The sequence below is a fragment of the Pongo pygmaeus genome, chromosome 8 (assembly GCF_028885625.2).
Source record: "Pongo pygmaeus isolate AG05252 chromosome 8, NHGRI_mPonPyg2-v2.0_pri, whole genome shotgun sequence".
Taxonomy (NCBI): Eukaryota; Metazoa; Chordata; class Mammalia; order Primates; family Hominidae; genus Pongo; species Pongo pygmaeus.
Window position 1 is genome coordinate 83,198,829 of NC_072381.2, and position 288,358 is coordinate 83,487,186.

Consider the following 288,358-nt stretch of genomic DNA (forward strand, 5'->3'; position numbering starts at 1 on the left):
TTTTTTTCTTCTCCAAGTCATACAAGATGGATGACGGCTGGGTGTGAAACTTTTCCATCAGTACGCCAGAGTTATGAGCAGTTCCCAGTGGAAGAGCTGCAACAACTCCACCCCTTAATATCCACTGAAGAATGCAGTTAGGAATGCATGTGAGGGAGAGTGATGCTCTTGTAGAGAAAAACATGGATCGCTCTACTTTATTATTTAGATATAGAATTATTCACAAATGCTGATATTTGACAAATGACTTGTAAGTTGTAATACACTTTTGAGGTAATCATGGCATGCCAGGGTACTGAAATAACACTGTTGAATACTGTTGCTTGAATTAGCCAAATTAAGTAGTCAGACTTAAATTCTCGGGGATACCAGAAATTTGCCTGTTTTCTTAATAACTATTTCTTTTATCCACTCATTCATCTGTACATACTTCCATGCATGTACAGTCATGGGCCACATAACGATATTTTGGTCAATGTCAGACCATGTAAATAATGGTGGTTCCATAAGATTATAATGGAGCTGAAAAACTCCTATTGCCTAGTGACAGCATATTGCAACACATTACTCATGTGTTTGTGGTGATGTTGGTGCAAACAAGCCTACTGCGTTGCTAGTCATATAAAAGTGTAGCACATATGGTTATGTACAGTGCATAATACTTGATAATGATAGCAAATAACTATGTTATTGGTTTAGGTATTTACTATACTTTGGATCATTATTTTAGAGCGTACTCCTTCTACTTATTAAAAAAAAGGTAACCATAAAAAAAGCTTCAGGCAGGTCCTTCAGGAGGCTTTCCAGATGAAGAAATTGTTATCATAAGAGATGACAGCTCCATGCATGTTCTTGCACCTGAAAACTTTCCAGTAGGACAAGATGTGGAGGTGGAAGACAGTGATATTGATGATCCAGACACAGCATAGGCCTAGGCTACTGCTTGTGTCTGTGCCTTAGCTTTTAACAAAACTGTTTAAAAACAAAAATCACTAAAATTTTAAATAGAAAAAAGCTTATGGAATAACTATATAAAAAGGAAAATGTGTACAGTTGTATAATATATTTGTGTTTTAAGGTAAGTGCTATTACAATAGAGTCAAAAGGTTAAAAAATTTAAAGTTAAAAAGTTACAGTATGCTAAGGTTAATTTTTTATGAAAGAAAAAAACTATTTTTAATAAATTTAGTGTAGCCTAAGTGTACTGTGTTTAGAAAGTCTACAGTAGTGTACAGAAACGTCCTAGGCATTCACATTCACTCGCCATTCACTCATGACTAACTCAGAAACTTCTACTTCTGCAGGCTCCATTCATGGTTAGTGCCCTATACAAGTATGCCATTTTTAAAAGTCTTTATACTGTATTTTGACTGTATTTTTTCTGTGTTTAGATACACAAACACTCATCACTGTGTTCCAGTTGCTTACAGTGTTTGAAACAGTTTCATGCAGTACAGGTTTGTAGCCTAGGAGAAACAGGTTACATCACATAGCCTAGTATGTCGTAGACTACATCATCTAGGTTTGTATGAAAACCCTCTATGATATTAATTCACACAATGACAAAATTGCCTAACAATGTATTTCTCAGACTATGTCCCCATTCTTAAGCAATGCATGTCGGTATATATAGGTGACCACAATGTATAGATTAATTGTCCATTGAAATGAAAAGTGTAACTATGACTTTGCTATCATGACCCTAAGGATAAAGAAATCAACACTAACAATTCCTAGATGCATCATTGTAGACGTCTGTAGCAGATTAAAAATAGTCACAAATTCTTTGACATTCTTCTCATCAAGAAGTTGGGTCTCTTATCTTGCCATTGAATATGAGCTGACTTTTATCTGCTTTGGCCAGTGGAGTATGGCAGAAGTAATGTTACACCAGTTCTAGGTCAAGCCTTTAAGTAGAATGGCAGCTTCTGCCTTGGTCTCTTGTGCATCAGCTGCTATTTAAAAAGGTAGATTGCCTTAAAATAACTATGCTGTAAGAAGTTCAAGGCACATGGAGAGGCCCTGAAGGATGAGATTCCATGTGGAGGGAGAGGCCAGGGAGCATTGAGTGATTGGCTCTTTGAGTGAAGAAACCCTTTTGGAAGGTGGTCCTCCAGTTCCACCTGTCCCAGATGTCACCACATGGATCAGAGATGAGGTGTCCAGCAGAACTCTCTTGGAATTCCTGACCCTCACAATCATGAACAAAATAAAATGGTTGTTAATGGTAATAAAATGGTAATTAATGACTTAAGGTAATTAATACAATATATAACAGGAATAATGTTCAGAGGTTGAGCATTTTAAAGAGATGTAGATTATCATATTGTAAGCAGACGAAGGCATTTATGTAAGGAGATTACCAGTGAAAACATAGGCACATTTACTTAGGCCAAAACTCAAATAGCATGTGTAAAGAAAGAGGATGCTATCAAGATTTAAAAACAGAGTAATTAAATGCAATCGTGGAATGAGAAAGAAAAATTTAGAAACTTCTCTTTGAAGCCCAGGAGGAATTTGGGGGATAAATAAACCTTTCTCCTTCTTAGATTAGGGAATATTTGGCTGAATGGGGCCCAGACACCTAGGATGTGTCCTGACTTACACCCATGCAGGTGTGAGACTGTCTTTCAACTGCATGACCTGTTAAATTGCTATCTGTGTTAGACTAGAGCTTCAACTATTACCACTTTGCTGGGAGAAAGAGTATGATAAAGAGGATGGAAATGCCACTCCCACCTTGAGCCATTTTGTGCCTTCATGATGTCACATGTAACCCTGAAGCCTCAATTTTACTATCTCTCATCCTAGCAGCACCTCAGATATTGGGTTTAAGCCCCTTTTTCATTGCTTCTTTTCCCACCTACCATCCCTAAGGTAAAATAATTTTAAACTTTCTAAATTTTAATATAGTGAATAATTATGTGATATTTTCTGATTGATATAAGCAAGAAAACATTATGAATTGAATAAAAGTGTATTTATTGGCTGGGCATGGTGGCTCACACCTGTAATCCCAGCACTTTGGTAGGCCGAGGCAGGCAGATCACAAGGTCAGGAGATCGAAACCATCCTGGCTAACACGGTGAAACCCCCGTATCTACTAAAAATACAAAAAATTAGCCAGGAGTAGTGGTGGGCGCCTGTAGTCCCAGCTACTTGGGAGGCTGAGGCAGAAGAATGGGGCGAACCCGGGAGTCAGAGCTTGCAATGAGCCAAGATCTGGCCACTGCACTCCAGCCTGGGTGACAGAGCGAGACTCCATCTAAAAAAAAAAAGTGTATTTATTACATGCCTGAAATTTTTGAAGGACTATTTTCATATAACATTGATTCTATGAAACTGTAAGGGCTAGCCGACATAATTTTGGCTAAAATGTGTATTCTAAAAGATCTGAAAAGTTGTATTTAATAGTATAAAATGTCAGATCAAACAATATAGAATTTCAAAGGAATATATGCAAAGCTGGCACTTAGGCTCAACAAACCAATTGCTTGCCTTCTGGAAGGCACAGGTATGGCTCTGGGGTGTCGGCAGACTATGATAATCTGGGTCTGCCTTATGACGTAACTGCCCAAACCACTCACAATGATCTTGGGGCACATGGAAAAGTGTAATGTTAAGAAGAGGGAGACACAAATTCTGTTTTACTCTTCACTGAACAGACCACAACCTGGAGTAATATGTCCAGTATAGGGCTGCCCTTTAAGAGGACATTATCACACTTTACCCAGTGCTACACAAGATGCTGAAGGTCTTCTAAGTGATGTCATATGAGATTCTACTGAAGGAAGTGGATCTCTTTGGCTGGGATATGAGGGACATTCAAGCCACAGGTGAAAGTAACAAGAGATAGGGGAAGGTTTATGTGGATTTTTTTTTTCCAGATTTGAAGGATCCAATAAAAGAGCTTCCAAAGTGTGAATTTTTGGCCTCTGAGGGTCTCAAGCAGCAGTTGGAGATTGTCCTGAAAGTTTAGGTAATAAAAAAAATAAGTAGGCAGGGCGTGGTGGCTCACGCCTGTAATCCTAGCACTTTGGGAGGCCGAGGCGGGAGGATCACAAGTTCAGGAGATCGAGACCATCCTGGCCAACATGGTGAAACCCCATCTCTACTAAAAATACAAAAGTTAGCTGAGCACAGTGGCATGTGCCTGTAACTCCAGATACTCAGAGGGCTGAGGCAGGAGAATCGCTTGAACCAGGGAGTTGGAGGTTGCAATGAGCCGAGATCTTGCCACTGGACTCCAGCCTGGCGACAGAGCGAGACTCCATCTCAAAAATAAAAATAAAAAATAATAATTAAACTAGATAACTCCCAAGGTGCTAAAGAATCACATCAGTAGCAAGAATGTATTTGATTATCTGAAAATTAATTCAAACCAAGGTGTTGACAACCAACTGTGCTTTTTCCAAGAAAATGTTTTCTTTTAATAGGATGTTGAAGGTTGACAATTCCACCAACATGCCCACATTCTGCTTCCACTGCAAACAACATTGCTGAACAGTCAATCCCAGTACCCTTTCTGGCTGGACTGGGACCACACCTCAGAAACAGACAACATTCTGTGCAGCCAGTATCATCAATCAGGTTGGCACAACAGCAGGAGATCTATTTGTTATCCCTGCAAAGGAAAGGAAGGAACATCTGATATAGGATTGCATTACCTGAAGGTAAAGTGTCTTGGAAAAACCTCACTTAAAATGAGTCCTTTAATCAGGAGCTAACATTTCCTAGATAATAGAAACAAAAAAAGGGGATGAATGAAGTATTATCTTGAAAAAGAAACTAAATATTCACTCATTAATTTTATTCCGCAAATATTTATTGCATAGCTACCTTGGTAGACACTATTGTTGACCATGGGGATATAGTAGTGAATGAGGCCCAAAAGTCTTTTTACTCAAAGAGCTTAACCAGGGGTGTCCAATCTTTTGGCTTCCCTGGGTCACATTGGAAGAATTGTGTTCGGCCACAAATAAAATACACTAACACTAATGATAGCTAATGAGCTAAAAAAAAATCACAAAAAATCTCAATGTTTTAAGAAAGTCTACCAATTTGTGTTGGGCTGCATTCAGAGCAGTCCTGGGCCCCAGGTTGCACAAGCGTGGCTTACATTGTAGTGGAGGGGGGAACGTATACAACAAATAGAGAAATAGCTATTAAATATACGGTAGGGACAGATCCTATGAAGAAGATAAAGCAGAATAGAGTGAGAGGAGAAACTAACTTAGGGAGGGTGGTCAGGGAAGTTTTCCCCAGGGGAGGACGTTTGTGCATATTACAGGTGGTGTTCCCAACAAAGGGAATAGCAGGTGCAAAGGTCCTAGGGCAGGATCAGGTGCACCTGTTATAATAACAGGAGAGAGGCCAGTGTTTTGGAGATAAGTTCAGTTGTCTCCAGGGCCAGAGCACATAGGGCCTGAGAGGCCATGGTAAATGGTAAAGAGATTATAGAACTATTACTATTTTATATTCTGGGTATAATTCAAATAGTGAACCAATTCTTAAAAATTACAGAGGCTAAATTTTACCCATTGGAGGGGTTATACATATTTTTCTCAAAAACATTAATAGCTCAAAGTGATAATCTTCACATCACATTTGATACTCATTACATTATTATAAAAAGGGAAATTACAAAATTAATTAAGGGCTCCATGAATTTTTCCAAGGGCCACTCTTAATCCTTTGATAATTGACTAATTCCCTTTGGAACTGGCATCTCAGCATACTTGTCAATTTTTATTCATTGGTTGTTACTGCCAATACCTCACTTGTCACTGGTTTTGAATGTGATTCAAGCTGTTCTGCAATATCACTTCCACTGGCTTCAAGAAATCCTGACTCTTTTGTAAAAAATTGAAATTTCACTTATCAATCAATTTACATTGCATCTGCATTTTATTGTCAGATAAATCAGAGAGAGATTGCCAAAGATGGACTTGATGTACACTAGCATGAATTGGGGAGGGATGTTTGGATGAAGACCAATATCATAAACAGTCTGTCACTAGTACATGTTTTTGGTATCACAACTGTGCTTCCCTGGGCACCTTTGAATCTTCAGGAGCTCAGTTACTAACCACTCAGATAATGAGGACTCTTGCTATGCTGTCCTCATTGGAGCTGGTGAAGAAATAGATTAGGGGACAGGGATGGGAAGAAGTTTTTTTTTTCCTTATTTGTGGGAAAAAAATTATCTCTTCAGGCAAGAGTCCTCTCTTTCACAAGGAAGCCTGGTCATTCCCAAGGGTACTGACAGGAAGCTACAAGTCACTCTGTCCAGGCCAATAGAGCAGGCCTCTGTTGATTTCCTGGCATTGTAAAGATTCTGGCTTCTTGCCCCAGCATCTTGCAGAAAGTGATTTCTCAGAATTGTCTGTTCCTCCAGGGATGCACAAGTATTTTAAATTGAAGAGTTGTAAACTGAGCACAAAGCCAATCTGGATGAAACCCATTTCATCCGGAGCAGCCCATCCACATTTAGTAAAGTTTTAAATTTTATTGTTCTTAAAAAAAAAAGCTGTGTAAACACTGTACCATCATAGGAAGTAGAAAGAAAACATCATCTGTAAGCCTACTATTCAAGCACAGTGGCATTGTTCATCTTGCCTCAAGCTTTGTTTATATATCCTTATTTATTATAATAATACTAATGAAAATAAGGATAATTAGCAGCATTTATTTACTGTTTTTTAAGTTTGTCAGGCATGTCATTTAATTTAATCTTCAAAAGAACCCATAAAATAGGTCATTATTATCTTTATTTTACAGATGAGAAAATTGAGGCAAAAGAGGTTGTTCATGTTTAAACTATTAGTGAGTGGTGGGTCTTGAGTCTCAGCAAATCTGGAAATTTCTTTCTTGACCTCTACACTGTTGCTTTATATTTTGCATATAGTCAAGTCAATACATTAGAATTAACAATTTTACAATTAAAATAAACTATTGGTATTAGATCTGATATTCAGATATTGGTTTTAAGAGCACTGATAGAAAAATGAGCATTTAAAATTGAGCACTTTTAACATGTAAGTGAATTAACCATATTCAAATCTAGCACCTTCATTTTCCCTTTATTTTACTTATATTGTATAAAATAGAATTGTACATATAATATACATTATGTATTTTACATATATAAATATGCAATATATTTATATTAAAAATGTTATGATGTCAGGGACTGTGTCTGTCTTATTCATAACTATGGGATAGTGATAAGCATGTAGAATCATTTGTTCATTCATTCATTTGTTCAATAAATATACCACTTAATTCCCTTTGCATTTTTTTCCTGATAGGAGTTATTTTCTCAAAATTCCTAGTTATACATGATGCTAATTGATGATATATTTAACAAAAAATTATTTTGGTCTTCAATGAATTTGAGGAACACTGGTTAAAAACAGATGAAAAACTTCTCTTTGCTACCTAATGTGCGTTGTGAGTTTATAATATGCATCTTTTCCAAAGCTTATTTTTGACCATGTAACTTTTAAAACATTTTCCTGGATTTTCTGGAGACTAGAATTTCACTGCCACTTGGGAAATACTGGCCTAGAACTTACTTCTTCATAAACTCAATATTAATTTTTCTGCTCCCCTTTTCAAACCCTCTTAGAATTGCTCTTTAGTAAAGCTGAGGGTCTCCAAAATAATCATATGTTGTATGATATTCATCAGTATTGTCCTATTCCAAGTTGAACAGTACAAAACATCATAAAAGCCAGTTAAAAAGACACTTATAAAGACAATTTCTAAACCTGATTTAAGATGAAAACAAATGTCATAAGAATTAGTTGAGAAGTAAAAATTAAAATGGTTGATTTTGTTATATACTGCCAAATAATTTTTTTCAGGGATGTTTTGGTTTTTATCCATAATCAACTGTATCAACCAGTTGTTTTCATTGTACATGAGTACTGCCTAAAACCTAATTTTGGTCCTTCCTATTCACGAGTTGCTGAGAATTTCTTTTCCTTGGACATTATTGAATACTTGCATTTATTGGGTACATTTGTTATTTCATTTTATTTTCAAAGGGCCCAATTCATTTCATAGAATGAAAAAAAGAACAGTATTTGGCAGTATGTAAGAAAATCAACAATTTAATTAAGGTTGTTCTTAATTAAATGTCCAAGTCCTATTTCAAATTAAAAGCACTGAACATTTCCATTACAAGTGGATCACTGGGAATATTTACAGGAGAAAAGTGTGATCTTTCTCTACACTGGAACACTTGGAATAAGCACCATAGTCAGTGAGTACAAGGGGTTTCTGGAAATTAACAACCATGTTGGAAATTAACAACCATGTAATCTATGAAACCATAAGTCAGTCAGAAGGCTGAATATAGACTTACCTTCATCAGTCTGAATAAACAAAGAACAGATCTCACTTTGAAATAGCTAAATAATGAATACAGTGAAGCAGTGATGTCTCTTACTCCTGAACCTAGCTCAAATGAAATAGTAAGTGGCTTCGGAACATATATGTACTGTATAGTTATACATACAAAGGATTAATATTTCTGAACTTATTTTAGTCCTTAGAATTCAGTCTAAGACCATATTGGGTTTTTATTTAGCTGATTTTAAAAATATTTGGAGAGAGGAAAGCAAAATTGCAAAGAACCTTAATGAAACCTGTTTTTCTTTGAAAACTCAATTTTTATTTTTCAAGGTACAAATTTAAAAAGTTAAAATACAACTCTCATACAAACATAGGCATGCAGCAGAGATCTATTCACTTATTAATGGGGAAAACTGTAAGATGATGAAGCTGTTTCCAAGAGCATTTTGAGGATCTGTGGATTTACAGGTATTTAGAAAGAAAGTTGGGTTAGATGCAAAATGATTATTTGGTTACATGCAAAATTGGTTATCTTCCTATATTGCAATAAAATCATAAACGCTGTGGTTATTTTTTTCTCTGAACAGGCTGAATAAAATGTGCAAGTTACCACAGAACTTCACTGTGGCTGGAATCTAATCAATAGTGAAGAGCAAAGCCAAACACAACTGGAGAATTAACTAGCCCCTGGGTGGACCTATTAACCGATGTCTCAGTTTGACATTGAAAGGTCATGCTCTTCCCCATTATTTCCAAGTTTTGGTAAATTTTTTAATTACCCAATTAGAAAAATTATGAGTTTTTTGTTGTTATGTTAACTCATTAACTTACATAGGTTTGGACTAAAAACCACTATCCCAGCTGCTTCTGGGAGTAGAAAGATTAAAAAGGGGGATGGGAATCTTATTTCAAAATTCAAATAAAATAATTCAAATTCAAATAAGAATCTTTAATAGATGCTACATCCCATATCCAGGTCAACATGGCAGGAGAAATGAACAATACAAAGAGGGCAGGACAAATATCCCCAAGGGAACGAAGCCAGTGGGGGGACCGACAGTCTTTCCCTAACAGGGCTGTCTTTATTCAAAGGGATAGCGTTTGCGGATTCCGTCTCTCCATCCTTTGTAAAGGTGCTAGCTAGGGAGCCGAGCTCAAGCTGGCTGCTCTGAGCATAGCAAGCCCCATCCCTTGCACGGTGTCCTAATCACCAGCTAACCCCTGGAATAAATTCTCCACTCTCCCTGCGTGGGTTCATTCACAGCTCTGTAGTCCGGGGCTGGGCGCTTCCTCTCTGGGACTGAAATAAGAGCGCTCTAGACAGATCAGGTGTGATGCAGCCAGCCCTGCTTCAGAGCCTATTCTTTTTCCTAGGCAACAAAAAACAATACACACACAAAATAAAACACCAAACAGCAGCAATATACCCCTCTCCCTTCTTGTTCTCTCCTGACTTTTTCTGAACGATGGATGAATCTCTGCGAGCCTCCATCCCTGGGGGTGGGGTGGGAGTGTGGGGGGTTGGGGTGAGCTCTGTAAAATTGGTAGGAGACGTGTGGAAGAAAGCAAGTCTGCCGGGTATTTCAGCACTTCGGCAGAAACACTGGGGCATTCTCATTGCCAGCCTCGGGGGGTGGCTGGCACAAAGAGCCCAAGATTAAACGCGGCGCCTGGGCTGGCGAGGTCGGGGTCGTGCGGTAACTCTCCAGGTGCTCCTCGCTGGATCCCGGGGTCCCAGCCCCGCCGCCGCGCCCCGCCCAGCTCTGTCCCCGCAGCCTCGCGGGCTGCCGGGCTTTGTGGTTCGCCCGTGCCGCTGGGCCCCTGCTGGGGGTGTCGTTACGAGCATGTGCAGACAGCAGCCCAAGGTAGAGCGAGCGTGCCGGGCGAGCCCGGAGACTTGCCTTGCAATGCCATGTTTGTGTATGTGCTCTAACTCCCGGAGAGCAATCAGGGAGACGGCTCCCCAGCCAGACTTGGCTGATGTTTTCTTGTTTCTGTTTCAGCCTTCAGGATAATTCCTTCAGCAGCACCACTGTAACAGAGTAAGTGATTCTTACCATTAAAATTAGACTTGCATGCCTTTCTCTGGAAGCAACTATCGTGAAGGTATCCTCCACCGTTCCCAGCCGCTTTTCGTTTTAGATGCATTGTCTCCCGGAATCTGGGGCTGTGAAGACCGTGAGACGTGCTGACTGGTGGGGCCCAGAAATCTTTACAGGTTGAAACCAGCATTTTAGCAGCTGCGGGAGAGAAATTAAAACCAGCTGATTGCTTGCAGGAGCTCAGTGCTCCAAGATATGTGTTCTTGGAGCTCAGATTTTTAAAAATCCATTTGATGTGTTAGGAAGCTTTGTTGTATTTTGCCAACATTGGTGTCAGTTTTCATGGAGTGCACACTATATACATTTACAGCAATAGGAGATAGATGTGAAATGAGCTGAATTCCAGCATGTGGTAAACAGGCTAAACTTATCTTGGCCCTGTCTTGTCTACAGATTTTTAAGGCATATCAGAGTAAACTTTTTGTGCATGCCCTTTGTCATTTTTGTCTTCTGACTACAGAGAGGTGGCTATGGGACGAATGAGTCACCTGGTCCTATGGTTAAAGCTGTTGATTAGGGCAACTAACACCCTTTAAACATGGAATGAAGGAGTGTGAATGAAGGAGCGTGCCAGCAAGCACAGTATTTTTTAAAAGATATTTATATGTTATAGTTTTAATTTTTTGCCATCCCTTCCTTAATATGTTTTCCTAATATTATACTATATTTGTTAAAAATTAACAGGTAGTGTATTTTGCTAATACTGTATGTAATTTATATATACTATATATATATGAATATGTACTTCATCTGGCATTCTTTCTCTAGGCTAATTCATGATGTTTACTTCTGGGACCTTTGTAGAAGCCACTCTAAACAGCTTTTCAGGAAAAAGGCATGTGTAAAGTTGTATCCTCAACTACATTTAAAAACTGTTATGAGTTTGATATAGACGGCCTAACTAACTGGGGAGCTGTTTGCTAAAATTCCCTAAAAAGCAAATAAATGTAGAAATAGGTATCTTTTGGCTTCCAAGTCCTGCCACTATCACAATGACTTGGTGAGGGAGGGGTAAGGTTTACAGTGCTTCCTAGGCCCTCTTGTTTTCCACATTCTTTTGTTTCTCTCTTTCGCTGTGCTGCTCCTTTAGTGTCCAGTTTTGAGCAGACTTTAGTGGAACCACTTCAGAAAAAAAAAACAGGGTTGACTTTAGAAGAAGCAATGTAAAATACTCATTTGGACTCACATTCTGTTTATAAGATTGCTTGGTAACCTGTGCTGCAATGTTGCTTTTCTAAAGGCCTGAGAGAAGGGGAGAGAGGTGTGCCAAAGTGTGCATCTGCAGGCCGAAGATGAGGCCTGGACTTCCTGCTCCAGGTGCACAGGTACTGCTCTCCTCCCTTTGCTGTGCTTGAAGTACTAAGTGCTTTCTGGCCCCGATTCTCAGGAGCCCGGTGTGGCCAAATCCTCAGTCAGCCACAGGCACGGCAGGTTCAAAATGGAGACACTTAGCTCCAGATTTCACATGGACTTTTTTTTTTTTTTTTTTTTTTTTATGTAGAGGTTTTGTGGTTAAATGCTGGGGAGAGCCTGGTGCCTTGTCTTTGGACACTCCCCAAGGAGTTCTGATTGCGTAAGATCATGTTTTTACTTTCAGAGGAGTGACAGTGATTTATTTTAAAAGGCACTGAGAGATAATTGGTATGCCATCTGGCTAATATAAGAATCTAAGGAGCCTATTGAGAACATACCAAAAGCTTCATAGGTATAACACATCATTGACTAGGATTGTTTAAAACTAGTCATTGTCCACAATAATATTTTCCCCTCTCCTCAGTAATATGACCCATATCCCGTGCTTCTCTGGGCATGACCCCATAGCCCTCAGGACCAACTTGCTATATCCTGAGACACAGACATAGCAGGTTCTCAGGAAATGTTTGGGTGTGGTCTTGGCCTACACGGAGGAGGGACTTTTCTCCCCTCTATGCTCTGGCTACAAGAAGAGCTCCTCTGCCTCCTGTCCCCACCCCATTCCTACATCCTTCTACTCACACCCACTTATTTTCTTCGATGCCTGAAATTTCACCTAGAGATGATTTCTTTGGATGAAGGCCTCTGGTAGTGACCCTTATTAAATTGAAAATTAAAAAGTTTGTGCCCTTGGAAAGTGGATTCAAATTGTCATGAATACTTTAATATGAATTATTTTACCTAACCTATATTCTAACCTGTTATGGTTATGGTTATGCTTGGCCAGCTGGGAGTCTTAGAAGAGTCAAGGGGAAAGGGAAATTGGGAGGGACTCAAGGACAGATTTTATTTTCTTCTTGGTTTTTCCCAGGCCTGGCACTATCTATGCAGCTCTGGACAAATTCAATTTCTTTTTCCACCCCAATGTTTTCGTCACAATGGCCTTGGCCTTTTCTTCCCTATCTGTGGCACCTTTTCATCTAATATTTTTCCATGATCAATCGTGACATTGCCCCAGCTAACTTGCTATTTTAAATGAAGCCTGCAATAATTCTGATTAGTTATCATTCAAACCAGTGGTTCTCAAAGCTAACTGATCATCAATATCAACTGGGGAAGAGGACTGGAACTTGTGAAAATTGCAGTCTCCCAGGTTTTATCTCAAAGTGGGAACCCAGAATGGGTGATTGTATTGGTGTCAGGACAGTGCTGGTTTGGGGTTTGGAAACCTTTAGGTCAGTGTTAAATGTTTAGAAACATAGTAGTTCTATAGGTAGGCAGTCTGTTTTAAAAATCCACATTCCTGGACTCTGCCCTCAGAGAGTTGATATAGTGGGGCTGGAGACTTCTGTTTTGACAAGGTACTTCAGGTAGTGCTAATGCAAGTGATTCAGGGGCCACATTTTGAGAAACCCCACAGGAGGCTGTACCTCTGCAACTTTGCCTTCAGGGAACATGGTACTACAGGGCAAGTGTAAATATCTTTATAGCACAACTACATTTTATCTAACAGTCAGTCTGAGGCCTCTCTTCTGTTTTAGGCAGCAAAGAGAACTTCTTGTGGGTACTTCTTTCACCACCATTATTCTAAGAAATGGCATGCCCTGTCTCTTGTGATCCTCTGGCATATAGACTGAAGAGATTATTTGGTTCTTGCTTTTTGGGCTTGATGTGGTGGAGCAGAAACAATCCAGGCTTCACTGATCGAGGCCTTGGAATCTTGACTTACAACTTAGCCCAGGTGCAAAGGTAATTCCTACCTCGGAGCATTCTCAGGCTGAATTGAGATTATATGAAAGAGCAGGTGAGCTGTGAAGTACCACACAACTTTTTCTTGTTTGTGGTTGATTGAGGGAGCAAAAGTTCAAATAGGAAAAAAAGTAGCAACCCTGAGCATTTCACAAAGAAATAAGGGGTTTCAGGGAAAGGACAGAAATGATTTATTAATTGAATAGAAGTTGATGGTCTTTACCAAGGTAAGTGAAAACTCAAATGAACTAAAAGAGGTTGTAAACGTGTGCCATGTAAGCCAGGAGGTAGCTCTATTTCAGTTGCTCTGTCTGTGAGCTTGGAATTGTGTTCTTTGAGTGGCAACTGGAGTTGTTTAGTAGACATGAATATTGGATCAACTAATCAGCTCCAGCTTCATACTTCAGAATCTTCTCCAACTTTGTATGTTTTGGTGCCAAGTTTCCATTTTTAACTGATTGTACTTTGAGGAGAAAGATTAATAAATCAAATGAGGGGGAAAAATAAGTTCTTGCCAAATCCCCAAACAATGGGTATTGTTGAGCTCCAGAATTGAAGCTCCAAACCTCTGCTTAAGCCCTAGATCTTTGAAAGCAACAATTCTAAATTTTTGTTCTTCATTGTTGTTGCTGCTTTGCTGTTGAAAAACATTTTTATCCACATTACAAAGCCCAGGTGATCTATTAGCTGAATGCTGCTAATGAAGGGGAACAAAGCAATACTTGAGGATTTGTTTTCCATGAGATGGAAAGAGTAGACTATTGGTAAGAAAGTAAGGAAGGTTGGTTTATTCTATTAAAAGCAGCATTTTATTTTATTAGAGTCTCACTCTGTTGCCCAGGCTAGAGTACAGTGGTGTGATCCCGGCTCACTACAGCCTCCACCTCCCAAGTTCAAGTGATTCTCGTGCCTCAGCCTCTTGAGTAGCTGAGACTATAGGCATGTGCCACCACACCCAGCTAATTTTTGTATTTTTAGTAGAGATGGGGTTTCACCATGTTGGCCAGGCTGGTCTTGAACTTCCAACTCAGGCCCACCTTGGCCTCCCAGAGTTCTGGGATTACAAATGTGAAACACTGCACCAGGGCAACCAATTTTTTTAATTGCCAGAGGTAACAAAATATTTCAGTAGATAGAAAGGGTTAGAGTCTGTGGGTGGCCTTTGTTTAACTCACTACAAAACTGTAAATTAAAGATTTTAAGGGAAGAGGACTGGATTCATTCTGTGGGTTAATTATACACCATTGCCAGTAAAGAATACTTTAAAATGTTAAATTATTTCATATAGTATAAACAGTATATTATGGTTATATTTATGTATGCAGGCATTTATTTGCTTTATTTTTGTCTACTGATTACATTGTGAATTTCTTAGGGCAGGATTCAGATCTTTTTCAAATTTTGTGTCCTATAGAAGCAATGCTACACAAAATGTAAGTCTCCAAATTGTTTAAAACGTGTCTGAGACAAGAAAAAAAAAACAGAAATAGGGAGTAAGTATCTCATAACTTTAATAGGAATTTGACATTGCTGTGACATTTTTACCAAAGTGTTCGTCCACAGTGGTGTGGAAATAAAAAACAAACTGGTCTGTCCCAAACCCTGAGAGTTTGGGAAGCACAGTTCCAATGTCTAATGCAGTGCCTGGATTCAGTAAATAATAAATGCTGGTTAAATTATTTCAGAGACCAGACCTCTTAGGGAACAAAGTTAATATTTCAATTCAAGTATTTTTGACTGTCTCTGGGGTACTCTGTCACTGTGGCAATATATCTAGGAAAATAAATTATAGTTATTTCTACTCATGGAATTAATAACTAATCAAAAAGATCTCAGTGGTACAAAGTATTACAAAGTGATGTGTGGTGAGATATAGTTGTTTACCAAAACCTCAGAATGAAGAGTAAATGTTTATGAATTAAGGTTAAAGTAGGAACTTGGCACGTGTATTAGTCAGGGTTCTCTAAAGAGACAGAATTAATAGGATATATGTATGTTCGAAGGGGAGTTTAGTAGGAGAGTTGACTCACATGATCACAAGGTGAAGTCCCACAATAGTCCATCTGCAAGCTGAGGATCAAGGAAGCTAGCTTGAGTCCCAAAACCTCAAAAGTAGGGAAGCCAACAGTGCAGCCTTCAGTCTGTGGCCAAAGTCACAAGAGCCCCTGGCAAATCACTGGTGTAAGTCCAAGAGTCCAAAAGCTGAAGAACTTAAAGTCTGATGTTCAAAGGCTGGAAGCATCCAGCACAAGAGGAAGATGAAGGCCAGGTGGCTCAGCAAGTCTGTTCTTTCCAGCTTCTTCTGCCTGCTTTATTCTAGCCGCACTGGCAGCTGATTAGATGGTGCCTACCCAGATTGAGAGTGTGTCTGCCTCTCCCAGTCCACTGACTCAAATGTTAATCTCCTTTGGTAACACCCTCACAGTCACACCCAGGAACAATACTTGGCATCTTTCAATCAAATTAGCACTCAATATTAACCATCATAACACATGACTGAGAACATGGCACATGGGTGACCTTGGCTGGGAAGGTACAGAGCTGGGGAAACCTGACTTGGGCAGTGAAGGACGAGTAGGAGTTGAAGATGGAAAAAGTATTCCAGGCTTGAATGGGGCTGGGTGGGAATGGTTGGGAACAGGAACAAAGGCTTCATCCTATACACTAGAGCAAAACGATGGTCCTACTCCTGGTTCCCCTAGGCAGGATGGAGCACTGGAGATTTTTCAATATGGAAGAACCAAGAATTTTTCATAAGGTTAATCCGGAAGTTTTATGTAAAGGAACCCCTTCCTTTTCACAAGATCAAGAAAATCTGAGACCAATAGAGTAAACTAAATGGAGGCTGGTTTGGTTTGGGACTGCCTGAAGCAGAAAAAATGCAAAGAGGCATGTAGTGGAATCTCTTTTGAGCCAACTACAGGCTACCAGTCTTGGTGTCCAATGTCCCCTCAAGTGCTGTGAACACTTAGGTCCTTGTTAGTTTAGGTGACACAGGACAGTGGAGGCAAAAAGGAGAGTCACCTCTGGCTCTGAGCTTTTAAGCTCACATGATATGACAACATTGGTATCATAAACTGGGAGACATAGGAATCAGAACTTATTTGGGAGAGAATGATGATGAGTGTTTCATCTTTTAGTTTTCCGTGGTAATCTTTAGACAATTCTAGATTATTGCTGCTACTGCTATAGCAGACAGCTGTATCTGATGTAATTTTTCTTCCTGCTCTCCAGGTGTGACGAAGATCCAGTCTCTCTACATGAAGACCAGACTGATTGCTCCAGTCTCAGGTACAAGCCACCATTGCTTGGTTCATATTTGTGAGAGACAGAAACCATCTAGGTCTGGTGGCTTTCCTTTGAATTCTAGTCTCTTCTTTGAATTCCAATTATTTGTTCTCATGTCTCATCTCTTCTACTAGATTTTTACCTCTTGTCAAAATTTTTGTCTTTTCTGCTTTTGGATACCACCCTCTTAGCAATCAGGACAGTACCTTACATATGGGAACACTTGATAAATGCCTATTGAATTGAGTATTGATTAGCCTATCTCAATATTCTCATCACACACCCTAAAGGAAGAGGCTGTAGATTATTCACCAAACATGTTATTTGTTATTGAGTGTCTGTAGTATGGTCATCAAGGGCTTATAGTATCATGGCAAAACCTTCACTGCTAATCATTTCTTCTACATTTACTTTGTTCCAAGCACTTTCATCTACATTTTATTATTTGATCTAAACTAAAAGGAAGTTTATATTTCCCTTCTCATCCTGTAGATGGAGAAACTGACACTTAGGAATGATAGCTCATCCAAGATAACATAGAACTATGAGGCAGAATTTAGACCCAGGTCTCTCTGACTTTAAAGTCCACTTACTGGATAACACATATTTGTTGAAGGCCAATTTTGTGTGCCAGGAGCCAGCCAGTTAAGATTTGGGATGAAGAAAGACAAACCAATGCTGCTCCTAAGAATTCAGTTTGCTAGAGGAGATAGGCTAGAATATAGATGTGGATGCTACAGTGCATTAAGTGCTACTATACTAGAGGTAAATAGTGGATTTACTTAGAAGAATCAGACCACCCAGAGAGCTTTCTTGGATTGATTCCTGAAGAAAATTATACAAGGCATATGAATTTTTATTTATTTTTTAAATTATTATTATTATTATTTTTATTATTTTTGGTGAGGTCCAAGGCTAAGAAAAAGAGGATGCCACCAAGCAGAGGGAGTAGCTCACTGGAAAGCCAATAGAGGGTAGACAGAATTGTTTGAGTTGCAGGAACAGCAAGTGGTTCAGGATGGTAGGAACCCTGGGAACCTGGTGGAGTGAGGAAGTAAGAGGTAAGATATGACGTGAAGCTCTAGAGGTAAACAAAGAACAGATTTCCTAGGATTTGTGTTCCTTGCTAAGGAGTTCAAAATTATCTTGGAGGCATCAGAGAAACCAAAAAGAACTCTCTCTCTCTTTTTTTTTTTCCTTTGCAAATAACCACATGGCTAAGGCCCTGCCTGAGAGTAACAATAGCTTTCATTTATTAGGTTGCAGCCTTGGATCAGCTTTCTATGATAGGCATTTCACAGAGACTCTATTATCTCTGTTAAGCAGATACTACATCTATTTTATGAATGAGGATCATAGAGGTGAAGTGATGTTGCCCAGGCCACACAACTAATAAGTGGGAGGATCTTTCAGACTCTGGCTTTTTTCAGGACACCATGCTTTTTCTCAGTCATGATTTATTCCAATAAGTAGTGGCATAAATTACATAACCTGTGCTTTTCTGTTTTGGAGATCCTGAGGAACCAATAATATGTGAGAAAATATGTTTCTAAATATGACTTTTGTAACCAGGTTTTACATTTGTGTAATGCAAGAAAGATGCTTTTGGCCCCCTCTCCCCTTTCCTGGCTTTCCAAGTCAAGGAAGTAAACAAAATTACATTTCTAAATTTTGGTTGACTTGAAAACATGATATAAAAACAAAGTTCAGGTATTATTTTGGGAATGAGTCTATCAAAAGAGACATTTTAGATTTGAAAAGCTTTTTTTTTTAATTCTTGAGTGTTCTATAATCCTACTCAAATGAGAGCATTTAGGTAACTGTAAAGGCAGTTGTTCTTTCTTTTGTTTCTCATGGAGGATCATGGAGTGGATGGGTTTTTAGTGAGAAAAATGTACCTCAAATGAACTAGTGTAGTTTCCAATTCATGGTTTGATATTAATTTCCAAATCTATGTGTGACTTGGAATTTTTTTAATTGTAAATTATCTCACAGCAAGAATATTGACCAGTGTCATTGGCATTGATTTGTTTTTCAGTTACTAACATTGAATAATTATTTTAATTGTTAGGTTCTCCTTTACCAGGTAGCACTACGTTTGTCCTGGATTCAAGTTTAACTATTTCACGCAGTTTTATTTTTATACCTTGTCCAACTGCACCCTGGTCATGTTCCAGACCACCTATCTTGATATTTGCTTTGCTCTTTTCCCAAAGACTACCTGGAACTCATCCTCCCTGATGCCAGCTCAGTGAATTTAATCTGCCTTTTATTTGTAAAAGGCATCTTGAATGGTGGGCATTCCTTCTTTGCTGGTCTTGCCTCTTGGCTTTAGGTGTCCTTGAGCAGCTAGGAATTGCTTTCCAGGGGACTTTGCAAATGCTGTTTTATGGGTGCTTTTTGTAAGGGAGCATGAGGGAAAAACAACACCTGGAGGAAGCAGCCACTTCTCATGCGTTTCATGTTCTAGTGACAGTGATTGTGGTAGATTAAGGTTAATGATATTGTTTACATAGAGAAGGCCCCTTCTGGTTATGTCTGTGGTGTTTGCTTGATACTTAGCAGTATGAAAAATAAAATGCATCTAGATTTAAGTGGGAAGAATGGCTTCAAATAAGAGTGTTATCATGTCAGTATTTTTGAGAAAATTGAAACTGGAGGCGGGTAGGGATCTTGTACAGAATTTGATTGTTGAACGAAGAACACAAGTGCTATCCCAGCCGTGAATATATGAAGATAACACCGCCCTCTTCCATCTTCTTCAGAACCAGAACCTGGACATTTGGATGTTTGACTTTACATTCAGGGCATTGTTCAGTGGGCCTGGTTGGGTAAAATTTGGCCCATGCCTATCAAAATAGATCCTGTTAAATTTCTAAGTACCTCTGAAAGTTGTGGGGGGATGATTATAAACTGACATTGCCAATGAAGAGGAAGCATGGTGCCTTGAACCAAGAACTCAGGTGTGAGTCTGGAGACCCACATGAGGCCTCTGGGTCTGTGTGGATTAGTCCTTCCATTAGGCATGTGATTTAATCTCTTAGAGTCTTAATCTATAAAGTAGAGATGATGATATCTCACCTGAATATGTCACATTATTGTTGTGAGAGGGAAATATGATATATGTGAAAGTTTCTTAAAGCGAAAATTAAAAAAATAATGATATGTGTATAGTTACAACTACACAAAGTATGTATCCATTAACAAAGATCAGAAGGGAAGGTGAAGTGATATAGAGTGAAATTCACATTTCTTTTAAGTTTTTGTTCATGCAAAATTGTCTAAGTGTAGGCTAAAAATTTTGCGAGGTGTCTATCCTATAAATACAGCAGCAATGAATATCTCCAGCCCTCTTTCCTGCAGCAGTTTATTCATCTTTTTTTTAAGGTACTTTCTAAATTGGGTCTTTCCTGTTTTAGAGATGAAAACAATAAAGAGAACTACCCCGACGCAGGGGCTCTGGTAGAGGAGCACGCGCCGCCCTCTTGGGAGCCGCAGCAGCAGAATGTAGAGGCGACCGTGCTGGTGGACAGTGTATTGCGACCCAGCATGGGCAACTTCAAGTCCAGGAAGCCCAAGTCCATCTTCAAAGCGGAGAACGGGAGGAGCCACGGAGAAAGTCAGGTAGCAGCTCTCTCTCCTCAGGCCTTTGCCAAGACGGGTGATTCTTAGGCTAGTGCACACGGTTCTGGCAGACGATTTGAGCGCACTGTTTTGCGGGAGGGGATTGGCACGACTTGTCATTGCGTGCTCTGCCGGCCTGAGACACGTGGAAGCTCTTGCAGGTTGAAAGTTGGGTGCTCTGAGCCGGCTATAATTTGGTGCCCCTTAAAACATGTTCTTAAATATTGGACTTTGATTTATTTTTTAATTTTCATTTATTTATTTTTATTTTTGGAGACAGAGTTTCGTTCTATCCCCCAGGCTGGAGCACAGTGGCGCCATCTCGGCTCACTGCAACCTCCGCCTCCCGAGTTCAAACGATTCTCCTGCCTTAGCGTCCTGAGTAGCTGGGATTACAGGCGCCTGCCACCATGCCCGACTAATTTTTTTGTATTTTTAGTAGAGACAGGGTTTCGCCATGTTGGCCAGGCTGGTCTCCAACTCCTGACCTCAGGTGATCCACCCGCCTCGGCCTCCCAAAGTGCTGGAAACAGGCGTGAGCCACCACGCCTGGAGATTGGACTTTGATTTAAAGGAGCAGCTGCATTCTTTTGGGGGGAAGATGGAGGAGGATCTCTCTGTTTTCATTCATTCAGGATGTTTTCGTGCCTCAGACGTGGGGATTCTCCTCAGCAAAATCAAAAGTCTCAGTTCCATCCAGAGCTATTCTTTTAGGCTGAAGTTTAGCAGACTGGAATAAACATACTAGTGTGTATGTGTGTGTGGTATCTGGTTTTCTGACGTCAATAAGTATTTAAATGAATAAAGGAAACAGCTTTCCAATACATTTTGATAATAAATTGATATTTTATTAATTAAAAGTTTTTTTGTATGAGAATGTAGCAAAGACTATTAAAAATCCCTCATACATATGATTCATGATGCTTTTTTTTTTAATTTTTTTGAGACAGGGTCTCACTCTGTCAACCAGGCTGGAGTGCAGTGGCACAATCTCAGGTCACTACAACCTCCAACACCAGGTTCAAGCGATCCTCCCACCTCAGCCTCCCCTATTAGCTGGGACTACAGGTGTGAGCCACCATGCCCAGCTAATTTTTGTATTTTCTTTGTAGAGATGGGGTTTCACCATGTTGACCAGGCAAGTGCTGACCTCAAGTGATCCACCTGCCTCAGCCTTCCAAAGTGCTCGGGTTATGAAAGTGAGCCACCACGCCTGGCCTTTCTGATGCTTTTAAAAAAGATTGAATTAATATAATCTACTTTAACTTGTAATTACAAAGTGGTGAATATTTCCATCATTGAAATTTTATGTGTAATGCACCTAACATATTTTTGGGGACATGGAAGTTCCATAAGCGTTAACTTTGCTTTTTTGTTAACATTTAGATGTTAACTTTAAAAATAATGTGGGAGGCTTTAAGTGTAATAGGTTAATTTTGTAATAACTTTTAAGCCCAGTCCTAGTTAGCAAACATGCATCAGGAGATCTTCCTGTTATAACAACTTTGGCTGGGCAGGTTTTTTAACCTTGCAATTTTGTTATTTGCCTTGTGATTTTTATCTTCCTTCTTCCTTGGCATTGCAACCTCTTATTTAGTCAGTTAATTTCGTAGTGAGATAAAAATGCCGTCTGCATTAATGAAGGTGTGTTGTGATGATCTCAAACAGAGTGTAACTCTTGTTGCAGCGAAGTGAGTGTGAAATACCATTTGAGTTATGATAAGCTTGAGATTATTACTAAATGCACTCCAGCACCTAACTAATTAGGAGAGTCATGCTGGGAAGGGCACAGGTTCCCCAAAGTCTGCCCCCAGGTCTGACTGATCCCAGGGATGCACTGACCTTGAATCTCCTACCAGGAGTCATCTATGACATAGTAAGGTTCAGGGTGACCAGCCATCTCTCCTCAGACTGCCCTCTTTCTTTTCATTCTGTAGTCTGGCCTCACAGAAATTACACAGTTGTCACTTGTAATAAGGTGCTAATGGGGCATGTAATTCCCAACCTGTTGCTCATACACAGGTAGATTTCAGGGGAGAAGTGTGCTTGTATAGTCTTTGCTCATAATACAGCATTGGAATCCTGGACTGCAGGTAAAATTCCCACTGGAATTTAAGTGGCCTGTTCTATGTGATACAATGAGCTTCATTCTCAAATGCCTTCCCTTCCAAGCAAGACATTTGTTGAATAATGGAATTTTCCAATTATATCGGGGATAAAAGAAGACAGATTATTATTGAATGCATACAAATTATCCTATTGCCGTAAGAATGTAAGGACACTTGGTATGAGTTTCTGAACTCTGGGGATCAGTGAGACTCGGATACCATTTTTAAATGCTTTATTTCAGTTTATATTAGCAGCATCTACTAAATTGTTGTGAATTACAGATAGTTGAAGTATAGGGAGGACTTCTTATATATTCAAAAATAGAACAATAAAAATAATATACTAAATAAACGACCAAAATAAAATTTTCCTTAGTAGTCCATTCAATCTTATTATTATTTTTATTATTTGAGACAAAATTTCCCTCTGTCACCCAGGCTGGAGTACAGTGGTGTGATCATGGCTCACTGCAACCTCCACTTCCCGGGCTCAAGGGATCCTCCTGCCTCAACCTCCCAAGTAATGGGGACTACAGGCACGTGCCACCATGCCCAGCTAATTTTTTTTTGTATTTTTAGTAGAGATGGGGTTTCACCATGTTGGCCAGGCTGGTCTCAAATGATCTGCCCTCTTCAGCCTCCCAAAGTGCTGGGATTATAGGCATGAGCCACTACACCCAGCGTCAGTCAGTCTTGTGTAATTAATTCTTGTTCCTCTTGATCTTGGGCTAGTGGTATCATGAAGCTGTCTGCTTCTCCATTAAAGTTCTACAAATCCTGACTCAGCCCACTGGTGTCATCAGATGCCTGTATCCAAGAGTCTGTCATTTGAAGTGTCAATTGTTTAAAGTGTCTGGTCCTTTACTATGAGGCTTTTGAGATTTATCTTTGCCAAAGACTCAAACTGTAGCCTAAAGCTGAATAAAACCTCAGGCAACCATTGGAGGAAAACGTAACCATCTATAGATGACAGAGATAGGAATCGCTGTGGTTAGTTTACTACCGATAATTTTAAAATGTGAAAGGTCTCATGAGAGTTTATAATAAGCATAGCACGAAATGTGACATGCAAAAAAAGACAGTAAATCATTCCACCAAAATTAGAATGTCTTGAAGGATAATGAGTAAGCCGATTTTTAAAGAAGTCAAGGAATGTTATTTCTGATTTTATAAAAATGAATGAATACAGTTTTTACAGAGAAAAAAAACCTCAAGATATAACACTCTTAAAAGATTCACCTGGGCATGGTGGCTCACGCCTGTAATCCCAGCACTTTGTAAGACTGAGGCGGGTGGATCACAAGGTCAGGAGTTCAAGACCAGCCTGGCCAACATAGTGAAGCCCCATCTCTATTAAAAATACAAAAATCAGCCAGGCATGGTAGTGCATGCCTGTAGTCCCAGCTACTCGGGAGGCTGAGGCAGGAGAATTGCTTGAACCTGGGAGGCAGAGGTTGCAGTGAACCAAGATCACGTCACTCCAGCCTGGGCAACAGAGCAAGACTCCACCTCAAAGGAAAAAAAAATATTCATGAAGTCTGGAGTAGGTCATTAAACTCAATAGGCAAGTCTCATATGCATCCCTGAGTAAAAACCAGTGGCCTAGATGTAGCTAGATTCAAATGAGAGAAATAACTGTGGATAAGTTGACATTCTAAATAATAACTACAGTTATCACTGATCAGTGTCATTCTCTAATATCAGGCAAAGCTCCATCAGGACTTGGACAAATATGGGAGAATTTGATAGAACTATTTCATAAGAGTTTTGACCGCAGGGTAAATGTCACATTAATTAGGTTTACCATGCAGTATGGTTGAGAGAGTGGTTCTGTTTGTAAAGGTGGATTTATTTGGGGCAACTTGGGCTTATGTTGCAGCTACAAATCTTCCCTGATGCTTGCTGCCATCATCAAAACACTGAGTTCTAATGAGTGTGCTATGGGATCATCATTCCCCAAAATCACTTATAAAGGCCCTATGGGCACAACCTTTATAAATTTAAAGACAACCCTCTTTGAAACTGAAAAGCACCATCATAGATGTTGTGCTACTGCCATATTGGGGTTCTTTTTTTTCACAAAGTTTGGATGTAGGACCTCAGAGTGGCTCTTCAGTCTGATCCTAACCAGGTTAAAAACAAAGGTGTAAATACTCCTACTATAAAGACACATGCACACGTATGTTTATTGCAGCACTATTCACAATAACAAAGACTTGGAACCAACTGAAATGTTCCATCAGTAATAGACTGGATAAAGAAAATGTGGCACATATACACCATGGAATACTATGCAGCCATATAAAAGGATGAGTTCATGTCTTTTGCAGGGACATGGATGAAGCTGGAAACCATCATTCTCAGCAAACTATCACACAACAGAAAACCAAACACCGCATGTTCTCACTCATAAGTGGGAGTTGAACAATAAGAACACATGGACATAGGGAGGGGAACATTACACACTGGGGCCTGTTGCGGGGTAGGGGGCTAGGGGAGGGATAACATTAGGAGAAACACCTAATGTAGGTGACAGGTTGATGGGTGCAGCAAGACACCAAGGCACGTGTATATTTATGTAACAATACTGCACATTCTGCACGTGTACCCCAGAGCTTAAAGTATAATAGTAAAAAATTAAAAAAAAAAAAAAAAACAACAAAGGTGTGGGGCAGATAAAAGGAGCCAGATGGTAACTGTTGAAAGTTTGGCCTAATGCTCCACTTTTCTTACCTTTATTCTGATCACCAAAGTCAGAATCAGAAGTTCTACTTCTGGAGGATCAGATTCAAATTTTAGTTTGAGCAACTTTCCTTTAATGTTGGCAATGACCACTTATATGAGAATGAACCATGGGTGGGATGGAGGAATCTGAGATTTTGTGTGTATTCATGAATGAAAGATTCCAGTTTCGCACCAACTTTGAGTGAAAAAATGAAAAGAGGAGAGATTTAGTTATATTTACTGATATAACAGAAAACCAGGAACTGGAAGGCAATGCAAGAATGCCCTCAAATAAGTTAAGGTATTTAGAAGGAGGAGAATGCTTATTTGAAATGGAATCAGTTTTCCTTTCTGCTTGTTTATCTCTTTCTTCCTCAGACAATAGGCTTTGCAAAAGAATGCCTTAAGTAAGGACCATTTAATGACATGTCTCCTGGAAAGACAGGTTTTAGGGATGCTATTGCCAGAGTTCATTGAGATAATGAATCCTGAAGTTAGGAGATGTTGAGTTGGTTGGTGCTAAGCATGAACTCCTGATCAAAGTGGAATCCAGTGACAGTTTGCCCTTATGTGATATCTAATTAGATAGAAAACACCCTTTCCAAAAAGGAGAACTGATTTAAGGCACAGATTATATGTTGTAATAGTTTGTGAAAAATTAACAATGATCCTGTATTGATCACCATGTAAATTGTAAAATTAATCCCTGACAACCAAATTTGGGGAGGATGAGACTTAACTAATGGAACCAACTTCCTGTAATGGACCTCATAACTGTCCAGAGGGCACTCATTTTTAGCAATGGTAGAGGCAGTCTTGTCATCCCCACTCTGTGCCATCTGGCATCATGCTATGCACTGTCCTGCTGCCCTCCCCTCTGGTGGCTATTTTAGCAGAAGACAAAAAGTAGGAGGCTATATAGAGCTTTTCTGCTGTGAGCTGTACACTGATCATACTGCTAATCCACTTCCTTGGGGAGACCAGCTGTTTGGTCTGGTGTATATCAGCATCAGGTTTCTTCTACTTGGCTCTGTAGATGTGTTAAGAGGTTGAAGAGAAATCTAAGTCTGATTGTGAAATCTTCATTTTTATCTTTCTACAGACACAAAGCTCCCTAGATGCTTTCAGGCAAAATAACCTAACCATAAAGTATTTACTATATTTCTAGTATTGCAGAGCATAGTTCTTATTCATACTGTATTACACTCTGAATTAAAATAAGGACAATAGTTAATTCTGGGCCATTTCTTTTCTACCCTTCCCCACAAAAGAACTAAGATTATGTTTTCAATTATGGACGTACTTTATATGCATTTTTTTCCTGATGCATTACTGATCCAGTGAGCAACTTCAAACAGTAAAAGCAAGAAAACCAGTACAGCTTATTGACTTTGAGAGCACTGGAAAGCTAAAATAAACCTTAAATAGAATTCCACTCGCTTTTCGGTGAGAGGAAGACTTACGTTCTGAATATGCCTTTGAGGGCTTGCTTCTTGCAGTGTGTCTAAAGCATGAATTCACTGAGATCCTAAAAATGGGTCTTAATTAGACAATTGTTTTGACACATTAGTTCGTGTTGTATTATTTCTCATGCATGATTTAGCAGCTCCAGTTTCCATGTTTTACTTCAGTTTTTGATTAGGTGTGGGTTTGCTGGAAGATTTGTTCCTGGCCAGGAAGAAAAGTGGTCCTCTGGGTTTATCTTCCAAGTTCTCCTTCACTCTTCCAAGATAAAATGGTGAAGATTCAGGGGGACAGGGCTCTGAGAAATGCAGGGTCCTTGAAAGTGAGATTAGCTGAGCCAAATGTTTGGGTTTACTGGTTTCTTGTGGTCTATCAGATTCCTATCCTCCTCTTTGAATTAACAAGCCTGTTTTTAAGGCTTAATGATTAAGCTGATGAAAAGTGGTATTTTTAGGAGGGAACCTGGGATGTCTGTAAAATCACTTTATCACTGTTTTTTGGAAATATACAAATATATTCAGCTTAAATACTGACATGAAGGAATCTTAAAATGAAGTGAGGTACTTAGTTTGCCTGGGCAATGCATCTCAGAAATGGAAAATCCTAGTACTCAGACAGAATTTGCATTCAAAACAATGTAATTTATTTGAGACTTTTAAGTTAACCAATGGAGAATTTGATAATTTGGCATTGTAGCACTCAGGGCCACATTACATAACTGATACTCCATCTGTGATAGAAGTAACAGAAGAATCCTCCTTAAAATAATAAACACAAGGGTATCAATGGTGTTGGGTGAGTATAGCAATGGAGGATGGCAAGGACTGATCTCTGCTTACATGCTGCTAGGAATATTAAACAGAGGTGCAGGTGGCTGCCACACAGGATGACTGTTAAAATTGTCCATTTGCCACTTCCTATGCATCTTTTGCATACTTAAATAAATTCTAATTTAAAGAATTTATGGTTTTTCCTATATAGTTCCAAAGAGAGTTTCTAACATTATATAGCCATATAAATTCAGGCCAGTCAAGATCTACCGACACGTAGAGAGAAGAGGAGCGTCCATGGGGCACCTTTGTCCTATTGGTACCTGTTGTGCCTCCATTAGATTCTGAGACCTGCTGCCTCTACTATGGAGAAGTTTCCTTTAATAAACTCCACAGATAAATAGTTGAGTAGCAGTTTAGTGATGTGGTAAAATGCATGGTCTATAGCTGCAGTTGGATATGAGTTCAAATTCCTTCTGCTACTTTCTTTCTGTGTGACTTTAAGCATCACTTACTAGCTCTTTGTGTCATTTTTTTATCTTTAAACTGGAGATGGCAATTGTATCTACCTTAAGAGGTTGTTGAGGATTAAAGTTAAAGTTAATGATATAAACTTAAACATTCAAATTTTAGGGGATTAGAAGTAGTTTACAGGCCAGGCGTGATGGCTCAAGCCTGTAATCTCAGCACTTTGGGAGGCTGAGATGGGCGGATCACAAGGTCAGGAGATCGAGACCATCCTGGCTAACATGGTGAAACCCCGTCTCTACTAAAAATAAAAAAAAAAAAATTGGCCAGGCATGGTGGCGGGCGCCTGTAGTCCCAGCTACTTGGGAGGCCGAGGCAGGAGAATGGCGTGAACCTGGGGGGCGGAGCTTGCAGTGAGCCGAGATCGCGCTGCTGCACTCCAGCCTGGGCGACAGAGCGAGACTCTGTCTCAAAAAAAAAAAAAAAAGAAAAGAAAAAAAGAAGTAGTTTATAGAGGCCGGGCGCGGCGGCTCAAGCCTGTAATCCCAGCACTTTCGGAGGCTGAGGTGGGCGGATCACGAGGTCAGGAAATCGAGACCATCCTGGCTAACACGGTGAAACCCCATCTCTACTAAAAACACAAAAAAATTAGCTGGGCGTAATGGCAGGTGCCTGTAGTCCCAGCTACTCGGAAGCTGAGGCAGGAGAATGGCGGGAACCCGGGAGGCAGAGCTTGCAGTGAGCCGAGATCGCGCCACTGCACTCCAGCCTGGGCAACAGAGCGAGACTCCATCTCAAAAAAAAAGTAGTTTATAGAGTATTTTATCGACTCATTTAGCTGGCAAAAACACGAAAACCTCTTTAATTGCATATTTCATGTGGTGGGCTAGGCTGAACTCCGCTGCAATAACAAATAACCTAAATACTTAGTGATTTAAACCAACAAAAGTGCATTTCTCACACATGGTACATAACCATCATTGGTCACCAGTAGGTGTCTATTCACCTCAGTCAACTAAAGACTCAAGTAAATGAAACAGTTGCAGTCTTGAATATTGCTGGTTTCCAAGTTAGAGAGCAAGATTTTTTGAGGGTCCTGAACCAACTATTACAAGCTCCAGGCCTGAAGTAACACACAGCATTACCATTCTCTACTAATTGTCCAGAGCTGGTCATATGCTTTGCCGTAACCATAACCGCATAACTCAATGGACCAAGAAGTACAATTCTATAGTATGTCCTAAGGGGGAGAATGAAATACTGGACAATAGCACTAATGACTTTACTGGACAATAGCACTAATGACTTCCACATCCTCTACTCAAAATAGCACATAATCCAAAGCAAGATGAAGTTAATTGGTCTTTTTCCTTTCTAGCCCTTCACACTACTGAAGTAGTAATGTTATTAATGTCAAGGACTAAAAGAAGAAAAAGAATATTAATTAGGTTAATTAAGCATCACCAAAGGATATATGTGCTATTATATTATTGTTTCGAACAGGAACTGAAGTTTTGTAGAAGCATCCCTTCAGTGAAACACCTGCTTCATTATGATAGGGAACAAAGAAGTAGGTCTAGCATTGATTTCTTCTTTACTTCCAAATGAAACTTCAAGCTCATTAATTTTGCTATTTTTTTTTATTTAGGAATAATCATGATCTTGCTCTCGCTATAAGATTGGAGTGACTTTGGGTTATGCCAGCTGAACCTGTGGTGCCATGATTTAGAGACATTTTAAAATTTGATTCAAAAATACTTTCTAAAGAAAGGAGATTTAACAATCTGGATATTGTCAGATATGGGAGCTGGGTTTCTGCACACACATACATATGCAAATGCACATCCTCGTGTTCTTTGTGATATTTATCCAAGAGCAGGGTGTTCTTTAGGCAAAGAAAACAGCTTATCAAGGACTTAGCCTGTTTTGGAGCTTAGAAGTAAAGCTGTTTGGAAAGTCTGGATAGCAGAAACAAAATGAACTGACATTTTGGGTAACTAAGAATTGCCCATCTTAACTTTATTAAACATGGTTAAATAACACTCAGGAACTGAGACATAACATATTAACCTCAAGTCTGCAATTTTGGGCCCCATAGTTTTCAAGAAATGTAGTTGCCAGATAAAATATGGGATGCCCAGTTAAATTTGAATTTCAGATAAACAACAAGGAATAGTTTTAGATTAAGTATGTCCCAAATATTGCATGGGATATACTTACGTAAATTACTTACTAAACATAAATTCATTATCTATCTGAAATTCAAATTTAACTGGGCATCCTGTGTTTTTATCTGCTAACTCTGGGTGACCCTATCAAAAATGAATGGCATGAACATTTAATCAAACGCACCTTCTCCTCCCAAGGTAGAAATAACCAATTGTACTCATGTGGTCTGAGAGCTGCCAGGATTTTTTTTTTTTAGTTCAAACTTTAAAGGGTAAAGGGTAAAGTTTGAATGGAAAGGAAGTTAGCAGACCAAGTCTAGGAGGTTTGTTGCACTATTTATTTTATCTTTAGTGTTCAAACAGCACGAAACATCCTGGAAAAAGCTGCTCACTCTCTTGGGATAATAAAGCTTTGAAAATTTGATAGATGTTCTCAAAAAGTTTGAAAATCTGTCCTCAAAGTCTGCACACCACCTTCCCATAGGATACTGCTTGCCATGAGCAGAGGCTGTCATCACGTCAATAGGAAGGCTGACTTTCATGAGCCAGCTTCTGTGTTAAAATGATCAAAAGTGACATTGCTCCTGGCACAAACGGACAGAACAACGGTGCCATGTTTTGAGCATTAATCCTGTTGGAGATAAGCAGTCAGCCAGAACACTGTGGCTTTGAAAACTGCTGCTCTAGACTGAGGCTAGTGTCACAGGTGAGGATAAGTTAACTATTGTAAGCATCATTTTATTATGTAGATACCTCCAGGCACAGGTAACTGATGTGCTTGAATTATGAAGGAACTTTGCCTTCCTACCCAACAAAGCTCATCGTGTTTTGTTATTAATCATTTTTATTTTTGCTGAACCCTCTATACCTCTACTGCTTATCAATTGTGGCCACAATTAGGGGATTTCTTTCTTTCTTTTTTCTTTTTTTCGAGAAGGGGGAGTTTTCTCTTGTTGCCGAGGCTGAAGTACAATGGCATGATCTCAGCTCACCGCAACCTCCACCTCCCGGGTTCAAGCCATTCTCTTGCCTCAGCCTCCCGAGTAGCTGGGATTACAGGCATGCGCCACCACGCCCAGCTAATTTTTTGTATTTTTAGTAGAGACGGGGTTTCTCCGTGTTGGTCAGGCTGGTCTCGAACTCCCGACCTCAGGTGATCCGCCCGCCTCGGCCTCCCAAAGTGCTGGGATTACAGGCGTGAGCCACTGCGCCTGGCCGGGGATTTCTTACAGGAACAAAGATGTTCAGCACTGCCTCTTTTGTTCTTTAACATGCTGAGCTACAATATTATGATTGCTTGGCTTGGTAATGTTGCTGTGTGCCAGGGAAATTTCTAATAGGAAATGTCATTCTGGTGTCAGATTTTTAGGCTTTTCAGCTGTAGCTAACATGAAATAACCAAAGGGAGACCGTGAAGGTTTAAAGGTAAGTCGGTTTGCCAGCGTGGTAGGGGTAGCAACTGGCGTTAGAGTGTTTAAATCCAGGAAACACTGACCTTGCTAAAGGTGCGACCTACCAGATTTAAAAATCACCAGGAGAAAATCAGTGAATGTTGTGCTTGTGGATCCACAGGAGGGCATTACGCCTCCCACCTCTTCCCTCTGTCAGGTTTTTCCTCCCCGTTGCTTACTCTCTTCTCAGCTGTATTGGAACTGACATTTGATTTAGGAACCCAGAGAGCATGGTCCTCTGAAGACCCAGATATTGCTCTCTCTGAAACTCAAAAGGATGAAACAAAAGCCTGAACTAGTTTAACTCTAAATATTAGATTGGTGCAAAAGTAATTGCGGTTTTTGCCATTGAAAAGGAATGGCAAAAACCGCAATTACTTTTGCACCAATCTAATATAAAATGAGCAAATACTAATGGTTTAAGGCTATTTCCCTTTATGTTTTATTTATTTTTTTTCACTGGTTACCTATAAAGACTTTGACAGCTGTGACCTTTTCTACTTGATGTGAAGCAACAAGATGGAAATAGAGAAAAAAAGTACAAAAACCTATTATATATCTCTGAGTACCCTACTCTCACTTCATGCTAAAAAACAGAATAGGAACTCAGCAGTTGGTTCTTGATGTAATGGAGAGTGCGAAGGAACAAGGGTCTGGATGTTAGAGCCATCCTTGGGCCAAGTGCCAGGCAGGAATCTGGTGAGCTACACTCTAGCCCATGCAGCCTTGCTGTCTCCAGGATTTGGGGGTGAGTGAGGAGCCCAGGCAAACAGTCCACCAAGAGGTAATCAACTCTGTGCTGAGATAGGGGTGGGCTCAAGGTAGACATTAGAATGAGGGAGAAGCAGGGAGCTTCTCACTAGAGGAGACAGGATTATAATCTCTGGGCAATGGAGATAATATTCTAACTCAGAAAATAATATAAGTCTTCGCAGACTCTTTTTTAAAAAAGTTTTTTTTAATCAGAAAATTCAGTAACTGCAACAATTCTTGAGCGTTATTTTATTTTCCTATAATTGAAATGTTCATTATTTGGTTAAAATTTCAGAAATGACACACCTAGGGTTTATTACAGTATCTGATTGCAAGGCCATACCAGTGAACACATTTTGTTGTTGACTAAGATACTTTCGAAGTTGGTTTATTTTGGCTTTCACTTACTTACTTGTGAACTAATTGCTAAATATGATTTTTCTCAGAGCCTTTTAGTGTTGTGTCCTTTAGAAGGAAATGTTTCCATTGCAAACAAGACTAAAAAGCCTGTCTTCAACACACACACATAAAATAATCCTCTACCTCCTTATTTTGGAATGGATGATTTTAATCAGTCATCTTTTTTAATGCCATGTTGGGACCTCTGTTATATTTTGAAAACAACCTGCCCTATGCACACTGAGCTGGCCTTTCCTTTCACTTCTCAAACTATCAGTTTCACTAGCAATCCCTTTTGGGGCAAAACTATCAGTCAGTTTTGCTCAATTTGCCAAATTAGGTTTGGTAACGTGGTGTTTCATCAGTGATGCTGGGTTGAGTATGCCTAAGGGAGCCTTTGTTTTCCCTCTTGTAAGTTGAGGGGAGTAAAGACATGAGTGATAGTGGAATTCAAGAGCTGCCACCTAATTTATCATCCCTGTACTATTGGATGTGGAAAGGATGGGATGATGGAAGCTAGACAGGAAATTTGTAGGGGCTGGATTGTAAGGGCCTTGGATTCCATCCTAATGAGTTTTCTTATTCTGATACTTCGCAAACATTTTTCTATTTCTGCTTTCTAACAGCTGAGGAGACTGAACTTTTACCATAAGAGGGAATTTCTTTGAAATCTCCCTATAGGGAATATTTTCCCTCTTGTATGTTGAAGGGAGAAGTAGGTCGAGTAGTGTCCCCCTTCAAATTCATGTCCACTTGGAACCTCAGAATGTGACCTTTAATAGAAATAGGGTCTTTGCAGATATAATTAACATAAGAATTCAGATGAGATCATCTTGAATATTTAGGGTGAGTCCTAAAGCCAATGCCTGGTGTCCTTACAAGAAGAGGAGCAGACACAGAGAGACGTGCCAGGAATAAGGCCATGTAAGGATGGGGACAGAGGCTGGAGTGATGATGCCAGAAGCCAAGGAGTGCCAGGAGTCACCTGGAGCTGGAAAGGCAAGGAAGGATTTTCCCCCAGAGCCTTTGGAGAGAGCATGGCCCTGCTGAAACCTTGATTTTGGACTTTTGGCCTCCACAACTGTGAGAGAATAAAGTTCTGCTGTTTTTAAGCCAACAAATTATGGTAATCTGTCACTGTAACCCTAGGAAACTAATACAAGAAGGGGCTTCCTGAAGTTAGAGTGGGCTGGCTCCTTGCTGCTCCAGGGGAGCTGGCAGGAACTGATGGGACTCTGTTCCAGGAGGATGTGAGGCGCTAAGTAGACTGGCAAGGCAGAGACATATGGGCATAGGGCACTATGACTGGGATCCAGTGGCTACACAATGGTATGGAGTGGGGACTTCTACCTTGGGGAAGCTGAGGCAGGTTGATGACTAGTCATTTAGATTTAGTAGTTGTATCGAAGTTGGAGAATTAGCTACAACATGGCTGGTAACCAGGTAGAACATATGATCTTACGGCCTGAGTTTCTCAAAATCGTAAATGTAGTTGACACTTTGTGCAGGATGTTAGTTTTACTATCAACTTTGGCACAGTTAGATGGCAAGATGCAGAGTTTATTGACCGTCAGTCCAGGTTTTGAACTAATAGAATGATTCCGGACACTCTTTCTTCATTCCTTTAACAACCGACATTGGAGGGTGCCTCTGCTTGAGAGGCCATGGACTTCTGTAGTTGTGGACGCAAAGAGAGATGAGCCCTGGTGTTTTGGCTTGGGACAGGTATGTTATCTGTCCTGGGGAAACAGTGAAAGGAACAGGCAGTGGAGTCCTTAGCATGCACTGGTAAGGGCACTGCCTCTGTTGTCATTCTTTTCATTCCTGAATCCCAGTGAGGCACCTAAGGTTAACAATCTGAAAAATGAGGGATAATATGACCCACCTATAAGGTTGTTTGAAAGATTAAATGAGATAATCCGTTTAAAGTATTTACTGTAATACATAGTACATAGTAAAAGCTCAATAAATGTTAGAATGTTAGCTGTTAGTATGGTTATTGTATCCTAATACATTACGACAACAGTGAGAATGAAAATGAAAAGTTCGGGCTGGGCGTGTTGTCTCACGCCTGTAATCCCAGCACTTTGGGAGGCCGAGGTGGGTGGATTACCTGAGGTCAGAAATTCGAGACCAGTCTGGCCAACATGGTGAAACCCCATCTCCACTAAACATACAAAAATTAGACAGGCATGGTGGCAGGTGCCTGTAATCCCAGCTACTCGGGAGGCCAAGGCAGGAGAATTGCTTGAACCCGGGAGGTGGAGGTTGCAATGAGCGGAGATCATACCATTGCACTCTAGCCTGGGTGACAAGAGTGAAACTCTATCTCAAAAAAAAAAAAAAAAAAAAAAGAAAAAGAAAAAGAAAATGAAAAGTTCCTATCCTGTCTGGAAAAGACTGATTGTTCTGTGGCCACAGTGACCAGTGACCAGTAACCATCAGAATGCGTTTTGTACCTGTTTAACTGGGTCAATAACAACTTGCTTTGGCAATCATTTGTGCTTCTGTAAGCTAGCCAGTAACTTGCTTCTGAAAGCTAGCCAACACCACACACAGTTATAAAGCCAGACAATTGGCAACAGCTGAACTCTAGTGCACATGCCCAGGCAAGTCAGCCAGTCAGCAACATTCTCACTCCAGCTTTACTTCTGCAGCTAAAGGTCAACTAATGCCTAAACATTCCAGCTTCTGGAAGTCTGCCAGTGCCTGCACTCTAAGGGTCTCCAAGCCCTATAGAAGATCAGCTGTCTCTGCTTTGCTCAGAGAGAATGCCTCTGAAAGTACAGCTCTTCCTTGCTTTAGCAAGCAATGAATTCAGTTTTTTGTTCAGATATTGGGTAGAGACCTCTTTCTTCAATGATAGAATTACAAATAAAGTGCTAAAAGATCACAAAAAAGAGGGCTATATGGAAAAGTTCACACAAGAGATGATTTTTCGCTCAAGTTGTAAAATGGGAGTTATTTAAGTAGAGAAAATTCCAGGAGGAGGGAGGTTTTCTAAGCTGAGGGAACACACTGTGAGTGAAGACATGAGTGATAGTGGAACTCAAGAGCTGCCACCTAATTTGTCATCCGTGAACTGTAGGATGTGGAAAGGATGGGGTGATGGAAGCTAGACAGGAAGTTTGTAGAGGCTGGATTGTAAGGGCCTTGGATTCCATCCTAATGAGTTTTCTTATTCTGGTGCTTTGCAAACGTTTTTCTATTTCTAGGTTCTAACAGCTGAGGAGACTGAACTTTTACCATAAGAGGGAGTTTCTTTGAAATCTCCCTATAGAGGATATTTGTCATTCTGTTTTGGCTGCCAAGCATCTGAACTCTGTTCTTGTGCTTGGAGAATTTCCCATTGGAGGGAGAAAAGCAGAATGCTTTATTCACTATAAAAGCTGAAAAGGCCACTATTTGTTTTTCCAGCCTCCCTTTCAGCTAGGACATGGGCACAACTGGGGTGATACCAGTCAGAAGTACACACCCTAATCTTGGCTTGAGATGAGAAGCCAAGAAGTCAGCTCTAGGCGTGGAAGTGAATGCAGCAAGAAATGAGATCTGAGCCGTGAGCGGTGGTCATAGTGGTGGTGCCCATTGTTGAGTGCATGGTGTGAACATTACACACTGCAGAATTGACCTCTTTTCATCCATCCTAGGATTCACATATTTCCAACCCTTTAATATCACTGAAGTCAGGATGCTCCTTATAAACAATGCTGTATAGAAGCTGATAAGCAGCATTATTTTTTTCTTAAAAAATAAAAAAAAAAACCAATGATCTTAGGGTCAGTGTCACTGAAGATTTAGAATGCAGAAGAGTCCATTATTTTTTAGCACAATTTTACTGTACTCTTGGCCTAGTAGTCCCTTGTCTGGTTTTCCAACCATTTAAGTTATTCTGTAAGCTTCCTAATAAATTCATCCTTTGGTTAAGTTACTTAGAGTTTGTTTCTATTGTTTGAAGCTAAGAACCCTGACTGGTATATGCCTGTCATCTTAAGAAGTCTCGAGCATGCTGTAGTTTATTAAAATATCTGCTTTGATTCAAAAAAGCTTTTCTCTCTAAATCACTACTTAAATTTGATGTCCCAGGATACTATGTCATGTTAATGAGTTATGCTAATAATTCATTCAAAAATATTTATTGAGTCTCTGTATGTGAGATTATGGAGAATGAGTCCGATGAGAGAGTGGCCTTCATGGAGCTTTTATTGCATTGTCTATCCGGTGGGCTTACATCCCCCTGCAGAGCATTCCTGCTATTCCTATCCCCTGTGGACCTGACCCCAGGTAAACAAACACAATGCAGGCCATAGAAAGCTGATAGACACTTGAGCTTAGGGAAGTGATGTTACTGCATCTGTTGTTAGGGACTGGTCCTTTCTTCAGTTATTCTCAACATCATCCACCTGGTGAAATTTTGTCTGCCTCCAGGGATTTCCTGTATCTTGAAGCTGTATGGAAATTAGTTTGAGGAGTGGTGCTGGTAGGGGGTGGGGTAACCTTTGGGTTAGAGACATGGGGTATCTATTGGCCAAGCTGCAAATGCCTTTGAGTTCAATGTTCTAGGTATTAAGCTTTTCCTTTATTCCAGATAATTGCTATGTATCAAATTAAAGACTTCCTCAAAGTGAATGGTGCTAAAATTAATATTTGGGTCTCTCATAGGTCCTTAGGCTTTTCCCAAGTCCCCATAAAAACTTGCCATGTGTTACCTTTATGTAGAATATTCAATTCAGTCTGAATATATTGTCTGATCTTATTGCATAGAAGGAAGCATGCTTTCTAAAGGGAGATCACCTCTGGGGGAATATATTCTACTTGTGGCTGAAGAGTCTGATAAAAGACTTAGCAATAAACAGCCCTAATGACTGTTAGTTGGGAAATTAGACATAGAGGCTATTTGAGCAGCCTTTGATAAAATGAAAGTTGGCCACTGTAGAGTTTGTCCTGCTTTATGCTGACATTGTAGCTAGAGACCTTTTAAGAGGAGCTAATATTTTGCACCTTTGTGGAACCTCATTCCCCAAATCTAGCACCTTGGGTATTACTGACGGTATACTGGAGTATTACTGTTTATCTAACATTAAAGTCTTTTTTTATTATTATTATACTTTAAGTTTTAGGGTACATGTGCACAACGTGCAGGTTAGTTACATATATATACATGTGCCATGTTGGTGTGCTGCACCCATTAACTCGTCATTTAACATTAGGTATATCTCCTAATGCTATCCCTCCCCCCACCCCACAACAGGCCCCGGTGTGTGATGTTTCCCTTCCTGTGTCCATGTGTTCTCATTGTTCAATTCCCACCTATGAGTGAGAACATGCAGTGTTTGGTTTTTTTGTCCTTGCGATAGTTTGCTGAGAATGATGGTTTCCAGCTTCATCCATGTCCCTACAAAGGACATGAACTCATCATTTTCTATGGCTGCATGGTGTATATGTGCCACATTTTCTTAATCCAGTCTATCATTGTTGGACATTTGGGTTGGTTCCAAGTCTTTGCTATTGTGAATAGTGCTGCAATAAACATACGTGTGCATGTGTCTTTACAGCAGCATGATTTATAATCCTTTGGGTATATACCCAGTAAATCTTGACATATTTGAATTACCATTAACATGCAAGTGAGTCCTAGGCATCACAAGATATCACTATTTTCAAAATGTCTATTCTCTTTAGATATCTTAGAATAATTTTCTTGTCAGGATTTGCTTTATTATAGTTGTTAATTTGTTTTTAGTTTGAGATAGCACTGTATATAATATTCCATTTCCTCCTTATTTTTATCCCAGTTTTTAAAAGTTCCTTAAATTGGTTTGCATGAAAGTGAAATCCATGTCAGCATTTCTGTTTTCTGATACAATACTATTTTCCTTTCTCATTTCCCCTGCCATCTCTTGTCTCTCTCAAAAGAAAAAAAAAATACAGAACCATGCATTCATTGTAAGATGGGAGAGCTCTGATGCTTCTACAATGTCTTTAAAAGGGGAATGTTGGAATGACATGATTCTCCTTTGTTAACTGTTCCACATTTTGTGAGAACAGTTGGACATGCTCTAAAATCCTCAATGACTGGTTCAGCAGAAGGAAAGGCAGAGACATCCCTTGTTGATACAAGAATATAAGGAGAGCCTAGTGTTGAAAGCTGTGGCGTTAGTGCAGCAGCTTTAGTAGCTGAAGTAATATTTGTGATGGTAAATTTGGATTTTTCTCATGACTGCTTTGGAAATAGAAGAATAATGTGATTCTTGCTAAACTAAATAAAACAAACAAGGGAGCTTGAGAAATGAAACATTGAGGGATATTTGAAAGCAAAGAATAACAGACATACTTTAATAATTTCAGAAAATAACATGGCAGAGATTCCGTATCAACAGGCTGTTTGCCTTCTCAGCCCCCAAAAAAGGAATAAAAGGTGGGCTTTTCCCAGGAAGGTAGTGCTGTCTTTTAAGTAAGAGAGTTTTAAACCTTATTTTTATTTATTTATTTTTTTGAGATGGAGTCTTGCTCTGTCACCCAGGCTGGAGTGCAGTGGAGTGATTTCGGCCCACTGCAACCTCCCTCTCACAGGTTCAAGCGATTCTCCTGCCTCAGCCTCCTGAGTAGCTGGGACTACAGGCATGTGCCACCGTGCCCGGCTAATTTTTTGTATTTTTACTAGAGATGGGGTTTCACCATGTTGGCCAGGCTGGTCTCAAACTCCTGACCTCAGGTGATCTGCATGCCTCAGCCTCTCAAAGTGCAAGTAAGAGGTATTTAAGGGATCTTAAACCTCAGCTCAGAGGGAGATGATTTCAAATATACATATTTTCTTAATTCATATTAAAATCACAGAAATTAAGCCTGGCGTGGTAATGTATGCCTGTAGTCCCGGCTGTTTTGGAGGCTGAAGCAGGAGGATCACTTGAGCCGAGGAGTTGGAGACTCCAGCCTGGGCAACATAGCAAGACCTTGTCTCTTACCAAAAAATAAATAAATAAATAAATAAATAAACAAATAAGAAGTGACAACAATAACAAAAAACTCCCCAGAAATTAGCATTTCCTGTTTTTAAAATCATAGTAACCCTTTGAAGTCAAAATAATTCACTTGCTTCTATACTAGACCTGAGAGGCCACGTGGCTGAGAAGTGAGGACAGACTTGACAAAGGGGCTTTCTTATCATACCTCTGCTCCATGCATAGGAATAAGTTCTAGCAGAAAGGCTTAAGCTTGTGGTGCCATATTCATAGGTGCTGACTCACTGCTCCAGTTGTTCCATTTAACCATGATTTTTGATTGCTTGCTTTTGAAAATTGTATTCCCTTATTAAAGTTTAACACAAGTAGAACATAAGGAACAGAGGCACCTATTTTAAAGAACAAGACAGAAGTCATACTATTGAGTGTACTTTTACTAATATTTAATGTTTCTTTTATTATCTTACCCTGATTTTCCTTATGGAGTTAAAATTCTTTAGCATTTCATTGCATTATGAAACAAGTGGGTCAGGCAATGAGCTTCCTTCTTGAAGATTCCATGACAACCCACTGCATTTTCTTCCTGTTTCTCTTTCTTGGTCTTCTCTGCAGTATCCTTTCCATCTGCCTGTCCCTTAAATGTTTTAAAATGAAATATTCTTATTTTAGATTATAAAAGCAACACATACTCATTAAACAATTCAAGCAATTAAGTAACTTATAAATTAATATATCCCACATAAAAAACCATAACTGCACAGTAATAATACACACACACACACACACACACACACACATATATACAAACATATTGATCTACCCCTCCACCTCTCTCTGTGGGTTCTTACTATATATACATTATTTTGTAACTTGAGTTTTGATTTAACAATATACCATCAGTGCTGTAAATATTGGCATTCCCCAGGGTTTTCTCCCAAGTTTTCTCTTCCCTCTCTGCCTACTCTGAATTTTGTTACCTGACTTGTGGTTTTGGTCACCCTCCTGATCGTTCTCAAATATGTATTGCCAGCCCTAGTCTGTCTCTAAGATTCCAGCTCCTCTATTTATCATTGCCTACTTAGATGCTGCATGGGTCCTTCATACCCAACTCTCCCTGAACACTGTTTCTCTTCCTGTGTCCATCTCATGGAGCAGCAATAGCTTTCACCCCATTTTCCCACTTAGAGATTTGGCATTACCATCTGTCCTTCTTTTTCATTCAACCACATCCTGTCAATCACCAGGTCTATTCTTTCTATCTCTTTAATATCTTTTTAGCTAATTTGTTATTCTCCATACTGCCTACCACCTCTGTCATCCAAGTGACAGTCATCTCTTGCTTGGGATGCTCTAACTTTCTAACTATCCTTCCTTCTTTGATTCCTCCTCTTCACCTTCTAATCCATTTGCCACACAAGCCCAAGATGATTTCTTTCAGTACAAATCTGAACATGCCTTACTTATAATATTCAGTGGCTTGCCATTGCCAATGGAATAAAGCCCAAACTCTTCAAGACTAGTAGGTCTTCATACTTAGAGGTTTTACATGATCTGGCTTCTGCCTGCGCCTCACCTGCCTGGTTGTTCACCATCCCCACCTTTGACTCTCACTCTAAACATAGTCACCCATCCAGAGTTCCTTGAACATTCCATGCTCTCACTTACACATGTTTGCCTTGATACATTCTGCCTCCACCTCATGCTGTTTCCTCCAGTTGATGTTCATTTATCCTTTAGGCCACTTCAGTGATACTTCTCCCAAGAGCTAGGCTTGGTGTCATTCCTATACGTTCTCAAAGCATCTCACACTTTGTCCTTACCCTATTGTAGCATTGATCATACTATACTGCAATTGCCTGTTTATAGTTTGTGTCTTGCCACCTCTTCCATCCCCCACCACCGTTGCCACTGCTAACTTGACTGTGAGCTCCCTGAGGGCAGGAACTAGGAAGAGCACAGAATGTAGCCCCTGATAGGGACCAAATATTTGAATGATGAATGAATGTCGTCAGAAAACCAAGAATCCCATAAAGCTGCAGAGATGACCAGTTTATGAATCCTAGGAGTTACAGTGGTCAAGTCTAGGACATCTCATTAGCTGTGAGGGATCAGGCTGGTTCTAAGGTCAGGGTAGATATATTTCAGGGCTCAGGCATGGTAGTTACAGATACTAGTGCTATGAGGGAGTGAAGCAATGTGATCATAATCAGAAACTGTTTGCCTTTTGCTTTCCTTCATGCTTTTTGCTGTTTGGAGCCTTCTGTAGTCTTAGCAATGTGTTGTAATTGGAGAGTTGGAGACCTGTGCAAGGCCTAACTCCTCAGTGGGGCAGGAGGAGAAATGCAAGGATTCCTAGAGAGGGGTAGCTAGATTTTGGTTAGCTGATTGTCAAAATACTCAAGGCAGCTATCTTATGTCTCACAACTGGTAAATCCTGCCTCCCTGCCTCCAATCTCAAGCTCGTTAGAGAGAAGACTAGGTTTTTATGAATCTCCCTCACTTCAGAGTCCCTGTGTCCTTTAACCCACATGCTAGAGAGGAGAAAAAACGAATACTAATGAAAACTCGCATGCCTCATGACTCTCTTTTTTACTCTTGTGTATACTCCATTGATTTAACACTTGAATACCACCCACCGCAGCTGTTCCATTTTAACTGTGACTGTATTCACATTGACTTGCATGGGATATTTCTCAGTTCTATAGTAAATGTGGGTGGTTAGAATATATAATGGAAAGAACTCTGGATTTGGGTTTAGGAGATTGGAGTTAGGAACTGGGTGCCCTAGCTCAGTCATGTCATCTGGTGTGGTCCTATTTTATACAATTTTTAATTAAGTATTGAATATAAAGTATTAAATCACTTTTAAGGCAAACAACTCGAATTAATGCAATTTCTCCCAAATCGATCAAGAACTGTATATCAAAGCTGTTTGGGCCTATTGAATTATAAGCTGTATTGATTTTATTGAAATATTTCCACATTAGCTGGTGAATGGAAATACTCAATATCCGCTCTCATGAGAATAGTCTTAAAATACACAAATGTCAGTCAGACTCTGCAAGGTCTTCAGAAAGGCACCTCATGTATAAAAGGCAATCTTTCTGGCCTCAGTAAGTCATCTGCCTTTTCTTCACTTCATTTTTCTCACTGGGGAAAACTGGGGGACTAAAACCTACCTCCTAGTAAATGAGAAAATGTACATAGAAGGTGCCTAGTTTAGTACCTGCTACAGAGCAAGCGCTCAGTGAATGTTATTAGATTTGGAAAGTATATATGATATGATAGCATAATTGAATGTCTGTTTTCTACTAGAAAGTCTTACAACAAAGCAGTAAACTGGGTAATATATATTACAGCTTAAAAAAATAGAATCAGTCCAGGCGCAGTTGCTTATGACTGTAATCTCAGGATTTTGGAGGCCGAGGCAGGTGGATCACCTGAGGTCAGGAGTTCGAGACCAGCCTGGCCAACCTGGTGAAAACTCGTCTCTACTAAAAATACAAAAATTAGCTGGGCGTGGTGGCGGCACCTGTAATCCCAGCTATTCGGGAGACTGAGGCAGGAGAATCGCTTGAACCTGGGACACAGAGTTTGCAGTGAATCGAGATCATATCATTGTGCTCCAGCCTGGGTGACAGAGCAAGATTCTGTCTCAAAAAAAAAAAAACAACAAAAAACAGAAAGAAAGAAAGAAAAAAAGAAAAAAAAATAGAATCAGAGGACATCCTACTTCATGGATATATGTGGATTTTGAGCCTATGCCTGCCTTTTTCCATGATTTATTTTATTTCTTTGTTGAAATAATGAGTAAGATGGCCAGAAATGTTTTAAAAATAGATCTGAAGAAACTGTTCTCTTGGTTCCCTATTTCTTAAAGGGCCAGAAAATTTTAAATAATAGACACACATTTTTGAAAGGAAATTTAAATCATCTCGTACAGGACCCTCTTTACCCTAGTTATGACATGAATGTAATAGTGCAATAGTTTCTTTTATCAGGGTATAAACATCTTTAAAATTCCCCAATTATTCAGAAGGACATCAAGTCACTTTCACAGATATGTGAAGGTTAAGAAAAAAGGGACTCTTGGGTGATGTAGGATAGGGTAGAGTTACAACACTTTCTGTTGTTCACCTTAAGAACTGAAAATATAAGATTTTCCAAATTATAGTGCTATCAGATATATTAATCATGTCTTAATTAGAGATTTTGAGAAGTACTTACTCTCATAAATGCAAGGCATTAACAATAGAGTGATTAAGCTACAGAACCATTTAATTTAAAATTTAAAATTTAATCCAGTAGTTGAAGAAAATAAAGTTTTATCAATTTGGGGATCGAGTGGACACAGAGAAAACCTCAAGTATGAGAAGACGAACATTTGATGTTTTGATTGACCACATCCTGGAGGGAAGATTTACAGGATGTGTACATCCTTGAGGCCCAAATGTACATTTCTGACTTTCAGACAGAGAAGATGGGCAAGATCTGGGATTAGAATGGTGGGATTAGAATGGAATATTGTTTTGTTTTGTTTTTTTTCTTGATGGCCATGGATTTGTACAAATAGAGGAACTTGGAAGGGCCTGAAGCAATGGCCATGCCATTTGATCAAAACTAGATGATCTCAAGTGCTACAAGAGTCAGCTGAACTCACTAAAATTGCAATGAGAACAAAATATCATATTTCACCATTCTGGTTTAGGGGCAGCTAATTTTTCCTTAACTAAGTTTGAGTTTTGAGCCTCTTGAGTTTATAGCTTTCCTTTTGTTACCATGCACACTCTCCTAGCCTCTGCACCTGGATGAGATAAATAGCCTAAATTATGTTTGCTTCATGGACAGCTTTCTTATGAACTATCTCAGAACGTAGTCAATTTGATGGTCCCTGCATTTGGCAGCGAACCAACAAATCACCCCACTGAGGTGGACTTGGGACATACTAGGGGTGAGGTGGAGGGTAGATGAAGATGGCTGGGAACAGGAGAAGATGTGGGATGCCTTTTCTTCCAGGTGCCCATCTGGGCTACGCTTGGCCAGGTGGCAGAAAGACCAAGCATGGAGCAGAGGCTTTTGGCTTCTTCCCTCATTCCCCTTGGTCAGTTTGGATCTGACCATTTGACAGACACATTAACACAGAAGTAAAAGTTAGAATCTGCTCTCTCACCCTTCAGTCTGTGTCAAACAGTAGATTTTAAAATTCTTTGGGGGCAAGAATGTCTTATTCACTTCTCTATAACCCTTTCAACTATAAAAATGCTTGGTATATAATAGTGGTTTTTTTAGGTAAAAATATATCTTATTTATTTCAGAATACATACCCTACTTTAATGTTCTAGAATTTTTGAGCTGAATGTTACAGCCGATTCTAAACAGAGTGATGAAGATTAAATGGGCAAAGGTAATGAAATGTGTTATTTATTTCCTTTCTTGATGTTGTCACCTTTTTTTGGGGGGGGGGGATGGGGACAAAAATGTTAACTCTCAATCTTTTACAAATATGTTATTTACTCTAAGGACTTTCTTTGGCAGCCCTAGTTAACCTTCATCAGGTGGTGGAGTCCAATTGAAGCAGAGAAATGGGCTTACCAAGGAAGTAAGCCTTGGCCTCTCATGCATCTGGCTAAATCTCTTATAGAGGCAGATACATTTGATTGAGTACTACTATTCTTGTTTTGTACTCTTTCCTTTATAACTTTATGAATAAATGACAGCTGGCAGCACAAGACCTTTGAAAGCTACTGTTCTATTAATTCAATAAGATGATATCCCCATTTCTTCTGTCTTCTTTCTTTAAGAGAAAACATGAAATTATTTTTTAAAGCTGGTCAACTAAGGCTTGGGTTTTCCTCCCCTATTCCCTGTAAGGTACTTGCGTCGGGACGTCTTGTGTCGTTACATGCCAGGCTGTCCTAGGCATGCTCTGTCATTCCTTAATGCCAATGCACACATCTGTTCAAAATTTCACCTTTCTCATTTTTGAACGTTTCTTAAAATTGATGGATGCATTTAATGTGGCATTATTTTTTTCCTAAAAGACTGTTATGTAATCAAACCAATGATGGTTTATAATTGATGGTATCTTAGAATACAGGAAAGGTAATGTGTTTTAGTTATCTATTGTTGCATAACAAATAACCACAAAACTTAAAATAGCAATAATCACATATTATCTTTCATGGTTTCTGTGGGTCAGGAACTCACCTAGGGCACACTAGGGAGGTCTGTGTCTGCTTCAGGCTGTCTGGGGTATCAGCTAGAAGACTTAAAGCCTAGAAATTAGAAGCATCTGAAGGCTCATTGATTCCCATGTGAGCTTTGCTGGGGCCATTTGCCCACAGGTGGTCATTCCATGAGGAGATAATGGAGTGGAAGGAACTAAACCAGAAATATTTATTCCTTTTCTTATGAGTGAAATATTTTCCAAGATCATAAGGATCTCTGGAAGGAAGAATAAATTCGGTATTTTCTAAGAAAGGCTGTGCTTGGGTTTCTGATCTGAGGGGGGCTTGTAGATCAGAACTTTCATGATCTAACTTTTGGCATAGGGAAGGGCAGCCTGTCATGACAATCACACATACATATCACATCAGAGCCTGTTCCATTCATCAGTATTCAGGATGATTTGTACCAGACTCCTTACTTAGTCTTCCCCAATTCTCCCTACCATCTTGAGGTTTGAAATTCTTGGTGGGGAAAAGAAACATAGGTGACAGTGCCACTCTTTTCCCCATTTAATTCAGGGACTTGATAATCAGCTGTGTCCAAATACTCCTTATCTTTCCATTTTAGAGAAGAGTTCTTCTCTTGCAGTCCTTTGAGATCTCTGATCTAAGCATATTAAGGAGGCACTTTCTCTAACGTTCTTGTTATTCATATCTAAGATACATCCTAGGTCCAAGGGAATCCAACAGTGTTTGGCCTCTCTAACCCTTCTCAACTTTTGAAGATTCAAAGAGTTAGATAAAATACTATTTTCAAAAAAAAAAAAAAATCAAACACTACTCTTTCCTAAAAGGATGAAGTTTTAATAAAATGGGCATTTTTGGTTTAAACCTTTTAGAGTTCAGAGGGGCCATTTCTTAATGCCTACATCTATTGAGGCTTCTGAATATAATGTTTAAAATAATATTGCTATTAGTATAGAAATGTGAAATAAGCATTCCACCACAAAAATAGGTTTTCTTTTGCTGAACTCATTTGGGTTAATTCTGCAAGGATTACCTGAGCACTAGGTTCAGAATATTGAGCTTTAAGAAAATTTTTATAAAAGCAATATTGTTGTCAGTAGTAGTTCATATTTGCTGTGTGCCTCCAATTGGCAGGCACTTGTGGAATTGATGGTATTATCCTCATTTTACAGAAAAGGAAACTGAGCCCAGATAACTTATGTAATTTAGCCAAGCTCATACACTGAGCAAGTAGCAAGCAGAACTCTGTCTCACATGAAAACCATTGTGTGGGAGAATTTGACCAGTATTCTGGTAGCTGTAGAATTTTTCTCAAGCAACTACTAAGTCTAGGGAACTAGTGCATACTAATGGAAATTTTCATGTGGAGTGTCTTCTTATCTGAAGCTGGAGGCTTCAAAGAATTAAAGAGAGGATCTTGATAGGGCTAATTCTTTTTTTCCCACAGCTCTGCCCAGCTGTTCCCATTTTACCCCTTTCATATGAAGACATTCATATGATTTTGTTGTAAAGGCTTGTGATGATGACCTCTTGGCAAAAAGCCTCACCATTTTTTTCTAGTGTGCTGGAAACATGATTTCTAAGACACCTGACACATTGACACTTGTACTGACTTCAACCCACACCCTTAATAGAGGAGCTGGGTCTCTATTGTGACCATAATATATTGCAGCAGAAGACCCAAATTCACTGCATTGCTTGAATAATTTGCCTGTATGATGGTAGCCACTTGGAGCTACTGAATTTCTCACAGATTTTTGTTTTAGTATCTCATTTATTAGGTTAAAGAAGGGCTGTTTTATTATAAAGAAAGTTTTCCAGTTAGAGGTTTGACATGGCTCAAAGATGATAGTAGTGGAACTGTTGGATATATATAAATCTTTCATTTTTGCTATGTATGCATGTCTTTGTATTGAATCCAGATTAGTTTTAGTTTTGATGTGTTTATTCTGTAGAGTGTTTAGCACTCTGGAGTTTTTCTAAGTTAATGACCAATTACATCATGGATAACCCACATTGTGGTTTCTTTAGATGCAATGTAGCCAATAGCAATAGTGTGTGTGTGTGTATGAGGGGGTGGTGGCAGGATGAGGGGAGAGATATCGAGGACTCTTGAGATCTGGAATTCATAGAAATGATTTGTTCTTTAGTTTTCAGATGAACTTAAATTTTTCTCTTATTATAGAAATAATGTTTATTGTAGAAAACTTAGAAAATATATATGGGCTCCCAAAAATAAATAAACGTGACGTCTCAGAGTTAGTCACAGTTAAGATTTTGGTTCAACTTATTCCATTCTCGTGTGTGGCAGGTGTGTGTGTGTGTGTGTGTGTGTGTGTGTGAGTATGTGTGAACATTCATACATATGTTTATTCTTGCATAAATAAGCCTATACTATAAATATTCTTCTATGAATTATCTTTTCAGATGTATCTATTCATTCAGTATTCTTCCATGACATCATTTTTAATGTCTGTAAAATTCTTATTGTATGGCTATACCATATCTTTTGGACAGAAGATTTATTATTATGATTTTTGTCTTTATTCTGTAATCTTGCAGCAACTGACTGATAGAAGCTTTTAAAATTTTGGACCACTGAATTGGCTCCCTTCCCACACTACAATCAGCAGAATGTGTTATGCATTGCTGCTTCCCTGCCCCGAGACCCACTTCCAGCATAATAATGCTATGGAACTGATTGCTGTTGACAGCTCATCTGCTTTTGCTGTTTCTTCTTGCAGGAGACAGAGCATGTGGTATCCAGCCAGTCAGAGTGTCAGGTGAGAGCAGGAACACCAGCTCGTGAGAGTCCACAAAACAATGCCTTCAAGTGCCAAGAAACAGTGCAACTTCAACCAAGGTGGGCCCTTTGTTATCAGAAGCTATTCTGTGCTTGTGGTTCCTTTCTCAGAAATGCCAACTGTGTGCTTGCCACCCCCACACAAGAGGCAAGGCTTTCTGACTTTTGCTGGCATTCCTTATAGTCAGAAAAGCTGCTTAAAGGGGCCTAGAAGAGGAATCGCTGAGTGAGTTTAAGATAAATGTAAATGACCTACTTTCTCTGTCTTCCATTTGAAAATAATCTACCTTAAGGCTCAGGGGGAAGTGGAGACAGGCCCTGCCCTTGGAGAGAAATGCTGATCTCATCTATTCTTATTCTTTATTCTATGCTGGAGGGAATTAGATTTTCCTTTGTGATAGTGATAAATTTGTGATGACCATGTAGGCACCATACCAACTGATTTTTACGTGGTCTCTCATTTAGCGTTCTCTACTTTCTCATAAAGCTGTGTACTCATAGTCTGAAAGATATTAAGGCACTTGCCTGATGTTGCACAAGTGAAAAGGACTGAGCCAGAATTTGAACCCACAAATGTCTGATTGCAGCATAGCAGGTGCAGATTCTGTGCTGACCCAAGTGTCTTCCAGTGACCTTAGCCCTGACATAGCCCCAGGATGGCCTCTCTAGCCTGCTAGACCTGCTGGAGACAGCCCTGGATCCAGGGCAAGGATGTGGGTGGAAAGCAGCCTGCAGAAAGGTTGGCATGACATTCTGATGGGAGCCTGGCATCGCAGCTGTCTATGGAAAGTCTCTTCTGGAAATAAACAGAAGAAAGAATTCAACCGCTAGTTGTGTCAGCTGTCTTTGTAGGATCTTGTGTACAGTGTAATCATAGCCCTCACTCAGTGGAAAGGGAGGGCTGTGCTTCTGAGCCTGACCTTTAGAATTGTTTTTCTAAGGCAGCACAGTCTAAATCAACAACTACAGAGAAGATTGGCTGTGCTATGCAGTTGTACTTTTAAATATCCAATATACTAAATTTAGAATAATAGAACCTCAAAAGGTTGGAGGGGACCTCAAAGGTAAGGTGCTTCCCTATCCAGGCGGATTCATGGGCACCTTTTATAACCCTCTTCACAAGCTGACTTCTTTTATGTGTTTACTCTTACCTGACCTCAGGTAATACCTGTTGGATTCAGCCTTGTAATTTCTCCAGTAATCAGGACATTCTCCCTCCTCTTTGAGGTATTATTGTAAGAAAGCTATTTTTTGGCTACTGGAATCAATTTAGTCAGTGACCCACCAGCCTGATGACTATCTCTCTCAGCAAGAAGAAAGTCAACTATTATTCCCATGCATATTTCAAAATAATATAAAAGCAAAACAAAACAAATAAAAACCAAAAAAAAAAAAGTCATTCATGCTTGTGTATGGAATGTATGGTGGTCCTGTAGGGGTAGATATTTAACAGAGACCAACAGGGGAAAATGGTGTTAGCAATTAACCTTCTCAAAGATGCTTGATGTTCAGTAAACTTAAAACCGTTGTGTATCCCATTTTGTATTTCTCTTCCTCTGCCCCTTAGCAAACCTTCGTAGGATCCTAAATACCTTGTTGTCTTTTTCTCCTCCCCATCTCCCATCTTTCATGTCCCACTTTCACAGAATTGAGCCTTCTGACCTAGCAACATTCCAGACTGTTCTGTGCACTGCTGTCAGCAATCGCAGGATCTGGTGCTAAGTCACATATCAGGAGTGCTGTGAGGGCAGTTATGTCTAGTACTCTTAGTTAAGTAACTTTTAAACTACAATTATTTATCACAACCATGGTGACATCACCAAGGGACATTCTAATGGAACTGTAAAAAAATCCATCTCGAAATATTACAGGGATTGTGAAATTTGATGAACTAGTGAAATGAGATCCGAGGCTAAAAATAACTTTGAATCAGGTAGCTCATATTCCTGATAACCTTCCTCTTCTGTTTTAAGCAGGCATCTGGCCAGGTTTGGACATATCATGCCAAATAGAATCTTGATAGAGACATGATACTGTGATGGGACACTCCAGACCTAGGTCTGATTCAGAGTGAAGGAATAAGCCAGGCTAAGTCTCAGCAGGTGTAAAATGCCACCTTCTTTGGGGCAGTGGGTTGGGGAGAATGCTATTAACATAATGAACACTGTAAGAAAAGGAAGAAAGATCTCTCTGTAGCAACAGGCCACCTTACTCCTTGGGGTCACACATCATTTGGGTGAGACTCGAAGGAGTAGTCAGTCTTCAGAAAATTAATCCATCTTTGTAGAGGTGAGACTTTGGAGCGGATTGAGGTCATGAGGTGGGCATTGATCTTTTCACGAATGCCAAATAGTTTCATACCTACAGCTCTCAGAGTCCTCATGTTGTATATTGGGCTCTTTTGAGCACAAGGATCCTTTATGTATTTATGAGGATGAGACTCAGGAAGGTCTATGAATCTGTTTGCCCAAGTGTCTGTGTATATATACTCTATTATTGCTACTGTAATAACTGACCACAAACTTGTGGCTTTAAACACAAATTTATTATCTCATAGTTCTATAGGATAGAAGTCCTACATATGTCTCCCTGGGCCAAAAAAAAAAAGGTGTTGGCAGGGCTCCATTCATTTGTAGAGGTTCTAGGGAAGAATCTATCCATTTCCATACCTTTTCCAGTTTCCAGAGGCTGCCCACATTCCATGGCTTATGGTCCCTTCCTCTATTTTCAAGCCACTAACATTGCATCTCTCTGATCATTCTTCCGTAGTCACATCTCCCTCTGATCATGGCTGAGAAACACTTTTTGATTTTAAGGATTCATGTGAATAGATTGGGCTCACTCAGATAATTTCCCTATCTTGAGGTCCTTAATTACATCTTCACAGTCCTTTTTGTCACATAAGGTAAGGTGGCAGAGGAGCAACAATGATGAAGACATGGACATCTTTGGGGAGCTATTATTCTGTCCACTACATGTATGTTTATTTTTTTCTAGTGAAAATCTCTAAAACATTTATCAGACTCTCATATGGCACATATAACCCCAGAAAATATTTAGAAACCCTGTCCTAATGTCTTTCTACCTCCAAGTTTGAAAACACATGACTCCAGAGAAGATTCAGAACTGTTAAATCAAGGTTAGCCTAAAGCTGCCTCATTACATATTTTAAGTTCAGCCTAAAGGTTTCTCTGTACATTGTGAACTATAACCTAAATGGAGTTGTATACAGACTGTAGCCTACTCTTGTGCCAATCACCAAGTTGTGGCCAAAGGTGGCCAGCTGTTCAAACCATGTTCAAATAAGGCAAAGGCCGAGCTGTAAAGAATCCGGCTGTTTCTGCACCTCACTTCTATTTTCTGTATGTCACTTTCCTTTTTCTGTCCATAACTCTTCTTCCACCATGTGGCTGCGCTGGAGTCTCTGAGCCTACTCTGGCTGGGAAGGATGCCTGATTCACGAATTGTGCTTTGCTCAATTAAACGCTTTTAAATGTAATTCAGCTAAAGTTTTTCTTTTAACAGAACCCTTGTCCTAATGTCTTTCTACTTCCAAGCTGGCTTGCTCTTCTGATTTCCCTTAACAGAGCCAACCTCAGATACAGTTAAAGCCACTTCCATCTTCTTTCACTGCACCCTTCCTCCCATTTGCCATGCCCCGCCCTTCCCTGTATTATATTCCTTGGCCTTACAGTGCCACACATTAGAGGTCTCAAATTTGGTGTCCTACAGGTGTATCTGGTGTGAAGACATATTTGGCTTGTACAAAGTTAAACTATTTTGAATCAACATTTTAAAATCAAGAGTTTTTACAGATTTTTGGCTTTCTTTGGAAGAGTCTAAAGGAGGGATAACCCAGGGCCTACATTCCTCCAAGGCAACAACTAGCTGGAGCTGAGGAGTAGATTTCAATTTTTTTCACAATTCCTACATAGCTCTCCTCATTTATTTATGCTCTTTGCCGAGCTTCTATAGGCATTTGATTTATAATGCCTGCTTCAATCCTTTTCTTCCTGGCAACTGCTGCTCCTGGGGACTCTGTAGCTCCCTGGAGCTAAGTCCTCCTGGATGAAAATGTCTTATCATATGGTGATGGCTGATATTGTCTTAATGCCATCTTTTCCCCAGATGACATGTTTTCATTTTAATGTGGACTTTCAGTGCATGAGTGGAAGGGGTGGGTTATTATACTACTCTGGCATACTCCTCAGTACCTGGTATTTTCAAAACATGTAAAATTAAAGAACTGCAGTTAGTTAGGGCTGGAAGAAACCTTAGTAATCATTTAATACAACTCTCTTTTTCTTATTTGACACCCAGTGAGGCTGTGATTTGCTCAAGTTCTCTCTTCCCTTGATAATAGAACCAAGATTAGTACCATCAATCTGTATTGAGTTGCCACTTAATGAATATGCATTAGTTTGACTGATTTTTAGAGCTAAATCCAGTGCTAATCCTGTAAACCCTCAGATATGACAAAGGGAAATTTATGAATGTAAGAGAATATTAATGCAGTTGGGGAATTCTTACTAAGCTAAGTAAATTTACTTTTGATAATAACTCACTTATATTTAAAATATTGTATTAAAATTTATGATGGCATTAAACCTTTAATGTTGTTAAAGACCTTGTCTGTATAAACAGGAGCTATTCTATAGCATTGTCTTACTGTTAATTAGGTTGGTGGTTACATTGTAAGTTCCAGTTCATTGGCCTCTTCATCCAGATTCCCATGTTACAGGAGGTTGAAGATCCTTAGCAAGGATAATGGCCTTGGATGGCCTCCACTATTTTTTGACATTCCAGATGAAAGAGAAAGCTGTGGGCTTTGTTGCTTTATAGAAAGAGGAAGTTTTGTTGGCAGCAACTTTTCTATGGGGGATAAATCCTTTCATCTTTTGTTTTTGAGATAGACTGTGTGTGTGTGTGTGTGTGTGTGTGTGTGTGTGTGTTTGAATAGCTAATTGTTTCTTACTTAAATGTTTTTCATAGAAGTAAGCAGAGTCTTAATGAGTTCTGCTAAACAGAGACAGAATGAATAAGAGAATGAGCACTGAGATTTTTAGTATTAATAATACAAAAGACATATCTCCCTTCTTGGACTGTACCTGATCTCTGCATATTTCTAGGATGTTCTTCTCCTTCCTCATTAGGGTGCTCCTAGGGTTTTGTTTTGTTTCTTTTAAAAGGGGAGCAGGGATGAGGTAGAGATAAAAAACAGCTTGCCTTCACAGTGCTTTGAGACTCCCTGGTATACGGCTGGATAATGAGTGGGTATTGACCTAGTTCATGTTGAGTATCCCACATAGAAAGGGAGCTGGAAAGGAGGGCTCTCCTTCACTGCCCACACCCACTGCCTCCCTCCGTGGATGCAGAAACAACCTGGCGGAAGGGAAGAACATTCAAATGAAGAGATCCAGGGTCTTATCTCACATCTATCAGGTGACCATGGTCATTTCACTCAAATTCCTGGGCCCCCTCCTCTAACATAAGGAATTTGGGTCAAATGATTTCTGGAGCTTCTTCTGGCTCTAACATCGAAAATGCTCAACACTCTAGATATTTAAAAGATTAGACATGGGAAGGCTATAGCTTAAGAATACGAGATCCTGAAGATACAGATAAAAATAATTCCCCCTCCCCTGCTGTAGAGCACAAAAATCCCACACCCAGTTCGTAAACTGCTGATTGAAAAAAGAGCTCACGCTTGATTATTTTGGAAATGAAATCCTCCTTTTTTGTTGTTTTTTAAAGGAGGTTACCCTTGGTCATTTGATAAATTGTTAGCACTTTCACTAATAATTTGGCATAACGATAAAAGGGAAACTTAGAGACATTCTCTCATTCAAAATGCTACTACTACCACTACTACTAATAATAAAATAAGTGAAACATTGGAAAATATAGAGAATCCCAAGGATGTAAAAATGACTTGTTATCTTACCTCCCAGATATAACCACTATTACCATTGTAATGCACATTCTTATATTGTTGCTATTGTTTTAATGTTATAAAGAGAAATTGTGTATGAAAGGGGCTTCTGGATGCATTGGGTTTTAAATCTGCTAGAAGCACTATTTACTTCAAGCAAATCCTAGAATAGAAAGCTAGATAAGAATGCATTATGATTATACAATAATCATGTATAGCAGTGTGCTTTTCTACATAAGACCAGTAAGATGAGTAATAAGCAGTAGGTTAATTATCACAAGGTTGATGATTATTCATTTATGGCTAAATTGAACAAATTTAATTTTCCATAACAAATATTCTAACATACAATTTCTATAAGAAACATGTTTTGCAAGCTTTGGTATCATTATAGGCCTCTGTTAGAAATTATATTTCTAGGGGACCAAACAGGAAACTTTGTCCTTAACATCCGAACATCTTGGAAAGTTTCTTGGCTTAACATAAAATAGGTTTAAGAGAAATTTCAATAATGATTATAGGAGACAGAGAATGTATAAATTTAAACCTCATTTAGAACTTTGACCAGCTGGTTAAGTGTTCGGTGTGCCTGAGGCCACTAGAATGGGGCTAATCTTTAACTTACTCTTCATCTTCCCAATGAAGTCATGGCTACTCCCATATTTCTGTTATAGTTATTTGTCAATGAGGTATTCCTTTCCAAGATTTACATTAAATACTACACACACACACACACACACACGTTATGTATAGTGACATACACATACACAGAGAGCTCCTACTCAACCCTCCATATGTATTTTTTCTTATATTATTAATGCTAGATTAAAACATTTTTGGGATTAGATAGATAGATGTATACATACATACACATATATAAATTTGTCTCTAAGAATATATTATACATAATTACATTGCTTTATGTTACATTATATTATACATTGCTGTATATTACATTATGTTATACGTAATTGTATTACATTGCTATGTAACTTGTTTGTCCTGCTTAATATTATATTTTCCATATCATAAAATACACTATAACATACGTAATGGCTGTAAAATACAGTCACGTACCACATAATAACATTTCAGTTAACAATGGACATGTATGATGGTGGTCCTATAAGATTAAAATACCATATTTTTACTGTACCTTTGTATGTTTAGATATGCAAATACCACTGTATTACAGTTGCCTAGAGTATTCAGTACAGTAACATGCTGTAGAGGTTTGCAGCCTAGAAACATTAGACTATACCATATAGCCTAGGTGTGTAGTGGGCTATACCATCTAGGTTTCTGTAAGTACACTCTCTGGTGTTTGCACAACAATGAAATATCCTAAGGATGCATTTCTCAAAATATATCCCCATCACTAAGGGATACATGACTCTATTTCCTTTTATGGATATACTATCATTTATTTTAATGAAATCTAAAGTATTTGATATTGCAGTTACTTATAGGATTTATATTTGTATTTATTGCTGTAGTAAACATCTTAAAAACAATATCTTTATGTGCATCCATTATAGTTTTCTTGGTTTGTGTTTAAAAGTCAAAGTCGTCTAGGCATAGGATTTGGAGTAGCTAACTGAAATGAAACTTAAGATTTAAATTTTTAGCCAGGCACACTGAGATTACAGCTCACACCTGTAATCTCAGCACTTTGGGAGGCTGAGGCAGGCAGATCACTTGAGGCCAGGAGTTTGAGACCAGCCTGGCCAACATGGTGAAACCCCATCTGTACTAAAAATAAAATACAAAAATTAGCTGGGCATGGTGGCACACACCTGTAATCCCAGCTGCTTGGGAGGCTGAGGCATGAGAATCACTTGAACCTGGGAGGCAGAGGTTGCAGTGAGCTGAGATCATGCCACTGCACTCCAGCCTGGATGACAGAGTGAGACCTTGTTTAAAAAAAAAAGGGATATACAATTTTCAGTTGTCCGATCATGGAAGAAGATAGGAATATAATAGACAACTAGTAACTTTGAGAGAACTAGATAAATTCGTGTGGCTAGATTTCTGTATGTGTTGGAATCATAGGATGGTGGCTCTGGGTGGAATGTTGGAGACAATCCAGTTTAATCTCTTCCCCTTCCTTGTGTATTCACTAGATATTTCTGTTTCATCCACTAGCCTTCATGGTGTTCTAGTTCACATTGTGCTAAGGGCAAAGTGCTTCTGGCTCTAACATTCCCAGAGGACATTTGGAAGTCATGTGGGGGATGGAAAAATTCTTTGTTGTGTGGGATGCCTCATTTATGTCAGGGACTCTGACACCTTTGGCTCTAGCCCACAGAATGCCAGTAGACATCTCCAGCTTCTGTAATAATCACAAATAGCCCCCAGATTTTCTACATGGCCCCTAGGGGACATACCATCACCCTGTAAAAACACAAAAACAAAACAAAACAAAAACCCACTAAATTTCATGATAGATACCTTATCTAAAACCATGTTTTATGTGACTATTAACATGGGGACATGATCTATTTATAAGTGGAAAAAAGCAGTTACATAACAGTATCACAAGATGTTCCTATTTTTGCTTAATATGTAATTATTTACAGAAACATATACTAGCAAGACATAAATCCATATTTTAGTGGTGGTAATTTTGGGGGGAGATGAATTACAGGTGATTAAAACATATTTTTTGTGCTTTTACTTTCCAAGTTTCCCTGCTAGCGATCCCCTATTAAGCTTGTAATTGGCAGAAAGTGATAAGTTTATATAATTTGCGAGACAAGTAATAGTACCTACTGTTTCTCTGGCTTTATTTGTTTAGTAACAATTGAATCTTACTTTGGGACAGACATGACTATTAGGAGAATATTAGGAGAGAACAGGTTTATTTTTTATTTTTGTTAACTGGGAAAACTTAAAATGAATTTTCAGTGACACTTGCAGCCTTTGTGGTTTAGGTCACTTGGGATCAGAAACCAAATACTACAGATGATTTTATAGGTTTAAATAATGTTTAAAACCATAATTTGTGTCATAGGTGCCTCTTTTCTTTGCCTCAGTAGAAAGTCTCTTCTTATACTCTTGAGCAGCATGCCAAGCCTCTCAGGGGTCCAGTAGCACAGAATTCTTATCAAGAGCACTCTGATGACCCTGCAGATGCAGGGACTAGGGAAATATCCAGACCCATTTAAGTGGGGGTGGGGTCCAAGGGGAGAAAGATTGAGAAGGGGTAGATGCAGGAATAAGCCAGCTGTCGAAGTCTTCTTAGTGCCTTAAGTTTAGCACAAGAAAACAGTTTTGGCCAAACCCAGCCTATTGAATAAATCTAAAAACACATAATAGAGCCCCTGGAAAGAGCCTAGGAAGTATCCAAGATACTGTAGTGTAAAGAGGAAAGGCCTTCGCAGTATGCAGACCTGGATGCTAGTTGCTAGTTCCAGCTTTGCTGCTTCCTTGGACAGATTCCCTAACCTCTCTGGGCTTTGATTTCTTCAGATGTGTGATGGAAATGATAATATCTACTTCCCAGAGCTACTGCTGCGAGGATTAAATGAACTGCATGTTCAGCTTCATTCAAGGTCTGGCCCACAGCAGGGGCTCAGAAGATTAATGTTGCTATTCCGTAAGAGAGGAGATCCTTCCTCCACGAAGGTTTTTGCTTAGCTCCACAGTACTGATCTATGGCTTGCCAACACATCCATCTTGCTGCTAGTGTTCTCTCTTCTCTCCACCATTTATCTAAATTTTCATCTCATCTCAGAGCCCAGCTCACTCCCAGCTTTTCATGCACCTTCTCTTTTCTCAATAGCCCATGTTGATCTCTGTAGTTAGAACATGTTCAATGTAACTAGACACATGGTACTAGTGTTCAAAGAGTTTGGTTTATCTCTTCAAATAGGATATATGCCTATTTTCTGTAATTCTTTTGACTATGAAGTTTTCAGCACAGTGCTGAACTCATAGGTTCAGTAGTTTAGTAAAGTTTCTGCTTATTGATTCTTAGGTAAGCAATCCCATGGAATTCTGGTTTGCCCTCCATAATCTCACGCCTCTCTTGGCCATATTTCATTATGGTCCTTTATATACCTGGTCCTTTACAAGCTCTAGTTTGCTTTTGTGTACTCTGGCTAAATTCTTGTGCTTTCATATCCATCCTGCACAGAGCCCAGATTACCTTCATAGATCTGTTTTTCTGCACATCTTTAAGCTAGACCTTAGCTTCTCTCTAGTTGAACCAAAAACTATGCATACCTTGGACAAATTGGTTTCCCAACTCAATCTCAACTGAATTGCCAGTTGAGATTCCAGTGATTTGGACTCTCTTGCTCAACTTGGACATGTGATTCAGACAATTTCAGAAAGGTTTTTAAAGGGGTTGTACATGACAAAGTGGTCCTAGTTGGCCATGAATAGTCATGGTTGGAAAAGTGGGGATCAAGAAAGTGGTTGTTTTCAATGTGTAATTACTGCCAACCTTGCTGATCTTGCTCGTGTGCAACAAAGGAGACACAGGCTGTTGCATGACAAGTGGTTGTTTCTTGGTAATGTGGTTGGTATTCTCTGCAAACAATGGAAACTAACTGTGTTTGATTTAGGCAAGGAAAGGAATCTAAATGAAGGCTATTGCTTAGCTTAAAAAATTGAACTAAGGGCAAGTATGTTTTGGGAAGGATAAGAACCAGGCCTGGTCCATGGATTTCTGGAATCACAATGACAGGGACATGTTTCTCTGAGGTGTTATCACTGGATGATCCCATGCTAACACAACAGCTTTTCATTCCCGCTCAAGTTTTGACTTCAGGGAGAAGGAACTAACTGGCCTAGTTCAGGCCACATGTTTACCCTTTCATGTAGAATTGTGGAGAGCTAGTTTCCCAAGGGAAAGGGAGGTTGATGTCAGAAGAAGTGGATTGGAGATGAAAAATGCTGAACAGATGAAATCAGTATAGTGTTGGGTGACTTGGCGTGGGAAGAACCTGGAGCTGATGGAGGAAGAGAACTAAGAACCAATTTTAAGGGTCAGAAAGGCTTGGTGTGGCTTGCCAAACTTAACTGAGTCAAAGGCATGGAGAGACCAGGGCTCCTCCGACTTGCCTCCCTGATCATTAACTCACCCTTGCTCCTCAGACCGACACTGATCCAGGTTCTGTTCATCTTGTGTCAAGTCGCATCAGCAAAGACAAGTAAAGCTGGAGTGTACTGAACTGCAGAGAGAATGTACCAGATGATGTCAGAAAGGTTGGTGGTGGACACGCTGCATGGGGCCTGGTAGCCTGGGTGTTGATCCTTGGATTTTGTCTAAGTCTAGAGGAAAACCACTGGAGGTTATAAACAGGAGTGACAGACTCAGATTGACATAAAAAGATCACTCTGGGTACTGTGTGTTGTACACTATACTGTGTGTTGTACTCAGGGGTACATCTTGGAAGCTAATATATCATCCCTGTGGAAGGTGCTGGTGACAATGAAGATGGAGGGAAGACGACAGGTGAAGGATAGAGACTCGTGACTCTTTCCTTTTGGGAGAGAAAGAAAATCTTGAATAGGGAACAGGCAGCATTTAGGCTTGATTAATATTAATGCCTACTCAAATCCCCTGTGCCTTGAAAAATATTCTTCTGTTCCAAGAGCTAACCTGATTGATACTTTAAAAGTTAAAGTGTTGCAAGTCTGAGTATCAGTTGTAATATCACAGGAGCCAGTGTGATACATAGTTACAAATATTCATCAGCTATTCACCTGTCATTTAAATTCCGCACCCCCACCCCCCGGCTCATCACTTGTGACACTCTGTGCCCTTCACTGCATCTGTCCCTGATCTAAATCTTCATTTATGTGATTAGGTTTTTCTCTTTCCCCCAACTGTAAGCTCCAAAAGACAGAGATTGTGTCTACTTTGTCACCGCTTTCTTACTTGAGGTTCCTCTTGAAGGTGGATTCTGATAGATAGGAGGAGCTGGGTACAGGAAGGTGGTCCCAGGAAGCAGCAACTAGGGAAGGAGGAAGAGCCCACAACAGGTGTGTAACTTGGTAGGTTGCCACTCTGAGCAACTGGGGTCTGTCTGAGGAACTGTGTAGGCAGTATCTCAGACTTATCCCTCTGAAAGTTGAGGAAAGGGCTGCAGCATTTATTCACACACACACACCCCCACCTTCTCTTCCGGCTTCGGGCTGCTCCCAGGGGAGTTAAATCTGCCACCCATGCAGGCTGAGGGAATGAGCCCTGTCTGGCAAAAAACCTTGAGGCAGAAGAATGAAGAAACTTGGCAGATGCTTGAGGTGGGCAGAAGTGTCCTTGGAGCTGAAGTATTGGTTACAACCACTTGTCTCCTGGGCTGAGCACTGCCTGGCACATGGAGCAGGTGTCTGATCATTATTTACTAAGTGTATGGAATGTATTTACTAAGTGTATGGAATGAATGAGGTGATGCAAGCAAAGTGCCTTGTACCCTGCTCAGCAAACCAGGTGCTGGTATAATTATTATTCCTAATAATGTCTTATTAGGGCCTCTGCTCTCACTCATTCACCTGCTGGATCCTGTGTCCTCAATATTCCATCCAAAATGTGTTCTTTATGGTTCACAGTGTCTTTTAAACCACACCCATGTCTACTTTACCTCCACTCTGCCAATTCTGAAGCTGGCCCTGTGCACCTGACTCACTGCTCACCCATTCTCTGGGCATTGCTGTGGTCTTGGCTGCTTCTGGTCTCTGTTCCAGCTCACCAAAGTGAGAAGTGGTACCTTTTCCAGGACAGCTGGGCTGCCCTGTATTTGGAGTTTTTCATGGTGTTTTGAGGGGCACAGCCTTTCTCTCTTTGGTAATGTGTTCCCTGGGGGACCAGGCCAGAAACGCCATGTCACTCCTATATTCAAAGAAGTTCCTCCCTTGCACCTTTTAGCCACTGGTGTCCTCCCAGGCTGTTGCACTTGGACCTTTAGGATAGCGTTCCCCAATTAGGAATCCCCTAGAGTGCTTGTTAACTATATGTCATCATCCTACTTTTCTGGAAATTCTGATTAAGTAGGTTTGGGTTGTGGCCCAGGAATCTCTGTTTTAATAATACTGGCTGATTCTAATCTTCAGAGAAGTACAAGGTTGGAGGTGGTGGTTGGGGAAGTTGGCTTCTGGGAGGGTGTACTATTGGGGATCAGTGTTCTGTTTCTAGCTGAAGCATCCTTGGATGTTCATTGGCCTGGACAAGTGGATACATGGGTTGGGAAGTCAGTTTCTGAACATCCATGGACTTCTAGTTTTGTTTTCTTTCAGTAGTCTCTTGGGGAATAATTTTAAACACTGTGGCTTGGTTTTTTTTAATCTTTGAAGTTGGCTGCTTAATATTTGACCTCAGTCCTTTAGCAGACATTTGGTAAGAACCAATAAGAGAATGTCTTCAATGTGGCTTCGACTCTCTAGAGAAAGGAACTTTCTATTTACTGGTATTAAGGGCTGTTATTGTTTCTAATAATATTACTGGAATTTATTGGCATCTTGTCTGTGTCTGCATATAGAGCTATTGTTTGTATATAAAACATGTTTTGCTCAGAGGGTTGTCCTCTTGGGATATACCTTTTGTTTTCAAAAGAGTTTCAGGAAACACCAGTCATACAGCCAGCCAGCAGTCATCCGGGTATACATTAGTGTATCCCACGTATTGCTTTCTAATAGAGAGGCTCAATTTTTTATGCAGTGGAATATCCTGAATTCTGAAGATGTGATGGGAGTCAGCACTGCTTGGTTCTAAGGCTCTGATTCTATGTGAAGTATTCTGAAAAGTGTGTTGGATGCTCTCCTTTTACTCTTTCTGCCCAGGTTTTCTAGGTCATGGGTTCAAAAGCTACTAATTAATCTTTCATAGTTCTCTTCAGGGAAGAAATGCGTTTGTTATGGGAATGAGAGTCATTCCATCCTCTAGGCTCTGCTAGCATGCTATAGGTGGAAGAGGGAGCATCAGTTATAATTACTTTACACACTCAGTAATATATAAGAATTGGCAGCTGCCCATAACTGTAGGATGAATACGTTATTTACAAACATATGAGTGCCTACTGTGTGTCATATGTCAGACTTGGCCCTAGAGATAAAATGCTAAGCAAGGCTCCTATGGTCCTTGCTCCACAGTGCTCACTATCGTGAGAAAGAAACAATCAAATAATTACACAAATACATGATTAAGAACTGAGACCTGCTGCATAGCAGAAATTAGAAGATCAGAATACAGTGAGAACATATATAAGAAAGGGAGACCTGATTGGGAGCTATCTCGCATCTAAAGTATGAATGAGTTACTTAGGAGAGAAAGTGGAGAGGGAGCAGCATTACAGCCACATGTGAAGGCCTGCACTGGAAAGGAGCATGGTGCATCCACAAAACTGAAAGAATGCCAGTGTAGCTGGAGTTCAGAGAGGGGGAATGATGCAAGCTAAGGTTGAAGAGTGGGCAGATGCTAAATCCTTCAGGGTGTCATACGATACTCTCAGAATTTTGAGTTTTAAGTATAGTGTGCAGAAGGGTAGTGAAAGATCTTGTGTGAACGGTGGCCTGAGGCGGGTAGAGGGGAAGTAGAGAGACCAGGGAGAAACTACTGTTATTCAGGTAGTTCAGATGAGAGGTGCTGGTGGCTTGGCCCCAGATGGCAGTGGTAGAGATAGAGGGGAGGGGACAGACACAAACATTATTTGGGATAAGAAATTGAGAGGCTTGTTAATAACTTGGTTATTAACAAGAAAAGTGTTAGATAGCTGTCAGTTGTCTTCCCTGAGCCATTGGCAAGATGGGGAAGCTTTTCACTGAAATAGCAAACACTTTCCTCTGCTAATTTAATTATAGATAGTTAAAACATTGGTATAAATATACAACTGTGAGCTAAAATGTGGCATTTTCACAAATTATCACATCCTGCAGTTTGACACTGTCCTTAGGCCAAGAAAAATATCTTAATGCTTGGTTAGTTTTATTGTTTTGAACTCCAGTACACCTCCTGCGAGGAGGCCACTAGAAGATGACCCTACAGGCTGACTCAGCACGAGCTTTAGGGTTCCAGCAAAGTGGGAACATCAAACATTTTTAGAAAAGTTGTATTTCAGTGGGCTATCCACAAGTTTGTAGTCATAGGCTATACACAAGTTTGCAGTTTGAATCCAGGGAAAGCTCTTTTCATATCAGCACAAAATCAAGTTTTGCATTTCTCTGTTGAGAAGTATTTTTTACTTTGAATTATACAGTGGTGGCAGCAGTGGCAATGGTGGTGCTGGTGGTGGTGCTGGTGGTGGTTGGTGGTGCTGGTGGTGGTGGTGGGGGTGATGATGGTGGTGATGCTGGTGGGTGGTGGCAGTGGTGGTGGCAATGGTAGTGGCAGTGGTGGTAGTGGTGGTGGCAATGGTGATGGTGATGGTGATGGTGATGACGGTGATTGTGGAGGTGATGGCAGTGGTTGTGGTGGTTGTGGTGATGGTGGTGGTAATGGTGGTGGTGGTGGTGGTGGTGGTGGTGGGTGATGATGTTGGTGATGCTGGTGGGTGGTGGCAGTGGTGGTGGCAATGGTAGTGGCAGTGGTGGTAGTGATGGTGGCAATGGTGATGGTGATGGTGATGATGGTGATTGTGGAGGTGATGGCAGTGGTTGTGGTGGTTGTGGTGATGGTGGTGGTAATGGTGGTGGTGGTGGTGGTGGTGGTGGGTGATGATGTTGGTGAGTGGTGGTGATAATCATGGTGGTAGCAGTGGTGTTGATGGTTGGAGATATCACATGCTCATCACTACTGAGGGCCATAATTGGGATCTGAGGAGTGCAAGCTGCATTTCTCATTGCCAGGACCTGGGCTAGAGGACAAGCTTACGTTGGAGTTAGCACAGTGCTATGACTGGCTGACTCATTTTGGTCCCCTTTAGAAGCATGCATTTGATATATATTTGCTTAGTTACTTTCGTATTATTGTTTTGGACACAGGCGGCAAGAGAATTGGAGGGAGTGTTCAGTGTGACCCAGTTTTTGTGTGTAGGCCAGCTTCCAGGAAGGATTGTAAATGGTTCAAGCAGTATCTTTAAGGATCTTAAAAAGAAGGGAGTTTGAGATGGCTAGCTACTGTTCCAGTTCTCCATCATTCATTGCTAAACTCCAGTGAGAAGCTTCATTTATTTTTCCTCTTCTACTATGACCTTTATCTTTTTCAATCCAGTGGCCTTTTCTTTTCTCCCCTTCTGTTTCTATTTATCTCTAGGAGACTTTGAAACTTTGTAGCAGTGTGAGCTTGGGCCATTCTCCTGCATGTCCTATTCTTCTTGCCTTGCTTTCTTTTTCTCCATAATACTTAGCATCTGGTGCACCATAGATAATCACTGGTTTATTTCTTTTTGTTCTTCTTCCGTGAGAATATAAGTTCCACAAGGGCAGACTTTATTTTATCCACTGCTTTGTTCCCAACACCTGCAACAGTACCTAGCACATGTTTGGTGTTTAAAAAATACTTGTTGACTGAATGGATGAAGTATTTAACTACCCTTTCTCCTATCAGGTGAAATAGATAAAATAATGATAGTCTCATATGATGACCTTGAAGATTAAATAAAATAATGTAAGTAAACTGCCTGGACGACCCACTCTGGGGTAGTAAGGGCTGGTGAATTGAAGTCATTCTTCGGTCTAGTTCTTTCCCTCATTTATCCATCTCTTGAAAAGATACATACTGAGAAGGTGCTAGGTACTTTTCCTAGAACATAACAAAGCAAAAAGTGATGCAGAATCTGCCCATATGACCTTATCTGTGGCCACTGTACACCATCATAATTATCATCACCCCCCTCCTCTGCTGAACACACTTAGAGTGCCCTGTTCTAGGGTGAACCCTGGCCAGACATTTTTTACTTCTCTATTTCAGTCTCACCTCAAGCTTCAAATATCTAAATCTGAACTCATGAATTGCCTCTCTTTATGAAAAACATTACATGTTTTTCTGGCTTCATTAAAAAAAAGAAACCTGCCATTTTCCTTGTCACACAGACTCAAAAGTTTGTAATAATTTTGATTACCCCATCTCTTTCACTCCATACTTTGAATCCACACCCAAGACTTCTTGATTGCTTTTATCCTTGAAAAATGTCTTTTATCTGTCTCTACCTCTCCAGTTTCTCACTACCATTATTCTTTTTTGTTTGTTTGTTTTAGAGATGGAGTTTTGCCTGTCACCCAGGCTGGAGTGCAGTGGCAAGATCTCAGCTCACTGCAATCTCTGCCTCCCGGGTTCGAGCAATTCTCCTGCCTCAGCCTCCTCCGTAGCTGGGACTACAGGTGCACACTGCCATACCTGGCTATTCTTTTGTATCTTAGTAGAGGTGGGGTTTCACTCTGTTGCCCAGGCTGGTCTCGAACTCCTGAGCTCAGGCAGTCCACCTGCCTTGGCCTCCCAAAGTGCTAGGATTACAGGCATGAGCCACCACCCCCGGCCTCTCACCTCCATTCTAATGTCAACCCTTTTGCCCTGATGCTTGATTTGCTGAAGTGGCTTCAAGACTCAGCGTTCATTAGCTTTATCATCATTTAAGTTTCACTAGATTCTAAGTCTCCTTAAGGCACTGCCTCTGATTGTCTATTACTGTTTCCCCAACACTGGACCAGGCACACTATAGACATTCAGATGGTTAGTAAATTAAAGTACCTTTGATGCTCTAGACTACAGTTCTCAAACTTGTTCTGGAGGTTTATCTAATGGTTAACAGTAGTTTCCTTGGAAGATCATGTGAGTATATTCTACGTAGGCTCTTCTCTATATCTCACTAATATATACCATATATTTTTAACAAAGTATATTTCTGCTTCCTTCCACGAATGTTTGCTACTTGGTTATTTGTTTTACCATCTGCTGTCACTCATCAACAGGGAGCTTGCACCAAAGCCCTAGAAAAATTTGTATTTGAAGAGTGTAAACCAGTAAATATTTTTTCTGTTAGAGAATACCACTCTTCCATTTTGCTGGTGCTACTCTATAGAAAATATAGTTTGAGAACTACTGAGGGTTACGAAGAAACTACGAGCCATTCAAAGTGTTAGATGTTACTGAGTAGGGTGGATTAACCCCTGTCTCCAAGACTGCTTTTGCCTATTTTGTGGGAAAGAGCTATTTTGTATTTTCTGATGCACTGAAATCACTGTTTGTGGTTCAGGGGATTGATGGATATTAGATGTGTGAGCCAGCAGTCTTCCTCCTCACCCTCTTTTTCCCCTTGAGCTATCTATGCCTGAGCTTGTAGTTGGGAGCCTTAGTCTCTCTCCCACCCAGGAGGGAAATGCTGGTTTGTTCAGGCATGAAGGACATTAGTCTGACCTTCACAATTTTCTTCTATTACCATCTCCTTAACTTTTCTCATTAGAAATTGTTTGCACAGTAAGCAAAGCTTGTAGAGTAAAAAAAAATTGTATTCTTAAGAATATTTTAAAGAAGTTAGGCTCCTGGAATTTCTAAATGTGCATTATGACATTTAGATATTGACCTTGTTGCCCATTTAGAGGACATATATGCTTTCTTCAGGATTCAAATTGGAGCAGAATAGTAACTGTAAATAATTAGGTCCCCAAAGAAATCTTTTTATAAATGTTAACACTGACAAATCTCCTATTCACTAAGATAACTGGCCTTTTTATAAGGATAATAACTATAAGTTAACATGTTTATTATATAATAGCATTCAGACTGTCTCAGAAAAACTTGAATTCTATTTAACAGATGACATTGGACCATAGAATTTGACAAATCATGATTTGGACCTAAGGATCTTTCAACAGTGGAGTTTTGTGTATTTTGTTTTTGTTTGTAAGCTAAAGAAAATTGACTTTGAGTAGATATGCCTTAAATTCATTTTCTTCTGTTGTCAGCCATGTAGTGGCAAAACCCAGCTTCACCATGTGTCTTAGTCCATTTAGTGTTGCTCTTGCAGAATAACTGAGGCTTCATAATTTATAAGGAAAAGAAATTTATTTGGCTCACAATAATGGTCACTGAAAAGGCTAAGATTGGGCGGCTGCACCTGGTGTGGCCCTCAGGCTGCTTCCCCCATGGCAAAAAGCACAGGGGAGTTGGCTTGAACAGAGATCACGTGGTGAGAGAGGAAGCAAGAGAGTGAAACCAAGGAAGCCAGACTCTTTTCAACAAGCTGTTCTCTAGGGAACGAATGCCTTCCCTTCCCCTTCCCCTTCCCCTCCCCCTCCCCCTCCCTGTCCCCCTTCCCCTCCCCCTCCCCTCCCCTCCCTTCCCTCTTTTTATTTATTTTAAGTTCAGGGTACAAGTGCAGGCTTGTTGCACAGGTAAACTTGTGTCATGCGGGTTTCTTGTACAGATTATTTAATCACCCAGGTATTAAGCCTAGTACCCATTGGCTTTTTTTTCCTGATCCTCTCCCTCCTCCCACCCGCCACCCTCTGAAAGGCCCCAGTGTGTGTTGTTCCCCTCTATGTGTCTCATAGATAGATGTGTTCTCATCATTTAGCTGCCACTTATAAGCGAAAATATGCGGTATTTGGTTTTCACTCAAAATTATAAAAACTCTGGCAGACAACCTAGGCAATACGATTTAGGACACAGGCCTAGACAAAGATTCATGACGGTGATGCCAAAAGCAATGGCAACAACAGCAAAAATTGACAAATGGGATCTCATTAAATGAAAGAGCATCTGCACAGCAAAAGAACCTATTGACAGAGTAAACAGACAATCTACAGAATGGGAAAAAATTTTTGCGAACTACCCATCCCTCAAAGGTCTAATATCCAGCATCTATAAGGAACTTAAACAAACTTACAGGAAAAAAACAAGCAACCTCATAAAAGAAGTAGGCAAAGGACATGAACAGACACTTTTCTTTTTTTTTTGAGACTGAGTCTCACTCTGTTGCTCAGGTTGGAGTGCAGTGACGCAATCTCGGCTTATTGCAACCTCCACCTCCCAGGTTCAAGCGATTCTCATGCCTCAGTCTCCCAAGTAGCTGGGACTACAGGCACCTGCCACCACGCCCACTAATTTTTGTATTTTTAGTACAGACAGTGTTTCACCATATTGCCCAGGCTGGTCTCAAACTCCTGACCTAGTGATCTGCATGCCTTGGCCTCCCAAAGTGCTGGGATTACAGGCATGAGCCACCACACCTGGCCAAACAGACACTTTTCAAAAGAAGACATACATGGAGCCAACAAACAAATGAAAAAAAGCTCACATCACTGATCATTAGAGAAATGCAAATCAAAACCACAATGGGAACAAATTTATTTCTGAGTAAGAGCTCACTTCCATATCCCTCCCCTGTCACAGATCCCATGACCCAAACCCCTCCCAACACTGCCACACTGGGGATCAAATTTCAACATGAGTTTTGGTGGGAACAAACCACATCCAAACCATTGCACCATGGTACCCAGCAAATATTATAACATGTATTGTGTAACTTAAGAGATAGGATGAAATTTCCATAAGCTGTCTTCAGCAGACAAATGGTATCTTTCTGCAACTGTATCAGATCACATTCATTCAATCAAAACAATTATTGAATTTTTAATAGGTGAGGTTTTAGCAGTATAGAAAATAAACATAATCAATACCTCCTTGGAGCTTACACTTTACTGTGGACATGCAAATAAGTGTATAATTTCAATAGGAGGAAGTGCTAAGAAGAAAATGTACAGGACAGTATGCTAGAGAGTGAGGGTGAGGGCATGTCTTGTCTAGTTAGGGAAGCATCCTTGGGGAGGTGCCCTGTGAGCTGAGCCGATGCATACATGGTGATAAGGTGAATTGTATGCAGATCCCAGGGGAGAGCAGTCTGGGTTCAGGCACAGCAAGTGTGAAGATTTGAATAGGGAGCAAGCACTATATGTTCGAGGAACAGAGAGAAGGCCAGGGTGGCTGGAGTGTGGTGAACAAGGGTGAGAGTGGTAGGAGAGGGGCCCAGGAAGGCTGTCAGGGTTCAAGTGCTATAATGTGCTGCAGGCCATTGTAAGGAGTCTGTATTTTATTCTATAGGCTGTGGGACACAACCAGGAGTTTTTATCAGGGGTACAGCCAGATTTGTAGCCACCAGCTTCACATGTACATCACTGAAAGGTTTATTTTAAATGGAAATAATTTTTCTTTGTATTTTATAGAATAGACCAGAGGACTGCCATTTGGCCAAAGGATGCTTTTGAAACTCGGCAGGACTTAAATGAGGTAGGTGCAATCATTACTGGTTATAAGAACATGAATTAGCCAATCATGAGATTTACCATTCTTTTTCACAGTACTAGGAATTCATTCTCATGAAAACTTAGTATTTTTACTTTTAAGTGAACTTGTAATACTTATAGTTCTTTGTTCAATTAGTAATGTTTTTCCTTCTTCCGGAGCAAACATTTAAAATATTGTTTATGAGGTGGCTCGTGATGTCTTGGCCCTAACCCAAGTCCAGCAGTCATTTTATTACACTCTTTTCAGCTTTGCTTCAGGATTGTATAACCGTGGCAGTGACAGTTAACGTTTGTAAAATTTTCTCTTAATTTTATTTTGTCTACATCTCTGTTTTTCCTAACAGCTTCTGCCATTTCAAACATAATCATACTTACTGTTTATCCACTGAGAATGTTATAGCTTAGTGTTTGCAATGTGATTTTCTTAGACTTTGAGACATGAAGCCATATTTTCCAATCCAAATCATTTCCCACCAAACTGGATATCAAGATGTTAATTAGCTTGTTCTGGATTTTCTTTGGAATAGGTAATTGAATTCTCCTGTATGAAATTAATGTAATATAATTATGATATCTATTATAATGAATGCCTTTGTTTAAGACATTGGTTTGGAATACTCTGTCTGGCTCTTCTTGTCCGCATTGTAAATTAAGTAGTAGTGGGTGGTATTTAGTACGTCTGATTAGGATCATAGCAAAGAGAATGAAAAGACCTGATGATCAGATGCCAAAAAGAGAAATGATGGGCTTTAGGCAAATTGTTTATTTGATGTTTTGAAGATGCATCCCTCCCTCCTCTTCCTCTCCCACCCCACAAAAAGGGTATTTCTCTTAATTTAGGTGATTTTATTTTTCTTTTCTTTCTTTTTGGTAGAACTTGGTAGAAATAAATATCTAAAGGTAAACCAGCTGCTTGGTTAAACCAAGTTAAATAGCTAAAGTGGTAAAAAATGTCCTAAAGGTAAGAACACAGAATTGTTATTTTTGTGTGTGTGCATACAGACAGGCTCCAAATTCTACAATCTTCCTCTTAGTAATGAGTGAAAAAGAGTTTAAGAGAAAAGAGGCAAGAACCTGAATCAGTGAACACAGCTGTCTGCCCCACTGTGAACAAGCAAAATGCTAGTTGTAAAGGAGCAAAGGTTTGTTTTGACATAAGTGACTAGCAAAATGAAGTGATTGTAAGAGTCAACTCACGATAACTTTCAAGTATTTGGGAGAAACTGTTTTTTGAGCTGCAAATCCATGAGAATGCTGAGATCACTTGAGCATTCCTAAATCGCAGTTGTGAAAAGCTATATCTGAAAACCTGCTTTTCTGTATTCCTTCACTACATTGTATTTGCAAATGACATGAAGTGTGCCAGCTCACTGCACTGACTGCCTGAGCGTAAGAGCGCTGGATGGAAAAGTCTGTCTGAAACAGCAGGCAGCGCCATATTTTAAACGTGTGCACTTCCATACAGAGGTAACGCTGCTGATCCAGACTGGTTGAATACAGTATGTGCTGACAGTGTTTTTTTTTTCCATCAGGGGGTGAACTATATAGATTGACCCACATTCTTTCACGCAGTTTCTGTTGTGGCCAAAATTTGGGAAACCAGAAAAGACCTTGGGGAAACTTGAAGGAGGTGCAGTATGAATGGGACGGAGACCATCAAGGAGGGTGGATGTGTTCACACTCATGGATTGAAATGTCCTGTATCATTCCCAGCATTTCTCAACTTATTGAACACCAAACTTTTTTATGGAAGAACCACCTAATAACATTTCTTTAGGCGACAGAGTCCCTATGGAACACAAATGGGAAATACTGCTATAATATTTTTAATGGGGATAGAAAATATATACAGAAAAGTGCACAGGTCATAGGTATACAGCTGAATGAATTCTTACAAAGTGTGCAACCAGCACATAAATCAAGAAACAAAATATTACCAGCATCCCAGATGCCTCTCTGTAATTCCTTCCAGTCACTACTCTCCTATGAAGATAGCTAGTATTTTTTAGTGTTTTATTCATGGATTACATATGCTCTTTTGTGTCTGGCTTCATTTGCTCCATATTATATTCATGATTGGTATATAGTCATAGTTTTGGTATATTCATGTTTGGTATATAGTCATAGTTTTCATTTGCCTTGCTGTAACTCATTGTGTACTTGTTTCTTGTTGTTGACCAGAGCTGTTGTTATCTTTCATATATATCTTTATTACCACGAGCTGTTTTCTGGCCTCTTTGTACAGCTGACTTTTTACAGGAGTATGCCTCCCATCTCTAAATAAACATGTAAGGCAGAACTTTTTATTATGTTAGCTCTCTTCATTGGTTTTTATTCCTTTATTTTATTTATTCACCACCTCCCCACACATCCTTATAAAGAACCTAGCAGTTCCGTAACTGCACTCTCTTCCATACCAACTTGCGAGTGTAAAACCAAAAAAGATTTTCTTGAGCCTCATGAGAATCATGGTCCAAAAGTGTTTTCCAGATGTTTCCATATGTTGTACATAGTAATAATTACAAGATGCTACATACGTACCTTATACATTCCCCAAATTTTACATCTGGTATTTCACTTCTACTATTTGTACTTGTTTGTCCACTTGCTCTGTGACTGACAGATGGGGCTCAGCTTGATTCCAGAGCTGGCACTTGACCCGAGGTCTTCTCCGCCTGGCACGGTGACACATGGTGTAGCGTATCCACGTATGTTGTCTCTGTGTGTGTTTCTCATACTTTCCTAGTGGGCTGAAGAGCTCACTAACTTCTTGTTTCCACTTGGCATGAGTATAGATTTGACATCTGCCAGTCTCGTTTTTCTTCTGCCAGCCTAGAGCTCCCAATTTTTGACTTTGAGTCTCTTGATAGGAATTGCATTTTTTATTCCACAGTTTTTGGTGTCTCTGGGACTCGAGCATAGGAGTTTTTCCAGAAAAAAACTGATTAAATCTCCCTACTGACATTCACCTGAGCTGTATGACTCTGTCTCTGTAAGACATCGGGTTTTGGGGGTTAGGATCTTTTGAATCCTGACTGGAAAATATTCTAGACTTAAGATCTGTCAGTGTCTCATCCACCTTAATCCTTGGTCTTAGTCAGTCTGCCAGTCCATGTAATCATAAGCATTCAATAGATCAGAAAGGTACTTGAAAGATAAAATGAAGAAAAGTGATTGTTTTTACTCTCTGTATGCTTGTAGATCACATTCCTTGCTTCAGTCCCAATTAAGAAAAATAACATATTTATAAAGAAAACTAATAAATCTCTCCTTCCCCAAAAAAAAAAGCCATATTGGGTCCTCAAACTACTGTTTCCAACTCCCATAATATATATGAAAGAGCACCACATCAACTTCTTTTAGTTTCGTTTGTAAACTAAAACTACTGAGAAAAAAATTGGTAGACTCAACAGTGAGGGTCAAAAGGGGATGATAATCTTTTCTTCCCACCTTGCTTCCCCATTTCTAACTCTGTAGGAAGTTTTGAATTGGGCTAACTCTAGGTGTCCTTTCAGAGATTTTTTTTAAGTTTAATTAGATTTTTAAATGACAAATAATAATTGTACATTTGTATATATTTATGGGATACAATGTGATGTTTTGATATATTATGGAATGAACAAATCAGGCAAATTTGCATATTCAACACTTTGAATATGTATTAGTTCTTTGTGATGAGAACATTTAAAATCCTCTATTTCAGCTAATATACAATATATTACTATTAATTATAGTCACTGTGTGGTGCAATAAAACACCAAAACTGATTTATCCTTTCTAACTGAAACTTTATACCCATTCACTAATGTCTCCCCTTTCCCTGTCCACCTCCTCCCCACCAGCCTCTGGTAACCCTATTTTACTCTCTACTAAAAGTTTGGCTTATAATAATAAGTGAGATCTTATAGTATTGAGGCCTTTCAATTTTAACATTCATTGATTCTACCCTTTTTCCATTTTCCCAGTGCTTGCAGAGTGTAGCCATAGCTTCCCATCAGGGATGGAATAAGGAAAACCAAGTAACTCATGGTTAAGGCCTCCCCCTGGCCAACCCACCATCTGAAGCCTAGTTTGGGGAGTGAATAGTAAGTAGTTCAATAGCAGTGACATATGTGCTTGGCATAGTTATTTATCAGTCTCACACGAGAGACAGGCGACATTATTGTAAGTGAAGAATTGTGATCAACTGGAGATCCGGAGTGGTATGGCTGGAGCAGGCTGAAGCTCTGGGTCACCATGGGCCTTCTTTTCTTCTTTATTATACTCACCCAACCCAACTCTTATGTCATCATAATACAGAAGGAAGTTATCACCTCAAAAACTGTTCACGGCCTCTGTGCTCAGGAAAAACACTTTATTTTCTTATCTGACAGATACTTTGAAGGTATTCTGCATTTACCTTTTGGATAAAACAATGTCAGTTGAGTGAATATGAGTTTGTTTACATTTTACTTCTTATCTGGAATTTCAAGGCCATATAGTTAAGGTCAGCCACAAGCCAATTGACCTTGAAGGAGAAGCTTTGGTGACCTTACATGGATTCCTTATTTCCCTTGTCTTTGAGGCTTATCGGCCATGAAACTCTCTTGCGCTGGCATTGACAATCACTGTCGTTTATCCTCTCCAGGCCTAAGAAGCCAGCTTATAAATCTGAAAAAAATGAAACAATCTTGTCATGGGTTAATGAGTTTACCCAAGAGAGATGTGTTGAGCACAAAGAAGCAGATGCTAAATCCTGGAATGCAAAAATGGATAAATGTTGCATCAGTCTTTTGCACACCAATAAACTCTATACCTCCAATGGCGAGGATTTCAAGGTAGCTAAGACTTAAGGCATCAGTGGGAGAAATACTTCTAGGTGGATATACTGACTTTTTTTTTATCCCCAGAATAAAACCGTAGAGACAGGTGCCTGTCTCCCCCATGTATGTTTCCCACACAGTGAGGAGTCTAAGTGGGATGACTCACTGTAGGAACATAGAAAAATCTAAAACCTTAATAGAATTAGGAGGACAGAATAAGTTCAGTTGCAGGGAGTGAATGAGATAGAGGGGATGGGGACTATGTTTAGAAGGTTTGAGATCCTTGAAGTTTATTGCAACTTGCTGAGGCAGCCAGCCATAGTGAAGTGGAAGGAACCCTGAAATTGAGGGGGTTGAGGAATTATGAAGCCAGACATTAGCATGATTGTCAGCCTGGACATTGAAGTAACTGAATGTCAGGAGCCACTGATGGAGAGGAAGAAACCAACCCAGATGGAAGTCGCTGAGCCCTATAATATCCAGGTCATGGAATGGGAAAGGATGATGTTGTCTTTTGTAGGGGAGAAGAAATTGGTAGACTCAACAGTGAGGGTCAAAAGGGGATGATTGTCTATTCTTCCCACCTTGCTTCCCCATTTCTAACTGTGAGGTAGAGAGTAGGAAAGAGAAATGATTTTTGAAGGTGGAGAAATTTCAGTCACATTGTTACTTCATGAGGAATGTTAACACCGTCACGCTGGCTAAGCCATTTCACCTGGTAACTAGTAGAACCTAAAACATCTGAAAAAGGCAAGCACAAGTTCTCTGATACTGCACTGTTCTCCCTTTATGAGTGCTTTGTCCATTTATGCCCAAGGTTGCAATGTTTTGAATTTTTGCAATCAGACCTTGGCAATGACTTTGAGCAGTAGGATATAAATACCTCCCACATGCTTAGCGTTCCAATAATGGACACTAGGCATAAATGGGTTAGAGTGAGAGGATAATAGCATCTCTTTAATGGAAAGAATATTACTGTAACTCTATTCTGAAGACTCCATTTTGAGTGCTCTTTGTGTTTATAGAATAAGGTAGAAATATTTTTGCTGTTAATTGACCCTACAGGGCATTCTAAAGGTATGTTCTGCCTCTGTTGCTGCTTTGAAATTTAGTATTGACTTTATCAAAAATAGCCAGGAGATTTCCAGATTTGTGTGTGTCATCATCACTCTCATTGGTTACTGGGGAACCAGAGGAACAGAAGATGCTCACAATGAGCATGGATTCAGACTTGTGTTGTGCTATATTCTGACCGTGGTTCTACCAAAAGAGGACAAATTCCTGAGGAATACCATTAGAATCTAGAGGAAGAGGCTATCTTATAAGAAACAAATGTAATAAATTACTAGCATGCAACAGATGTTCAATAATGACCTAATATCAATATTAAGAGGTTTAACCTTGGATGTGTAATTGCAGTCTTATTCTACAAAGGAGATACCTATTTTTATTTAGCTTAGCATGAAAGAGATGATTTATTTACCTGAAATCAATATGAAAAGTTAATTTTTCTTCCCATACTACTGTTAACTCTTCTCTGTTCAATTATGCTGGTCATGATAACTAAACTAGCCTCAATGTCAAAGATATCTATGAAGAATCCTTTAATATGTTAATTTTGTTAAAAGTAGGACAATTTGCACACATGCAGTGTCCCTCTTTGAGTCGGTATGCGTGTGTCTATGCCTCTGTGTATCTCCATGTGAAGGACTAGATTGTGTTTTTATTAGCATCCACAGTTTATCATATAGGTATTTTGGCATCAAACCATATCAAGCCTCAAGATGGTACTTATTGTTTTGTTCAGGATGTGTTTCTTCCTCAAAATTGTGTTAATTTTGTGAAAATGGTCTAGAAAGAGGCTTCTTAGGCCTTTAACATTCTTGAGCTGACTGAATGGTATTATTTGTATAAGAATAGGCAGCTCTATTTTTCTATTCAAATGCAAACCCAGTCTATAGGGTTAGGTCTTAGTTCGGGATTGAGTGAGGAGGTTTTAAAAAGTATCTGTGATTCTTTCGGTGTGACTGAAAGTCAATTCAACTTGGTTTTAATAAGAACAGGATGTTATTGACATATAGCAGAAAATTTAGGATCAGGATAGGCTCTATGCATGGCTAGGTCCAGGGATTGAAAACTCATCACTGGAGATGCCATCTATTTCTATCTCTCAGTTCTTCTTTTTCTATATTGGGTTCATCTTTATTTAGGTCAGCCCCTCTCTAGGGACAAATTATTTAGTAATGCCAGTGTATACTAGTTTTCTATTAATGGGTAATAAATTACCAAGAGCTTAGTGGCTCCAAACATTTATTTATTAGCTCACAGTTATGTAGGTCAGAAATGTGGGTGGACTCAACTGGGTTTTCTGCTTAGGGTTTCATGAAATTGAAATCTAGGCACTGGCTGGGGTATTTTCTTATCTGGAGGTTCTGGAGAAGAGCCCCCATCCCAGCTTCTTCAGGTTGTTGCCTGAATTTAGTTCCTTGTAGTTGTGCAACTGTATGTCCTGCTTCCTTGCTAGATGTCACCTGAGGGCAGCTCTCAGCTTCTAGAGGCTGTCACACTCCCCCTCCTCACCCTTTATCTTGGAGCCAGCAACAGCGTGGCAAATCCTTCTTGTGCTTTGAATTTCTATGATGTTGTCTTTTGCTACCAACTGGAAGAAACCCTGTGCATTTTAAAGGCCTCCCCTGATTGGTCCAGGCTCAGCCAAGTAATCTGTATCTTTGGTCAGCTGAGTTAAGGCTTTAATTACATTTGCAAATCTCTTCATAGAAGTACCTAGATTAGTGTTTGATTATGTTATCAGGATATAGGAATCTTGATGGCTACCATTAGGATTTGCCTACCACACAATGAAATAACAGTCTCTCCTTCCTAGTTCTAAAAAGTCCCATACTTCAGTCTCATTTATCTGGCTTGGGGCATGTGTCCATTTCTGAACCAGTTCCTGTGATGTTGGTGTTTGGAATAAGCTGATTTGTTAGACTTGGGCCATATTTCCCACTTAGGATCTAGGAGTGCCGTTCTCAGAAGATAAGTAATTAGATGCTGGGCTGCGTGATGTTGGTCTCTAGAAGCATGATCTCCAAGGTAATTTTCCTCTCTGCTGGACCCCTGCAGGATGCCACTTAGCATTTTTCTGGTATGGCTTTCTGAGTAGAGGTAGAGTCACCTTGCTCCCCTACCAAGGTTTGTTCCTCAGCTGGAGCAGTATCCTATGATTCATTTAATTTTAGACAACTTTTGTTATCAGTGTCAATGAGGACATCCTGTAGCCAACATGGTCACGGTGTGAATACTAGTTCTCATTCCCAGTTGAATGAACTGCATGGCAAAAAAGCTCTGAATGGCTTACAGGCCTGGTTTATTCTGCCCCGTTGTTCAGATGCAACTATCTAGCCGCTTTCTTATCTCCAGGGAAACCAGGTCTGTGCGCCTCACCCTCAGGGGAATCCTTAGTGTGGTGTTGGCAGAAAAAGTGGAAGCCATGCCAGCAGCTGCCTCTGTTTTTCCTTGTCTGGGAACTGCCTCGGAGAAGCATCAGAGGTATTGGGCTGAGCAGAGGCATTGAGGCAGGACTTGCCTAGTTGACCCACCTGTGCTGCCTTTTGCCTGGCAGCCTACCCATCTCCCCAGCTCCCCTGCCACTTTGTCCCATTGGCTCTTCCTGTTTTCTCTGGCATGACATCTTGATCCTTTTTCTTGTTGCCCACTCTTTCACGTATATCTCTTCATACTACTAATTTCTTACTCTCTCATGGAAGGCTGGAAGGAACTGTGTCGAGTTCAGTGGCTCCCAGGGGCCAGCCTGTGCTGTAGTTTTTATTGCTTTTTGGCAAAAGTATAAACATAAGAGCAATGAATACAGTGAGTTTTTTTTTTATATAAAGTCTATGAACAACCTTTCACTTAGAAATTGTTTTTAAAATTTTCATTTTGTGAGGGAATGATGGGGAGGGGATTTGTTTGTTTTCTTTCTTACATGCTGTCACTTGGTGAAAGTTGACAGCTTTCATAAATATGTTCTGTTCCCCCTACCCCTGCTAACTTTTAGAAAATATTACTGCTGATCTGAAGACCAAATTTTTCCTGACAGCTGTGACCTTTGAGATGTTTTTTTCTAAGGGTAATTCTTTCTTTCAGCAGGATTTATTAAGAAGCAAATGTGTATCCAGCTTTGGATCTGGTACAGGGGTGAGGTGCAAGAGCTGCAGTACAAGAATGGACTTTGTTGTCCTCACTTCCCAGGGGTTTACAGGGACACATATCAAGTCAGGATGTCTGGCCTTCCTAGCCTTGGCACCTATTGTCTTTTTTAGGACATTTTTGGCCTTCTGAGGGTTGTAAAACTCAAGTTTATAGAGAGACAAGAGCTGAATTTTCTTATTTTCTTACAAAATATTAGTATTTGACAACCTAAGTGTCTTATCAACAGACAAATGGATAAAGAAAATATGGTACTTATATACAATGGAATATTATCCAGTCATAAAAAAGAATGAAATATTGTCATTTACAGCAACATGGGTGATCCTGGAGAAAATTATGTTAAATGAAATAAGCCAGTCACAGAAAAATAAACACTGCATGTTCTCGCTCATGTGTGAATGCTAAAAAAGTTGATCATGGCTGGGCGCAGTGGCTCACGCCTGTAATCCCAGCACTTTGGGAGGCCGAGGCGGATGGATCACGAGGTCAGGAGATTGAGACCATCCAGGCTAACACGGTGAAACCCTGTCTCTACTAAAAATACAAAAAAAATCAGCTGGGCATGGTGGCAGGTGCCTGTAGTCCCAGCTACTGGAGAGGCTGAGGCAGGAGAATGGTGTGAACCCAGGAGGCGGAGCTTGTAGTGAGCTGAGATTGCACCACTGCACTCCATCCTGGGCAACAGAGTGAGACTCCGTCTAAAAAAAAAAAAAAAAAGAAAAAGTAAAAAAGTTGATCTCAGAAGTAGAGAGTAGAATAGTGGTTACTAGATGCTGGGAAGGGTAAGGGGGAGAGAGAGATAGGGAGGGATTGGTTAAAGGATATAAAATCATAGCTAGATAAGAGGAATAGGTTCTAGTATTCTACAGCACTGTAGTGTGACTCTTGTCAACAATAATTTACTACGGATTTTCAAATAGCTAGGAGAGAAGATTTTGAATGTTCCCAACACAAGCAAATGGTAAATATTTGAGGTAGTGAATAATCTCATTATTGTGATTTGATCACTATATATGTATCAAAACTCACCACGTACCCTGTAAATATGTATAATTATTATGTATCAATTCAAAATTTAAAAATATATAACTTAAAAATTAGTATTTGAGGAAATGGCCATGCTTTCCAATGTGACCTGCCATCTTTAAAGGCATAGATATATGTTATTTCACATGGCATGTGATTTTATGATTTTCAGTGAATACTTACTGATTTCTAATATTCATTGAATTTTAGAAATTGAAGGAGTTAAGGTAGTGTTATCAGAAAAAGTAGATGGCCTATGAGCCAGCATCATTTGGTGGTTTGCCCTGTGACACAGAATGAGGCAGATTAAGGGCCCAGCGGGCCATCTCCTGTGCTCCCATCTTACTAAGTTTAGTTTTGAAGGCGAATATTTTTCAGGGCTAAAATAAATGGAAACAAAGCCACGAAGAAGCAACCATATGGGCTACAACCCAGACTAGCTTTGGACTTCAGCCCTTGGGATTTAATTAATGTTCTGGGAAAAATGACTAGTTAGGGGCTTATCCATCTTAAGACCTGTGCTTTTGGATAATTTAAGTACTGGTAACTCCATTGAGAAATTATTGAAGTTCATTCCGTGAGTTGTAAGTGAGACACATTGTATTTTCAGAAAAATCAGTCTTATTATCTAGAAAAGCTCAGAGTTCTGCTTTAAAATGGGAGTTTATAGGTCAGGCGCGGTGGCTCATGTGTGTAATCCCAGCACTTTGGGAGGCCGAGGCAGGCGGATCACGAGGTCAGGAGATCAAGACCATCCTGGCTAACACAGTGAAACCCTGTCTCTATTAAAAAAAAAAAAAAAATTAGCTGGACGTGGTGGCGGGCGCCTGTAGTCCCAGCTACTCAGGAGGCTGAGGCAGGAGAATTGGGTGAAGCCAGGAGGTGGAGCTTGCAGTGAGCCGAGATCCTGCCACTGCACTCAAGCCTGGGCGACAGAGCAAGACTCTGTCTCAAAAAAAAAAAAAAAAAAAAAAAAAAAAAGGGAGTTTATAAAATGGTATTATTCTCCCCCAAACATCTTGTTCTTATTGTTCATTTAATAAAGTGAACATAACAAGGATATCACAATGAGGTGAAATCAAGTATAGGATTCCCCCTTTCCAGGTTGAAGTCATTTAGCTTAAAGGAAATGTGGGTTTTATTATTGTATATTGTGGCTAGGTTGTCCTTGTTTAAAAAGAATTGCTGATAGGATCCGAATAAGACCTGGATCTTCTTGTCAACAGAAGGCTCCTTAAAGTGAATAGCTTGTTCTCCTACATTGAATTTCTCCTTTGGGAGGTGCCGGGGAGTGAGGGCTGAGGACTGAGCTGAGGTGTGCTATGCTGCAAACCATGCTCAGACACAAGCAACACTGTCCCCAGAGGGATTCGCCAAAAGTCCAATGTCTTTACTTTAGGGGAGGGATAAATTTGGCTTTTTCTTGTAATGGTCGACATAGGGAGAAGTCCTACCTTGTTGGCAAGAACATCCAGAAGTTCAGGAAGCAATACCTTCTTGCTTCTGAGCACTTCACACTTTATACCTCCTAGTAGGGGTGGGGGCAGCTTTCAAGGGAACCAACCAAAGGATAAAAAGGCAATGAGGGAGTCAGAGGGCTGGGGCTCAGAGAAAAGCTTTTGGCCCTGGGGCAAGTAGAGCTAAGTGGGCAACTGAGATATTTAGAGTGTGTCAAGGCCCCAGGGAATAGGGCCCTTGGACTTCTTGTGTTTAAAGACCCTGCCTCAGACTTGCTGAACCAGAATCTCTGGAATGGGCACGTCCTGGGAGCACACGTCTTTTGTAAACTCCCCTGTGATTTTTAAGCACTTTAAAGTTTCTAAACCAGGGCAGCAGGAGGGGTCAATATTGGATACTCAGAGACCCCTGCCCCCACTGCAAATGCTGGCTAAAGGACCCAGAAAAACAAAACTCAGATACAATGGCAGTCTTTTTATTGGTTGGCTCTTTTCTACACATTGTGCTAGGATGCAGCAGTAAACAATGGAGGTACGGTGCTAGCCCTTATGGAGCTGAAAATAGCCAATAAACAATACACAAAATTACATGATGTGGCAAGCCTTGTGAAGGAAATAAACAAGACGCTAAAAGAGACAGTAGGGGGCCCCCTGCTGAGACAAGATAATCAGAACTGGCTCAATAATTTGATGGGATTTTGGCCTCGAAACAACTAGAGCTGAGTAGGGTCTGAGGAGGAGGGGGCAGAGAGCAGGTGAATCAGCAGATGGAAAGGAAGGGTGTTGTATGTATGTGGGTGGGAATATATTCAAGAAACATTGAAATTCAGGGAAGAAGAGTGGTAAGTAGAAATGGAGATGTTTGGAGACCCAGTCATGTCCCCAGTTTTGAGCAGATTTCCAACTTGATTTGCTTCATATCATCATGGGGAATCATATGCAATTCTTGGACAGATAAAAGGATGGGAGAGGAGGACTAAAGCCTTTCATATGAACTAAATGTAAGCTGTGCTTGCTCTGGGACTGGTGAATTGCAGACAAAAGCACCTTAAAATAGTATTTAACCATCCAGCTTGTGTGGGTGTTCTCTATTTCAACCCAACTAAAGTGGGACCTGAGTAATTGTAGAGGAGAGAAAATGAGTAGAGTATTTTCTAAAACAAGTAGCATATTCTCCATTATGTAAATGGGAAAAATTAGCTTTTTAAAGAAAACCACACCTACATTTCACAGACTTCTCTCTGGATTCTTTCTTAACCAGATGGGATAGTTGGAGCAGCAGGGGTGGTCATTGTTCTTTACAGGGTCTGTTAGCCCTTACTCAATTTTCCTGCAGATTCTAGACATTCGTTTGAGGAGACTTTGGATATGAACCAGGAAAAGCACTAGCAGGCTGGCCCTGAGTGACAGGCTTGGGGAGGCAGGGGGAATGGAAGTCCAATTAGAGAGGGCTGGGTTGAGGTGGCACTAGGACTGTAGGGGTTTACTGGGACCTGAAATGAAGGGTCCTTCATCTTTCTGTAGAGGGAAAAGCATGTTCCTGCCTTAAAGGTCACTAAGTCGGGCATGATGGAGGTGAAATGGGTGGTTAGTCACTCACTCCCTGGGCTTGCTGTTTCTTTCCTCCATAGCCCTATGACAATAATAATTGTCATGATTGTTTGATTTGTTTACTTGCTTATTAGTGATCTCCCACTAGACTGGAAGCCCCATGAGGAAGGGGCTGCTAATAGCCTCATACTGCAGAGCCTAGTGCAGCTCTTGCATGGAAAGCTGCCTGGCTTTCCATGTGGAGCTGGATATGTGGCATCACGCCTGCAAGGTGGACACGAACTCTGCACATTCACTGCAAGCTGTCCTGAAGCCTTCTTGGGGTGGCTCTGCAGGGCACAGACCTGGTAGGACAGATCACCCATCCACTGGAAGGACATGTATGTGGCAGTGGTGTAGATCAGGGGTCTCCAACCCCAGAGCCATGGACCAGTACCGGCCTGTAGCCTGTTAGGACCTGGGCCGCACAGCCCAAGAAGATGAGCAGTGGGCAGCGAGCTTTATCGCCTGAGCTCCGCCTCCTGTCAGATCAGTGGTGGCATTAGATTCTCAGGAGCACGCACCCTGTTGTGAACTGCACATGCGAGGAATCTATGTTGCACGCTCCTTATGAGGATCTAATGTCTCATGATCTGAGGTGAAACAGTTTCATCCCAAAACAATCCCCGTCCCCCAGTCCATGGAAAAATTGTCTTCCGCAAAGCCGGTCCCTGGTGCCAAAAAGGTTGGGACTGCTAGTGTAGATTACTCATAGACAAATCTCCCCATCCCCTTGTCCTGGGTTCCTTGATCCTCAGAACAAGTATCTCTTCATGGACCCATCCCACACAGTGTGTCCAAGTCCCCACTCTCTGTTCAGGAGGACTTACAAGTGGCCCATGGTGCCAAAAGGCAGACTGTCCTCAGGTAATGGATCAGTGAAGGGTGGGAAGGAATATTACTGAGGACAGCTGGTCTGCAGAGTTTCTTCCACTTTGCCTTCTTGTCCTCCATTTACAACAGTTTGTTTTCCCTTCTACTTGGGGATCTTCTTGTTTCTCCAGACCTTCATCTTTTGTCTCCTGTTCCATTTGCCACTTAATTTCTTCCCCATTACTCTAAGTTTAGTCCTATCTAATAGCTAAAGAAGGAATAAACCAGCCATACAACTAGATCTCCTTCGATACTCAGAGTCTTGCTTAGTGTGATACAGTGAGGGAGAAAGTGGCAGAGGAAGATGGATGAGAACAACCGATGGATGCTTCTTCTTCTTTTTTTTCCCCCTGTTGCCCAGTCTGGAGTGCAATGGCATGATCTTGGCTCATGCACCCTCCACCTCCTGGGTTCAAGCAATTCTCATTCCTCTGCCACCCAAGTAGCTGGGATTACAGGAGTGTGCCACCATGCCTGGCTAAAGTTTTATATTTTTAGTAGAGAAGGGGTTTCACTATGTTGGCTAGGCTGGTCTTGAACTCCTGACCTCAAATGATCCACCCACCTCGGCCTCCTAAAGTGCTGGGATTACAGGCATGAGCCACTGTGCCCAGCCACCAATGGATGCTTGTAGCCATACTGGGTCATGGCATTATACCTCTCTTCCTATGGGAGACCAGGGATCTCTGAATGTGAACTCCTGTGCAGGGAAATTCTTTGAAACCTATTTGTGTCGTCTGGACATTTGGTTCCGTTCCAAACACAGCGTCTAAGCACCCACTCCATGCCAGATTCTGTGCATCCATCCATCTCCAGTCCATGTGCCTGTTTGCTTTTCTCTCCTTTAAAGTTGTAAGGGGACTTAGAAGTCTTGTAGCCTAAGGGCCTTGCTAGGCAGGTGCAGAAATAAGACCCTGGGGGGTAAAGTGATGAGTCAAGGCCTCAGTATCAGTGTAGTGTACAGCCTTGCCACATGGCCAGAACTCTGTCCGGCAGCCTTTGGGGTTTGGAGATAGTCATACTAAATACACAATCCAGTCCTTGTGTGTTTGCAACATGCTGGTGCTCTGCAAAGTACTTTCCAGCTTTCCATGATTTCCCTTGTTTAATTCTGAGAGCATCCCTTAGAGCAAGTACCATTGTTGTTGTTAACACTGCCCCTTTATACAGAGGACATTAAGGCCCAGAATAACTAGGATGCTTGGCCAAAGTCAGACACATGGCATGTAGAAAAGCTGACATTCCCTCTCATTCTGTGGGAACCTGAAAGCTATGCCCTCTTCTGCTTTGCAGAATATACAAGAGCACTTACAAATTTGAGACAGGCAGCTGGTTCTACAATTAAAAAAAAAAAGAATGAAAGGTAAAGTTAAAGAAAGAAAGAATGCTAGCCTTTCTTTTTACTTTACCTTTCATTCATTTTTAAAAATTGTTAAAATATATCTAACCTAAAATTTACCATTTAACTTTTTTTTTTTTTTTTTTTAGACAGAGTCTCACTCTGTCACCCAGGCTGGAGTGCAGTGGCATGATCTCTGCTCACTGCAACCTCCACCTCCTGGGTTCAAGCAATTGTCCTGTCTCAGACTCCTGAGTAGCTGGGACTACTGGCGCCCCCAACCATGCCCAGCTAATTTTTGTATTTTTAGTAGAGACAGGATTTCACCATATTGGTCAGGCTGGTCTCGAACTCCTGACCTCAAGTGATCCTCCCACCTCTGCCTCCCAAAGTGCTGGGATTACAGGCATGAGCCACCACGCCTGGCCTTTTTTTTTTTTGAGATGGAGTCTCGCTCTATTGCCCAGGCTGGAGTGCAATGGTGTGGTCTTGGCTCACTGCATCTTCCACCTCCTGGGTTCAAGCGATTCTCCTGTCTCAGCCTCCTAAGTAGCTGGGATTATAGGTGCGTGCCACCACACCCGGTTAATTTTGGTATTTTTTCATAGAAATAGGGTTTCACCATGTCGGTCAGGCTGGTCTCAAACTCCTGACCTCAGGTGATCCACTGCCTTGACCTCCCAAAGTGCTGGGATTACAGGTATGAGCCACTGCACCCTGCCACCATTTAAACATTTTTAAGTGTGTAGTTCAGTGACATTAAGTACAGTCACACTGTTGGGCAACCATCACCACCATCCATTTCCAGAACTTTTTTCATCTTCCCAACATAAACCTCTGTACCCATTAAACAATAGCTCCCATCTCCTCCCTATGTCCCACCCCCAAGCACCAGCTCTTGATAACCAACATTCTACTTTCTGTCTTGATGAATATATATATATATATATTTGAGATGCAGTCTTGCTCTGTTGCCCAGGCTGAAGTGCAATAGTACAATCTCAGCTCACTGCAACCCCCACCTCCCGGGTTCAAGGATTATCGTGCCTCAGTGTCCTGAGCAGCTGAAATTATAGGCGTGTGCCACCATGCCCAGCTAATTTTTATATTTTTAGTATAGACGAGGTTTTCGCATGTTGGCCAGCCTGGTCTCAACCTCCTGGCCTCAAGTGATCCACCTGTCTCAGCCTCCCAAAGTGGTGGGATTTACAGGCTTAGGCCACCGCTTCCAGCTTCGATGAATTTTACTACTCTAAATATCTTATGCAAGTGGGAGTATACAGTAGTTATCCTTTTGTGATTGGCTTATTTCACTTAGCATAATGTCCTCAAAGTTTATACATGTTGTGGCATGTTGCCTGTGTCAGAATTCCTTCCTTTTGAATGCTGAACAATGTTCCATTGTATGTGCATAACCACATTTGGTTTATCCATTCATCCGCTCATGGACACTTGGGCTGCGTCCACCTTGTGTAGTCTGTAGTTCTTCCATAACAAATACCACAGACTTGGAAGATGGCCGAATAGGAACAGCTCTGGTCTACAGCTCCCAGTGTGAGCGACGCAGAAGACGGGTGATTTCTGCATTTCCATCTGAGGTACCGTGTTCATCTCACTAGCGAGTGCCAGACAGTGGGCGCAGGTTAGTGGGTGAGTGCACCGTGCGCCAGCCGAAGCAGGGGCGAGGCATTGCCTCACTCGGGAAGCGCAAGGGGTCAGGGAGTTCCCTTTCCAGGGGTGACAGACGGCACCTGGAAAATCGGGCCACTCCCACCCGAATACTGTGCTTTTCCGACGGGCTTAGGAAACGGTGCCCCAGGAGAGTATAGCCCGCACCTGGCTCAGAGGGTCCTATGCCCACGGAGTCTCGCTGATTGCTAGCACAGCAGTCTGAGATCAAACAGCCAGTCGGCAGCGAGGCTGGGGGAGGGGCGCCCGCCATTGCCCAGGCTCCCTTCGGTAAACAAAGCAGCCAGGAAGCTTGAACTGGGTGGAGCCCACCACAGCTCAAGGAGGCCTGCCTGCCTCTGTAGGCTCCACCTCTGGGGGCAGGGCACAGACAAACAAAAAGACAGCAGTAACCTCTGCAGACTTAAATGTCCCTGTCTGACAGCTTTGAGGAGAGCAGTGGTTCTCCCAGCACGCAGCTGGACATCTGAGAACGGGCAGACTGCCTCCTCAAGTGGGTCCCTGACCCCTGACCCCCGAGCAGCCTAACTGGGAGGCACCCCCCAGCAGGGGCAGACTGACACCTCACACGGCCGGCCGGGTACTCCAACAGACCTGCAGCTGAGGGTCCTTTCTGTTAGAAGGAAAACTAACAGAAAGGACATCCACACCAAAAACCCATCTGTACATCACCATCATCAAAGACCAAAAGTAGATAAAACCACAAAGACGGGGAAAAAACAGAGCAGAAAAACTGGAAACTCTAAAAAGCAGAGTACCTCTCCTCCTCCAAAGGAACGCAGTTCCTCACCAGCAACGGAACAAAGCTGGACGGAGAATGACTTTGACGAGCTGAGAGAAGAAGGCCTCAGACGATCAAATTACTCCGAGCTACGGGAGGATATTCAAACCAAAGGCAAAGAAGTTGAAAACTTTGAAAAAAATTTAGAAGAATGTATAACTAGAATAACCAATACAGAGAAGTGCTTAAAGGAGCTGATGGAGCTGAAAACCAAGGCTCGAGAACTAAGTGAAGAATGCAGAAGCCTCAGGAGCCGATGCGATCAAATGGAAGAAAGGGTATCAGCCCTGGAAGATGAAATGAATGAAATGAAGCGAGAAGGGAAGTTTAGAGAAAAAAGAATAAAAAGAAATGAGCAAAGCCTCCAAGAAATGTGGGACTATGTGAAAAGACCAAATCTACGTCTGATTGGTGTACCTGAAAGTGACGGGGAGAATGGAACCAAGTTGGAAAACACTCTGCAGGATATTATCCAGGAGAACTTCCCCAATCTAGCAAGGCAGGCCAACATTCAGGTTCAGGAAATACAGAGAACGCCACAAAGATACTCCTCAAGAAGAGCAACTCCAAGACACATAATTGTCAGATTCACCAAAGTTGAAATGAAGGAAAAAATGTTAAGGGCAGCCAGAGAGAAAGGTCGGGTTACCATCAAAGAGAAGCCCATCAGACTAACAGCGGATCTCTCGGCAGAAACCCTACAAGCCAGAAGAGAGTGGGGGCCAATATTCAACATTCTTAAAGAAAAGAATTTTCAACCCAGAATTTCATATCCAGCCAAACTAAGCTTCATAAGTGAAGGAGAAATAAAATCCTTTACAGACAAGCAAATGCTGAGAGATTTTGTCACCACCAGGCCTGCCCTAAAAGAGCTCCTGAAGGAAGCACTAAACATGGAAAGGCACAACCGATACCAGCCACTGCAAAATCATGCCAAAATGTAAAGACCATCGAGACTAGGAAGAGACTGCATCAACTAACGAGCAAAATAACCAGCTAACATCATAATGACAGGATCAAATTCACACATAACAATATTAACTTTAAATGTAAATGGACTAAATGCTCCAATTGAAAGACACAGACTGGCAAATTGGATAAAGACTCAAGACCCATCAGTGTGCTGTATTCAGGAAACCCATCTCATGTGCAGAGACACACATAGGCTCAAAATAAAAGGATGGAGGAATATCTACCAAGCAAATGGAAAACAAAAAAAGGCAGGGGTTGCAATCCTAGTCTCTGATAAAACAGACTTTAAACCAACAAAGATCAAAAGAGACAAAGAAGGCCATTACATAATGGTAAAGGGATTAATTCAACAAGAAGAGCTAACTATCCTAAATATATATGCACCCAATACAGGAGCACCCAGATTCATAAAGCAAGTCCTGAGTGACCTACAAAGAGAGTTAGACTCCCACACATTAGTAATGGGAGACTTTAACACCCCACTGTCAACATTAGACAGATCAACGAGACAGAAAGTCAACAAGGATACCCAGGAATTGAACTCAGCTCTGCACCAAGCGGACCTAATAGACATCTACAGAACTCTCCACCCCAAATCAACAGAATATACATTTTTTTCAGCACCACACCACACCTATTCCAAAATTGACCACATACTTGGAAGTAAAGCTCTCCTCAATACATGTAAAAGAACAGAAATTATAACAAACTATCTCTCAGATCACAGTGCAATCAAGCTAGAACTCAGGATTAAGAATCTCACTCAAAACCGCTCAACTACGTGGAAACTGAACAACCTGCTCCTGAGTGACTACTGGGTACATAACGAAATGAAGGCAGAAATAAAGATGTTCTTTGAAACCAACGAGAACCAAGACACAACATACCAGAATCTCTGGGATGCATTCAAAGCAGTGTGTAGAGGGAAATTTATAGCACTAAATGCCCACGAGAGAAAGCAGGAAAGATCCAAAATTGACACCTTAACATCACAATTAAAAGAAATAGAAAAGCAAGAGCAAACACATTCAAAAGCTAGCAGAAGGCAAGAAATAACTAAAATCAGAGCAGAACTGAAGGAAATAGAGACACAAAAAACCCTTCAAAAAATAAATGAATCCAGGAGCTGGTTTTTTGAAAGGATCAACAAAATTGATAGACTGCTAGCAAGATTAATAAAGAAAAAAAGAAAGAAGAATCAAATAGATGCAATAAAAAGTGACAAAGGGGATATCACCACTGATCCCACAGAAATACAAACTACCATCAGAGAATATTACAAACACCTCTACGCAAATGAACTAGAAAATCTAGAAGAAATGGATAAATTCCTGAACACATACACCCTCCCAAGACTAAACCAGGAAGAAGTTTAATGTCTGAATAGACCAATAACAGGAGCTGAAATTGTGGCAATAATCAATAGCTTACCAACCAAAAAAAGTCCAGGACCAGATGGGTTCACAGCCAAATTCTACCAGAGGTACAAGGAGGAGCTAGTACCATTCCTTCTAAAACTATTCCAATCAATAGAAAAAGAGGGAATCCTCCCTAACTCATTTTATGAGGCCAGCATCATCCTGATACCAAAGCCGGGCAGAGACACAACCAAAAAAGAGAATTTTAGACCAATATCCTTGATGAACATTGATGCAAAAATCCTCAATAAAATACTGGCAAACAGAATCCAGCAGCACATCCAAAAGCTTATCCACCATGATCAAGTGGGCTTCATCCCTGGGATGCAAGGCTGGCTCAATATACGCAAATCAATAAATGTAATCCAGCATATAAACAGAACCAAAGACAAAAACCACATGATTATCTCAATAGATGCAGAAAAGGCCTTTGACAAAATTCAACAACCCTTCATGCTAAAAACTCTCAATAAATTAGGAATTGATGGGACGTATCTCAAAATAATAAGAGCTATCTATGACAGACCCACAGCCAATATCATACTGAATGGGCAAAAACTGGAAGCATTCCCTTTGAAAACTGGCACAAGACAGGGATGCCCTCTCTCACCACTTCTATTCAACATAGTGTTGGAAGTTCTGGCCAGGGCAATTAGGCAGGAGAAGGAAATCAAGGGTATTCAATTAGGAAAAGAGGAAGTCAAATTGTCCCTGTTTGCAGATGACATGATTGTATATCTAGAAAACCCCCATTGTCTCATCCCAAAATCTCCTTAAGCTGATAAGCAACTTCAGCAAAGTCTCAGGATACAAAATCAATGTACAAAAATCACAAGCATTCTTATACATCAATAACAGACAAACAGAGAGCCAAATCATGAGTGAACTCCCATTCACAATTGCTTCAAAGAAAATAAAATACCTAGGAATCCAACTTACAAGGGATGTGAAGGACCTCCTCAAGGAGAACTACAAACCACTGCTCAAGGAAATAAAAGAGGATACAAACAAATGGAAGAACATTCCATGCTAATGGGTAGGCAGAATCAATATCGTGAAAATGGCCATACTTCCCAAGGTAATTTACAGATTCAATGCCATCCCCATCAAGCTACCAATGACTTTCTTCACAGAATTGGAAAAAACTACTTTAAAGTTCATATGGAACCAAAAAAGAGCCCACATCGCCAAGTCAATCCTAAGCCAAAAGAACAAAGCTGGAGGCATCACACTACCTGACTTCAAACTATACTACAAGGCTACAGTAACCAAAACAGCATGGTACTGGTACCAAAACAGAGATATAGATCAATGGAACAGAACAGAGCCGTCAGAAATAATGCCACATATCTACAACTATCTGATCTTTGACAAACCTGAGAAAAACAAGAAATGGGGAAAGGATTCCCTATTTAATAAATGGTGCTGGGAAAACTGGCTAGCCATATGTAGAAAGCTGAAACTGGATCCCTTCCTTACACCTTATACAAAAATCAATTCAAGATGGATTAAAGACTTAAATGTTAGACCTAAAACCATAAAAACCCTAGAAGAAAACGTAGGCATTACCATTCAGGACATAGGCATGGGCAAGGACTTCATGTCTAAAACACCAAAAGCAATGGCAACAAAAGCCAAAATTGACAAATGGGATCTAATTAAACTAAAGAGCTTCTGCACAGCAAAGGAAACTACCATCAGAGTGAACAGGCAACCTACAAAATGGGAGAAAATTTTCGCAACCTACTCATCTGACAAAGGGCTAATATCCAGAATCTACAATGAACTCAAACAAATTTACAAGAAAAAAACAAACAACCCCATCAAAAAGTGGGTGAAGGACATGAACAGACACTTCTCAAAAGAAGACATTTATGCAGCCAAAAAACACATGAAAAAATGCTCACCATCACTGGCCATCAGAGAAATGCACATCAAAACCACAATGAGATACCATCTCACACCAGGAGAATGGCAATCATTAAAAAGTCAGGAAACAACAGGTGCTGGAGAGGATGTGGAGAAATAGGAACACTTTTACACTGTTGGTGGGACTGTAAACTAGTTCAACCCTTGTGGAAGTCAGTGTGGCGATTCCTCAGGGATCTAGAACTAGAAATTCCATTTGACCCAGCCATCCCATTACTGGGTATATACCCAAAGGACTATAAATCATGCTGCTATAAAGACACATGCACACGTATGTTTATTGCAGCACTATTCACAATAGCAAAGACTTGGAACCAACCCAAATGTCCAACAATGATAGACTGGATTAAGAAAATGTGGCACATATACACCATGGAATACTATGCAGCCATAAAAAATGATGAGTTCATGTCCTTTGTAGGGACATGGATGAAATTGGAAATCATCATTCTCAGTAAACTATCGCAAGAACAAAAAACCAAACACCGCATATTCTCACTCATAGGTGGGAATTGAACAATGAGAACACATGGACACAGGAAGGGGAACATCACACTTTGGGGACTGTTGTGGGGTGGAGGGAGGGGCGAGGGATAGCATTGGGAGATATACCTAATGCTAGATGACGAGTTAGTGGGTGCAGCGCACCAGCATGACACATGTATACATATGTAACTTACCTGCACATTGCGCACATGTACCATAAAACCTAAAGTATAATAATAATAATAATAAAAAAATAAAAATAATAATAAAATTAAAAAAAAGAAAAAAAAATACCACAGACTTGGACGCTTAAACAACAGAAATGTACTTTTTCACAGTCCTGGAGACTGGAAGTCTCAGATCAAGGTGCCAGCAGGGTCGATTTCTCCTGAGCCTCTCTCCTTGTCTTGCAGACAGCTGCCTTCTCACATGGCCTTCTATCTGTCTGTCTCCCTGCTATTGCTTCCTCATCTAACCCTAATTGTATCTTTAAAGGAGCTGTCTCCAAATACAGTATCATTGGGGGTTAGGGCTTCAATGTATAAATTTTGTAGAGACACTATTTTATCCAAAACATACCTCTTGGTTATTGTGAGTAATGCAGCCATGAGTATGAGTGTATGAATATCTGTTCAAGTCCCCGCTTCCAATTGTTTTGGCTAGATATGCAGCAATGAAATTGCTGGATTATATGGTAATTCTATTTTTAATATTTTGGGAGCCCATCATTCTGTTTTGCATAGTGGCAGCACCATTTTGCATTCTCATGGCATTATTTGTTAACCTTCAGGGTAGTTTTGCTCTTTTTGAGAGGTCACTGATTTCCAACGTCCTTCAGTAGGAAACTTGCTTGGAATCTTTCTGTTTGCCTCCCAGCTGCTTGTTTACTAAATACTAAATCCTCCCAGAAACTTGGTGTCCCTGCTCCTTCTGCAGCTCCTGTCAACAACCTCAGTTCTTGCTTCCACACTCAGCTGCTGCGAAAACATCCCAGAATGGAGGAGGAAGCCAAAAAAATGGCCCAGTCCCACACAGGTGCTTCACGTGAGCTATGGGCTCCCAGACAGCAGCCCCTGAGCTCTTAGGAGGTTTGCGCCAGGTCCCACCCCATCTCCGGGCATGGCAGAGGTGTGATCCTGAGCCTGCCTAGGCACCTGCTGCTTTCAGAATGGTGAAGAGACAACAGATTTTAGACATCCCTTGGTGGGCAGCTTGTAAAACACTACTGTAGGTTCATACTCACATCAACAGAATGGATCGAGGGGTGTGTGGGACTCGGTCTTGCATGGAAGGGAGGAGCTGGGGTGTGAGAGATGTTGGATAGATGTTTATGTGAGGAAAGTTGTGAAGGTGTGTATGGAGCAGGGGTGTGTGTGTGGAACAGTATGGGAAGGCATGGGAGTTGGCTGTGGGTGTGTGTGGGGTGGGTGTGCATGGGTATGTATGGAGTAGGCTGGGAGGTTTCAGGGGCTGGATGTGAGGGTATGAGGTATGTGTGGGGTAAGGGTGTGTGTTTGTGGAAGCTGGGGTGTTTGTAGGTGTGGGGAGTAGGGATGAGAGTATGGGGGTTTGGTGTGAGTGGCTGTGTGGAGTAGGAGGTGAGGAGTAGGTATGAGAGTGCGTGTAGGATGAAGGTGAGCACTAGGGGCTGAGGGTGTACATATGTGTGTGTGGGGGGTAAGGGGTGAGGGTATGTATGTGGCAGGGGTGGGGCTGTGGAGTGGGAGTGACACTGTGTGGGGGGAAGGATATGCAGAGGGTAGGGTGTGAGCAGGTGTGTGTGTGCCTGTGTGTGTTGGAGGGTCCTAGCAGGGAAAGGACCAGTGGCTTTGCTCCCGGTGCCCACCCCTGCTGGAGTTGGGAGGGCAGAAGAACAGCTGAGACCTGCAGAACCTTCTTGTGGAGAGGGAGAGAGCCTGGCCAGGGACTCAGGCTGACTCACTTTCACCTGGTCGGGGGAATTAATTTGCTGGCATCTGCATTATGGCAGGATGCATGCGTCAATCTGTATGACTTTGTTCTTGTTAAGAATCATGGGAGAAATTTTAAATGAGAAATGAAGAGAGTGGGTGGGTGGTTATGCTGAGGGCTATGAAAGATAAATTGCTTCTTCCTCAGTGGCTGCGTTATGCTAAATGACCAAGGTCATCTCCCTCCACCCTTTTCTTTCACCCTGTTCTCATGTAAGAGAAGTAACTTTAGAAGACACACACACGCACACACACACACACACACACACACACACCAGCATACAGATGTGGACTAGGGAGCCTCAAAGCCCCTCCCAGATGCCAGGCAGCCTCTGCAGCAGTAACTCTTTGTGCACTGCAGTTTGCTGCAGTCTTTGCTTTGGAGGGACGATGGCCTTTATGAATGGTAGCCAGGGAGGGACCTAATGTCTTCTGCTTCCTGATGTCAGCACAATGAATGAAACACTCAAAGCGTAAAGCCTCAAGCGCCCGGGAAGCAGATATCTTCTCAGATTGGTTCTCCAGATGCAGCGTCTCTTGCTGACGAAATCACCAGTCCCATGTGTCACAGATAATCCATATACGTTAGGATTTAAATGAGGCAGAAACTGAGCCTGCATGTGGAATGATGCGTATATGATTCTGGCACAACCAGTTCTTTCCCTGAAGCAGCTGTTGCCACCACCCTCTTCCTGCCAGGCAGTGGAGGAAGGTGCTTGCGGGAGCTGCGGACACACTGTTGTGTGTTAGGCATCTACTTAGCTGGCCTCATGTTCTGCTTTTGCTGGCAGAATTCCTTGCTGAAGCTGCAAGCCCTCGAATCTGATCTGTGCTCTGCATTTTTAACAAACCAGGAAGAAGCTGCTCAGGTGCATGGAGTCAAGGACCTAGCGCCAGCATCGACCCAGAATGTGCTTGCCGATGGGACAGATTCTGCAGGTAAGGTACAGGGCTGGGGGTTGTCCCAAATTGTACTGTCAAGGTAGTTCAGTCTCTTGCTGGTTCACACTCGGCCTGAGCCCTTGAGGGAAAACAGTGCCTGGGGCAACATGAAAGCCCAAGAGGTGCTTCTGAGTTGCCCAGGAGTTGCTGAGGGGGAGGAGGAAGGATTGGGATTTGCTATAACATAGACCTGTCTAGATGGAGCCAAGAGTCACACTTACACAAATGGGTGTCATTTGTGTAAGGTGAAAGTACCCATCACAACTTCTAGTCTTCATTTGCCCATTTGGTCTCCTGGGACAAATGAGTGCTATGCTTATTTTATATTACTGGACCTAGCTAACCTGTGCTGTCTTGAAATTCTTCTTTTTGATGTGTTGAGGATGGGGAAGTTTCCATACTGCTACTTCCTTTCCTGTTAACTGCTTGTAAGATGATCCATGCATGCAGGGAAAGTGGGGGTGAGTGGTCCACTGACAGCTCATTCTGATCCTGTATTGTCTTGTTTGGTTTCCATTTTTTTTTCATTAATTTCCTTGTCAAAAAGTCCCAAATTGAGTCTCAATTTTCTGTTAGTCTCTGGCTTTAATTCCAGGGATGGTAGATTGGCTAGCCAACAACGGGCAAATTAATGTTCCCAGGAATATTTGGAGAGGAAAGAAACACTGATTTATATAAGTGAGAGCACAGCTTATGTTTTCTAACATAACGAAGAGGTCACAAGTTTGCAGACTGGTTTCCAGATAAATGGCAGAAATAGGCTTAGGGAGTGTTCTTCATGAGAGGCCCTTAATCTCTAGGAGTTGAAGGCAAAGATTTACAAAGGTAATCTGTTTCAGTACCATTAGCAATTGTACATTTTAGATACTCCTGTTGAAAGCAGACCCCATGAATATATACACCTACTATATGCCCAAATTAAAAGTAAAAACAAATAAACAATTTAAAACATTTTTAAAGAAAAAAAAACAAGAAAGAAAACAGACCCACATAGTCTAAGCAGGTAAATCAGTACTCTCCAGTGTTGGAATGTGTACTAATAATGGTGGCATATAATAGCTACTAGTAGTAGCTACTATCATTATTTAAAACATTCTATGATCCTGGTACTGTTCTAAGCACTTTTTGTGTATTATATTAAATCCTTAAACTGACCTGCGAAGTACTACTATTCTTCGTAAGACACTGAAGCCTAGCATAGCATTGCTGGTGAGTGGTACATTGTTTCCCTATGGATGCAGGTGGCCAGTTGGCTGTCTTTGTTGTCCAGTGAGTTCTCCTGCTCTGTTGGCCATTATGTTTGAATGAGTGGCAAATAAAATTGAACAGGAGCCAACATCAAGCCAATTAGCAATTTAAGTCAGATTATTTAGACAATATTCCTTTTCTTCCCTCAACACCATATTCTACTCCCTGCAAACAAGTAACATATTTAATACAAAACACACAAAGAAGTCTCAAGCCAAGTACAAGTTAACTGTTGAGCTATTTGGTGATTTGGATTAACTATACAAGTTTCTGACAAAGTGTTCAGTAAAATATTTGTTGCATGTTGGATGTGGATATATTTTTTCTTCTTTTCATCATGACTTTTATGTGTCTTCCCAACAATTAAGAATAGTTTTGGATTTTCTCATTCGGCATGGGCAAGATTTTGTACAAGCTTATTATTACTTGTTATAAAATGAAAATAAATACAGGGTTTATGTAGGGATTGCTCACATAGAGGAACTAGCAATACATTCCATGTTAAATATCAAATGGCAGAGATGTGCAGAAGTCTCTTTAGAGAGGAGGCTTGTGGGTTGCATGCTGGATTTTCCAAAATGTAGATGAATCTGAAATGTCTCAGAGACCTCCCAAGAGAGTCTAGAAAACTAGATTGTAGAGACATCTAGAAAACTGATGTTTCCGGGGACCAAAGGAGTCTCTTCATTTGGAAGGGATATTGCCAAAGTGACAGGCATTTGTAAGATGCCTTTGTGACTTAAATTATGGGATGATTTGGTCTCATTGGGTTCTTAGATGCACTCTTACAGGAAGACCATGCATTTTTCTAATCAATGAGTCACTCAGGGAAGAAATTTATGCTCAGATCCATGGTTCTTAACTCAGGGATGGATTTCTAGAACGATCTTTGGACACCTTAAAACTTTAAGTTTTTTCATGTTAGTCCTGGTGAGAGGATGGTTGTGTAAGATGGACACAGATGGCCATACTCCATAAAATATTATAGTAACTTATAAACAGTTTTTTCTTTCTTAACATCTAGCATTATCTCTGAGCCTTACATGTATATAAATATTCAAATCATAATTGTTATAAAAATTCAATTAGTAATTTTTGATGTCAATAACATGGACAAAATCCATGATTTTGAACACGGATTTGAACATGTGATATGAACAAGTGATTTTCATAAGAATACCTGGATATAATATGCTGTCACTTAACCATAAATAGCAAACATTCATAAGTATAAATTCATGTGACCTAGTAGGTTTCAAATTCACTATAGACTTGATTGGCTTTAACTTGGGTTTATGGGTTGCCAAGATCAGTTCCACCTAGTAAGAGACTTGATGTGCTCCCCTTTCCTAGACATCCAGTTGTAAACTGCATATGCAGCAAGAACACATTTCATGGTACCCCTGGGGACACTGTATTCTAGATACTGTTCCAGAACCTTCTTACAGATCATAATTACAAGGAAGCTTTTCCAACGTGGAGATTCTCTGGCATCCTCTCTAGACAGTCTAGGATGAAAGCCCTGGAATCTGTGTGTTTCATAAACCCTCCTGAATAATAGAACCACACTATTCAAGTGGATAGTGTCTTGAATTGGAAGATAATGTCAAGTTCTGTCTGACTCTGCTCTACCTCAATTTTGGCAACGAGAAGAGGCTCACAGATCACATGGGACTTATAACTCAGGGTCTGTGGCCAGTTGGCTCCATCTGCTTACTTATTTCAGGAGGAGAAAGTCCACAGGTTGGGAGTGAGTGGGATGGGGATATAGACAGATTTGAGGAATAGAGGGCCCTTAGGGAAAAATGATGGAGAGGAAATTGGCTGCAAGGCAGCTTGGGGCCATACAAAGGGTAACCAACTGGATTGGTTTGCACAGGATTGTCCTATTTTTAGCACTAAATATCCCATATGCTAGGAAATCTTCACTCCCAGATATTCCAGGACTGTTGGTCACCCTACTTGTAGGTTGCAAACCACGACCTGTGAGACAGAAGCTGTTATAGACTGAATCTTCGTGTTTCCCCAACAACTTATTAAAATATATGTTGAAGTTTGGAGGTGGGACCTTGGGAAGGTGATTAGGCAATGGGATTTAGTGCCCTTATAAGAGTCCAGAAAGCTAGCTTGCCCTCTTCCCTCCATGTGAGGCTGTAAGAAGTCAGCCTTCTGCAAGCTAGAAGACAGCCCTTATGAGAAGTTGACCCGGCTGGCACCTGATCTTGAATTTCTAGCCTCCAGAACTGTGAGAGATAAATTTCTGTTGTTAATAAGCCACTCAGTCTATGGTAATTTGTTATAGCATCCAGAACTGACTAAGGCAGAAACCCACATAATAGGCTCAAAATACCTCTAACTCTATCAATATCTTCTTACAGCTGAAGCAAATATTTCCAGCATGGAATTAGTAAGCACCTATTCTGATGTGATTGAATGGAAAATGGAATGAGGATTGTCTTTTCCACTGCTTATGATTTTAGAGTGTGGAGAAGGACTGTTCATGTTCCACATGAGTCAGCATAGTAGCCTTTGTTCTGTCTGACCAAGGATGATTGATGGTTTGGAGTTTTAGCAAAAACTGTCACCAGAATAACTGCACACCTATTACTAAAAATAATAATTCCATAGCAGTACTTTATTACATTTTTCTAAAATCTTGATCTTCAAATTGAACTTTCAGTTTGGGTAAGACACTAATGTAGTATGTCTATTTAGAGTCTACAATTATTCTTATGCAGAATTCTGCATAATCTATAGGTCTCTTCCAAAGTTGAAGTTGACGTAGGTCAGAGTCAACCAGAACCTGACCTTTTCACTCATATTTCCAGACACTGTCCACTTGACCAGAAGTTTTCAATTAATTGAAAATGATTATTAAATTTACAGCTGTCTGAGATCCCTACCTTAAAATTAAAAATTAAAATATAAAGATGAGGCCTAAGAATCCCCACATTTGAAAAACTCCCTTGATGATTCTGAAGTGCAAGGAGGTTCAGTAATACTTTATAGAACACGGTGCCACTCCAGGGGTGACATGAAATATGTTCCTGCTGCAGGTGCAATTTAGAAATAGATTTCTAGAATAGGAAAGCATTTCAGGTATCCTACTAGGAGCATCTGGTTATCCATAAAACTTGATATTTCAGCCTATGTGGGGGCAACCCCAGATAGTCTTTGAAAGTCAGTAAGAAGAGATCTTCATTTAACCTCAGAAGTGCACAGAATTTCCAAATATCTTTTAGAAACTTAATTCATTATGGTGTGTGTGTGTGTGTGTGTGTGTGTGTGTGTATGTGTATGAGACACACTGAGACTTCTAAAGCCTTCTGGAGCCTTTATATATATTCAAGATGTACCATCTAATGTTTTAACTGAAAAAATGGCTACCATTATAGAAAGTAGTACTTCATTTATTTGTCCTAAGTTGGTTCCTTTAAAATAGAGGTTTTCAATTGGGGTCTATTTTTTGCTGCCCTCGAGGACATTTGGCAGCATCTAGAGACACAACTGGTTACAATGAGGCAGTGGACATTCCTGGCATCTGGTGAGTAGAAGCCAGGAATTCTGTTAAACATCCTGAAATGCACAGGACCACCCCCCTCCCTCATCAAAGAATTACCTGGTTCAATAGTGCTGAATGGTCAATAGTGCTGAGTTTCAGAAACCTTTGATGTAAAAGCTCTTAAGTGAATAACATTAACATTAGCTAACAATGACCTCTTTACTTGCATCAGGCATTAGTGAATGGATTGGGCATTAGTGGATGGATTTTCTTATTCTGCACAGGAACTCTATGATATAGTTTTCATTATCACCCCCAGATTAAAGATGAGGAAATAAACTTGGAGATGTAACTGGTGATATGGTTTGGCTGTGTCCCCACCCAGATCTCATCTTGAATTCCCACATGTTGTGGGAGGGACCCACATGTTGTGGGAGGTAATTGAATCATGGGGGCAGGTCTTTCCCATGCTGCTCTCGTGATAGTGAATAAGTCGCATGAGGTCTGATGGTTTTCAAAAGGGGAGTTTCCCTGCACAAGCTCTCTTCTCTTGTCTGCCACTATGTGAGACAAGCCTTTCCCTTCTGCCATGAATGTTAGGCTTCCACAGCCACGTGGAGCTGTGAATCCAATAAACCTCTTCCTTTTACAGATTGCCCAGTCTTGGGTATGTCTTTATCAGCAGCATGAAAACGAACTAATACACTGGCCTGAAGGGCCCAAAGCTGCTGAGTAGAGGGTGGCTGGGTGGAAAGTGGGGAAGTGTTAGTGGGGCTTTCCCCACTCTGACTCCATAGCCTAAACTCTTCATCAGGATGCTATTTACCATCCAGCTTAAATGGTAAGTCCCCAAAGTTCTAATATTCTAGAATTTGGAATGAAATATATAGCTGGTCTATATACTCTCTATATAATTAATGTATTTTGAAAGTCATTTTAAAAATCCATCCCTGACTTTGTCTTGTCAGACTGAAGAGATCTAGATTTGTGGTTGATTTATTTGCTACAGCCCCTCTGTTTCTGTAATTTTGCCTCCTCTGATCGAATCCATCTCTAGGTCCCTGTGTCTCTTTTGATGTATATTTACCTGAACTGCATAGCATATTTCACATGGAGTCAGATACTACAATTTTATTTGTAAATATCAGCAGAGGTACTATAGTTTTACAGAATGTCACCACTGGAAGAAACTGGGCAAAGTATACAAGGGATCTCTATTATTTCTTACAGCAGCATGTGAATCTACAATGATCTCAATTTAAAATATGAATTAATATGTGAAAATGGGAACAGGGGCATTTTATAAAATAAATATGAAATAATTACGCCTGTGGGATTGTTTTCCAAACCCTTCCTAGAGATGCATATTATTTTCTTGGCTTTTTTGTCATATCAGTATATTCTATCAGAGCTCCCCAAATCCCATACCTGATTAAACTAATAGTTTAGTGCTTGTTATTTGTTAGGAGTAGCTGGCTTTGTTTTCTTTAATGGCATCACTTACTGGCCTGCAGTGCAAGTCATCTGCCACTATTGAACCTCTGCTTCATGGTTTATGAGCTTGTTCTGTGGTTGCTTAGCATTTCACTCTGAAAAATGTTAACATCATCTGCAAATTCAGATTTATCATTCTGCACTTCCTTTTCCATGCCATTTCTGAAATGTAAAATAAGATTAATTCAGGATCCATTTGCAAGTATTGGTACTGACATGTCCATCATAAAGACAGAAATTAATCTCTTCCCTTAGCTGCATATTGTTAAGTGAACTTTGCATCCATTGCAAAACATGGCCCAATCATCATTCAGTTTTGTTTTAAAACAATATTTGGCATGAAAATCTTGCATAGACTTCTTGAAAACCCAGATATATTTTCATATCAATGGTTGTTTAAAAATTTCTTCTTCTATGTCATTTCCGAAATGTAAAACAAGATTAATCCAGGATGCACTTGCAAGATTAGAACTGAATTAATTTCTTAAAATATTAATTCAACTCTGCCCTTTGCAAAAGGTTCTGCCTAGCTCAGAAAGATAGTTCCTTGCAGAACTTTATATGCTACTTGGGTGATTTGGGACAGGTTATTTACTCTCTCATCCTCCTCAGTTTCCTTTTGTTTAAAATGGGAAAAAGCATACTATCTAATTCCTAGGATTGTTGTGAGAATGGCATGCTATAATATATACATGAAGGTCTTAGCTCATCTCCAGCGGTAAATGCTCCATAAATGTCAGCTGTCATTATGTTAAAAGCTGGGCATCCTTTCTGTACTCAGAACTCATGTCTCCTTTCCTCCAGTTGATAATGCTTGCATTTGTCTTTGAATATGTATTCTATCATAATTTCTAACTACTTCCAGGGATTGGAAATGACATTTCATATTGTTCATTCCCTAGGTCCCCTCTAGAATCTTGCATATGATTGACATTACACTTATTCTCCTAAGCAAAAGGTATTTATAACAGCAATAATCTATAGAGCTGATGGCTGAATAAATACTACCTATTAAATTTGGAATTACATTTGTAACAATAAAATCTGTCCTGTGCTAAACCTATGACATAACTTGGCCAGAAAAGTTATCTACTATTAATAATTTTTCTGTGATTTTACAACCATCTTCATAATCTATGAAGAAAGGAGCTTTGCATTAATCCCTTGTTTTCTAAGGAAAGATTTCAAAATGTATAGATGACTGTAATCCTCTGAGGCCACTTCTCCAACTGCTTTATAGGAAGGAAATATCAGTTCTACAGCCCAAACTGCCAGGTAGTTATTTAATTTTTTTAATTCACTTTTTACATTAGACCAAGTACTGTGTTATTATACCTGATTGTATTTGTCTTCAACTGATTACAAATGAGAATTCTGAATTTGAAGAGACTTGCCTGGCCAAGGGTATAACAACTGCCAACAAGTGGTATCACAGACAAAGCCCAAGCCTCTGACTCTAGAGCCCGGGCTTTTAACCAGTAGCCTATAGTCATTACAAAAAATATTAATAGACTTTATTTTTCAGAATAGTTTTAGGTTTACAAAAAAACTGAACATACAGAGAGTTGTCAATTACCACTTTTCCCTTGCACACAGGTTTCCTATATATTTTAGTCACTTTAAAAATACCTTTCTTCAGGTTCTTTTAGTATCAGCTTTTCATGCATAGAAAGACTGCCTGGAAGTGACCAGATGGCATGCCCAGAAGCTTGGTGTCTGACACTGCTCTTGATGTCTCCCAGGCCCAGGGCTAGGTAGACAACCTGTCCTGTCTCTTCGAGTTCCTTGAGAATCATACGTTCCTGTGGCTGTATCTGGAGCTGCTGGTCCAACTTCCCTGAGTGAATTGGCTAATTCAGCCTAACTCATGACGCTTGAGATGAATCATTCTTGACTATACTTTCTAATTGACTTGGGATGAGACTAGTAAAGGTACCGCCCACATCGAAGGTTGGAATTTCCTTCAGTGGTCTTTCTGTTTGCTTTGTATATTCAATGTTCCCCAAATATTCTCCCCATAGTGCTTCTGCTCATAAATGAAAACTCCCATTTGAAAATAGCTTTTGTCATCTTAATAGCAGATTTTTATCAGCTGTACCACTACGGTGATCAACTATTCAAGAATCGACTAGAAGACCTGGAGAGTCAAGTAGGCTGAAAAATGATAAGCATCCAGCGCCCAGCTTTCTCTGTATCCCTAGAGGGCACTTCTGAATCTTCCACACTATGATGCATAATTTCTCTTTCCCTAGCTCCACAGCTCAGGGAGAACCCTGGACCTGGGCAGGACATTGTTCAGCCTCGTTGTTATCTGAGCAGTTGGCTCCATTTTGGTGACATAGGGAGAGTAAAAGATGTTCTCAGAGATCAGAAGCTGTCCATTGGACATTTCCCTTGGTTATTGCTCAAATTCAATGAGATTGAGAGAGATTAAATAATGCATCCCAGGTCACACCAGTGACAAAACTGGGATGAGAATCTTGGTCTTCCTGAGCCTGTGGCTCGTGTTTTTATCCATTATGGCAAACTGCCTCTTGGGTTTGCAGGGTGACTGTCATGAAGCCCAGCCCTGTTTTCAGGGTGACAAATTTCCCACCCCTCCAGCTCCCTAACACGTCTAGTGGCCATCTATAGAAAGTGGCACATAGGACTGCTTGGAGTGCTGACCTCCTCACTGCTCAGTCAGTCTCCCCAACCCAGAGTCCCTTTTCATCTGCCCTCATTCCCACCTGACATGACGATACTGCTTCTCCTCTCTCAGTGCTCTCTACCCAAGGAAGCTCATCTGTTTTCTCACCTTGGTTATTGGGATGACTTCAGGTTTACCCATGTCCTCTCCCTGCTAACCATATAGCGAACCCTTTAGTGCCTCAGGAACTCAAATGCGACATACCTAAAAATGAACCCATCATGTATCTATCAGATGTTTTCTTGGTTGTTTTTCATCTGTGTTTTTGTGGCCCTCTGTGTGTGGGTGATGTTATTATCCTCCCTGCTGTCTGTCCTGAGAGAGGCTGATTGAGAATGCTAAGGCCTGAACCTCATTAGAATCACGGACATGCTTTTGGCTTATTTATCGTTTGAAACCAACAAAGGCGGAAGTTTGGCATTTTGGAATGTCCCTGAATGCTATTTAGGAGCCCACCATGATGGGCAATCCCAAGAGTGCAATTTTACGAATCTACACATCTCAGCACCCCATCTCAAGTTTTTGCAGATAGAGATTTACTTAGGTTTGGAATAGCTTTAAACTCACATTAGAAAGATAGATTTTTAAATCTGACTACCTCATTTAACCACTATAATGTAGCATTTGCTTCTGCTTGGGGTTGCAGCCTGAGCAGAAGTGGTCTCTTGGCCTTCACACACTGATGGTAACTACTTTTCTTCTCTATGTTCCCTTCTGCTCAGTGACTGGGCTGCCAGAAACACTGTGGCTTCCAGTGTCAGAGATGTGGCATCTTCTATGTCAAGCACCGGTCAAACTCTCCCTGAATGGAGATAGCCTAGTTATGCAACCTTTCCTAGTGAATTTAAAATGAAGAGCATATTACTACCAGCCTCATGTAGTTGTTACAAAGATTAAATACATGCAAAAAATCTCAGAATAAGATTGAGGACACAGTGAGTCACTTCATAAATATTAGATATGATGATTATTATGTTTTTATAAATAGGGACTTAGAGTAGTGACAACATGTTGTGGGGTATATTGGTTCTTATTTTCCACATTAACCCTGTAGGGTTTCCAAATGAGGTTGGTGTTCAGTAAGAGAAGACAATATTCAATTTTCTTATTTTAATAATATTTGTTAAAAATAATGGGTCTCATAGATGCTGTGTTCAGTAGTTTCTATGCTTTATCTTAAGATTTCACCAAATACCCTATACAAAGGATGCATGGGTGAATATTGTTACTTTTAAGAGGAATTTGTTTTAATGTGTATTAGTTTTAAAAAATGTAACTAGTACATCAAATTCATGAATTCTTGGCCATTGCTTAGGATGAAGCGTAAGCATAAGTAACAGCATTGTTACTACAGTAGTCTCCCCATATCCTGGGCTTCCCTTTCTGCAGTTTCAGGTGCCCACAGTACAGTACAATAAGTATTTTCAGAGAGATCACATTTACACAACTTTTATTACAGTATCTTGTTATAATTGTCCTATTTTATTGTTAGTTGTTGTTAATCTCTTACTGTGCCTAATTTATGAATTAAACTTTATCAAAGCTCTCTCTCTATATAGGAAAAAACGTAGTATATATAGGGTTTGATGCGCTCTGTGGTTTCAGGTGTCCACTGGGAGTCTTGGAACTTATCCCCTGCCGATAAGTGGTGACTACTGTATTGGCACAATGTTGTGGAGAGTGTCTCCTTTTATGTTTCTTATCACAGTCCTGTGAGGAAGACAGGCCAAACAATGAAACTGAGAGAGGTGGGGAAACTGGCTGGAGCCCCACAGAAAGTATAGGCGCACCAAACTCCTGGCTCCCAGACCCTTTCCTCTAAAACATACTGCATCGCAGGATGAGCCCTGCCAAGCTGCCCCTTCCTTGGGGATAGAAAGTAATGTGCCCCTAGGGAACAAAAGTTCCACCTTAGTTTAATATTGCCATCAGCTTCTCCCTACTGGGAAGTAGGGTCTGGAAGCAGTGGCCTGGACTCTTCCCAGGACAGCAGCAGCATTGGCTCTGAATCTACACTAGCCTCTTCTGAGCAAAGAGCTCAATAATTCTGTCTACACAAATACACACACATATGCATGCGTCAGCTGATTTAATTAAGCCCCTTCTCAACTCAAATGGAGAGTTTGGACAAAGAACTGAGGGGTTACAAAATTACCAGTTTTTGACTGTGTTGTTTTTCAATTGGTTGCTTTGGGATCTTTCTGGCTCACAGCTTCCTTCAATAGTGAATTGGAGGCAAGGAGGTTAGGATGTTAATTGGGCCACATGGTAAATTATGCAAATGCCCAAAGGAAAACAGATGCCATATAAATGGAGGTTTACAATTACTGTTGCAATGCAGTTTTTTAAAAAGCCATTTGTAGTGATGTGTGATTCTACAAAGTTATATTTTAGGACTCTATGGGTTCCAGAAACCGAGATCTTTCCCTGGCACTGCTTCACAGTCATGTTACTAGGATCCCAAGTATTTCCATTTTGGCATTATAAAACAGCAACCAAGAAGAGACCTTGTTAGTTTTGACCCTGGGGCCACAAATGAGCTGAAGGGTTGAAGGTCTCAGACCTTTTCCATTTCAGTAAAAATATGGTGGTCCCAGGTGTGTGCTAAAGATTATTTTCTTCTCCATTATTATTTCCAGAAGATATTTCCAAGAAACTGGTAACATGAATAAAACACACTTCTTCTTAGAGCCTAGTGGTTTAAGAAAAGGATTTGATGAGGAACCCATACACCTACTGGTGTATTTTGAAGGTGATATTATATGCTATGAGTTATTGGTTAGTAACTCTTATTCCTGTTACTCCTGAGGGCTCTTTCCAAACTGCAGAGTTTTCTGGGTAAATTATTCATGGCAAGGGTGTTGCCTGTGGTGATGTGTGTCAGTCACACCATTACACCTTGTGTTGGGCTGGAGGCACTGCCATTCGCCTACCTCCAACTCTTTTGTCATCACATCCATTTCTGACTAGCCTCAGCCACTGACAGTGCTGTCAGTGAGCTGCAAAGACAAAATAGGAGGAGTTATCCATTCTCCAGTCTACAATCCACCAGGGGAGAAGCCAACTGAAAACACAGGAGGACCTAATCAGACCTTTGATGTTACGCAAAGCAGATTGCATTTCAAGCTCTAGAAAACAAGGAGCCACTCTAAATCTGATTAAGATTCATCTGGTACCAAATTGTGACAAGTGTTTATTTTGGACAAGCAGATCATCAGTGTTTTCTGATTCTGCTTATTCATCCAGAAAATCTTTTGTTTTCCCCTTTCGTTAGAGAAGAAGTAGTAAGAGAAAGCCTTGGCTGGTCCTGACTTGTCTGTTGAGCAAACTTGAGAAGGAGACTGGGCTGCTTCTTGAATAACTCTGTACGGAGCCCAGGGTGCAGAGCTCCTTCTTCTGGCCCCCTGACTCAGTTTCCTAATGATCTGATCCCCTGCTGCTGTGCCTCAGTCCCCTGCCCTTACTTCCACAGCAGAGGGGTACATACCTTCTGGACGACCGTGAGGTGGGGAACTAACTTAAAAGGGGATTGGTTCTAGTGAGAATTCAGGGACAGAGATGGCTAGCTGGGGAGAGGGTTCGGAGCAGGTTTTGTGTATGTTTTTTGTTTTGCCTGAAATAAAATGGTACATAAAGTTTTGGAGAAAAAAATAGAATAATTCCTGATTCTACCATGCTTTGTAGTTGCTATGTAACCTCTATGATCTTTTAGTGCATCTATTTGTACATATAAATGTGTGTGTTTATATAAAACGGAATGTTTGGTTTTGAAATTTGTGGTTTCCATTTAGCATATTCTGAACATCATTCCTTGTTGATAAGCAGAGTTCTCCATCATTTTTGATGATTGCTGAATAATTTTCTTTCTGGGGACTCCTCTCCCCTCTCTTCCTCTTGTTTTTCTTTTCTCTCTCTTCCTCCTACTCCCTTCTCTCCCTTCCTTCACTGGTTGTTACACCTTTTCTTCCTGATAATCTATAGTCTTTTGCTCCAGCTCCATTTTATTGTTTTCTTTTTATTGCTCTAACATTTTGTAATATACCCTCTGACTTATGCAAATAATGTGAAATAAAAAGAAGATTGTTTTGTAGTTTGGGGTTGTGTTGATTGTATAACTCATACCAAACTTATTTGTTTCCTTTGTTTTGTTAACAGCTTTGTAATATTTTCTGTCCAGGTTCTGTGAGAATAAACATGACAATATTTTGAAAGCTTTTCATATCCCCAGAAGGAAGAAATGACAAAGAGGCAAGCCATTATAATGAATGCTTATGATCTTTATTTAGGAACATGACAGTCTCAAGCCCTCTGTCACTTCTAAGTCTTGATGATTTGTCTCATTTGCCCAGACCCCTCACCAGTCCACAAAGATGGGCAGAATGAGGCCAACAGCGCACCAGAAGACCTCCAGTCTGTGGGGACCAGCAGGCTGCTCTATCACATCACTGACGGTGATAACCCACTGCTGTCGCCACGATGCTCCATCTTCAGCCAAAGCCAGAGATTCAACTTAGACCCTGAGTCAGCCCCATCTCCACCCAGCACTCAGCAGTTTATGATGTGAGAAAACTGTTTTGTTATTGTCTTCATTTCATACAGTTTTTCAAATGCCACATTTATAAACTACAATGAAGTGTGACTGAAATAGCACAAATGTGCCTGCCTAACACAATTGCGAGACTGGAACAATAAATGACAAAAATTAGTGTACTTGCTAGTTGGGGATGCCATTGCAGGCCTTGATACTGCAAGAGGAAATGGTCATGAGAGACAGGATAGCCCAGCGGCTCACATGTTTGAACATTTTTGGTGAAATGACCAGAATCTTAAGTATATGTACATGCACATATCAGACATATCATTGTTGATGAGCTCAATATTCTTTCCATGTCCAGTGGTAGCATCAATGGATGAGTTGTGGGAACACTTGGGAGCTGTCCATCTACATTTCTTGTTAGATTCTAGAAAAGTGGTAGCTTACAGTAGCTACCCTCGTCCAAATAATGTATGTGTGTGTGTGTGTGTGTGTGTGTGTGTGTAATCAGATGCCTGCCCCCTATACATTCCACTTGGAATTTGCATTTGAGATTGAGGAACTATGTGTTGTTTATGTTTAAGTTCCATAAATAATTTTGATGTATAATTAAGATTAAGAATCCCTTGGCTAAAAATATGCCCAGGGAATCCCTGGTTTCTCCGTCAGAACTCATGCCATTTTTTCTTGAATATATCTAACCCCGGGTCCATGAACTATCTATCGATGGACCTGAAAGAGTGAATTATTGCTATTGCATGTAAAGTGTGTGTGTTATGTGAGGGGGTATATGCAATTTCTGGAAAAGAGGCCCATCCTTTCATCATATTAAAAAAAAGTCCTGTTATGTCAAGAAAAGTTAACCACTCATCTAAATCTTCCTTGAAAATGTTGGTAGGTATGGCTTGGGCAACCTACTGAGGACAGAGCCTCAACAGTGCTGTCTCTTTCGAATCTTAAATTGGCTTCCTCTAAGCTTTACAAAACACATTTCCTGGACTAATATTTTGACATTTTACACTAAAGTCCGAGACAACATCCACCCATAACAGAGTTTTGTGATAGGGAGTCTCCATTAATGAGCAGATGCTACCATGGTGGCCTCATCAAATAATGAACTTCCCTCTGGAATTCTCTGACAATCCTGGAATTTTGGTTTGTAGATCAACAGAACTGTTTACTGGAAGCCCACTGTTTTTGATACTCCTTCCTCCCTGTAATCACTGCAGGCCGCGGAGTTCTTCACGCTGCAGCTGTGGAGATGGCAAGGCGCCACAGACCGTCACCCAGCTCACCAAGCACATCCAGAGCCTCAAGCGGAAAATTCGAAAATTTGAAGAAAAATTTGAACAAGAAAAGAAATACCGGGTAAGAACCCTCGGGTTTGACATAGGAGCGGATTGGTCAGAGGTGTGTAGATTCTCCTCAGCTTCTGTTCTTCCTTTCTGGGCACTCTTCTTTGCCAGGGGACAGCTCTGTTCCCATGGGCCAACCTGGACCTATCATAGAGTCTTCATCTTCTATCTATCTTGTTCTCACCTGCTGTCAGTTGATCTCTGCTGGGATATTTTCTAGTAATGGATTACAACTATTATTTCCAAACTTATTTGATTATTGATCTCGCCTTTTTTTTCTGAGGAACAAAATTTGGAAAGCTTTTGAATTATGGTCTTCTTCTTCTTCTTTTTTTTTTTTTTTTTTACTTTTTCTCAATTGCATTTTGATAAGAACTTATTAAAGACCCAAGGGTGGAGTCTCCAACTGTGGAACAGAATGAGGGAGAAATGGTTTCTTTGACATTAAAGTATTTCCTGGTTGGTGAATGAGGACCTCTCAAGTGACATCTGTTCAGGCCACTCATAAGAACTAACCCTAAGCCATGCTTTCCCCATCAGAGAGACACTAGTTTTCATGCTAGTACTGCAGTGCAGCAACCATGAGCCTCCTTTCTTCTTATGTAAGAAACAATAGGGTCATAGGTAAGTGTCTTGATGGTCAGTGTTGCTTTTATTTTCTCCAGTGGTGACCATGGCATACAGAAAAAGCATATCCACAGAGAATTGAACAAAGACATTGGGTGTTCGGCAGAGAGCCCAGAATACCTTGTTATTAGAATAAAAGAGAACAGGGAATAATCTCTCATACATCTTGAAATATTTAAAGGTTCACTAAACACTTCGTACAGAGGCAATTGGAAAGTTCTTGTGAGTATAGAGTAAGTACTGGGGAGGGAGGTGAGAGTGGATAATATTCCACTCTTCCATTCTTCCTGTCCTGCTTCCCACAGTGGCCTCAAATTCACTGAAGGAGGAGTTTTAAGGAGCAGATTTTAGCTTTGCAAAAATGGGGGAAAAATCAGATTGGCTTTCAAGGCAACTTTAGTCAGGATGTTGAAGATTGTCTTCCCCAGAGTCAGGCAGTCACAGCTATTTATTTTCCTTTACAGAGCAGAAGGGAGCTCAACACATTATTAGTCCAGGATTTTATTTTACAGATAATGAAACTGATACCTGATGGAAATGACTTGCCTAAGATAGTTGTGTTCTATCAGGTCGCAACTTGGGTCAGTGGATTACAGATGGGTAGGTTTTGCAATAGGATAGAAGTAAAATTTTTAAGTTTCTGCTTTTTAAAAGATCCAGATATCCTGGGAGAAGTTAATTTCACCTGTTTGCTGCTGGAGTGTTACTGGATCTACGATGTCCTCGTATTGGAAAATACAGAGTAACAACCAGGGGCTCCATTCCCAGCACCTGTTAACACTTCTTATCTGGCAGTTCTTGAGTCAGACTATTTTGGATTTGAATCCAGCACAGCTGCTTAAGAACTCTGTGATTTTGGACTTGTTATCTTTCTGAGTCTCAGTTTGGTCATTTGTAAAATGGAGTATTAGGTAGTGACTTCTTAAGTTTGTAAGTAGTAAATAAGGAAGTACATACATAATGCTTATTACAGTGTTTGGTACAAAGGAAGTAAATGATCCTAGATAACACTAACTTTTTAATCTATGAGTTATATATTTAAATAGGCTACTCCATGGCAGTCTCTGCCTTGTCAGAAAATAAAGGAAAACTGTACATGTTAATTCTCCACTGGAGTTTTCTACCCACAGCCACAGATCTTAGATGCTTATTTTGGAAGAGAATTCCTCCTGGAAACATCTCCTGCCTTTGTCTAGAGTTTTCTGAAGCTAGAGCTCACATGCACATGCACACACATGTACACACACACGCATACACACACAAACATAGACTTAAATACACATATGGAAGGACAGATCAGGGAGCAGTAGGGGAAGGAGGCTCCTTGGTCACCGCTGCTTCAGTGTGTATAAGTCTTTGTTATAATCAGAACCTCACAGGTCTCAGGAAACCCTTGTCCTTCCTGTCAGGGTGCCAGTCTGTGCTTAGAGGTTTGACATGTCAGTGGGCTTTAACTGGTTGCTGTGTGTAAGGCTCCCCTTCCTGGCAGCCTGACTGTGGAATTCATAGCACCCACTGCTAATTTTTGAATCTGGGCTCCTGCTGGGCCTCTGTGCTATTTTGATACCCATGTATCACATATATCTTTCCATCTCTGTTTACTGTAACCATTTTATATACCTACCCCAAATTCTCTACATCTCTACATCTGATTTTGCATTTGATTATTGGACTCTTGGGCTAAGAAAAGCCTGCATCAGCCAGATGTCTACTTTCAGTGGAATCAGGGAATGTTAGAATTGGAATGAATCAGTCAGTCTTTTGTCTTATCTGACAACTGAAGAAACTGAGGCCCAGAAAGGGGAAGTGAGTTCCCCAGAATCACACAGCAAAGAATAGTTCTAGCCAGAACAGCAACTGAGGTCTTTTTATAACCCTCCCAGTAATCTTTCTAATGTGTCTTTTTGAACCATCTTTGGCAGATCACAAATCTCATACAGTGGCACTTAGGAGGTCAATTTTAATTGCATTAAAAAACCCTAAACCTGTGTAATTTCTGTGTGTATGACATTTGGGGTCTTTTGAATCAGAATATTTCACTTAAGAAGTTAAAAGTCTTGAATATCTACAGCTTGTATATGAGAACTTTCCACGTGATTTGAAAGCTGCCATCCATGTGAGTTTGATTCAACCCTTTTAACAGCTTCTTCGAGGGTAGGGAAATAAATTCATTTCAGAAACTGATTTCAGGCTTTAAATTATTTTGTCAGAAATTTAGCCTTAAATTTCTTCTAAGTTCTATGCACCGTAGTAAAAACTTATTTCTTTTGCAGTCACTGGCTTAAGGCCTTAGGATTTGTGTGTGTGTGTGTGTTTGTTTTTTACCATATTTCAAAAGATGGAAATAACTGTGTGGAACAGATCCAGTGAAGCATTGTTCAACAAGATGTGTTCTCAGATCGGAGTGGAGAATTCTCTGAGGATTTTGGGAAACCAAATGTAAGACATTGACTTTCCGTGTAACCAGACTGCTACCCAAACCAAAGTACTAGACTATACAGTGCATCATTCTAGCAAACCATAGATAGGACTAGGCTAAGCTGTTTTAGAGAGCTGGGGATTGATGGCCACTGTCACTGTCCATGGTCCTGAAACCAGGATTTTTTTTTTTTTTTTTTTTCCTCCCACCCCTTCCCCATCCCGCTGCCATCCCTTCCCCATCCCACTGCCATCCCTCAGGGAAACCAGTCTCCTATTCAAGCTCTTCTAGGACAGAAACATTGTCAATCTTCTTTTCTATTTTAATTTTAAAATGTGTGGTTTTTAAATCACTTTAGAACTGACAGAATCATGCCTTGTGTTTTACCATGAGCATACCTAAACTCATGTACACGTGATGATCCTGTCACACAGTAGTTTTTTCCTTTGAGTTTTAAAAATCTGCCATCTTCCTGTGCGTCCCTTTTACCAACAACCTGCCATTGTTACACGGATTTAGTGGATCCTTAAAGAAAAAATGACAGAACCCCTAGATTTGGTCATTAACAATGCACATATTTCAGGCTATTATGTTTATGATCGTGTCATCCTGAGCATATTTTATACTTCCTTGTACATCCTTAACTTAAAGTAACCATTAATTTTCTTCAGCCTGCATGTAAGTTCCTATGGTAGCCTTGACTCGTTTAAGAACAGTTTTTACTGATCTGTGGGGGTAGAGGGACAGTATGTTTGGCTACCACTAGTGAAGGTATTAGAAATCCGCGTATCCCCCTAACAGACTGACTTCTCGGGAATATTGTCAGGTTTTAGAGATTCTGGGGTCTTCTTTCTTTAGCTTAGAGGATATAACTGATAAGAGCTAAATCTTCCAGTTTTTCAGTATTCTCCCACGGGTTATGGTCATAAGCATGTGTGTGAGCCACAAGCAAGGTAGTAAGCACTGGTTTGTATCAGTGCAGTCATCTGCAGTGCTATAGAAAATGGCCTGGCAATGGGGTATATATGGGCTGTCAATCACCTGCAAGGTGATTGACAGTTTGACTGCAGGGACACTGGCATGGCCAGGACTATGTGAAAAATGTTAGGTGACCAGGCACATTTAGAAATAATGCCCATAGCAAGGATTAAAGAGTAGAGGAGGTCAAGAATATTTACTGTTTCCTAGAGGTAACTTCATCAGAAGCAACTGCATCAGAAATTTCACACCCGAATTTCTCTCCCAGCTTTATATATTCCTAAACTATCTTTGTGTAGCTCAGCTGTTTAAAAATTTTGTTTTTCCTTTTCTCTTTTTCTCCCCCACCCTCTCCCTCCTTCCCTCCCTTCCACCCCCATTTTTTCCTTCCTTTGGTAGCCTTCACATGGTGACAAGACTTCTAATCCTGAAGTCCTGAAATGGATGAATGATTTGGCTAAAGGTCGTAAACAGCTCAAAGGTAAATACCAGCCAAAGGTCTTTTTTCCCTCATAAAGGAAGCAGTTAAACTAGTGATAATGTGCTCCAGAGCATTTTAGATTCATTTCCACCTGTGCCCTCTTGCACCTTGTTTCCTGCTTAGACTGTAGCTCCCTTTTGAAATAAAGCATCCAGTATCTCTGTCATTGTTTGGCCCCATGTAATAAACCTCCTTACAAAGAAACTGAGGACCTCCAGACTCCCAAGTGGAATGATTCACTTCAATGCCAGGAACATTTCAACATGTGGAGCACTAACCTCCCTAGGTTATTGGATTGTTGGATGTTAGAAACAAAAGAGGCCTGAGAAATCATTTACTCCACACACTTCAGTGCATGGATGAAGACATTTATGCTCATAGAGAGGGAAGGGTTACATAGCTGGAAGGTGGTGGGCCAGGTGTAGAATGTGATTCTCTTGCCGTATAGGCTAGTGTCCTTCTTTTTCTGTCTCTGGAGATGATGGTGAGAGCATTAACTCTAAAATCCACTTAAAATAGACTATTGTAATTTACCAATAAAAAATTATTTTCTTCCTCTCTCCACACTCTAACTTTAATACTTAGAGACATGGGAGTTTTTCCAAATTTCTGGAAGGAGAGTGACTAAAAAGAACTAGAAGGGAATATTAATTCAGTGGTTTTAAACTGTAATGATGTGGCAGGTTTATAAAATATGCAATGTATAAACATCAAGACAAACTAGGAAACAAACATCAAACAAAGAAAATGAGCTATGTAATTGAGAAATCAATATAAATGCCTCATTCAAACAACCAGTACCCTTGCATACTCTAAAATGTAATTTCTTGATAAGTCTCAGGGGGCTTTTTTATTTTTAATTATCTAGGTTTATATAAAGCCACATTGTAATAATTCCTGGATCTTAAAAGCTACCGTAAGACAAAATAGCAAAATCTGTCAAGTTGGGGCTGACACTCCCATCTATCCTTTCCCATCCCCTCCTTGGGTATTTCCTTGGGTGTCTACATGCATAATGTCTTCCAGAATTATTTGCGTTTCCACAGGAGCTCTTGATGAACCCACAACTCCATAATCTAAGTAAATAAATCTTTGGGTGTGGAATTTCGGGTGCTACAGTGCATGGCAGGTGGGGCCAGGCACCACTGGTTTTCCTGCAAACTCTTCCTCCTCTGAAATCTAAACCACTGAGCCACTCCCACACATACCCTCCACCTCCATGAGATCCTAGCCTCTACAGCCCTGTTTTCACACCTGATTCGGGCTTATGCTAATGGCTCTGGTTAAAAGGGTTGCCATTGCCCTGTGGAAAGCCATCATTAGTGTTCATTTCTACAGATTTGGCATCAGGGGAAGGAATTCCTGAAAGTCTCTCCATTCTTATTAGGACTAGTGGGTTCTCCTTGCTTATGATAACTCACAGCATTTCTCTTAGAACTAAAGCTAAAGCTGTCAGAAGAACAAGGGAGTGCTCCCAAAGGTTCACCTAGAAACCTGTCCTGTGAGCAACCCACAGTCCCCAGAGAAAATGGGAAGCCGGAAGCTGCGGGCCCGGAGCCAAGCTCCTCTGGAGAAGAGACTCCAGATGCTTCCTTGACATGCCTGAAGGAGAGAAGAGAGCAACTTCCTCCCCAGGAGGATTCTAAGGTACATCACCATGTCTTGTTATATAGAGGGCCCCTATACTCCATACAGTGCTAGTGAGATCATCCAATTTTTCAGAGCACTTTGCCGTTACATCAATATTTTTATTAGCCTGGCTCCAAAATTTCAGATGAGTTCCTGATAGGTTACTGGCCATGAGCAGTAGTGCCACATGATGCAGGCTATGCCACCATTCTGGAGGTTATAGTGTTGTGTGTTGATAGGAAGTAAATGGCAAGGACACCAGGGTATGCCATATCCCTTTCTCCCCAACTCTCCCCACCCGCAAGTTAGCAAATGAACCCAAGACTAGGAAATAGGCATATTGCCTAAAAGGAAAGGACTCCAATTACAGCCCCTTTCCTTATGCCTTGTTAAAAATAATAAAGCAGGGATGATCTATAAATAGTAAGGAAATTTGTTTGATGTTTATATAATAAGAATAGAGAGGTAGGGTTTTTTGGGAGTGTTAGGTTGAAATACAAGTCTTCAGCTTTGGATATCTTAGTTTTGAAGTCTCTGTGAGGCATCTAGATAGAGTTGTCAGGCATTTGAATATATGAGCCTGGAGCTCAAAGAAAAGATTTATTATATTTTACAAAGAAGAAAAGACTGATTAGTATTTACCTGGTTAATCTCACCTTGTCATGCATATCTATGCTTCCATTTCAATTATCCCAAGGAAGCTTTCTTGTAGTCCCCTGTCTCAACTCTAAGACTGGTGTGATTGACTTTCAGTGCTTGAATAACAGATGTAACTACCCTATCACAGCTCTAACTATCTTGTAGGCCATTTTCTGTTTCTTGTACTACATCTTGAACTTCTTACATGGAAGCACTATTTATAGGTCAATGACCTCCCCTTTTCTGCACATAGTAGGTATTGAATAAATATTTGCTGAGTGAATGGAAAAATGAGCAGATGAATGAACAAACTAGCATATTTAATTTTCAAATGAAGTCTTCTTGAGGAGAATGCTGCCTTTCCCTGTTCTATTGTACATTACCTGGTATTAATCATAAAGTGACAACATATTCCAAATCTCAAAAGGCTCAACATATGCCCCTGGATTAGTCATTTACATAAGGACTTGTGATCTACAAGTAGAAATGGGCCTGTGACCACATCTTTCTTTATGAAATACCTTTAGCCTTAAAACAACAACAACAAATACATGTTATGAGGAGTGAAGAGAAGGTTTCATCCACTCAGCCATCCTATCCCTGAGCCCACCAAGATTCTATACTTCTGTGATAGTCAGTGGGTAACTTCTGCATATATATACAGAAACTCTCAGGTACATCTGTGGTTTTCCATCCTTCAATGCTTCTGAAGTTCTTTCCAGTATTTTAAAGTCACTTTGATCATATCTATTAAAGCATCTTGGTCAACGTCTAAATCTCTGTTCTACTCAATTAACAAGGGTAGTAAGAAGAGAGTTGGGATTGATACAGTAGAGTTAGAACAGGACTCAGCACTTGAACCAGCCACTTTCTAACCATGGGCACTTGGCAAGTGAACTGATTCTCTGAGATTCAACTTCCTCATCTGTAAAATACAGGTAATACCTACTTATATAATTATCATGACAATAAGAGAGAAGCCTACTGACTGGTGGATAATAGTTCATTTGCAAAAAGATTTAAATGCCAACTATGTGTTGTGAAGTAGAATAGATGCTAGATATAAAACATAAAAAGGTATCGAAGTCATTGGGGGGTTGTCAGTGCCCTCATATAGTTCATGTTGTCCTGGGAGTGGGGATACAACAAGAAATAAACAACTCAATAAAAAGAAATCATTAAAAATGTTGATAAGTACTATGCAGGATATTTGACAGGTGATATGATAGAAAATACTGGGTATAGTTTCTACTTGATTAGGAAGGCCAAGAGGTGACATTTAAAGAAGAATCAGCAGGCCAAAGAGAGCAGCAGAAAACATTCTCAACAGATGAATTGCAGGTATGAAGGCCGTGATGAAAGGAAGAGCTTGTTGTGCACTTTGAATTCTCAGGTTTGAGGGTTGGAGAACAGGATGGCATGAGATAAGTCAGAAAGACAGATTAGAACCCATCACACAGAACCTTTAAAGCTGTGGGAAGTATTGGGAAGTTGTTGAATGGTTTACAGCAGAAAAGTGACATGACATGATTACATTTAACAGATCTGTCTGATTGCTAAGTGGAGGATACATCACAGGGGCAAAAAATGAAAAGGGGAGATGGAATGGGTGGCTTGGATTAGCATGGTGGCCTTGGAGAGGGAAAGAAGTGGATACCTTCAAAGTATATTTTGAAAGTGGAATCAAAAGGACATGTTGAAGCATTAGATGGGAGGAAATGAAGGCAAAGAAAAATCCGGGATGGTGATGGGTCCATTTACTGATACAGAGAAAACTAGAGGAGCACACTGGGGTTGTAGATAAAAACATAAATGGTCACTTTGGGATATATTACATCTAGTATCTTACATGTAGTATTACATTTAGTATCAATCGTCCCAGTTTGCCCAAGACTTTTTTGCTTTTAGCACTGAAAATCCCACGTCCTGGGAAATGCCTCAGTCCTGGGCAAACTGGGATGGTTGGTCATCCTACTGAGGCATGTAAGTCAAATAGACACATGCAAATGAGAGTCGGAAGATCAGAGAAAAATTTCCTCATGCATGGAAGTCACCCTGTATAAATGCCAATCATTTCTATTATTTTTAATGAAGTATCTATTGTTTTAATAAGTGTCAGAAGCCTCCTCAAATATACCTATAATGTAGCTCTTCAGTAGGCTAAAGTTAGGCCCTTTAAACAGACAGCATCTGTAATAGAAAATGTAAATACATAAAGCTGAGTATTGGTCCTGAGAAAGCTTAATATAGTAAACCATGTAGTAGCTAGTCAGCCACTACACTCAGTGTGAGTCCAGAGGCTACAACATAACCAAAGAGAAAACTTTGTATTCCCATAGCAGCTAGTGTTATTTCTAACTCCTCGATGAGCTCAGTAGCATTTCAGATCATCTCATTAGGTCCTGTTTCTTTAAACTCGAAGATGACTTTCATCTGGGGTCCTTGCCTTACTGCTGAAAATACATTAAATATTAAAATTTCAAGATAAAGAATGACATCTTTTCTAGAGAGACTTTATTATGACTCTTTCTGTAATTTCTGCATTTGGTATTTAGTCACAGCCCATACTAAGGCTGATAAATCCTATAGCATTGCCTTGTTGCTTCAGATACTGTCAATGAGTAATTTTCTTCCTGTTTTATTCATGGATGATTTTTGGAGATAATCACTTCTGGGTTACAGGGCATGGCTATACACTGGAAATGAATTAATCATCCTCTGAGCTGAACTGTAGTGCCTATTTATGTCTTTTATGTCCTTTTCTTTTGGAAATACTGAATTGGTGCTGGCACATATATGAATATTGACCTTTCTAAGGACTGTAAGTGGGGTCAGGTGCACAGCTCAAATTACCAAGGGGATGAGTAATGGCAGTTACTTCTTCTGGCCTCTCATCAACTGTAGCATCTTTGAGGATGAAATCAGATTTTTAGAAAGTATACATTTTATCTTTAAAAAAATCCATAAAAAATTAATAACTTATTAGCAGGTTGTTGTTGGTTGGAAAGACAGTAGACTTAGAGATAAAGGGCATGAAAAGGAAGATCCCATCAAACTTTCTGCTCTCCTATTTATCCTTCTTTTTTTAAAAGAATTATTGAATAGGCAATACTTTCTCACATAGTTCAAAAAGAAAATATATAACAGAAAATGGTAAAAAGACTCCTTCCAAAACCAACTGCCATCTCCAGCTCTGAGGTCTCCCACCCCAAGCAGGTAACTACTGTTATTAATGTCTTATGTGTCTTTTTTGGAGTTTCTATGTAAAGCATATACAAGAAATTATCAATACACATTCCTTTTTATTTTAATTTTTTTAGATACAGGGTGTTACTTTATCATTCCGGCTGGAGTGCAGTGGCACAATCATAGCTCACTGCAGCCATGAACTCCTGGGCTCAAGCAATCTCCCCACCTTGGCCTCTCAAGTAGCTGGGACTACAGGTGTGCAGCACCATGCCTGGTTGAGTATTTTAATTTTTTGTAGAGGTGAGCTCTCACTTTTGCCCAGGCTGGTCTAGAATTCTTGGCCTTAAGGCATGCCCCCACCTCAGCCTCCCAAAGTGCTGGGATTACAGGAGTGAGCCACCATACCTGGCCCCAATATATATTCTTAACTTGCCTCTGTTAGAGAAAAGGGAGCAGTCTATACAATTATGCATCCTTTTTACTTTGTATATTCTGGATAGCTTTTTGTATCAAGACATAGAGAGCTTATCACTCTCTTTTATTTTTAAAAAATTATTATTCAATAGCACTGTGGCATTCTTTTTTATTAATGGATAGCATTGACATTAACATCAAGTCAACTAGTTTGAAAGCTCAAATAACATTTGGTATGCATATTATTAATCCAGAAATATTTACATATAAAATGTATTAAAAGTGATCCTCATTCTGCATATTAGGAAACTGAGGTTCAAATATTACATATTTGTAATGTTAAAAACAGTTTATAAGTTTTGAAGCTGGTTATCTGAACTCATGTCTTCTGGTTTCAAGACAAATATTAATCTTCAATTCCCAGCTTGAACATCTAAATTGACCAAAACATTCTCTTTAGCAATTGCTTTCTATGATAATATCCAGTATTGACTTTCTATCTTGTTTGATTGTTTAAACGGTCAGACTTGCCTACATATAGTGTCTCCCTCAATAAGGGGATGGGGATACTTAGACAGGAAAATCTTGGCAGGACTTCAGTCCCTAAAGCTAAGAAGCATGTTTCCTATTGCTCACTGTCCAGAGAAGAGAATGTCAGTTTTACTTCTCTCCTTAAGAGACATCTCATTTATGGGGACAATTGGAATGATTTTATTTATAAATTTCTGTGGCTTACTGTGGAAGAATATATGGCACCACTCCCATGGGGGAAAGGAAAACAAGGTGGTAGAAGTGCTGAAGCTATGGCAGCTTTTTCCTAAACAACTTTCTGACCAGGACCCAGAAAGAAACTAATTTGGGCTGACCCCTCAGTAGCAGTTATGTCTCTTGGAAAGCCAGTTTATTTCCAGACCTTGATGATTCAAATCACCTACTTGATGGGGGCCAGGAGTTTTCATATGGCAAAGTTGCCAAGCTATAAACAATTCATATCAAATTGTGTCCTATATATGGTCCTCTCTTGCTCAACCTCCTCTTAGTTTTACCCCGATACTATAAAAATGGAGAAACTGGAAGAATAATCATCTTTTAAAGTTTATCTCCTTTTATTTATCTTTATGACAATCCATTCATAGCTCTTTGGCTGTTTTAGGTTATTCAACGTGTAACCAAAAACATAAAGGAAACCTTGTTTCCTTCATTCATATAACAAAAATGAAAAAATAGATATATCTTGCATACTACAGCCAGCAGCAACTATAGAATTAGGGAGGAAGGAGGATGTACTTGAGAAAGAGAGAGCCATTGAATTCAGAGGAGAAAATCATCTGATTCTTAGCAGAAACTGGCTGAAGAATAACAGCAAAGTCTAATGTATTTCTGCCCCCTTAGATTTGGGGTATCCTGCAGAGCTTACCTTGATTCAGTTTCCTTTATGAAGAATCACTTTGCAGGCCTATAGCTTTTCTGTGAGTAGAAAACAGCTCCTGGCACATAATCCCACTACTAACCTTCCTCAGGCAATCTGCTTTCCTGTCCTCTGAGGATGAACACTTGTAGACTTAAGAGGTTTCACAGTGTTTTGTACTTACTATGCATGAAGGTATGGAACCCTCACGTTTCTTCAGGGATTGCTTTGATAATAATCTTTAGAGGAAGACAAGGGAATCAAAGTGAAAAAGGAGTGCATACATTGTACACGTTCCCGAATTTTTATCTAGCATCTGTGGAAGATAATTTTCTATAATGGCATTCATCATTCTAATGTGTGTTTTGGTCACTTTTTTCTTTCAGAATTAAATTTAGCTTTTCTAGAATCTGGGGAATATATTCAAATCACAAAAATCAAATTGCAATGGAGAGATACCAATAATAGTTAAATGCAATAATAGTTATATAGTTAAATAGTTAAAAGTATTTTCTGAAATACTTTCTATGAATTGTAAGTCCCAGTAAGATATTACATTAAAAAAACCACTATTTCAATGTTTTCTGAACTTAGACTGAGGTTTTTTCTTCTGTCATCTATTAAAATCCCATTGAATAGATTTTGATAGGAACTTGTTGGGTATTTTTTCATGGAAAGATGTATTATGAATAAGAAAGTGTTTAAAGAATGATTGGGTTAGAAAATGAAAAGATCTTGAGGTTATTTAAACAATACTTAACAGGCTTCTACAGAGGGAGGTGAGACTTAGGTCACAGCGTATGGAACTTAAAAGAAGATTGCTAAAAATTAGAGTCCTTTTTGCATATAAACCTGTGTTGATAGCTTAGTAGTAGGGATGGGGATGTGTTGGGTACTGTGAGAATTTAAAGAAGTATGAGATATGATCTCTCTCCTCAAGAATCCTTTATTTGGGCAGACAATACTGAAACAAAGAAAACAGTTAAGGCCCAGATAATGAGATAAGAAGTTGAGAGAAAAGGTAGATCAATACGGGCCAGAATGGTTTGCTTTGCAATTGGGATGGGAGTTGGGAGCATGAGGATAACTGGGAAGTGTAACACATGTTTGAGACATTTTCTTTTCTTTCAAGGGAGACAGATCTGGATGGCAGATGTATCTGGCATGCTTGGGTGTGTGTACTTTGATAAAAGATGCCTGGGTGATTATTCCATGAGTTATTTCTACTATTCCCTTCCCACTACTTGCCAAGTGTGTATCACTGGACTAGAGTAAAAGGGAGGCTATGTGTACTAGACATGCAGAAAATTAATGCAGAATACAAAACAGGAAAGAAACCAATACAAGCAGAGGAGTTTGGTCACTTTGGATAAATAGGCAGATACATAGACAGACAAATAGATGGATAGACAGGAAGCTATTTAAACTTTTATGCACAATGTGATCCATTGAAAATAGTGCTTAGGGATGGGTCTTACAGCAGAGGGGTATAGAACATATTGGTGGATCAAGAGGTTATACATTATTTTAAGGGAAGGATACTGGTAACTCCAACCTCTTTCTTATGTAGGTAGGAAATTGAGGATTCAGAGAAGTTAAATGTTTTGTCCAAAATTATTTAGTTTATATCACAGCCTGTCAGTAACCTAGTATATAATACAAGCATGTAGTGATGAAGGCCTGTATAAAGTTGGTGTTTGTGACTACATATGATCAGGAAAGTCTAGATAAAATACATGTTTCAGAAGAAAAATCAATGTCTGGATTGGTTTTTTAAGAATGAAGAAGTAATTAAGGAAGAGGTTCCTTAACACTTATGCATTTCAGACTTCTCCAAAAATCACATTCCTAAACTTGGACATATCCTTTAAGAACTTCCAAGAAAAAACTGGCATGTGCTACATATAGTATCTTATAAATGACTTTCTGGCCAGGCACGGTGGCTCACACCTGTAATTGGGGGTCGAGGCAGGCTGATCACTTGAGGTCAGGAGTTTGAGACCAACCTGGCCAACATGGTGAAACCCTGTATCTACTAAAAATACAAAATAATTAGCTAGGCATGGTGGAGTGTGCCTGTAGTCCCAGCTACTCAGGAGGCTGAGGAAAGAGAATCACTTGAACCCAGGAGGCGGAGGTTGCAGTGAGCCAAGATCATGCCATTGCACTCCACCTGGGTGACAGAGACTCTGTCTCTAAATAAATAAATAAATAAATGACTTTCCTTTTCATAACTGCTGCATTATAGTATTATAATCTTTTACTTTGAGGCTTTTTGTCTGCTAAAAATATTGACGTTTTCATTCTTGTCTGAGAGAGGAATAATAATTAATTTCATGTTTTTCAGGTAACTAAGCAAGACAAGAACCTCATAAAGCCGCTTTATGACCGATACAGAATTATCAAGCAAATCTTGTCAACGCCTTCCCTTATTCCAACAATTGTAAGTCAGGATACTTGCATGCTGTTACTTTGTACTGATGTGTAGTTAACATGATGTCACATAGTAGTACAAGAGTTATAAAAGACCCTTCATGGCAGTATATACTGCAAACAAGGCCAGTTGTCATTTCAAAAAGTGAAAATTTGGTCTTCTCTAACCCCATTACTATACTTAACAGTGGCTGATATTAGAACTATTGTAAAATAGGAACATATAGCATTTGTATGTCTAGAGCCAATTTTAACATTTGCTTTCATTACCTTGGGTGAAAAGAAATGATAGATTTCAGTTTGGCATTTTCTAATTTGTAACACAGCTAGACAAAACAGAGCCTTTCTGTTCTGTGTGTTGGTTAATTTTTTCCTTTAATCAGAAAATTAACAATATATTCTTGATATAATGCAACATTTGTTTTTGATACCATTTGACCATACTGTACAAGATATGAGAAGATTTATTTCAATATAAAATATAAGTACTGAAATTGAATTAGGCTACTTTTAATAAAGAATGATTTATGGGAATACAGAACTAGAAAAGCATCACAAATCCTACTCCATCAATATCAAAACAGTTACTTGTTCAAGGTATCAATATAAAAAGGAATAAATATTAACAAATATAAATTTAAGTATGCTTGAGTACATTTATACTTCCATATTTTTTTGAGACAAATTATACTTCCACATTTTTAAAGACATTAAGAGAATAATAATTCATAGTCTTTGGAATTTTCCCTTTATGGAAGCATAATTTAAAATGTAGTAAGGTTCTTATATTTCTTGCAAGAGAATCTTCTAGTTGTGATAAGAATTATCAGAACAGTTGAGAAGTAACCCCACTTTGCTTTGGCCTTCAAATAGCTCTCCCCTGAACTTGTCAATTTTCTGAGTATCCTCTGTATCTGAATGTTGGTCCCCACTGGGACCTGACTTGGAGTATTTCTGGAGGATAAAAGTTGTCTGTAGTCCACCCCATCTTAACTCATATCACAAGTATTAAGCTGGAGCCCAGAAGGTCTGAGTGAAAGGGAGGAACCACTTGGTAGTATAGTCCAGACTGGACCATATCCTAATGGTCTGTGCCTTCATTGGCCCAGAAGACACAGATGAACTTGGTGAGTGTTTTAGCTCACCAAGCATGAACTGCTGGCTTTTTGCTCATTAACTTCTGTAGGTTTTTAATGAAACTGAGGAAGAGCTCCTCTTGGTTTCTTCCATCCCAGTTCTCAGTAGGCACATGGGTCACCTACTGGTTTTCATGGCATTGATTTATAGTTCCCCTTCCTGTTTTTGTTTCCTCAAGAGGCACTGAGCATTACATGACTTTCTTTCTTTAACTCTGCCTGTGATAAGCAGGAGGAAGAGGACTCTGATGAAGACTGTCCACAGGGAAGCCAACAACCTTCTTTGCCAGATCCAGCATCTCACCTTCCTGTTGGTGACCACCTCACCTACTCTAATGAGACTGAGCCTATTAGGGCCCTTTTACCAGATGAAAAGAAAGAAGTAAAACCACCAGCTCTCTCCATGTCTAATTTACATGAGGCTACCATGTGAGTATGAATCCTAAGTGTGGAGTCTCCTCTTAACTCCTTCTGGTCTGATACCAGTATATGAAGTAGAGCTGGACTTTGAAAATGCTGGACTCAAAGGGGTGGGTCAACAGTTCTCAGGGCCTTTATCCTAGTCTCTTACATTTAGATGAGATAGTTTTTCCATTAGAAATCCACTTGGTAGTAAGCAAATGACTTGCCCTTTGTCTCTTAAATAGCCCTTCAGATATAAGCCATTTGGATTTTCATTAATATTATCATTATCATTATTATTATCATTATTCAGTAGCTGGCATTCCTCATGATAATTTGGCCTTCTTTGGTTTGTATCTTACAGCCCAGATTATGAGATTTAATTTAATTTAATTTAATTTAATTTGACAGAAGTACCTGTCAGAGAAAGCAAGCAGAAAATCCTTTTTTTGGTGGTGGTTCTAAAGCAGTTATTCCTAACTTTTCAAGGGGTGTTGGACTTTTTTGAAACCAATAGAATCGTTTTAAGAAAATGCCCATATATAATTTCAAGGTCACAGAATCTCTGAAACAATACTTGAGTTTGGGTATGCTTGTGTATATACCAGATTCCTGCTCTAGAGTATGACTTTTCTCTTATCTTGGTAGAATGAAGTGAGTAGAATTTGCAATGTAACTATAGCTTTCTTCTGGGTCTTATTTTCATTCACAAGGGTTTTGCTATTCTCCCAATATTCTCACACTTATTTCTCTAGATTAAGAATAGAATTTTCTTTAAAAGCTGTTCCTCTGTATCTCTTATGTTCAGTCTATCACCAAATGCTGATGAGTATTCCTTCAAAATATCCCTTCCTTCATCCACCTATATTGCTGTTACCCTTTCCAGTTCTTTCAGTGGATTCAATCAATCTCCTTGCCTCTTGTCTCTCCTTTCCCCTATCCTGTGATATTTTTTCCATCAGGTAATTTTCCCTGCTTATGTGCTTGCCTATGGTCAGGATCTATGTGTATCATGTTTACTCAAAAGACACCCTTATGATCGGAACACTTTTCAATCATAGATGCTTTTTTGGCTGAACAGATAAATCTGCTCATGATGATCTCTCACTTATGCCAGTGCCCAGTAATGACAAATATTTTACCATATATAGGCCTGTACTTCTTGACCATCTCCGAGAAACTAGGGCTGACAAGAAGAGACTGCGGAAAGCCTTAAGAGAATTTGAAGAACAGTTTTTTAAACAAACAGGAAGGTATGTGTGGGCAGAGAGATTTTTAAAGCTAATACTTCCTAGAGAATTGCTGTTAAAAATGAGCTGCAATTTTTTGCAGGAATGGTGACTTTTTACAAAATGTATGTAATTTCCACACTGGCTTAGACTCAGGATTTGTCCAATGCAACATTCTAATAGTGCCAGTATTAGGGATGTTTTATGGGACATGGTAGCTGTCAGTATGACATCAATCTGTAAAAAATAAAGGATAAACTCTAAAAATCTCTAACTTTGCACAATAAATCTCATCATAAATAAATGAATTTATTTAAACCTTTAAAAAATCTGTTGATTTTTTTAGCCCACATAACTGCTTTGTTGTTGGTTTCTTAGTTCCACAAGTTATTCCCTACTTTATTACATAATAATTCCTTATTTGCTTTAAATGTCTTCCTTAAAAGTCAGGATCTGTCCCTAATTATTTTATTTCAAGACTTGATCAAAAATTCATAGTCATTCTTTCTACTCCTTAAATAAATGGTTAGCTGTATCATCTGTCCTCTATTTTTCTGTGTCAACCCAAGTCTCATTATACACTCTATTAGTTTCCTCTAATTTTTGGTGTATCATCAACAAAATTACATATATAATCAAGAGATAAGGTTATTGATCTAATTTGGAAGAGAGATAAATTGCTTAGCTATCTGGAGCCTCAGTTCCCACTTTATAAGCTGAAATGGTTGGACTCCTGGGATACTTTGGGAAGCTACAGCTGTCATGTGGGATATCAATCTTTACAAAAATAAATAAATGAAGAGTGTAACTTTCCCAAAGCCACAAGTTATTAAGTAGATGAAATGAGATTAAACTTATTATTCAACTCATAAACTCATCATTAAACTCATCAGTGCTACATGGGCTCCTCTGTATTCCTCTCCATTTAGGTATTGTATTTGACTTTTCAGTTCAGCGGGTTGAGGGTTGTCCTGATGGAAAGGGACTATTTTCCAAAAGCACCTTGAAACTCTCATGCGTGGTCTACTTACCTCTTAGTCCCTGGCAGGTTTTCCATTTTAGCCTACCAGGGATATTCATTAGGACTGGACCTATTGAGTGAAAAGCTTTTTGCATTCAGCCACTACAGATGTAACAACTTATTTTCTACTTAGAATCTTCCTTTCAAGTTGATTGCTACAAATCCAACTTACCTTTTTGGTGATGTTAAGTAATCTAGTGAGAAATGGTATGTGGCTCATAAATTTAGAATATAAAGCATTTGTTATTAATTTTCCTTTTCCATACTTTTTTCTTTTATAAAATGTTCATGTAACTTTCCTTGTAAAATATTCCTTGGAGTAGTAACTTTGTCTGGACTGTCTGCTATTATTATACTTTGAGTAAATATGTGACTTGCACTATAAAGTTCCTGATCTCTGCCTCTTTTGGATTAAAGGTATTCTATGGGAATTTTTCATTCAGGGAAATATTTGTGGAGATGTTATCAAATATTCTAAATCTAAACAGTCATTACATATGAGAAATGACACTTTAAGATGTGCGTACACTCTTTTCATAAATTTGAGTTCCCTGAATAAATTTATATTTGTTAGCAATTTGAACTCAGGAATCTATCATAAGGGGTTTGAGAACTTCCCAGTGTGCTACTAGTTCTGCCTAGTGGATCTGCAGTGTCACTTGGTATGCTTTTTGTCATACAGGGAAGTTAGTTATGTTCTATGTATAGTGTTCCACTGCACCTATGAGTCTTAAACCCACTTCAGATAAGTCTGTATTTGGCTATGAAGTTTTATGCCCCCTTGTGGTGATATATTTCAACTAAATGCACAAGTGATGATCTTTTACAACTAAAATCAAACAGTTGAATGGCTAGGAAATATGGACCTTAATTTTGTTTATCTAAGACATTTTATTGGGAAGGCCTAAGCATCCATAAGGTAAAATATCATGCAAATGGATTACTAAAATGTTTAAGGCACTATAAATGTTCTTGGTAATATTCACCATACAAGAGGCATGAGAATCATACAGATATTACATTATTAATAATTATGAGCCTGGAAGTGTGCTAAGCACTTTAGTATGTTTTATATAATGGAGAAACTGCTTCAGGAAAGACTTGGCAAAACTTTTCATTCTTGTCAAAGCACTCTTTTTCTTTTTTTTTTTTTTGAGATGGAATCTCGCTTTGTCACCTGGGCTGGAGTGCAGTGACGCGATCTCGGCTCACTGCAAGCTCCGCCTCCTGGGTTCACGCCATTCTCCTGCCTCAGCCTCCCAAGTAGCTGGGACTACAGGCGCCTGCCACCACGCCCGGCTAATTTTTTATATTTTTAGTAGAGATGGGGTTTCACCATGTTAGCCATGATGGTCTCGATCTCCTGACCTTGTGATCTGCCCGCCTCGGCCTCCCAAAGTGCTGGGATAACAGGCGTGAGCCACCGCGCCCAGCCTCAAAGCACTCTTATTAGCCAAAATGGAATATGCAAAACTAGGGAAAATTACCTAATTGATTATTAATGTTTCTCTGTAATAATTAGACAATTTCTTTACTTAGATCTATTTATACAAATTAAGGTGGTATTCAAACATCCAGCTATGATAAGTTTGACTCATAACATAGAATGGAGGCAAAGGATTTATGTTATATAATTTAGACAATAGTTAAGAAGAATGCTGTCTATGGATTTGTATACTGTTCTGAGTTCTGTACTAGAAATTGCAGGGCAATAAATAGTGTTGAGATACAAGTAGATACTATATTCTTAATTTGTATAGATTAGCTTGTTTTTTATTTGGTAAGAGATAGAAATATCTCTTTATCACTACTGGGAAAAATAGAAGGGAGCTAAAGATAAAACATTAAATATATGCTATTTACCTGGTTTCTGCCATACTAATATTAGAGAATACTTGTGGTTATATTCAGTTGTAATTGTGGTGACTATATCTGTGTCCTCTACCCCTTGAATTTCAAAGTCATGGGTGGAAATGTTTTCAAAACGGTTGGATATCTTATTAACCAAGAAAACAAGAGCCTTCTGAGACCCTGTCACAATTTTTCCCTTTAGAAAATGTATCCTGACAGCATATTTTTGTGGGAAGGCAAATGGTTTTAACTCCTGATATTACCAAGTTATTCTTCCAAGTAAACAGCAACAGTATGCTGCATATGTATAAAAATCTATGCATTGTTACATGTCTAGCCTTAGTAGAATTAGTGTACAGAAGAGAACCACCACAATTTAGACTCTTGTAAATTACTTCAATCAAGGAACAGCTCAGTGGTTCTACTATATATTAGCAGAGACAGGTATTATAATTACAAGAAAATCTGGAAACGTTTCAAGTTTGTAAGATAGACCCTAAATGCTTTTCTTGTTACCATAAGTTTATAAGTTATTTTTATAATGAAATTTCTGTAGTATTTTCAGGTTAATATTTTTAACAACTGTATTAGGGCTGATCATTTTGTACAGGTGTAGGGCTGTGGCAGATAATGGAAGAATGACTGGACAAAGAATGCCTTGAAAGTTCTGTTTCTTGTTTGTTTGTTTCTCCTTAGATCTTTTCACTGACCCCTTTGTTGTAAAGTCTAAGCACTAGACCACATATTTGCAAAACACTTGTGACATTCAAGTTTTCAAAGGTTACTATTATTTAGAAACTTGGTAACACATGGAAGAAGGAGTGAATGAAGGTGAAAGGGAAGGAAAAGAAGACATGATGCAAAAACCAAGTGGAAGCTGTTATAGTATACTTTCTCATGTATGAATTATAAAAGAATATTTAAATAATGACTTCATTCATTGTGAACTAACAAATGTATTTTTGTTTTGCAGAAGTCCACAAAAGGAAGATAGGATACCAATGGCAGATGAGTATTATGAATATAAGCACATAAAAGCCAAACTGAGACTATTAGAGGTCCTCATCAGCAAGCAAGATGTGGCCAAAACTATTTGAGGTTCAGGAAATGTTATGATCACTTCCACCCATGATATAAAGTAAAGTTTATTTTCCTCTGCCATCCTTGCTAAGTAGTTTTGACACAATGAAAATGGAAGCACTTTAGTGGTAGTATTAGCTGTTTTTAAGAAGGAATAGCAAGTTTAATTATATACAAGGAGAAGGGATTTAAATGGGGGGAAGAATACAACAGGTAGCCATATAATTGGGAAAAAATTCAGTGTCCTCCATGCCAAGCAGAAAACTCATAGTCAATACAAGTATTTTAAAAAATGCCTAATATTTTATCAAATCTAAATGACATAGCTAGGACACTTGTTAGGGAAAGTTTATTTAGTATCCAAAGACTGTTGATGTATAGAAAAGAGCATGATTTTAAAAAATCAATCAGAGGAGGAAAAGAAATTTGCTTTTCAAGTAGGAAGGAATACAGCTAGCAAGAAAGTAATTTATTTGAAACTTCTAATGGATTTTTGAGTGATAAAACATTTACTACCTTGTCCTTTAAGTCTGCTAGGCTCTCAGTACCCTAAAATAAACTAGATTGTGTTGCTATTTTTTTTATTTCTCTATAAAAATAACACATTATTTTATCTGTTATTTGAAATTTTACATTTCTGGTTACCAAAGTTCATTCTGATAGCATGTACTTTGTGAATTATTATCTTTGTCTATAACTGACAGATGTTTATATTAAAATAAAATATAGTATTAAAAATTTAAAATAGGTATTTTGGATAGATATGTGTCTGCAGTATATAATCTAATGTGTCCATATATTATTGCTAATCTTTTGGTTTACTATAAGATGATATAACTATTTTTTCATTGGGAATATACATTTTTCTTAATGTTCCAACATGTATACTTTGTAAAGTCAAATAATTTCCCAGGAGCTGTAGTTATTCGTCCTTCTGTACAAAATGAAAGGTTTGGAAATTGTTTGCCCTGATACCTTGAAAAAGAAGCCAGACTATTTATTTGCTTCATCAACTTTAGTGTATATCATTTTGTGTTATTTTATACTAAAACATGTTTATTATTTTCACTTTTGTAAAAGGAAGTAAAAGGTCAACATTTTCTCTCATGTACCAACCTTGTTTGTATTTCTATTTTCTGTAATGTTTAAGTATGATGTTGAAGAAATTCACATTCTCTTATAGTTTGGATGGGAAGACTATTGACTATTTCAGAAACAGACTTATTTCAGAGGCTTACTGTTTTCTCTGTATTTACCTAATATTTTGTAACTTTTATGAATCAGAATAATGTCCTTCATAAATTTGTTTAATTGAAGTCATCTACTTGTAACAGGACAGATACACAACTATTTGAGGTTTACAAATTACATCTTTGATAAGGGAAATGGTTTCGTGACATGTACACAATTGCTATTAAAATGTAACTATATATATTCTATATGATTGTAAATATTTTATACAACAATACAAATAAAATATTTTTCTATTATATTTATTATGTTGAAACACAGTAGTTGTTTCCTGTTAGCTAATATAAATAACATAAATAACACTGTCAAACAAGAAGTTGGAAGTGCTGACAATTCTAGGCTTCAAGATTTAACTCATGCTGCAATTACACCCTTTCATGCGGTTTGGAGTTATCCCAATATTTGTTCAGTAGATTAAAATGAATGCATATTTAAACACCATTTATAAGCCATTATTGTGTACTTTGCTAAAGCGGTCTATATAACTGTTTTGTTATGTTTGGCATAAAGGAAACATAAAAACATTGCAGCATCTAGGCAATAAAGTGTCAAAAGGAGAACTTAGGGTATTTCATCATTGAAAGTAGTGGGAGGGGTAGGGAATAGGAAAACACTAAAATGGCTCTGAATGAAATTTGGAAAGTGGTAGTTTGTTTTTGGTGACAGTGGCATGTGCATGCTTCAGTGGAAAATATCTGGTGATGAAAATGGACAACAGAGGACCAATGCTCCTAAGGGAGGAAAAGGGGCCGAGTAAGAATAAGAAAAGTGGGCATTAACGTCCAACACTGATATTACAGGTTTTGCAGCTGGGATCTTTCTTTGCATTTGCAGTAGACAAACTCATGAGCTGATGACCAGTGATTTCTGCCACGGTGCCCAGAGAAAGATCCACAGGGTCAGTGTAAATGACTTCTAAAATGACATCCTGGGCATGGTGGTAAACCAGCACCCCATCTTCTTCTGTACAGGTCAAAAATTTATTATCCTTAGAATTTAGTTGAGGAAGGCGCTGCTTACAAAATTCATCTCCTGGTGATCCCACAGGAGCAATAACAAGAATCACATAATGATAAGCAGTGTACATACAGTAGAAGTCCCCAAAGTATAAGTTAGTATTGGGGTTAAAAAGTTTTTCTGCGGCAATCTCAAACCTGTATCTTCCATAAGGTGAATCCTGGGGTGGCTTTCCAGTATTGAATTCAGTGCTGCAGCTGAAGAAGATGCCTTCTAATTTTCCACTGATAGGAGAGCCATGGCTACCACTGTTATCCTTGACAGAGGGCTGCATAGCATTCCCATGATGTTCTCTGCAAGAGAAAACAAGTGGTCACTGCTTAATACAATAGTGGTAAACCCACTGCTTTATATATTTGAATGGCCTAAAAGTCAAACATCTACTGTTAAAGGCCTGAATACCTCTCTTACTATCAGAGTAAGGGGACAACATCTTTTGACGTTATTACCTATAGATGGCTGTATTCTAGCTTTGACCTTAAGGTAAGGATGATCGGCTACAAGCCTTGGAGGCTTTGTATTAAATTAACATAATAATGTAAATTTCCTGGCCAGAAAGATGAAACTGGAATTAGAAACCTTACAGGTAAAATCATACATACATTAAGTGCCAAGTAGGTTTCAGAAGTGGCTTTCTAAAGAGAAAACTGAACTAAAGGTATTGGTTAGTTAAATATATTGAATGTTTCTTTAAAGCATGATAGATTTAGTCATAAAATGAGTGCTGTCCATTTATACTGGCACAAAAGTGTTGTGTTTTGTTTTGGCTTTTTTTTTTTTTTTTTTTTGAGACAGAGTCTCGCTCTGTTGCCAGGCTGGAGAGCAGTGGCACGATCTTGGCTCACTGCAACCTCTGCCTCCCAGGTTCAAGCAATTCTCCTGCCTCAGCCTTCAGAGTAGCTGGGACTACAGGCATGTGCCACCTTGCCCAGCTAATTTCTGTACTTTTACTACAGACAGGGTTTCACCACGTTGGCCAGGATGGTTTGATCTCTTGACCTTGTGATCCGCCCACCTCAGCCTCCCAAAGTGCTGGGATTACAGGCATGAGCCACCACGCTCAGCCCTTGTTTTGGCTTTTTAACCCAAGGACAGTAATCAGGTTATTTCTCTGGCATTTTGCTTAAAACAGTGCTGGTTATTCCCCCTTTACCTCACCCCCAGATCCATTCATTCTCCACCACAGTCTTCCACTGTGGCCTGGGACTCAGTTCAGTTCAGTTCCTCATCCCTTGGCCACTTCCATTTCAGTTCTACCAATGTGAGGCACCAGCATATACAGAGTAGGAGGAGGTAAAGCTTTGGGTATGTCCTCCTGTATTTCCTCCATGCTTCAGGGCATTGTGGTTCTGGCAGGGCTAGGTTCTTCATAACTATTTATCTCTGACTACTGCTACTGCTGGATGAATTCCTACTCCCTTTCATTCCCATGAAGAGTAAAACTTTTCAATTCTTGCTAGTGCTAGTTCTTGGTTACTTTAGCATCCCCTATTTGTTACCTTAACCCTGACTATACCTCTATGAGGGGTAGTTTTGTTAAATTCTCTCCAGAATTCCCCAAGTGTGCCTCCTTTTTTTTTTTTTTTTTGCTGGGTCCCTGACCAGCATGACTTGGGAAGCAAAGAAGTTCAAGCTACTACTCAAGTAAGGGAAAGTTCCCCCAGTCAACGTGCTCCTTAAAGAGTTTACAGGTCAGTGAAATGCCTGGATCTGCCTCTGAATTTAGCAGCAATGGGTCTCGAATTCTACCACCTGAAAACCACCTAGGGAGCTTATTAAAAATGCAAATTCAAGGAAAGACCAAAAAATTGTCACAGTTAAGAGAATAAGGAAACACAACAAATAAATGTGTGATATCCTGGATGTGACCCTATACTTTTACTTGTACTGTTATTTTTCTTTCTGATATTCCAGGGTTCCTTCTTTTATTATTTCCTTCCTTCCTGTTTCAGAAACTTCCTTTAGGATAGATATGCTGTTGACAGATCCCCTTAGTTTTCCTTCATCTGAGCATATCTTAATTCCCTTTTATTATTGAAGGATATTTTCACTGGATATAGGATTCTCAGTTGACAGTGCTCTTTCAGTATTTGAAAATATTGTGTCACTTTCTTTTGCTAGGTAATTTCTGATGATGATGTCATTCAAATTGTTTTATTTTTCCTTATACGTAAGGTGTCTTGTATCTCACCACTTTCAATGTTTTTTTTTTTTTCCTTTGGCCTGCAGTTTTCAGTTTGTAATATATCTTGGCATGGATTTCTTTGGGTTTATCCCATTTAGCGTTTTCTCAGCTTGAATCTGTATGTTTATGTTGTTTGGCAAATTTGGGAACATTTTGGCTATTAATTCTATGAATACTTTTTCAGCCCCACCCTCTTTCTCTTTTCCTTCTTGACTTTAACAACATGAATATTAGATCTGCTATAGTCTCACAATGTCCATAAGACTGATGATATATTTTTTTCAGTGAGTTTTATCTCTGTTGTTCAATTTGGGTAATTTCTATTCTATCTTCAAGTTTACTGATTTTTTTCTCTTTGTCCTCTTGAATCTGCTGTGGAATCCATGGAGTCTATCCAGGTTTTGACTTCACTTACTGTGTTTTTATGTTCCAAAATTTTCATTTAATTCTTTGTATCTTCTATTTCTTTGCTGCTTCCGTTTTTATCTGTTTCAAGTGTGTTAGTATGTGCTTCTTGAATCATTTTTATGGTGGCTGCTTAAATATCTTTGTCAGATAATTCCAAGATCTGCATTATTTTGGTTTTGGTATCTTTGATCATCTTTTCTCATTCAGGTTAAGATTTTCCTGGTTCTTGGTGTGACACCTGAGTTCCATTTGTATCCTGGACATTTTAAGTTTTATGTTATTATATTCTGGATCATATTTAAATCTAGTATTTTTAGCAGGCCTCCTCTTGACTATCTACCAGTGGGTGAAGAGTATGGGGTAGTCACTTTATTGATGTCAGATGGGGATAAAAGTCCAGGTTTCCTACTCAGTCTCCGGTGACACAGGGTAGGGGGGGTCAGTTACTACTTGGAGGAGGTAGGAGTTTAGGCTCCCACTAAGCCTGTGCTAACATACTCTAGGTCAGAGAGAGAAGGGGTGTCTCATCAGTACTTGACATGTGGCTTCACACACTATGAAGGCAAGCCTCATTTTCTTTGGGCAGTGGTGGAAAATCCAGGCTCCCTATTCAGGCTTCTCTGATACCACCCTAGCAGAGGATGGAGGAAGGGTGTCCCCTTACAGATGTGAGAGAAAAGAGGTCTAGGTTCCTCACTTAGCCTTGGCTGGTACATGAGGGACTACAGTTTTTTGTTTGTTTGTTTGTTTGTTTTTTCCTATATTGTTTGCCTGGGGTATGGTGGTTATTGTCTAAAAGGTTTCTGTATTCAAAGACATCTCAGTCTCCTTCCCAATCCTGTGGGTAGAGAACATACTTTCTAGTGTTCTTTATTTCTTTTTTGTCTGTGCTCATTGGCACAGACAAAAGAGATATCTTTGTATCCCATTAACATATTGAAGTGCTCAATAATGACTGTTTCTTGAGTGAATGAGTAAACAATAGATAGATGTGGGAGAAATAAGGAAAAGAGTATCTACTCCATCTTGTCCCTGTTCAAAATTTCTCGCCCTTGTTACATTCTCATTAACAAAATCCAAATATCTATGATATGTGTCCTACATGGATCTATAAGTGCAATTACATGAAATAATAACAGCAACATATATATAAACAGAAAATGTGTACTAGAACCTACACTTTGAGGATATACAATCTGACATCAGAGATAGAGGAATTCCTACACATGTCTACCAATCTCAGTGAATTCCTGAAACCCTTCAGATATAAAAGGAGTTTTAAGGACAATTAGATTACCTAGTGAATATGAACGAGAGGTAAGAGAGAAAGTGGTGTTTTCATTTGGAGTATGGGAAAGCAGTGTTCATTTAGGAATTCATTTCTAGAGGAAGAAGTCAAAATGAGTTCATTTCTTATGGACTGTGTAAGAATTTATCCAGTTTTTCATAATTTAAAATGGATTATAAACTTTGGAAAGTTTATCCAGTAATTGAAAGTTTCCTTTCTATTCAAGCATTCTGAATAACAAGATGATATTTAAAACGGATTTTAATCAAGGAAATGTGTCTTAATTAGAGTTAATGACAAAAAGAAAATCAACATCCGTGGAATTAATGTCTACTACTTTTTAATAAGGCTTCTTAAAAAAGCAATGTTGAAAAATTATACCACTCTGTGGAAAGTATATTTATTTATACGTACTGCACCAAGACATATTTTACATGGATTTTATAACTATCATTGTGGAAAACTTAACAAAGGTAAAACACAGCTTTCATACTGGTAGCTGGGAGTAAAATCATGCAATATACACAATAATTATCCATTTTCTAGGCACTCTGTCTTTTTTTTTTTTTTTTTTTATTCTTGGAAGCATTTTTGAAAACAGATGAAGCAAACTTTAGATTACTAAAGGACCTAAAAACAAAGGCCTGTTCCCACCTAAGGGACAGAGAAAAATCACAGAGAGATACTGCCCTCCAGTGGCCACCTAAAATAGATATTGGCAATGTTCCAGGAATATAAACCTAAAATCAAAGATGTAATTATTTATTCTTTTGATGTATTTCTTACCAAAGACAACAGAAATATGGAGGGTTTTTTTTGTTTTCAAATTTTATGCATAACAAATACAGAGAGTCCCTGACTTATGATGGTTTGGCTTACAATTGTTTGACTTTATGATGGTGTGAAAATGATGCACATTCAGTAGAAACTGTACTTTGAATGTTGATCTTTTCGACACTTTTTTTTTTTTATAAAAATAGGCTTTCTGTTAGATAATTTTGCCCAACTGTAGGCTAACGTAAGTTATCTGAAAATGTTTAAGGAGGCTAGGCTAAGCTATGATGTTTTGTAGGTTAGGTGTATTAAATGCATTTTCAACTTGATATTTTCAACTTACAATGGGTTTAACAGGACATAACCCCATCGCAAGTCAAGGAGCATCTGTATAAAGAAACACCTTCCTTGCTAAGTCTATATAGTCATTGCCAATCCACAACTGACAAGCACAATAATTTATGTTATATCTATCAGTCTGTACTCTCTAAATTAGGTGAATGGTATCTACCAGGAAATATATGGACTCTAGGGTACATACCAATTGAGAAAATGAAGGACTAAACTCTGTATTTATAAGATATTCAAACAAACGGCAGGAATATTTTTTCACCATCAAAATATATAAAAATATATTCTATTGCTAAGTACTTAATTTGAAGAACACAGATGCCTATGTGTGTTGTTCTCTCTCTGATTCCTGTTGCATTTTCCACAGCTTGAAGCTGATTTAAATCTGGAACCATGGTCTTCATTTAAGAGAAACTAGAGAAGTATGAAACAAACAAATACAAAGAACAACAAAGTTTCCTAAATATTTTTCATACATAGTCCTGTCAACTTTAGAATTCTTTAGAGTCTGAAGTGAAGCTTTTAAAATGATAAATTATAGGGAATGCTGTGTAAGAAGTTTTACAACCTATATAGCATTTGCTATATAGCCAGACATCTGGCTATTTATTCTCTTCAAATTTTCTTCTACAAATATGAAAGTGCTGTAAATATAAAAACTACCTGCAGGATAGAGTTCTTTTAACTTCTCAGGAACTGCTTCCAGGGTTAAAGATAGGCTATCTTAGAAATTCTAGTTAAAATCACTAGAATTTAAAAGTAAACAAAGGAGATTATCCTCATGATAATTAATTCAAGATAACAGCTGATATGTTTTGGCTGTGTCCCCACCCAAATCTAATCTTGAATTGTAACTCCCACAATTCCCACATGTCATGGGAGGAACCCAGTGGGAGTTGATTGAATTATGGGGAGGGGGAAATCTTTCCTGTGCTGTTCTCATGATAGTGAATGAGTCTCATGAGATCTGATGATTTTAAAAAGGGGAGTTTCTGTGCACAAGCTCTCTTTTTGCCTGTTGCTATCCATGTAAGCTGTGACTTGCTTCTCCTTGCCTTCCACCATGATTGTGAGGCCTCTCCAGCCATGTGGAACTGTAAGTCCAACAAACTTCTTTCTTTTGTAAATTGCCCAATCTCGGGTACATTTTATCAGCAGCCTGAAAAACACACTAATACAACAGCTAAAAGACTTCTACTTAGGTAGAAGTCTGCAAATCCCACCTGATTCACCATAATATTTCATTAAACAGTCACTCTTTTATCCTCTCATTTTCAATATCTTAAAAAGACCCATGAAAAGATGAAAAAATTAGTAGTCAGTATGATGCAGACAGCAGGACGAGTGTGTACATGAAATGCTCATCAATCTAAATACCACAGGTTTAAGATCCTCTAGTCAAATGGGCAGGAACTGGTATCACAAATGATTATGGGAAGGAATCTAAGTGAAATAGAAAAAAATCTCATGATCTTTTTCTACTTAATTTTTCTGGAAAATAAAATTCTGTATCGTTATTTTGAAAAGAAATCTAGAATTGCTATTCGACAAAACTAGAGTCAAGGGAGACCTGAGCCTAGAATTTGAAACTATATTTAGTAAAACAAATCACTATATATTTTTGAATCTTACCGAACATAGTCAAAATATTCTTTGTGCTGATTACGATAAAAAACAGAAAACTTAAGCATGCGTCCTGCAATCACTTCAGCCTTCTCCAACAATTGTGTTAGATGAACTTTTGAATAGTCTGGAAAAAACCCAAAAAAGTCTGTTATTAAAAATATTGCACCAAAAGTACCAACCATATACTTAATAAATTGAAGATTATTAAAATTCACCTTTAGGGAATTCAACTTAATAAATAAGAAATTCCATTTAAAAAAGAAAATATTCATTGCCTGTGTGGCATATTTTTCTTTCTACAAAAATATTTTTGTTATGGTTTATGGTTGTTTCTTAGAATATCTTTGCTTGCATTTTTCCATTTTTTGAAATTAGAGATACTGAAACAAAAATTAAGTTAAATAAATTTTCATAATCCAAGTAATATCCATTAGCACCATACTAGCTTTTCTTCAACCAGTTGATAACTGAATAAAAGAAGCTTATAATCTGCAATCAATAGAAAAGTTGGACAGCAAAAATAATAATGAGTACATAAGACTTGGGTACACAAGATGCTTGAAACTCTAAAGCACCTGTCAAAGTAATCTGATTTTTTTAACCCACTTTTTGTTTTGAAAGTTGTTTAAGAATTGCTGTTTAACTCCTACACCAGAAACTAGGGAAACATTTTGGCCTATAAAGATTAGTAAGAATTTCTAAACAGAAGAAACCCAGTTAAATTGCTCATGGCAACATAGTTTGTTTACTCACTGCTTCATTGGCTCAATAAACAGTTCTGAGATTAGAACATATGATGTAAAAGGTACTATGCAAAATTAGATGATCAAGGTAAAAGATAAAAAAGATATTATTATTCCTTGCAAAGAACTGACAATCTAAGAGAAAAGATAAATATATGTACAATAATGATTTATTATGGTAAGTATTAGCATTTTAAGATTGGGATAAGCACAGGGTTTTAAACCCTGTCATAGGCTAGAAAAGAAGTAGATTAGCCTGTGGCATTCTATTTTATTTTATTTCCAATACATTGTACAGTGCCTAGCTCACAGTATGGGCTTAATTAATGTTGAATGAATTCGATGTTCAGATTAAAAGTCAACTTATACAAAATAGTTTTATCAAAACTTAGAGTCAAGGTTATTGACAAAGCTTATGTGAAAAGTCTAAATTATTCTGATAAACAAGAGCTTTGAACAGCTTAAGTTTCTTGTAGATTCAGCCTCTCTCTATAATTTTTTATAGGAAACAATCATCTTGATGAACAGGAGGAAACAAAGTTTCTTTCTAAAAGACAAAAGGAAAGGATGACAGGAGTACTCAGGTAGAGATATCTTTGTATCCCATTAACACTGAAGTGCTCAACAAATGACTGTTTCTTGAATGAATGAGTAAACAATAGATAAATGAGTGAGATGAATGGTAATGTTTCCAATCTAATGAATATTAAGGTTCAGTTCCACATCAAACCTCCCAAAACAATGGCTTTGAGGTACTTTCGAGTGAAGCAAAGACACACATATATATACAGGACACTAGTTTAAATGCAGATTTTCTTAAGGTCTTCTAGTACTCCAGTGAAAAATCTAGTAACATTTCTGCTAGGGACAGTCACTGAGATCTGCCTCCATTCACCTGAAATAGAGAAGGATTTTCCTAGTTTCTGTCTTTCAGTACTGGTGAAAATGAACAAGGAAAAAAAAAAAAGAAGGAGAAAAAAGCTCTGTGTCTCAAAATGAAGCTAAAAAATTATGCTGAGTATATTTTCAAACTGCATACCTTTTTATTTGCATAGCTTTCATCTTGAAAAAATCAAACTATGGATATAGAAAAAAAGTGATTTGAAGCCATTACTCAGATTTTTCTACTGAGAACTTCAGCTTCCTCCAATCAATACAACATTGTTTATTCTGTTACACAATGCTACTGACAACGCAAAAAATGACCAATGTCATATATATCACTTTATAATTACAAAAAAGAAATATTTTTCTATAATTAGCTTTCCCAGAACAATTAAAGCTTTTCTGTATTTGTACCTAGTTCTCTTACCTGCAGTGCAGAATTCTATAATTTCACTCCATTCAGACACAACATAATCACCATCAACTTGTTTTGAGGCAGTCTGCACTGCTACTGTATATTCAGTTCTTGGGCTTAAAAACCAGTGTCCACGGACAGTCATAGGCAAGGGAACAGCTTTTGCCACCAATTTTGTGGGAACATCCTAGGAATGAAAGAAGGAAGAGAGAGAGAAAAATGAGGAGAGACAGAGAGGGATGAAGGAAGTGAAGAAAGAAGAAAAGGGAGAAGGGAGGAAGGAGGGAAGGGAGAAGGAGGGAAGGAAGGAGGGAAAAGGAGGAAGTTAATTTAGTAGTAGAACTTTAATCAACTGTAAACAATGAAGAATAACTTATTAAGTTCCTGACTGACAATAGAATTTTCTGCTTAAAGATACTTATCAATTATTATATTTAAATCTTTTATTTGCCATATGCAAAAACTAAGGCCCAACTTTATCAAGAGACAAGTTCGTGGTCATACAGCTTGTTAATAACATAAATGTACTTGGATTCCAGTTTTCTTGATTCCTAATATGGTGTTCTTTTCTGTACACTATATGCTCCTCAAAATGCAACATTCTCACACTAAATGACAAAACTTTAAAAAACAAGACATAAAAGATAAAGTTCAATAGTATTAAAAATATTATATTTGGTTAACTTATACTACCCAATAATTTTACTAAAGCTGCCCATTACTTGATATTTTACAGGTTAAAGGAGAAAACACTAAAAATATGAATTCTTGCTTCACTTTCATTCAAATATAGAGTCTATGTGTCACAGAAAAGTTTACGTATTTCTAAAAAATGCTTAGTAAAGTGATTAATTAAATCTGCTAGTTGAATATTCACTACATTTCCAAGGATATGGTATTCCAAGTGGAGAGTGAAGAAAAAGGGTCAAATCTTGAACAATTCATCATTTAATGTTTGAAATTTAAGATTTCAAAGCTATATCAACAAAGCAAATGTCAGCAAAGAGAATATCCATCACTGAAAGCATAATCAGAACTGGAACTCAGAAAAAATAATGACTGCTCAATCTTGCTCCCTCTTTCACACTTATCTGTAGTATGTATGATCCTCACTTATCTTTAGTATGTATAATAGCACATCTAATAAAACCAATATTTCTAGGTAAGATAAGAAAGTTCCAAAGTATCTACCAAGTTAAAACTTAATATCAATATTAAAAAATAGACCAGATTTTCATCATCAGTGAAAACACTGCAACATAAGAAAGAATGCTTAAAGCAGATAACTGTTAATTTCTCTATAGATGCTTCTGGAAAGAGAGATATATCAGAAAAGATATATGATATGTGAATAAATATCAGAGAAGTTGTTATATATCTAAAAACATTTAAAAGTTAATAATTTTCATTCTCAAAACTAAAAAGCAAAAGACAAAAAAATTTCATTATCAAAACAAAAAACAAAAAGCAAAAGACAGCGGACTACTTAAAGCAATTTTTAGCCCTAAAGTGTTTTTAAAATACCTTGAAGTTTATAAACTGCATCAGATTCCTTGTTTGGCAGTTATAGAAAAAAATGTGTGCTTCAGTGGAAAACTATGCATTGCCCATAGCACCCTCTTCTGGCTATCTGTCTGTGTTATGGAAGCCATTTTACAATTCTGTAATTTGTAGAAACTAATGACAATTCAGTTCTTCTTGTCTAAATACATACAAATAAATTATGTTCAGTGGAGGACAACCCTCCTCTTCACCCCTCCCATCAGGACTTCCATACCAGTTTATAGCTGGATCTACAAATGAGTCTTTTCTTTGGATTACCTTTGAACTGGTTATAACACCTCATCGGTTTCCTCATTAATAAGTTAAATAAAATCTTTAACATAAACTAATTTTTACATCTAGATGATAGTCATGATTTTACCTTTTTTGTGAAAATTATCTTCTAACAATAAGCATGGCATTTCATTTTCTTACAAAACTTATTAGAATGATAGGGTTTTAGAGTTACATATAATCTTTATTTTTTCCCAAGTCAAATACATCACATAAGCCATTAATAGAATATTATTCGTTCTTTTAAAATGTCCTCATACTTAGAAAGTTTTAAGATGCAAATGAGCATGAGTATTTGTTAGATTTTACCTTGTGTTTAAATTTATTGGAGTTCTTGTTCTCTTTCTTGTTGAGGTCAATAAAATAGTGTGTAATGCGATCCTTTGATTTTGAATCCATTTCCCATGAAATCTTGAATGAGTCACACGTTATATTGCTTATTTTGATGTTATGTGGTACGGGAAGTTCTTCCATCTCTGCTATGCCACTGTCTTGTGATTTGTTCCCTGCAAGAAAACAATGCACAGGAAGTTAATTTCCAATTAATGGATTTTCCAATTAATTTCCAATTAATGGATTTATTACCAATAAAAAGTAGAGATGACTTAGTTCTTATCATCTTTACATTTTCCATTTATGTTTCCAATTTGTTTTCACAGAGTGAACACAAAAACACTGACACTCTATCTTTCTAATCTATGACATGTTAGTTTTATATGGTTAGGTTCCCTCTAAAAAGCATCAAGAGCCTATTTTTCTACATGACCGATCAATTTTGCTCTAAAGTAATATCAGGTGTTTTAAGCCAGATAATTTCATAGAAATGTTGATAATGAAAGGGTCCATCCAAATGAAGGCAACATTTCTTTAAAAGTCCATGACCTAGCAGTGACAGTCTATAAAAATTCCCCCTCCTCTTTCATTTTGGAAGCATTATATGGAGAAACAGCATGTAATGGTTTTACTACATATACAAATAATACTGAAGACCACTTACTAGTTACTATGTCAAGGATAACTCTAGAAATCTTTTATCTGTGGAATCTTGATGAATTTAATTTTGAGAGCTGAAACAACAAATAAGGCTAAAAGAAAAAAGATGATTGCCATAGTGATTGATATTAAAATCTTGAAGAATTTATATGACAACTAGTTACTTTAAAGACTACACTTCCACTTAGGGAAAATGCTAAAAATTTGGCTAACAGTATAGAGCAGGATTTGATGGATCATAGGACAAAAAGAAAATACAGACATGCCAAGTTTGTTTTACATATAGGAAAGACATATTAGAATCAAATTTTACCCTATTTTTTTCTACATTCCCTTTCCCCAGGCCAACATAATGTTCAATGCCTCAAGAGAGAAAAAAAATTGTTTTTCAAATAAGAAAGTTAGGCCATAAATCAATTACTTAACTTGTTCTTTAACATAATAAAATGTTATTCAATGAAAAAACAACAGTGAATGTCACCTTGTGGCAATACCTTCCGTTTCCAGATTAGAGTGTTCTCTCCTCCCCCACATTTCCATGACAGTAATTGATATAAACTTTTTGACAGTTCCCAACTTCATTAAATCTTTGACCCATGTTGTCTCATCTCAAGCTGCGTTGTAGCCAGAGGAACTCAAAGGCAATCAAAAACTAATTTCAAAATAAGTTATTTGATTTTATTTCTTGAACAATACTTTTAAAAATCCTTTTTTCTTCTCCTATGTACCTTCTTCACAGTCCCGTTTCTCCACATTTCCTCTCCACAAAACTCCTGGAAAAACTACTTCACCTTTACTTTCCTCCCCATCAGGTCGCATAGAATCCCCAAATTACTTCTAGCTTAAAGCTTTTCAAAAGTTAAGAGCAGGGAAGAAATCAAGTGAAATCCTTATAATGGCCTTGGGAAAAGGAAAGGCAAAAAACACTCAAACAATAGCAATTAGTAATTTTGTACTATTTTGAAAAGCTCACATTTCAACCCATTAGTCTGTCCCACTTGTCTTTAAACATCAGTAAGAGTAATGAAAAACTTTCTGAACTCTGATAGTAGAATTTTTGTAGAACTCATCTGCATTATAACTATGTCCACATAATTTCACAACTGAGTGAAAAAAAATAATTACAATTGTTATTTAGGATCGTGTAGATAAAAATGAAGCTGTTTTGCATTTGATTCAATTTAATGGAAACACAACTTCAATACAGTAACATTATCTAAGATACTATTAATATTTTTTGCATTTAAACTTCCACTATTGTTATCTTCTTCAACCTTAAAGTCACAAATGATAATTTCACGAACATAATACTTTGTTTTTTGGATTTTTTCATTTTGATTGTTAAAATTCGAGAGAAAAAATGTTACTTTTATTGTAAATGAAAACCTTTGCTCAAATTATATTTTTCCCATTGGGAACAATATAAAGCTCAAGCCTAGAAAGAATTTGTTATATTAAAAATCTTCATTTTCAAGCTACTCATCACAAAACCACTAGATTAACTAGTTCTGAACAAAACCACTAGATTAACTTTTATGCAACTTTCTTACTTGGGTAGGCCAAGTAAAAAATTTAATTTAAATAAATCTTACAAGTTTACATGTAACTTCCTTCTTCCTCACTCTCTGTGAATCAATTTTTAACTGACTGAGATTTTGAGATAAGTGACAGAAGACAATAATTCTGTCTCTAAAAACTGATGAAAAAACAGTTATCCACATGACACTAATAATAATCAGTTACCAGCCAGTACTATCTCGGTTCTGTCAATCAAGCATACTTCCAAAAGTAGCTTCCTTTCCTTAGTAAGACTTCATCTTATAGACAATTCTAGCTACATATCTCTACTTTACATGCCAAATGGTTCTAACATCTATGGCTACACTGTGGATTGGTACAAATGAATGCAGAATGAATAAATGGTTTCATGTACTTTTGTTTATCCACAACATGAAGGTTGCTTTTGAGAAAAAACATTTCAAAAGCAGTTTCTAATGACAGCAACTATTGAAATGCAAGCTGAAAACACTCCAAATTACACGAATAATACTTTCTATATACAGCTCTTTTCTCATTGAACTTGTTATCTTACAAAAGAATGATCAGATTTTTGTTAAAAAAACAGCTTTATTGAGATATAATTCATATACCATATAATTTATTCATTCAAAGTATACAATTCAATGGCTTTTGGTAGATTCAAACTTGCACATCCACCCCTACAAGCAATTAAGAAATTTTCTTTACCCCAAAATAAAACCCCATGCACCTAAGCCATCATCCCTCCCACTCTGCCCACACACACACTTGACCCCTCCCTTCAGCCCTAGACAATCACAAATCTATTTTCTGTCTCCATAGATTTGCCTGTTTTGTACATTCATATTAAAAGGTATCATACAATATGTGGTCTTCCGTGACTGGCTTCTTCACATAGCATAATGTTTTCAAGCTTCATCCATGTTGTACCAGTACTTCACTTCTTTTTATTGCAGCACAATATTCCACTGTATGCATACACCATTCATCAGCTGATAGACATTGGGTTGTTTTCACTTTGGGGCTATTATAAATAATGCTGCTATGAACATTTGTGAACAAATTTTTGTGCCAACATGTATTTCTATTTCTCTTAGGTGTATACCTAAGAGTGGAATTGCTGTGTCATATAATAATTTCTATGTTTAACTTACTCAGGAACTGTCAGATTGTTTTCCAAAGTAGCTGTACATTTCACATTCCCATTAGCAGTGTATGAAGGTTCCAATTTCTTCACATCCTCACCAACATTTAACATTTAATATTATCTATCTTTTTTTATTCAAAAAGGTATCATAGCAGTTGTGTAGTGGTATCTCACTGTGGTTTTAATTTGCATTTCCCTGATAGCTAATGGTGTTGGAAATCTTTTCATGTGTTTATTGGCTATTTGTATATCTTCTTTGGAGAAATGTTTATTCAGCTCCATTTCCTCTTTTTAAAAATTGAGTTGTCTTTGTTTATTACTGAGTTGTAATGGTCCTTTATCATCTAGATACAAGTCTATTATCAGATATATGATTTGCAAAAATGTTCTCTCATTCTGTGGTTTGTCTCTTTTCTTTTTTAAAGCACAAAAAATAATTTTGACCAAGTCCAATTTATCTATTTTTCTTTTGTTGCTCCTGCTTTTGGGGTCATATTTTAAGAAAACACTGCCTAACCCAAGGTTATGAAGATTTATTTTCTTCGAAAGGTATTATAGTTTTAATTCTTACATTTAGGTTTTTGATCCATTCTGAGGTAATTTTGTATATGGTGTGAAGTAGGGATCCAACTTCATTCTTTTTCATATGGATATGTAGCTATCTCAGCATTGTTGAAAAGATTATTCTTTTCTTATTTAATTGCCTTGGCACCCTTGCCAAAATCAACTGGCCATAAATATATGGTTTATTTCTACACTCTCAATTCTATTCTACTGATCTTGATCCCTAACTCCAGTACTGCACCAACTTGATTACTGTAGCATTGTAGTACGTTCTGAAATCAAGAAAGGCGAGTCCTTCAACTTTGTTCATCTTTTCAAGACCATTCTGGCTATTCTCGGTCCCTTGAATTTCCGTATGAATTTTAGAATCAGCTTGTCAGTTTCTGCAAATAAGTTAGATGGAATTTTGCTAAGGTTTGAGTTGAATCTATAAATCAATTTGGGGTTATTTTCATCTTAATAATATTGTCTTCCAATCTATGGAAGATGAGGTATCTTGCCATTTATTTAGGTCTTCTTTAGTTTCTTTCAACATGATCCGTTCTTACATGACCAAAATTAGCAAGAGTGTTTAAGGAGAAAGTAAATCCACATTATCAATGAAGAGATCACTGTAGATTAATTCCCTTTTAAATTTCTATTGTGGAAGTTTACAAACATACATCAAGTAGACAAAATAATATAATGAATCCCCATGTACCTATCACCCAACCTTAAAATCATTGACATTTTGCCACTTTTGTTTCATTTATTTACCATCTGGTTTTGAATTCATTCACCTTTTCTTAGATACATTTTATTTTGATAGAATTTCAGACTTACAAAAAAGTTGTAAAACTAGTACTAAGAGCTCCCATATACCCTTTACCCAGATTCTCTAGTTGTCAACATTTTACCGAATTTGCTTTATTATATTCTGTCTCTCTCCCTGCCACCTCTCTCTTTCTCTCCACACATACATTCACTTCATACACACATTTACTTCAGAGTCATTTGAGGGTAAACTGCCCACAGGCTGGCACTTTATTCCTAAACACTAAATTGTATATTTCATTAGAAAAATATTTTCTTACACAACCAAAGTATAATGATCAAAATCAGAAAATTACTATTACCTTATCATCTAATCTATGGACCTCATATTTCAGTATTTGTTTTTAAAAAAAATCTGTATAGCAGCAAAAACAAAGACCCAAACCCTTGTGGTCACAGGTTGCAATTCAGCCATCATGTCTCTTTTAATCTGGAATAGTACTTCAGTCTGTGTTTGTCTTCCATCTTTGAAAATAATTTTGTAGACTGTTCCTCCATTTGGGTTTGTCTGATGTTTCCTAATCATTGAGATTTTTCTTTTTTTTTTTTGGCAGAAATACTGTAGACATAATGTTGTGTATGTGATAATTGGTTTGTTACATTAGTGGTAAAGTTAATGTTCATCACTTGGCTAAGGTAGTCTCTACAAGGTTTCTCTATTTTTCCCTTTTTAATTAATCAGCATTTTTGTGGGGAGATATTTTGAAACTATGTAAATGTCCAGTTTCACATCAAACTTTACCCCACTAATTATAGTATCTGCTGATGATTCTTTCCTGAATCAATTATAAATTTGCCAAATGGTGATTTTTCTATCATACCATCTACATTTATTACTTGCAGTCCCCTATAAGGAAGAATTTCTCCATTGTTTATAACACTAGAGGCTCAGGTATCCTATTATTCAATGTAGGTTATAATGTGGGTTTGAATGTTTGTGTCTCCTCCAAAATTCATGTTGAAACTTAATCCCCAATGTAATAGCATTAAGAGGTGGAGTCTTTAGGTAGTAATTAGGTCATGAGGGGTCCTCCTTTGTGAATGGGATTAAGGCCTTCATAAAAGAGTCTTCAAACACAGGTTAGCCCTTTTGCTCTTCCATCTTCTGCCATGTAAGGAGACAGTGTTCACCCCTTCTCCAGAGGATGCAGCAGCATGGTGCCATCTTGAAGCAGAGCAGCCCTCATACACAAAATCTGCTCACATTTTGACCGTGAACTTCCCAACCTTTGGAACTGTCAGAAATAAATGCCTATGATTTATAAATTACCCAGCTTCAGGTATGTTTTTATATAGCAGCACAAATGAATTAAGACAATCTGTTACTATTATTTCATTGCTTAACTTGTCTCACATTTGGCCAATATAAGCCCTTCAAGCTGGTTCGTTTTGGCATGTGCCCGTCATTATTTGAGTATTTTCTTACTTTCTTCCATTAACAAGGTGTTCCCGGCTTATTTTATAGTTTCATACACCAGCCTTGGAATCAGCCATTTCTCTAAGGAGCTAAGGCTCATTTTAGCAGAGGATGGCATTTGAGACTAAGACCTGAGTATTAGGCTTGCTCATTACTGTTAGAGTGTCATTGCTTCTAGGGCCTCTCAATGGCTACAACAGATAGGAAATACATGCATATGTGTGCATGCTCATATCTATATTTCTACACTTACATATAACACCACCATAGGTTTATACTGATATGTCCAATGCTAATCCAACATCACAGGGTTCATTCCAGTTTTCCTCTTTACCATCTCTACAACCACAGATTAAGTATACCTTATCCAAAATGCTTGGGACCAGAAGTGTTACAAATTTCAATTTTTGTTCAGAGTTTGGAATATTTGAACTTTTAGGAATGCCAATCTGAAATCCAAAATATGAAAGGCTCCAATGAGTATTTACTTTGAGTGTCATGTCAGCACTCAAAAAGTTTTGGATTTTGGAGCATTTCAGATTTTAGATTTTCAAATCAGAGATGTTCAACTGGTACTTAAACAGTGAGAAACCTGGCTCTCATTATTTATAATACATTTATTTATTTTCTCAATATAGCATACACACTGAATTGCTGATTCATTCCACTATGGAAAACCTATTAACTAGTTCAACATTTACTTACAATTCCTTTTGTCTTTGGTCTGAGAGTTTATAGACAAAACACTATTTTCAAAAATTACTTGAAAACTTTACCTAAAAAACTAAAAGGTAATTTTTACCTAAAAAGTGTCGAACTTTAGTTAAGAACATGCATGTTGAAGCAGTTTTTGGTGTCTACTACTTTGAAATGGATCAAAATAAGTTAGGTGGGTAGATGAATATATGTAAATTAAATCAGAAAGTGTCAATTGAAAAAGTAGTGTTGACTATACAATTCCTTCAACTTTTCTGGCTGAAAGTTTCCTAATATTAGTCAAAAATAAAATATAATGACAAAATCTATTTTTTTGCCTTCAATATGATTATGTTATTCATAGGGAATGTAGTTTATCTGCTTTACTTTGAATATAAAAGCAATTAATATGGTTCCAAAAAACTACACAAAAAGCAATACTTAAGAGAAGTATCACCTTCCTAGGCCTGTTTCCACCCAGCCCCCGAAGACAACTGAGATAACATTAAGAGTTAGATGGTCAAATCAGGCTTATGGGTATCAGAAATATTATGCAGTACCAAATTTTACTAATACTTTAAAAGATGAAGGCAATCACAAGAAATAGGCAATGCATGGAGAAGACCGAGACTCTCAAGGCAACGGCAACTCCCAAATCTTTACACTCTCTCCTGTCCCCAATTAATATGCTCTCTTGTTGAGGTTTAACATATAATGTTCTAAATGGTGTGTGTAAAATAACACACAATGGAAGCCATTTCAGTTATATCTCTTTTATACCCCTTAATTATATAGCTTTGATACATTTTCCAGTGAGCCATATTCCAAAAATCTATAAATTTCAGGCTTATTTACAATAAGACCAAGTATATCTAAAAAGCATTTCACAAATAAGGCCTCTTCATTAACATTCTGCTAGTAAGTCTCATTAGTGTATTTAAAAAGAAGTCTGGTTACTAGCATGTTGCAAAGGAATTTGACCAGGTCATCTCTTTCTTTTCCTGAATCCCTGATAAAGGAGGAAAATCGGTTGAAGGTCCCAACCCATTAACTAGTAACAAATCCCATTTGTTTCTGGCCTTCATTTACTTCCATTGCTTTTTTCTTTTTTTTTTTAAATATACACAGAATCCTGTTCTATTAGTTGGGTTTAGATTTTTTTCTATTTTCTGACGTTTAATTTCTTTTTTTATCTTTATTATTTCCATTCTGGTGTTTTATTGGGGAATTATATAGTTGTTTTTCCCTAGTATTCACAATAGGAATTTATTTCATGTGTTTCTTTTTTTTTTTATACTTTTAAGTTCTAGGGTACATGTGCACAACATGCAGGTTTGTTACATATGTATACATGTGCCATGTTGGTGTGCTGCACCCATTAACTCGTCATTTACATTAGGTATATCTCCTGATGCTATCCCTCCCCGCTCCCCCCACCCCACAACAGGCCCCAGTGTGTGATGTTCCCCTTCCTGTGTCCAAGTGTTCTCATTGTTCAATTCCCACCTATGAATGAGAACATGCGGTGTTTTTGCCCCCCATTGGTAATAAATGTTTAAACCTATCCTCTTTCTCTGACCAGTACTTTAGGCATATCTTAGATTCTAACACATAGAGTTTTCATAATTTTTAAAAAAGAAATTCTGTAATTTCAGTTTTGTTTCCTCTTACACTCAAGACTTTATTAATAGAACTTTTTCCCCTCAAGGTGGAGATACATTTTAATTTTTTTTATTTTGCTATCAATTTCCAGGTTTATTACTGCATATGATCAAAGTGTTGTCTGTAATTGTTCTACTTTATGAAATTTAGTGATGCTTTGTGAATTAATATTTGATTTATTTTTGTGAATGTTCCATATGTGGTACATTCTCTACTATCAGGGATTAAAGATATAGGTATAAATGTAGATAGAGATAGCTTTATAAGATCTATCAATTAAATTCTTTAGTATGTTTTCCTCATTTTTCTCCATTTTATCTGTCTTGGACTGAAAGTACTGTGTTAAATCTTTTATCACCATGATACTTCAATACCATGTGTCCTTCCATCTCCTATAGCTTCTGCTTTTAAATGTGAGTGCTTTATAACTTGGTTCATAAATATTAAGTGCTGTACTTTCACTGTGAATTATGGCTTTTATCATTTCAAAGTGTCTTTCTTTGTGTTTTTGGCTGGAATTCTTGTCTGGTTATCAGGATGGCAACTCCTGCTTTCTTATTACTTCTGTTTGCTTTGCATAGCTTCTCTCCTTGACTTTTTTTAGCCTTCTGAATCACCACGTTTTAGGTATCTCTCTTTTATAGAGTAAATAGTTGGATTTTTTTCCTTGATGGCCAAATTTAGAAATGATTTTTCTACTTATAATAGGTGAATTAGGCCTATCTACATTTACTAATATTACTGATGTTTGTTCTCAAATGTTTCATATTTATGTTTCAATTACTGTGTGCATTATGTTGTGCTTGTGTGTCTTCCTCTACGTGGGTTTTCTTTGGTTTACTTTTTCTCTCATTTCTTTTAGTATTTAGGAAAAAAATTGTGTTTTTCTTCTAATGTTTACCATTGTATTTATATTTTTTAAAAATGTGCTTTATCTCCTGCTTTCTTATTTAACCCTTTACTGCCTGTGACCTCAAGTCTGATAAGAAACATTTATAATCTATTCTCTCTGAAGCCTGTTACTTGGTGGTTTCATCTGCATGATAAAACTTTGGTCTCCACAACCCCTTAGTAATCCAGATATTTCTTTCTACAGATAACTCTTTCAACCAATTGCCAATAAGAAAAATTTTAAATCTACCTATGATCTGGAAGCCCCCCCATGGTTTTATCTGCCCTTCCAGATGAAACCAATGTAAATATTACATGTATTGCTTGATGAATTATGTCTCCATAAAATATATAAAAGTAAGCTGTACCCTGACTACCCTGGGCACATGTTGTCAGGACCTCCTGAGGTCACCAGGGCATCATTAATTTTGGCAAAATAAACTTTTTAAATTGATTAACACCTGTGTCAGATACTTTTGGGTTCACAGGTACAAAGCTTAAGATACAATTTCATTAAAATGTATCCCTCACTCTCAGTTAGTTCAAATGTGACTTTTAAACATTTCAAGAAAGCAATTTTTGGCCAGCTCAGTGCCTCATGCCTGTAATCCCAGCACTTTGGGAGACTGAGGCGGGCTGATTGCTTGAGCCCAAGAGTTAGAGACCAGCCTAGGCAACAGGGCGAAACACTGTTTCTACAAGAAATGCAAAAAATTAGCCAGATGTGGTGGCACACTCCTGTAGTCCCAGCTACCTGGGAGGCTGAGGTGGGAGAATCACCTGAGTCTAGGAGGTCAAGGATACAGTGAGCTGTGATTGTGCCTCTGCACTCCAGCCTGGGGGACAGAGTAAGACCTTGTCTCAAAAAAAAAAAAAAAAAAAAAGAAAGCAATTTTTAAATATTGGTCAGTGTCCAGCATATTCCATGTATTTAGGAAGATGCATAAGTACATATCATAAGCTCTGTACCGAGAGAAACTTGAAAGGATTTAGACTCACTAAAACATTTTAAGTGTACAAAAGGATAATAAGCCCATTTTACACCTACCTTCAAAATCACATACCTCAATCTATGCATATAAAAACCAGTGTTGTTATGGTGAATTTATGAATTTCTACGTATCAGTAAATTATTGTCAATATTGTTAAAGCAAACTAAATATGGCCTGAGAAGGACTCCATAATTCTATATTTGAGTCCTTGTGGACGAACTGAAACCTAACTTAATAGGTAAACAAGACTGAAAACCTGACTAAGAGTATGCGCCTGTAACAATGGCTGAGTCTTGGCCAGTCCCAGCAGCCGTACTTCAACCACTCACACGCTGCTGAGTGTTCAAACTGTTCAAGTAACGCAAATGCCGAGCAGTAACCAATCCAGTTGTTTCTGTACCTCACTTCTGATTTCTGTATGTCACTTCCTTTTATTTATTTATTTTTTTTGTCTATGAATTTGTTCTGACCACATGGCATCCCTGGAGACTCTCTGAATCTGCTGTGATTCTGGGGGCTGCCCGATTCACGAATCATCCATTGCTCAATTAAACTTTAAATTTAATTTGGCTGAGGTTTTTCTTTTAAAAATATATTCTATAAATTATCTATTCCGTAATAGAGATTACTCACACTTCCATGTTTTTTCTTTTTTTCCCCTTCTCTCTCAAGAATTAAAAAGTCGATTTTAAAGAAACACTACTAATTACAATTATTATTCTAATTTAGGGCCATATTACACAATAGAAATCATTCACCATAATAATTCTCATCTCTTTATAGATGTATACATGTGTATTTACCTGGTGAATATACAATATACACATATAACCACACAATATTTCTCTTTTAATAGCTTCATACTGAGACAAACTATCAAAGTTCTTATTTGAACTAAATTCCTTAGAATCTGAGATTTGTAAAGTATTTACCTCTATGAAAGATAAATCAGTAAAAAAAGTTACTTGGCTTTCAAGATTACTGCATGAAGTGGATACCCCAATTTGATTAATCCAAAAAAGAAGTTTTATCTGAAATAAGAATTAAAATAGTCTCTTAATAAACCAGATGTGCTCTGGCAAATACTGTAATAGAACATATCTAACTTATTGAACTCTTCCTTGTTTTGATCATATTCTGGGCACCATTGCTCCTTAGTCCCACCAGTTTTGCCTTGAAAACAATGAATAATTTTTCTTCTACATAATATCTTTCCTTGAGTGCTACAATAAAAGCCAATCTAAAATCTTAGTTACAGTAGCTAAGAGGGCCTAAATGACTCCATCGAAATAAAGAGTGTTTGCAAAGGTAATGATGGTAATTAGTTTAAATAATCAGCCTTAAGCCATCTTTCTAAGAAGCAAATTGTAGGTGTTAGGTTCACCTCCCTTAAAAGCAGCAGTCAAGAGCAACTTTCTCATGTTTTATTTCCTTCCTAAAGTTTTAGTGATTAAAAAACCTCTAACAAATAGATACGACTATTTTATAATTGTAATTACGTGTATGTGTGTTTAAACAAATATGTTTTAATAACTTCCATTACAAAGTCAGAGATGCAGTATGCTGAGGGAAAACTGCTTTCCTCTTCATTAAAAACAACTTTGAAATATTGTAATACTTTAAAATTCAGTGAAAGGAAAACTAATTAAGATAGTAATAAAACTCAAAATAGTAACCACAACAAAACACCGAAACTATTCTCTGCTTTACAATAAACTCTCAAAATAAAAATACTCTTAGTGGTAACATTGAACATTGTTGGAACTTTTAGGAAAAAACAAATATCGCTTTATTAATAACATTTACATATTGTTTTGTAACCTATTTTTTATTTAATAATTTATCATGCACATTTTCACATGGCTACATATAATTGCAATCTTTTTGTATTCTATTCTATTAATCAGTCATCCATTTAGATTGTTTCCAGTGTCTTCCTGCAATAAGACTTTAATCAACACTATTCTAAGTACATTTGGGGGCATATCTATTTTTTTATCTTTGAAGAAATTCGAAGAAGTGCAAATGTTGAATCATATTGGTTTTTACCAATCTGTATTCCCAATTACAGTTTTAGAGTGCGTATTTTTTGCACCCTTACCAATTCTATATACTGTTATTTAAAACATATATATATATATCAATAGGCAAAAATTAAAATCTTATTTTATCTTAGAAGAGCAAAAAGTGAATCTTGACCTAAACCTCCCATTTTACACAAAAGTTAGCTCAAAATAGATCGGAACCTGTAAAACATGAATCAATAAATGTTTTAGGAAAATAAAAGGAGAAAATCATTGGGACCTAGGATTAAGCAAAGAGTTCTGACTTAAAAGCATGATTCACAAAAGGAAAACTATTCAGATACTCCCCTTGTTTTGTTTTTGCCTTCTTGAGGTTTTCTGCTACCATTATGTTTCAGCTAATTTCTCCTTATGTGTCTCAAATGTTTGCTTTATATATCTTGATACCATAGTGTGAGGTATATGTACTTGAGAATTATGTCTTCATTAGGGATTATAGCTTTTTAAATTAAAAATGACCAGTTTACCTTACTTAATAAGTATAATATATTGCTATGGTTTGTCCCCATCAAAACTCATGTTGAGGCTTGGTCCCCAAGGTGGCAGCATTGGGAAGGAAGTGAGGCCTTAGTGGGAAGTGTTTGAATCATGGGGGCTCTGCTCTCATCAATAGATTAATGCCATCTCATGGGAGTGAGTTCTCACCCTAGCAGAAAGGGGACTAGTTTCAGAGAAAGGGCGTTGTTATAAAGTTAGCCCAGCCTCTAGTGCATGTTTCTTTGGATGTTTGCTTGCCTTGCTTCTCTATCATGCTGTGTGACACAGCACACGACCCTCACCAGAAGCCAGCTAGGTAGAGGCCTTCCACCTTGGACTTCTCAGCTTCCTGAACTACAAGAAGTAAATTTCTTTTTTTAATGAATTACTCCGTCTTGGCTGTTCAGTTATACTAACAGAAAATAGACTGAGACCTATATTAATTACATCTTGAAATACTTTTGCATCCTGCTTTATTTTAATTTGTACGTGTGTGGAATAATTGTTAGTTCTCCATCTTATTTCACTTTTTGCTTTAAATCTTTTTAAAGTAACTTTTTAGGTGCATCTTTTATATTTTGACTAAATTTGAGTATTTTTGCCTTTTATTAGGAGTATTTAACTTACATTTGCTGCTTCTTGTCTATGAGATATTATTTTTTACATTCCTTGTTTTTCCTTAGTTTCTGTCTTTCACTATATTGACAGTATTTTCTTTGAAATCTCTTTCTACTGTAATTTGGAAGGTATAAATCCCATCTTTTACTAGAAGTTATTTTTCTTCAATATCAAGAGTGAAAAAAATACTTATCAAACCTTCCATATGTAAAATGAAGAAACTGAAATACTTTCACTTTTAATTTCTGATGGCTCTAAATTTCTGATGCTGTAAAATACTTTAAGATTTTAGAGCAATTTTAAAATTTTTATTAAAAAATGAACTGCATTCCCTAGCCCAGGTACCTCTTCCTTATAGGACACCTCCGCCAACACTTTCTTAAAGCGGGGTAGGGTGGATTGGCTGAGGCACTTTTCTCTACTCTAACTCCTCCTTGGCAATGATTCCACCACTACCACCACCACCATCACCACCATCACCACCACCACCACCACCACGACCATTTTCATTACATCCACCTGACTCTTGCCTGGTGCAGTTCTGTGGGAAGAAATTAAACACTGGGGACTTCTTTTTGTCTCTTGCTTATACTGTTCCGATACATGAATAAAGGCTTGATTATTCAGTTTGGTTCTTTGGGAACCACCAGTATCTGTATATTGGATCTGTTTCTGTCCTCCATGTATATCATCATTTATTTTCATCTGTATCTTTTCCTTTACATTCTGAAAGAAAAATTCTAAGTGTTTCTCCCATCTCTCTGATTTTCTTCCAGTGTGGCTTCCACTCTTTGCTACTAATGGAATTTTAAAATTAGTATAACATTATTAATTTTCTAATGTTCTCTCCTGTTCTCAATTAGGTCTCTTTATATATTAATTATCTTAACTAATCTTTCATCTTTGTCTCATTAAACTCAATGTTGAATTTTATTGAGAACACAAATCAGAATCTACAAAATTTAGTTTTACTATTAAAAAAACACAGAATTGTCATTTATCTGCTTCTTATTGGTAAATTTTCCTCTACCTATTTCTCTGTAGAATTGTTTCACAGGTAGGTCTCATTTTGTTTTTTCTTAGGTAGGTCTCATTTTGTTTTTTCATCATAGGGAAGACCTAGAAACTTCTTGTTTTTAGGTCTAGCATAGGATTGATGGATCCTACTTAAATCTCCTCTTTTCCTACAAGAGGATGCTATTAAAATTTTCCTCTTAGATTTTAATCTGAAGGGGTAGTTATATAAGTTTCATTTTTCTAGTTAAGAGACTTTAAAGTCTGTGAAGAGAAAAAAGAACTAGAGATATGAAGAATCACAGCAAAGAAACTTCATGTTAGTTTATTCTCTTGGTTTGGTTAATCTACTAGTCAGGGGCTGGCTTTCTACTACCAGTATTCTGTCTGGTCTGACTTTTTCCTCCAGTTACAATTTGTAACTAAGTTTGAATTCTTCCCTTGAATTGCTGATTCCCATGGAGAAGTGTCTTACCACTTTAGAGGTAAGCCTCATTACCATCAGGAGATAGAGCTTCACTTTCTGTGGCCCCTAGCATATCTGCTTTCAATAATTATGAATCCATGGCAACAAGGAAAATTCCAAGTGAAGTTGCTAGCTGTCCATCCTTCACTCTATCCAATCACAGGGTGACAGCACAGATCTTCCAAGAGCTTCTTTACTATTTTTCCTGCAATACTGTGTGGTTTTCTGAGGAGGAGGAGGAATACAAACTTTTACAATGGGATTCCATGGATAAATTATATGACACATATTACTCAAGGAGTATAATGTTGATGGAACCCTTACATAAGTTTTATTGTTAAGAAGAGTTTTCCTCTATTTTCATTTCTTATTCATTTTGGCCCAGGTCTTATGGAGGGGATAGTTTGATGCTTATGCCCCAAAGTACCATCTTACTTGGAAATTCTTTAATATATATTAAGAACAGTAAGTTTTTTATCAGACTTTTAAACTTTTCGGTTTTTTAACTTGACATTTCCGGCAGCATTCACCAGATTATTCTTACGCAGTTTATTATAATATTAGTAGATAAGAGTAAATAGCAGAGTTACTATTTTTATGTTATAGATTTATATACTCCTCTTTCTGAGTATGGCTTTAGAGGTCTAGTCAATAATTCTCAATCTTTTCATTCAACAGACTACCAAAATTTCAACAAAAATAAGAGAATTGTTTTGATTTTGTGAAGAGCAAAAAGAAAACCATATTCTATTATAATTACAACATAATTTTAAAAATTATATTTTAACATCAAATGTAGAAATATTTAATTTCAGAATAATACAATGTGTTAAAGTGAATAAATTCAGCTTTATGAAGAACTGACTAAACTTTCTGTATTTGTCTAATTTAACAGAAGGCCAATGAAAACTTCTCTATGACTTGGCACTAGTTCCAAGAACTGATATTTTAAACCCTTTTGTATATAATTCAATTGCTCTTCTGTTTTGTTTTGTTTTGTTTTGTTTCCTCGAGACAGGGTCTCACTCTTGCCCAGGCTAGAGTGCAGAGGCACAATCATGGCTCACTGCAGCCTCAACCTCCAGGCTCAAGTGATCCTCCTACCTCAGCCTCCCTTGTGGCTGGGTAAGACTCTTCTCCATGGGCATCAAAATCAGCAAAGGTGTAGGTTAACATACATTTTTCTTAGAAGCTCATTCAATTTAACTTTAGACTTTAGGAATTAATGAATTAATTAAACAAGTCTAAGACCCAGTACCATATGAAATTATACATTGAGTATTTATTATCCATATAACATAACATTCACCCATATAACACAATATTCAAACTAGAAGTCCAACAATAAACTAAACTAGGAGAGAGCATGATATATAGTAATGGAAAAGTCCATGGACTTGGAAGAAAAATATAGATTTGCATGTTTCTTTAATTACCTACTTTTTAGTCACATCATTTAGTCTCTCTGAGCCTTAGTTTATTTATCCATAAAAAAGGGCAGTTGGGCTGGGTGCAGTGGATCATGCCTGTAATCCCAACACTTTAGGAGGCTGATGTGGGAGGATCACCTGAACCTAGGAGTTCAAGACCAGCCTGGGCAACACAGTGAGACCCTGTCTCTACAAAAAATCCAAAAATTAGCTGGGCGTGGTGGCATGCACCCCTAGTCTCAGCTACTTGGGAGGCTGAGGTGGGAGGATCACCTGACCCTGGGGAGGTCAAGGCTGCAGTGAGCCATGATCATGCCACTGAACTCCAGCCTTGGTGACAGAGATCCTGTCTCAAAAAAAAAAATAGTTAAACTGACTTATGTTTTTAATATCATTGAACTCAGTTATTTTTATTATTTTTATTTTATCGTCATTATTCATATTTATTTACATTATTCAGTGGTTTCCCATCCATATGTGTTTTACATATTTAAGACCACTACAATTATGGACATCCAACTTTCAGAACTAAAGTAGCTAGGAACTGAGGATAAGTATCTTAGGTATTGAAATAAACAGACAACAAGGTGCGGGACTGATGTATAATGGAAAGTAAAGATTATGCTACCCTGCACAAGAAAGGTAGAAATAGGCTGGCATATTAAGATAGCACTCAAAAGAGGGCAAAACATAGATGGTTTTTAGGAAAAGACAAGCATGAATTGCAAGACTGATCCAAGAAGGATCGAACAAAGTTAAAGAGCAAAGTAATAGAACCCCATGGACAGATCTCTGAATTAAGCCAAAGGCCCGTACAAATTTTTAAGTTTCATTTACAGTAAGGTAAACTGCATTTGTTTGGAAATCTCTGAACATTTATCACAAATTACATACCTCCATTATGCTAATATCTCAATGAATTTCCTATGTTGATAGCTATATCCCACATACATAAGTACACAATGATTAGTTACAGAGTGGTTAAGAGTGCCTACGAGTCAGACAGACATGGGTTGGAATTCTAGCTATGCTACATGGAGTTGTTTGACCTTGAGTAAATGTTAACAATCCTGTAAGCCTGCTTCCTCATAGGGTAAATGAGTATGAAATGAGGTTATGCAGCCACATAAAACATCTAATACATCTGGCATGTAGTAGACAATAAATGTTATATGATTTAACAATGCACTAATATAAAATGCAATTATTAATTCACTCTATCCTTTCGTCTAATTAATGCATAACTTTTCTAACTCACTCCAGAACATCAGTGCCCCTAGTAATCTTTAATGAATTTTTTTCTTTTGAACCCCCCCCACTTTTCTGACATTCATTAGTGTCCAGATATATTCAAGTATTTTTGAGTAAATCCATACATACTGAGAAAGGTAATAATGTCCTAATTTTGATGTGATGATATTTTAGTATAAATAATCTCTAAATTACCTTATGCTTCTCTCTCAAATATGCTCTCCTCCTTTTTGTTTTGTTGTTTCTTTTAACTAAATCACTTTGCAGATCACATCTAATTTCCTGCCTTTAAGGTCTCCCTTAAACTTATAGCTTGCCACCCTGCTTGGTGTATTATTTCTTTCCACAGGTCTCTCATTTTTATTTTTAAAGAATATTTCGCTTTTATTACCTCTTTTCTATGTATCTAATCCTTAAGCCCCTCTTTCTGAATTATTTCTCTTACATTTATACTTACAGCACCTCCTAGTTACCTGCATTTTTTACAGTTTTTTAATCCCATTAATAAAGATGGTTAAAAAAGCATAGTTCCCCAATAACCATAGTATCCAAATGGCATTTCACCCCGATTTTGGATCTTAAAATCTCTAATTATTCTGTGATTATAGTTCCTGGGCTTGTTTGAAATCCATATACAGTAATTCTTTATTAAGGGCATTCCAGTTCATTTTTCAAGAAAGTTTTATGAGGTACTATTTTATTCTTCACCAATGATGAAACTACATTTATTGAACCAGCTGCAAGGGTACTGAAACCTCCTGATACTAAAACTTTCTCACAGCTTCTCATTACTCCAAGGGTTAGGAGTTAGAAATAGCGGACATGGAAATTTAACTGTCATAATATTAGCAAAATAGTTCTATATGGAATAATCTGACATCTAAATATTAATGAAAACTTTTCCTCTCTGGCAAACTATGTGGTCAATAGCAAGGAATATTACCATCCTGGAACTTCAGACTCTGAAGCCCAAGACACTAATATCTGAAATAATCTAAATGCAGTTAATTCACAATCCTCAGGGATTTTAGAGTTTTGAGCTTTTATGAGAAGCCAGGAAAACTTGTTTATCTCTGTGGTGTTAATCCTTCACAATACAGCTCTAGATTTCCACAGTTCGTAGAAGAAACACAAAATTCTGATTCCACTGACATGAGAAGCAGCACAAAATTAAGGCTTCACACTCCTATTTAGAAACTTATTTCTCTTAGCCATATCCAGTGTTAAATTCAAAGTTAAACTGTCTAATCAATTTTAAATGGATGTGATCATTGACGCTAAAGGTGAACTGAAGCACTAGTAAACAAGTAGCAAATGAAAAAGTGAAACTCACTGAGTACCTATTATGCAGTTAAATTATTCAAAATATATGTATATGGGCTAAAAAACAGTAAATAAAATGTTATTTTTAGTCATTGTTCTTTATAAAAGCCAAAACAGCAATGGCAATGATAAAATACAGCCATTTTGTTAAACATGTTTTAAAGATGAGGTAAATTTGTTTTTCACTTGCCTCATTAGTCAAAGAATATTAAAACTATCCAGCAAATCAAGTTGAAAAGGCCTTTAGCAGATGGTGACACAAAAAAGCATAGTTTTTCTAAAGTTAAACAGAAATATGGAACAAATCAAACAATTATATGATTAAAAAAAGAAAGACTAGATGGTAATTTTAGACATTAGAGTCTAGTCCAGGCAAGTTTAGTCTAGTCTAGTCTGGGCAAATCAAGGCATAAAAGGTTTCTTAGTTAACCAAAATAGACAGTATTGATTTAAATACAGCATTGGATCAAAGCCGTTTAGTAATAGGAACATTTATTAAGCACTTATTTATGCCAGCTAGACAGTAATTTGAGTGTTTAACAATAATTTTTAATTTTTTAGTTATCATATTTATCAATTACTAATTACTACCATCCCCATTTTAACAGATAAGAAAATGAGGTACAAAGAGGTTATATGACTTGCCCAATGTCAAATAACTGATAAAAAAGAGAAGAGTTTATTCCAAGAGGCCTGGCATTCAAGTACAGGTTCCTAACCACTGTACTACACCTGCCTTACCATAGTTGCTCTAGAACTATTTGTATTGTTTGGGGGCAAATCACTTAACTAATCTTCATTGTTCTGTATTTGTAAAATAATAGAACTGCTCTGCATTAGATTTTTCCTAAAGTCACTTCTAATTCCCAATGTAGGAAAACTTAAGGTTAGCACCTTTTTTCTCAAGTGCAATTTTCTTAAGCTTCTTGAATTTATTATTATTAGTTAGCAGTATTTTCTATTACCTCATGATTAAATTAAATATATATTTACATTCAAGAATTATTTTCTGGTAATATTTCCCTGCAAGAAGACAAAATGAGACACCATGGTTTAGTGGAGTAGGAATAGAGAAGCTTGGTTTCTGGTCCAATATGTCTCACTGACATGTTACACAGGCTTACCTGTGTCACTCAGCTTCTCTTTAACTCAACTGCCAACTTTTTAAATTGAGGGAACTTGTCAATACCTCCCATTCATTTTCATGGTGTTTTATTTTTCTTGATTTGAAAAAACTTAAAGGATAAAAAACAGAATGGATCAACTTTAATTTATTTAATAGTTGACTATGCCTATCTTTTTATCATTTTATAGTATTAAATCCTCAACAAAGACACCCAGGAGTAAGTAAAAATAAAATAGAAAAGGGGCATACCTATTCACTTTGTTATTAGCAATTCAGCACAATACATGGTGTGAAAGGAGACAGAAGCTACATTAAACTTATGGTTTGAACTGCTTTTGCTGCTCCTTTACTATTATAGAACAAATACAAGTTGTTTGCATAATTCTATTTGTCTGCTTTTTCATATACCTGTCCCTTTGTTATTTTTACATGACTTCAGTGAGGACCTGTATTTTGTGTTTAATACCATGTAGTTAACTAGAAACTCTGAGGAAATTATACATTTGAAGTGAAATTACTACATGATTCTAAACCTGCCTTAGGGAAAATTGTATCTGTCCTTATTGATGTCAACTCAAAGTTGTTCCCTTTTTCTCTCTCTAATAATGATCCTTGTTCACCTAGTGTACTGAGTAATCTTGAAAATTTTTCCATCTACAAGCAAATCCACGTAATTGACATATATAAAGGTACTTGCATAAAATAAAATAACATCAATTATCAAGTCTAAAACTTCTTTCTGCAAAAAGTGATCACTATTCATCTCAAAATAAAAATAAATTCTTACTTTATCAACAAATATATCCAATTAGCATAATGTTGTGACTTACAAAAGCTATTATTGATATAACATTTTTGGGTATGAAATAAAGCAGCTTCATGAAACTCTGCAAATAGAGACTAGTCAGTGAACCTCATTTTAATTTATTTATTCCCACCTGAGTAACTACAGACACTTTTATTATAGGAAACTTATTGATGGGTACTTCATTTTTATATACCATATCACAGAAGATAAATATCAAACTATGTAAACAATATCTTCCATGTGCAGAAACACTACAGCAATTTATTCCTAACTCTACTTCTTTGGCTTCCTACTTAATCACTTAAATAGCACTTTCTTATTTTTATGACTATATGCAGGACAATCCAAATACGATTATGAGGCATCAAAAAGTCTCTCAAAATACCTAGAATATTATTTTTCTGTGTGTGGCCAACATCAGCTAATTTCAAAGCAAACATATAATATGCTGAGGACAGATTCCACATCACTCCAAAAAGAATAAATTGTGTACGCTTAAACCCAGGAGGCAGAGGTTGCAGTGAGCCGAGATTGTGCCACTGCTCTCCAGCCCGGGTAACAGAGTGAGACTCAGTCTCGAAAAAAATAAATAAAATAAAACAAAAATAAAAAAGAATAAATTGTGCACATAAAATCCACACTGCTACATTGTAATATGAGGTGGGTTATCATGAGATTAATGAAGCTTAATATTCAGGGCCCAACACATAATTTTTTATTTATAATTATGTATTCTTTTTTCTAAAGAGAGTCCCTCAAACTATATCAGACCAAGATCACTCAATATTTATAATTATGTATTCTTTTTTCTAAAGAGAGTCCCTCAAACTATATCAGACCAAGATCACTCAAAAAATGTTTTTTAAATGAATATATTAATCCAGCCCTATTTTAACCTATTCTTTAAAGGTAATCTCAAGCCCCACCTCCCAAAAGCCTTTCCTGATGACTATGGGGTCTACAGACAGCTCTTCTCTCAGAACCCTTATGGCACTCTATCAGTACATGTAAAGGCCACAGATTCTTCTATTCTACCCTATCATTCTACATTGTACAGACTTTAGAATCTGACAGGGTTTTGGGATCAAATATCTCTCCCACTTTTGGAGCTCTATGATCTAAAGAGATAACTTACATTAGTAAAATTTATGTGTTCTCAAGTAATTCACCTTATAAATGAGGAGAATGTTACCTTTTACAACAGGACGAGTGAATTTAGCAGGAAGATAATGAAGCTTAAGCTTCAAGGACCCATCACTTGTACTTGTTCCTAGTACTTGATTTTGTATCCATAAAGTTTGTATTGTTTTTCCCAAATATAGCATCCAAAGTTGTATAAACTTCAGGTACTATACAACCTGGATCCAGCCCTGTCTATAAGAAGAAAATATAAGTATCCAGGCCCAAAATGTTCAAAACCAAAAACAGCTAGTTAGAACCCCCAAATCCTTAGCTCAGGGACTCAGATGACTCCGAGCAATGCCACTGGCACGTTTGGGTCTGATGTCAAGTATAACGTATGTTATTAATGTTAGAAATTTTTCTTTGGATGGTCAACTGGAAAGTAGCAATGAATGAATAGAGTATAAAAATCTGACCTTAGTCCAAGGTGTATGCTGGCAGCATACCTGAATCCCTGGATATGAAAGACAAAGTGTTTTTTTCTGGTGAGCATCCTTAAAAAGAACTGTTTCTCAAAAAAGAAGGTAAGATTGAGAGAAGGCTATTACATCTACTTAGTAGGAAGTAATTTGCATTCAGTTTTCCTTACATTTGGTTATGAATCATCATAAATACATTAAAGTTATCCAAATTTGAGTTTTAGAATTGAGCAATAATTTATAAAGTATAATTTATTATGAAATATATTTTATATATTTTCTCCACACTTGCCCTTTCATTGTGAAACACAATAAATTTATGCAAAAATATAAAAATGCAATATACAGTGGTAATATATGAATATAAGAGATATCAGAATACAGAGAAGCAGCTAAAACATTTCAAGTGCAAATCTTTATTTGAAATACAATACTATAATTGTATATTATAGAGAAAAATGAGGAAGAGGTATATTTTTTCTGCACTAGAAATTCAAAAATTTGCATCTTAAAATATATACATAATAATTGTTATTGACAAATTAGTTCGTCATTTTATTTCATTCCCATTTTTACCAAATATGCTTTTAAACACTAGAGGATCTATTGCATAGTAATATTTTCTCTAAAATTGAGGCTGTATTTGTATTCATATCACTGCTTAAAAAATTGATCAGCACATTGAAGTCTATCTTCTTAAATATAAAGATCAGACCATTTTTCTCCACTTCAAATTCCCTTTACACTTGAAGACTAAAAAGTGTCTCTACTGCAAAATAAATACCGGACATAACATGTTTTTGTAAAAGGTAGTCTAGTATACTATCACTTAACACCTCAAGGTTATCAAAAGGCAAAAGCAGTGATCTCCATATGTGAAAATATAAGTTTGGGGGATTAGTATCTCACTCCAAGAATAGTAAAATAAAGTGAGTATTACAAACTATTTTCTCAGATAGTTAGAAGTCTGACTGACTTGTTCAACAGACATGCATTATTGTTGAATGTCTAAGTGGAAGAAGATTCAAAGATGAATCAATGAGACTAGAGTTTGCGCTTTCAAGCTTACATTACAATTTAGCAACATATATATGCATGCATACATATGTAAATTTATAAAGCCCTTACTTCTATATCCCTTCAGAAAATCCATTTCTTTGCTTCCCTTCATAACCAAGCTTCTCCAAAGATCTGTCAAATGCTATCTCCATTTCTTCACTTACTACGCACTCTTAAACCCAGTCAAATCTAGTTTCTACCTCTACCACTCCATCACCAATAAAGTGCATAGTAGCAAATCCAATGGATACTTTCTAGCTCTCCTCTGCCTTTATTCCCGATGAGGTTTAGAACATGCTACCTAAAGTATGGCACCTTGACACTGGAAGAAATAGCAGAAGTAAGAAGGTCATATTGATCTTCTCCCACCTTACTCCCCTGAAGCAGTCCATGAAAAAATGCTCTAATTTTCCTCTGAAATAGGTCATAACAATCTCATTCCAGAGGATCCTCCCTATATCCAAAAGAAAGGAATGTTCTTATCTCTGAAGCCAAGAGTTACAAAGAAACTGAACAGGATCTAGATCAATAACCTCTTTCCTGACCAGTGCTGTCTTTCTAAACAAGCACTGAACTTTGTACAATAATGTTTCTCACAGGTGCTGAAATTCAGTGTGAGTGCCACTAGCCACATGAATCTACTGAGCACTTGAAAATAGGTAGCATGACTGAGAATTAAATTTTAAACTTTATGTAATTTTAATTAAATAGCCATATGATCCTTGTGGCTAATGTACTGTAAATTCCTCTCTCTTCCTTATAAGTAATCTACGATCTTTTTTGCTGACAACTTCCAATTTTATATTTCATAATTTGAAATGTGTTCAACACCCCTACTTGGATGTCTCGCAGATATTTCAAATTTAAAATATCTAAAATAGAACTCTTGATTTTCCTTTCCAAACTTTTCCTCTAACCTAGTATTTCTGTACTTCAGCAAATGGCATCAACGTAATGCCCAGATGCTGCAACCATAAATTTTGGACTTCACCAACTAATACAGATTAATTGATCTTTTAAAAATCCTTAAAAAATCTGTTTTTTTTTTCTATGAAGGCTGGTTGTCTGTCTTATAATGCTTTACCTCTAGTTTTTAAAAGGCTACTCCTTCCACCCTTTAGCCTCAGCTTAACTACTACTACTGAGAGAAGCCTTCTAGAATATTCACATATTCTAGTAAATTTGTCCCATTACTACTGACATTCTCCATAAGTTCCTTATTTATTTCATTTACAGCAGTTCCATAATTTCTAAGTGTTTTTATCTATTTATTTATATCGTTATCTGTTTTTCCCACCAGAGTGTAAGATACATATGAATACAGGGGTCATGGCCGTCTTGTCACAATTATTTCCATTGTGTCAAAAATAGCAAATATTTACTGAATAAATGAATGCTTAAGTAAAGGAACCAGTCTACTCCCTGACTTCAGAAATAGGACATTACTTTTATGTTTCTAAAAATACCACTTGATGATCTGATAAAATAAATTTTAGTTATTATTCATTTGATTCATGAAGTCTCATAACAAATTATCCAAATGTTTCAGTTGACTTTGAACTACCAAACTGCATGTTTTTCTTTTACTACTCAGGTGATAACCTATTAGAAGGCAATGACCTTTCCTGTAGATTCAATGTAGAAGTTAATAACTATCATTTAAAAAAACATATGACAGTACAATGTTTTGCCATCACATTATGTGGGTAGATCCTGTCAACTCCATCCCCAAGTAATATGCTCTTTCAGGCACAGACTATAACAATGAGCAAGAATTTAACTTTCCACATAATTTTTAATGATTTTGTTTTATCATTCTGAAGACAATGCATAATATTAAAAAAGGCAAAGGAGTGTAATGTGAAAAGTGTACTACTTACCTCAACACCCAACCCTCAATTCTCCTCTCTACAAACATTCATCACTGTCAGTTTATCTGTATCCATCTAGAATATTCTATGTATATATCCTTGTTATCTGCCCTGTCTAGACCTGGAATCAACCATTTCTTCAAAAATTCCTGGTTGTTTTTGGCAGAAAATAGCATTTCAATACCATCATCTCGGCAATAAGGATGCTAATTCCTATTGGGTTGATCTTTGTCTCTAAGCCTTTTCATTTGATAGAAGTAGGCATTTCATTGTTTTATTTTTAAGTAGAAAACTCATCATGAGTTCCACCAATACTTCTAATTCAAATTCAGTACTACAGGATTTTAATTTAACACCATCTTGTATTCATATTTCCTTTCTCCCATGACTGGTTCTCAAAGGGAGCAGGAATGACAGAATTAGGATACTACTTATTTGCTTGTTTTATAAAATCCCACAATACACACATAACAGTCTCAAAATAACACCACCAACATAACCGCCAACAATTATTACTGTAAACAGTTTTTAAAGTTTCTTTTTTCAGCTCTTTTTCTGTAGGGTACATGTCACTAGGGTTGTACAGTATAATTGCTGTGTTTTCAAATCACTTGGAATACTTCTTTTTTGTGTGATGATGTCACCAAACAGATACATTGTTTCATTTTACTTTAAATTTTAGGGATCTTTTCTTTTTGTGCTTTAATTATTTTACTGCAATCTAATTTATCAATCTTTCTTGTTACGGCTTTAGAGTTTTGTGTCATAACTGAGCATCTTCTGCATTCTAAGCATATATATTTTTAGACGTATATTCATGTTTTCCTTGTGCTTGTATGGTTTCACTAAATGTTTGAAACTATCTGTATGGAATTTATAGTATGGAATAGAAATTCATTTATCCATTTCAATTACATTTTTTTTCTCTAGATGGCTATCCAGTAATCCCAACATCATTTATTGAATAATCCATCTTTCTTTTTTTTTCTTTTTATTATTATTATTATTATTATTATCACCCCACCATTTTAATTATTAAGATTCCAGAGGCATAGAAGGAGTTTCTAGTGACAGAAGGGTCAATGAGAAAGGCTGAGTATCCACTGACAATGCCACTAGTGGTGGTACCCATAGTAACTATTCCTGTGCAGAATTATAGCTATGCTTCATCCTTTGTTTTCTGCCCAATCTAGCTCCTCAAACTTTAACACTGATTGAGTCACTTAAAATCTTTCCGATATGTTGTAGTGGGTGTTTTTTGTTTTTTGTTTAAAATCAAGGTAGTCTTGGCTATTTTCAGCCAAGAACTCGAACTTACACAACATTATTTTTCTTCTACAATTCAATAGTGGGCATTCCCAAAATCTCAGCCCTTGGCTCTCTGCTGTACATTCTGTGGCTGGAATTCATGTCCCTGATTATAATCATCAAAGTTTTGACTACTATCCCTAGTAACTGACTCCCATTACAAATCACTAGACATGAATTGATATCACCTCATTATTTTTAAATTTTTCATTTCAGAGAGTAAATATACCCATAGCTGGTTATCCTAACATATAAAGCTATCTTTTAAATATGATTTTTCTGTAAATATTCTCAAGTTTTCAAAGACAATGGAGTGTTAAAGGCAATGCAGCAGGATGATTTGGTTAGGAAAAGGTAGGAAAAATGGTAGGAAATAAGGCTAGAGTATAAGATGGGGGCAAAAATCAAAGAAATTTTTGTTTATATTAGAGTAAATACTTAACACAGACAAAAGGTAACCATTGAATGACATAATTGGATTTCTACATTAGAGTATCACTCTGGCAGCACTGAAGAAAATGCATTGGAGAAAATGAGATTAGATTTTTTTTTAAGAAAGCCCTTTTATCCAAATATATTTACAGGCTCCTTATACATTCTAAATAGTCTTCTACAAATTATTAACCAAAAGCCATATTTTGGAACCATATACAGAGTATGTCTGCCAATTAATTTATAAAATTTATAGTTATGAGCTGACAGACAATACAAATGTGACTTAACCAACTGTTACCTTGAAAATGAATTGGCAAATAAATATGGTTTCTAGTGAAGTCAAATAGAATCATTACATGAATTATACTTTATCATTAATTTATTATCTATGTTGTACAAATTGATAAGCTGATAAAATCCTGCACTTAGAAAAGTACTGTACCATTTGGAATATCATATAATCTTCAGTGCTACACTGGGGTGATTATCATTAGTTATAAGTGGTCCCATAGCTTTCTGGGGATACACTTCAATTGCAGTTTGGTTTTACCTGTATGGAAATGATAAATGAAAAACTTTAGACAAATTACGTTTAACGGAGTTTAATTGAGCAAACAATGATTCACAAATTGGGCAGACTCCCACCACTCTCTCCCCCAAACCAGAACAGGTTCAGAGCAACTCTGGTACTGCTGAGTGGTTGAAGAGGATTTATGGACAGAAAAAGGAAAGTGACATGCAGAAAATAAAAATGAGTTACAGAAACAGCTGGATTGGTTAACGGTTGACAATTTGCCTTATTTGAACACAGTTTGAATGGCTGTCCACCTAGGAGTGGTTGAAGTATGGCTGCTGGGATTGCGTGAGACTGGGCTACTTGTTACACAAGTGGGTTACAGTCTGTTTATATATGCAATGAGATTACAGTTCATTATGAATGGAGAAACCTTTAGGCCAAACTTAAAAATATGCAAGAAGGCAGCTTTAGGCTAAACTTAATTTAATGGAAACAAAATAAATAAGCTCTTCATCTGTTTTCTGTTGCTTATAACAGAATACCTGACACTGAGTAACTTATACAGAAAGATAGGCTATTTCTTACAGGTATGGAGGCTAAGAAGTACAAGGTTGAGGACAGCATCTCGTGAGGACCTTGTTGCTGGTAGGGACTTTCTGCAGAGTCCTGCACCAGTGCAGGGCATCACATGGTGAGGGGGCTGAGCTTGCTAGCTCAAGTCTTCTCTTCTTCTTCTTATAAAGCTAACAGTCCCACTCCCAAAATAACACATTAATCCATTAATCCATAAATGGATTAATCCATTCATGAGGGCAAAGCCCTCATGACCTAATCACCTCTTAAAAGCCCCTCCTCTCAATACTGCAACATTGGGGATTAAGTTCCAACATCAGTTTTAGAGGGGATAAACATTCAAACCATTGCATTCCTTCTCTGAGAAAGGAAATGTAAAAAAAAGAAATATGAGTTTCACTTTAAGAAATGAATTCTTTTCATTAGCTTTTACTAAAGCCAAATTATAAACAAAATCACTTGACCTAAAAAGTACTTTGGTTTATTCAGATGCTGTGCTGTAAGGCAGCTAAATTCATGCTTAATGAACTTAAAAAAGGACCTATTTGTAATGGTTTTTTTTTTTTTTTTTTAGAGAGTCCACCTATAATCCCAGCACTTTGGGAGGCTGAGGCAGGTGGATCACCTCAGGTCAGGAATTCTAGACCAGCCTGACCAACATGGATAAACCCCATCTCTACTAAAAGCACAAAATTAGCTGGCTGTGGTGGTGTGCACCTGTGATCTCAGCTACTCGGGAGGCTGAGGCAGGAGCATCACTTGAAACTGGGAGGCAGAGGATGCAGTGAGCCGAGATCATGCCATTGTACTCCAGCCTGGGCAACAAGAGTGAAACTCCATCTCAAACAAAACAAAACAAAAACAAAGATCCTTGTTCTGTCACTCAGGCTGAAGTGCAATGGCCTGATCATAGCTCACTATCGCCTCAAAGTCCTGGGCTCAAGTGATCCTCCTGCCTCATCACCTGAGTGGCTAGGACTACAGGTGCACAGCAACAGGCTCAGCTAATTCAAAACAATTTTTTTTTTAGACATGGGGGTCTCACTATGTTCCCCAGGCTGGTCTCAAATTCTTGGCCTCAAGTGATGCTCCCACCTCGGCCTCCCAAAGCACAGGGATTACAGGCAGGCATGAGCCACCATACCAGGCCTTATTTGTGATATTTACTTTTTTTTAAAATTATACTTTAAGTTCTGAGATACATGTGCAGAATGTGCAGGTTTGTTACATAGGTATACACTGGCCACAGTGGTTTGCTGCATCCATCAACCCATCATTACATTAGGAATTTCTCCTAATGCTATCCCTCCCCTAGCACCGCCATCCCCAAACAGGCCCTGGTGTGTGATGTTCCCCTCCCTGTGTCTATGCTTTCTCATTGTTCAACTCCCACTTACGAGTGAGAACATGCGGTGTTTGGTTTTCTGTTCCTGTGTTAGTTTGCTGAGAATGATGGTTTCCAGTTTCATCCAACTCCCTGCAAAGGACATGAACTGTTCCTTTTTTATGGCCACATAGTATTCCATGGTGTATATGTGCCACATTTCCTTTATCCAGTCTATCACTGATGGGCATTTGGGTAGGTTCCAACTCTTTGCTATTGTGAACAGTGCTACAATAAGCATATGTGTGCATGTGTATTTATAGTAGAATGATTTATAATCCTTTGAGTATATACCCAATAATGGGATTGCTGGGTTAAATGGTATTTCTGGTTTTAGATCATTAAGGAATCACCACACTGTCTTCCACAATGGTTGAACTAATTTACACTTCCACCAACAGTGTAAAAGCGTTCCTATTTCTGCACATCCTCTCCAGCATCTGATGTTTCCTGACTTTTTAATGATCGCCATTCTAACTGGCTTGAGATGGTATCTCATTGTGGTTTTGATTTGCATTTCTCTAATGACCAGTGATGATGAGCTTTTTTTCATCTGTTTGTTGGCTGCATAAATGTCTTTTTTTGAAAAGTGTCTGTTTACATCCTTTGCCCACTTTTTGATGGAGTTGTTTTTTTCTTGTAAATTTGTTTGAGTTCTTTGTAGATTCTGGATATTAGCCCTTTGTCAGATGGATACAGTGCAAAATTTTTCTCTCATTCTGTAGGTTGCCTGTTCACTCTGATGATAGTTTCTTTTGCTGTGCAGAAGCTCTTTAGTTTAATTAGATCCCATTTGTCAATTTTGGCTTTTGTTGCCATTGCTTTTGGTGTTTTAGAAATGAAGTCCTTGCCCATGCCTGTGTCCTGAATGGCACTGCCTAGGTTTCCTTCTAGAGTTTTCATGGTTTTAGGTCTTACATTTAAGTCTTTAATCCATCTTGAGTTAATTTTGTATATTTTCATATAAGGTGTAAGGAAGGGGTCCAGTTTCAGTTTTCTGTATATGGCTAGCCAGTTTTCCCAACACCATTTATTAAATAGGGAATCCTTTCCCCATTGCTTGTTTTTGTCAGGTTTGTCAAAGATTAGATGGTTGCAGATGTGTGGCGTTATTTCTGAGGCATCTGTTCTGTTCCTTTGGTCTACATATCTGTTTTGGTACCAGTACCATGCTGTTTTGGTTACTATAGCCTTACAGTATAGTTTGAAGTCAGGTAGTGTGATGCCTCCAGCTTTGTTCTTTTTGCTTAGGATTGTCTTGGCTATGCGGGCTCTTTTTTGGTTCCACATGGAATTTAAAGTCATTTTTTTTCTAATTCTGTGAAGAAATTCAATGGTAGCTTCATGGGGATAGCACTGAATCTATAAATTGCTTTGGACAGTATGGCCATTTCCATGATATTGATGCTTCCTATCCATAAGCATGGAATGTTTTTCCATTTGTTTGTGTCCTCTCATTTCCTTGAGCAGTGGTTTGTAGTTCTCCTTGAAGAGGTCCCTTGCATCCCTTATAAATTGTATTCCTAGATATTTTATTCTCTTTGAAGCAATTGTGAATGGTAGTTCACTCATGATTTGGCTGTTTGTCTATTATTGGTGTATAGGAGTGCTTGTGATTTTTGCACATTGATTTTGTATCCTGAGACTTTGCTGAAGTTGCTTATCAGCTTAAGGAGATTTGGGGCTGAGATGACGGGATTTTCTAAATATACAATCATGTGATCTGCAAACAGAGACAATTTGACTTCCTCTCTTCCTATCTGAATACCTTTATTTCTTTCTCTTGCCTGATTGCCTTGGCCAGAACTTCCAGTACTATGTTGAATAGGAGTGGTAAGAGAGGGCATCCTTGTCTTGTGCTGGTTTTCAAAGGGAATGTTTCCAGCTTTTGCCCATTCAGTATGATATTGGCTGTGGGTTTATCATAAATAGCTCTTATTATTTTGAGATACATTCCATTCAATATTCAGGAGCATGTTGTTCAGTTTCCATGTAGGTGTGAGGTTTTAAGTGAGTGTCTTTTTCCTGAGTTCTAATTTGATTGCACTGTGATCTGAGAGACTGTTATGATTTCTGTTCTTTTGCATTTGGTGAGGGGTGTTTTACTTACAATTATGTGGTCAATTTTAGAATACGTGTGATGTGGTGCTGAGGAGAATGTATATTCTGTTGATTTGGGGTGGAGATTTCTATAGATGTCTATTAGGTCTGCTTGGTCCAGAGCTGAGTTCAAGTCCTGACTATCCTTGCTAATTTTCTGTCTCAATGATCTGTCTAATATTGACAGTGGGATGTTAAAGTCTCCCACTATTATTGCATGGGAGTCTAAGTCTCTTTGTAGGTCTCTAAGAACTTGCTTCATGAATCTGGGTGCTCCTGTATTGGGTGCATATATATTTAGGATAGTTAGCTCTTCTTGTTGCATTGATCCCTTCTTTGTCCTTTTTTGATCTTTGTTGGTTTAAAGTCTGTTTTATCAGAGATTAGGATTGCAACCCCTGCTTTTTTTTGCTTTCCATTTGCTTGGTAAATATTCCTCCATACCTTGATTTTGAGCCAATGTGTGCCTCTGCATGTGAGATGGGTCTCCTGAATACAGCACACCAATGGGTCTTGACTCTTTATCCAATTTCCCAATCTGTGTCCTTTAATTGGGGTATTTAGCTCATTTACATTTAAGGTCAATATTGTTATGTTTGAACTTGATCCTGTAATTATGATGCTAGCTGGTTACTTTTCCCATTAGTTGATGCAGTTTCTTCAAAGTGCCCATGGTCTTTACAATTTGGTATGTTTTTGCTGTGGCTGGTATTGGTTTTTCCTTTCCAGGTTTAGTGCTTCCTTCAGGAGCTCTTGTAAGGCAGGCCTGGTGGTGACAGAATCTCTCAACATTTGCTTGTCTGTAAAGGATTTTATTTCCCCTTCACTTATAAAGCTTAGTTTGGCTGGATATGAAATTCTGGGTTGAAAATTCTTTTCTTTAAGAATGTTGAATATTGGCTCTCACTCTCTTCTGGCTTGTAGAGTTTCTGCAGAGAGATCCGCTGTTAGTCTGATGGGCTTCCCTTTGTGGTTAACCCAACCTTTCTCTCCGGCTGCCCTTAACATTTTTTCCTTCATTTCAACCTTGGTGAATATGACAATTATGTATCTTGGGGTTATTCTCTGTATTTCCTGAATTTGAATTTTGGCTTGTGTTGCTAGGTTGGGAAGTTCTCCTGGATAATATCCTGAAGAGTGTTTTCCAACTTGGTTCCAATCTCCCCGTCACTTTCAAGTACACCAATCAAATGTAGGTTTGGTCTTTTCACATAGTCCCATATTTCTTGGAGGGTTTGTTCGTTCCTTTTCATTCTTTTTTCTCTAATCTTGTCTTCATGCTTTATTTCATTAAGTTGATCTTCAATCTCTGATATCTTTTCTTCTGCTTGATCAATTTGGCTATTGATACTCGTGTATGCTTCACAAAGTTCTCGTGCTGTGTTTTTCAGATCCATCAGGTCATTTCTGTTCTTCTCTAAACTGGTCATTCTAGTTAGCAATTCCTCTAACCTTTTTTCAAGGTTCTTAGCTTCCTTGCATTGGATTAGAACATGCTCCTTTAGCTCGAAGGAGTTTGTTATTACCCACCTTCTAAAGCCTACTTCTGTCAATTTGTCAAACTCATGCTCTGTCCAGTTTTGTTCCCTTGCTGGCGAGGAGTTGTGATCCTTTGGAGGAGAAGAGGTGTTCTGGTTTTTGGAACTTTCAGCCTTTTTGCACTGGTTTTTCCTCATCTTCATGGATTTATCTACCTTTGGTCTTTGATATTGGTGACCTTCAGATGAGGTTTCTGTGTGGACATCCTTTTTGTTGAAGTTGATGCTATTCCTTTCTGTTTGTTAGCTTTCCTTCTAACGGTCAGCCTCCTCGGCTGCAGGTCTGCTCGAGTTTGCTGGAGGTCCACTCCAGATCCTGCTTGCCTGGGTATTACTAGCAGAGGCTGCAGAACAGCAAAGATTGCTGCCTGTTCCTTCCTCTGGAAGCTTCCTCCCAGATGGGCACCCACCAGATGTCAGCCAGAGCTCTCCTATATGAGGTGTCTGTTGACCCCTGCTGGGAGGTGTCTCCCAGTCAGGAGGCATGGGGGTCAGGGACCCACTTGAGGAGGCAGTCTGTCCCTTAGCAGCGCTCAAGTGCTGTGCTGGGAGATACACTGCTCTCTTCAGAGCTGGTAGGCAGGAACATTTAAGTCTATCAAAGCTGCGCCCACAGCCGTCCCTTCCCCCAGGTGCTCTGTCCCAGGGAGATGGGAGCTTTACCTATAAGCCCCTGACTGGGGCTGCTGCCTTTCTTTTTTTTTTTTTTTTTTTTTCTTTTTTGAGACAGAGTCTTGCTCTGTCACCCAGGCTGGAGTGCAGTGGCGCATCTCGGCTCACTGCAAACTCCACCTCCCAGGTTTCACACCATTCTCCTGCCTCAGCCTCCCGAGTAGCTGGGACTACAGGCGCCCACCACCACGCCCAGCTAATTTTTTGTATTTTTAGTAGAGACAGGGTTTCACTGTGTTAGCCAGGATGGTCTCAATCTGCTGACCTCATGATCCACTGGCCTCGGCCTCCCAAAGTGCTGGGATTACAGGCGTGAGCCACCGTGCCTGGCCGCTGCTGCCTTTCTTTCAGAGATTGCCTGCCTAGAGAGAAGGAATCTAGAGAGGCAGTCTGGCTACAGCAGCTTTGCTGCGCTGCAGTGGGCTCTGCCCAGTTTGAACTTCCTGGTGGCTTTGTTTACACTGTGAAGGCCCTGGTGGCAGAGATACCTGAGGGAATCTCCCAGCCCACGGGTTGCGAAGACTGTGGGAAAAGTGTAGTATGTGGGCCGGAGTGCACTGCTCCTCATGGCACAGTCCCTCATGGCTTCCTTTGGCTAGGGGAGGGAGTTGCCTGACCCCCTGCGCTTCCCAGATGAGGCAACACCCCACCCTGCTTTGGCTGGCCCTCTGTTGGCTGCACCCACTGTCTAACCAGGCCCAATGAGATGAGCTGGGTATCTCAGTTGGAAATGCAGAAATCACCCACCTTCTGCATTGATCTCACTGGCAGCTGCAGACTGGAGCTGTTCCTATGCCGCCATCTTGCCAGCTACCTCTGTGATATTCTTAAGTAATGTATACAGCTAAGGTACCTTACTTAAGATGTACCTTACATTAGCTATGTACCTTACTTAAGATTCTGCTTTAACTGAAAGATCTCTGTTGTATTAGCCTATCATTCATTGAGAAAAGGGCTCTCTTGCTTTATTGTTTTGCTAAAGAAGCCCATCTTTTCCTATTTGTAATGTTAAGTGTTATGTTAATGAAGCATGTCACACTTTCCATAATTTGGGGAAGTCAAAAACACGACTAGTGCAGGAGATAAAGTGCACTTACAGTTAATCACTTAAAATGTAATAACTTGCCATGAACCAGTGGTGCTTTTATCCTTTTCTTGTCTCTTTGGATTTAAGTTCTTCAAAAACAACTAAAAAATAAAAAAAGAAATGCATAACAGTTTTTAGTTATGTACTTTTACAATTTTCTGTCTCCCTTATGTACAAATATACAAATTTGAATTAAATAAATGTGCTTCTAAATGTTTCTACGCCTAAACACAACATGAGTTGTATTCACTGAGTTTGCTTGGTTTGTTGGATTTCCAGAACTAGGCAATTTCCAGAATTTCCAGAATTTCTAGCTGGCTACTGTAAAAACAGAGACTCAGTTAGACTAGGTTGGGTTACACCATTAAGAGTCAGTTTGCAGAGATCCAGAGATTAGACAGACCTTTGAAGCAGAGATGCCAATCACGAGAACTCCAAATAATAGGAAGGGAGAGATAATCAAGACAGATAGAGACCTCGCAGCCTATAAATGGCAGAAGTCCCATTCAGTAGACAAAGTATGACACAGAGTATAAGTAGTCTAACAAAAGGCAATGGGAAGGAGATCAGGCTATTAGGTTATTATTTGTATCGAAGAGGCTTACCAGCAAGTTGTACAGTTCTACCCATGAGAAACCATGAAAGGCAAAATCCTGGTATTCAAAATAGAACCTTAGGCTGGAGGGAGTAGGATTTGGGCAAGAAGATAAGGGATAGATTCATTTATAGATAAAAACACAAGGATTCAATTGCTAGAGATAGATATAAGAAGGCGCTTGATCAAAGAAGTTAAAATAAGAGTTTAATTACTAGAATTAATGTACTAGGACAAAGTAATGCCAAGAATTACTCAGTGCTAAGGCCATGAAATCCTGACCTTAAGTTCCTTACAGTATCTGTTCTCGGATGCAGAATTATTTCCAATGACCGAAGACAGGCTAAACTTACAAGTAGTATTAAGGAATTTATATTATGAAAGCCAGAAAAATTATCAGGCTAAGACTTATGGCTTAATACTAATTCAAACCCTATTGTTGTTGCTGCCACCCCAGAAGTCAAGCTTTTTCTGCCTTTTTCTGCCTGCAAAATATTAGCTGAAGTAGCCATGAGGGACGGTGCCATGAGGACCAGTGCACTCCAGCCCACATACTACTGAAAAGCTTTTTCTGCTTTTTCTGCCTGAAAAATATTAGCTGAAGTAGGATTATGAACATAGGTTACACATAAAACTCTGTAATACTCTAGCATATTGGTAACTAGCATGTTATATCATTCTTTTAACACGGCACATGAAGATAAATACATGAGAAAAATACTCACAAATATGCTTTACATGATGAGCTCACAAAATAGGTGACTACATTAAGAACTTTAAAGAATAAAACAATTATTAATAATGTGAACAATTAGGAAATCTCATGGTTGGTGAAAGAAAAACATGGTTGTAATTTTTTTTTTAAAGAGAAAATGCTGTGGAAAACAGATCAATCAACTACTTCCCTTTTGGTCCCATGGCCAACCCACACATAATCAATCTCACATTCATGATCTAGAATGTCACATGGGAAAAAGCTGTTACATCAGGATAACATGAATACAGTGTCCACAAGGAACTAGGATAATTTTATCTTATTTTAGTGAAACGTTTAAGTATATTCCCTTGATGTTCTTTTAAAAACTTTATGAGGCCGGGAGCAGTGGCTCATGCCTGTAATCCCAGCACTTTGGGAGGCCAAGGCAGGCAGATCACCTGAGGTCAGGAGTTCGAGGCCAACCTGGCCAACATGGCAAAACCCCGTTTCTACTAAAAATACAAAATTAGGTGATAGGTGCCTGTAATCCCAGCCACTTGGGAGGCTGGGGCAGGAGAATCACTTGAACCCAGGAGGCAAAGGTTGCAGTGAGCCAAGATCACGCCACTGCACTCCAGCCAGAGCAATAAGAGCGAAACTGTCTCAAAAAAAAAAAAAAAAAAACAACTTTATGAGACTCCTTTCTACTGATCCTGTCTAAATGAGCACCTGGTCCTAATAAATATTTGTTGAGTGAGTGATAAACACATGAATAAAATGACATATGGAAGCATAAAAATATAAATATATGACTAAAAGCATAGTGGAGATGGCACTCCCTACCAATGTTGGCAATAAGTAATATGTTAAGAAAAAAAAATCTCAGATTAAAGCCAATGTTAAAAGGTCACACATAAAATAAAAAGGACATACACACAAAAGGGAACAAAATCAACATAAACTGAGAATCTGGTCCTTGAGTTCTCCCAGTTGACATGGGAATGAAACCAAACTAAATTTGCACAAATCCAGGACTTTGAAATTCTCCTCCTCTTTCTTTTTAAAATAATTCTAGTTTGACTGACAGGAGAAAGTTAAAGCTCCCACAAAAAAGGGTTCTGTTAAAAGTCATCATACACAGACTCATTACATGATAAAATATAACTTTATTTAACTTGTAACCACTTAGACTATTTAGAATGGTTATGAACTGTCACCTCAAATTATACCATCTACCCTAATAGTAACACAGAATTTAAATGGCAGCAGTCATCAATTTTCATAATATTTTAGTGTTAACTTAAGGTCTAGTCTCCTAGCAGGATAGAAGATTTTAAATTTAATATTTCTACATACTGAAAACATACTTTATACTTTGTTTGTTTTACTTATAATAGTTCTTTATATAAAGTTTTCAGAAACTTGTTTTATTGGCCTAAACCCTACATACATTCTATAAATCCTTTATATTCTAAATCTACAAAAAGACTTCCCATGGAATTTGATCTTGATGTAAATTCCCATAACAACATGTAATCCTTCAGGCTTCTTTTACTCCCTTTCTAGTCAATGGAAAATAACCCTTATACATGCATCTAAATGAGCAAGTTACCATTATCTATGGCCTTTTTTTAAAAAAAATTACACGCTAAGTTCTAGGGTACATGTGCACAACGTGCTGGTTTCTTACATATGTATACATGTGCCATGTTGGTGTGCTGCACCCATTAACTCATCATTTACATTAGGTATTTCTCCTAATGCTATCCCTCCTACCTCCCCCCACCCCATGACAGGCCCCAGTGTGTGATGTTCCCCACCCTGTGTCCAAGTGTTCTCATTGTTCAATTTCCACTTATGAGTGAGAAAATGTGGTGTTTGGCTTTCTGTCCTTGCGATAGTTTGCTCAGAATGATGGTTTCCAGCTTCATCCATGTCCCTACAAAGGACATGAATTCATCCTTTTTTCATGGCTGCATAGTATTCCATGGTGTATATGTGCCACGTTTTCTTAATCCAGTCTATCACTGATGGACATTTGGGTTGGTTCCAAGTCTTTGCTATTGTGAATAGTGCCGCAATAAACATACGTGTGTGTATGTCTTTATAGTAGCATGATTTATAATCCTTTGGGTATGTATCCAGTAATGGAATGGCTGGGTCAAATGGTATTTCTAGTTCTAGATCCTTGAAGAATCGCCACACTGTCTTCCACAATGGTTGAACTAGTTTACAGTCCCACCAACAGTGTAAAAGTGCTCCTATTTCTCCACATCCTCTCCAGCACCTGTTGTTTCCTGACTTTTTAATGATCACCATTCTAACTGATGTGAGATGGTATCTCATTGTGGTTTTGATTTGCATTTCTCTGATGGCCAGTGATGATGAGCATTTTTTCATGTGTCTGTTGGCAGCACAAACGCCTTCTTTTGAGAAGTGTCTGTTCATATCCATCGCCCACCTTTTGATGGGGTTGTTTGATTTTTTTCTTGTAAATTTGTATAAGTTCTTTGTAGATTCTGGATATTAGCCCTTGTCAGATGGGTAGATTGCAATCTATGGCCTTTTTAGTAATCACTATATTCTGCAGAAGTTATGGGTGCTGCAGATTACGACCTTGTAAATTATTATGTCTGCATAGTAGGTTTTAAACCCTGAGTAAAAAATATATTAATAAAACAGTTTGAAAAATCACATCTAAGGTACTTACTGATTTTATTTTGTAGAATGATATTAGTTAAGAGCATGAGCTTCAGAAATGGACAAACTGGTTCAAATCCTGACTCTGCTGTTTAATAGCTATACGAAATTAGACAGGTTATTTAACCTCAATAATCCTACATATTCACAATTGGAAAACAGAAAGTTTGAATCAAATAGTTCTGAAGGCATTTCCTAGGCCTAACATTCTGTTTCCTTAACTCTGGTTATAAAATGTAATACCATTTAAGCACTCGAAGCTGTATAAGCACACCAAAATGGTATAAAAGTGGTATCATTCAGAATAAGGAAGCATAGACACACACATCTAAATTACCCAAGTCATTTAGCAAAAGTTATTTGAGGTTTAATTATCTGAACAATAATTGTTGAAATTCTCCTCCTAACCATTCATGTGAAGACAATGTTACTCTAATGCTTCCAATTTTTCCTTGGCTAATCATGTAAAAAAGTTGACATAGAATGACTTTTTATATTTTTAAATTTTATTAAAACATTTTTATTTTAGATTTTGGGGTACACGTGTTTGTTACATGGGTAATATTATGCATAACGGTGGGGGATGGGCTTCTAGTGTAACCTATTACTGAAATATTAGACATTGTACCCGGTGGGTAATTTTTCAACCCCCACTCCCTTGGGATAATATTTTAAACTAGTCCTTCAAGACCTGGCATATTTTTGTCTCTATCATAATCTCATCTAACTCTCAATCTCACCCTAACCCCAGTCACTACTAAGCCTTTGTTGGAATGATTCCTTATACCTGGTCTATTACTGCCTATGTAATCTTTCACTCACTGTTTACTACTGTCTCCCAATAGCTCATCTATTTTCCCAACTTTTCCTTCATAACTTCTATTTATCCTTCAAATTCTTTTGCTTTACTCTGATGACCCCTAACTCTACCACAAGTCAGTTAGGAGAACTTCCTATATATTTCTCTGATAGATGATTTAAAAATAAATGATAAACCTCTAATCTTCAAGTAAGGTTTCAAATATATTTATAACTTTAAAAATATCAAGGCCCAGATTCACCTTTAATATTTTAATTCATAATTATGATAAATCATTAGTAAGCATTTTAGTTTAATTCCAAATTTCATTATTCAATGGCTGAAACTAGAATTAGGAAGGATTCATTACATTCTGATTCCTCAAAATCATCATACCACAGTAGGATTGGTCCAAGAACTGACAGCATCTAACAAAATGAGAAAGCAAATATTGAAGAGATCTTGAACTCAGCTCTGCACCAAGCGGACCTAATAGACATCTACAGAACTGTCCACCCCAAGTCAACAGAATATACATTCTTCTCAGCACTACATCGCACCTATTCCAACATTGACCACATAGTTGGAAGTAAAACACTCCTCAGCAAATGTAAAAGAACAGAAATTATAATAAATTGTCTCTCAGACCACAGTGCAATCAAACTAGAACTCAGGATTAAGAAACTCAGTCAAAACTGCTCAGCTACATGGAAACCGAACAACCTGCTCCTGAATGACTACTGGGTACATAACGAAATGAAGGCAGAAATAAAGATGTTCTTTGAAACCAATGAGAACAAAGACACAATATACCAGAATCTCTGGGACACATTTAAAGCAGTGTGTAGAGGGAAATTTATAGCACTAAGTGCCCATAAGAGAAAGCAGGAAAGATCTAAAATTGACACCCTAGCATCACAATTTGAAAGAACTAGAGAAGCAAGAGCAAACACATTCAAAAGCTAGCAGAAGGCAAGAAATAACTAAGATCAGAGCAGAACTGAAGGAGATAGACACAAAAAACCCTTCAAAAAATCAATGAATCCAGGAGCTGCTTTTTTGAAAAGATCAACAAAATGGATAGACCGCTAGGCAAGACTAATAAAGAAAAGAGAGAAGAATGAAACAGACGCAATAAAAAATGATAAAGGGGATATCACTGCCGACCCCACAGAAATACAAACTACCATCAGAGAATACTATGAACACCTCTACGCAAATAAACTCAAAAACCTAGAAGAAATGGATAAATTCCTCGACACATACACCCTCCCAAGACTAAACCAGGAAGAAGGTGAATCCCTAAATAGACCAATAACAGGCTCTGAAATTGAGGCAATATATAATAGCCTACCAACCAAAAAAAGTCCAGGATCAGATGGATTCCCAGCTGAATTCTACCAGAGGTACAAGGAGGAGCTGGTACCATTCCTTCTGAAACTATTCCAATCAATAGAAAAAGGGGGAATCCTCCCTAACTCATTTTATGAGGCCAGCATCATCCTGATACCAAAGCCTGACAGAGACACAACAAAAAAAGAGAATTTTAGACCAACATCCCTGATGAACATCGATGCAAAAATCCAAAATAAAATACTGGCAAACCAAATCCAGCAGCACATCAAAAAGTTTATCCACCACGATCAAGTTGGCTTCATCCCTGGGATGCAAGGCTGGTTCAATATACACAAATCAAAAAACGTAATCCAGCATATAAACAGATCCAAAGACAAAAACCACATGATTATCTCAATAGATGCAGAAAAGGCCTTTGACAAAATTCAACAGCCCTTCATGCTAAAAACTCTCAATATATTAGATATTGATGCGATGTATCTCAAAATGACAAGAGTTGTTTACGACAAACCCACAGCCAATATCATACTGAATGGGCAAAAACTGGAAGCATTCCCTTTGAAAACTGGCACAAGACAGGGATGCCCTCTCTCGCCACTCCTATTCAACATAGTGTTGGAAGTTCTGGCCAGGGCAATCAGGCAAGAGAAAGAAATAAAGGTTATTCAATTAGGAAAAGAGGAAGTCAAACTGTCCCTGTTTGCAGATGACATGATTGTATATCTAGAAAACCCCATTATCTCAGCCCAAAATCTTCTTAAGCTGATAAGCAACTTCAGCATCTCAGGATACAAAATCAATGTGCAAAAATCACAAGCATTCTTATACACCAATAACAGACAAACAGAGAGCCAAATCACGAGTGAACTCCCATTCACAATTGCTTCAAAGAGAATGAAATACCTAGGAATCCAACTTATAAGGGATGTGAAGGACCTCTTCAAGGAGAACTACAAACCACCGCTCAACGAAATAAAAGAGGATACAAACAAACAGAAGAATATTCCATGCTCATGGATAGCAAGAATCAATATCGTGAAAATGGCCATACTGCCCAAGGTAATTTATAGATTCAATGCCATCCCCATCAAGCTACCAATGACTTTCTTCACAGAATTGGAAAAAACTACTTTAAAGTTCATATGGAACCAAAAAGGAGCCCACATTGCCAAGACAATCCTAAGCCAAAGAACAAAGCTGGAGGCATCACGCTACCTGACTTCAAACTATACTACAAGGCTACAGTAACCAAAACAGCATGCTACTGGTACCAAAACAGAGATATAGACCAATGGAACAGAACAGAGCCCTCAGAAATAATACCACATATCTACAACCATCTGATCTTTGACAAACCTGACAAAAACAAGAAATGGGGAAAGGATTCCCTATTTAATAAATGGTGTTGGGAAAACTGGCTAGCCATATGGAGAAAGCTGAAACTGGATCTCTTCCTTATATCTTATACAAAAATTAATTCAAGATGGATTAAAGACTTAAATGTTAGACCTAAAACCATAAAAACCCTAGAAAAAAACCTAGGCAATGCCATTCAGGACACAGGCATGGGCAAGGACTTCATGTCTAAAACACCAAAAGCAATGGCAACAAAAGCCAAAATTGACAAACTGGATCTAATTAAACTAAAGAGCTTCTGCACAGCAAAAGAAACTATCATCAGAGTGAACAGGCAACCTACAAAATGGGAGAAAATTTTCGCAATCTACTCATCTGACAAAGGGCTTATATCCAGAATCTACAATGAACTCAAACAAATTTACAAGAAAAAAATCAAACAACCCCATCAAAAAGTGGGCAAAGGATATGAACAGACACTTCTCAAAAGAAGACATTTATGCAACCAACAGACACATGAAAAAATGCTCATCATCACTGGTCATCAGAGAAATGCAAATCAAAACCACAATGAGATACCATCTCACACCAGTTGAATGGCGATCATTAAAAAGTCAGGAAACAATAGGTGCTGGAGAGGATGTGGAGAAATAGGAACACCTTTACACTGTTGGTGGGACTGTAAACTAGTTCAACCATTGTGGAAGACAGTGTGGCGATTCCTCAAGGATCTAGAACTAGAAATACCATTTGACCCAGCCATTCCATTACTGGGTATACACCCAAAGGATTATAAATCATGCTACTATAAAGACACATGCACACGTATGTTTATTGCAGCACTATTCACAATAGCAAAGACTTGGAACCAACCCAAATGTCCATCAGTGATAGACTGGATTAAGAAAACGTGGCACATATACACCATGGAATACTATGCAGCCACAAAAAAGGATGAATTTGTGTTCTTTGTAGGGACATGGATGAAGCTGGAAACCATCATTCTCAGCAAACTATCGCAAGGACAAAAAAACCAAACACCGCATGTTCTCACCCATAGGTGGGAATTGAACAATGAGAACACTTGGACACAGGAAGAGGAACATCAGTCACTGGGGCCTGTCATGGGGTGGGGATGGGGGGAGGGATAGCATTAGGAGACATATGTAATGTAAGTGACGAGTTAATGGGTGCAGCACACCAACATGGCACATGTATACATATGTAAGAAACCAGCATGTTGTGCACGTGTACCCTAGAACTTAAAGTATAATAATAATAAAAAAAAGATCACTGCTTTAGAAATACTTAAAAAGAAATAAAGAGATCTAAGTTCATCTTCCTGTGCCCATTCTATCTCTGTGCTCCGTACCACAAGAGGACATAAATGCAAATCAAGCCTCAAGCACAACCCTGAGTAGCTGGCAATAAAAACACACAAATGAAACTTCACTATTTGACCTAGGTTAAAATAAAAAGTAATGAATATAAATAAGATGTAAGAGGAGCACAAAATAGTTTGGAGATAAAGTAGATGTCAATGAAAACAGGTAGCAACATTTTAAGACCAAATGTAAAGGAAAGTAGGCCCTGGAATTGTTGGTAATTGTAACCAACATATACAATCCTAAATAAGGAAAAGTAAAGTGTTGACTCAAAGACAATAAATATGGTAGCACAGCCAGAATAGAAGAAGATGGTTATAAATGTTAAAGAAGAGTAAAAGCAGGGAATGCTGGCCCTGGCACAAAGGTACAGACATGCATTACACATGGAAAAGCAGTTCACTTTGAACTTAGTTAAATTTTGGAAAGAAAATTCACAAAATGTAGGAAAAAAAAAGTACAGCTTACTAGTCAGCCAGGTGAAGTTTTGCACAACAGGGTGACAGATGCCAAAACCAAATGACCCTAAAAAGAGGTTCATGAAAGTCCCTGCAATAAGGTTCGTGAAAGTCCATATATATGTTGCATTTGAATTAAGGTTTCTTAACAGGGAAGACAGGTACTGAAAACTTATTCTCTAAAGATTATTTTCAGAGAAAGAATAACATGGGACTGGAGGAAGAGAAGATTGGTGATGGCCAGATCATAAAGGAAATTTTGTTACACGGTTATAAAGTTATAAGATGTAAAATCAGATCAGACCACTGAGGAGATAGAATTCAAGGGATTTTTATCTTAATATTTTATGTGAAGAATGCCCTTGAAGGTCAATGCCTGAGAAACTGGGGAGTATAATGAGAACATCTTTTGGAAAAGAGGACTATCATAGGTAGCAGTGAATAGCAACATGCTTCTAAATTTGTGGTGTTGTTTTAGCTCCTTGATGAGCACCTAGATTGAGATTTCATATACATAACTAAAAATTTTCTTAAATTGTTTACCTCTAGAGCCCAGGGAATTCATCTAAATTGCTATATACAACATCATGTTAAAATATGCATTTAAGAAATCTTTTTGACAATAAAGAGTATATAATTGTGTAATGAAATCCATCTTTGAATACATTGGGTGGATTTATTTATTACAGATACACCTTGCTGTGTAAAGCAAGATGTACAAAAATAGAATATAATAAAAATCTATTCTTAAAATTCTTTTCATCTCATACCCCTGCATAAAAAATGTTGACAGTGTACTTGGCTGGGTGCGGTGGCTCACATGTGTAATCCCAGCACTTTAGGAGGCTGAGTCGGGTGGATCACAAGGTCAGGAGATCAAGACCATCCTGGCTAACACGGTGAAACCCCATCTCTACTAAAAATACAAAAAATTAGCCTGGCATGGTGGCGGGCGCCTGTAGTCCCAGCTACTCAGGAGGCTGAAGTGTGAGGAGAATGGCGTGAACCCGGGAGGTGGAGCTTGCAGTGAGCCTAGATTCGCGCCACTGCACTCCAGCCTGGGCGACAGAGCAAGACTCTGTCTCAAAAAAAAAAAAAATGTTGACAGTGTACTCATAAGTGCAGTCATTTCTTTATAAATTATACATATATATATACTAATATATTATGAACATTATAGACTGGACAAAATAGTAATTTAAAATTATAAAATACAAAATAATTTTAAATATTTTATTTTTATCTACTTCAGAATAAAAACATTTTACTAAAAATATATGAATATGTGTTCTTATTTTGATAAACTTGGTTTAACATTTTGTGACACAGCAATTCAATGACCAATTCTAAATTCAGTTTATTTAGATACTTTGTTTTAAGGGCTATCACAGTTGGAAAAGGTATCACACAAGAATGGGTACATCAGGCTGGGAAAGTACATCACTACCTGTATGTACAAAACACTAAGCATATACCAATTATACACATGTACCTCATACACATAAAGTATATGTGATAGTTTGATTATATGAAGTATTAAGCTCTATAGCTAACATTAATAAAACTTTTTCTTATTCTAGATAATATAAAAATAAACATTAACAAAAGTTCTATTACTTTATTCCATGGCCCAATTGATTAACTATTATGCCCTCTGGAGTTCATAAACATCATAAACATCACTTGAAGATCATTACAATATAACCATGGCATTTACAAAGGATACTTTTCAAAGTCTTTACATATGTAAAAACAATTAAAGCATATAATTTACCAAGTAGTAGAATACAACAGAAAAGTGTTAGTAAGCAATGGGTTTCGAGATATGGTACCCTAAAATACTTCCAGCTGAAGGAATTTGAGAAAACAACAGATGCAGGAAGGTCACTCCTTCTCCTACCCTTCTCCCCTGAGGCAGGTTATAAGACCTTCACTGGAGAGATGTCCTCCCTATGCCTGGAGAAAAAGAATATCCTTATCCCTGAAGACATAGGACACAGAGGTGAATCTGAAGAAACAAGTCTTGTGAAGTTCCCACCAGCTTATTACCATGAAATCATATGCTTTTGTCTTCCAATTATACTTCTCCATGACTGTCCACTCTTCATCAAACCTAACATAAAAAAATACATAGGTTTTACCCATTTCTTTGGGTTTTCATTTCCTTATGAAGGCTCCCACATCATGCACAGCTTATATTACATAAATTTGTATGTTTTTCTCTTGTTAGTCTGTCTTTTGTTATGTGGCCTCAGTCATGAACCTAAGATGAGAAGGAAAGACATTTTCATCCCCTACGCAATGCATTCACAGACTCTTAATGATAATGTGAGATTGAGTCATTTTAAAAGCAATTAAATTCTAGCACCAAAATAAATTAAACAATACCTTAAATTATATAATTAATATAATAACATTAGTCAATGCAAACATTTTGTAAAACACTTTTAACAAATCCTTTTCCCCTTTCTGTTTTCTTATATCCTATACTTTTCTTTCTCAGGGGTCATTTTTTACTTAAAAATAATGTTTTTGACATTTCACAAGAATTCTGTATGCTCAAATAAAATATAAAGAAACATTGACAGAAATGCTGGGCAACAAGCTTTCTACACTCACAGGTAAATGCCAGAAATTCAGCTGTCTAGCGTGCTATCAAAATTGTCAATAAATCGTCCGATTTAGCTACCTTTGACATGGCCTATAAATAGGTGAAGTTAAAAATGCTGGATCTTTGAATTTCCAATGTCTAGCATATACTTCCTCTCATAAAAATTTCAGAGCTAATTTAAGAAACCATTGTTTTAAGACAAATTAGTTGGTATCATATTTCACTGCCATTTTGCCTTTCTGTCAAATTCTTCTGAAGGAAACAATGAAGAACACTGCAGAACTGACAGAGAACAATATTGCAGGGAAAATAATTATTCCCTGATTAATGTGTTTTCTAAGTTTAGATATTTCAGATTTTCTTAAAATATGGCACATCAGCATTTCACAGTGCAATGAAAATAAGTAAATACACACACATTATCTGCACTAAATAGCACTATGCATGCATTCAGGGAAATATATTTAAAATTCTCATTAAAATATTATCATATTATAGTGAAACTAGGTGGTGTTTCTATGTCAGAAAATTAAAACAGAAAAGTATTAACACTATAGGAAAAGAAATTGGAAAACATTCTTGAAACTATTATGAGGGTAGCAAAGGAAAACATTCAATGGTGGATCCATCTGAAGCTCTTAGAAAAATAAATATCTTAGAAATACAAAAAAATTAGCTGGGTGTGGTGATGCACGCCTGTAATCCCAGCTACTCAGGAGGCTGAGACAGGAGAATTGCTTGAACTTGGGAAGCAGAGATTGCAGTGAGCCAAGATTGCATCACTGCACTCCAGCCTGGGCAACAGGGCAAGACTGTCTCAAAAAAAAAAAAAAAAAATCATATAGGTAAAGAAATATTTCTACAATACATAGTGTAAAACAAAAGTTCTAGAAGAAATAGCTAAATCGTATTTGGAATTTGGAACATTTATCATTATTTTAAGCTTAATTTCAATTCTGTAAATTTGATCATTAGAATGTAAATATGTAAAGCTTTTAGCAAAACAAGTAGTATAAACAGCAAATTCCAGAACCACTGCTTTTTTAGTCATTAGGGCTTCCTTTTTTAATCACCAAAAATAACAGCCAAAAAAGCTGTATCAAGCTATCAAGCACCACATAAATTAATATTGGATATACTGAATTATACCAGAAGAAAATATATAGAAATAGGCTCAAATATTCAGCCTTAGCACAGCTTGAAAATGTTATACAAAAACTAAAAAACCGTATTTATTAAAAATGGAAGGTTTATCTAAGCTTAAACAAAAAGAGTCTGCAAGAAAAATAAGTTTATAAAAAAAGACTATGTCTTATTGTAGCCTGGCACTCAACAAATACGCTAGTAAACATGAAAATTAGTAGGTTCAAGGTCAAAAAGAAAATCTTGGACATATATGTTCAATTTGAAAGCCTTAGACACAGATTTGGTGAAGATTTTAATTTTTCTTTAGGCTTCACTGTCACTGTTTTTCTGCTAATTTGAGTTCCAACAGTTCATTTATTTTATGCACTGCATTTATTTTATGCAACACAGATTATGTTGCTTAAGGGGAAAAAATTAATCCAGTGTATTTCTACAGTAAGCACAGATAATCATACACTTACTTCTCTTGTCAGTCAAAATAAGGGGGAAAAATCTATCAAGCACAGAGCTTAGGTTAATTGTATTTCTTCCATGTTAACTGCCCCAAATAACCACAACCTACAAAATATAATTATATCTAAAGCAATTAATTTTCAAATGATCCTTTCAGACACCACACACATACACAAAAGGCATAAGCATTCTAATCTACTCACTCTAATGAGCAGTTGAAAAACCTCATATGGGTCTCAAAGACTGACTAGAAGATGAAAGAAGAACACTTGATAAAGAAGAAATATAACAAGAGAAAACAGCTCAGAGAGTACTACCAAATTTTCATCTTTATTTTCAAACTCTCTCCCTATGAGACACAGATGAATATTTCTAACAGCCTTCTGAAAATTTCCATCTAGATATTCCACAGATATTGAAATCTAACTTGTCCAGAAAGAACTGTAATCGCTTGTCTTCAAGCCTACTCTTTAATATTCCCCCCAGTTAACAATTCCTATTTTATTTGCTGGTGTCAAAATGTACCCCATCTCGCAGTCTAGCAAATTTAGTCATCCTCAACAACTCCTTTTTCATATGCCACACTTCCAGTTTGATCACAAAGTTAACAGATTTTTGTCTCAGAAATGTTGTTTAATTCCACCCCTAATTTTTATCTATCTTGTCTTAAAAATCCTACTTATTATCTATAATTGCCATTTAGATAGTTACACTCTCTTGAGTTCAATATCCCAGTTCATTCATCCAATGGATGACAGAACACTGTATCTAAACAACAAATATCTAATATCTCTTCCCCACCTAAGAAATTCTTTGGCCATACTACCGAAAGCATTGCTTCTCTAAGCCTGGACCCTGGATCACCAACACCAACATCCCCTAGAAATTTGTTAGAAATGCAAATTCTTGGGCTCCATCCAGATCTAAGGAATCAGAAACTCAGGGGATGGGTCCCAGCAATCTGTTTTAGTAAGCCATCTAGGTGATAAATTTTGAGAACCACTGACCAATAACTTAAATATTTTTTAATAAAGAGGTGACTGAGAAGTGTAGCAAACATTATCATTTAACTTCCTTTTTAATTATTTTAAAACTATTTTTTAAACTGTAATACAAATAGCAAATATTAAATTGTCCTCTGTTATTTTGGGTAAACATCAAAAGAAGACTTTGCCTGCTACCTCAGTGCACAAAATGGCACCATGTGCTAATAAAAGGTGTAGCTCTGTTTCATGTGTGTTTGTTTAAATTCAAGCCAGCAAGTATACGCTCAAGTAAAGTTTTACAAAGACATTATGTACTTGAATGCAGAGTTCACTTAGTTGCAGGTAAGGCTCTGATTCAACTGTTTGGCCCTTCCTCTCTTACACAGATTAAGAGTTTACTACGAAATTGGGGGGGGGAGGAGCCAAGATGGCCGAATAGGAACAGCTCCGGTCTACAGCTCCCAGCGTGAGCGACGCAGAAGACGGGTGATTTCTGCATTTCCATCTGAGGTACCGTGTTCATCTCACTAGGGAGTGCCAGACAGTGGGCGCAGGTCAGTGGGTGAGTGCACCCTGCGCCAGCCGAAGCAGGGGCGAGGCATTGCCTCACTCGGGAAGCGCAAGGGGTCAGGGAGTTCCCTTTCCAGGGGTGACAGACGGCACCTGGAAAATCGGGCCACTCCCACCCGAATACTGTGCTTTTCCGACGGGCTTAGGAAACAGTACACCAGTAGATTATAGCCCGCACCTGGCTCAGAGGGTCCTACGCACATGGAGTCTCGCTGATTGCTAGCACAGCAGTCTGAGATCAAACAGCAAGGCGGCAGCAAGGCTGAGGGAGGGGCGCCCGCCATTGCCCAGGCTCACTTAGGTAAACAAAGCAGCCAGGAAGCTTGAACTGGGTGGAGCCCACCACAGCTCAAGGAGGCCTGCCTGCCTCTGTAGGCTCCACCTCTGGGGGCAGGGCACAGACAAACAAAAAGACAGCAGTAACCTCTGCAGACTTAAATGTCCCTGTCTGACAGCTTTGAGGAGAGCAGTGGTTCTCCCAGCACGCAGCTGGAGATCTGAGAACGGGCAGACTGCCTCCTCAAGTGGGTCCCTGACCCCTGACTCCCGAGCAGCCTAACTGGGAGGCACCCCCCAGCAGGGGCAGACTGACACCTCACACGGCCGGCCGGGTACTCCAACAGACCTGCAAGCTGAGGGTCCTGTCTGTTAGAAGGAAAACTAACAGAAAGGACATCCACACCAAAAACCCATCTGTACATCACCATCATCAAAGACCAAAAGTAGATAAAACCACAAAGACGGGGAAAAAACAGAGCAGAAAAACTGGAAACTCTAAAAAGCAGAGTGCCTCTCCTGCTCCAAAGGAACGCAGTTCCTCACCAGCAACGAAACAAAGCTGGACGGAGAATGACTTTGATGAGCTGAGAGAAGAAGGCTTCAGACGATCAAATTACTCCGAGCTACGGGAGGATATTCAAACCAAAGGCAAAGAAGTCAAAAACTTTGAAAAAAATTTAGAAGAATGTATAACTAGAATAACCAAATACAGAGAAGTGCTTAAAGGAGCTGATGGAGCTGAAGACCAAGGCTCGAGAACTACGTGAAGAATGCAGAAGCCTCAGGAGCCGATGCGATCAGATGGAAGAAAGGGTATCAGCCATGGAAGAGTAAATGAATGAAATGAAGCGAGAAGGGAAGTTTAGAGAAAAAAGAATAAAAAGAAACGAGCAAAGCCTCCAAGAAATGTGGGACTATGTGAAAAGACCAAATCTACGTCTGATTGGTGTACCTGAAAGTGACGGGCAGAATGGAACCAAGTTGGAAAACACTCTGCAGGATATTATCCAGGAGAACTTCCCCAATCTAGCAAGGCAGGCCAACATTCAGATTCAGGAAATACAGAGAATGCCACAAAGATACTCCTCGAGAAGGGCAACTCCAAGACACATAATTGTCAGATTCACCAAAGTTGAAATGAAGGAAAAAATGTTAAGGGCAGCCAGAGAGAAAGGTCGGGTTACCCTCAAAGGGAAGCCCATCAGACTAACAGCAGATCTCTCGGCAGAAACCCTACAAGCCAGAAGAGAGTGGGGGCTAATATTCAACATTCTTAAAGAAAAGAATTTTCAACCCAGAATTTCATATCCAGCTAAACTAAGCTTCATAAGTGAAGGAGAAATAAAATCCTTTACAGACAAGCAAATGCTGAGAGATTTTGTCACCACCAGGCCTGCCCTAAAAGAGCTCCTGAAGGAAGCGCTAAACATGGAAAGGCACAACCGGTACCAGCCACTGCAAAATCGTGCCAAAATGTAAAGACCATCGAGACTAGGAAGAGACTTGCATCAACTAACGAGCAAAATAACCAGCTAACATCATAATGACAGGATCAAATTCACACATAACAATATTAACTTTAAATGTAAATGGACTAAATGCTCCAATTAAAAGACACAGACTGGCAAACTGGATAAAGACTCAAGACCCATCAGTGTGCTGTATTCAGGAAACCCATCTCACATGCAGAGACACACATAGGCTCAAAATAAAAGGATGGAGGAATATCTACCAAGCAAATGGAAAACAAAAAAAGGCAGGGGTTGCAATCCTAGTCTCTGATAAAACAGACTTTAAACCAACAAAGATCAAAAGAGACAAAGAAGGCCATTACATAATGGTAAAGGGATCAATTCAACAAGAAGAGCTAACTATCCTAAATATATATGCACCCAATACAGGAGCACCCAGATTCATAAAGCAAGTCCTGAGTGACCTACACAGAGACTTAGACTCCCACACATTAATAATGGGAGACTTTAACACCCCACTTTCAACATTAGACAGATCCACGAGACAGGAAGTCAACAAGGATACCCAGGAATTGAACTCAGCTCTGCACCAAGCGGACCTAATAGACATCTACAGAACTCTCCACCCCAAATCAACAGAATATACATTTTTTTCAGCACCACACCACACCTATTCCAAAATTGACGACATACTTGGAAGTAAAGCTCTCCTCAGTAAATGTAAAAGAACAGAAATTATAACAAACTAACTCTCAGATCACAGTGCAATCAAGCTAGAACTCAGGATTAAGAATCTCACTCAAAACCACTCGACTACATGGAAACTGAACAACCTGCTCCTGAATGACTGCTGGGTACATAACGAAATGAAGGCAGAAATAAAGATGTTCTTTGAAACCAACGAGAACCAAGACACAACATACCAGAATCTCTGGGACGCATTCAAAGCAGTGTGTAGAGGGAAATTTATAGCACTAAATGCCCATAAGAGAAAGCAGGAAAGATCCAAAATTGACACCCTAACATCACAATTAAAAGAACTAGAAAAGCAAGAGCAAACACATTCAAAAGCTAGCAGAAGGCAAGAAATAACTAAAATCAGAGCAGAACTGAAGGAAATAGAGACACAAAAAACCCTTCAAAAAATCAATGAATCCAGGAGCTGGTTTTTTGAAAGGATCAACAAAATTGATAGACCGCTAGCAAGATTAATAAAGAAAAAAAGAGAGAAGAATCAAACAGATGCAATAAAAAATGATAAAGGGGATATCCCCACCGATCCCACAGAAATACAAACTACCATCAGAGAATACTACAAACACCTCTACGCAAATAAACTAGAAAATCTAGAAGAAATGGATAAATTCCTCAACACATACACCCTCCCAAGACTAAACCAGGAAGAAGTTGAATCTCTGAATAGACCAATAACAGGAGCTGAAATTGTGGCAATAATCAATAGCTTACCAACCAAAAAAAGTCCAGGACCAGAAAGGTTCACAGCCGAATTCTACCAGAGGTACAAGGAGGAGCTGGTACCATTCCTTCTGAAACTATTCCAATCAATAGAAAAAGAGGGAATCCTCCCTAACTCATTTTATGAGCCCAGCATCATCCTGATACCAAAGCCGGGCAGAGACACAACCAAAAAAGAGAATTTTAGACCAATATCCTTGATGAACATTGATGCAAAAATCCTCAATAAAATACTGGCAAACCGAATCCAGCAGCACATCCAAAAGCTTATCCACCATGATCAAGTGGGCTTCATCCCTGGGATGCAAGGCTGGTTCAATATACGCAAATCAATTAATGTAATCCAGCATATAACAGAACCAAAGACAAAAACCACATGATTATCTCAATAGATGCAGAAAAGGCCTTTGACAAAATTCAACAACTCTTCATGCTAAAAACTCTCAATAAATTAGGTATTGATGGGACGTATCTCAAAATAATAAGAACTATCTATGACAAACCCACAGCCAATATCATACTGAATGGGCAAAAACTGGAAGCATTCCCTTTGAAAACTGGCACAAGACAGGGATGCCATCTCTCACCACTTCTATTCAACATAGTGTTGGAAGTTCTGGCCAGGGCAATTAGGCAGGAGAAGGAAATAAAGGGTATTCAATTAGGAAAAGAGGAAGTCAAATTGTCCCTGTTTGCAGATGACATGATTGTATATCTAGAAAACCCCATTATCTCAGCCCAAAATCTCCTTAAGCTGATAAGCAACTTCAGCAAAGTCTCAGGATACAAAATCAATGTACAAAAATCACAAGCATAATTATACACCAATAACAGACAAACAGAGAGCCAAATCATGAGTGAACTCCCATTCACAATTGCTTCAAAGAGAATAAAATACCCAGGAATCCAACACACAAGGGATGTGAAGGACCTCTTCAAGGAGAACTACAAACCACTGCTCAAGGAAATAAAAGAGGATACAAACAAATGGAAGAAAATTCCATGCTCATGGGTAGGAAGAATCAATATTGTGAAAATGGCCATACTGCCCAAGGTAATTTACAGATTCAATGCCATCCCCATCAAGCTACCAATGACTTTCTTCACAGAATTGGAAAAAACTACTTTAAAGTTCATATGGAACCAAAAAAGGGCCCGCATCGCCAAGTCAATCCTAAGCCAAAAGAACAAGGCTGGAGGCATCACACTACCTGACTTCAAACTATACTACAAGGCTACAGTAACCAAAACAGCATGGTACTGGTACCAAAACAGAGATATAGATCAATGGAACAGAACAGAGCCCTCAGAAATAACGCCACATATCTACAACTATCTGATCTTTGACAAACCTGAGAAAAACAAGAAATGGGGAAAGGATTCCCTATTTAATAAAGGGTGCTGGGAAAACTGGCTAGCCATATGGAGAAAGCTGAAACTGGATCCCTTCCTTACACCTTATACAAAAATCAATTCAAGATGGATTAAAGACTTAAACGTAAGACCTAAAACCATAAAAACCCTAGAAGAAAACCTAGGCATTACCATTCAGGACATAGGCATGGGCAAGGACTTCATGTCTAAAACACCAAAAGCAATGGCAACAAAAGCCAAAATTGACAAATGGGATCTAATTAAACTAAAGAGCTTCTGCACAGCAAAAGAAACTACCATCAGAGTGAACGGGCAACCTACAAAATGGGAGAAAATTTTCGCAACCTACTCATCTGACAAAGGGCTAATATCCAGAATCTACAATGAACTCAAACAAATTCACAAGAAAAAAACAAACAACCCCACCAAAAAGTGGGCGAAGGACATGAACAGACACTTCTCAAAAGAAGATATTTATGCAGCCAACAGACACATGAAAAAATGCTCACCATCACTGGCCATCAGAGAAATGCAAATCAAAACCACAATGAGATACCATCTCACACCAGTTAGAATGGCGATCATTAAAAAGTCAGGAAACAACAGGTGCTGGAGAGGATGTGGAGAAATAGGAACACTTTTACACTGTTGGTGGGACTGTAAACTAGTTCAACCCTTGTGGAAGTCAGTGTGGCGATTCCTCAGGGATCTAGAACTAGAAATTCCATTTGACCCAGCCATCCCATTACTGGGTATATACCCAAAGGACTATAAATCATGCTGCTATAAATACACATGCACACGTATGTTTATTGCGGCATTATTCACAATAGCAAAGACTTGGAACCGACCCAAATGTCCAACAATGATAGACTGGATTAAGAAAATGTGGCACATATACACCATGGAATACTATGCAGCCATAAAAAATGATGAGTTCATGTCCTTTGTAGGGACATGGATGAAATTGGAAATCATCATTCTCAGTAAACTATTGCAAGAACAAAAAACCAAATACTGCATATTCTCACTCATAGGTGGGAATTGAACAATGAGAACACATGGACACAGGAAGGGGAACATCACACTTCGGGGACTGTTGTGGGGTGGTGGTAGGGGGGAGGGACAGCATTGGGAGATATACCTAATGCTAGATGACGAGTTAGTGGGTGCAGTGCACCAGCATGGCACATGTATACATATGTAACTAACCTGCACATTGCACACATGTACCATAAAACCTAAAGTATAATAATAATAATAATAATAATAGTTTACTATGAAATTTGCATATTTCTTCTCTAACTGTATTTGTGATAAAGTTATTCTTGTTTGGGATACAGTTATCCTTTTTCCAGTATAGGAAATGAAATAATTATCTCTAAAACTAGAAATGAAACTGGCTGAAAACAGGAAATAACAAACAAATTTAAAATGGATATATTGTTACTTATTTGACTCAAGATATATTAAGTCTTACTATTAATTAGTACCTGTTGAGTTTTCAGCATATATTGACCACAGCGGCAACTATGTTCAAAATGCAATAAATATGCTGGAAGCTCTCAGGAATAGTCACTCAAGGCTAAAATATAATGATAGTCATCTATCATTAAGACTTACATTGTAGTGATAAAAACTGACAAATTTTCATTGGGTTTTTTATAACAAAGTTTGGCAAAATAGTGATATGGTTGCTGACAAGTTCCATAATTTTGCAGTAGAACATACAGTGACTGAAGTTATTGCAAATCTAATGATTAAAATGTAATCAGAATAAAGTTATCACCTATGAACAAAAGCATACACAATTAGAGAAAACCTTATCAAATCTTGCATTATTGATACTGCAACAAATGTTAAATGAGTGAGCTGCTGTCAAAAAACTGAAACAAAATATTGGTACATATCTGAAAATGTAATATAAAAAATATTCATCACATATACCTAGTTAATTCAAATGTTGAGATTATGTAAGATCTTTCCAATTTAACTCAAAGAGAATATATATGGATCAGATCTCTACATTTGCTTTTGCACAAGTTTTCTAACTAGGTAAATTCAGAAATCGTAATACAATACATAATGGAGAAGAAAATGTTAATGTCTAAATCAGTTTTTAACACACCATTAACTAAACTGTCAGAAATGTTGAGACAACTATATTGAGGAAAATAGATAACATAAAAAATCACAGGAATGGTAGCTCCTGTAAAAGTTGTTGCCAGATTTCATCAAGTAGTAATTATACACTAATAAGGATTAGATATTTAGATATTTAAAAAATAGTTTTGGATAATCACATTTAAACTATCCTTTACACCGAAGTTGTTGGGGATTTTTTCTGAGCTAATTGTAAGGTTAAGAACAGAAGATTTCAAAGTTCATTTTTCATACCAAACTTAGCTGGGTGTCCTGAATCAAGGTATAAATATTCTTCGAATAACAAGCAACACTTTCTAAATGTAATTTTTAAAAACTCTGATAAGTATCTTTCAAATATAAGTAACTAGGGAAAACCAATTTGATTATCTAGCTCTTTAATAAGCTGAAGAAATTCAGTTTGACAATACAGTCACAATATTACCAAGCTTATAATGCAAATAAATTTTCAGAAATGAAATTGATTCTTACAGTTAAGATTGATCATGCAAGGAAAATAAATCAACTGTTCTGAAATTTTAACAGAATCAGCAGAAAAGTATGAGTTGTAAAAATGTTATCAATAAATATCTCAGAATGATACAAGATCCAGAATTTTATCATCAAACAATGAAAAAATGAAATGACGAATGAATCAATTCTGTCACTTACCCTCAAATGAAACATTTATTCTTTCATTATTCTACTTTGACAAAAATCTTAGTATTTCTCTTTTTGGTCTTGATCAGTTTATTTGAAGAATATCCTGAAAAGGCCAAATGACTTAAAAACATTACAATTTGCCACTACTTATTTGTATGAACCAGAATTTTCTACATATAATGCAATAAAAATAAGATACAGAAATGTAGTGGATGCTGAAGCTGATATAAAATAGCAACTTTCAAGCATAGCTGCTAATTTAAATTCCCACTATACCACTGATTGACTATTTGAAAAATGCTGTACATATGAAATTATAGGACAATTACACAATAAAATGCTACTTTTACTTATTACACAATGTTATATAATAAAACAAATGTTCTCCACAAATTAGAAAGTTTGAAATCTAAGATAATAAATCCAAAATCCTAATCATGGCATAACCTCGCTAGCTGCAACTAGCTTTCGACTTAATTTTCCACCAGGCACACTTCTTTCCTCCAGCAATACCAAATGCTATGCATTCCCAGAATACATGATTTTAAGCCTTTGTTTATTCTCTTATCTCAGCCAGAAATGCCCCTCTCCTACTTCTTCTTCTGGCAAATTTTTATTTTACTTTTAACCCTCAATAAAATGTTGCTCCTTAGACTCAAGATAGAATTAACCACTTTCTCTTCTATACTCCATTATAGTATTTATCAAATATTATTATAATTATCTACTTAAATACATTGATTCTCAAAATAAATTGTCTTCCTAAATCCTTTGAACCCAGAATCCAAGTTATATCCATTTTTGTGTCCTTTTTTCCTGTTCTTAATTCAGAACCTAAAGTTGGAATGCATGTAAAAATAAATAATAAAAATAGTAAGTAGAAGAACAAAAGAAAACAAAGTAGACTCTTAACTGGCTAAGGGAAGTTCCTATAAATTAATCATTGAACAAGAATAGAATGGCATGGTCCTCTGGCTGGTGGTACTTAAAAATGTGATCTACCCCCAAGCAATAGTCTACAAACTATCAATCTGTGATAAAATTAAATATAAAAATTAGGATTAAGCATTTAGAAACTTTTAAAGGAATTTAACAGTGAATTTTACTTCTGTTGAATTCATTTGTATCATTTTAATTTCATTTTTCTAGAAATTCTTTTTTAATGTTCTTAATAAGTTTCAGACTGTAACAGATTGGAAATTAAAAAAGAAAAATAAGAGGGTCCTTTACAGACAGCTTGAGATAGACTATGGAAGACAGAAAGATGAGTATGATCTTGACTCTTTTTTAAGGAGAGTTTGGTTTCAAAGGAAGAATATGATATTTACATAAATTTTTAATATGCATCAATATAATTATACATATTTCTCAAAGTTCACACTACCTTTGACACTTTTTAAAACGTATCTATTGATAGAATTATAAGTGTACCTGGAAACACATGTGCATATGTAGCATTTCTTTCTAAACTTATTTACATGAAGGCTAGATTTCAAGTTAAAACTAGGGCCAGTCAGTGTGCTGTATTCAGGAAACCCATCTCACGTGCAGAAACACACATAGGCTCAAAATAAAGGGATGGAGCAAGATCTACCAAGCAAATGGAAAACAAAAAAAGGCAGGGGTTGCAATCCTAGTCTCGGATAAAACAGACTTTAAACCAACAAAGAACAAAAGAGAAAAAGAAGGCCATTACATAATGGTAAAGGGATCAATTCAACAAGAAGAACTAACTATCCTAAATATATATGCACCCAATACAGGAGCATCCAGATTCATAAAGCAAGTCCTTAGTGACCTACAAAGAGACTTAGACTCCCACACAATAATAATGGGAGACTTTAACACCCCACTGTCAACATTAGACAGATCAACAAGACAGAAAGTTAACAAGGATATCCAGGAATTCAACTCAGCTCTGCACCAAGCGGACCTAATAGACATCTACAGAACTCTCCACCCCAAATCAACAGAATACACATTTTTTTCAGCACCATACCACACCTATTCCAAAATTGACCACATATTTGGAAGTAAAGCTCTCCTCAGCAAATGTAAAAGGACACAAATTATAACAAACTATCTCTCAGATCACAGTGCAATCAAGCTAGAACTCAGGATTAAGAATCTCACTCAAAACCGCTCAACTACATGGAAACTGAACAACCTGCTCCTGAATGACTGCTGGGTACATAACGAAATGAAGGCAGAAATAAAGATGTTCTTTGAAACCAACGAGAACCAAGACACAACATACCAGAATCTCTGGGACGCATTCAAAGCAGTGTGTAGAGGGAAATTTATAACACTAAATGCCCACAAGAGAAAGCAGGAAAGATCCAAAATTGACACCCTAACATCACAATTAAAAGAACTAGAAAAGCAAGAGCAAACACATTCAAAAGCTAGCAGAAGGCAAGAAATAACTAAAATCAGAGCAGAACTGAAGGAAATAGAGACACAAAAAACCCTTCAAAAAATCAATGAATCCAGGAGCTGGTTTTTTGAAAAGATCAACAAAATGGATAGACCGCTAGCAAGACTAATAAAGAAGAAAAGAGAGAAGAATCAAATAGACGCAATAAAAAATGACAAAGGGGATATCACCGCCGATCCCACAGAAATACAAACTACCATCAGAGAATACTATAAATACCTCTACGCAAATAAACTCGAAAATCTAGAAGAAATGGATAAATTCCTCAACACATACACCCTCCCAAGAGTAAACCAGGAAGAAGTTGAATCTCTGAATAGACCAATAACAGGCTCTGAAATTGAGGCAATAATTAATAGCTTACCAACCAAAAAATGTCCAGGACCAGATGGGTTCACAGCCGAATTCTACCAGAGGTACAAGGAGGAGCTGGTACCATTCCTTCTGAAACTATTCCAATCAATAGAAAAAGAGGGAATCCTCCCTAACTCATTTTATGAGGCCAGCATCATCCTGATACCAAGGCCTGGCAGAGACACAACAAAAAAAGAGAATTTTAGACCAATATCCTTGATGAACATTGATGCAAAAATCCTCAATAAAATACTGGCAAACCGAATCCAGCAACACATCAAAAAGCTTATCCACCGTGATCAAGTGGGCTTCATCCCTGGGATGCAAGGCTGGTTCAATATACGAAAATCAATAAACGTAATCCAGCATATAAACAGAACCAAAGACAAAAACCACATGATTGTCTCAATAGATGCAGAAAAGGCCTTTGACAAAATTCAACAACACTTCATGCTAAAAACTCTCAATAAATTAGGTATTGATGGGACGTATCTCAAAATAATAAGAGCTATCTATGACAAACCCACAGCCAATATCATACTGAATGGACAAAAACTGGAAGCATTCCCTTTGAAAACTGGCACAAGACAGGGATGCCCTCTCTCACCACTCCTATTCAACATAGTGTTGGAAGTTCTGGCCACGGCAATCAGGCAGGAGAAGGAAATAAAGGGCATTCAATTAGGAAAAGAGGAAGTCAAATTGTCCCTGTTTGCAGATGACATGAGTGTATATCTAGAACACCCCATCGTCTCAGGCCAAAATCTCCTTAAGCTGATAAGCAACTTCAGCAAAGTCTCAGGATACAAAATCAATATGCAAAAATCACAAGCATTCTTACACACAAATAACAGACAAACAGAGAGCGAAATCATGAGTGAACTCCATTCACAACTGCTGCTAAGAGAATAAAATACCTAGGAATCCAACTTACAAGGGATGTGAAGGACCTCTTCGAGGAGAACTACAAACCACTGCTCAACGAAATAAGAGAGGACACAAACAAATGGAAAAACATTCCATGCTCATGGATGGGAAGAATCAATATCGTGAAAATGGCCATACTGCCCAAGGTAATTTATAGATTCAATGCCATCCCCATCAAGCTACCAATGACTTTCTTCACAGAATTGGAAAAAACTACTTTAAAGTTCATATGGAACCAAAAAGGAGCCTGCATTGCCAAGACAATCCTAAGCCAAAAGAACAAAGCTGGAGGCATCACGCTACCTGACTTCAAACTATACTACAAGGCTACAGTAACCAAAACAGCATGGTACTGGCACCAAAACAGAGATATAGACCAATGGAACAGAACAGAGCCCTCAGAAATAATACCACATATCTACAACTATCTGATCTTTGACAAACCTGACAAAAACAAGAAATGGGGAAAGGATTCCCTATTTAATAAAGGGTGCTGGGAAAACTGGCTAGCCATATGGAGAAAGCTGAAACTGGATCCCTTCCTTACACTTTATACAAAAATTCATTCAAGATGGATTAAAGACTTAAATGTTAGACCTAAAACCATAAAAACCCTAGAAGAACACCCAGGCAATAGCATTCAGGACATAGGCATGGGCAAGGACTTCATGTCTAAAACACCAAAAGCAATGGCAACAAAAGCCAAAATTGACAAATGGGATCTAATTAAACTAAAGAGCTTCTGCACAGCAAAAGAAACTATCATCAGAGTGAACAGGCAACCTACAGAATGGGAGAAAATTTTCACAATCTACTCATCTGACAAAGGGCTAATATCCAGAATCTACAATGAACTCAAACAAATTTACAAGAAAAAAACAAGCAACCCTATCAAAAAGTGGGCGAAGGATATGAACAGACACTTCTCAAAAGAAGACATTTATGCAGCCAACAGACACATGAAAAAATGCTCACCATCACTGGCCATCAGAGAAATGCAAAACAAAACCACAATGAGATACCATCTCACATCAGTTAGAATGGCGATCATTAAAAAGTCAGGAAACAACAGGTGTTGGAGAGGATGTGGAGAAATAGGAACACTTTTACACTGTTGGTGGGACTGTAAACTAGTTCAACCATTGTGGAAGTCGGTGTGGCGATTCCTCAGGGATCTAGAATTAGAAATACCATTTGACCCAGCCATCCCATTACTGGGTATATACCCAAATGATTATAAATCATGCTGCTATAAAGACACATGCACACGTATGTTTATTGCGGCACTATTCACAATAGCAAAGACTTGGAACCAACCCAAATGTCCAACAATGATAGAGTGGATTAACAAAATGTGGCACATATACACCATGGAATACTATGCAGCCATAAAAAATGATGAGTTCATGTCCTTTGTAGGGACATGGATGAAGCTGGAAACCATCATTCTCAGGAAACTATCGCAAGGACAAAAAACCAAACACCGCATGTTCTCACTCATAAGTGAGAATTGAACAATGAGAACACATGGACACAGGAAGGGGAACATCACACACCGGGGACTGTTGTGGGGTGGGGGTAGGGGGGAGGGATAGCATTTGGAAATATACCTAATGCTAAATGACGAGTTAATGGGTGCAGCACCCCAATATGGCACATGTATACATATGTAACAAACCTGCACGTTGTGCACATGTACCCTAAAACTTAAAGTATAATAATATTTTAAAAAACCCAAAAAACAAAAAACTAGGGCCTGTTTCTGTCACTGCCTATCAGACACAATGGTATAGGGGGCCACCCATCTTTGACTGACTCCATACAGAACTAACTTACTGCCTGATAACATTATTCAACTCTCTATATCTCTCTGCCTGACTCGCCTAATCGCAAAACCCTGGAAATATATAAAAGTAAGATGAGTACACAGTTTTTTCCCAAAAACTCTATTTGCAATATTTTTATTCCTATCAAGAGAGATTAACTCATGTCTGAATCTTTTGCACTAGATGTTGGCAAACTTTTTCTATAAAGGTCTGGACAATAAGTATTTTAAGATTTGTGGGCTATGTGGTCTGTTATAGCTACTCAGCCTTGTTGTTGTAGCAAGAAAGTAGGCATAGACAGTATGTAAACAAATGAGTATGGCTGTATTGCAATAAAATTTTACTTACAAAAACAGGTAGCAGGCTTATGGATTTTGCCCAGGGACCATAACATGCATGCCCCTGTTCTGCATCACAGATATAACTCTAAAATGCAGCCATTAAGGACCTATTGCACAGTAGATAATCAAAAGTTACACAATTATTGTTGGCATTTATCATCAGCTTTTAAAATGGTAAAGACTGAGAGATTCACCAATATTCAAATTCATGGAAGATGAGACACTATTTCTCAAAAAAATCAGAGTATACTGAAAAATCTTTTATGCCTTGTTTTTATTGGCATATGTCTAAGGAAACTATAAGCCTTTCATACTATTATTAGATAGCAACATTCCCACAGGCTATAGAAAACAAAAATACAGATCTATTTACACTAGTTGCCACAACCACTACAACAAATGGTGTATATGCACAATCCCCACGGAGCTGCCCCTTTTAAATGAGCCACAACATGGCTCAAATAGTCATAATATAACAAACAAAACTAACGACAATTCCAAGTATGACTTTCTTGGTTCAACTCACATCTGTTGAGCATCTTCAAAATACAGGGCTCTTAGTTACATTTGTAACAAACCTGGTTGTAGATTTATTTCATCTTTGTTGTTTAAAGTTGGATGTGACCACCCCTTTCCCTCAAAGGGTGAGATACAAAGCACATTAAAAGTCACTGTAAAACTGAAGTTAAATCCTAACCTTTCCCTTTTCACTTAATTTCCAGTCTCCCTAGTGAAATATATGTTTCTATGAGCAATTCTCCCCATTCTAGAACTCTTTTCCCCAGAACACAAGAATTGCTGACCTTTTAAGTTTCTAAGGGTTCTCTTAATGTTAGATTTGAAACATCTTCATATAACTCAAAAATTCTTTTTGCTTTATACTAATCTCTCAAAAATGTCTCCTAAGATTCAACAATATCTTTATGGAGATAGCTCAAAAATCACTATTTCACAATCCTCTCTAAATGATTAAGTGGTTAGTTTTATATTGTACTGATTCTCACAGTATTATCATCAGACCTTGTGTAGCCTTTGAGGAGTGAGAATAAAGAAAAAAAAGCCTTAAAAGAATATCAGTGGGTAATCTCATGGGGAAACACACTGAAACAATAATGACAAAGCAGTATATAATATTATTCCAGTAAAACAATATCTATGAGAGAGATATGCCCCTAGAAAAGTGCTTAGGACATATTTGGATATTCACCAGCTCCTAAAATCTGAGATGTAAAAAATTAATGTCATCAGGATGTTTAAAAATTATTTTCTTTCTCTTTTTCTCCTTTCCTGTCAATGATTCTTCAGATTTCCCAGACTTAAAATCCTGAAGTTACTCCTGATCACTTTCCATGTTGCCTGAAATTTCAATCAATCATGAATTCCTCATGATTCTTTTTTGGTTTCTTATATACCATTTCCAGTCACTACCCTTAACATATACAGAATATGCTGAAGCTTTCTACCTATTTTTTTCTGCTCAGACTGTACTATTCTTCTATACATTTAAGTCGTCTCCAAACACTGATTTTACTTCTCAAATGTATGTATATAAAATATAGCGTGCTCAAAGGACGGTTTAACTACTGTCCCAGCACTTTGGAAAGCCGAGGCGGGCAGATCACGAGGTCGGGAGTTCGAGACCAGCCTGGCCAACATGGTGAAACCCCGTCTCTACTAAAAACACAAAAATTAGCCGGGCGTGGTGGCGGGTGCCTGTAATCCTAGCTACTTGGGAGGCTGAGGCAGCAGAGTTGCGTGAAACCAGAAGGCAGAGGTTGCAGTGAGCCGAGACTGCGCCACTGCATTCCAGCCTGGGTGAAAGAGGGAACCTCCATCTCAATAATGATAATGACAATAATGAAATATTTTTAAGTTTAAAAAGGAGGTATAAGTTTTATAGTAAAAATAGAATTTAAATAATTAATAAAGGATAAAAAGATTCACATACAGAAATATAACAGAAATGGAAAATAAATTCAAGAAGGAGGCACATTCTACAAGGCAAAACTTATATTATGCATCTACTAAAGAAAGGCAGAGAAGGAAAACCAGAAAGTAGAAGGATTTATGCTTGCTGCAATGAGTGACATAGCTGCTGTTATTATCGAGGCCCGGGATGAAATATAAAAGTAATCAGGAAAGTATACTCACATAAGTTAGAGGAAAAAGCAAGATTGGGCCTAATTGAGGAAGAAATATCAGTAGAGATAAAACCAAGTAATTTGAATGTTGTCTAAATAGCATTCTACAGAGAGTGAATTTCTGACCGGGCCTACCTAGGCAACAAAGTAAGTTGCCAGTGTTAAACTTACAACACATCAGTCATTCTACCACTGGAGGGAGTCTGGTCACATAGCCTTTCATGTAACTTTCGCTCTAGTAACTTCCTGGTCTTCCCTGGGAATGAATTAGAACCCTACTAAGAATATGAATTGGTTTAATACAATCTGATGATTTCCAATTTTTTTGTTTCTTTTAGTTTTTATTTTATTTTTGTTTTGTTTCATACTCACTAATAGCTCTATAGTCATATTTGGGCCAAAGAAATTAATCTATACGCTACGTGTCCTAGTACATGTCTATCCTTGGAAAAAGTTAATAAAGAAAAACATTGTAAATTAAGAACAGAGAAGGGCTCTAAGGCAAATACCTAAACAAAGCAACCATCAAGGTTACAAGGCACATGAAAAATAGCAAATGGCAGATTTGAACTAGAAACTGAAAACAATTTTTAGGGCTAAGCTGATAAAGATATTACTGATAGGATCGTAAAAGAGAAGTAAAAGATAAGAGTACTATAACTGTGATTTCAAAATTTACTATTCTTTAAAATTCAGAATTTACAGATTCTAGTAATTACTCATGAAGTTGAAGTGATTTCCTATAACATGTAACTGAAATTAAGAAAAATGACAAGGACCTAGACACTGGTAAAAAAGAAATTTTAAAAAGCAGTGGTTCAATTCAAGAAGTTATGTGGACAATATTACATTCAGAATAATAATTATTACTGTCTATTTTGTATTAATATCAAGACTGGTAAATTCTATGAAAGTAATACTTTACTTATTTAAACCATCCTGCAGGATTGGTATTATACCCACTTTACATAAGAAAGCTTGAGGCTAAAACAAGTTAAGTAATTTAACGTTACACGGCTTTCAAGAGCCAATATTCTAACAAGGGTGGTCTGATCTAAAATGGTATTATCACTATGCTATACTGCATGTCACTGAGACTGAGTAATGACTACCTTACATTCTTGTAATAAAGACTATTAAAGGTAACAGTTATGGGTACTCCTCTTAGATGTCTGCTTCAGAAAATGCCATTACGGATTCTCTAATATCACTATGCTACTAAGCATTTGTTACTTTTTATTTCCAAAGTTAAAATTTGTTTAATTCACATGCCAATAAGTGAGGTCTTAATTGACTTATAATTTAAATAAATTTGATAAACTCAACATTCAAAGAAATTTATCTTTTTAAATATGTAAAAGAGATAAAATTTTTTTCCTCCATTTTTTCCACATAAGTATTGTTAGAGACAAAGACAAGGAAATCTGTTAGCTTCTGTGTAATTTCTTTCCAATGTGTTTCCTTGCTGACTACATCATAAACCCTATGGTTTATACCGTATCTGGGCAGTCATAAAGTGCCCTACTCATGAAAACAATATTTGTTAAAGCCACGAAGCCTTGAGGGTAGATTTAAATGTTTTAAAACAAATTAATTATGTATTTTCTTCCTTACTATAACAAAGCTGGAGGCAGCTTAGATACATGTAAGACAACATGTAGATAAATCTTTCCTGTTCAACAAGGAAGAAAAAGTATATATATATATACATATATATTTTTTTTCTATATATATATTTCTATATATATATTTTTCTATATATATATTTCTATATATATATTTTTCTATATATATATTATATATATTATATATAGAAAAAATATATTTTCTATATATATATTATATATGTGTATGTGTGTGTGTGTATATATATGATTAAAAGACAAAAAGCACAAGTAATATAAAATTCTGTGTGTGGGGTGGGAGCTGTTTTGTCTTGTCACAGGTCAGTGAAAGTCTGAAGTATCTATCAAACTGTAAATGGGCTCCCACATTATTGTTTCCAAACAAGAAATTTTCTCTTTCATTTTATTTGAAAAGTCATAATAAAAGTACATCATGTATGCAATTTGAGTGCAGCACAGCAGAGATGGACAAACAAAAATACTCTTCTACTATAGAAACCTCTAGATTTACAGTATATTTTCAGAGTAATACCTGGGCAAGGACCAGGTCCTGGCAAACAAAGTACACATGCCTAGGAAAGACAATCCATGAGGTAGTGTGTGTGTGTGTGTGTGTGTGTGTATAACTGTCTTGCTTAATTGAAAAGCCAATTATATGACCATGTGGACTCTAACCCATATTCTTCAGAAACTATTAAATATTTTTAGAAACTATGAAAAAAATTGAATTATTGTTTATAATGTAATCATCAATTCATAGGAAAATAGGCAAGTAACAGACAAAAACAAAAACAAAAAAAACCCAATGAAACATAAGAGAGATATACAGTTATGTTCGCCAGCAGGCATAACTCTTGGTTGATACAATATGAAAACATTATAAAATTAAAAATATCTCTGGAGAACATAACTATACTTTCCCCTATTCTATTTTATTCCACTTCCAGGGAATTAATGTTTCTCTCATTTTTTTTCATCACCAAATTAACAGTAGATTAAAATAAAGTGAGAAAAGAGCAAGCAAAACAAGTGCATTCTATCATAAATTATGAAATATAGCTCTTATTAGGTACTTAAACACATAAATAGATCTTCTATCCCATATTCTGCCGCATCCTTTTCTATGTTACATAGTTACAGAAGTAAAATAATGAGACTTGAGTGGAAAGAAAGTGAAAGGAGGGAAGCAAAGAGAGTAAAAAGCATCTAGCTGAAAATTTCTCAATACAAAATGATGCTAAATAAGGTCTATTTGACAAATTTAATGCAACATTTCATACGCTGTTCTATTAAAAACAGACAACATTATTCCCCCTAAATTATTCCTTTGAAGCCAAGTTAATATTTTTGGAATTGACATGTAAGATAGGATAACAAAATAAGTTAAGCATTTAACAACATCTCTAAACAAAGTATTTCCAAATTCTATACATCTTCTAGTAGAAGAGTTAGCTCTTTGTATTTGTTGGTGTACGCTATTTTATAAAATAAAACCCTATTTAATTAGTCTATGTAACTTACTTGGAAGTCTGCAAATAGTAATTTTCACAGATGTTACTTAGTGCCAGCACTCTCCCCAAAATTAAATGTTACATAATTTGTTCATTTTGTGGGATTCCTAATTTGAAAAGAAACAACTAAGAAATAATACCAGAATAAAATAGCTACTCCTCTAGGGGATCACAGTAAATACAGCATTAATTTTTGCACTCTCTTAACTCTGCGAACTTCATTAAAAAGTTTAAATTTTCCCTAATATCTTTGAAACACGTGGTAAATGCAGTTTTAAGTATTGAGATTACTGGGTTCTGAAGAGCAACAATGAATGCCTAGTTCCACTGAGTTAAAAGAATGAGCTTTTGCTTTATCATTGCAATAAATAAAAATGAAGTCTACTTTTATTAGTCTTGTGTTTTTCTCAAACCTATCTAAGAAAATGAAAATATTTACAATTTGCAATGGTTACACGACAAAAAGTCATTTCATAAAAGTCTAAACTAAAATCCAAATGACTTCCTATGTGTTATTAAAAATAATCTTTACAGTCTATAATCATGCAAGCTTACATATGGAATACCAAAATGATAAATGTTTTTAGATACCATAAATATGTGCAGTTACTACCATGGTGACTAAAACAGTCTAAGAATAAAGAAAACACAAGCTGCCTTTGCAAGTGTATTTATTTATTCATATACTACACCTGTATCAGAAATTAAAGTGGTTTTGGTTTCAAAAAGTTTGAATTCTGGTTTCAAAATTATTAAATATAAATTTATATTAATAAATATAAAATGTATTAATAAACAAATTCTGTGCTCGCTTGATATAAACGTGTTGAATAGCAATGCCTAACCAAGCGATTACCATTCAAATGACTTTGGAAACAAGACCTCTGCTCCCTATTTGGATTAGGCTGATAAATTTTATGACCTTACTGTGAGCATATTAGTATCTGTACATAACTTTGGTTATAGAAATGTTTTACAATCATTACTTCTATATACAGTTAAACATTAATTTCATTTACTTACAACATGTGAACTGTTTCCTTTGTCAGATGTAGAATTTTACAATTATTCGGCCAACCAATTACTAATCAGATGATTTCTTTACAAACGAAGTTTTGTACCACATTACTAAAGTAGCAGACTCTAACTAGTCCAGCTAACACAGAAGCACTGTAACTAACTACACCGCACACAGCACTAACTTATGTCTTCAACGCTCAGACCTGTATTCAATCAATTTCCTTCTACAGGAGCCTGCCAACTTCAACAACAGAATAAACGATATAATATCAACACGCAATGGTACGTACTCGCCACAAAGTCTGAATTACAGCACATATATTAGGCCAATATTTTCGACAGTCTGACTCAGAGCCCAGGAACCACGAAGATTGTGTCTGTCCTTGGTGCTGAAATGCACTGTTTTTCTGCGCCCTCACTGAAAAACTGTCATCCTAATCCCAATCCAAGAGGCTAAAAAGACTTGTTAATTTGGGGAGTCTGAGGATGGGAGTTTTAAAAAGAAAATGATAAGTTTCTGGAAGAGAATGCTAACTAGTGTGTGTGTGTTGGGGGAAGCGGGTTGCTAGAAACATCCCGAGGGCATTTCCCCTTCAGTACCCGGAGATCCAGGAAATCCGGACTGCGGCAAAAATCGGAAACGCCTCGTCGGGGCAGGAGCCGCGAGCGGGAACGTCGCCCTCGTCCGGGCCAGGCGGGCGAAGGCGGCGAAGGGCGCCACGGTTGTGGACTGCGACTTTCCGCGCCAAGGCGCGAGCCCCGGGGTCCTTTTGTTTCTGGGGTGAGGGGAGGGCGGTGGGCGGAGGGTAACCCACATCTGCATTTATTTGCACAGAGGGGACAACAAAAGACCCTGCCGCCCTGGCGAGCGGCGTCGGCGGAGCCAGAGTGGCCCCGGCGCCTCGGCGCGAACTCGGTCCCTTTCCTCGCGGTCCCGGCCGCTCTTACCGTCCCGGTCGCACAGCTGAATGGCCTCCAGGCTGAGGTTTTTGATCACCTCCTCACAGGGGCTGGTGGGGCTGTTGAGGGTATGATCCAGACGCGGCACCTCCATTTTTCCAACCCACTCTGAAGCCCGCCTGCTTCGTATCCAGGCTCTCTCTGCCGGCCGGGTGGGCAAGAAGAGCGGGAAAGAGAGGGGGAGTGGCAGAGGCAGGGAAGGAGGCCTGGGACGCGGTGATGCGGCGCCGAGGCTGAGGCGCCGGGCTGGAGAGCCGCCGCGAAGGCGAGGGCTGTGGCAGGAGCTCCGCGGAGTGTGCGGCTCTGAGAGACCGAGCAGGACCCGGCGCGAGGACGGGAGGCGCGCGCTCCCGGCGGGGAGGGGACGCGGCGCGCGGGGAACGTTAGGGAGAGGGCACGACGCGCGCACGCGCGCGGGAGAACGCGCCCACCTGCTGGCGCGCGACGGCCCCTCCTCCGGCCTTCTGCGCGCACGCGCCCCCACCTGCCCTCTAGCCACTGCCAAGGCAACCTCGCGCGTGAGGCGTCGGGAGACCGAGCGCGCGGGAACGGCGGGCGCTCTACGCCGCGCGGCTGCCTCGCCCTTTCTCCTGGTGATAGCCATTTGGCGTCTTCTGTCTGCTCTCGGTGCCTGGCAAAGCCCGAGTTGGCCCTGAGGCGTCTGCACGAGGAGGCGAGGGCGAGCATGTTGGTTGTTTACCAAGAATTGGAAAAATAAGGGCCCGGACTCTTCGGACTCTGTACGGTATTGGGGTGTGGGAGCCACCGTCCTCCCCTGAAGGTCCCAGGATACTCGCTGACCGCACCTTGCGAGCTCGGCCGGACATTCCTCGGTAACAGCTGCGTCTGTGTGAGAAATGAGCGGATTACCTGAGGCGTGGAGGGGTTTAGAGACAGCATTTTGCCAGTCCCCGACCCTGAAGCGGGGCAAACGTGGGAACTCCTTACTGTCAGAAAGGTGAGGGAATGAGGAGATGCGGCAAGCCTGTTGAAAAGGCGGCAGACATGCTGCGGGGCCAACAGCCACGGGACCGGCAGCCACGCAGTCTGCCTTCGCCGCGTAGCTTCATTCATTCATGCGCGTAGCGAATAAGTATTCAATGCTCACCCTATGCCATTGTTCTGGGCGTCAATGAAGGGAGTATAAACAGCACCTGCTCCCATGAATTTGGAAGGAGTCTTTGCTACAATAGTTAATGAAGATTGACTTGTGCTTCCTCAAGCTACCCTATAACTTGTATGCCCATTGCTTTTAATTGCATTTAAGATTCTGCAGTGCACTTAGTGGATGTGCAAACGTTTTAAACATAAAATAGAGGTCACAGCCTACTGACCTCTGTTCCCATTTGCTTCTTTGGAATAGTTTTTAGTTTTGTTGCTATCTCGGGATCAAAAATAGTGTCCCCTCTTGTCTTAATGTGCTTATAAATTAGTATAAGTTCCCTTTTATTGATTTTCCATTTCAAACATAAATGTTAACCAACAAGTAACAGTTTACACATAGATGTCTGTATGCTGCTCTTTCTAGTCACATCCATTTAGCCATAACATGATGAAGTCTAGTTAATTGAAGCTTCAATAAATGGAAGGACCAGCTTAAAGTAAAATAAGTCTGTGAAAAATCTTGGCACAACTGAAATTTCATAAATATCTGTGAGAGATAATTAGGCATCTTAAAGTGAAAAGTCTTCATTATGAACTTATTAATGAAGATGGATGTTTTTGAAGTTTGAAAGAGTTCTTGTCTTAAGGTAGGGGTGTCCCCAAGGAGAGGGTAAATTATTACCTGTCAAAAGATATGACAAGAAAGTACTTACTGGTGAATTTTCTGTGTTCGAAAGCCTGGCTCTGTAGGACTAGAAATTGGTATTGTAAGCCCAACAGTGGGTTCATTTTTTAGAGTAGTCTCAAATTTATAAATCTCAAAAAGAACTGTGTAAACTAGAATAACAATTTACTGATTTACAAGTAAGAAATATGACATGCATTTAATTCAAACTCATGCAAATATTTATTAAGTACCTATGTCCAGGACACTGTGCTATGTGTTGAAAATTTGGAGTTCAAATTTATCAAGAAAGATATATATTGAAAAAGTAAAAGTAGGATGGGTGTTAAGAAAGAGGAAGTATGGGAGATTGTAGAAGCACACACGAGGTTTATAACCTAGATTAGATGGTCAGGAAGATCTCCAAAATGATTTTATCTTAAGGGAATGAGAAATTATTAAAAAGGCTTTAAATAGGAAATTAGCATGATCAGATTTGTTGGCTAGAATATTTGTGTAATCAGAAAGGGTAATGTTTCAAGAAGTGTATTAATGTCACTTTCTGGGTATACAACTTAATCAATCCAAGGCACCTTTCTGCTGAGGATTTGGATTCTTGTGTAAAAATACAAAAGAAATATTTACTATTTAACTTTCGATATTAAATATAGGATTTTTTAAATCGAGTTTTTAGGCTTCAAATCGAGGCATTGTCAAGACATAAAATGTAAATTTGTTTATGGTTCAACATATCAAGGCTAGGCCTGGTGGACCAAATGATAGGGTTTCTCCCATAGTGAAGACAAGGTATCTTAGTCCAGTATGAAGGATTTAGCCAGAGATTGATATAAGGAAGGTGGGGGCTATGAAGTAGGTAAAGTAGAAGAAAATCCTATTCTCTTTGGCTTGGAGAATTATGGGAAAGGGGTAGAAGAGCTCAAGAAAGACAACCAGAAACGTTTTTACTGTTCCCACCCTGAAGATGTAGGGTGAGGGGTTGTGGCTTTAGAAATATCCAGATTGGTGTGGGAAAACTCAAGGACAGAGAAATTACTTTCCCAATTCTCAGATATCTGGGAAGCTATCAGGTTGAGCAGGAACCACATTCCAGTAAACTTGAACAGGGCGGAGACAGGGTAGGCATTGACTTTCCAGAGTGCGGTAAGTTTCTATGTACTGTTGAGACTCAGAAAACAATAATCCCCTCCTCCACACACACACACAAAAGGCCTCAGAAGTAAAAGTTTTTCCTCTCATCTTCTGACCTCCAGTGTCATTTTCCCCTGAGGCTAGCTATAAGAAACTAGAATCCCTGTTCCCCAAGGTGGGTTATAGAAACCACAATTCCTTTTCCCCAAAGCCAGCCATAAAATCTGAAAATATTACTCTAACTTTTCTTCTGCTTTTCTGTGTAAAAACTGGCCATAAAGAAATTATCTTACCTACCTTGTTTAACTGAAGGTCATAAGCTCCTCATTCCAGAGAGGGCCCTGCCACATAGCCAAAAGGAAGAAGTGCAGCTCAGAGAGGTCAAAAAGAATCTAGACAGACAGGACTTTCTGGGTTTCCCTACTCAATCTATTAGTATTAGGTAATATCCCTTTTGTCCAGTCATATTTCTTCATGACTGTTCATACCTTGTTGAACCTAAGGATTAAAATGGTCAATTTTCCCTGTGTCTGGGTCTTCATTCTGAAGGCTTCTGTTGGAAATGTGGTGTTCAAATTTCACGTAAAACTGTGATCAAATAAATTTGTATGCCTTTTCTCCTATTAATCTGCCTCTTGTCAGTAATTTTCAGCTAACCTTCAGAGGGCTAAGGGGAAGTGTTCTCTTGCCTCCAACAGTACTCAGAACGTGGTTGAGTTGAGAGCGATCCAATCTTCCCTGAAGTTTTGTGTTAAAAGAGCAAGGTGACACTTTAGCAAAGGCTATGGAGTGGACCTTCTAGACCAGGGATGTCTAAAGTACCAAAGAGATGAGACCCATCCGTCAGAGATGGCCGCAAGGCCGTGAAGCACAGACCGTGAGTTTCTCTAGCTACCAACTTCAAGTGAAAGACCAGAAGCAACTAGACATATGAGGAATGTCACCTCAGAGACCAGAGGAAGCAGAAGGACCTGTTCAAACCCAATGACCCTTTGTCCCAATGCCTCAAGTAATGGTATCTAGGGCTATCTGATATTTCCAGATACTATCTAAAATAGGATGTAGGGGAAAGGTGGAAATCTTAGAGACCGAGGATCTTAACATAATGAACCTGAACTTTAAGGAACTACTTAAAATACTGAATGAACCCAGGTTTCTGGGTTAGAATAAAAACACATTATTTCCCCTCCCGTTTGTCAGTGACTGAGATTTCATGAAGATGATTGAATCAGTTTAGACAAAATGAAAATTCTACCTTTTTGTACCTAAATTGCAGTGTAGTTGCAATCCCCATACACTCAACATCACTTAATCGTTAGCCTGAGATGTCCGCTATTACAATCAAAATCCTACCACTCATCCGAGCCCCAACTCATATGCTACATTCTTTTGAAATGATTCCCTCTGTTAAAAACCTTTATGTTGTATTTCTGTGGGGCTTTATAGTTCTCTTACAGACATCATGTTATGATTTATAAGTTATTAATGTACGTGAAGAATCAGTCAAATTTTAGGGCCTTAAATATATCTAATTCAATACCTTATCCAATGTCAAAGCCCTTGACAAGAAGTTATTTATCTCCCAATAAATATTAAATTAAAATCCTCATGAAGTTATCCAAAGTCTTTCTCATTCTGAGCCCAAACATATCTCCTATAAGAGCACTATAAAGGCCTTAATTTTCCCATTTGTTCGTGATACAGAATAGTAATCCTTCCTATTATACATATATATTCAAATATCTGCCTAAATACAGTTTTTGCAAACGTTTGTGATATCCCATTGTTTTGAGTCTCTCTGTCACTCTACACACTCTCTTCTAGATAGCTCCAATTTTTCTGAGTCCATAGGTAAACACACCAGGTGTGGAAATATAATAAGAATATAAAAGAAAACACAGTGGAGTAACACCTTCTTTGTTGTGTGTGCCAGACATCTTGTAATGCAGCCCAGGAGCACATTAGTTTTTTTGACAATAATATCGCTCTGCTCACATATCCTGAGCTTGCAAAGACATAAAAATCCTGTATCTCTTCTGTGAACATTTCTTATTTCTCCTGTGATACTGTAAATTTTAAGCACATATTATAGTATTTGCAAAGAGAAGATACTTAGGACAATTTGCTGAATTATTTTAGTGAACTCTGATACTTCGAATGTATTTAGTTATATTGCTCCAGCTAGCCTAGGATTTTATCAAAGTAGGCTACACAGTCCTTTTGGTAGCCTAGTCCATAGGTCTATCTTATTCATAATAAAATGACCCACACCCTCTGGCACAACTAAGGATTTTATGACTACACAGAGGGTGCCAAGAATCAAAACCAAATAGAAACAAACTCCATAAAATGCATAATAAATGAATGCATCTTATTTCCTCTCATAACACTATGGAAACTTTTCCTAAGCCCTATTGTAAATGGAAGGGCAAAGGAAAACTCATAATCAACAGAAACACAGTTGAAAGCAATCCAAGTATTCTAAATTGTTTGTCCTGACTCAAGAAGTGTTGGGACTTGTGAAGATCAAGTGACATAATGCATATGAAAGTATTATTATGAACTATAAAGCACCCCCAAAAGTTAGGATATTATTACTGTAGGACACCAAAATGACATTAAGAAAGCATATTTGGTTAATTTTACAGTACAAATTTATGGAAATAGTTTTATAACTTCTTAAAAACAGAACTTTCATATTTAGAATATCTTTATGGTTTAATGTATTGAGGATTTTAAAACACAAGGGTGATTTAACATACACAAATAAATAAATATGATATACCATATTAACAGACTATAGGACAAAAACCATATGGTCATATCAGTAAATGCAGAAAAGGAATTCAACAATGTTTAACATCTTTTCAAGATAAAAACCGTTAACAAATTAGGCATTGAAGGAATGCACCTCAACACAATATAGACTATGTACGGCAAGCTCATAGCTAATATCATGCTTAATGGTGAAAAATTGCAAGCTTTTGGTGGTTCATGCCTGTAATCCCAGCACTTTGGGAGGCCGAGGTGGGTGGATCACAAGGCCAGGAGATCGAGACCATCCTGGCTAACACGGTGAAACCCCGTCTCTACTAAAAATACAAAAAATTAGCCGGACGTGGTGGTGGACGCCTGTAGTCCCAGCTACTCAGGAGGCTGAGGCAGGAGAATGGCTCCTGAACCCAGAAGGCGAAGCTTGCAGTGAGCTGAGATCACGCCACTGCACTCTAGCCTGGGCAACAGAGCGACACTCCGTCGCCAAAAAAAAAAAAAAAAAAAAAAAAATATATATATATATATATATATATATAGAGAGAGAGAGAGAGAGAGAGAGAGAAAGCTTTTCTTCTAAGATCAATAAAATAAGAATGCCCATTCTCACCACTTCTATTCAACATATTACTGGAAATCCTAGCCGGAACAATTAGGCAAGAAAATGAAAAAAAGCATGCAAATAGGAAAGGAAGAAAAATTATCTCTGTTTGCAGATGACATGATCTTATATATAGAAAATCATAAAGACTCCACCAAAAAACTCTTAGAACTTACAAATTCAGTAAAGTTGCAGGATACAAAGTTAGCATACAAAAATCAGTGGTGTTTTTATACAACAGCAACAAAACAACAAACTATTTGAAAATCAAGAAAACAATTCCATTTACAATAGCATCAAAAAGAATAAAATACCTAAAATAAGTTAAATCGATGATATGAAAGATCTGTACAATGAAAACTGTAAAATATTGATGAAACAAATTGTAGAATACACAAGTAAATGGAAAGATATCCCACCTGATAGATTGGAAAGATTAATAGTGTTAAAGTATCCACACTGTCCAAAGCAATCTACAGACTCAATGCAATCTCTGTCAAAATTCCAAAGGCGTTTCACAGAAACAGAAAAAACAATCCTAAAATTTACATGAAACCACACACACACACACAAACTGAAGAGCTAAAGTAGTCTTGAGCAACAATGAAGCCAGAGGCATCACAGTTCCTGATTTCAAACTATATTACAAAGTTAGAGTAATTAAAGCAGCATGTTACTGGCATTAAATGGACACATAGACCAGTGGAACAGAATAGAGAACCCCAAAATAAATCCATGTATTTAGTCAACTGATTTTTGACAAAGGTGCCAAGAACACACAATAAGGAAAGGACAGTCTCTTCAATAAATGGTTTTGGGATAACTGGATATCCACATGTGGAAAAATGAAATTAGACCTTTATTTCACACCATATAAAAATCAATTAAAAATGGGTTAAATACTTAAATACCTGAAACTATAAAACTAATAGGAGGAAACGGGAAAAGCTTCATGACTTTGGTAATTTGCGGGAGCAGGGGGACATAAACCCAAAGACACAAACAGCAAAAGCAAAAATAGACAAATGAAATTACATTAAACTAAAAGGCTTCTGCAGAGCCAAGAAAACAATAAACAGAATGAAGAGACAACCTATGGAATGGGGAAAAATTGTTTGCAGACCATACATCCTATAAGGGGCTACTAACCAAAATATATAACAAACACAAACAACTCAATTGGAAACAGTCCCAATTTACGAAAACAGCCTGATTTAAATAGACATTTATCAAAAGAAGACGTACCAGTGTTCAACAGGTATATGAAAAATGCTCAAAATCACTAAATGTCAGAATAAATCTAAATTAAAACCATAATATATTACCTCACACCTGTTAAAAGAGCTATTAATTGACAAGACAAAAGGTAACGAGTGTTGGAGAGGATGTGGAGCAAAGAAAACCCTTGCACATTGTTGGTGAGAATGTGTATTAGTACAGCCATTGTAGAAAACAGTATGAGGGTTCCTCCAAAAATTAAAAATAGAACATATGATCCAGCAATCCCTCTGTTGGGTATATACCCAAAGGTATATCCTAAATACATGTAATTTTTATCAGTCAAAATATTTTTTAAAATTTAAAATGATCCCACCCTCTCTTTCCTGGGGGGAAAAATGAAGGCAGCATGAAGTTGCTCATTTGCTCTTATCTTTAGCTCAGTAGGTTCCAGTAACTTGTCACTTCTTCCCTCATCTGTGCTCTTCATTCAGTGCCTGTGTACTGCAGGATAGACATAGCTTCCTATTTTTCTCCCCTCTAGCTTCTTCAGTCTTTCTCTTTCTCCGGACTCTCTTTTTCTTTCTCTTTTTACATTGCCAAATCTCCTTGATTTTAAAAACTATCTTACTTGAACCAGTTATTGTCCAATTTCTTAATATTCTAATGTATGGAAGGGGCCCGTTATAAAATGTGAAGTGCTATAAACATGTTATTCGTTGCTTCCATTTACTTTTTATCCTCATACAATGTATCAGCAATCTTCAGCACCCTGATTACTCTTCAAATGTCATTTGGATTTGGTAAGATTTTCATATCACCAAATGTAAAGGCCTTTTATCATCTGCATCCTCTTTGGTATTTCAGCAGTTTATTTCTGCTGAACTTCTGTAGTGCTAAACTCTACTGGATCTCTTCTGATATGTGTGCTTCCTGTTTATCAACTCTAGCTTCTATGCTACCCCTTTGAGTGTAGGTGTACTTTAAAGTTCAACCTTTGACATTATGTTCTTTTCTGTTTAAAACTATTTCCTCTGAGAATTCATGAATTCTCATGAATTTTAATCTCCTCTTAATGTTTAAATTCTCACCTTTATTGTCAGATTCCTGTCTCAACTCCCTATCTCTAAACAAAAGCTATTGCCCTATTTCTGACTGTCTAATGAAAATTTTTATTTGCATTCCCATAATCATTTCTAATTAATCAATTACTTCCCCAAACTAATTTCTTTTTCTAATTTCACGCATTATAGTTCCTGGGAGCAGTATCTTCTTAGCTTATATTACCCAACTTTCTGATTTTCTCTTTTTCTCTTTAAATCAAACAATCATCAAAATCATTACAATTTTTCACTGTTTCTTGGATATGTGCCTTTTTCTGAATTATTGGTAACACTACTGCCATATTCTCATGATTTTAACATTATTGAAATTACCATGTATATAGTCTTCCTACCTCTCTTTATGCTGCTCCTAAGACCAACCCACTAAAACACTTTGTTAATCAGAACTTGCTCAATAAGTTACAATGGCTATTTGTGTAGTGTAGTTAATACTGAGCTACTGAAGCTTTTAAGGCAGGTATGTGACAATTACAAAGCAGTAATATGAAGGTTAATCTCCCTATGTCTCATAGAGTGAGTAGAATTGAAAGAAGGCTAGAGTTTAGGAGAGATTATTATCATTCCAGCAAGAAACTGTAAGATTTATAAACCAGGATAGTTTAATTGGGTATGGAAAGAAAACAGTGGACTTGAGAGAGTGATGTTATGCTACTGTGTTTCTGAGATTGTAAAAAAAAAAATCACAAACATTAGCGGTCCTTTCTTTTTTTGATATTTTAAAAGATTAAATTGTCATAATACTGACATGTATATACTATAAATATTAATAGTATAGTACAGTATCATATGGCACATGAAGCAAAATATATTGTGTAGACTTTCCCAGTGTTTAAAATACAATTGTTAGTTTCCAGTTTTACACAGATTATCCTTAAGAAAGAAAGCAACAACTTTAGTTGTTGCTGTTTTATGTTTGTGAATAAACAAAGCTAAATTAAAAATGGCTCTCAGAGTAACCTGTCTTGGAATATCCTCTGCTGACAGTAGTCAAAATTTGGAAGGAGTTAGTGTTGAGGGGGCTGGGGTAAGAAATCTTGGGAAGGATGGAGAAGAAAGAACCTCTCTACAGACAACCACTCTGGGAGTTTTTCTCTTCTTCTCCTCTCTGGTCCTGCCCCTCCTATTCACTATCTATTAGAGTGAAGCATTCTCAGACTGTGTTCAAGTACACAGCCCTCCCTAAGTACCTTGTCAGGTAATCTTGGAAATAAAACTATACAGTGAGCAGAGCTATAAGGATATAGACACAATTAGTTTGCCCCATGTTCCAGGTTGTTCTTGCCTTCACAGATATATCTTTCTAGTTTTGAGTTTTCCACCAGGCTAAAATTAATCTTCTTAGCTCTTTACATTACTGACAAACAGGACCTCTAGTCTATTTCTCTGGCATGCAGTTCAAAACTGCTCTTTTGAAACCCTAATTTAGTTAGTATCTCCTTAAATATAACCACAGAAATTTCCTGATGGGTTTTTCTCAAGGATTTTTATCTCAGCAGAATTAAAGCTGTGACTTTTATAATGATGAACACATTTTAGTTTCCCAGAGTTCTTTCTAAGCTAAAACAAATGTCTATAGGATTTTGAAAAGCCTTTTCATTTTTCTGTACATTCCCCAACCCACTCTTAATTTGTACTGTAACAATGGTGATGTTATGTATCTCACATTTTCCATACACTCATTAGTTTGATAAGAAAGGCTAATTTAACAGCCACATCTTGCCTGGAGACTTTCTCTGTATTATTTGTGTAAACAAAACTACCACATTGCATTCAATTGGAGTTAAACTTTCCAGATTCCATCAAAAGTAGGCCTGCTTCAAGATTCATGATGAGAGAAACTTCAGAGTAGAAGCTTATTAAAGAGATTAGTCTGCCAATAACATCTACTGAATGATGATTCAATACTATGTATGCATGGATGTATATGTGTATGTATGTGTGAAGCTGATTTACCTTATTGAGTAGCCATTAGGTTTCTTGTTATGATACAATGAGAAACACTGTCCTTGCCATTATCTTACTCTTCTCCAAATGACTGCTGTTTTCTTAGACTGCATATAAATGGAGTTGTTTCTAGTTAATTATTCTTAGCAAGGGAGACAGCATTATATAGCTCACTAGCTAATCATGGGAGGGATTTCAATTAAAATTTAGCAATAGTGAGGGCCATGGAGACAGAAGACTACAGTTGGCCCTCTGTAACTGTGAGTTCTACATTGGTGGATTCAAGCAACCATAGATGAAAAATATTTTTTTCAAGTAGATGATTTCACCTGTACTGAATATGTACAAACAGACTTTTTTTCTATCATGGTAGGTATTATAAGTAATCTAGAGATGATTTAAAATATATGGGAGTCTGTGCAATAGGTTATACACAAGTACTACCCCATGTTATATCAGAGACTTGATCATTTGTGGATTTTGATATCCTCAGGGGGTCCTGAAACCAATTTGCTATGGATACCAAGAGACAATGGCATGACCTTCTGCTATTCTTAATAAAGGTTCCTATTATTAGGACACACAAATGAGACTTTATTGTTCCAATCTGTGTTTATACTCACATATAATTTTCATAAACTGTCAAATGCTCTCCAGATTGGAAGATTTCTTTTACCACTGCCATTCATATGTACGAAACTTCTCCACAATAGCTAAGCCAAGTTGTATGTCAATATGTCTAGCAACTAGAAAAGTATTTCCTCTTGAGGTAGCCTATTCTATCCACAGTGAACTCTAGTAGTCTCATTATATGGAACCAAAAACTTCTTCCCACTATCAATGTTTCCTTATCTCAAAAACACAGAGAACAGTTAATTCTTTGTCACATGACAGCCATGTACATATATATATGTATATATATCTGTGTGTATATATATCTATATATAGATATATATGTATTTTCCTCTTAAAATATAATGTCCAGAACTAAAAACATTATAACTGGGGTGGTCTGATCACAATAGAGCTGTTCTATGGCCATCTGAACTGTTTGATTGCAAATAAGTACTTATAAATAAATTACCAGTTTATTCACATTCAAAAATGATCTTTAATTACATTTGAGTGTATGGCTATTCATATTCATAAATTTCTTCATAATAACTTTTATTTATTATTCCTTACAACAGCCTTCTTGAAGTTTTGTACTTATAAGCTGAAAAAAATGCCTACAGGTCTCATTTTTACAGATCATGAATGATATTAAAGCTAATTATGCATAAAACTGCAAATGAAATAACTGCTGCATTGTAGTTACATTTTATATAGTCTCTTGGTTACTCTATGATTACTTAGACATTTAAATCAGGAATTGTCATGAAGCTTGATAATAAGATTTTCTATTTATGATAAGTGTCATATATCCACACAGTATCTATGGATTCACTCATTTTGTGAGACAGATCATGGGGTAATCTTTCATGGTGTGGAAGATGTTGACAGTCCATGAAATGCAACAAATAAAACTTAGTTCAGATGTTCACAGAGCAAAACTTAGAACTTTGCATGGATTTAGTTGATGCTGCAGTAGTGATAAAGGAGATTATTTCTTTGGTCCCATATTTGATAGTTCTCTTATTACAGAACATTTCTATATTGCATTTAATTTTTCCTTCACAAAAATGTTGTGCAGCTAAAAATAGTGATTTGATTAAGAATATAAAACTGAAGAATAAAGGGGCCTTAATTATACATAGACAAAGAAACTAAGTCTACCAAGACACTACATGGACACTAAGCCTACAGAAAAGGTCCTAATACTCCAAGGAACCAGACTAATTCAAAATTAAATTCTAAGCTATTACCTGGCAAAATTGAGCTTTAGAGATAGACCATGCACATTTAGTTCATTCTTGCTACATATTACATTCCATTGCCCTGGTTTTTGTTTCATATTATTTTACTGTCTTACATTCATGGATAAATCACTCTTTCTAGTTCTTTTTCTTTTTTATTCCTTGTCCCATAATAGCCAAATGCCCTTGTGGGTGGATGGAGGCAGGAAAAGAGAACAAAACAAAATAAATATGATACTCAATAGAACCATTATAGGCCCTCATTAGTCACCTTATATATTTCTGTCTCTTAAGGGTGTCTTTATATATAGAACCCCAAACACATGTTTATTTTAGAAAATATATCAGTATGTATTCAGTCAAACCAGTTTGTCTGATGTCACATATGCAAATCAAGCATTTAATTTGTTTTACACTTTTAAAATATTTTTACGTGTCTTGTTGAAGTCACACTAGTTTCCTAATATACCACTCATTATGACTTTGCCTCATGTCATCATAAGAGGCTGTGAATCTACCATAGTAGATAGTATAACTGACACTGGTCTTACCTTCTTATAGATGAGCAGCAAAACCCATATAAGCCAAAATCTATCATTGATTGTTTTTGCTGCCACCTCATAGATAGACTTGTATGTTTCTATTTCAAGACTCTTTTCTTTCTTACTCCTAAAGCCTCAGTGCCTTTGTCAAAATAATGGCTCCCACGACATACCTACAACAAATTGATCTTCAATAAAATTGACAAAAGTAAACAATGGAGAAAAGACACCATATTCCATAAATGGTACTGGGAAAACTGGCTAGCCATAGGCAGAAAAATGAAACTGAACCCCTCTCTTTCACCATATACAAAAATTAACTCAACATGGATTAAAGACCTAAGTGTAAGACCTGGAACTATAAAAATGCCAGAAGAAAACTTGGGAAAACTCTTTTGGACATCAGCCTAGGAAAAGTATTTATGACAAAGACCCCAAAAGCAAATGCAGAAAAATTAAAAACAGACAAATAGGACTTAATTGAACTAAAAAGTTTCTCCACAGTAAAGGAAACAATCAACAGAATAAACAAACAACCTACAAGATGGGAGAAAATATTTACAAATTATACCCCCAACAAAATATTAATATCCAAAATCTACAAGGAATTCAAACAACTCAACAAGAAAAAAATAACTCCATTGAAAACTAGGCCAAGTACATGAACAGACATTTCTCAAAAGAAGAAATACAGGCAGCCAACACGTGAAAAAATGCTCAACAGCACTAATTATCAGAAAAATGCAAATTAAAACCACACTGAACTATCATCTCAAATTAGTCAAAATGGCATTTATTAAAAAGTAAAAAAAGACAACAACAGATGTTGACAAGGATAAAGAGAATGCTCATGTATTGTTTGTGGGAATTTAAATTAGTTCAATCTCTATGAAAAACAGTATGGAGATATCTCAAAGAACTAAAAAGAGAACCACCAATCAACCCAGCAATCCCACTACTAGGTAACCATGCAAAGGAAAAGAAATCATGTAAAAAAATATACCTGCACTAACATATTCATTGCAGCACTATTTACATTAGCAAAGTCATAGAGCCAACCTAAAGGTTAACCAATAATTGTTTGGATAAAGAAAAGGTGGTATATTTACACCATGGAATACTACATAGTCATAAAAAAGAATGAAATAATGTCCTCTGCAGCAACATGGATGGATCCAGAGGCCATTATCCTAAATGAACTAACACAGAGGCAAAAAATAAAATATCACATGGTCTCACTTATAAGTGGGAGCTAAACAAATGGTGCATATAGACAAAAAGATGGAGAAAACAAACTCTGGGGACTCCAAAGGGGGTGGAATGAGGGTTGAAAAATTACCTACTGGGTACAATGTCCAATATTTGGGTGATGGGTGCACTGGAAGCCCAACCCCCACTGTTATACATGTAATACCCATGTAACAAACAAGCACATGTACCCCCAAATCTAAAATAAATTTTAAAAGATAATGGCTCCCAAATGATTTGAAAGGATAAACTTGTGGAATTGTTTTTATTTCTGAATTATAAGGTAATTTAGAGTTTTCAGTTTCACCCTAGGCCCCTTGACCAAATATATCTGCCCTCCCTCTACTCCACAGGCTACAAAGAAGACAGCTAAAGCTAAATCAACTGAAAAATTTTTCTTTACTTGGATAGTTGTGGCCCACAGATAGTCTGCAGTTTGCTATGCAGCATTATTGACTTAAAGACTAGAATTAACAAATTTAAACTCTATTGGTTTGATTCATGCAATCTAACAAAGATTAATGCTTTTTACGTGTAAGGCATTAAGTACTAGGGCACAGAAAAAATATAAGACTTTCTTTTGAGAATGAATTTACCCATGGAAGGATAACAGTCTGCTGCCATTGAGGGGATATCAACCTCTGCTTTTATGATATGGTACACACTCCAAACCTTTTTTGGTCAGAAAGAAAGACTTTGACAGTTTTCTTGCCTACTAGTATCTAGACAAAAAATATATAAAATATGACATTCTTCCTTTATTCTACTTCACTATTCTATTTTCCATATTGTTGGTTTGTTTTTTAATGGTACCAATTGAGCTAAACTTGGCATTCTATGTAGTAAACATGTGCTTTACAGTATTGATTTAGAGGAGAAGAGTAAATGGGAAGGGGGTGGAAAATAAATAGAAAAACATAAGCATTTTTATCAAGATATTCATAAATATTGATGCTTCACCTTTTTGCACAAAAAGCTTAGAATAAGGAAAATGTAACAAATGCTGTAGGAGAGGAAGAAAGCCATGTGCTGTGCAAGCACTAATAAAGGCGAGATTAATTTCAGCTAAAGGAAATGTATGTGAATAGAACACTTGTTCTGAGCGCTGCAAGTCTAATAAACTAAAGTGCCATCAGGTTACCTTTCTAGGCTCTACATTGTACTGAACGTGCTGCTGAGTAAACCATTTTAATCTGTAGATGGATCCTCAACAGCATTCATCTTACCCCTAAAAATACTTTTTTTTTCCTTTTTATGTAGATATATCAGACAAAGATTGGGTTTTTTCAGTGGACAAGGAGGATGAGTATTCTATATGCAATGGCCATTTAGCAATAATGAATGTGAAATCAGATAACTTTAATTTCATTTAATTTAATGAAAGTACATATGTGTACTATAAATACCGCCGTAGTATTTTAAAGACTGAAATTCAGAGTCTTTCTTGTTTTATATAAATATAAGAATCATTCAGGTTGGTCTAGCAGTATTGTTTGAAAATCTAGGCTTCTGAATGTTGATTCAGCTCTTTTGATTTTGAATGGTTATCTATCATACCATCAATTTCGATTTTCAACTAATTAAAATTAGTTATTTAATAAAACTTCCTTACAGTATATTCTTTGACTATTATATCAGAAGTGTATGAGACTTAGTTTCCTATAATTACAAGAATTATATTTCTAATAATTAAAACCAAGCAATGTCCATGGTATAACCTCAATAACTGTCTTCTCTGCCCATGTCTTCAAATAAAGCCTGGAGAAGCAAACTGGATCTGTTTTATAGAAGCTGCCCAACACAGACAAATACAGGTCCCAAACAGATCTGCAAGTAGCATCATTACTCCATACCTATTTTGCTCTACGTACAAGCACTGTATAACAAAGCGACTTTATATAACTTTTCAATTGCCAGTTTTTACCTTAGTGGGTTTTCATTATTGAGCTATGCATGTATTTGTATGTGCAGCTTAAATTTCCAATTGTTCAGTATAATTAAGCTCCATGCATACAAAATATAAAATAATCTTTGTATCTTGGTACATTATAAAATTGTAAAGTCCTCTTCCATTTTTTTTTTTTTTTTTTTAGAAATGAGTTCTTACTATATTGTGCAAGCTGGAGTGCAGTTTGCAGGCATGATCATCATGCACTACAACCTTGAACTCCTGGGCTCAAGTGATCCTTCTGCCTTAGCCTCCTGAGTAGCTGGGACTACAGATGTGCTCTACTATGCCCAGCTAAAATTGTAAAGTCATCTTTTATAGTAATTAATATATTATCGTCAGAACCATTCACTCTTCTCTTTTTCCAGTATGACTTCTGGGCTTTTGCTAGACATACAACATTGAGACATAATTCATATTTTTTCCTTGATTTTAGTGTGAAGTTATAATTATTAAAAGATACAAATAAATATTTCTAACACTTCTAACATTAATGACTTTTTCTAGTTAAAAAATACCTGAAAAAAGGTAATTATTAAGTACACTTAGGTCTATTCTATCATATGCTGATTATAACATAATATGTATTATAATCACAACATATATATTTTAATCATAACATACATGTTGTGACAGATGTAGGTGACACAAATATGTATTTTCCTTAGATCCTTTTAACCTATGATTCTGTATAGATTAAAATACATGGCTTTCAAAATTGAATCAAATGACATTTTTTTACCTTGAGCCTGGACAGTGCTTGGAGGTAGACCAAAAGAGGTATGGACTAATGATGCTACTTGCAAATCTGTTCGGAAAATCATGTGTTATGTCAGTATTAGACAGTATCTATAAAACCGGTCCAGGCCCTCCTCAGACTTTGTCTACACACTCCTTAACTGTACCAATAAGACACACAAATTGTTGAGAAAGTAATGTCTTAAAAAATGACAATTACTATCATTAAACTTTCTGAATAAACTGATTAATTTTTTAAAACTGACTTGAAATGGCTTGGGTATCATGAAATGACAGGCAACATTTATTGAGAATGAACAGGCATTTGTTCTAGATACTTTACATGTGTTAACTCTCCTAACAATCCTATGAAGTAGACGCTATTTTAATCCACATTTTACAGATGAGGAAAATGAACACACAGAGTTTCAATACTTGCTCAAAGTCACAGAGCTTGGATTTGAATGGAAACAGTTTGGCTTTGGGGATAGTCTTTACCTTTACATTTTACAAAATAACTGAAATAATTTCTACATATGCGAAGGAGAAAGAATGTGTATGTATATGTTCAAATTCAGTGTCTTCATTTAATAAGAAAGAAATATAATTTCACAGCTTACTACTATAGCTAAAATTTTCACAAAAATGAATCACTTTATACTTTCCTCACCCACTGAGGAAAGATAAACACCAAAACATAGTCATTTTCAACTCTTTCCAGTGCTACATAATTTGTAGAATCATGACCTATTGGTAATTTTTCTTTATGGTGACAGTGATGTGAGACTAGAGACTTGGGGAATTGGCTCAAAGGTTATAAAGAGTCACACTTTTTGCATCTCCAGCTTCATCAGACTCCGGGTTATGTGAAATACATTTACTTCGATTTGAAATATAATACATTTATATTTTCTTTTTCACAAAGCAAAGATACACTTATGCTCAAATCTTTTGAGTGATAGAAGGAACTCCCCATGTGAGCTATTATTATAGGTCAGTCTAACTTACAGCTTCAACTGTCTACTGAAAAAAATTCAAATACACTGTAACCTACTGTTGCCCTTGGGATTATCTACAGAAGATTTACTGAAAACACAGAATGAATGAGAATTAAAACACCCTTAAAAATAGCAAACTGGAATCTTTAGACTCATAAGTAATTTCTTTGATGATGTTTACTTAGTTACTGTTCTTACTGAACCTACTCATGAAATAATCTATGTTTAGAACAATTAATTTTGGTGTATTTGAATGTATAGAAGGTAATTAAGGAAAAGAAAGCAAAACAGCAACCTGATCATTATGCCTATATTATTTTCTTTGATGAAAAGTGAAAATGTAATTTGATCACACAATCACTTGGAATTTTCTATACATAGGAGAAGCATTAGACTGAAAATTTTGAAATGCATATGGTGTTGTACCAGTAAACTGACTCTAAAAAACCCCTGATTTGTAGTGTTTGCCAGTTTTTATTGTTTAAATATTCCCACAATGAGCTGATTTTAAGCTACCAATGGTTTAAAAACTGGCTCAAAAAAATCTCTGAGAATTTAGTAACCAGCTCTGACATACTGCTGAATTTATAATCCTGTGACTTTGTTACTTTGTCCCAATGATGATGGATGCAATACATTGATTCTTTACACCCCCAATTCTTTACACCTCATATATCCACATTCTGTGGCATTTAAGTTTGTAGTATACTCCCACTGACTTTCTGGACCTGGCTAAGTGATTTGCTTTGACCAGTGGGATGTTAGCAGACATAACACAAGTGGAAGGTTGAAAGAGACCTTCCATATTTTTACTCTTTCTTTTGACTTTTGCCATTACTATGAAAACACACCTGGGCAAGCAGAGCAAAGTTTCCCCTATCGTTGCAACTAATACCAGCTTAAATCAGTTGGCAGCAAACAAATTCTAAGACATGTAAGTGAGCACAGTCAGGATCGGTTCTATCTATCTGAGCTACTGCTGAGTGCAGATGCATGACCAAGCCCAGGTAAAGTCAGCCAAGCCCAGCCTATGTAGAGTGTGCTACACATGTGATGTAAATGCGTTTTTAAAATTATGTTCATTGAAGTTTTGTGGTTGTTTTTAATGTAAGATTATTTTGTCAATAGATAACTGATACAATGATGGTATTATTTGGCAAGCTTTAATTAGGGTGAAGAGAATTTATACAATAGGCAATGTGGTTTGTGAAAAGTTAAGAAACTTTAGAGTCAGTCAAGCCTGGGTTTGAACACAAGATCTACCACTTATGGGTGATGGCCTTGAGAAATTTATTTAACTTCTCTCTTCCTAACTTTTGTAATTTTTAAATTGTAGATAACTAGCTTGCAGGGTTATTGTACAAATTAAGTATGTATGTGTATAAAAAAAGTACAAATTGGTATGTATGGGTATATACATAATTTCTACAATATATACAAATTATTATGTATATATATAATGTGTGTATATTTAATATATATTTATATATCATCAGATTATATGTATATATACACACACACTCTCTCTCTCTATATATATATATAATCAGATTAAGAACACAGATCTGGAATCAGACTGCTTGGGGTTGATTCCAAGCTGTATCATTTTAATATTTCAAAGAACTTAGAATTGCATATTTTCTACTTATAGCATATATTTAAGAGCTACCTATACTAGAATTTGATAAATAAATTAAAGATCCTGGCACACAGTAAGTATTCATTAAATAGTAAGTATCATGTGATATAGCTATTTGTTTACTCAGAAAAAAAGAACTTGATATTCTGGTAAAATTAGCTAAACCACTTAATTGTTTTTTAATGCTAACAGAGATTATCTGGGAGGGAAGCAGAGTGACCAGGCAATGTTAAGGCAATGTTTTGTAAGGAGTCTCTTTAACCTCCAGAAAACAAGCCCATCAAATCATTCCTCTAATAACTTCCAAGAAGAACCTGAATTTCAGCTTGAAACTCATAGGTATAAATTTGAGGGATTTGTTTAAATTGTTAGCAGGGTTATTACGTTTTTGCTTTCCTATTCAAAGTATTTATGCCAGCTAGCTTTATTGCTAGGGGATAAACTGAAGGAATTGAGGAATGTCTGTCAACACTCTGGTTTATGTGACAGGATAAAGGCTTCTTGGATAATACCCCCAAAATCAGACACAAGTCAGAAAAAAGGAGATAAAAGACAATCAAAACCAGCACTAAGAGGTTAACATGAAGTAGGACCTGTCCTAGAGTAGAAAGAGGAGGAAAAATTCTGTATTAAATTGTGAATCTGTCCATTCTGAAGATGACTCAATATTTCTTCAGAGACTAAGACAAGGAGACGATGGTATCCTTGGTGTTTACCATGAAGTTACCACTTTATGTAGGAAGAGAAAAATAGGGTAATATGTGGCTCCTTAATGAGAAGTGGAGTGTGGTCTTAGACATGTATAGCCTGAAATCGAATTGCCATTTGGAATGTGTGCTTCCTTCCTGGAGTTAGCACCTAAGATACATCAGCAAGCTTGCCAAGGTACATTAAAACTACCAATTCCTCCATGGAGACAGATTTACATAGGAGGAATGAGAGAGCCAGAAGAGACCTCAAACATAATTTTAATGACTCGGAGTCTTGGGAGAGAAACTGGAAAACTAAGGGGGAACACAGAAGGATTTAAATTTCATCTTGAAGCTTGTGACTTTGGCACAAAAAGCAGGATACAAAAGTGAAAACTGCCTATGCAGATAGTACTAGAAAACAGGTTTTTATTTCTTCACGGTGGTTTATTACGCTAGCATGACTGATTCTTTGTAAAGCATGAAATAGTAAGCAATGAAAGACCAAGAAGAATATGCATTTTTAAAAAAGATCTAATTAAATTAGATCAAATTTAAGGACGAAATTAATGAAGAAAAAACTACAAACTCAGACACTTTAGAAGATATCAAGGAAAAACTATCATATTGCATCTCTAGTAATTCTTGAGAGAAAATAGCAGAGATGAAAATCAAAACCAAAGCTAGGTTAGCATGTAACATGTTGTCTCACATAATAGGTACTTGGTAACTGTAGATCGGATAAATGTACACACAGGGGTAAAGAGAACCTTTAAAATACTGCTCTTTTAAAAAGCCTATAAAAAACTAAACAGAATATTAAACCAAAGAAGGAAAAAACAGTCTTATAAATACCAAGATTTGGAGATTTGAGCTTTTGACTGAAAAATCAAAATAGTTGGGAGAGCAATCTCCTGTGGGTCATGAGGTTTCCTGCATTTTCTTGCTTGATGATATGCCAAGAATGTAAGACTCTGACCTCATTTTGCCTAGGCCATATCTCAGTATTGTGGATGCAGTGAACAACCCTGAAGGATGAGGTGATATCTTTTCCCAAAGAGCAGAGGATTTACTTCTCCCTACTATAAAAGTAGGAAATTGGCTGGGCGCGGTGGCTCACACCTGTAATCCCAGCACTTTGGGAGACCAAGGCGGGCAGATCACGAGGTCAGGAGTTCAAGACCAGCCTGGCCAACATGGTGAAACCCCGTCTCTACTAAAAATACAAAAATTAGCATGGCATGGTGGTGCGTGCCTGTAATCCCAGCTACTCGGCAGTCTGAGGCAGAGGAATCGCTTGACCCCAGGAGACGGAGGTTGCAGTGAGCCAAGATCACACCACTGCACTCCAGTCTGGGTGACAGAGCAAGACTCCATCTCAAAAAACAAACAAACAAACAAACAAAAAACAAAAAAAAGAAATTCCTCAAGCTCAGTGTTCCTCTTTTCAATGCAGCCCACTGCTGTGGGACTTACAAGAGGATGGGAAACCAAAGCAAACCAACAGGAGGCTCTGGCTACAGCTTTGCCATAAGTAGCAAAGTCCTTTGTTTCTGATCCAGGAATCTTGAACCTTCTGCCAGCATCCATGAAACAGTAACAGATTATTAGCTTGTAAGTAGGGTGATATCTCAGCCCTTTTATACTTTTTTACAATAATAGTAGGCAATACCTTGTTCATAAGAAACAGTTCTAATAGTAAAATGGAATAATGTAAGTGAAAAAGGAATTATTGAACATAATACCTGAGTAACTATGGTCAACATAGTCCTGAAAGCTATTGTCAAATTAAATAGAGTGAGAGTCTTTCAAATTTTATTGGTGCCCTTTTGTGGTATGAGATTCTGTTGAAACTCTGTCTTTGGTGATTTATATTTTTCAGTGCTGTCTTGCTAAATTATAACCAACTTTGCCTATTCTGTTTGGGTAAAAATGAGTTTTAACATCTAGTTCCTGATTTTATAGTCTTTAGTCAAACCTAAAAAAAATCACAATGTCCTTAACTACTCATTTGTAATAAAATTTAAATCATGAGTTAAATAAATTATGATATTAATAAACTATGGAATGATGGGATAATGTTCACAATGTAACAAATGAAAAAGGCAGTCTACAAAATTGTATGTAATATTAACTTCCAAATTTAAAAAAATCAGTTTATTAATACAGTTATAACATTGCCTATTGATACAGTTATAACATAGATGATACATGCCATACTATTAATGCCTTCTTTGTATTTTTCAAATTTTTGCAATAAACATGTCACTTTCATAATCATGAAAGTTCTTAAAACTATTAAATTATTTTAACTCATATTTGCAACTCACCTGTAGTTACTATGCAGTATACTTGGCATGTATAATAAACAGAAGCTTCTAGATTTCTATTTATATACTTATTTTATCATCACATTTATTATTTTATATATCTTGTTTGTCCTTTGTGCTGTATATTTTGTAAATAACTGCAAATTCCCTTTGGAAGAATTAGAATGTAAATAATAATTGAACATTTTACTTTTTGGAAAATCTATGGATTTTTACCATGAAAGCCCAGAAAAAAAAATACTGGTTGGAGGAAAGATAATATGACTCAGAAACTGTTCATTCTTCAAGTAGATTGAGAAATAAATCTACTAGCTAGAACACAAAAAACAAAATGGAAATTTCTCATTGTGAGAAAGTAAGTGTAGGAGTTAAGCACTGTTATGAGTTGAGTTGTGTCTCCTACAAATTCACATGAAGTCCTAACCCCAGGTATCTTAAAAGGATGGCCTTATTTGGCAATAAGGTCTTCGCAGATATAGTCAAGTTAAGATGAGGTCGTTAGAATGGGCCCTAGTCCAGTGTGATCGGTATCTTTATAAAAAGGGAAAATCTGGACACAGATACAGACACCCACACAGAGAGAATGCCAAAAGAATATGGTTTATAATGTGTGGCTAGGACTCAATGAGATAGGGTTGATAGGGGAGGAATAAAATCAGAAGAAATTTAGTGTCACAGAAACTGTAAAAAGAGTGTTTTAATAAATAGATTGTGATGAAGATCATCAAATGATGGATGATCATGGAGAAGCAGTGTTAAATATTAAAAAGGTACATTTAGGCTTTGGAGGCAGAGAGAATTGGGTTTAAATGTTATCTGTACTTACTAGCTGTGTCAGCTATGAAATTCATGTTACCTCACTAAACCTTATTTTTCTCACCTGTAAAGAAGGGGCAATAGGTGTCTTTTTAAAGTTTGGTTGTAATTAATAGCAGCCACACTCTCTGTCTCTCACACACAAACACACACACACACAGACACACACAAATGCTTAGCAAACAGGTGCTCAATAAATGGCCACTGTTGTTACTGCTGTAAGACAGTAGAGAAAGTTGTGGGACTAGACTACTAGTAAAAAAAAAGAAAGTAAAAAAAAATACTAAAAGATTATATTTTCTATTCTTAACAGTAGGAAATTACTTAATGAGCACTTACTATGTGAAGGAACTATTCTCAGCACCTATATGTATTACCTTATTTCATCCTGACAATAATCCTTTAAGTAGATACTATTTTGATTCCCATTTTACCAACGAGAAAAAAGGCATAAAGCTATTACTTGCTCAAGTCCACATAGATGATAAGTGCAAGAGCCAGTATTCAAAACCAGGTTGTTTAACTCTAATGTTGATAGTTTCCAATACTGTGCTACATTTTTTCTCTTTTAGAATCAATGGTGTGTTATCAGCTAGATATTTAGTCTGTGATAATGAATCTTTAGTTCTTTCTTTAGTGGCTGTAGAATTTCTTAATGCTGAGTTATTTCAATTCAGACAAGTCTGGAAAATAGTTTTCTATCAAGCAGCCTCTTCTATGTTCTTAGTGATTTATTAGAATATAGAATGTACTTTTGGGATTCAGGGTAAGACATCTGGGAGATGTGTCCTACCTCCACAGTAATTAGCTACTTAATGTCAGGTCTGAGAAATTTTGTGGACTTTAATTTTTTTGAAATTATGGTCTGCAAATTCATTTAAACATTTTTGGGTAGAAGTGGAATGTTTAGGTTCGCTCATTTCAGTTTGCAAGACTCAATTGTTAAATTTTCAGTAATTTTGCAAGCTGGTTACTAAACATAGCCATTATTAAAAATTAAATTATATAAACACAGAGATAAATACTATATAAACAAAGTATTGAGTATTTATAGTATTGAGTATATATAGTATATATATTGAGTATTTATAGTATTGAGTATATATAGTATATATATTGAGTATTTATATATATTATTACTCAAAACCCATTATTTTCTAATTATTTTTACTATATTTTATTATTATCTAAGCTTTTGAGGTTATTCATATTAATCTTATCTGTATGGAGAAAATACTGTATTTTGTGTGCTGTTACACATCTCTTCCAAACTCTGTGTTCAGCAATGTCAAGTTGGTAGCTTGAAACTAGCCATAGTGGGAGTATTTATTCCACAGAAATTGGTTAGCTAATGCTAAAATTAGGGATCCCCCAACCCCTGGCCATTTGTTAAATCTTTATCAGCACACCACTGCGAAGCTGACAGACTGTAGTTGTACCCCACTGAAAATCCTCTATCCTGGCACTATCATTTAAACTGCTATTTGTAGATTTCAGAAATATATTTAAAGCATTATTTATCAGTACTTGGTATAATTAGAAATTCATATTGCTTACTGGGCCATCTCAGTGATCTCAAATAGACGATTAAATTGTCCATTTTATTTTCTTTCAAATCCAGAGAGCTAGTGTTTTCCCTTTGGAGAAACTAATAATCAAACTTCTATTTTTGACTTCCCTACACTTTCACCATTTCAACTCTTTGAAATATCTCTTTTTATTAGCTTTTTAATTTATAAAAATCATCTTTGATCACTGAGCTCATTTTTTCTCAACTCAAATATTTTCTGGTCCATCCTCACTCCAACCTGTGTGCAAAAGGCCACTTTGAGAAAGGGATAACAGTGGTTAAAAGGCTCTTTGGAAAGCAGAGTGTTGCTTGAATTTAGCAAGAGGGAGAGTATAAGCAGGAGGCAAAAGTAAGAAGAGGCAATATAGCCTAGGGGGTGAGGAGGGCATGGGCTCTGAAGTCACTGTCTGGATCCAAATTCTAGCTCTGCCAATTACTGCCGTGTGGCTTCAAGCAAGTTACTTAACCTCTCTGAGGCTTAGTTTTCACTTCTATAGTATGGGGATAATAATTGGATCCATTGCATATAGTTGTGCATACGGTTGGTATATTTGTAGTTATTCCCTCTGCATGTCAAAAGATAGGGTTTTCTCCCCCAAAACAGAAAGTCGGGTTGGTCATTTGTTATACACTTTTAGTCAAGACTTTGTTTAGCTGAGAATATCTAAAGTAGCTCATATATTTATTCTATTGAAAAATGTAAACTTTTGGAAAAAAGTGTTCCAAACTACTATTCCTCAATTTTTAATTATGTACACATTGTATGAGCTATTGCAGTTGGAAAATGGACAAGCATAATGGGACTGGCAAATTGATTCAGTCTATCTAAATGTGCTGCATACAAATCAATTGTGCAGTGACCTACTTGGATTACTGAGAGTTAACTAAATGACATCCTGTGTGAGAAGGTAGCCATTTGGCCAAATGTAGGTGAAGTCTTTCGGATGATCTACTTGGGATCAAAATCAAAAGGGCACAGTTGACTTGTCCTAAAGTGTGTAGTACTATTATTCTGAAATATGATTAAAGAATTTTGAATCTTTACTTAATAGTTATTGCAGAATTAAATATATATAATCCCCATGGAGATGTCCCTATTTTTAAAAACATTTCTCTATTATCTAGTGATTCAGAAGTAATTATGGGTGAGAATAATTTGATTTGAGGTTTTAGATGTAACCAAAGTTCAAAAACATGAAAAACTATATAAAACCAAGATTTAGACAATTATTAATAGACTTCAATGGAGAAATAATAGTCTTCAACAAATGGAGCTGGAATAATTTAAAATTTATATGCAGAAAAAGGGGGAACTTGAATCCACATATCACATTGTATACCAAAATTAAGTCAAAATGAATGATAAATTTAAATGTAAAATCTAAAACTATAAACCTTCTTGAAGGAAACATAGGAGACAATTGTTGTGATTCCAAGTTAGGCAAATATTTCTTCAAGATAACACCAAAAGCACAATTCATAAAAACTGAGCTTCATCAAAATTAAAAACTTTTGCTCTTCAAAAGGCACTATTAGACAAATGAAAAGGAAAGCCACAGACTGGGGAAAAATATTTAAAATGCATATATCTGATAAAGTACTTATATATATAGAATATATAAGTAACTTTCAAAATATAATAGGAAGCAAACAACCCAGTAAAGATATACAGATAATAACTGTGCACTTAAAAAGATGCTCAACATCATTGTTGTTAGGAAAATACCAACTCAAAGCACAATGAATTACCAATACACTTCTATTAGGATGATTAAACTGAAAAAGAATGATTATACCAAGTATTGACAAGCATGTGGATGTAATGTAACTCTCATACACTGCTGATGAGATTGTAAAATGGTACAACCACTTTGAGAAACAGTTGGGCACTTTCTTGAACAATTCACCACCCATGAACCACATGATCCAGCCACTCTACTCCTCCTATTTACACAAGCGGAAAAAAAGCATATGACCATATTAAGACTTGTAAGAAATATTCATAGCATTTTTTAATAGCCCAAACTAAAAGCAACCCAAATATTCATCAACAGGTGACTGGATAAACTGTGAAGTATCTGTAAAATGGGCTCAGCAATACAAGCAATGAACTATTGCTATATATAACAACATGTACAGCATAATCCCAAAATAATTATGCTGAGTGAAAGAAAACAGGCAAAAAAGAGTACCTACCAATTTAGTTTATATAATTCATATTACACATTTATAGTGACAGAAAGCAAATAAGTGATCCTCTGGGGATGAGATAGCAGTGGGAAAGTGCGGAGAAGAGTAGGAGGGATGCATGATAAAGGATAATGAGGAAACTACTGTGACTGATGGATATGTTCACCATTTTGATTGTGTTGACGGTTTAATGGGATATATATACATATGTCAAAGTGCATCAAATTGTATACCTAAAGTATGCACATTTATTGTATGTCAATTATACTTCAAAAAAGTTAAAATTTGTGCATTTTGGTCTTGTCACAAATTTTTTACAACAGATTTTATTTGTAGGTGATAAACATTGATTAGATAGTTCAATGGACCCCAGTTATAGAGCATTACGGATTTGTTTACATTTATAATTTTGAAAAAATAGAGATAATAATGTCTCTGAAAAGTTTATTGCCATAGAATAATTTTTACTTCAGAAAAATTTATGTTATCTCCCATTAGCGAACAAAGAAATGTCAGCTAGAGAGCAATTTGGTAAAACACAATGATTTTGTTAGAATTATGAAAGATAGATTTGGCATATTGCCAGCTCTTCAGTGCACAGTGTTAAATAGAATAAATGAAAATATAATCTAAAATGATGCTAAGCTTAAATTTGCATTCCAATTCTCAACAAGTTTACGAGCATAATGTAGTCCTTTGGACACCTGGGAAGATTTATGAATAAACTTAACCTGGCAAACATAATTATAATTTGAAACAAATGGGGCTGGGTCGTGACCAACTGACTTAGATTTAATGATTGAACACAGGGGCCTATTATGATATTACTAGGAACTCAACCTAGAGAAATTTATTTTATTTTATTACAAGAAGAGGTTAAAGTCCCAATGGAGAAAGCTGAATGGGCATATTTACATTTAACTAATGAGGAAACTCTGGGCAAGGGCCAATTTGTCTGAATCTTGTCTGTAGGTAATTTTAAGGACGTTTCCTTCTTATCTGTTCCCTTGAACAACCTCTGTTGGGTTGGTAATGATAAATTATATAGCCTGGAGAATGAGAATCCAATGGAGTTACTAAACTCTTTTGAGTAAATCTTAATATCACTTACTCTTAAACTGAAATTTTACAATAAAAAAAAATTATGACCAGCATTTGTCAGGTGCATAGAACATGTGAGGCATCCTTATACATACTTTATGTCATTTAAATTTAATCCTCACAGGATCAATGAGGTCTGTATTGTCGATTTGACTTACTTTATAGAGAAGGAACCTGGGCACAGACAAGATAAGTAATTTGTTCTGGGACACAGAATCATAATTTGAACCCAGATCTCTGTCTTCCAACCACATGCTTTTTCCATTACATTATTCTCTATTTCCTGTATTTTAGTTACTGCCCTTTGATAGTTTGGGTCAATCAGGAAGAAATATACAAATAAATATCCATCAAAGGCATTTCCGAGCTGTGGGTAGAAAGCTAAAATCATGTCCACAACCTGAGTTGAGGCAGGTGTGAAACACCAGGAGGAAACTACAGGAGACATGGATGGTATGGCTGAACTGTGTTCCTTTTTGGGGCAATTCCTTTCATTTGCACATTGAGGACAATTTCCCTAAGATTTTTTCATGAGATGACATACATTAAGTTATTAGTACTAGATTGGTGTATTATGTCATGGCAAAAAGTAACATCACTACTATTTTTATTAATAAGAAAGAAATGTACCTCAAAAAAATGTACATACATATTCCACTCCTAGGCATATACACAAGAGAAATGAAAACATATGTCCATACAAACACCTGTATGCCAAAAAACGGAAACAACCAAAATGTCCATCAACTGACAAATGGATAAATAAAATGAACTATATCCATACAATGAAATAGTATTCATCAATAAAAAGGAATGAAGTACTGATACACACTGCAACATGGATAAAAGTTGAAAACATTATGCTAAGTGAAAGAAGCTAGTTATGAATGGCTACATATTGTATGACTTTCTTTATATGAAATGTCCATAATGGCAAATCTAGAAAGATGGAAAGTAAATTGGTGATTGACTAGGGCTTGGGGGCAGTGTAGTGATGGGGAACAGGAGTGGACTGCTAATGAGTACAGACTTTCTTTTTGGAGGAAAAAAGTCATCTAAGCTTAGATTGTGGTGATGATTGGACAATCATGTGAAAGTACTAAAAATAATTTTATTCTACACTTGAAATAGATGAAATGTATGTTATGTGAATTGTATCTCAATAAATCTATTTTCTAAAGACAATCATATAAAGAAGGTATGTGTAATCAATTTAGGTCAAAGTAATCTATAAAACAAAGAAATTCCTTTAAAATTAAAAAAGCAAAAAAAAGAAATTATATGTCAAGTTGGTGACTTAGTCACACAGAGAATAAATTTTTCAAGTAACTTGAAAGCTCAGTAATTTAAATGTATATTCCCAGAAGATATATCTTTAAGGCAGAAAAGCAAAAGTGAGAATGTAAAGAAAACTTAATAATCATATTGGCACTGCCATTTTATAATTAATATGTATCTGTATTGGGTTTTCATGTGATTCATTCACTTAATTACTTATTTACTTTATCCATAAATAATTATGTTAATATCTTTAGGGATTTTTATTTCAGAGTAAGTGAAAAGAAATACAAATATTAATATCAAATGAGTTCAGGAAGAATCTTCTACTCTTAACTTTGAATTGTTAAGACCAGTATAAATTAATGGTGTATTTTTTATTTAAAAAAGTAAATATTTGGGTCCTACCTCTATCCACTGAAAAATTCCTGGAACCAATACCCATACAGTAGCAATTATCACCGAGCCCAGAGCAAGCTCTCTAAATCCCCTTTCTTACTAAAAGGAAACAAGGATTCTTGGAGAAATGGCTGATGCCATATCCTGGCAAGAAATATTCAAGATTAGCTTGTAATGTCTTATCTGGATGGAAAGCAAATAAGTAATCAAAGGCTACTGTTGTGTCAAGATGATGCAGGAGACAATTTTGAAAGGGCTCTTAATGGCCAAAGATGGGCATGTGTGCATCAAAAGAATAATGACTTCAATGGGTTGAAGGAAGCTCATGAAAAATTCATGAGTTCAAAACAAAACAAAATTATTGGTCATCTTTAAAGATTGAATCATTTCAAAATTATTATTCTGAAAACTGGAAAATAAAAGGAAAAAATCAAGTATTTCTTTTTCCCTTGCTCTATAAACTGTATAATCAAATAGTTGAGAAAATGTTTTTAGAAGAATTTTAGCTAATAAATGCAGAAGGACAGAATCAGGAAATACTCAGCTTGTAACACCTAATGAAATAATGCATTTTGACTGTTAAAACAATTGAGAGAAAGATTCATGGAAACTTTATACTAGGAAATTAGGCTGACAGTATCTGTACCCACTGATACATTTTAAATCGCCAAAATAGAGACAACTATGCATTATGTGCCTCCTGTCACAATGTGATCAATAGTATAGGGTACTACCTACGATATATTCATGCCAAGAAAAATGAATTTCAGTTCAATTAGGCATCAATGATCATTCTACGGGAAATAAAGAGGATAGAGGAATATGCTAACCAACATCTCAAGGAGTCAACAAGCCAAGTCCTGACTGGGGAAAATTCTATGAGATAAATGAGCCAGTTTCTTTAGCAAATAAATGGCAAGTGATGGAGAGAGGCAAAAAACAACAACAACAACAAAAAGGTTTTTTGTTGTTGATTAAAAGATATCTGAGACATTTTTGGCCAAGTGCAATTTGTAGATCTTGCTTGGATCTTAATTAAGAGAATCACAAGAAATTAGAGTGGTCCAAAAATGAGTTGTTCCTTGAAGTGCTATGTTCCCTGTCACAGTAAGTTTTTGGACATAGAGCAGTTATATGCCACAGATGTTACATATAAGATTATTGATTGGTTGAGATGTTAGCTAGGCAGATTCTAAGATTCCTTCTTCCTGAAGAAGATGATTCCAAATTCACTCAAAGAAAACTACCCAATAGGAAATATACCCAATTATGGTAGATTTTGTTTCTAAAGATTAGCACAACTGTATCTTCCATTTCACTTGCTCTTTTGGAAGGAGACCTTGACATTTGCCCATCAAGAAGTGAAATCTTTCTCTGCTGCTGGAACCTGGGTTGTGTCTGTGACTGGCTTTGTCAAACAGAATGTGGGAAAAATGAGGCCGTGTGGCTTGATGCTAGGCTTTAAGAGAATTTCTGCTTCCTCCTTCTTAGAGGCCTTGAACCATCATGTAAAGAGATCCAGCCACCTTACTGGAGAAACCATGCAAGAGAGAGTGAGATGCCCATCCAGCTCCTAACTGTTCTAGTTATCCCAGATGAGGCACCTTATATGTCAGTGAAGCCATCTTGAACATTCAAGCCCCAGCTTTGTCAGTGCTACAATTGAGCTCAGGATCCAGCAGACCCATTAGCTAAATGCAACCATAGGAATGACTCCATGATGCCACATGGAGATGAAAAACCACTCAACTGTATCTTGTACAAATTTCTGAGCAAATAAAATGGTTGTTGCTTTAAGTCACTAACCTGGAGACAGTTTACTATGCACTGTTAATATGGTGAACACAGGATAAAAAATCAGATATTGTCTTGGCTCTGCAAGTCTTTATACTTAAACTTAATTTTTAAAAACCACAAAAATGATGATGAAAACAATGGACACAGTTTATGTGCTAGACCAAAAATGGTTTGTTTCACCCTTCACTAGCTGCAGGTATGTGAAAGAGCTATAAAGCTGAACCCAAAGACATTATGCAAGGACTTACTGTTTGGGTTTCAATGGTGAAATGATTCCTAACTGGATGAAACTCAAGTCTTACACAATAGTACATAGTTGAGAGGAAGAGAGAGATTATTATAAAATAACCTTCTCTTTCTGACATGCAGAAATAGTGGAACAACAGTGTTTTTTTTCTTTTATTCTTTTCAAAGATAGAAAAATGTAGGTATTAAATATGATAGAATGTGGAGAAACTGACAAGGACAAAAAATGCAGTTCTACAGATTTTGGGAACCATGACTATGTGTACTTTCATTTCCAGTACATACACCCTTATTATCCCAATGAAATACTACACAATTCTGTATCCTCAGCTGTGGTGGTGTTATCTCATCATCATCATCATCACCGTTTCAGGAAGGAGGATCAAGTGGGGGGTAATGAACAAAAAGGTAGCAGATAAAGATACAGAGAAAGGGACAGAGCAAAGGAAAAAAAGAGGAGAGGAAAGGAATGAAATGAGAACTCTTGGCAAAGATTGAGATACATAATGGGGTTAGAGATTATAAAAATAATATGATCGCATATGCTTTGCAAAGGAATTTGTTGTTTATAAAGAACTTTAGTGTAGGTTATCTAATTTAAATTTTATAGAAGTTGTTAATGATGTTTTGTTATCCAAATAATAAAACATTATGGATCCATCATGGATGAGGAAATATGAATAGGGCTGAAAGAATACAAGTTGATCATTATTTTTCCTTTTAATGTATTTACTGAATGGCTACTTTGTTGCTAGTCAGTATGCTAAGTGCTGGAAATAGAAATATTTGCAAAGTGAGCATGATGTCTGCCCTTATAACTTACAGTCTAGTATGGGAGAAAAGTGTATTCAAAATTATAGAAACAACTGTAAAATTGCAACAATTTAAGGAACATGGTACTATGAAAACATAGGATAAAATGATTTGATATAGTCAGATCCTTTTTTGACAAACACATTTCTCAGTTACCTTGCTTGAATCTGTTTTATGAATATGCTTCACTCAAATGTGATTCTACATTGAGGAATCAATAAACATTTTCAAGCCACTCTTGCATTTTTAAAATTAAATAAGTTTTCCAAGGTATAAATAAAAACCTTACTTTATTTTTACACACAGAACTGCCTGCCTTTACAGTGCGACCATTTATTGGATCAGAATTTTATACTTTGTAGTCTTTAGTCAAGAAATGGCTAACAAGGTCACTTAAGGTCTATTCTAGACATATTTTAACTACCACTTACTTGCCCAGCTTTGAAAGTATCACTCATAGCCTGTCAGCCAGATGATTAAAGTCTATGCCTCTAGTCCCTAGGGTTTTCCTTTTTTAGACTTCTCAGAGTAAATGCTAGCTTTATGCAACACCAGATATAAGAGACTGATCAGACAAGATTTGTACCATAAACTTCTGCTCTAGAAGAAAAGCACACAATATAACTACTGAACATCCATCCAATAGTACTTTTACTCTAAGGACTTAAAACCTAAGTGAACACCATCTTCTCAAATAACCCCTAGTGGTTAATTCATTAATCCTTCTAAGAGCCCATGGCCAAGGTTGATAAGAATAAACAGGACACTAAAATACAAGGAGTTGAACTGCTGTATTCTGGGTTCCCCAAATTTAATAAGACCTGGAATCATGAGGTCCTTTTTCTCAATATAGACACTCTACAAGGACTTTTGAATGAAATGACCAGTATTTACCTTTCCTAGAAATGTGGATTTTACCTAAAGTGTTAATCTATTTGGTAGTTTCTTTCTCCACATTTCATATTTTACTTAAGAATCTTCACACTAAGGTAAACTTTGTAAGCTCTGATTATTATCCAAAATTTGGAGTTTGAATATTTTGTAATAATGCTTTTTAAAATATTATTTTGATAAATATTTTCCATGTAATAATATCTGGACTAAAATTCAACAGTACTGTCTTTTCAGTCCACCTTACAGTAAGTTTATCTTTTCATATCCCTCTGATTTGCCACCAGTAAATTATTAGATATCTTACAGCTACTGATTTCTTACTTAATTCCATTGTGGTCAGAAAACATACTTTGTATGGTTTGTTTCCTTTTTTGGTGAACATAGCATGTACACTTGAAAATCATGTGTATTCTATAGTTGTTGTGGGTATTATTTTGGTTCAGGTGGTTGATAGTGTTGTTCAGATCACTTACGTCTTTTCTGAATTTTGCCTAGCTCTTCTATCAAATGCTGAGGGAAGAGTGTTGGTATCTCTATAATAATGAAATCATCTATAGCTGCCTTTAATTGTGTTCTTTTTTGCTTCATACATTTTGATGCTCTATTATTAAGTATACCTGTATTCATGATTTTTATGTCTTTCCTATGGATGGAATTTTATCATTATAAAGTGTTCCTTTTTGTATATGGTTTTATTTTGTCTTGAAGTCTTATTTTATCTGATACTGATATTGAGTCCCTTCTCGTCACTTTCTTATGCTTACTGTTTGCATAATATATCTTTCCCATCCATTTACTTTTAATGTATTTATGTTTAAAGTGCATTCTCATTGTCTATGAGCCTTTCTTGTTAATCCTTCATCATAATCCTAATTTTTAACTTGAGTGTTTAGCTCATTAACATTTATTGAAATTATTGATATGATTAGATTTAGATATCATGTTTTATTATTTGATTTTTGCTTGTACTATTCTTTTACCCTTTGTTCCTCCTTATTTTGGATTATTTGTATTTTTTTAGGATTCCATTTTGATATATCCATTGACTTTTTAGCTATATCTCTCAATATACACAATAAACTTTTTACAGTCTGCTGAGGGTTAATATTACTTAATATAAATTATAGAAACCTTGTATATGTATAGGGTCATTTACTGCAACTCTCCATCCTTTATACTATAGTTGTCATATGAATTACATCTATATACTTAAATCCCACAACACGATGGTATAATTTTAAAAACAATTATATGTATTTTAATAAGAGGAGATAATGTCTTTTATATTTACCAATATATTTGCCACTTCATATTCTCTCTATTTCTTCCTCAAGTTCTGAGCTTCCAGCTAATACTATTTCTCATCACCCTGAGAACTTCCTTGAACATTTCTTGTAGTGCAGGTCAGCTAATAATAAATTTTCGTCACTTGTTTGAAAATGTCTTTATTTTACCTTCACATTTGAAGGCTATTTTTACTTGATGTAGAATTCTTGGTTGACGGATTTTTTCTTTAGCACTTATATGATTTTATTCCACGGTCTTCTGGCCTCCATTGTTTCTGAAGAGAATTGAGCAGTCATTTGAATTATTGTTTCCTTGTGTTTATAGGTCATTTTCCTCTGGCTGCCTTCAGTGTTTGCTGGATTTCTCTTTTGTTAAATAATGCCCCCTTCTTTCTCTCAAAAACACACTTGTATTTCAGTGGCTGTGGTTGTACTATACATTGACCTCTGTTTCTTCATGTGAGAGAGACTGTGGGTTTTCTGTTGGAGTTTTAGTCACTCCATGCAGTGCCTACTGTGGCTCAACCTCAGTGTAAAAGCCTTTCTTCATCTCGTTAATTCTCACTCATCGATCAAGACTCAGCTGATTCATCTGAGTCTCTAGATTCAACTAGATGTGTCCAAGTGTTGGGAATGCATTTGGTTGCATTTAACAGAAAATACTACTACAGTGATTTGAACAAAACTGGGTTTGTTTTTCTCACCTAATATAAAATTCAGGGGTAGACAATTCAACACTGATATAGCAGCTCAGACAGGTCATTAAGAGCATATTTTTTTCTATCTGCTCTGCTATTTGAATAAAGCTTTTATTTTTATAGTTTCAAGTTAAAACATATATTCTTGGGCATTACATTCACTTCCCAGGTAGGCAGAATAGGCAAGGAAAATTAGTAGGATGATCAAGTCATCCTAGTTTGCCTGAGACTTCTTCATTTTCAAACTTAAAATCCCAAGTTCCATTAGTTGAACTAAAAAAAAAAAAATCATATGGCCTGTCACCCATGATTTGTGTTTTTCATGCCTATAAAATATTCTGTATGATTGCAAAATAAAAATTCAAGTGTATTCATCCTTCTGAAGAGATGGGATATGACCAAGCTGAAGTCACAGCTCACATTAACAATGTTGAATTATTATTAACTATGGCTAGATTCGTTGAATCATGGCATTTAGTCTCGTTGATTATCTCCAGAGAATGCTATTTCAAGATTTACTTAGATAACTTTATCTTAGGATCTTTCCAGACAAATAGCTTACTTAAATATTGATATCACTCTTGGTTATTTTATCTAGTTTTTAAAGTAATAGTTCAATATTTATGTCATAAAACAAAATGCATATAATAAAAAGGCAAAATCAAAATACATATTGCTGTAATGTTTTCAAATGTAAGTGCAAACAGTAAAATAAGGCCAAATAAGCTCAAAGAGATCTCAATGTTCTAATGAGAGATCTCAATTAATAAAACAATAAGTTAAAACATGGATATACTGAAGTTAAAACAGAATCATTTATATCAATGTTAAACACACTAGAATAAAATTTAAATATTGATGTTATAGAGAGTAAATATATGTCTTTTTGGTGGGTAGAGTTGCCTTAAACTGTTTCTGCTGTCAAAGGAGTTTAGGACATGCAACAAATCATCAATATTAGTAACAAATTCCAAGGAAATTAAAATTTATTTCTAGCCTGTCCATTAATTGCTTCCTTCAAGGCATAAAATAGCATTTCATAGCCTTAGGAGCAGAATATAGATATTTCCATGGTAAACATAAGACCGTATAATCTGACTAATAATTATGTAAGGTTTTTCTTATACAACCTGATATTATGTAAGCACAGTTAGGGATGTGTAGCATCCGTCTAGTGTTGTAAAAACACAAAACAAACATAACAGCCACTAGCATTTTCTTTTCCCTTGCTTCATTTTTCCCTTCTAATTTTTCCATAAACCAGTGACCACAAAGAGTGAATACTAATAAAGGACCCCTTACCTTTAAATGAAAGCACTTTCATACATCTTCTCTTATGCCTAAGAATTATTTGACAAAAATGCCTCTCAGCTGTGTTTCAGCAGTGTAAAATGTGTTTTTTTTGCTACAAATGAAACTGAGAAATTCATTTTAATACAAATGGTCCTGTGGGCAAAAAATGAATTATATTTTTACAAGTATTCCCTGACCCCAAGACTCTGAAGGAGCTACTCTTCTGACTTCAGTTGCCAAATTAACCTAAGTAGAAAGGTAATTGTCTTCCCTGAAGGGCTTGAAAATAAAACCTGCTAGAAAGCTTTGTTTATGGATATGGAGATATTTGAGTAGAATGTGGTTCTCCTCCATACATTTTAATAAATGATTAATAGAAGAGGAATGAGAGTTCCCAATTATATAGCCTCATTGGTGACCCATATATCAAGTCCAGGCCATCCCTTTGTCTTAACCCTATAGTCACAGCCTAGTACAGGACCTAGAGAACGTTCTTTTTCCTTAGCGTGTTTATTTTGTTTGGCATTTAGTCCTTCATTGCCAAATACGTCTCCCTTCTTAGCCCATTATTTTTAATATCATGTATCTACCCAGTTATTGCTCTTAACCACCAAGCTATACTCTTCCCTCAGACTCCCAGTATTTTCAATTGTCTATCAATAATAAAGATAAATATTATTTAGGATGTGTTTTTCTAAATCTTTCTCATCTCCCAGTGTTTCAAAGAGCAGAAATATTGTGTAGCAATTATACTGGTACACTGCATGGTCAACTCTCAGTGGTCTAGCATGCAAAGAGGAGGTGATCTTTCTATCACATGGAGACAGTATAATGTTATGAAATCTCGTTTACTGAATTATTCTTATTTGTTCAATTGTTATGTTTCATCAGAACTTCTATTATGTACACTATCGTTAGAACGTATTTGAGTAGCTGCTCATGCAAGCAAGACTTTATGTTCCATCGTTTTATATATAAATTAAAAAATTATTCTTCAGCCAACCATATTATTCTATAATTAGCTTAGCAACACAAAGCAACCAGTTCTCATGTATCTGGACCAAGAAGCCACACACAGAAGTAATCATATCATATACTACACCTTCCCCTTGCATGTTTACCTCTTGCCATGACTTCAAGTCAATGCATAATTGTAAGTAAACTCTAGGTAATATCAAAGAAGGCATCTTCTGTCTGATAGTATATGAAAAGTGTAGAAATTAAAGAGGAGTAGAAATGAGTAAGGTGGGTAAATGGAAAATACTACAAAGTGCTGGAAACTTCAGTTTTACAAACTTGTTTATAGATTCATATTTTCTTTCTAGAGAGGGATCCTGCAGGGACTTTGATTTAATTAATATAATGCCAAAGCTCAGCGAAGGAGTATAAATATTCAATAAATTCTTATGTAATACTATAATTGACTGAAGAATAATTTTTCATTTCCCATTAAAAATGGTATTCGTGTGGACTGAAGAGTAGAATATACTATCAGACAGGTAGAGAAACAATACTGGATTTAGAGTCAAACAGGGCGATCAGAGTCTTATCCACTGGCTAGTGGTACAAGCTCAACTAAATCACTTCACCTGCCTTTTCTTCAGTTTTCTCATTTGCAGAGTGGAGACTGGAATCTTTCTCACAGGGTGTAATGCGAAAAAATGTTTTAGAGAAGGCGGAAGCAGTGGCGTCCGCACCTGGGGCTTGGCGTCCAAGCAGCCTTGTCTCAGAGCGCAGTGTCTGTGTCCGTCCTCTACCAGCGCCTTGGCTGCGTAGAGTCGTGCGCCTGCCCGCCTGGTTCGGCCGCCCGGTGCTCTTGAGCGAGCAAGTGATAATCAAGTTACTATGAGTCTGCTAAACTGTGAAAACAGCTGTGGATCCAGCCAGTCTGAAAGTGACTACTGTGTGGCCATGGCCAGCTCCTGTAGCGCTGCAAGAAAAAATGATAGTGTGGGCGGAACTGTCAGCACGGGGAACCTCTCCAGCTCCTTTATGGAGGAGATCCAGGGATATGATGTAGAGTTTGGCCCATCCCTGGAAAGCAAGTATGAATGCCCCATCTGCTTGATGGCATTACGAGAAGCAGTGCAAACGCCATGCAGCCATAGGTTCTGCAAAGCCTGCATCATAAAATCAATAAGGGATGCAGGTCACAAATATCCAGTTGACAATGAAATACTGCTGGAAAATAAACTATTTCCAGACAATTTTGCAAAACGTGAGATTCTTTCTCTGATAGTGAAGTGTCCAAATGAAGGCTGTTTGCACAAGATGGAACTGAGACATCTTGTGGATCATCAAGCACATTGTGAGTTTGCTCTTATGGATTGTCCCCAATGCGAGCGTCCCTTCCAAAAATTCCATATTAATATTCAGATTAATATCCAAGGAGGCAGGTATCTTGTGACAACTGTGCTGCATCAATGGCATTTGAAGATAAAGAGATCCATGACCAGAACTGTCCTTTGTCAAATGTCATCTGTGAGTACTGCAATACTATACTCATCAGAGAACAGATGCCTAACCTTATGACCTAGACTGCCCTACAGCCCCAATTCCATGCACATTCAGTACTTTTGGTAGCCATGAAAAGATGCGGAGGAATCACTTGGCACGCCACCTACAAGAGAACACCCAGTCAAACATGAGAATGTTGGCCCAGGCTGTTCATAGTTTGAGCCTTATACCCGACTCTGGGTATATCTCAGAGGTCCGGAATTTCCAGGAAACTATTTACCAGTTAGAGGGTCGCCTTGTAAGACAAGGTCATCAAATCCGGGAGCTGACTGATAAAATGGAAACTCAGAGTATGTATGTAAGTGAGCTCAAACGAACCGTTCGAACCCTTGAGGACAAAGTTGCTGAAATTGAATCACAGCAGTGCAACGGAATTTACATTTGGAAGATTGGGAATGCATTTGAAATGTTAAGAAGAGCAGAAACTTGTTGTGATTCATAGCCCTGGATTCTACATGGGCAAACCCAGGTACAAACTGTGCATGCTCTTGCACATTCCGTTACCGACTGCTCAGCGCTGTGCAAACTATATATCCCTTTTTGTCCACACAATGCAAGGGGAGTATGACAGCCACCTCCCTTGGCCCTTCCAGGATACAATATGCCTCACAATTCTTGATCAGTCTGAAGCACCTGTAAGGCAAAACCACGAAGAGATAATGGATACCAAACCAGAGCTGCTTGCTTTCCAGCGACCCACAATCCCACGGAACCCGAAAGGTTTTGGCTATGTAACTTTTATGAATCTGGAAGCCCTAAGACAAAGAACTTTCATTAAGGATGACACATTATTAGTGCACTGTGAGGTCTCCACCCGCTTTGACATGGATAGCCTTCGGAGGGAGGGTTTTCAGCCACAAAGTACTGATGCAGGGGTATAGCTTGCCCTCACTTGTTCAAAAACAACTACCTGGAGAAAACAGTGCCTTTCCTTGCTCTGTTCTCAATAACATGCAAACAAACAAAAATGCCGCGGGAAAGATGTAGTATCTACTAGTGAGTATTGGTTAAAGAGGTCACTTACTATTTCTTCCTGTTACAAGTGATCTGAGGCAGTTTTTTCCTGGGAATCCACATGTTCCATGCTTTTTCAGAAATGTTAGGCCTGAAGTGCCTGTGGCATGTTGCAGCAGCTATTTTGTCAATTAGTATACCTCTTTGTTGTACTTTCTTGGGCTTTTGCTCTGGTGTATTTTATTGTCAGAAAGCCCAGACTCAGAGTACTGAACTTTTAATAATAATGAACTTTCCTTAAAACTTCAATCTATTTTTATAACATTATATATAACATATTAAATGTGGAAATCACAAAAATGGGAGAAATTATGAAATGTAAACGGTACAAAAAGTAAAATGGTATTTTTAAGTTAGAATGTTTTTTAAAATGCTTAACATTTTATCTAATCAAAGAGTCTCTGCAGTCTTTATACTTAGAAGTTCAGTCATATAAAAAAGATACGTAGTCTCAAAATTCAAAGGAATCTTAAGATATCAGATTTTAACGTCCTCATTTTACAATTGAGGAATTTTATGACTAGTGAAGCTAAGTACATTGTCCAAATTTATGAGCTATATTTGTGTTTGTGCTAGAGTTCCTTTTATCACATTAAAAAATCATTCTTTGTTAAAGTATTATATATTTTACTTCATTTCACTTTAATAAGTTATGGAAAAATATTTGTCAATACATTCTGTTACTCACACAATGGGGGGGTTTGGTCACTTGGTGAGTATAAGCCTAATGACACTGACCAAGGAGCATTTAGCAAGGAGATTTTATTACTTATAACAAGTAAGGAGAACATTGGGATAGTTCCTAAACCAGTGCCTCCCTGAACCAGGGGCTGGGTCAAGTTGTATAAGCATAGGGTAATGAGATGTGATCTGATTGAATTTTCAATGCGGTGATGCCAAGAGGCATGATCTGATTGGATCCTGCCATGGGGTGATGACACGACTGTATCTGATTGGCCCCTGGATCCTGCCATATGGTGTCTGCTTCTTTTTTTTTTTCCTTTTGAAATTCTTTTTATTTTATTTTATTATTATTATACTTTAAGTTTTAGGGTACATGTGCACAATGTGCAGGTTAGTTACATATGTATACATGCTTCTTAATTCAGTCCTCACTCCTGGTCAGAGCACTTAGGCTCCACCCGGGGTTGCACATTTGGTTGATCCGGACATGCTCAGGTTACCTGACCTTCAACCTGGAGTCTATGGAAACTGAAAAACAACTCACAACTTTGTTACATAAAAGTTGAACCATATTAGTTTGATGCAGTTACAATTCTACATAATAAATATGGATGCCTAGATTTGGGAGGTTAAAATGTGCCACCTTAAGGCACTCCAGACATTCAGGATAGAGCTGGGGAAATACACACACACACACACACGTCCTCATAATATGCCTTTAAACATTCTTCCAAAGCTACCTTCAGAAGATCAATACATTATTTTAATTTGAATGTAAGTTTAGAAAGTTACTATTTCTCATATTTTTAAATACTATTCGTCTACTAGCACCGTCTTTGCATCTGCTGCCTTTTGCCTAGTCCTAATCCTACTACTACATTATTTCCTATCATGTGTAATAGGCTGGTTCCCTAGGATACTCTATTCGTTTTGATAATCAGGAAGGTAAGCCTAAGGTACTGACACCTCTAGACATGCTGCAGTTAGTTGATTGCTTTTAGAAGATGTGTATCCAGAAGCTACTTTTTAACCTGTGGTTTTATATTGTTTTCTACCCGTTATTTGCATCAGAACTGTGGGAAATAAAAACTTCTATTGTTTAAGCCCCAAAGTCAATGGTATTTTGTTATGGCAATCCAAGCTGACTGATACATGAGTAGCTCTAGATATTAAAATATTTTCCTTGGTTGAATTGGTGGTAATGGTAAAACAAGTTACTGTGTATGGGCAGGAATTTGTACTGTGTGTATAATCTTATTACTGCTTCGTTAGCCTCTTGATTGTGACTGTGTCCTGTTGGATCACCTGAATACAGCTGAATAGTTTTTTTTTTTAATTAAAACTTGGCTGGCTTTTTATTTTTTCTCAGTGCTTCCAACTAGTTGGCAGAGTTCATGCTATTTACTTGCTGAGAAACACAGATGCTGTTTCCTGGTATTCAGAATCAACTGAGTCTCTGTGCTGTTTTTATTTGTTCCTTTCCTCCCCTGCTAAATCGATGATGCATGGTTGCCTTTTCATTGTTTTGCTGAGGTTTATTTCCTTGCCTTGCACTTTTTGTTCATTAGACAAACATAGAGCAGTTGATAAATAGTCATTGGGAAAATAACATGTTAGACAAAAATGCAACAATGTGTTTCACAGAAAATGGCATGTCACAGATGCTTTGTGTCTAGGGTAGAACAATTTGAAGATCCTTTGTGTATAGGGAAAAGGCATCTGTTAAAAAAGCCATGGGAAAGCACTATTTCAGTGTGTTTCGTAAGTGTTTAAAACTTGGTAAAAAAAATGATTGAATGTGCATTTGGCCATAGTCCCAATGCCTTTCTTACACAATCCCATCAGACCCTATACTATACTTCTCTAATAGCAATTAACACACTGAAATTGCCTCTCTACTAGGCTGTGTTGTGTCTTCCCTAGAATGGACTCTCTTTGAAGTTAGGGATTTCATTTATCTTTGTTTTTCCATCATGTGGCTTGTAAAAGGCTTTCAATACATATTTGTTGTATTGGAGTATATAAAAACGTTCAATGAATCTGTTTTTATTCAGCCAGCCAATATCATTCCTTAAACATTGGAAAAGCGGTATTTTCTTCCCCTACTGCTCATTTACACCAAGACATCCATTTAATAGTCCACATTAGATATTTTTCCACCCAATTAAACTGAATGTGCATAGATAGGATCTTAGGAGGAACTGAGATTTTGAAGCAAGCTTGAAAAGAACAGAAATGATTAATTGCCGGATTAATTTCATTGATGAGAAAGGTTAAAGAGGAAGCTTTTTGCTTCAGGAAATAGAAATGCTAAATCCAGAATATGAAAGGCTAAGTAAGTCATGGTCACCCAGGCATTTTTCTTTCCTTGTGGATGAAATGAAGCCTGGTAAAAGGGACCAGATTTGATATAAAGTGGGACTATGACAACAGAAAGACAAAATGCCAGGGCAGGCTGAGGAACCAGGTGAAATCTTTCTTTCAAAGCGGGATGGATTAGCACTTAGTTTTCTGAAACCACATTTGATTATTTAATAATGTATTCAAGATCTATTTTCATTTCTCTATTCAGGATTCCTTTTTTAAAATGTTAACCTTTTGCTTTAAAATTATTTTAATGTATAGAAATGTTACAAAGATAGTACAGAGAGTTGCAGTAAACCCTTACCCAACTTCCCCTAATGTCAGCATCTTATATAATCATGACACATTTATGAAAATTAAAAACTAACACTGGGACAATACTATTCACTGAATTATAAACTTTATTTAGATTTCCCCAATGTTTCCACTGATGAACCATTTCTATCCCAAGATTCAATCTAGGATTCTACATTGCATTTAGCAATTCATAATTCCTTAAATTTAGTTTTTGAGTCTTAAGATTTACTCTGTACAGAGTCCTTATATCAAATTGATTGTGTGTTTTGGCTATTTCCTGATTTTAATTGTCTGCACTTCCTATGTTCACCATTTATTCACCATGTACAGGAGGTTTCTAAATTTCTTTCTAATTCCTAGTTCCTCTCTGGCCCTTTTTCTCTCCACCCTGCCTCCTCCAGCCTCTACCCTCTGTGCCCTGTTCTCCCTGAAGACACCTTGCCTCTGACTAGAGAAGCAATCTACATAAAGTAGAACAGCTGAAATGCACAATTTTTATTTTCTGTTATGTAATTCAGGCCCTTAGAGAAAACACATAAGCAGAGGTTGTGAAGTCGATCTGACAGCCCTGCTAATGTTATATTTAATTTGTAGTATAACATAAACAGCGTGAAGATTTTAATTTTTTTTAGAGTTTGAGATTAAGTACAAATTTGCTGTTCTTCCCAAGGCTTACCATTTGAAGATATCACTATTCTTTTCGGAAAATAGTGATGTCTTTCAGATAAGCCATCAGTCAAATGAGAGTAAAAGATTTTATTTCAGTCTCTTTAACAGAGAATATTGGAGTCCATGAATACACTAGTGTGTCCATGTCCATAAACCACTAAAATTTTCCATGTAATATTTTGTTTATAAGTGCATTTTTTTTCTAGGGGGAAGGGTTTACAACTCCTCATTAGATTATTAAGAGTGTCTTATGTTTCCAAAAAAGCTGAAGAACTATTTCTCTGGGGCTGGAGGTATGGGGACTCTAAATCATCAGACAGGTTTAACATCCAAATTTTAGAAAATAAATTTTTGAGCATTAAAATAGCCCCAAATGTCTTAAGTTTACAAATTAAATGTCCTTTCTTCTCCACATAATAATTTAGGAACTGAAAACAAAATTCACTGCAACCTATCTTTGAATTAGTTACTTTTTCTACCCCTATGTTCTTTTTTTTTTTTTTTTTTTTTTTTTTTGGCTAAGTGCTTTCTTTTCTCCCTTTATTCCAGAGTCTTTTCAACATGTTATTATTCCTCCTGCCTTTGCCAGTCTCTGTTTCACAAGTCATTCTTTCATAAATCATTCTGAACCGCATTACTTTTCCTGACAATACTGCTTGCTGGCCATTTTTCTGCTGCCTCCTTCATTCTGTTTCCTATAGCTCTGCTTGCTTGAAGGAAGTGCTCTGGCTAACAGAATGTGTAACCATAGGGACTGTCAGTGCCAATAGCATACCAAGAACACAGTCTGGAAAAACATTAGCCTGATCCTTTTGTGGGGTCTTCTTAACAGAAACAGCCCATGTCCCTGGGTAGAGTTAGAAATTTATAGCATGGGACTAAATTTAAACATAAAACACTCTCCCTTCTTATTTGAGGAGACATACTTTACTTAGTCATTATAAGGGGAAGGATGGAAGGTTAGGAGGATGGAGAGTAGAATATTGCCTCTCACCCATTCAAATTCAGTCAAATGCTCCCATATTGGTTCCCACAGAGTGAGATAATTCCTCTACCCATTCATACCCCTACTAAAAGTCACATGATATATAAACAGCTTTGTTTCATTGTCTGTGATTTCTAGCAGCTATAATCATCTCAAATCTTGTTTTCAAACGTAAAATGTAGACTGTGACTTAATAATGATGATATACTATGGTGATTATCATTATCACAGTTTTGTTTATTGATTTATATATACCTCTGTACCAGACAGTTATGTCATTATCTCTAAATCTCACAAGAGTACTATGAAGTAAATGTTATTATTATTATTCTCATTTTTCTTATAAGGAAACTGAGGCTTAATTAATTGCCCTGGGTTACTCTGCTGGCAAGTGGTAGAACTGACCTTGCACAAAAGCGTGCTTGTGGTTGAAGCTCAAGCTTGCAAACCCAAAACTATAGTGCACTCGATTGATCGGTCGAAATGACCTGCACTTGTCAGGAATTGGAGGCAAGAATGAGGATGGCAAGAGGCAGGAGAAGAGAAAGCAGAAATAGAAGGTATTGATAGAAGACTCTTGATTAAAATTGTATCAAGATGTCTGTGCTTAATTAGATTTCCTTTTCCTTCAGGTCAGTAATTTCCCTTTAAATGTCTTATACATAATAGGTGCTTTAAAAAAACTCTAAAAATGGGAAGGCAAAGGAGGAAGGAGTAAGGACAGATGGGCTTAATAGGAAATGGGGAGAGAATGAAGGACAGCCATGAAGAATGAAGAAAGGAGATAGCAGTAAATAGTAAAGGGTAAATAAGAGAAAATAGAAGACAGACAAAAATTGAGGCAGAGGAAGATAAAAAGAGAAAACCCCAGCTCGTTCTCACTTTCTGGCCTTGAAAACTCATTGCCTTCTTAAACTCTGGACTTAAGTGATAATCATTATGGAACTTAGCCCTGTGAAATATTAGCTAGCTGATTAGTCTCTGAGCATAGCTTTTCAATTATTATTTCATCCTTCATGTCATTTACAATCAACAAATATCCTGAGGGCCCCTATGACTGCCAAAGCATTGAAGGAGAAACAAAGATGACCAAAAGTTTAAAACATATACATGGGTAACAACACCCCAAAGGGAAATGTGTTGTAAGTGCTATAAGTGGATTGATGAGGGGAAATGACCTCTGGTTTGAATGGAGAAGAAAATGAAAAACTTGCTGAGTGAGGTGATTCATTACTTGCTAAATGGGTAAAATTATAAGGACAGATTGGGAGGAATGGAATTGAGCAGAAGATACTTAATGAAGAGAGAACATAATTAACAATGGTACAAAGGTGGAAAATTTGGGGGAATCATTCATCTTGCTGGAATGTAGCACACCTGTCTCTCCACTTGCTAGTCACTCCTCATTTTCAGTCACTCCCTTGCCTCCATCTTTCTAGCAGTTATTTCTTACCCATGTTTAGTCTCCTTTACCACTTCTCTTCCTCTGGCCATCCCATAAGTATTAGTGTTTGTCAGTACTAATATTAATATTATTACTAATACTATTAGTATTAGACAGACATCTGATCTAGAGAATGCATTTACTTTTTATCAACCAACTTGGGCCTTCTTGGCTTTACCTGTATCTGAAGTCTTTTCCCCTTTGTTTCACTCCTGCCACTACCGTGGTGACCAGCTTTGGATGGGCTTTGCTAGTGACTGCCTGACTAAATTCACATGGGTCTGACCAGCAGTGCCGTCATGCCCACTGTAAGCCTCTTGCCTTCCAATTTGTGGCTTTCCTGTGGCCAGTGATTCGTAAGATGCTACAGATCCTACTTGTCACCCATGCAAGGAGCAACTCAAAAGCAGAGATGTGTGTATTGAAGGGTGGGAAAAGTGAAAAAGTTAATGACACTAGGGCAAGTATTTGACCAATGGAGGATTTGGGGGTGATATAGTATTCCTTTCTGACTCCTTCCCCACCCAGTTATGAGCTTACGTCTCTTGAAGAATGGTACCACTTAATATTAAGCAGCATCCAACTGGGTGAAACAAGCTTCTGTTAGCTCATTTTTTCTTCCTTATCTAATTCCCCCTTTTCACCCCTGCTTCCACGTGATTGCACTCTCTCTCTAAAAAAAAGAAAAAATTGTAGGACAGCAGCTTCAATCCAAGGGTCTGCTTTCTAGAGAGCTAAGTCTGAGTCATAAACACTCTTATTTTCTCATTTTGTTTGTTCCCTTTGCCATCTTATCCAATCCTTTTGTTTCAGCTACCATCTATGTACATACGTGTTCCCCAATCTGTATCTCTAACTCAAACCTTTCTTCTGTGTTCCAGATACAACTATTTAAATGTCTTATGTATATTTCTATTTGGAGTTCTGATGGCTGCCTCAAACTTCTCTAAAACTGAACTGAACGCTGTCTTCCGTCATCCAGTTGCCTAAACCACTTATCTGGGAATCATTTCTAGCAAGTCCCTCTCCCTCACCCTTTGATTCTATTTATCGCCAATGCTTACCAATTCTCTTTCCTGAAATTCTCCCCAGTTCATCCATCTCTCCTTGTTCTTACTGCCACACTCAAGCTCAGGTCACCAATATGTCTTCATCAGATTCTTGCAACATCTTCCTACAGGGCTCCTAGCCACATGCCTTATCTTGTTCAAATCCCTACTCCATTCTAGAGCCAGATTATGTTTCCAAAAATCACAAATCTTATCTTCTTACAACCCTGCTGAAAGGCCTTCAATAGCTTTAAGATAAAGTCCAAACTTCTCAGTGTGACTTCCAAAACTCCTAATGCCCTCTACTGCCTATCTCCTGACTCTGAACTCTTGATTGTACTCTATCACCTTTTACCTTGCCATGTTGAATGGCTTTTGCACTCTCTTTTACTCGCTGTTGTTAAGACGTGCTTATGTCTCTTAATATTCAAAAGGATCATTTTTCCTTTTAAATTTTACTCCTCTCTAATTTTACTCATTATTTTCGTCTCAACCTGAGTTACATTTACTCGTGAATTAGAGCTTGAGATTCAGGATACAATGCAATTTTGAATAGTTTCAATCTCTAAATTGGGGGTTACAATATAGATGGTTCAGGCTACAGAGTTGGAAGAGTTATCAAAATGTATTATGAAGATGATGGCTGGCAGAGGGGAAAACTGAGCTACTTGCTGAAGGCATTTAAGCACAGTCCTTGGGATGAGTACACAACAAAGTGAGGATCCTGCTTTGATATGGGATTGTCATTACAGATTACCATGGAAGAGGTTACTCCCTGGGCTGCCAAGTCAGTGACTACTATAGAAACTACATTTAAATAAGCCTGACTGTGATCCTTGGTATAATGGTCTACCTCCAACAGAGCTTCAGCTATATCCAGAGGGAGCTCAACAGCTATAGTTGGAATCCCAGGCAGTTCCAGTGGCACAAAACATCAGAATTATGAAGGTAGACAGAGACTACTGTTATTTCACACTCTAGAAAAAATAGATACTTCCATATACAGGACTGATTAGAGGACCAATATTTAATAGAGGTTAAGTTGGTAGCAATGGGTCTATTTTGTTGATTAATAAATTCTGTGGACCTATCATAATTCAGACTTCTAATTTAATTTGCCTGTGTAAATAGAGTCTCTTACATTTTTATACCTCAGGCCCAACATGTGTAGGCCAGTAAATAAATTCTACTTAGAAGACTCAAACAACAAAGCAAAAAACCAAAAAATGATCTTTCCATTTATTAAAAATTAGAAGAACCCCTTGAAAGATCTCTATCTGCCTGCACACACCAAATGGTAGTTTTCAGCTGTGCCAGCAACACATGACAAGTGGAATTGATTGTTTGATTCCTAAGTATCTCAAAATACCTGGCACAACAAAGTCCTGACATTGGTTTCATATTTAAATTATATTTTGGCTGTTTAACCAAAAAGTCATTTATTTGCTTATTTATTCATTAAACAAGTATATATTAAACACAAGGTACCATCTCTGCTCTGATGGAGCTTATAATCTATAAACAGCTGATGGGTATTAAATTATTGGTTCATTAATTACAGTGTCTCTTAGTGGTAAAATGAGAAATATCCATAAGTTCTTTTGACCCTGCGGGTTCAAGGCTAGAATGATTCAAAAATGATACTAAACTGGGGTAAAGCTTTTTTTCCTTTAAGTTTTCATATGTAAGTTCATTGCCCTGATAGACTCATCTCTGAGTTAGTTAAAAATATTTATCTAAGTTCCATGCATGAGTTCTTTTGGACAGAAGAATTGACTCACCTATGAAGGATGTGTGACAATATCCAGAGAGCCATTTTCCTACTTCTTGGCTCAGGTACCTGACAACGGATGAGCTACAAAGCACAATGTGTTAGGTAACTGATTTAGCAACTTCTTCCACATCTGAAACCTGAGAGGCAGTTTATCCTCACCTGACAGACAAGCACACTTCTAAATGGCTTTTCTGATGTCCTATCATGAGTCAACAACAGCATAAGGACTAAAATTTGTCTGTGACCAAAGTGCCACGCTTTCATCTTAACTTCTCTCAGGCCATCCTTCCTCTTGAAGAATATTATCTCTTATGTCCAGAAAGAATAGATAAAAATAATTGATTCCAAAGTGCTGTTCTGATACTACATCCCCAGAAAGAGACCTATAATGAAGCAAATGGAAAATGTATTCTTATTGTGGTGATTATTCATTGATCAATGGGGCCATCAATTTAGAGATGGACTTAAATGGCTTTAAATAAATAATTTACAATGTGTATTGGGACAGAGGTGGTCAAAGAAAACAGATGGTATGAAATTGGAACGAGACAAATTGAAAACTCACTTGTATCTGGGGGAAAAGAAAGGTAACTCAAGCGAGACATCAGTGTGAACTGGGGAATTCAGTTAACAGTGCTGCCAAAGCTCAAAGTAAAGAAACGTGCTGTCAAGGCTGACAAATGGAGAAAAGAATTCTCAGAGTAGGAAGGGATAATTAGAGAACCTCTGTGGGAGCCTTCAGAGGCCACAGAGAGAAAAATGGCCCCTTCAATCCTGAGAAGCCTGTCTAGCTGAAAGAAGGGAAAGTGCTCCTGGCTAGAAGCCTGAGGTTGAGATTAGGGGGAGTCAGAGGGAGGAAGAGACACAAAGAGAGACCAGGGACTGGGAGGCCTGTGCTTGGGAGTCCTTCAAGGCTCACTAAGAAGTAAGTGGGAGGGAAAGGTTCACAGTTGCAAAGAGCTGAGGAGAAACTAGAGAAGGCCAAAGGAACAGAGGCTTTTGGAACTCGTCAGGGAGGATAACTTGTAGGGGACAATTTCTTTCAGTAGGGTCTTAAGTCTATGGCTATAATTTCACCTCAAGTTTCTGGCACTTAAATCAACCACTGCAGTGTCTCAGCTTTATAGAAACATTTGGTGGGACTGATGCCCCATAACTCAGTTTCCCCTGATTTAACTGTATGTAACACATGTTTCTTTAGTGAAGGGACTGTTGAATTTTCAGACAGCACAGAAAAATAACACTTTTCACTACAAAAATAATACTTTTTAAACAGCTGTCAAAAATCCATTATTAGAAAATCAATTCTAGACCTGATTTCCAACAACAGATTAGAGATACTCAGCAAGTGACTTTCAGAACACTGTGGAGTATGTTTTCTTATTTTTAGACCAGGCATTCTTCCAAAATCTTTGTTGGAGCTGCTTTTTCCTATCCATAGGCAATATCTAGTTGAGAGTCTTCCAACATTACTGCACTCCCAGAAGAAAATATTTCTTATGTCCTTAGTATAAAACCTAATACCCTTTTTCTAAGAGTTTTAAGTGGTTGATTTGCATTTTCCAAGTGATTAATGATGTTCAGCATCTTTTTGTGTGCTTTCTTGCCAGCCATATACCACTACACAGTCATTACAGAATGCTAAGTTAAAAAAAAAAATCAAAGAATCCAAAACTGGCACTACCAAGTTCTGGCAAAGATGGGGAACCCTGAGGGCTTTCAAAAATTGCTGCAGGGAGGTATAATGGCAAAACTCTATAAAATAGTTTGTCAGTTTTTTATGACGTTAAACCTACACTTACTATACGACCCAGAAACCCCACTCCTAATTATTTACCCAGAAAAATGAACACTTACATTAACATAAAGACCCGTACAGAAACATTTAAGCAGCATTTATTCACAATTGCCCAAACTGAAAACAACTGAAAGTTTCTTCAACAGGTGAATGGCTAAACAAATTACAGCAAACTCAAATAATGGAATATTATTCAGCATTAAACAGAAACAAACTATTGATCCATGTAAAAATATGGATTAATTCCAAATACAGTCTAGTAAATGAAATAAGCCAGTCTTTAAAAAATTACATACTACATCATTGATTTACATGTCATTCTGGAAAAGACAAAAACTATAGTGACAGAGAACAGATCAGTGGCTGTGTGGATGGGGGGAGTGAGTTACAGATGAGGGAAGGGTATGACTCCCAGAAGCAGCACAAAGGAATTTTGGGCATTATGGAACTGTCTTTTTCCTGACTGTGATATTAGTTATATGAATCTATGCATGTGTTAAAATTCATAGAGCTGTATATTCCTCAAAAATAGGTGAATTTTAATGGATGAAAATAATAAATATATATATTTCTATATGATATAGATTATATATATCATATATACATTATATATACTATATGTATACAAATATATGTGTGTGTGTATATATATATTTGTTGAAGGAGTTTGTCTGCCAAGTGAATAGAAGTGGACTTCACTCACATTAGCTTTTTAATTGTGGATAGTCACACTATATCTAGACTTTAACTTTCTGTCTTGAAATTCTGATTTAATGCCTTGGAAAGGTAGGACCCAGATTCAGGTCTTATGTAGTCATTTTACTTATCTTTTATGAACAGAGAACTGACAGGAAATCTCTTTACTGCAGAGAAAACAGCTCCATTTGAAACAAAAGTGTTAATTTATTCTTATTTTTTAAAAGTTCACTTCACAGATTTTACTTGCTTTGTTTTCAGTATACAGAAAAGGGTCTTGACGGGCGAGAGCTGAAACTGGGTAAGTCCATAATGCACAGTGAGGTGACATTCCTCTCCACTCACCCCATCCCTGAACAAGTATCGATTTGCATCTACAGAGTCTTCTGGGGGTGGCAGAGGTGGGGAGGCTCACTAGAAGGAAGGGTGGGTGGCAGCAGAGGCCCGATAATGGAAAGAGATTGCAGGGCTACTGATATCCAATGAGTCATTAGACACATAAAATCTGGTTCCATGAGGGGTAGATTCAGCAACAGGGCCTGAGAGTAGGAGGGAGGCAGTGGGTTGGAGTACAGAGCAGTGCCTGAAAATCTATTCCAATGGAAAATGCCATCTTTAGGCCCAGGTAACATGGCTTTTTCCTTCCTTTGGTACCTAAGTGTCACACAGAGGGAACCTTGTTCCTCTGCATTACAGATGGCTGCAAATCTGTGCATTATTAAGAAAATTTGAAGTGTTTGAGCCAGTTTAACACAATGACCAGAGGCAGAAGCCAGGGAAATGCTAAGAAGAGCTTAGAGGTAGAAGTTCCAGCAATATTGGAATGGAGATGACACTGAGGAACCCTCCCTTGCCTCCCATCTCCATGGGTCCAAACACATAGAAATGTTGAATAATAATATAGCAAAAAATTATGATGACATGCAATGAAGAGAAACATTAGATGATACAACAACAAAGAAGAAACATGAAAACAGGATAGTAAGCATGTGAGCTATTGTCCTAATGACTGCCTAGTGGAGGTATTTTTTCCAAACATAACTTTAATGTCCAGGAAACTGGGTTTTAGTGCCCATGCAAGGGCCTGAAATATAGCTTGGCCTTTGCCAAAAGCTGAAAGATAGAACTGAGATTTTTGCACAGATCTCAAAGCTGGGATGATAAAAGGATTGCCTCTTCTGTAAAGTTGGGTCTGGAATTGGCAAGGTATCATTAGTCTGGGACTCTGGGTAAAAAAGGAAATTTGGGGACAAAGTTAAACTAAGTTAAAAATTAAGTAGTAGTAAATAATGTTGAGGAAGTTGGATGTGCTTGCTGGAGAGCTTGAGAGAAAGTATCTCAGTTGATATGTGCTCTGAAGACACCACCTATGTCCAAATCCTAACTACAATTTACTAGTTGTGTGTTCTTAGATAAGTTACTTCCCTTAATTTTCTTATCTGTAAAACATAGATAATAATAGTGCTTACACTCAACAAGTGTCGACTTCATCAATAATAACTCATTAATGTTGTATCTCTAAAATGTTTAGAACATTGATTTAAAATATCCTTTTAGAAAAAAATAGAATTTGAAGGGAACTTTCTTAACCTGATCAAGGTTATTTAGCATTCTCTTTAAAGTCAGGAACTTAATAAGAATACCAACTATTACTGCTTCTATTCAGTGTTGCACTTTAGTGTCCTATCTCACTAAGAAAAAGAAATAAATAGCATGGGCTATATTTTTCTCTACATGAAAATTCCAAGTGGATTTACAGACAAATTGAAATAATAAGAGCTCATCAAAGTTGCCAGGTATGAGATCAAGAGAGAAGAATCAGTGAATTCCTATATACAATTTGAAACAATTTTGAAAATTTAATAATGGTAAAAACTTTCACAATTGAAACAATGATATAAACTCTCATACACCCAGGAATAAATCTAACAAATGATGTGCAAGAACATTATGGAAAATATAAAATATTATTGCAGGCCATAAAAAAAGAATTAAATAAATAGAAAGACCATGGTCAGCAAATGAGTAACTCATTATCTTAAATGTCATTTTTCTGCAAGTAATTTACGCATTTGAGTAAATTCCAATCATAATCCCAACAGGTGTTTTGTTTTGTAGAATTTTATAAGACAATTACAAAATTCATATGGGCAATAAAGTGCCAAGAATGGTTGAGGTAATTTTAAATAAGAAAAACAAAAGCGGATGTGATGTGTCACACAGCTCTCTTTTTAGGTATGAAGAATTTATTGCCCCAAATATTGATAGTGCTGCCAAGAGACACTCTCCTTAGTTGTCAGCTGCCTTAAGATATTGCCTTCAACAGTGGGCGTGACCTTGAGCTAGATGGCTCTTTTCAACTTAAGATATTTAATATATTAAATGCAATTCAACTTAAGATATATGAAATATCTTAAGTTTAAAAGAGCCATCTAGCTCAAGGTCATGCTGGCTGTCCAGGGCAGTTTCCTGATCCATGCTTGGGACAACCCTGAAAAGCCATCCTAGCTCCAGAGCTTCCTGTGAGGTTGGCTGAGGCCTTCACTGGGAATGCATCACACCTCAACTTCTCTGTCTTCCCAATTCATCTTGTTTTCTTTCCCTTCCACAGGTTTTGATTCAAAAGAGAATCCCTAATAAACCTCCTTCATGCTAAGTTCTATCTCAGGATTTTCCTCCCACCGGAACCCAACCTGTGACTGAAGACTTACTATACAGCTATAGTGCTTAAAATAGTGTGATATTGATATCAGGATAAATGAATAGATACATGAAACATAAAATAGAGTGCAGAAACAAAACTTGGTATGTGAGAGGTGACAAAATATTAAGTTGGAAAATAATGGACTCTTTAGTTAACAGTTACTGGAATAAATTTCTATTCATGTGGCAAAAGAGTTAGGTCTATCGCCAAAAAATTTCCATGAGGAAGAAATACCTAAATGTAAAAAAACAAAAAGGTAAAATTACTAATAAAATATAGAAGTTTTTATGATAAGGCAGGAAAAATTTTCTTAAACAAAATGCAAAGGTTGAAACCATAGAGAAGAGATTGATAGATTTGATTACATTTTTTGGGTATGTTAACATACAAGTCTCAAACTTGGAGATATATAACCAAGAGAAGAATAGTATTCAGGATGTATAAAAAACTTCCACCAATTAGTAAGAGAAAAACTAACAACAGATAGAAAGCTGGAAAAAGGCATGAAGTGAAAATTTGCAGAGGAAGCTGGCCAAAAATCTTAAGAAAAAGTAGTCAGACCTATTAATTACCAACGAAACATTTAAGAGATAATATTTCTCATCCATGAGGAAAGCAAAAATTAAAAAGTATGAATATAACACATGTAGGGGAAATGTGACAAAACAGCAACCTCTTTGGAGAAGAATTTGGCAATGCCTTATAAATTTAATTCCTTACAGATACCCTTGAGAAGCATAAAAATGTATACATGGTAACATGCATAAGGATAATCAGTGCCACTTTGTAATAGCAAATATTTGGAAAAAACCTACATGCCCATCAACAGGGGGATGGAAAAACATGTATGTATGTATGATGGACCAGTATACAGCAGTCAAAGTGAATTAAACACATTTACATGTTTCAACAAAAATCTGAAACATAACGTGAATTAAAAATTTGTACACAGTAAGATACCTTTTTAAAAGTTAAACTCATAAAATAATGTGCACAATTGAAAAATATATGAGTGATAATTATTTTAAAATGTACTACAAAAAGGAAGCATAACAACCTTAGAAGAGTTGTGTCTTTGAGGAGAGAGGAGAATGAAATGGGAAAAGCCTTCAGCTATATGTTCCATTTTTTTCCTATGATAATCATCTGAAGTGAAAATAATCTAAATATGGCAAAATGTTAATATTAGCTGATTCCAGGTGGTAGGTATAATTTTTAATTGTGGATAGTCTGTGAACTTTTCTGCATGTTTGAAACATTTTATTATATAGATTTTCAAATTAAAAAGCAATGGGTTCAAGCGATTCTCCTGCCTCAGCCTCCTGAGTAGCTGGGATTACAGGTGCCTGCTACCATGCCCGGCTAATTTTTCTATTTTTAGTAAAGACGGGATTGCACCATGTTGACCGGGCTGGTCTCGAACTCCTAACCTTGTGCTCTACCCACCTCAGCCCCCCAAAGTGCTGGGATTACAGGCGTGGGCCACATCACCCGGCCTATGTTACATCTTTTAAGGGCAAGTGTCTGATCTGTTGTATGCAACCTAGCAAGCAAAAGCTTTTTTTTTTTTTCGGCTTTTATTTAGACTTTCGGCAAGAAATTAAAACAAGTAGCTAAAACTTTACAATAATACGCAGGGGTGTCATTGGGTCTCATGTTCTCTAAGGTAAATGAATCCTCTAGTGTGAATTTACTAAGGATAATTTTAATCTTAGCAGTTTTTAAATTTTTTTCCCAAAACAGAATGTTCTGGGTAAGGCCTGCACACGTTTATTAAGAGCTATCCTTTAGTGATACTTTCTCAGTTGGTAAGTAATTGGCCATTGCTTCAGACAAATGAAAATAATACTTCTTGAGCAAAAAGAATAAAACTGGAAGGATCACACTACCTGACTTCAAAATATACTATACAGATATGTAATCAAAACAGTATGGCATATAAACAGATACACAGATCAATGGAACAGAATAGAGAGCCCAGAAATTTACAGTCAATTGATTTTCGACAAAGGTCCCAAGAACACAATGGGGGAAAGGATAGTCTCTGGAGTAGATGGTGTGTGGGCAATTAGATATCCACATGCAGAAAAATGAAATTACACCTGTATCTTACACCATGTAAAAAATTAACTCAAAATGGATTAAAGACTTATGTAAAATCTGAAACTGTAAAACTACTAGAATAAAACATAGGAGAAACATTTCATGACATTGGTCTAGGCAATGATTCTTTGAATATGAACCCAAAAGCATAGGCAACAAAAGTAAAAATAGGCAAATGGGATTACATCAAATTAAAAAGCTTCTGCACAGCCAAGAAAACAATCAACAGAGTAAAGAGATAATCCATGAAATGGGAGAAAATGTTTGCAAACCATACAGCTGACAAGGGGTTAAAATTCAAAATATATAAGGAACACAAACAACTCAATAGTAAGAAAACAAATAACCTAATTAATAAATGGACAAAGAATTTGAACAGATATTTTTTAAAAGATATACAAACGATTAACAAGTATGTCAAAAAATCATCAAAATCACTAATCATCAGTGAAATCTAAACTAAAACCACAGTGAGATATCACTCATTGTTTTTCTGTGCCTGGCTTATTTCACTTAACATAATGCCCTCCATTTTCATCCATGTTATCACAAAGGACAGAATTTCCTTCATTTTTAAGGCTGAATTGTATTCAGCCTTTTAAAATGTACTACAAAAGGAATCATAACAACTTTAGAAGAGTTCTTTAGAGCAGAATAGAGAGCCCAGAAATTTACAGTCAAGGTTGATTTTTTACAGATATGTAATCAAAACAGTATGGCATATATGTTTTGGAATGTTATTCCAATTACAGGTGTAATTTCATTTTTCTGCATGTGGATATCTAATTGCCCACACACCATCTACTCAAGAGACTATCCTTTCCCCCATTGTGTTCTTGGCACCTTTGTCAAAAATCTGATCTGTTGTTTGCACACCTAGCAAGCATCAATTAAAATGGCTGCTATCAATTAGGCAAAGATAAGGGGTGTTGGAGAGGATGTGGAGCAAAGGGAACCTTGTACACTACTGGTGGGAATGTAAATTAGCACAGTCATTATGTAATACAGTTTGAAGCTTCCTCAAAAATTAAAAATAGAACTCCCATGTAATCCAGCAATCCCACTACGGGGTATATAGCCAAAAGAAATGAAATCAGTATGTTGAAGAGATATCTGCACTCCTATGTTTGTTGCAGCATTATTCACAATAGCCAAGATTTGGAATCAACCTAAATGTCCATCCACAAATCAATTGATTTAAAAACGTGGTGTATGTACACAACAGAATACAATTGAGCCTTAAAAATGAAGGAAATTCTGTCCTTTCTGACAACATGGATGAAAATGGAGGGCATTATGTTAAGTGAAATAAGCCAGGTACAGAAAAACAAGTTCTACATGATCTGACTTACATGTAGAATCTAACAAAGTTGAACTCATGGAAGCAGAGTAGAATGGTTGTTACCAGTGGCTGGGTGGGGTGGCACTTATTCCTCTGTAAGGAGGAATAAGTTCAAGAGATCTATTGTACAACATGGTGACTATATTTAATAACAATGCATTATTGAAAATTGCTAAGAGAGATATTAAGTGTTCTCATCACACACACAAAAAATTATGTAAGGTAATGCAAATATTAATTAGCTCAGGCCAGACGCAGTGGCTCACACTTGTAAAGCCAGCACTTTGGGAAGCTGAGGCAGGTGGATCATTGAGGTCATGAGTTCAGGACCAGCCTGGCCAACATGGTGAAACCCCGTCTCTACTAAAAATACAAAAATTAGCTGGGCATGGTGGCAGGTGTCTGTAATCCCAGCTACTTGGGACACTGAGGCAGGAGAATCACTTGAACCTGGAAGGCAGAGGTTGCAGAGAGCTGAAATCATGCCACTGCACTCCAGCCTGGATAACAGAGTGAGAGACTCTGTCTCAAAAAAAAAAAAAAAGGTAATTAGCTCAATTTAGCCATTCCACAATGTATAAATATGTCAAAACAAGATATTGTATATAATAAATATATAAATTTTTTATCTGAAAATTTAAAATTTATTTATTTATTTAAAATATTTATTTATTTAAAACATCAGTTAGGCCACATATTTAAAAAATACTAATTTTTCTAACAGTAGCTCCCCAGGTTCAAGCTCTTCCTTTCCACACCCTGATCTTCTTTGCATCTTCACTTCTCCCACTTCCTCTGACTTCTAACAACTGATCTATTCAGAGCTTCCTTTCAGAAAAAACTGCCACCATTATTCCATAGACTTTAGCCTTCAATGAAACAAATGTTTAGATGCATTTTGTCCTCAGCCTTTAAAAAGTTCCCAGACTTAACTCTGCCTGTTCAACTAGCCAAAAAGAGGCTCACATTCAATTCTGTGAGGATCCATTTGGACTGCGATCATTATATATTTTTGGAATTGTCCTTGTGTGTGTAAATATGAGAATGAGGTTTGTGACAAATTATAATATTTAACATAAAAAATTTAAAAAATTTATATCCAACTGTATCATTGAGCAGAGTATTTTTTAAGCATAGAAGGTCATGATTTGGGCTTTGGTTTGATGGTTTTTAGTTACTTGTTCCTCATAATCTTACATTTACATATCCTTTCACTTTTTTATTGATTTTTAGCAAAAGTAGAGAAAGAATATGAATTGTTTATAATTCTTACATTATTTCATAATTGTATTATTAATACTTAGGGACATACAAAACAAGACTAAGTTTCTTTTACTTGATTCTGAAAACATTGTTATAGTGATTGAAAGTTTGTCTTGGAATTAGATGAATTATTATTCAAATCTGCTCTGTCACTTTCTAGCCAGGAGTCCTTAGGCAAATTACTTCTCTAAGATTCATTTTATTATCTATGAAGTGGCTATAATAAAAGAATGAAGTTTATAAGTTTTCTATGCATACTAAGTGAGGTAGTGCATGTGAAAAGCAGTAAGCATATATATCCTAGCGCTCAGTAAAAGTGTTCACTTAATAGTGATTGTTATTTTGAACTTCGGTCAGTAATTTTTGGTAATGGAGAGGATCTCTGAGGAGTGGCCAGGGCTGGGTGTAAAGTGGTAGAATGTAACACGAACCAGGTCAAGGGATTTGGGGTTCAAAATTCAATTTCACTTGAAAAATCTTGGGCAACTTACTTAATCCTCACTTATCTTCAATATTCCTTTTTTAAAAAGTAACCTGTGGTGCCCCAACCTTCATTTGCAATACTCTCCCTTGCTATGTACTTCTTTTTTGTTCCATTTATCAAAAACTGCCCTAGAAAATAATCTTTTGAGACTTGTGACACTGTACTCAATGGGTTCCTTCTCTCCACTGGAATTTAATTTTCAGAATTACCATTCAGTATGTACTGATAAGCTGTATATCTACTAAAGAAACTACAGGTATCACGAACTGGAACAAGGGAGTTTTGAAGTATCAGAGACTTTCAATGTAATACTTTTTTATAGATACTATTCCTCTCTGGTTCTATGTAAAGTTGGATGGCAAAAAACCAACAAAAAATGATGAAAAAAAATCTTCATAGTATCCTTTAACAACAGGATTTGTTTTCTAAATCAGTTAAAAATCTTTTTTCTTTTTTTGGTAAAATTTTCCATTTCATACTTGGGCTCAGTCTGGAAATAAGCAGAACAGGATGAACGACCCTTAATCTTCTTTCCATGGCAGTCCTGTCATCCTGTGTCATGCAAAAGTGGTTTGCCCCTCTAGGATTATGGCGACATTCTGGAATTACTGTGATCAGAGTTAGGAACCTAGTACCAATTTTAGTGCTGCAGCTGATTGAAAGCCTCAGTTCTCAAATTTATGAAATTAAGAGAATAGACTAGATTCTCAATGGCTAATAGGATTTTTTTCGCAGTCCTGCTTTTAGTGATTAGTAGTGGTTGCCTAGGGTACTGACTGGAGACAGCTGAGATGAATCTCAATGCAGTAGGAAAGTGTTTTCTGATAAATTCGCCATAAGCACAGGACAGACGAATGAGGACCCACATGCCAGATGTGTGCCATCCCTGAACTAGGCAATTTCTAAGGTCTTTATAGCTGTAGCATTATATCAGGCTATAATTGCTTCTCTGCTTGTTGAGGATGTGAAGTGTCTGCCCTCCAAGCAGGTCAGCCACCTGCTATAACTGACTGGATTGTTATTTACATTTAGTGGATGTATTATTGCTCCTTTTGCAAAAGAATTTGAGGCACTATAAATAATTTTTAAAAGAAATTGAAATTTAGGAGAGAGAAAATAAAAAAACCAACTATGAAATTCAAAGTTTTATTTTAATCTTTCTAATATTCTCTATTATTCAATATTCCATTTCTATTTAATGCACATAGACCATGGTAAATAAAAGAGGAGTTGTATTGACCTTTTAATACTATGTGAAACACTGGACATTTTTCAAATTTTTCATGAAAATGTCTGGCAGAATCCTGAGATTTGTTGAGAATTCTGCATGATGGGAAAAATGCTTTTGCTGTCTTACTGAGTCAGACCTCAGCAGAGCAATCAAAATGATTGTTCTATTTAAAATTCATCAACAGTAATGATCATTTGCATCATCCACAAAAGATGTGACTTGGGTCTTACGGAAAAACATTCAGTCTCATTGCCATCAACAGTCCCCTTCGATGCAAGTAACCGGATGCATAGTAAGTGGATTAGCTCAGCCAAATTGGGGCAGGGGAAATAGTTACATGTTCTAAAACTACACAGAGTTTTATGCCCAGAAGGGAATTTTCACTCTTATACTTTGCATTGATAATATATAAAAGTAATGATACTGGGAAGAAAGTTACGAAGCATGCTTGTAAGTGATGCATTTCTTGAAGCTACTCTTGAGTCTTTCTGTGAGAATGATTTTAAAAGCCTATAATAACTTCTTTCATTTATACATTCAAAAATTTGTTCATTCAGACTCATTATGGTTACTCCTTTTCCAAAAATGCTATAGAAGTTTTTCTTGTTTTTTTTTTTCCTGATGATTTCTATTCTCTCACCCTCTCTTTTACTTAGTGTTGTTATTTAAAAAAAAAAAAAGTAGAAAAGACTTCTAGTTCTAAGAAGCAGTAACAGGAATTGAGTTTATCCTCTTACCTGTAACAACTAAGAAATTGAACAAGTAAATGAAGGAATAATTTTCAAGATATTGCATATCAGGTAATGAATAACAGTGATCACTAAGAGATGGAAAACAAATGAGGGAGCCCTGTGATTGCCAAAACTCATTGCCTCGAGTTTCCAGGCCATGGTGCAGTAAGGGGAAACACAGGTAGAACCAGAGAAACCCTTGAGCTGATGAGATGAAACTGAGAGTATGGAGAGACCACCAAGAGACTTAAATTTTACAGGCAGAGTACTGAAGAAGAGAGAGCTGCAAAGAAACAAAATCCTGGACATCAGCAGAGGATCTTTCTTGAATATTAAGCTGACTAATGATCAGGACAATCATGTGCAGAAACTATCTGAGGCTGGGGAAAGAAATACTCAAAAGTATAGAAGCAACTGTGAAAGCTGATGATAGGAATTGGGTCATTTTTGTTAAACCAAACTAAACAGAGTCAAGAAGCCAAGGGGGAGGAGCACTTAGGGAACATAACATAGCTCCAAGAATGAAATTATCTGCTGAGACTGGCTACTAAAACTGCTTGCTGTAACCTGAAACTAGTTTTATCTATTAATGCTGAGATAATTTGCTGCAACTCTAGGACTAATTTTGCCCACAGCCAGGGCTTGCCAGCTTCCCAGGCTTTTACTCCTATAAGTGAACTTTCTCTCAAGACCACGGGTAACATCCCTCTTTTTTATAAAACTCCCAACCTTCCCTGTTTTTCAGACTATTGAGGACAACTTGGTCTGCATGTATTCCCTGAATTGCAATTCTTTCTTCAGAAATAAAACATTAAATTTAGAGATTTGTCTTTAAGTTTTTATTTTGACTTTGACACAACAGTAATGAGTTCCAACTCAGGGTCAGGAATAGTGCCGAATCCTTTACCAGAGAGGAAAACTTCATAATTCATGAGCCATTGGATAGAGCACTCAGAAGAGGCTTGCCTTAGTAGTGGGGAATAATTAGAGTTAGAAAAAACACTGCTCAGGTCTTGCCTAAAAAATCTTATGGCAGAAAGGATCAAATTATTTTCAAATTATTTAACTGTATCCGAAAACAAAACTCAAGAATAATTATTAGAATACAAAAATATACCAAACCCCAAAAGGTAAAACACACAATATCTTGTACTCGATCAAAAATTACCAGGCATGCAAAGAAGCAGAAAAATACTACCTAAAATGGAGAGAAAAGTCAATCAAACAAAACTAACCTAGAACTGAAAAAGATGTTAGAATTATCTGACAAGGACATTAGAAAATTATTAAAAGTTTATTTCATGTGTTCAAAAAGCTAGAGGAAATACTGAGCATGCTAAATAGAAAGATTAAAAATATATTTTTTAAAAGACTCATTATCAACTTGTAGAGGCAAAAAAAAAAAAAACAGAAAATAAATCCTGGAGACAAAACCTAGATTAAAAAAATTGATGGGATTAATGTCAGATTAAACATTGCAGAAGTTTAGTGAACTTGAAGGCATAGTAATAAGTACTATCCAAAATGAAACACAAAGAGAAAACGAGTCAAAAACAAAAAAGAACAGAGAATTAGTAATCTGAGGGGGAAACTTCAAATGGCTTTATATATGTGTAATTGATGTTCCCAAAGGAAGGTAGGAATTCAAAAAAGATAATTAAAGAAATGATGGTCAAAAAATTTCAAATTTGGAAAAATTATAAATCTTTAGGAAGTTCAAAACCCCCCAAGGATGAGAAATGTGAAGGATATTACACCAAGGCACATCATAATCAAATTGCCACAAACCAATTATAATGAGAAAATTTTATAAACAACCAGGGAAAAATATTGCAAAATATACAGAGGAACAAAGATAAATGAGAGCAGACTTTTTTTGTCAAACACAATGCAAAGCAACATTTTTAAAGTACTGAAAGAAGACGAAATAAAAAACTCTAGAATTTTATACCCAGTGAAAATACCTTACAAAAAAGTGTGACATAAAAGCTTTTTCCAACATAAAAAGATGGAAGGAATTTATCACCAGTAGTTCTGTACTACAAGAGATGTTGCAGCAGTACTTCCCACAAAAGGAAAATGATACCATCTGAAAATTGGATCTACACAAAGTTAAAATGATTAGTTTGTTATTATTTAAATATTTTTAAAAGAGAATTCACTGCATAAACAAACATAATGAAAGTGTAAGGTTTATAAGATATGTGGAAGTAAATGTATGATAGTGATAACCCAAAGCCCAAGAGGGGAGAAATAGAAATAAACTATCATAAGGTCTTTATACTACATGTGAAATGTATAATACCACTTGAAGGCAGATTGTAATAAGTTAAAGGTATGTACTATAAACCCTTAGGTATTGTCTACAGAAACAAACAGAGTTTCAGATAATGAGCTTAACAAATCAGATAAAATGGAATAATAAAAAATACTCAGCTTATCCAAAAAGAAGGCAGACAAAGAGGGAAGGGGGGAACAAAGAACATATAGAACAATGAGAAAACATATAGAAGGCTGACTTATAGCTTGCCATATTAATAATCACATAATGTGTAAATGGTCTAAATACCCCCAATTAAAAGGCAAAGATAATAATTTTGAATGAAAAATTAAGACTCAAGTATTTGACACGTATGAAAGACGCACTTCAAATATAAAGACACAAATAAGTTAATAGTATGGAAGAAGATATTCCATGATAACACTAACAAAAGAAAGCTGCAATAGCTATATTAATATCAGACTAAGTAGATTTCAGCGCAAAGGATATTATCAGCAACAAAGAATTTATTGTATAATGATGAAAGGGCCACACATTTTTGGTGAAAATATAAAATGGAACAACCTCTTTGGGAGACAATTTGGAAGTTCTTAAAAAAGTTAAGCATATATCTGTCATATGAACCAACCATTTCACTCCCTGTTATCTATCCCAGAGAAATGCAAGCATATGTCCATACAAAGACTTATATACCAAGGTTCATAACAACTGTGTTTGTAGTAGCCCCAAAATGAAATCAACCCCAATGTCCATCAATGGGTAAATGAATAAACAAATTATGTTACATTCATGGAAAGAAATATCATTTAGCAGTGAAAGGAATTAACTCTTAATGCATGAAACAATATGGACAATCTCAAAATAATTGTGTGGTTTGAAACAACCAAGAAGAAAATCAAGAGTACATATATGTAATTTTGTTTACATAAAATTCTAAGAAATGCAAACTAACATATAGTGACAGAAAGCAGATCAATGGTTGCCTGGAAACAACCAGGTGGGCAGGTGAGAAGGGTATTTTGGGCAGGAGAAGCAAAAAAGAAGGACAACAAGGCATAAAGATTTTTTTTAGAGTGCTGTATATGTTTAATATCTTTATTGTGGTGATGGACTCATAGATCATATTGGATGTGTGAACATACGTCATATGTCGAGGCTTATAAAATTGTGTACTTTAAATATGTATAGTTTATTGTATGTCAATTAAAACTCAATAAAGCTTAAAAACTAAGTGGAATACAATAGTATGCATAGAAGATATCACCTCAGGGTGATCAGGATGCAAATATTTTACCACTTTCTCCTCTCCACTTTGCACCCTCAGCATTAGCATTTTTTTAATCAGCAGAACAACAAACTTTAATAATTGGTCTCAGAAATAGGCAGATGCCAAGTAGGGACCTTTATTGGACTCATATTAACTGAAAATATTATCCAAAAATAATGATTATAATGTTGGCTTTAAGAATCTGTGCAATTGTGATCCTTCAGCAATTTAGACAAACTTATGATAACCTCCCTCAAAATCTCCTAAGCCACCAATGAAAAATTTCAGCTTTCCTTGTGGCATGATTGTAAATGCAGACACAGACTCATTGGGCTTGAAAGGAAGGACTTAAAAAAAATCTAGCTTGATGTTTCCTTTCACAAAGAGATTGAACATCAGAAAAAATAAGTGACCAGCTTAAAGTAACACAACTAAATGGAGCAAGAACTCACGCCTCCTTAGTTCCCTGAGAGTTCAGTATTTCAAAATTAAAAGGCTTCAATATAGAGGCCATTCAATAAATATTTGTTAAACTCAGAATAAATATCCTATATTGAACTCCTAACCTTGGACTCTCTTATTTTAGGATGCACTGAGTTATTATCAAAGAAAAAGCAAACTCTGATGCAAAAATTCATACCTCATACCTCTCTACATAAACATGTTTCTGTTTTTGGTAAGGGACACTGGAGGAAGAGCATAAACTGACCTCATGTCTTTTATCTTGTCATTTCTGCTCTGTTGTATTAGGGCATGACCCATTTATTTGGGTTTATGGAAAAAATGGGCCATTACAAATTCTCCATTCATATCTTCCCCTTTCTTGTGTTTTCTTAATGTAGTTTTGTACTTGATTTTTGTTTATCTCTATTTATCTTTAATTAAATTTCTGGCAATAACCTTCCCAGGATTCTGGGAACATTCATTCAGTTTTCTCAAAGCCGTTCAAGGGATAAACTATGCCTAAGGGCTGCCAAAAAAGGTGCAGGGGTTGGGAGGATTAGAACACAACTATCAATCCCTCAGAATGAGTGGGAGGAAAAATCTACATGTTTCAGTTAAACTAGTATCAACAATTAAGAAACCGCAGTAAACAGATGCAAAACAGTTGTGGTTTTGCCATAAATGCACACACATAGATCATTTCTTAGCTCTTGTTTTTCCTGCTCTGCCACTGTTTTGTATCATGACCCCATAAACTTAGTCTAAAGAAAAAATGCTAGTTTTTTTGTGGCCCAACTTAAGTATAAAATTTAATCATCTGATATATTCTTTACACAGAGTTTTCAGAAACTGTGACCAAATCCCTAGGGATTGAGAAGTAATAGGTGATAAAATAAGGCTGAGCTTCAAGAAGGTTTAATCACAGGATAATGTAATGCATTCTGCAAAATAATTGGAGCATAATTTGCAATTATACTGTGGTCATGGCTCTCAAATTTTGGGGTACATAAGAAACACAGGGTATTCCCTGACACTTCTTCCAGAAATTCTGATTTAGTATATCTGAGTGGAGCCCCACAATTTCCACTTTTTAATGGGTTTCACAAATGATTTTGCTGTAGGTGGATTTTTGTTAATAAAAATTGCTGAAATTCTCTCCAATTTTGTTGCAGCAAAACACTAAAATTTAAATTTCACTACTTACTAGCTAAGAGTCCTTAGAAAAGTCAAATGACTTCTCTATATCCCATCTTTAAAATAAGAAAAATAATGTAAGGTTTTGTGGGAATTAATAGAATAATGTATGTAAAGTGCCTGGTACAGAATAGGCACTTAAGTAATGTTAGTTTCTTTTCCCAAACATATATCATGTTCCTTCTTAATCTGACCCTGAACTGGAATGTGTTTCTCCCTTAATTATTAACCTGAGTATAAACAATTCCACATATTTAATATTGTAAAAAGTTACATACTTCAACTCAAATGACCAGTTGTGTTAGTTGCCAGTCCCAGAAATATTTTTGCTTTTTGAATGACTGAGGCATGACCAGAACATGGATGCCTGATATAATTAGCCATGATATAAGAGCTAGCCAATGAAGATTTTGAAACTGATTTAGGCAACACACACACACACATACACACACACACACACAAAATTCCTAACCCATACTTACCATCCTGCTTTGGGTTCTATTGTGCAAACTGAGAGAAAAATTGCCATAAGAATAAATTTAAAAGCACAGAGCATTTCTGCTCATAGACAAGGGTTCAGGGTAAATACTAGTTCATTTTTTGGATATATGTTCTGATTTCTCAGCCTCTTGTTTTACTATTCATCCAAAGGTTTCAGATCCAGTGAGATGCTCTGACACATGTAGCATTTAAACACAAGCCCAATGCACACCCAGGCAGCCCAGAGGAACATTTTTCAAAATGAGAATTATGTTTGGGCCAATAGCCAACAATGGTAAGGAGAAGCTCAGCATCCCAAATGAGCACACAGAACTCAACTCTCTGAGTTTTATGAAAGTCTCTTCCCTTATTTATCAGGGCAGGATGAAAGCTAAAAAGAGGTTGTAAACAAAATTTGACCAGGGCCTGTCCAGACAGAACCCTGTCCAAAGGCTCATTCCTTCATCCTGCCAAACCCATCAAAGCCTTTCTAATTCATATATGCCTAAAAAGCCATCCCCCCATTCAGCACTGCTCCACAAAACACTGGGGAAAGCATGCCAAGCTTTTACTTACGCCAAGAAGCCTAAAAATATAAACATTTTTAAATGGCGAATTTTTATTTTTATTTTTATACACAGGTATAGTATTTGAAAAGTACTAAGTAGCTTACACTAAAAGAGAACAGTAGCCCCCATATCCCCAGCAACATTAAATCTACTCTTTCAAGCAACTACTTTCAATCTGTTTCTTCTAGTATCTATCTCCACGTTTCTATATAACTTTATATTTAATGTTATTTAACTATGTCAATATGATTCACCACTGGGCTAAGTCATGGTCTATAATTTTACTTTCTTTCTTGAATGTGTATTTTTTTTGTTTTTCCTAAAGTTATTACATCTTTTTAAAGAACTGGTTTTCTCTGTATTTACACCTACGTCTTTCTACATTCTATAGCTGCCAGCATTTCAATAGAATTGTCCACAAATATAACCTGTCAGATAATTTCTCATTTCCATTCTTTTTTCTTGAGACTTTCCTCCTAGAGTCAATTTAGGCCTCCTATTTTAAATTTTAAATGGATTCCTAAAAGTCACATTGATCCACTATCTAGGACCCATGGTTTTTTCTTTTTTTAATGGCCTGATTTCAAAATCAATTCCAAAGGATCCCTGAAAAAAACAATTATTCCATTTATGTTTTAGAGGTATCCTAAAATAGAATATTGAACCAATTTACATATTACTCTTAATGGTGGCAACTGATATGTTCTCACAAATGGCAAAATCAAAACAACCTAATAGAGCAACCTAAAAATGGTGATGAGCTCTCCTAATAAGAAAGCGAAAGGCTGAGATGTGAAAATGGAGAAGGCTTAAAAATTTGTGTTTTCCCCTCAAGTTCCATTGAGTTCTCTGACAGTTGATTGTCATCTGATTTTGTCAATTCACTATAATTGAACAACATGTACAAGCAACAAGGAAAAATCAATTCGGTGACTATGAAAAAAAGAGAAATGAGTTGTAGACTCACTGGGAAAGTTTATAAAGTTTCTCTGTAGGGTTTAGTTATTGCTTTTTGTTCTGAAACAGCAGCACTGAAGCACAAAAATGCAAGTAATTGAGGTCAATGTTCAGTCAGATCCCTCAAAAAAGGATCTCAAGCCAACCAGCGTATGGTATGCAGTGTCCTCTGTTAGAATAAAACTTTGACTTCAAATAAACATGTGATGCCTCTAACTTTTCCACTGGGGAAAGTTAATGAGTTTCTTTTGACAAGTGTAACAAAGGTGTGATTTTCAGAAGTGAAAGTCTAAATACCTAAAAGTCCTTGGGTAAAAAAAAAAAAAAAATTATACTCTTGAAAGGAGACAAAATGCACATTAATTCAAATGCCTTTTTGTTTTTTTGTGTAAATCTCTTAGGGCTAATAGGGAAGAAACTGTGTCGAAATGGGCAGAAATGAGATTCCAGGATCTCACCAAGAGGAACACACAAATATTCAAGAATTGATTTCAATGTTTTGTGCAAAGGAGGTTGTAGGCTGCTGGACTGGGGATTAGGCTATTAGAACTTTGTCCAGATACTTATGGAGAAGTTCATCCTTTCTCCATGACCTAGGAAGAGACAAAAAATGGCAAAAGGGAGCACTGACTTTTCTAAGAAATGTTGACAACTGGCCTGAATGTCTGTTCCTCAGAGGTTGCCTGCTTGTTTTCTCAAGTCCAGTGTGCACTTGCAGACATAGCATGTTTAAAGGTATCACTTAACTTTCTAAGTGTCAGTTTCTTAAATGGAAAATAATAGCAGTACCTGTAAGAGCTGTTCTGAGAATTGAAACTTTACATAAACAACAAATTGCATTCAGAAAGCTTTTCTAGGGTCTTGAAAATTCAGGCCACAAGCATATGAGTGTCTCCTATATTCCTGAAAGCAGCCCTCTATACTCCTGAAAACATGTCCCCAAGTTGATGTGAAAAAGTAAAAGCAGACTTTATTGACTTCTGATCCTTCTAAATCTCCAGTTACCTCCCTCTTCTGCCATGGAACCCTCGGACATTCCAGCCTTCATTGACTGCACCCCTTTAAATTTCTGCAGCTTTTAGTTTTACTCACTCAGGTACCCACACCTTACAGACTTTTGGCTATTTATCTTTTTCTGGGTGGAAGTCTCTCCAATACGAAGTTGAAAATTCCTTAAGAACAAAGACAAGTTGTGGTTGTTTTTGTATCCTCTATGGTTCTTAGCTAAATGTCATGCTCAGAATATTTGTTCACAGCCTGTTGATTCTTGTTCAGTGGAGCATCTCCTTCTATGTTGGTTTTTGTCAAACCTCGCTGCACGTTACATTCACCTGAGGTTATTTTGTAAGATACTAATGTCCAACCACATCTCTCAAGATTCTAATTTAGTTGAACATGAATAAAACTTGGGCATTTATTTGTATGCTCAAATTGTTCCTTGGGTGATTCTAATAGACCACTGCCACATGCCCTCTTTTAGGACAAGTTCTTCTGTAAAGCTGGGCAGAGAAATAAACATGGTGGGAAACTTGAATGGGCTTCTCTTAGGTGCTAATTATTTGGAAATCTTAAAAGTTCCCTAACACCTCATCCAGGCACTGGGATGTCTCAGGTAATGCAGACCTTTGGTGATACCCTATTTTGTATACCTGAAACAGAAGTCTTAGAAGTATTCTTTAGTGGGCCAATAGTCCTCTTGGTATAGGGATTTAGAGGTCAGCATGAGCCTCTGTCTTGAGTCCATGACAGTTATAAAGCTAAAGTAACTCTTTTTCACATACTAGAAGTTCTATCAATTTAGGGGTGTGAGAGTTAGAAGAGAAGTCTAATCCAAATATGTTCCCTACCAAAGAGTCATCTTTAATAGCCAAGTTATGTTTCAAAAATTAATTATGCCAACATATAATATTAAGATTCTGCTTTAAATTAGCTTATAATCCATGAAGAAACATTAAGATTTGAACCTATGAAAACTAGAGAACAGGATAAAAAAAATCACAAGTATTAAAAGAGAAAAATAATAATGGCTACTAATAATTAGATGTTTACTGTGTACCAAGCATGGTGCCAAATGCTTTACAAACATTATTCTATTTAAGCCTTACAATTCTAAAAGGAAGAAATATTTCATATTATCCTAATTTTGCAGATGAAGGAACCAAAGTGTGAAAATATTGAGTTACTTGCATAGGGTTAGACAGCTAGAAATGGTACAGGGAGGATTTAAAACCAGACAGTCTCACTGTAGAGTCTATACCATGGGTGTTCAGAACAACTGCTTTGTTTTGAGGAGCATGTAAGAGCAGTGGTTGTTCAGAGGAGCTACAGAGTACTGTATTGTGAGATGCAATGAACAAAGAAAAGCATTTACAGTGGTGGTATGATTTCAGCTGGCCCTGAAAAGAAGTTTGAATATAGACAGAGGACAAACTTGGGGAGTTCATCACGTGAATCTCAGTGCTTCAGAAGCCCTTAAGAAACAACTAGATCAACTGTGGCTCCAGAAAATACTCCAGGTCAGCTGTGATAAGAGCCCTTGGCCCCAGAGTACCACCAGGATCATGCTTTGTCCCAGACTCTGAGCTAACATCTAATTAGTTTAGTCTAAAACTAATGCAGCAGGAAGAAGTCCAAAAAAGGTTAAGCTCTTCATGAAAAGTTAAATTTGGACCATCTGTCTTCACCTACTATCTATCTATCTATCTATCTATCTATCTATCTATCTATATGTCTATCTATCATCTATCTATCTATCTATTATCTATCTATCTATCTATATATCTATCATCTATATGTCTATCTATCATCTATCTATCTATCTATCTATCTATCTATTATCTATCTATCTATATCTCTCAAGCCATATGGTTGATTGGCAAATGTTTCCCTAAAGCAGTGTTTCCCGAGGAATACTGTTTGATATTTATTTATTCATTCTTCCTTTTATTTGACAAATGTTTTTTATTGAGTACTTACTATATGAATAGTAGTGGTGAGCAAAACCAAGCCCTGCCTTCACCAAGCTTAGAGCCCAGGACAGTGTTCTTAACAATGGCTGAACATGAGTCACCTGGGGCACTTTAACAAAATCCCATTCATAATAGAATGGGAGTCTATTGTGCAGCATAGCTAAGATCCACTTTGAATCTAAGTGGGAAAACAGCATTTATGTGAGCCCTGTGGTAGCACATACAAGGGAATGAAAAAGAAGGCAAACATGGCTGGACAAAGATGGCAAAGAGGAGCACCGTGTGAAATGAGGGCTGGGATTTGGTATACACTGGATTAAATAAAGTTAAACAGGCTTTTAAAAAAAATTATAAGTCTTCTCAGAATCATCAGTAATAGAATACATTGTTAATTCTCAAGAAGGATATTATATACATATCCTGAAGTTATTTTTACACAAGGCATATAGAGACTCTCATGTTTCCCTTTTAAGAAATATTACGTGCCTGTATGTAAATGTAGATTGCACTAGATGAGTGGGATGTTTGAAGTGGGGCCAGTGCAATAATTTTGTTCCAGAAGTTAAGAAGATTAGTATTAAAGCTCCTAAAATTCAGAGCTTCCTAATCTTTGAAGGATTTTGAAAGGGACTTCAAATTGGAATGAGTGGCTGTTTACATAAATAACATGTAATACTACACAGAAATATGGTCAGTTTTGTCAGTTGATTATTTTTCACTTAAAAAAAGGATTTAATGATTTATTCCAGTTTCCATAAAAGGGGGCTTATTTCAATATTTCTAAATATAAAAGGAAAAGTATAAATGCAGGAGGAATTAATTATATTAATGATTCGAGCTAGAATTAAGGCTAAGAATTACTAATCTTTGGGGGACAGCCTGGGTTCTTAATCTGCTAGAAAAAACCATAGTTAATATGCACTAGATGAGAATTACATTTTAGAGGGAGAACTTCAGGAAAACTTAATTTGAGAGGAAATGCATAAAATTGACTATTATGGGTGTCTTCCTGTATAAATATGATTGCAAAGATTACTCATTGATTAAC

At 37.5% G+C, this 288,358-nt stretch overlaps 2 protein-coding genes and 1 pseudogene across 8 annotated transcripts; 2 read left to right on the top strand and 1 right to left on the bottom strand.

Annotated features, from left to right (window-relative positions):
- The first annotated feature begins 9,964 nt into the window (after window positions 1–9,964).
- On the top strand, window positions 9,965–132,656 carry FAM13C (family with sequence similarity 13 member C). 6 transcript variants are annotated; one of them, XM_054436361.2, is made up of 15 exons: window positions 9,965–10,226; window positions 10,365–10,403; window positions 16,860–16,916; window positions 20,333–20,537; window positions 48,740–48,858; window positions 69,833–69,896; window positions 95,315–95,399; window positions 108,685–108,895; window positions 110,099–110,237; window positions 114,648–114,729; window positions 116,165–116,376; window positions 124,356–124,451; window positions 125,807–126,006; window positions 127,131–127,232; window positions 131,054–132,656. In XM_054436361.2, the coding sequence occupies exons 4-15, from the start codon at window positions 20,463–20,465 to the stop codon at window positions 131,175–131,177; spliced, it is 1,509 nt and encodes a 502-aa protein (XP_054292336.1). In that variant the 5' UTR covers window positions 9,965–10,226; window positions 10,365–10,403; window positions 16,860–16,916; window positions 20,333–20,462; the 3' UTR covers window positions 131,178–132,656. The 6 variants fall into 6 exon arrangements, with proteins under 6 accessions (XP_054292336.1, XP_054292335.1, XP_054292334.1 ...); XM_054436360.2 differs by having other exon boundaries at window positions 10,208–10,403; window positions 125,810–126,006; XM_054436359.1 differs by having other exon boundaries at window positions 10,210–10,403.
- On the bottom strand, window positions 132,452–216,098 carry PHYHIPL (phytanoyl-CoA 2-hydroxylase interacting protein like). Of its 2 annotated transcripts, XM_054436366.2 has the most exons (6): window positions 216,004–216,098; window positions 215,044–215,901; window positions 144,249–144,445; window positions 142,116–142,290; window positions 140,067–140,184; window positions 132,452–133,721 (listed from the first exon to the last, which is right to left on the bottom strand). In XM_054436366.2, exons 2-6 carry the CDS (start codon window positions 215,657–215,659, stop codon window positions 133,187–133,189), a joined length of 1,641 nt encoding a protein of 546 aa, XP_054292341.1. In that variant the 5' UTR covers window positions 215,660–215,901; window positions 216,004–216,098; the 3' UTR covers window positions 132,452–133,186. The 2 variants fall into 2 exon arrangements, with proteins under 2 accessions (XP_054292341.1, XP_063526031.1); XM_063669961.1 differs by lacking the exons at window positions 215,044–215,901; window positions 216,004–216,098 and adding an exon at window positions 144,937–144,956.
- A 37,726-nt stretch (window positions 216,099–253,824) lies between these two features.
- Window positions 253,825–255,477, top strand: LOC129006581 (TNF receptor-associated factor 6-like; annotated as a pseudogene).
- The last annotated feature ends 32,881 nt before the right edge of the window (window positions 255,478–288,358 follow it).

What these genes read in the sequence shown, in the direction of transcription:
- FAM13C (XM_054436359.1), top strand. Translation starts at nt 10,342, where the DNA reads ATGTTTTCTTGTTTCTGTTTCAGCCTTCAGGATAATTCCTTCAGCAGC. An exon ending in ACAGTGCAACTTCAACCAAG is followed by an intron (nt 48,859 to 69,832) that starts GTGGGCCCTTTG and finishes TGTATTTTATAG; the next exon opens with AATAGACCAGAGGACTGCCA. An exon ending in CGATGGGACAGATTCTGCAG is followed by an intron (nt 95,400 to 108,684) that starts GTAAGGTACAGG and finishes TCATTTGCCCAG; the next exon opens with ACCCCTCACCAGTCCACAAA.
- PHYHIPL (XM_054436366.2), bottom strand. Translation starts at nt 215,659, where the DNA reads ATGGCTATCACCAGGAGAAAGGGCGAGGCAGCCGCGCGGCGTAGAGCG. An exon ending in CCAATAAATTTAAACACAAG is followed by an intron (nt 142,291 to 144,248) that starts GTAAAATCTAAC and finishes TTTCATTCCTAG; the next exon opens with GATGTTCCCACAAAATTGGT. An exon ending in TATAGAATTCTGCACTGCAG is followed by an intron (nt 140,185 to 142,115) that starts GTAAGAGAACTA and finishes GGTTTTTTCCAG; the next exon opens with ACTATTCAAAAGTTCATCTA.